Source organism: Microcaecilia unicolor, chromosome 3, assembly GCF_901765095.1.
Source record: "Microcaecilia unicolor chromosome 3, aMicUni1.1, whole genome shotgun sequence".
NCBI lineage: Eukaryota > Metazoa > Chordata > Amphibia > Gymnophiona > Siphonopidae > Microcaecilia > Microcaecilia unicolor.
In genome coordinates, this window is record NC_044033.1 from 209,759,245 (window position 1) to 210,047,602 (window position 288,358).

Genomic DNA, 288,358 nt, shown 5'->3' on the forward strand with positions numbered 1-288,358 from the left:
CACCCACTCCTCCACTGGGAGCTGGTACAGGAGAATCATAGCTCTCTCAGTCCTCGGAGTAGCATCCAGGTGCCGACACTACGCCTCCATGAGCTCCAGATCTTCATTGAATGGGAAAACTCAAACTTGCAGGCACCCTTTAGCAGGGGATCCCCTAACCGTAAGCTGCTGCTCCTCTAGCCCCCAAGTGCTGTAGGACCTGAGAGGTCAACTAGGACAGTTCTTGCCTGCAAAAATTCCTCACCATGGAGGCGTCCTCCCCCAATGGTAGCTCAGACCCCTCCTCAAGAGCATTCTGGGCCCACTCGTCATCCTCTAGTAACTCCTCCTCCAGAAGAAGATGGGAGAAATCTTCTTGCTCTTCTGAGGGGCACAGCACGTGAGTGCGTGACCTTAAGATGCAGACCCAGGGAGGCACAGTTTCAAACTATAAGCTTGGTGCAGCAGTAAAACAGTCCATGGAAAAAGCAGGGGGGAGGGGAGGGAATGTGATGGCAGCATCATGCCTGAGGGGAGGCAAAGGAAGGGGGGGGGGGGGGGGATCTTCTGACTGGGCCTGCACAGTGAGTCCATCAGCTCAGATTTTCCCCACCATTGACAGGCTTCAGCAGCACCCGGCACTGCCTCAGTCTCCTCCTCAGATCTCCCCACAGCTGGCAGTCTGATGCCTGAAGGTCTTGCTACCTCAGGAAGGGAAACTGCTTCTCCCACAGAGGCTCCCTCACACACCTGGCACAAATCATTGGCCAAAGACACGGGGTCTGCATTAGACCAACTATGCAGGAAGATGAAACGCCCCCCCCCCCCCCCCCCCGAAGAACACCAATGATTCCCAAACCAGAGCCCCAGGTAGGATCGGAAAATTAAAAAAAAAAGGAAAAGTGGGAAGGTGGTTGCTCCAGTCGCACTCGGGGAAAGCCTTAAAAAACCTCTCTGTCGGAAGGGGGGGGGGCTAAGGCAGACTGCAACACTGAAGGTCGGGGCCCAAATCGTGGAGTGTGCACCCCTGGAGCCCTCAACCTACAAGGCTGGGCTCCACCGTAGACAGGCTAACCCATGTTCACAGAAGCAGACCAGACATTAAAGGAGACTCCATAGGAAGAGTGTACACTACTCCATCTGATGTAGTAATTTCTTCTATTTCTTTCCTAGAGTCCCTAAATGGCCAGAGCTTCTCCATCTGTTGTTCCAAAGAGCACAAAAGGGAGCAAAAACGACCTAGGCAAAGGCCCACCAGGACAGGACTGCTCAGGCACCTATCATCTGCTGAGGAAACTGAGAAACACTGAGGGACTCAGGTCTGCACAGGACTAGAGCGATATCATTGGTAGTTCTCAGTCTCTCCATCTGCTTTTAGGAGGAAATGATCTAGAGCAGACACTAAGGATTCTCATTAAGGGTGTTTAAACCTTCTATTCATTACCTCCACTGCAACAAAACATTCACCAAGCCACAAAAACAAATTTTACTCTAACAACATTATATTTATTTATATATATATATTTTTGTGTGTTTTATTGGATTTTATTAACAAACCAGCCTAGAGTCAGAGCTTCTTTTATTAAAAACGCAACATATCTGCATGAAACGCAATCCAGAAGTAAAAGAAGCTCTCAAAACAGTAATCAGATTTTCTTTTGGTGTTTACATTGTTTTGGGGACCTTGCCTGTTAGTATGGGCTGAAAGATGAAGGGGGGTACAAAGGGGGAGCAAACAGATGAGACAATCATACGCTAATATATATATTTCTATTTATATGTACACACACTCACACCAGATCTACGAACACACATGCCAAGGGGATACTTACATGGAAAAGGTCTACTGGTCCCCCTCCTACCCCCCTGCTTTCTTCAGGTATACACAGACACACACTTCTGAAGTTCTGTCAGCTCTGTACATGGAGCTAGGGCCAACGTTGTCTCAATTCCCCCGCCCCCCCCCTTGCTAACAGTGCAGCAGGCAAAATAAACTGGACTAAAATCTTCCTTCACAAGCAGATTTAGAAGGGAGAATGAGAGCCTATGCTTTCCCCCTACCCATCATCAGTGCTGCTTTTACTAAAGGAGGAAAAAAAGAAAAAAAAAACTTGAGTTATGCAAGTGGTAGAGGGTATGTGTGTGTCACTCTCCCAAAGTTCTCTTCCTCTCTAAAGAACATCTCCTCCCCTTGATCCTTGCGTCCCCCTTTTCCCCAAAGGCACAACCCTTGGATCAGGGAAAAACGGCAGTAATTAAGGTGTCGTGTACAGCCCCAACCACCACTTATCCATAGGAAGGGGTGCATGCAAATACTTTTAAAGATGCCAGAAGACATCTGGAACAAACAGGTGCCATTAAAAAAAAAAAAAAAAAAAAAAAAACTTTGTCAAGATTAAGGCAAATTTTGAGTCTCAATGCTTTTCTCTGACACAAAATTTAAAATGGGCATATGAGAAAAAGGTGTCTTTTTTTTTTTAAAAGGTGTGTGTGAAAATGACCTTAGAAATGCCTTCGCCCCCCCCACCCCATTATCACAAAAGGGGAAGTGAGGTGGGGTGTTCCCATCATGCCCCCTTTATTAACGATGGCTGTTCCCATGGGGCTCCTGTTTTTCGCCAGAACTGTGTGGGTGGCTCTCCAGCTGCCGGGAAGGGTAGCCACCACCACTGCCACTGCCGGGCTCTTCTCTGGCTACAGCGTACTGCCGATCCCAAGTTTTAGGAGCCCACTGAAACACATCCATCTGAGTTGCCTATAATGTAAAAAAATAAAAATGAAGTTGTTCAAATTCCTCAGCGACACCATTACTGACTGGACTACACAAGTAATCTCACGTCTTGGGGAAACATAACAAAAAAGGCAGGAACAGCAGGGACTGTCATGAGAGAGCCATAACTGTTTAGCCTTTCCAGAAGCCATGAAGTAGTTTCTTTTGAACAGTGCTACTAGCGCTTATGCTCACCTGCTGATATACGTCAAAGCGCTGAGTTCGGATAATGCTCCCATAGCTGGAGCTCGGAGTCTTCAGTCTGGAGCTGAAGCCAGAGAAAGGCCTGAGGAAAAGAAACCGAGTGAGAATCTCTGTAGCTGCAGTCCATGCCTGGACCTTCCCAACCAGCTGTTATTCCATGACAGTGCACTATGTCATTTCTATGCAATGCCACAGGGGCCACACTATCTGGAAGACCAAGTCTATTCAAACCCTAATAAAACTCAAGACAGACCAGAAGTTTTAACCACGCCTGTTACCCTAACACTGAACAGAGATGAGGCACCTGCATACTCTGTTCTTAACTCTGCTGTTTCCAACCCTTGCTATACCACACAGCCTAGTGAGGAGCACAAAAGATCTGTAACACCCGAAGAACAAGGGCTCCAATCCCACTGCTTGCACCAGCTCTCCCCTCCATACCTGCCTGCTGATGCAACTCTGCTGCCTGGTCCTCCCAAGCTATTCAGCTTCCTGTAGTCCTGAAAAGGTTTCATCTCCATGGGATGTAACTAGGAGAAAACAGATGCACAGCTATAAATATTATGACAGCAAAAAGAATGCAATTACAATGGAAACTACAAGCAGCGTTGCTGTTACTGTGAGGATCCCCATGCAACCCAAAATAGGTAAGAGGAGCTACCTCAGTCCTGCCTACGGTGGAAGCAGGGAACGGCCGGACAGGGGATGACAGCACACGGCCTGGCACCTGGGTGTGCAGCTGGCTGGGTGTCTGCAGCGGTTGCAAAGCCTGGGTGATGGGCATCATGGAGGGCTGCGGCTGCATGGAGCCAAAATTCACCACAGGCAGCTGGGAATCCACCATTGAGAGCAGCACCTGTGAGGAGGGAAACACTGGTCAGAAGATGGGAGGAGCACACCACAGGCCCTTCCTGACATCTAAGTTCTGCTTGTGACCAAGCTAAATGGCCTCTTACCTGCTGGGTAGGGCCGGCTGTGCCAAGGTAGTTGCTCTGACTGTTCTGCTGGAGTGGAGGAGAGTAATAGTCTGAGGGGGATGTTATATCTTGTCTGACCTGAAGTGAAAAAGGAATATTCAAAACACTGCAACTGTAAAAATTGGAGGCTAGGATTCAATTCAAGCTAGCTTGCACATTATTCAAAATTCTCAAAGGAGAACGTCCAAGCTACCTGCTTACACACGTGAAATTCACTACCATTAAGAGATTAAGAAGACCGGATAACTCCCCCATTTTGCATTTCCGTCTCCAAGAAGAATAAAAAGAACCAGTATCTTATAAGCAAGCCCCCAGAATCTGGAAGGACTTGAACTTAAACAACTATGGACAATTCAAAAAACATGCAAAAAAGACTAAATAAAAAAAAAAAATTCCTAGGTTTGCCACTCCACAATGTCGATCCACTGTAATTCATATCCATGACAATTAATATCTACTAAGTCCTGAGATATTGTCTTGGTCCCGCCCTTTTACCCAGTTCCCACTCTGTAAACCGCTTAAACTTACCATGGCACAAGTGGGCTAGAAATACCAAATAAAGTAAAAGTAAAATGAGCCCACTCAAATGTGTAATGCACTCCTATCTCTTACCTGTAACAACTGCTGGTCACCAGTAAGCTGAGAGCCACAGAAAGGTGAATTGTAGATGAAAGAGGGGGCCTGGTAGAGCAGGCCTGCTGGCACTTTGTTTACATCTGCTGCTTGCACCGCTGAGAACTCCAGGTACTGTCCCTTTAAAGCCACGCCAGAGAGCAGTGCAGGGCCGGGGCTTGGCTGCAGGAACACCTGCTGAGACCTACAGAAAAATGGGACAAGGAGATGAAAGGGGCTAAGGAACTGGGAGAGGGGCTTTTCTTGCCATCACAGCAGAGGTTATAACCTCTAGGTCCAATTACTGGACTGAAAGGCAAAACTCCCAGTGAAACTTCAGCCACTGATGCTGTCTAGGCATCAAAAGGTCTCCCTGACTCCAAGGTAACATTCGAAATACTCTGAGACCCCAAACAAGAAGGTGAAATTAGGTCTTACCTGCTAATTTTCTTTCCTCTAGACCGGTCAAGATGCTTGGGTTATGCACGCCTACCAGCAGAGGGAGACTGAGAACACTTCAAACAGCTACAAGTAACCTGTGCAGAACACCAGCCAGTAAATAGCAGAGGAGAAAATACTCCAAAGACAACTAATCTCACAGAACCCCGTACTCAGAACTCTTTCCCAAACAAGGGGCGCGCTTCTGCAGACGGAGCACAACCGGCACCCCAATCCGCCTTTAGCAAGCACCAGGACAAAAAAATCCCAGAACCTACTAAAACAGATACAGAGAAAAACCCTGCAGCAGTTACAGCAACTGTGGTTCAAACAAAAAAAAAACAACAAAAAACAACATGCTCCCAAGACTGAAATACTGAGATATCAAAATCATACAGGGTGGGCTCTTGACCGGTCTGGAGGGTCTAGAGGAAAGAAAATTAGCAGGTAAGACCTAATTTCACCTTCCTCAGCAACCCTCCAGACCGGTCAAGATGCTTGGGCAGGGGTCAAGTGATGCAGTGCTGCTGAACGGATGTCTCAAGTCCCGGCTCCGAGCCTGACTCCCCTTGAATTGTGAAATTAACCTGCAAAAAATTCTCCAAAGCAAACTAAGCTGATCGGAGGCGTTACACAATATCCGCGCTTCAACCTGGTCGGGAAACGAAGCTGTTTGAAGCAGGGTGTGACTGGTATGTCCGCAAAAAGCCGGTACAGCAAGAAGAACCGCGTGCAGGACGCGAGACCTAAAATGGCAGCGGTAAAAGAGACCGTGGGGGTGGTGAGTCAGCCTGCTGCAGTAATGCAAGAGCTCATATCCCAGGTCACGGTGATATTGGAGGAAAAGCTCTCAAAATTTCAGGCATCAGTCGAGCAGATTCGGGAGGCTGTAGAACGGCAGAGTGCCAGGATTCAGCAAGCGGAGGAAAGGATATCAAGGCAAGAAGACAGATCGGAAGCCACAGATGCAAGAATAGAGGCGTTAGAACAAAAATGCTCGTGCCTGATGCAACAGGTAGATGAACAAGAAAATAGAAGCAGGAGAAACAATTTGAGAATCATTGGCTTAGCTGAATCTGTTAAAGACTTATGGAAGCTGGTGGAAAGCTGGTTGCCTGAGCAATTGGGTATACAACCATCTGAAAAATCTCTGAGGCTTGAGAGAGTTCACAGAATCAGGTCAGTGAGAGAGGGAGACCAGCGTCCACGGCCAGTAATCGCTAAGATTCTTAATTATGCGGACAAAGAAAATTTGCTGCAAGCTTACAGAAGGAAAAAAGTGGTGGAGTATGAGGGGAATAAGTTACTCCTCTTCCAGGATTATTCAGCTGTGGTTTCAGAGCAACGCCAGAGGATGGGATAGCAGTGCAAGAGACTATTTGATAAAGGAGTTAAATTTGCACTGCTGTTCCTGGCTAAAGTGAGGGTCCTGCAGGATAATAAAGTACTATTTTTTACTGATCCTAAGGAACTTGGCTCTTTTGTGGACAAGCTACAAGCGTAAGGTTGGAGAAGCTGTACTGAAAGTAAGATCCGGGTTCTTTGACTATAACTGATTACTAAGAAGAAAACACCAGGAGCTGAGAGGCCTAGGATGCCGCAGAGAAGTTAGCCTGGCAACACTTTGGAAGAGACCTAGACCTGGTATGATTTGTTAACTGATGGAAGAGGGGAGCTGAGGCTCATGATTAAAACAGCAGCATCCCAGTTATAGCAACCTGAGTCCAGTTGTGACTTTGAGTAACATGTGAGACGCCAGTGGCAAACTAGGAGCGCCTCTGTTGGAGGGCGGTTCTCTTCAACTGGTATAAATTGGTTTGCTTTTCTTAGTTTTATCTTTCTCGCTGTTATTTTTCCTATCCTGTTCATTAAGTGATGTAATGGGTACATGATCTATTGTTAATGACAGTTTCTAAATTGTTTTATGAATGAAGGGCCGGAGGCGATGGGGTGTGAGGTGTGGAGGCTATAGAAAAGGAGAGATGTATGAGATAAGGGGGGAAGGGAGGAGGGTGGGGTGCAGGGGACAGGGTACTTAAGGGAGAATGAATGGTGTGAACTGGATATGGGTGTAGATGGTGTGGTTTCAGAGGGGACTGTATGAAGGGAGGGAGGGAGGGGGAAGGAGGCCAGAAGGGGCGTGGCCTCTGTAGGGGGGGGGGGGGAGGATACGTCCACTGTAGTGTTGTTCAGGGTTAACTCAGATTCTGAAGTGGGAGATAGGTCACCTTGTGGGGGTCCAGCTGGGAGGCCCTCTGAGGGATGTTAGAAGATCACCAATTATGCTTGTTAAAACACGACTCTTATCCCCAGATGGCTAAGCTGAAAATTGTCACCTTGAACGTGGATGGAGTCCATTCGCCAGTTAAGAGCTTCAAGATACTACAAAGATTAAGGAAGCAACATACAGATATTGCACTTCTTCAGGAAACACACTTAGAGAACACAGAGCATGTCAAATTGAAACGTGATTGGGTGGGGGATGTTTATTATGCTTCGTATAATAACAGACAAAGAACAGTGCCTATATCAATCAGGAAAAATCTGGTATTTGAAATGCATAAGTTATATCGAGACCCAGATGGACACTTTGTGATAGTACCGGGAGTCCTACAAGGGGCAAAAGCGAAAGCTACATACCTGTAGAAGGCATTCTCCAAGGACAGCAGGCTGATTGTTCTCACTGATGGGTGATGTCCACGGCAGCCCCTTCAATCGGAGATCTTCTCTAGCAAAGACGTCTGCTAGCCCTTGCGCGGCACGCACACTGCGCATGCGCGACTGTCTTCCCGCCCGAACTCGCTCGTGTTCGTCAGTCCAGTAAATAGCAAAAAGACAAAGACAAGGGAAGACACAACTCCAAAGGAAAGGCGGGCGGGTTGGTGAGATCAGCCTGCTGTCCTCAGAGAATACCTTCTACACGTATGTAGCTTTCGCTTTCTCCGAGAACAAGCAGGCTGCTTGCTCTCACTGATGGGGTATCCCTAGCCCCCAGGCTCACTCAAAACAACAAACATTGGTCAACTGGGCCTCGCAACGGCGAGGACATAACTGAGATTGACCTAAACGTATTCAACTAACAGAGTGCAGCCTGGAACAGAATAAAAATGGGTCTAGGGGGGTGGAGTTGGATTCTAAACCACCAACAGATTCTGCAGCACCGACTGCCCGAACCGACTGTCGCGTCGGGTATCCTGCTGTAGGCAGCAATGTGATGTGAATGTGTGGACAGATGACCACGTCGCAGCCTTGCAAATCTCTTCGATAGTGGCTGACTTCAAGTGGGCCACTGACGCTGCCATGGCTCTAACACTATGAGCCGTGACATGACCCTCAAGAGTCAGCCCAGACTGGGCGTAAGCGAAGGAGATGCAATCTGCTAGCCAATTAGAAATGGTGCGTTTCCCGACAGCCACTCCCCTCCTGTTGGGATCAAAAGAAACAAACATTTGGGCGGACTGTCTGTGGGGCTGTGTCCGCTCCAGATAGAAGGCCAATGCTCTCTTGCAGTCTGTAATGTATCTCCACGGAGAGGTGAGCCCTTGAACACGATGAAGGAAACCCTCACCGGGCTGTCGGCCAAAACCCTGAGTCCTCTCTGTGCCTCCCGCCGTTCCCCAGGAGTTGAGCCCCTGAGTTCGGGCGGCCAGCAACAGAAAGAACAAAGTCCAGCACAAAGTCCACAGGGTTAGACCAAGCAGCAGGTCACAGCAAACCAGGGCTAGGCAACAGGTCAACACCAGGCAGCGGTCACTAGAAGGTCCAGGAACAGGCAAGGGTCAGTACCAGGCAGCGGTCAAAAGCAGGTCCAGGAACAGGCAGTGGTCAGTACCAGGCAGCGGTCAGAACCAGGTATCCGTCAGAAGTAGATCCAAAGCACTGCTACTAGTCAGCGAACCGAGTAGAAGCCGAAGCACTGATAGACTGAAGCCAGAGCCTTAAATAGGAAGGAATCAGGCTCAACCAGGCACAGCTGAAAACAAGATGGCAGCCCCCATCAGGAACACCCTGCGACCAAGTAAGGGCTTCCTTCCTGCAGCTGCCACCTCCAAGATGGCTGCCCTGGCCTAACAGCCCTCTCCAAGATGGCCGCCAAACCCTGGAATAAACCTGAATCCAAGATGGCCACCAGAGCCCAGCTCAGAACAGCCAGGAAACGTGACACAGTCCAATGTGTGCAGTTGATGTTCAGCAGGGCGGGTATGCGGACGGGGGAAGAATGCTGGCAAGACAATTGACTGGTTCAGATGGAACTCCGACACCACCTTTGGCAAGAACTTAGGGTGAGTGCGGAAGACTACTCTGTTATGATGAAATTTGATTTAAGAAGCATGAGCTACTAGGGCTTGAAGCTCACTGACTCTACGAGCTGAAGTGACTGCCACCAAGAAAATGACCTTCCAGGTCAAGTACTTCAGATGGCAGGAATCCAGTGGCTCGAAAGGGGGTTTCATCAGCTGGGTGAGAACGACATTGAGATCCCATGACACTGTAGGAGGTTTGATGGGGGGCTTTCACAAAAGCAAACCTCTCATGAATCGAACTAAAGGCTGTCCCAAGATGGGCTTACCTTCCACATGGTAATGGTATGCACTAAGATGAACTCTTACAGAGTTGGTCTTAAGACCAGACTCGGACCAGTGCAGAAGGTATTCAAGCAGGGTCTGTGTAGGACAAGAGCGAGGATCTAAGGCCTTGCTGTCACACCAGATGGCAAACCTCCGCCATAGAAAGAAGTAACTCTTCTTGGTGGAATCTTTCCTGGAAGCAAGCAAGACTCTGGAGACACCCTCTGAGAGACCCAAGGAGGCAAAATCTACACTCTCAACATCCAGGCTGTGAGAGCCAGGGACCAGAGGTTGGGATCCAGAAGCGCCCCCTCGTTCTGAGTAATGAGGGTCGGAAAACACTTCAATCTCCACGGTTCTTCAGAAGACAATTCCAGAAGAAGAGGGAACCAGATCTGACGCGGCCAAAAGGGAGCGATCAGGATCATGGTGCCTTGATCTTGCTTGAGTTTCAGCAAAGTCTTCCCCACCAAAGGTATGGGAGGAAACGCATACAGGAGGCCGTCCCCCCAATCCAGGAGAAAGGCATCTAACGCTAGTCTGCCGTGGGCCTGAAGTCTGGAACAGAGCTGAGGGACCTTGTGATTGACTTGAGTGGCAAAGAGATCCACCAAGGGGGTGCCCCATACTTGGAAGATCTCGCGTACCACTCTGGAATTGAGCGACCACTCGTGAGGTTGCATTATCCTGCTCAATCTGTCGGCTAGACTGTTTACGCCTGCCAGATACGTGGCTTGAAGAAACATGCTGTACTGGCGAGCCCAAAGCCACATTCTGACGGCCTCCTGACACAGGGGGCGAGATCCGGTGCCCCCCTGCTTGTTGATGTAGTACATTTTTTTTATTTATTTATTTATTTTTGTTACATTTGTACCCCGCACTTTCCCACTCATGGCAGGTTCATTGCGGCTTACATGGGGCAATGGAGGGCAGGGCCGTGCCAACACGGTAAGTGAGGTAAGAATGGCAGGGGGGCGCCGCCGCACCATGCTCACCTCGCTCGCCCTCCCGCTCCCATTGTTCAACTGCCCGCCCTCTTCTCTCCCTCCCCCAACATCCCGTTTCTTTTTTTTTTCCTTTTTAAATTTACCTCTGTAGCGGTCCGGCAGCGCAGCGTCAGTGAAGGAGGCGGCGCTCCCGACGTCTCTAGCCTTCCCCTTCGCTGTGTTCAGCCTTCTTCTGACGTCAAGGAAATGACGTCAGAAGAAGGCGGAACACAGCGAAGGGAAGGCTAGAGACATTGGGAGCGCCGCCTCCTTCACTGACGCTGCGCTGCCGGACCGCCACGGAGGTAAATTTAAAAAGAAAAAAAAGAAAAGGGATGTTGGGGGGCGAGGAGAGAAGAGGGCGGGCAGTTGAACAATGGGAGCGGGAGGGCAGGGGAGAGACGAGAGCATAGATGCGAAGGGGGAGGGGAGAAGAGGGCGGGCCGGGCCAGGCCAACTGGGACATGATGGGAGTGGGACATGGGAGCGAGAGGAGAGAGAGGAGCATGGATGCGAGGGGGGCGGGGGTCATGGAAGGGAGAGAGGGGAATTGCTGGATAGGGATTAATGGAGGGTGACAGAAGAGCATGGATGGGAGGGGTAGGGCTCAGGGAGAGAGGGGAATTGCTGGATAGGGTATTAGGGATGAATGGAGGGGACAGAGGAGCATGGATGGGAGGGCAGGGCTCAGGGAGAGAGGGGAATTGCTGGAAAAGGATGAATGGAGGGGGCAGGGGACAGAGGAGCATGGATTGGGAGGGCAGGGCACAGGGAGAGAGGGGAATTGCTGGAAAAGGATGAATGGAGGGGGCAGGGGACAGAGGAGCATGGATGGGCATGGATTGGGAGGGCAGGGCTCAGGGAGAGAGGGGAATTGCTGGATAGGGATGAATGGAGCGGCAGGGGACAGAGGAGCATGGAAGGGCATGGATTGGGAGGGCAGGGCTCAGGGAGAGAGGGGAATTGCTGGGAAGGGATGAATGGAGGGGGCAGGGGACAGAGGAGCATGGATGGGCATGGATTGGGAGGGCAGGGCACAGAGGAGCATGGATTGGGAGGGCAGGGCTCAGGGAGAGAGGGGAATTGCTGGAAAAGGATGAATGGAGGGGGCAGGGGACAGAGGAGCATGGATTGGGAGGGCAGGGCACAGGGAGAGAGGGGAATTGCTGGAAAAGGTTGAATGGAGGGGGCAGGGGACAAAGGAGCATGGATGGGCATGGATTGGGAGGGCAGGGCTCAGGGAGAGAGGGGAATTGCTGGAAAGGGATGAATGGAGGGGGCAGGGGACAGAGGAGCATGGATGGGCATGGATTGGGAGGGCAGGGCTCAGGGAGAGAGGGGAATTGCTGGAAAAGGATGAATGGAGGGGGCAGGGGACAGAGGAGCATGGATGAGCATGGATGGGCATGGATTGGGAGGGCAGGGCTCAGGGAGAGAGGGGAATTGCTGGAAAAGGATGAATGGAGGGGGCAGGGGACAGAGGAGCATGGATGGGCATGGATTGGGAGGGCAGGGCTCAGGGAGAGAGGGGAATTGCTGGATAGGGATGAATGGAGGGGGCAGGGGACAGAGGAGCATGGATGGGAGGGCAGGGCTCAGGGACAGAGGAGAAATTGCTGGACATAGAGGGGAGGGAAGAGAGATGAAGGAGATGAAATGAGGGAAAAGGAAGAGAGGAGAAAAACTGCACATGGATGAAGAAAATAGGCAGAAGCTGAGGACCAGAAATGAAGAAGAAAGGAGGAAAGGAAAGAAATAAATGGAAAGGAAGCCCTGGAAACGGAGTTAAGAGGACAGATAGCAGCAGAATCAGATACTGGGCCAGCACGATCAGAAAAAGAAAGTCACCAGACAACAAAGGTAGAAAAAAATCATTTTATTTTCATTTTAGTGTTTGGAATATGTCCACTTTGAGAATTTACATCTGCTATCTTATTTTGCAATGTATAGCAATTTGTTTCTAAGAATATTGCTGACAATTCCTGTCAGTGTGGCAAGTGGTGAGCGATCATTTTCACGGGGGGGAAGGGCCGCCACCAACTGATAGTCTGCAGGGGGGGCGCCAGAGACCCTAGGCACGGCCCTGATGGAGGGTTAAGTGACTTGCCCAGAGTCACAAGGAGCTGCCGGTGCCTGAAGTGGGAATCGAACTCAGTTCCTCAGGACCAAAGTCCACCACCCTAACCACTCAGCCACCTGTCTGAATTTGAATAATTTGATGGGACTGCCGATCTGTGAAGGCCTTTAGAGCGTTCCAGACCGCTCGTAACTCCAGGAGGTTGATCTGTAAACCTCTCTCTTGAAGGGACCAACTCCCTTGGGTGTGAAGTTCATCGACATGAGCTCCCCACTCCAGGAGAGACGCATCCGTCGTCAGCACCTTTTGAGGCTGAGGAATTTGGAAAGGACGTCCCAGAGTCAAACTGGACCAAACTGTCCACCAATGGAGGGACTGAAGAAAACTCGTGGACAGCAGGTCTACGTCCTCTAGGTCACCAGCAGCTTGGTACCACTGAGACGCTAGGACCCATTGAGCTGATCTCATGTGGAGGCGGGCCATGGGAGTCACATGCACTGTGGAGGCCATGAGGCTGAGCAATCTCAACATCTGCCGAGCTGCGATCTGCTGAGACGCTTGTACCCAAGAAACAAGGGACAGAAGATTGTTGGCCCTCGCTTCCGGGAGGTAGGCACGAGCTGTCTGAGAATCCAGCAGAGCCCCTATGAATTAGAGTTTCTGAACAGGAAGAAGATGGGACTTTGGATAATTTATCACAAACCCCAGTAGCTCCAGGAGTTGAATAGTCATCTGCAAGGACTGTAGAGCTCCTGCCTCGGAGGTGTTCTTCACCAGCCAATCGCTGAAGTAAGGGAACATGTGCACTCCCAGTCTGCATAGAGACGCCGCTACTACAGCCAGGCACTTTGTGAACACCCTGGGCGCAGAGGTGAGACCAAAGGGTAGCACACAATACTGAAAGTCCCGTGTTCCCAGACGGAATCAAAGATACTGTCTGTGGGGGTTGGCAGTATCGGGATATGAGTGTAAGCATCCTTTAAGTCCAGAGAGCATAGCCAATCGTTTTCCTGAATCATGGGAAGAAGGGTGCCCAGGGAAAGCATCCTGAACTTTTCTTGGACCAGATATTTGTTCAGGGCCCTTAGGTCTAGGATGGGACGCATCCCCCCTGTTTTCTTTTCCACAAGGAAGTACCTGGAATAGAATCCCAGCCCTTCCTGCCCCGGTGGCACGGGCTCGACCGCATTGGCGCTGAGAAGGGCGGAGAGTTCCTTTGCAAGTACCTGCTTGTGGCAGAAGCTGAAGGATTGAGCTCCCAGTGGGCAATTTGGAGGCTTGGAAACCAAATTGAGGGAGTATCCTAGCCGGACTATTTGGAGAACCCACTGGTTGGAGATTATGAGAGACCACCTTTGGTGAAAAAATTTTAACCTCCCCTCGACCGGCAGATCGTCCGGCACAGACATTTTGATTTCGGCTATGCTCTGCTGGAGCCAGTCAAAAGCCCGTCCCTTTCTTTTGCTGGGGAGCCGCAGGGGCCTGCTGAGTTGCACGCTGTTGACGAGAACGAGCGCGCTGGGGCTTGGCCTGGGCAGTAGGCTGGCGAGAGGGAGGATTGTACCTAAGCCTATTAGAAGAATAGGTAACAGCCCTTCTTCCGCCATAAAAACATCTACCAGTTGAGGTAGATGCTGAAGGCGCTCGGCGGGAGAATTTGTCGAATGCGATGTCCCGCTGGTGAAGCTGCTCTACCACCTGTTCGACTTTTTCACCAAAAATATTATCCCCCCCGGCAAGGAGAATTCGCAATCCGCTGCTGAATCCTATTCTCTAGGTCGGAGGCACGCAGCCATGAGAGTCTGCGCATCACCACTCCTTAAGCAGTGGCCCTGGACGCGATATCAAAAGTATCGTAAACACCCCTGGCCAGGAATTTACGACACGCCTTCAGCTGCCTGACCACCTGCTGAAAAGGCTTGGCTTGCTCAGAAGGGAGCTTATCCACCAAGTCCACCAACTGCCGCACATTGTTCCACATATGAATGCTCGTGTAGAGCTGGTAAGATTGGATTTTGGCTACAGCATTGAGGAATGGTAGGCTTTCCTCCCAAAAGAATCCAAGGTTTTAGAGTCTCTGCCCGGGGGTGTCGAAGCATACTCTCTAGAACTCTTGACCTTCTTAAGGGCCAGATCCACAACCTCAGAGTCATGAAGCAACTGAGTCTGCATCAACTCAGGGTCTCCATGGATCCGATGCTGGGACTCAATCTTCTTGGGAATGTGAGGATTAGTTAGCGGCTTCGCCCAGTTCTCCAGCAGTGTCTTTTGAAGACATGATGCATGGGTACTGTGGACGATTCCTTAGGTGGCGAAGGATAGTCCAAAAGCTCAAACATTTCAGCCCTTGGCTCATCCTCCATAACCACAGGGAAGGGAATTGCTGTAGACATTTCCCGGACAAAGGCTGTGAAAGATAGACTCTCGGGAGGAGAAAGCTGTCTTTCAGGGGAGGTAGTGGGATCAGAAGGAAGGCCGTCAGACTCCTCATCTGAGAAATATCTGACGTCTTCCTCTGCCTCCCACGAGGCCTCACCATCGGTATCGGACACCAGTTCATGAACTTCTGTCCGAAGCCGTGCTCGCCTTGACTCCGTAGACACATGGCCACGGTGGGAATGTCAAGAAGTAGACTCCTGCATCGGCGGCGATGAAGCTCCCTCCCTCCGACGTCGTAAGGGAGTCTGCTTGGGAGGCAGCCGACGTGGGCACCACAAGCGGTACCGGCATCGGAGACCTCACGACGGGCAAGGGGCCAGCCGTCTCTTCACTCGATGGCACCGGCGGCGCAAGCACCCCCGGTACCGGAGAAGGCCGCAACAGCTCCTCCAGGATCCCTGGAAGGATGGCCCGGAGGCTCTCGCTTAGAGCGGCTGTCGAGGAAGGCTGGGAGTCTGGTACAGGCGATAAACTCAGAATCTGTTCGGGGCGCGGAGGCGGTACCGGGCTGTCCAGGGTAGAGCGCATTGACACCTCCTGAATAGAGGGTGAGCGGTCCTCCCGGCGTCGATGCCTAGTGGGTGCAGACTCCCTCGGCGACCCAGAGCTCTTGGTACCACGTCGGGAAGGTGACCGGTGCTTCTTTGCCTTCACATGAAGCATGTCACCGGAACATCCCGGTACCGACGAGGACGTCGAATCCAAGCGCCTCTTCCTCGGGGCCGGGTTCGAAGAAGGTCGATCCTGGGGGGGGGTTGTACCGCAGGAGCCCTCGAGGTAGGGGGAGACCTACTCGAGGGCTCACCGCCACCAGCAGGGGAATGGACAGCCCTCATCTGCACTCCTGACGAAGAGGCACCCTCCAACGACATCAGTACCAACGATGATCTCGGTACCGTAGATGCTGGAGCACCGGTCGATGACCTCGGTACCGCAGACGTCAATGCACCAGCCGATGACCTCAATACTGAGACTGTCAAAACACCAGGCGAGGCCCCGAACAAAACGTTCCACTGGGCCAATCTTGCCGCCTGAGTTCTCTTTTTCAACAAACAACAGAGTACAGGCCTGAGGACGGTGCCCAGCCCCCAGACACTAAAGGCACGAAGCGTGCCTATCAGTGAGTAAGATAGCCTGGTTGAACTGGGTGCACTTCTTGAAGCCGCTGGGAGGCTTCGATGACATGGGTGGAAAAATCACGCAGGCGAAGTCAAAATCCGCGATGATGGCAAAGGCACCAAAAATAAGGGAGAAAACCAGTACGGGCGGCCAACAGGGCCGCTTTCGAAAGCAAAAGGAAACTTGACGGGGAAAAACAAACTCGAAAATAAAGGAGTTTTTTTTTTTTTTTTAACAAACACGCAATGCGAAAACTCAGAAATAAAAAGAAGACTTCCGAAGCGGAAGATCGCGGCAAAAGTCTCCTCAGGGCATAGAACGACGATAAACACAGCCGTCCCGAGCGCGGAAAAAAGAAGACTGATGAACATGAGCCAGTTCGGGCGGGAAGACGGTTGCGCATGATCTGTGTGTGCGCGAGGGCTAGCAAACGTCTTTGCTAGAGAAGATCTCCGATTGAAGGGGCTGCCGTGGACATCACCCATCAGTGAGAATAAGCAGCCTGCTTGTCCTTGGAGAAAGTGGCTTTATGTAGCATATATGCACCCAACATATACTCACATAGATTTTTCACTCTCCTGGCCGCTAAACTAGTCACGTTTAATGAATACCCACTTGTATTGGGTGGTAATGTCAATATCACAAGCGACCCACTGATAGATTGTAGGCCCCCAAAGAAGGCGTGGAAAGACCATGAAGGGAAAGGGGTGAATTTTATATCAAGTGAGCTGGGGGTGATCGACATATGGAGACTCCACCACCTAGAAGAGAAGGACCTTTTACTCCCATCCCCATGGAGTCAATGCGCCTTGACTACATATTAGTGGCCCAATCTCTGGTGAGAGGGGTTGAGAGCACGGAGATTGGGGAGTCAGTTGTATCAGATCACGCGTTAGTGTGGGTCTAGATAAGGTGGGGAGAACAGGCAGGTACGGCAAGGTGGCGCATGAATCCAGCCTTGTATCAGGACAGGGATTTTTGCAACTATTTAAGGCAGGCCTGGATGGATTATTTAGAGGAGAACAAGACCCAGCCAGTCAATGACAGAATATTTTGGGAAGCTGCTAAAGTAGTGGTACGGGGCAAGATCATGGCACATACAGCGGCTATGCACAAAAAGAGGGAGTCAGAGCTTAAGAACTTGTTGATAAAACTGAAGGAGATGAGGAGACTTTATAATTTCCCCAAATGTGTCAGCAAGAGAGGAGTACATGGTGGTACAGAAACAAGTGCAGGCAATATTGGACGCACAGGCAATGTATGATATCAGGCTCTACAAGTATCGCCTACACCGCTGGGGTAGCAAAATGGGTAAACTGTTAGTGGCCTTGATTCGGCAGAGATCTGGGAAAAGCTTTATCAGTAAGATTAAGACTGGTGCTGGGGGAACCCAATCAGGGCGTGAGGAGATTCAACAGGAATTCATTCGCTTTTATTCTACTTTGTATGCCAAAGGCTCCTTTTCTGACAGAGACTGCCAGAAATGTTTTGATAAAGTTCAGTTGCTGTCTTTGACAGCGGAGCAAGTGGCGAGCCTTAATGCGCCGACGCAGGGCAAGGAGGTACAGAGTCATAAAGCGGTTGAAGTTGGCAAAAGCACCAGGCCCAGACGGTCTAGGCACAGAGTTTTACTATATACTACAGGATCAGATAGTCCAGCCTTTTGTTGCTATGTGCGATGAGGTGCGAGCATCAAGGAATATAGGGTCATATCTGAATCATATGTTTATTACAGTATTGCCGAAGCCCGGTAAAGATAACAAATTGGTGGGATCCTATAGGCCCATCTCGCTCCTGAATCAGGATGTCAAAATCATGGCAGCGGTACTGGCAGAGCGGTTAAGCAAGTTTGTACCCTGTCTGGTACACAGTGACCAGGTGGGCTTTGTGAAAGGGAGATATGCTTCAGCCAATATTTTGAAAGTGAGTAGTTTTGTTCGAGGGCAAAAGGAAAGGGGGAGATAAGCTCCTGGCCAGCTTAGACGCAGAAAAGGCCTTCGACAAAGTAATATGGGAATATCTGTTTTGGGTGTTAGGGCGGTATGGGATAGAGGGAGAGTTCAAGGATTGGATCAAGGGGTTGTATGCCAATCTAACGGCTCAAATTGTGATTAACGATTCGCTGACTCCGGTGATGCCCTTGTGGGGAGGCACGAGGCAAGGGTGTCCCTTGTCACCTCTGCTATTTGTTCTGAGCTTGGAGCTGCTGGCAGTGCGAATCAGGCAAGGCCCATCTTTGAAAGGGGTCTGCATAGGTGAAACGGAATACCGTATCAATTTATTCGCGGATGACATGCTGCTGCTTCTTGACAACGCATCCACAGGAATTTTCTTGGTAATGAAAATCATAAAAGAGTTTGGAGCTTTCTCAGGGCTTAGCATTAACTTTGGGAAGTCTGAGGAGTTACAGATCAGCAACCCGTGCAATAGTATGGGGCAGTGTCCAATTTTCCGTTAATTTGGGCAAGGACTGGGATAAAGTATTTGGGAGTAGACTTGAGCACAGAGTGGGTTTATAAGAAAAACATTGTAGAGAGACTGGAAGAACTTAAGAGGTTATGTGTGAAGTGGAAAGAACTTCCGGTTGGTTTTTCGGGGAGGGTAGTGTTGGTGAAAATGGTAGTGTTGCCCAAGATTCTATACTCACTACAAATGTTGCCATTGTGGGTGCAGAAAAAGGAGGAAGCTCAGTATAGAAGTTTAGTTACAACCTTTATTTGACGAGCACAGAGACCCAGAATCTCCTTTGCTAAATTGTCACTGGACAGAGGTGGATACATGAGATACAAACGGGGGCAGTTTTTTTCTCCCCGGCAACATTCTGGCATAGTTGGTGCGGGCCGTATGATCCATTTGCAGTTCTGGAGTGTAGGTCAATACGCAGCATGGGTGAGGTAGTGGTGAATCCCTTCTTTATGGCACTATGGAGGGCTTGGAGTTGGTGGAGAGAAGTGGGAGGTGTCCCGAAAAAGAGGGGCTCTTTTTTGCCTTTGATAGGTAACCCGGACTTCCTGGCGGGAATGGGAGTATCTGTTTTTCAAAAGTGGAGAGACAACGGGTGTCGGAATATAGGTGATCTCAGACAACTGGGAGAGGATAATTTCCCATCTTTTGAACAGGTTAAGCGTGCATGGAATGTCCCTAATTCTCAGTTTTTTGCCTATTTGCAAGTACGAGATTATGTCTTAACGCTGGAAAGGAAACAGGGAGGGCCAGTAGTGTTCCAGCAATTAGATTCCCTGTTGTTGAAGCTCCCAGCTCACTTGAATAAGCTTTCAGTGTGGCACCAGGTAATCAGGACAAATAAGAAACCTGTTTACCTTCAGAAGCTAGCGGAAGATTGGAGTCAGGATATAGGGGGCAATGTGACTGCAGAAGTTCCGGGGGAAGTTTTTGGGGAGTTTACCAAAATAACACCAAACGCGACATTGCAGGATATTCAGTTCCGTGTCATCCATAGGGTGCATATCTCAAGAGAAAAGGGACAGGTAATGGGGCTTTGGCCTGACGCTAAGTGCGTTAAATGTCACACACATGTAGGAACATTGCTACATTCATTTCTAGAATGCCCACAATTAGCAACGACATGGACAGGAGCGCTGAGATAGAATATATTGTACAATGTACGTTTGAGTGGACATATTCGGTAGTGTATTTGGGGAGATCCGAAGGCCTACGGGAGCAGGGTGTGGGGGAGGCGGAACGCAAATTTATCCTACTAGCCACGATACTTGTGAAAAAATGCATTCTGCTGGCCTGGGTGGATAGGGTCCCTCCTAAACTGGCAATGTGGTTGGGAACTATGATGGCCAGCTGGGTGATAACATCCCTCAAATTTTCCACTTCTGTAGGGCAACGTCAGTATACAGCATTGTGGGAAAGGGTTGATAATGTACCCACATTTGATCCTTAACTTAGAGATATGAGCCATGTAGTAAAACCCCTTACTATCAGAGGTATTAGCTGGGGAATGGGTGAGTTGCGGACAGCACAGTCAAAGAGTGGATACCTAGGCTTTAAGCTCAGTGGATGGGGAAGGGGGGAGGGGAAGTACTTAGAAGGGGGTAACACAAGAAGTGGTTATGATTTTGAAAATGATGATAGACCAGAAACTTTGAATAATAAAATGAATATTATTATAGATCATTAATATCGAGATTATTGTTTTTCCCAGAGTTCCTCAGAAATATTTCCTCAATTATTACTTTAAAAGGAATGAAGCCTGTGAAAACTGGGATTACTTTAATCAGTGGGATTTGAATTAGAGACTAAGTATATGTATTGTTAAATAACTTCTGGTTTTTAAAAGAGAAAGAATGTAATCAGATGTATTATTTCTGATACTGGACAGTAAGTATGTTTTCAATGAAATGATCTGACTACTGTATTGGCCTTGAAGAAGCCAACCAGATGATCAATGTGGAATAATGAATTAGATGAGTAACATCTGGGGATAATCAGGTTAATACCACTTTTTTTTTTCCTGTTTACTGTTTAATTGATCTCCTTGTGTTGTTTCACTCTCCCTATTTAGTGGTCTAAGGAAGAGAATAGAATTACCTGACAAATAATTCCTATATATTACTTTCTCTGTATTTCCGGCAAGTTGTTTTATCACTTGTAAAAATTTAAATGGTTATAAATAAATAAATAAATAAAAAAAGAAAAAAAAAGAAGGGGGTAACACATTGCTACAATTTGTAATCACGGTGGGGGGGTGGGGGGGGGGGGGGGGGGGGGGAGAAAAATAGGAAAAACATGATGGGTCAAGGATAGATATGCAATTTTAGGCGCTAATGATGTAGGATGTGCATGAAGCTTAGAGATGGATGCCAGCATGACTGCCCTAAACTATTGTAAAATCTGTGTTATCAGATACTGTTTGAATGTTGTTTTGATGATCTGTTTTTTGTTTACCATCTTTGACTCAAAGATATTTAAAAAAAAAAAAAAAGATGCTTGGCCAGTATCAAAGCAGTAAGCACCTAAGGGTGGAACCTCCGAATCCCAGAGGACAGAACTGCTGCACCAAATCCAGCATCCTCTCTCGCTTGCACATCTACTCTATAATGTTTCACACAGGAGTGCAAAGAGGACCAAACCACGGCCTTGCAAATGTCAACAGGTGGAATAAAACTGCTCTCTGCCCAGGAAGCCGCCATCCCTCTAGTGGAATGCGCCTTGAGCACCGGAGGGACTGCACGACCCTTAAGCAGATAAGCCGAGGACATCGCCTCCTTCAACCACCTTGCTATAGATGCCTTAGAGGCAGCTGCACCTTTCTTAGGCCCCCCCATACAAAACAAACAACCTGTCGGAGGCCCGAGAATCTAGCTTAAGATAGAATTTCAAGACTCGCCGCACATCCAGTTTGCGAGATGACATTGCGAAGAGTCGCCAGACCTGTCGCCTAACACCGGCAATTAAATTACTTGATTCACATGAAAAGACACCACCTTAGGCAAAAAGGAACTGGACGCAGCAAAACCTTTTTCTTGGAGAACAGTAAAAACAGAGTTCTACACAAGAGAGCCTGCAACTCCGAAATCCTACGGGCAGAGGAAATGGCTACCAAAAAGACCAATTCAGAGTAAGATCCTTGAAGGAACAGGAATCCAAAGGTTCAAAAGGAGCACCAACCAAAGCCTCAAGAATGAGATTCAAATCCCACTGAGGGACCAATGGATGCTGCGGGGGCCAAAGCAATTTAACTCCTTGCAAAAAACACACCACACCCAGAGAAGAAGCGATGGACCTACCCTGCCCCTTTCCCGCAAACAGGCCAAGGCCGCAATCTGCACCTTCAAAGAGGACAAGGCCAAACCCCTATCAAAACCATCCTGCAAAAATTGCAAAATCTGAGGAAGACACGCCCTAAGAGGAACACAAGACTGATCCTTACACCAAGCTTCATAAATGTGCCAAACACGTACATAAGCCAACGAAATGGAGCATCTTCGCAACCGAAGCATAGTATCTATAACTCTGGAGGAAAAACCCTTGTTCCTCAACCTGTTCCTCTCAAGGGCTCTGGCACAAGAGGACCGCCTCCCCCAGAGGAAGAGGCTCGTCCTCCAAGACGGACCAGATCTCCAAACCAAGGACGGTGCGGCCAATTTGGAGCCACTAGAATCACTGGACCCGAATGACTCTCGATTTGCTGAAGAACAATGCCTATCAGCGGCCACGGAGGGAACACGTACAGTAACACCTGAGGTGGCCACGGAAGCACCAATGCATCGATGCCTTCCGACCGAGGATCCCGCCGGCGACTGAAATAGCGAGGAACCTGAGCATTGTCAGTCGACGTCATAAGATCCATTAACGGTTGTCCCCATCTCAACACTATCTGATCGAACACAGAGTGATGAAGAGAGTACTCTCCGGGATCTAAAGTGTGTCTGCTCAAAAAAATCCACGTTCACGTTGTCTAATCTGGCCACGTGACCTGCTGAAAGCTCTAGGAGATGTAGCTCTGCCCAGTGCATTAGCAATGCCGCCTCTACTGCCACTGCCCGGCTTCTTGTTCCCCGCGTCAGCTGACATAAGCTACTGCTGTCACGTTGTCGGACAGAACCCTTACCGCCCTTCCGACTTACAGAGACTGGAACGAAGCCAAGGCCAACCGAATCGCCCTGGTTTCCAACCGATTGATGGAACAACGAGCTTCCTCCATCAACCAACGGCCCTGAGCCACTTGACTGAGACACTAAGCTCCCCATCCCAGCAGACTGGCATCCGTGGAGAGAATTATCCACTCTGGAGGCTCCAGAGGCATGCCCTTCTCTAGATTTGGAGTGTGCAGCCACCACTGCAGACTGCAGCGAGGAGCTCCCAACAGGGACAACCAAACCTCTAGATCCTGTGACTGCGGGGACCAACGAGACAACAAAGCCAACTGCAGCTGCCGCACGTGTGCTCTGGCCCACGGAACTACTTCTACTGTTGCTGCCATCAGACCCAGGACCCGAAGATAAGCATGGACAGTCGGATTCGGAACGGACAACAGTCGACGAATCTGAAGACTGGAAATCCGCACTGGCGGAAGAAAGTCACGGCCCACGGACGTGTTGAAGCACACTCCCAGGTATTCCAGAGTCTGAGACGGACACAAGTGACTTTTGGCTGGATTCACCACCCAGCCCAAGGACTCCAGAAAACTTACTACCTGAAAGGTTGCCGCTTCATTCTCCGCCCGAATCAACAAATCATCCAGATAAGGGTGGACCAAGATCCCCTGTTTCCGCAGAGCGGCCGCAACCACCACCATAATCTTGGAAAAGGTGAGTGGTGCCGTTGCAAGCCCGAATGTCAGAACACAGAACTGAAAGTGTTTCCCTAAAACAGCAAAACGAAGGAAACGCTGAAGAGCCGCACGTATGGGAAATGTGCAAATACGCTTCCGTCAGATCCAATGACATGAGAAACTCTCCTTGCCGAACCGCAACTATCACCGACCGTAAGGTCTCCATACAGAAAGCGGGAACCTTTAGGGCGCCATTGACCCTCTTGAGATCCAGGGTGGGCCAAAAAGAGCCCTCCTTTTTGGGCACTACAAAGTAAATGGAGTAACACCCCATTTCTCGTTCCTGATGAAGCACGGGCACTACCGCCCCTAGATGGAGGTGACGCCAGACGGTATCCCGAATCGCCCCCAACTTGAGATGAGAGCGACAAGGAGACGCGAGAAACAAATCTGCCAACAGGTGAGCGAACTCGAGAGCATAACTGTCCCAAACCACCTACAGAACTCACTGGTCCGACATTATTTGGGCCCACCTCTTGTAGGTAGAACTGTCACAGCTGCGCACCGATCTGCACCAGAAGCTGGACCCCCGTATCCTCATTGCGAAGTACGAGCAGCTCCGGAACCCCCTGAGTCACACCCCCCAGCGCCCTCCTCGAAAGGACTGGGTCCGCTGGAAAAAAACAGCCTCTGTGGGTTCCGCTTGACCTGCCCTGTCTATACCTGCGCGAATCCCTAAAACGACCTCGAGAAGAATTTCCCCGGCTCGCAGACTTAGTGCGCATCTCTGGAAGCCGTGAAACCTTGGCGTCCCCAAGCCCACGCAACAACTTACCCAGTTCCTCTCCAAACAGCATGGAACCCTTAAAGGGAAGAGAACATAATTTAGCCTTAGATGCCGCACCTGCGACCCAACCTCTAAGCCACAAAGCTCGGCGAGCCGCAACTCCCAGGGCCATATTCTTAGCAGAAGCACGGAGCAAATCATACAGAGCGTCAGCTAAAAAAGAAGAACCCATCACCAGCTTTGCTAATTTCTGCACCAAAACCGCTCTATCTACCGCAGGCTCATCCAGAAGCTTCTCTGCCCAGCGGAAACAAGCCCGCGCTACCAAACCCCCACACACCAATGCTTGCAAGGCAAGGGCCGATAAATCAAAACTGCGTTTGAGAAAGGACTCAAGCTTTCTATCTTGAGGGTCACGTAACGCGGCGCCCCATCCACAGGAATGGCCGCAGCCTTAGTCACTGCCGTAACCAACGTGCCTACAGTGGGGTTTAGGGAATCCCGATCTTCCTGAGGCAGAGGATAAAGTCGAGCCACAGCTCTAGATACCTTACACGGAGCCTCCAGAGCGGACTACTCCTGTAACACCATATCTCTGAGATCCGTATTCATAGGGAACGACCGCGAGGGACGTCTAATCCCCTTAACTAACGGAGCCACCTGCGTAACCTCTAGAGGAGGAGTCCCCAGCCAAAAAATGAAGAGTGGAGGTCATCTGATCAATCAATTCCAAAAGCTCATCCCTGTGAAAAATGTATACAACAGAGGGATCCTCCACAGGCAGAGAACCCTCCGGCTCCTTGGAAGCCTTCCAGTGGTTTCTCCTCTCCAAGCTCACTGAGATCCTCAGACTCTGGAAGAGAAAGGACTTCCATGTCCTCAGAGACATCTACGCGAGGCCGCTTAGCGTCCACCAGGCCAGCCCCTCCCTCAACAGAGCTAGACCGTGTTGGTCCCGATCTCCAAGCATTACACAGGGAACACACAAATTCAGGGGGAAAACCCAACTCCCCTGAGCTATCAGCAGTACAAAAAAACGCCTCCCCCAGCTCCCAGGAGCATAACCCCCTGAACTTGTTGAGCCGGTTCAACCACACGGGCTGAACCCAAGATGGTGGCGGTTCCCGCCAAAAACGGACCCACCACCGAGGTACTCGCCTGTGGCCCCCAACTCGCCCCCGATAGAGCTCACTGCGGGAGGCTCAGCCATCAATTCCGGGGGCAAGGGCAAAGGCAATTTTGGCTTCCCACAGTATCTACCCTGGTCGCCCTGTGCTTCAATACTGCAATGCATGCAGGAACGGCAACGGAGGAGCTTAGACATACCAGCTGACTGCAGAAAGGAGAAAAAACCCCGATCCAGCGCCCAAACTTAAACAGAGTGCTGCAAACAAGCAGCTAATGTGCTCTCTCCAAACGCTGCAAGAAAAAGATGCCAGCAACGAACTAGAGCTTTTTTTTCCCTCCTCTTTTCTTTGAACCTTGTTGCTGTGCAACTGAAAGCACTCAAGGCTCCCGACTAAAGCCTGAAGCCGAGGCACAACGCAGCCCACACAAGGGAGAGCACAAGAGGGGGAGGGACCCAGCCACCCGGGTGTAACACCCCATGGGGAAAAGGGGCCCCACCGGACCCACACCCCGGAAGCAAAGAATTCTAAGTACGGGTACTGTGCCCCTCCAGAACAAAAACCAGAACACTAGGGACCCCCCCAAGGGCCTACCAGACCGGTCAGGCTGCACGCCTACCCTCTGCTGAGATTGAGAAATTACTGGCTGTTGGGGGTTCTGCACAGGTTACTTGTAGCTGTTTGAAGTTAAGTGTTCTCGGTCTCCCTCTGCTGGTAGGCGTGCATAACCCAAGCGTCTTGACCAGTCTGGAGGGTTGCTGAGGAAATAGAGATTTAAAAAGGTTGCAGGTTATAAACAGATTTTGATACAGCTAAATTTTATATCCTCATGTATTAGCAGATGACTAGACTAGTTAGAGCCTGGGTCTCTGTATCTGTAGGATAGCACATGTGGGGCAGCACAAGCTAGGTGGAGCTGAAGTCCCATATTCTGTATTGAAAGCATATGTGGAGGTGAGATAGCCTGTTGAGAGCCTGGTGGTGTAAAGTCTTTCCTTCCTCACCTGTAAGGCTGCAGAGATGGGGTCCCTGAGCGAAAGCTGGGATTCCCATTTGCAACCTGCAGCTGTGACTCCACTGGTGCTGTGGGGACCTGTACAGAAGGGGAAACAGAGTAACGGTTACTACTATACTATCACAGTTTTATACACCACGAGTCTCTCAAAAGAATTCACAGAGGTTTACAGTATAAGGAAAAACAACCCTCCTGCAACAATAAGAAGGAATTAACAGTTATAAAACAATAATTATAAAAAAGTAACAAAATAAAACAGAAGGATAAAAAAAATCATTAAAAATAGGTCAGAGTTGTTGCTCAAATATGTTTAACATTTTCCTGTAAGAGAAACAGGAAGGCACAGACTTCAGATTCAGAAGGTAACTTATTTCATACTCTGGCCCCGAAAAAAACCTCTCAAAAAGAGATTTAAATTGGATTTTTTTTTTTAAAAGAAGGAAAGCCTAGTTTCAAAGTTCCTCAAAAAACTAATGGAAACATCCCAACAAATTCACCCAAACCCTCAGAATTTAGACCAAATATTGAAAATCTGCAAGCCAGTGAAAATCTCAAAATGTTCAAGCCCACTTATCAGTATGACAGAAGTGAAATCTGAGAATACAAGTGAGTTGCAGTAGTCCAATTGTGGCAACAAAACCGCTTGAGCTATAGTTCTAAAAGGTGAAATTAGGCCTTACCTGCTAATTTTCTTTCCTCTAGACTGGTCAAAACGCTTGGGTTATGCACTCCTACCAGCAGAGGGAGACTGAGAACACTAAAACTGTAACAATGTATAAGCCACCTGCCAACTCCCAAGCAGCCAGTAAATCAGTAACAAAGCAGAAAAAAAACACACACACACATAAAACGAATACATAGAACCCTGTACTCAGAACTCAAAACAGACACGAACGTGCTTCTGTCGACCGAACGCCAAAGCGCTGCGGTCCGCTCCTGACAACGCAGAGGCTAGTACCACTGAACTTCAGAAAACGAGAAGTCCAGAACTAAAGACCTATCAGCCATAACAACCCTGAGGCACAAAACCAAAACCAGTCTGCAGACCACACTAGACCAAAACATACCGGGTGGGTTCTTGACCAGTCTGGAGGGTCTAGAGGAAAGAAAATTAGCAGGTAAGGTTTAATTTCACCTTTCTCAGCGACCTTCCAGACCGGTCAAGACACTTGGGAAGTACCAAAGCAGTAAATAGTCTAAGGGCGGGAACCCCAAAAACCAGAAGTCAGAACTGCCGCAACAAAACTCGTATCCTCTCTAGCCTGCACATCAATCCTATAATGCTTCAAAAAAGAATGCAGAGAGGACCAGACAGCAGCTCTGCAAATATCTTGAGGAGGAATCAAACTATTTTCAGCCCAGGAGGAAGCCACCCCCCTCCCCCCGAGTAGAATGCACCTTAAGTACCAAAGGCACATCACGCCTCTTGAACAAGTATGCCGAAGAAACTACCTCTTTCAACCATACAACACAAACAACCTATCAGAGGCCCGAAACACTTGAGTCCTTGTGAGGTAAGAATGCAAAGCTCAACGAACATCCAATTTAGCTAAACGGAGTTGAGTCGAATCTCCCGACCTATTGCCCAAAACCGGCAAAGAAATGTCCTGATTCACATGAAAAGAGGAAACCACCTTAGGCAAAAAGGATGGAACGGGCTTCAGGGACACCTTTTCCTTAGAAAAAGTAAAAAAAAAAAAAAAAAAAAAAAAAGAGCACGACAAGACAAAGCCTGCAACTCCGAAATCTGCCGAGCCGAAGCTATAGCCACCAAAAACAGAGTGAGATCCTTAAAAGTACTCGACACCAACGGCTCAAAGGGGGAAACCACGAACACCAGATTCAAATCCCACGGCGGAACCACCTGACGCTGCGGCAGACGAATCAACTTCACGCCCCGCAAAAAACGAACCACGTCTGGAGAAGAAGCCAAGGATACACCCTGTACCTTCCCCCAGAAACAAGCCAAAGCCGCCACCTGTACCTTCAAAGAGGAAAGAGCAAGACCTCTATCCACACCATCTTGCAAAAATTCTAGCACTTCCGGCACCGAAATGCGCCAAACAGAATAAGAACGCTCCTGACACCAATTTTCAAAAATTCGCCACATGTGAACATAAGCGACGGAGGTGGACCATTTACGGGACTGCAACACAGTATCAATTACTCTGGACAAAAACCCTTTCTTCCGCAACCTGTTCCTCTCAAGAGCCAAGCTGTGAGAATGGAGACGGATCAGGCATCACTATGGGGCCTTGCACTAACAACACTGACTCCTCCAGAGACAGCAGATCCCGAACTGCCAGACGCACTAGATCTCCATACCATGGCTACCGAGGCCAATTCAGAGCTACCAGAATCACCGTGCCTAAGTGCCGCTCTATTCTCTGTACTACACGACCTACCAGGGCCCAAGGAGGAAACACGTACAACAGCTATTGAGGAGGCCATGGAAGCGCCAGGGCGTCGATCCCCTCGGACCGCGGATCCCGACGATGACTGAAAAACCGTGGCACCTGAGCATTGGCGGACGTCGCCATGAGGTCCATCACAGGCAGACCCCACTCCGTCACCAGACGATGAAACAGCGGACGATGAAGCGACCACTCTCCGAGGTCCAATGTGTGTCTGCTCAGAAAATCTACGCTCACGTTGTCCATGCCGGCCACGTGACCTGCTGAGAGACACTGCAGATGAACTTCCGCCCAACGTATTAGCTCCGCTGTCTCCTCGGCGACTGCCTGACTCTTTGTGCCCCCTTGACGATTGACATAAGCGACGGCCGTGGCATTGTTGGACAGAATCCGGACCGCCTTGCCGCCTAGAAGATACTGAAGAGCCTGGAGAGCCAAATGGATCGCCCGCGTTTCCAGACGATTGATGGACCATCCGGCCTCCTCCTCTGACCAATGGCCCTGGACCACCTGTCCGAGGCAATGGGCCCCCCAACCTCCCAGACTGGCATCCGTGAGAACAATCCAGACTAGAGGATCCAAGGGCATGCTCTTCTCCAGATTCAGCATGTGAAGCCACCACTGAAGGCTGAGGCGGGGAGTATCCGGCAAAAAGAGTTTCTCTTCCAAGTCCTGAGTCTGAGGAGACCAGCGATCCAGCAGGGACGACTGTAACTGCCGCATGTGAGCCTGGGCCCATGGAACTACTTCTATCAACGCTGCCATGAGACCCAATACCTGCAGATAAGAGCGAGCTGAAGGAAGTCTCTTGAAGCAAAGCTGACGAATCAGAGCCTGCATCTTGACAATCCGAGCTGACAGTAGGAACACTCGCCCCTTCAACGTGTCGAAACGAACTCCCAGATACTCCAGGGACTGCAACGGAACTAGGCGACCTTCATTGTGAGGCACGCACCGAGGCAGAACCCACCGAAGATGCATCCGGACCCCCCCCCCCCCCCCGGCGGCCTCCACGAAAGGGCTGTACGCTGAAAAAAAAATTGCCCTCTAGGCGCACCATTGGCCCTACCCGGTCTGTCCCGCCGAGCATCTCGCAGACGACCACGGCCCGACAGCCCTCGACCGCCTGTTCTGGGACGCATCTCTGGCAGGCGTGGAATCTTAGCACCCCCAAGACCACATACCAACTTATCCAGCTCTTCCCCAAACATAGAACCCTTGAAGGGGAGAGAACACAACTTGGACTTAGAGGCCGCATCTGCGACCCAACCTCGAAGCCAAAGAGCCCGATGAGCTCCCACAACCAATGCCATATTTTTTGCCGACGCTCGCAGCAAATCATAAAGAGCATCCGCTAAGAAAGAAGAGCCCATCTCCAGCTTGGCTAGTTCCTGCACCCAGGAAGATCTATCCACCGCTGGATCATCTAAAGAGTTTTTCGGCCCAGCGGAAGCAAGCACGAGCTACTAAACCTCCACACACCGAAACCTGCAGCGACAAGGCGGACAGATCAAAACTACGCCTAATAAAGGATTCCAACTTCTTATCTTGAGGATCCCTGAGAGCAGTCCCCCCCATCAACAGGAATAGCAGTGGCTTTAGTGACCGCCGTCACCACCGCGTCTACTGTAGGAGACTTTAAGGAGTCCCTATCCTCTTGCGGAAGAGGATAAAGCCTCGCCATAGCTCTAGCCCCCCTACAAGCAGAATCTGGGGAAGACCACTCCTGCATGACCATATCTCTGAGGTCTTTATTCATGGGAAAAGAACGGGAAGACTGGCGAATACCCTTAACTAATGGGTCTACCTGCTTTACCTCCACCACCGTGGTCTCAGGAGAATCAAATTTAAGTGTAGCAACCACCTGATCAATCAATTCAGCCAGCTCATCTCTATGAAAGATCCTCACTACCGAGGGATCTTCACCTGGCAAGGACCCCTCCTCCTCAGAACAGGTGTCCAAAAGAACGTCATCTTCAAGATCACTGCACTCCTCTTCTGAGTGCTGTAAGGACAAAAACTCAGGGTCTTCTGACCACTCCAGCTGAGGGTGTTTGGCAACTAAAGGACCTACCCCCCTTTGAAGGTCTGCCTGCTGGGATCCTGACTTCCACGCCTGGAACATCAACCAAATAAAATCAGGTGGGAATCCCATGCCCCCTGAGCACTCAGGCGACCAGCCTACGTTCTGCCCCTGAAAATCCTGCAATGTCTGAGGTGAAACTGCAGGGCCGGAGGAATCCAAGATGGCAGCGGTTCCCGCCAAAATCAGAATCGCCGCTACAGTACCCGGGAGCAAGGACGTATCAACAGAGCCTGAGCCGACCCTGAAAACCTCTGTGGACAATACCGGAAGCGAAGAAAGGAGAAATTAGACCTTACCTGCTAATTTGCTTTCCTTTAATCCCTCTGGACCGGCCCAGGATTGGACTGATGGGTTGTGCTCGCCTACCAGCAGGTGGAGACTGAGAAAAAGCTCCGACTCTAGCAAGCCAATAGGAGCCCTGGTCATGTGACCGTAGCCTCAGTATTTGAATAACAAAGCAGAAAGGAAAAAAAAGAGAGAACCATATTCTGTGCCATGAGAAATACAAGCAGCCAGAAAGCACCAAGACAAAAATGAGCTTATACTACGGCTTAGCCGCAACACTGGACTCACCTACAACTCGCTTCAGAGCTGAGGTATGGTCAACTATGTACAGACTTATGTATTTGCTTCAATTTGAACATATATAACTTCTGAACTTGCAGAACATTTGAAATATAACGGAACTCAAGTATTATCTTACTACTGTCTGAGCAACAGAACAGGACTGAAGACAACAGATAAAAGCCTGTACCTAGTAAAGGAGACTATCTCTTGAAATATAACATGACAGCTGAATAAAGACGATTTTGTGTACTGGAATATCCCGGGTGGGCCCTGGGCCGGGCCGGAGGGATTAAAGGAAAGCAAATTAGCAGGTAAGGTCTAATTTCTCCTTCCTTAGCATCCCTCCGGACAGGCCCAGGATTGGACTGATGGGACGTAACAAAGCAGTAGTCCTAAGGGAGGGATCCCAGTAAACCAGCTGTGAGAACCCGTGATGCGAAGATGGCTTCCCGACGACACTGAACATCCAGTCTGTAATGCTTAGAGAAAGAATGAAGAGAGGACCATGTCGCTGCCTTACAGATTTCCGCCGGTGGCACCAAGGAGCACTCTGCCCACGATGCTGCCTGTCCACGCGTCGAATGCGCTTTCACTGCCTCCGGAATTGGCCTGCCGGACAACAGGTAAGCCGACGCTATCATGTCCTTGATCCAGCGCAATAAAGTGGGCTTAGAAGCCAACAGACCTTTGCGGGGCCCTGCAAAAAGAATAAAGAGACGATCCGAGCGACGAAATTCTGCAGTAACCGCAAGATATCTTTTAAGTACTCTCTTAACATCCAGCGTACGCAACTTCTGTTCCTCCTGAGCCAAATGAAAACGCGATAGCACCTTAGGCAAAAAGGAAGGGACTGGCCAAAGTACCACTCATTCTTTAGAAAATTCCAGGAATGGGGATCTACAGGAAAAAGCTTGCAACTCCGAAACTCTCCTAGCTGACGCAATAGCCACCAAGAACACTGCCTTAAGTGTCAAATCCTTCAAGGAACAGGCTTGTAAAGGTTCAAACGGAGGTTTCGATAAAGCTGTAAGAACCAAATTGAGATCCCAAGCTGGAAAGGACGCTCTAACCGGAGGGTGCAGAAGACTCACCCCCTTCAAAAACCGGATGACATCGGGGAGACTAGCCACCGACTTACCCCGAATCCGACCTCTGAAGCAGGCCAGAGCTGCAGTCTGCACCTTGAGTGAAGAAAGAGAAAGTCTCTTATCAAAACCGCGTTGTAGAAACTGTAACACCTGAGGCACTGTCGCCCGCAAAGGAACAATGCCCACATCTGAACACCAAGCCTCAAAAATTCTCCAAGTACGAATATAGCTCAGCGAGGTGGAACGACGACATGACCGAAGCATGGTGGAAATCACAGGAGCCGAAAAACTCCTCTTAGCTAGACGAGCTCATTCAAGAGCCAAGCTGCAAGACAAAAAAGCCGGATCTGGGTGACGTACTGGACCCTGTACCAACAAGTCCTCGAGAACTGGAAGACGAAGAGGCATCCCCACCGCCAGACGTTGTAGATCTGCATACCAAGGCCGGCGAGGCCAGTCTGGAGCCACCAAGATGACAGGCCCCTCGTGCTCCTCGATCCTCTGTAGGAGATGACCTATTAGTGGCCAAGGAGGAAAAGCGTAAAGCAGTCCGGCGGGCCACTGCTGCAACAGGGCGTCTACCCCTGTCGCCCTGGCATCTCTTCGGCGACTGAAGAAACGAGGGAGTTTGGAGTTGAGACTGGAGGCAAACAGATCTAGAATTGGAAGACCCCAGCACTGCACTATTAACTGAAATGTCCGATCGCAGAGAGACCACTCCCCGGGATCGAGCGTGTGGCGACTGAGAAAATCTGCCTGCACATTGTCTATTCCTGCCACATGTGAGGCTGATATGGCTGTGAGGTGAACCTCCGCCCAGCTGAGGAGACTCTCTGCCTCTCGTTACAAGAGACGACATCTTGTCCCTCCCTGGCGATTGACATAGGCCACAGCCGAGACGTTGTCTGAGAGGACAAGCACCGCCTTGCCCTCCAGGAGCTGACCGAAGTGTTGGAGAGCTAGCCGAATCGCCCTGGTCTCCAAGAAGTTGATGGATTGCATTGCTTCCAGCGGAGACCAGAGCCCCTGGGTGTACTTGTCCAGACAGTGAGCTCCCCAGCCTCGGAGACTGGCATCTGTCGTTAACGGTATCCAGCGAGGAGGCTCCAACAGCATTCCTGCCGAGAGATTCTTTATCCGCAGCCACCAGCCCAGAGAGTTGCGTTCCGGATGACGGAGGAATAACTTCATTGTGAGAGGATCTCACTGAGAGGACCAGCGGGAAAGCAGAGACCACTGAAGAGATCTCATGTGAAGCCTGGCCCAGGGTACTACCTCTATCGTTGCTGCCATCGAATCTAGAACTTTCAGATAATCCCTCGCGGCTGGGGCTTTCTGCTGGAGGAACCCCAGAATCTGTGACCGGAACTTCACAATCCGTCCGTGCGGGAGAAAGACTCGACCCTTTTGTGTGTCGAAGGTGACTCCCAAATACTCTAGCGACTGAGAGGGAACCAACCTGCTCTTGGCTACATTCATGACCCACCCTAGGGACTGCAAGAAGTCTACCACTCGTTGAGTAACCTGGCAACTTTCCTGATAAGACTTCGCCCTGATCAACCAATCGTCTAGATAAGAATGAACTACAATTCTCTGTTTCCTGAGAGCCGCTGCCACCACTATAACCTTGGTAAATGTGCGCGGAGCCGTCGCCAGACCGAAGGGCAGAGCGCGAAACTGGAAATGCTGCCCTAGAATGGCAAAACGTAAGAACTTGTGGTGAGCCGGACATATCGGAATATGCAAGTAAGCTTCTGTGAGATCCAATGCTGTTAAAAACTCCTCTTTGCGAACTGCTACTATGACAGAGCGAAGGGTCTCCATACGAAAGCTTGTGACCTTGAGAGCTCGATTGACGGCCTTGAGATCTAAAATGGGACGAAAAGCGTCTTCTTTCTTTGGGACAAAATAAATGGAACAGTGCCCCCGCTTTTGCTCCGAAAGAGGGACTGGACATATTGCCTGGAGATCTAGGAGCCTCTATAGAGTATCCCGAACCTTTAGGCGAGAGCGACAGGGAGACTCCAGAAAGGCTTCTGAAATAGGCCTTGCGAACTCTAAAGCGTAACCATCTCGAATAACTTCTAAGACCCACTGATCTGAAGTAATGTGGACCCATCTCTGATAAAACTGCGAAAGACGAGCTCCCACAGGGACCAGAGGAGAGCCCTTCGCACCTTCATTGGGAAGCACGCGACGGGGAGCGAAAATTCGCAGAAGAAAATCTACCCCCTCTGCAGTAACCCCAAAAGGATCGAGTTCTGTTAAAAAACCGAGACCTCTGCGTTTGAGGGCCCTTATCAGATTGAAATCTACGGAAAGGGCGAAAGGTACGCCGAACAAACAGCGCCCTTCGACTAGCCAGCCGAGGCCTATCTTCCAGAAGATGAGGAACTTTAGCCTCACCTAGAGAATTTACCAACTTATCCAAATCTTCTCCAAATAAGGAACCCCGAAAAGGGAATTTACTTAGCTTAGATTTGGAGGCCACATCCGCCGACCACCCCTTCAACCAAGGGAGCGACCCCCAAGGCCAAGGACTTAGAAGACGTCCTCAACAGATCATATAAAGCATCAGCCAAAAAGGCGGAGCCCGTCTCAATCTTGGCCACTTCCACATCAATTGCACCCATATCATCCGAAGCTCTATCCAAAACTTTTTCCGCCCAACGAAAACAAGCCCTGGCCACCAGGGAACCACAGATGGCCGCCTGCACCGCGAGAGAAGAAACATGTAAACTATTCTTTAGAAGAGTGTCTAACCTCCTATCCTGAGTATCCCGCAGTGCAGTACCTCCATCCACAGGGACCGTGTTTCGCTTAGTAACAGCCGAAACCACAGCATCCACCACAGGAATGTTAAGTAGCGCTCTATCAGCTTCCGGGACAGGATAAAGTCGAGACATGGCTCTGGAGGGACGAAAACCTGCATCCGGGGCCTCCCATTGGGCTTTAATAACCTCCCAAATATCCTGGTGCATAGGGAAAGTCTTACCAGAAGCCCTAGACCCCTTAATCAATACATCAATCTTCCGCACCTCAGAGACAGGGAGCGGATCATCAAAATGCAAAGTAGAGGCTACCATAGAGATGAGGTCCTGTAAATCCTCTTTATAGAACACCCTAGCTACGGAGGGGTCTTCCCCCTGCGGCAAAGGCACAGAGTCTGGGTCTAAGGAAGACAAATCCTCCCAAGAGTGATCTGCCAAATCCTGCAGACCCTCTTCTTCCTCTAAAAAGGGTATCTCACGATCCTGGGGGAAAATAACTTCCAATTGGGAGTCACCCTCCCTAGGTCTTTTAGGAGGGAGAACAGAGCGAACAGGCTCCCCTGGCACTGTAGTCCCTGCAGTGTCATTTTGCATAAGAAAAGCGCGATACATCTGCAGGACAAACTCAGGAGGAAACCCCCCTCCCTGAGTGCCTGCAGCCTGTATCAAAGACCCCGAGTCAGTACCACCCAAAGACAGGGGACCGTAGACCCCAGCCGCCGCTGCTGAAGGAGAACTCGGAGAAGGCAACAAAATGGCCGGTGTTCGCGCCACATGCGAGGCTGATATGGCTGTGAGGTGAACCTCCGCCCAGCTGAGGAGACTCTCTGCCTCTCGTTACAAGAGACGACATCTTGTCCCTCCCTGGCGATTGACATAGGCCACAGCCGAGACGTTGTCTGAGAGGACAAGCACCGCCTTGCCCTCCAGGAGCTGACCGAAGTGTTGGAGAGCTAGCCGAATCGCCCTGGTCTCCAAGAAGTTGATGGATTGCGTTGCTTCCAGCGGAGACTAGAGCCCCTGGGTGTACTTGTCCAGACAGTGAGCTCCCCAGCCTCAGAGACTGGCATCTGTCGTTAACGGTATCCAGCGAGGAGGCTCCAACGGCATTCCCGCCAAGAGATTCTTTGTCCGCAGCCACCAGCCCAGAGAGTTGCGTTCCGGATGACGGAGGAATAACTTCATTGTGAGAGGATCATCAACAGATATATATATATTTTTATATATATATATATATATATATATATATATATATATATATATATATATATATATATATATATATATAGAGGCGCAGAGGGAAGGGCCACCCTTTCTGAGGAAAGGTGTTCGCCTTTGGGAGAGGCAGCCAGTATTGTTGAGCAAAAGAAAAAGTTCTGTTCCCCACAGACCTAACGAGTATTCAGCTCTGTTGGTAGTAGCTGTAAAAAAAAAAAACCAAAAACCTACAGCAAGCTGAAGGGGCACACAGATTTGACCAGAACGTGCAGTATTTTGAATTTAATTCAATTTCTGTTGATGATTAATTTATTTAGCAAGGACAGATAACAGAGAAAAAAAAAAAAAAAAAGACGCGCGAACCACATTTTTTTCCCCACTTTTTTTTTTTTTTAAAACAATTAGCCATAAATACTTCACCAGAGGGAGATGGGGAGGAACCCAGATCCTCCGAGTGTAACACCCCAGAGGCTGCAAACAATGCACAGAATTTCTGAAAAGCCTCTAACAAATAATTCTCAGGCACAGAAAAGAAGACAGATCACAGATAAGAATCATATAAAAAAGAGAGACTAATAGGCTCACTTCCTACCTGCTGGGAGACTGAGAAAATACTGAGGCTACGGTCACATGACCAGGGCTCCTATTGGCTCGCTAGAGTCAGTTTTTTCTCAGTCTCCACCTGCTGGTAGGCGAGCACAACCCATCAGTCCAATCCTGGGACGGTCCGGAGGGATGCTAAGGAAGAGGCGGTTTCGACTCCCCATAGAGCCTGCATTGTGCCCTTGACGCGCACAGAACCGGCAATGGGACAGTTTCCCTGCCGACATCCCTCAGGGAAGAAAGGAGGTAAGCAACCCAACAGGCAGCAGCGCCCAGACTCACTCTCTCTCACAAACGCACTGCAGCTCTCCCGGTCAGCCCCCAAACAAAGCAGAGCTTTTTTTTTTTTCAACTGGCTTCTTACCTCCCCGGTTGCTAAACGCTGACAAGGGCTATGGCTCTCAAGGTTCCTGCAATCACACAGGAGCCGAGGCACAGGGCTGACTGCTCAGGAGAGCACAGCAGGGAGAGGGACCCGATCACCGGGTGTGACTCCCCAGGGGAAAAACAGAGCCCCACCGGACCCACTTCCCCGAAGCACACAGATTATAAGTACAGGGTGCTAACCAACAAAAGGCCTAAAACAAATCCCAGGCCTACCAGACCAGACTGACTGCTCAGGCTGCACGTCTACCCTCTGCTGGAGACTGAGATTTACTGGCTGCTTGGGGGTTGGTAGCAAGGTTGCCAGGTGGAAAATTTTTTTCCCACCCAAACCAGCCTAAATCCAGCCCAAAACCCGCCCAAACTCAAACCCCGCCCCTGACACCCCCCACCCCCGCCATCATCACCCCCGCCTCCCCCGTCATCGGCCCCGCCCAGAACGTCACTAACCCCGCCCAAAACGTCACTAACCCCGCCCCCTGCGGCCGAAAAAACCGCCTGAAAACCGCCCAAAAGAAAAAAAAGAAGCACAAAAAACCGCAACCCGCCACGGGCAAAACTTTCCTGCGGCGGGTCGCGGAAAACCGCCCAATTGGGCGGTAAAACCGCCCACCTGGCAACACTGGTTGGTAGGTGGCTTATACATTGTTACAGTTTTAGTGTTTTCAGTCTCCCTCTGCTGGTAGGAGTGCATAACCCAAGCGTCTTGACCGGTCTGGAGGGTCGCTGAGGAATCTTCTTTCACTAATGAAGGTATTACTGCCCATAACTGCCAAAGCTCAAGGAAAAATCTTTTACTAAGGGCATTAATCTGTTTATCAAATGATAAAGTGGAGTCTAAAATTACACTCGGCACTCTGGAATGGTTATGTTATTTCTCCACACCACAGTTTAGATGGCAGAATGCTGTTGTATACACAGGACAAGGTGAAAACTGGAATGTTTGGTTACAAGGATACTTTGTGGGAGGATATTAGAGGCTGTGAAAATACACAAAGAGAAAGCATATTCAAGTACTCTGACCCATTTCCTTTAGGGACAATGAAGATCAAAATCCACTGTTTGATATAGTCACCTACATGCTCTCTAATATTTTTTGAAATCCTTTAGCAATCCTGATTTAGTTGTTCAACATTAAAGCTTTTTTCTATGCAGATGATATCCTGCTTCTTTTTTAGACTTCACCATTAAACCAGAGCATCAGAGGCCGAGGCACAGAAAGGACCTCCAGAAACAAAAATGACCCCTCATTGCCAAGGAAACAGGAGGTATAGGAAGGGACCAGGCCACCCGGGTTTGACATCCCCCCATGGGCCACAGCTCCAACCATCAGCCAAGAAAGAGCCCTGGGAGAGAAACAGAGACATTAGCAGCCAGAATGAATTACAAACACTGCTGACCCCAGTAACTTCACTCCCCCCTCCCCAGGGCTAGGAAACCCCAGGCCTACCAGACCAGTTGAGACTGCACAGACTTGCACCTCTACCACCCACTGGGAGGCTGAGAAATACTGGGAGGGACAGCAGAGAGTCTGTAGCGTTCAGTCTCACCTGCTGGTAGGAGTGCATAACCCATCCGTCTAGGCCGGCCTGGAGGGAAGCTAAAGAATCCAGAACTACATCATGTACAGAAGTGTATAGATTCCACCTCTTGGGTGGCTCTCTGAACTGACTTGGATTAGGGTGAAAACAGTTGCTTGTTGGTTGACCGATATGAACACTGTGCCATCTTTGGTTACTGTATTATTTGGACTACTGCTTCCTATGGTCCAATCCTTTTGATATCTTGGTGTCTTTCTTGATTCAGGCCTCTTTCCAACATCAAGTTTCCAATGTTATCAAATCTGATTATATCAATCTACATCATATTCGGTCTGTTCATGATCTTGATTTCAATGCACTGCACACCCTTCTTCATGCTTTTTGCCATCCCACCTAGACTATTGTAATTTAGTCTATGTAGGTATTTTCTTTGCCCAAATTAAGCGACTTTAAAAACTCTTCAAAATTCCGTAATGCGACTTATGTAAAGCACGCCAATATTACCATGTAAGTCCACTATTTCTTAGGTTAAAAATTGTGTGTCTCGCTCACAAAGCATATTTTTGTTACTTTTTTTTTTGTTACATTTATACCCCGCGCTTTCCCACTCATGGCAGGCTCAATGCGGCTTACATGTTCTCCTTAGTAATTCCATATACTCCCTCTTATTCTCTTAGGTCTATGAGCTCACATCATTCTAGTACTACCAAGCTCCAGGCAGGCCAGATTTGAATCTAGGTGGAAGTATGCCTTCTGCTTTCTAGCTTCACGCCTCTGGAACATCTTTCTCTGAGTATTCACTGTGAGGAATCTCTTACCAAATTTAGACATCTTTTGAAGGCTCACTTTTTTACAATAGCTTTTGGGGGGCTGAGCTGTCGGGTTTGGGTGTCCTGCTGACTATACCTGCTTTATGATTAAGTTTCGACTATTTTGTTTTTATTATTTAATTTTAGATTGTGCACAGTCTTGACTGTTTGTCAGAAAAGGCTGTATAGAAAGTATACAAACATACAACATTCCCCCCCATCAGGAAGAGATCAGTGTCTTCAAGTATTCGTCTATACTCATGCTGAAAATTCCTGAATAGCAAGTACCTGGGACAATCCTGGCTGGCTGCTGTAGAACTGCTCCGGATACAAGCGTGGCCCATGTTCCCTCTCTCCTGTGGGACACAAAACAGGAAGGAAAAGGTGAGAGAGAGCTTCCATTGTTCTTGTTAGCAGATTAGGTGTGTGACAAGAGTACCTGGAAATGGGAACGATGTAGTGCTGGAGTCGGCAGCCTCACTGGCAGTAGGGAGGGTCTCTGGGTCAGCAGGTCTGTAAGCAGGGGGCTCTGCAGCAGCTGGGTGAGAGGTCAGCTTCCAGGCTGCTTGTGCAGATTCCAGCTGTAAGAGAGGTGAAATCATGAGGAACGGTAGAAGTTCAGCAATGATTAATGAGAAGTTGGAAGATCCAAGACTGATGGCCTCATCAGTCTTGGCTTTCTGTTACATCAATTGTCTTGTTATTGCCCCTCCTTCCCTCCCACATCTGGTTATTGCTTTCTCCCTCTCGCCAAACTTTCCAGTCTACTTGATTACTAGAACTCACCCCTCCAGGACTGGATTGGTGCAGAGAAAGTGCCATGGCCTCTCGCTCTCGTCTGGAGTCTTCTGTAGCTGTATGACGCAAGCCCGAATCCTAAATATAAGTAACAAAACAACCGATCTGTTAGTGGTGCTTGTGCATTATGATGAACATTGTGCAAATGTCAAACGGAGCACTGTCAACAAACCTTATCTCCCAAGCCAAACTGTACAGGCTGGGGTGTTCTGTCAGGTTCCAGCGTGAAGTCTACATCTGACCTGATGCTCTCACTCTCCTTTCCGCAGTTCAGGGCCCTCTGGGACCGTTCTGTGCCAATAGCTCCTGGTGCATGCTCTCTCTGTGGACCAGTGGCAACTTCATAGGTCTTAACAGAAAACATTAAATTCATATGAACATGGTATCTTGCTGAGTTAGTGGCTGTAGTGGGATTGGAGCTCAGGCCTACAGATATCATGAAAGAGGCAGCTTGCTCTAAACTACTGTACTGTAATGTGATAAGATTGGCATGTTGACTTTCAGAAAATTGAGTAAAGCAATCACGAGTGTGGGCACACCCTTTACCTTTCTCTCCCTGAGATTTGGGTCTTTGGCAGGTGGCAAGCGCCCCCTCTGCTCCTTGGGTCCCTCAGGCTCAGGGTCCCGTGTTCTACCAGCACTCAGCACTGGCATGTGCTTGCCAGGCTCAGCCTTTAGGCCGCCATCAGGGGAGCTACGTTGGCTGCAGCTTGTAGAAGAGACTTGGGAGTCGCTACTCAGGTCTACACCACTGTCTGACTGACTCCGCTGCAGAGGAGGGCAACACGGCTAGGTGGGAAAGATACATTGAAGAGAAAAACAAGCAGCTGATCAAATTTTTATGTCGGTTCGGATTTACTATAAAGATGGTTACCAAAGTACCCGCTCACCCACCCCCTTTAGATGTTTAAGAAATGTTTTAATTAGTTTACATCTTTTCATTACTAGCTTAAAGTGAGTTACATTCAGGCACATTAGGTATTTCACTGTCCTGAGAGGGATTATAATACTACAAGTCTGTACCCAAGGCAATGCAGGGAGAAGCAACTTGATCAACATCACAAAAAGTGGCAGATGGATTTAAACCTCTGCTTCCCTGGTTCATAGCCCACTGCTCCCCACAATCAAGAGAAGCCTAGGTATGGAATACTGGTATGATCAAGGGCTCCCTCTCCCCTCTTACCTCAGTGCCGACTGTCTCCTCGTATGCACCTAATGGCTCTGGCCACAGATCAGAGGCAACAGGATAAGCCCCTCTCTCCATACCTGCTGTGAGAAAAAGCGTGAAAAGGGCATTTAGCGCATCTTACATCCAAGTGCTCTTCTCTTAACCAACAGAACATTCAACCTCTGGAGTCAGTTTCACAAATTTAGAGAAGGAAGCAAACCCTAGGTTGGGAACAGCCCACACTAAATGGAACCCCACTGGGATAGAATTCTGAGAGCATCTCCATGGACTGCAACAAGAATCTGTAATATTATATGGGTCTCAGACTTATTTAAACCTGGTTAACTGTTTCATTTTTGTTTTTTTAAATCTTGTAACAAAATCAAATTGCTTCTGTAGTGTATGCACCACCATTGTGTCCTAACTGGATTAGAAGAGTCACCTCATGCTAATAAGAAGAGTTCAGTATACATCACAGGCAATTATGCCTCAGCCTGTGGAACTCAGACCATGCTGCAAAACTTACCGGAATGTAATCGGCTCCAGATGTGAGGGGACAGTGTGCCAGCAAGGCCAGCTTTGTCTCGCTGATCATTCACAGTTCCTGACCCTTCCAGCTTCCGGGAGTAATTGTTTCGGGATGAGGACAAAGCTTCCTACAAGGAAGAGAGAGGTATCACATAATACCTCAGTGCTAGCTTTACTACCTACGGTGGACACATGGAGGATCCTGCCAAATGCTGATCAGGCTTCACATGCTCATTTGTCCCTAAACTGGTATCTTCCACCTGCCAATTAGGTTCTTGAACTCTGGACAAATACTCAGCCTGCAAACTATTCCCCTATTGCCTTTAGGAACACAGACCTCACAAAACCCATGGATCAGGTACTTAACTAGTGCCTGGGGACAGTCAGGATAGGCTATACTTACCAGGACATGTAGATTTGGGATAGGTCCTTAGCACAGATTTGCTGCCTCCATATTACCAAGCCAAGTCTGAAAAGCTCTAGCAAATTTGAGGAATAAATACTTCATGGATTGTCTCTAAGGACCAACTACGGCACAAAGTAGTAGCCCTTTTAATACCACCACCATACAGATGGAGAAATTAGATCTTGCCTGCTAATTTACTTTCCTTGAGTCTCTCCAGACCATTCCAGATGAGTGGATAATATGCACTCATACCAGCAGAGGGAGACTGAGAACTTCCGACTAGTGACACCTGTATAAGGGACTGTGCAACCCTGACTATTTCGCATAGCCAAACGGTAACCATAAAATAACCAGTGGATCCCCCAAAGAAACCCCTGGAAAAGGAGCACCAAGCAGAACATTAAAAAAAGTGACGCTTGCAGCTCCTGGACCCACAGCAACACATGCCACAACCACACATTCTTCAAAGGTGGGGTCCGAGAATGGTCTGGAGAGACTCAAGGAATGTAAATTAGCAGGTTTAAGATCTAATTTCTCTTTCCTTATCTACTTCAGACCATTCCTGACGAGTGGGAAGTACCAAAAAGTACTGAACAAGGGTGGGGAAGTCCCTGGACCAGTACGGAACACCAAAAGAAGTGTCCTGAACGTCCAACCTGTAATGTTGGACAAAGGAATGCAGAGAAGATCAAGTAGCGGCCTGGAAAATATTCTGCGGAGGAATAAAAGAATGCTCTGCCCAAGAGGAGGCCTACGCCCGAATACAGTGCGCACCTGCAAGACTGCTAGCGCTGTCTTACCACACAAGTAAGCGGATGAAACGGCCTCCTTAATCCAATGAGTGATCGAGGCCTTAGATGCCGCCTGTCCTCTCCGTGCCCCCCCCCCCCCCCCCCCCCCACCAAAAAAAAAAAAAAACCACAAAAAAGGATCTGTCGAACGAAAATCTGCAGTTCGGTACACATAGCCCCTACTGACATCCAGTCTATACAAAGATGACTCATCCTGCGAAAAGGATGGCAAAGAAATAGACTGATTGACATGAAAAGGGGACACCACCTTAGGCAAAAAGTATGGAACCGGTCTCAACAAAACCATCTCCTTAGAGAAAACCAGAAACTGCTCCCTACATGACAAAGCTTACAACTCAAATACGCCGCGCTGACACGATAGCCACTAAAAATACCACCTTGAGAGAAAGATCCTTAAGGGTGGTCTGCTGAAGAGGTTCAAAATGCGCCTTAACCAAGGTGGACAGCACCAAATTCAAGTCCCAAGGAGGAACTACAGGTCGGACAGAGAGCCGCAACCGCTTGACTCCCTGGAAAAATAGGGCGACATCTGGATGCAGCACCACGGAACGTCCCTGCACTGGACCCCGTAAACAAGTCGGTGCCGCCAACTGCACATGAAGGGAAGATGACAACCCCTTGACCAAAACACACTGAAAAAAATCTAAAAACTGAGTGACCGACACCCAAAGGGGAACCACCTCTCTATCCTCACACCAATCCTCAAAAACACACCAGACTCGAACATAGGCCAAAGAGGTGGACTGCTTACGAGAAGAGAGGATATGAATCGCCCTGTAGGAATAACCTTTCTTCAGCAACTGCACCCGCTCAACAGCCAAGCCGTAAACGAGAAAAAACCCACGTTGGCCATTATGCAGAGGAAGATGAGTTGGATCGTCTACTTGCATCCACACCAGGTCTGCATACCAGGGCCTGCGTGGCCACAAAGACCACCCAACCGCTGTGCCCAAGAATGCACTGAAGAATGCAACCTATGAGCAGCCACAGAGGAAATGCAGACCCCGAAGAGGCCAGGGTTGAGCCAAAGCATCCAGCCTCTCTGACAAAGGCTCCTTTCTGCAGCTGAAAAATCGTGGTGCCTTGGCATTTTCAGTTGTGGCCAAGAGGTCCATGATTAGAAGACCCCACCTATCAACTATGACCTGAAAAGCCGAGGGAACCAGACTCCACTCACCCGGATCCAGATGATGCCGACTGCTACACGAACCGTGGATAATAACCATAGGTTCTGTTCCACCCAGGCCATGAGAAGGGCTGTTTCTCATGCCAACAAGGGGCTCTTTGTACTCCCTGCCGATTGACATAGGTGACTGCAGTCACATTGTCTAAGGACTCAAAGGTACTGGAAGCGGAGTAATCGCTGAAAAGCCAATAAGGTGAGATGTATTACCCGAGTTTCCAGATCTATCGACCACTCCTCCTTCGACCAGTGCCCCTGAGACACCTGACCGAGAAATTGAGCTCCCCATCCTGACAGACTAGCATCCGTTGTTACCAGCACCCAGTCTGGCGGATCCAGGGGCATGCCCAGACTCAAATGGTGCCAGTCCAGCCACTACCGAATGCACTGCCTGGCAAAGCCACACCCGGCTACAGTGCCTCCGACTGAAACCATTGCGCCAGCAGTGCCGAAGGCTCCTCCTCAATGGTCGCTGCCATGGAACCTAGAACTTGCAGCAATGTCCCATGTGGACGGAACCTGGAAAGCGAGGAGACTGCGAATCAGACTGAATCTTCTGCATTCTGGCCTCTGAAGACACACCAACATCTCGAGTGTCGAAACATAATTCCAGGTATTGCTGGGAACCATAGAACTCATGCCTAAATTGACAATCCACCCCAGGTGCTGGAGTAGCTGAACCACCCAAGACGTTGCCGTTTGGCTTTCCTCAACCAACTTCGCTCAAATCAGCCAGTCGTCCAAGTAGGGATGCACAAGAATGCCCTCCTGCTGGAGGGCCACCACCACCATTACCTTGGAAAAGGTTCTCGGTGCAGTGGCTAGGCTGAAGGGTGACATCCGAATCTGGTAGTGCCCCTCCAAAACTGCAAAGCGGAGATATTTCTGATTTCCAGTAGCATTGGAATATGCAGGTACACCTCGGAGAGATCCAGGAATGTGAGAAATTCCCTTGGCTGAACTGCCACCATCACCGACCAGAGGGTCTCAATGTGAAAAGGAGCCAAGCAAAATGCTCGAGTCACACGCTCAAGATCCAAAATCAGACGCCAGGGATCTTCCTTCTTGGGCACCACAAAATAAATGGAATACCTCCCAAAACCTCTCTCACCTGGAGAAAAATGAACTAAAGGGCCAACAGCTGCTCTAAGGTCTGACGGACAGCCTGTGCCTTGACAAGATACTTGCAAGGAGACACAAGGAAGGCATCTGGAAGAGGGCGACGAAACTCCAGAGCAAAACCGCTTTTGATTATATCGAGGACTCATTGATCTGACTTGGACCCACCATTGGTAAAATAGCTGCAACCTGCTGTATGTGGGCATAACTGGAGGCTGGACCCCCAGAATATCACTGGGAGGCCCAGGTACTTCCGGCATCATCGGAAGCCCCTTCGTAGCTTCCTCTTCCAGAGCCTCGAAAGGAAGGAAAGGCCTGAAAGGACTGCCCTCTATTCCAGAAATGACTACTCTGGGAACCGACCCCGCTACCTGGCTGATACTGCCTAAACTCTAGAAGGTCTGTTTAAACGGGAAGCCGACTGCAACTAATCCTTTCGGAGCTGTGGCACCTTGGACTCCCCCAAGCTCTTAACCAGCTTTTCTAACTCATTCACGAAAAGCAACTTGCCCTTAAGGGGGAGCTGATGGACTTTAGAAGCCACATCTGCTGCCCAATTCCTGAGACATTGAAAACGCCATTCTACCATCATTAGAGCCAGGCTCTTTGCGGAAGCGCAGACTAGGTCATACAAGGCAGCTGAAAGAAAAGCAGTGCCCAACTCCAAATGCACAACATCTGAGGAGCTGCAAGAAAGAGGACACTGGCGAGTCTGGGAACCGCTCAGCTCACCAAAAACAGGCACAAACCACGTAACCACCACAAATGGCTGCCTGCAAGGCCAAGGCCGACACCTCAAAGGATCTCTTCAGGAGCACCTCCATTCGACGATCCTCAGAATCTTTACCTTCCACAGGGATAGCCGTCTTCTTGGTTAACAGCTGTCACCAGAGAATCCACCATAGGAACCAGAAGTCTCCGTCTGCGAGAGGGAGCTGGTAAAGCCAAGCCATGGCCTGACCAATGTGCAAAGCGGAATCCAGGGCCTGTCACTCACCCTCTACCAGTTCTTTGAAATCTTCATGATAGGGAAATGTCCGGGGCGGTCGGCGAACCCCTTTCCATAGAGGGCCACCTTCCTAGTCATTGGAGAGAGATCCACTGAAATCTTCAGAACCTGCAGAACTTCTAACAAACCAGGTAAGTCCTGGCACCAAAAAATCCTCACAATTCATGGATCCTCCCCCAAAGGAACAGTAGAAGGGTCTTCCAGGATCTCCGTGTCCCAGGGTTCCCCCTGGATTGCCTCATCATCCAGTGAAGGCTTCGATCTCAGGGACAGAATATCATCAAAATTCTCATCAGGGGACAAGCACGCCTTCTTAGCCCCCAGTGCCACCACTGAAATCCTCTAGGGTCCTAGTGACCAGTTGTCCCCCCTCCACAGGCAGACTCCTCTTCAGGCAAAATGCCTGATGCAGCAAGAGGACAAATTCTGGAGTAAAAGGAAGAAATAATCACGGAGGCATCCTGTGTAGTCAGCACAGGAGCTGCCTCCCCGAATTCAGCCCAAGAGCACATGGCGTCAAAATGGCGGACATTTCAGCCACTGCTGTGTCTGTCACACTATGCGCTGACAAAGCAGTCTCCCCCACTGCAGCCTCCTTAATCTGCTGGGGGCCCTTTCCCACACCCCCAGTCTCAGGGCACTGGAAGGTCAGTGCTGAGATCTGGCACCGTCTCCTCGCACACGCGGCAAAGACTGCTGTGTACAGAGACCATGTGGTGCACAGAACCTGAGCATCGGTGGCACCTTCTCCACCTGTGAAGACATGCAGTGAAGTGTCTCAGCAGTGTCTGGCCAGTAGCATCCTACTGCCTACACGCTCCCATGCTCCAGAGAATTCAGCAGCTGCACCTTGCACTGAAGCTGTGCTAACCAGCACCTGTAATTTTTTTTTTTTTTTTTAACTTTAACCTTGCCTTTTTTCTGTTTCCAATGCTGCTCATTGCAGTTCATGGGCCACCTCAAGGGACTCCTCCCAGGCAACATGGGGGAGAAGGCCAAGGCAACACCTCTCAAAATTAGGAGGGTGAGGGGGAGGCACCTGGAGACTGGAGTGTTCCTCCCCCAACACATCACAGGGGCCAAAGCGTGAGACCAGAGCCAAAAGTGAAGGCTGCTGTTGCGCCTTCTGCTCTGTTGTTCCTTCTGGGGGTGGGTGGGGGGGTTGTACTGAAAACAATGCGCTGTTCCAGAACACCCCCCCCCCCCCCCGAAAGAGCAAGGTGTTTTATTATTTTTTTTATTTTTAAAATGGGGCCAAAAACGGCACACCCAAATCAAGGAAAAATTAGTTATTAATTAGTTATTACCTGATAATTTTCTTTCCATTAGTCCCAACAGATCACGAGTGGGTTATGTCCCCCTACCAGCAGGTGGAGACAGAGAACTTCAGAGTCTTAGCATATGTAGCCCTGTGCAGCCAGCTTACTCTCAGTATTGTCGATACCAAAGCAGCTGAAGAAGAAAAAACAATCCAATATTAAATTCCACTCCTGCCTCCAGAGAACCCTTGCAGGCTCTTCATCTACCGCCACAGCGGGAGGAAAACCCCCTAAGTGGGAATTACAATCATGAAAGAATCCCACCCTCTGTAGTTTACAGTTAGCTCCCAGTGGATCCTGAGAAAAGTTCAGAACCTCGAAAGCCATACCCCCTGATAACAAGGGAAATTATATAAGCAAACAACAGTACAGGGCGGGTCTCTGGATTGATCTGTTGGGACTAATGGAAAGAAAATAATCAGGTAATAACTAATTTTTCCTTCCACAGCATCCCACAGATCAATCCAGAGACGAGTGGGATGTACAAAAGCAGTCCCAAGTGTAGGGAGGGATCCTCAAATAGTCAAAGGCTCGAGAACATACTCACCCCAAGCCACAACACAGAGGACGAATCAGACACAAACTCCATATGAATGTAAAGATATGCCCCAGAACTTGCAGAAAAAGACCAAAACATTAGTCATGTGCATGAACCCAGGCTCCAAAAAACAGAAAAATTTGCACATCAAAGCCTGAGGAAAGACGAAATCCGGCAAGAATATCTATCTCCAAGCCGCAACACACGATGGAGCTAAACCGAACGTGGAACTGTGAACTGCACCCAGAAAACAGCGGAACTGCATGCAAAAACAAAGCTGTACCCAAGAAGCAGCTACGGAGCAGTGTACAACATACAATGATGGAGCTGAGCTCAACATGCCGCGAAGGCACTGAGTGCAATCCACTGCGAAAGCCCTGCGCTCAACATACAGCGATAGAGCCGCGCTCAACAGGGAGCGAAGGCGCCATGCTCAACATACCTCGCAGACTCCGCGCTCCACATACCGCGATGGAGCCGCGCTCTCAATATATATATATATATATATATATATATATATAGCAAAGAAGCCATGCTGCCTATACAGCGAAGGCTCCGAGCTCCACCTCCAGGGATGGAGGTGTGCTCAATCTACAGCGAAGGACCTGTGTTCCAAAGTAGAGCTGGAACTGTGCCCCACATGCTGCCATGGAACTGTGCCCCCACATGCCGCGATGGAGCTGCGCTAAATATGCAGCACAGCCGCGCAACATGCAACAATGGAGCCGCGTTCAACATGCAGAGATGGAGCCGCGCTCAAAACGCAGCGACTGAGTCGTGCTCCACCAGCAAAATGCAGAGATCCTGAGGAAAAGCCACAAAAGAAGGTGCCGCCAGAAGGCCAATAGGAAAAGAACCCAACTAGTGGAAATGCAGCCCTGGTGCTGCACTCCCCTGGCTCAGCGGGACAAAACTACAAGAGAAAGCCCCCTGCCTCAAGAGACCCTCTCGGTCCTCTGAAGGCCACTGATCCACAAAGACCGTTCTCCTAGGCAACCTAGATGGAGCAATAGTCAACGTAGGAAAAGAACCCCCGCCAATAGGTAGGTAAGCATCGCGGAGCTGTAATCCTCAGACTATAAGGAGCCAAATGCAGCCGTACGGCAGAGAGGAAAACACAACTCCCGGCAGCCCCGGACAAAGCAGAAGCTGGTCACTAACATCAAACTGATCCGATCCACTTCACTGCAGAGAAGTAGAGGAAAGCCCACAGCCAAGAGGTAATAATCCAGATGCATAGCAAAAGATGTGCCAAGCAGGAAAGAACTGCGTCCCTTACAGAGGAAGGCATAATTGTCAAATGTGCCAGGACAGAGGCGCTTGAACTAGAAAAGCAAAATCCGCGAAACCTCCCACCCAAAAGCAAGGGAAAAAGGTAAGAGCTGAGGCAAACTAGTTCTCAAAAGGCACATTCCTGAAAAAAGACACTGAACTAAGTCGAAGCAACAGACTGGCAATAACAGTGCTCCTTACTCAGAAGAGGAAGGAGCTAACAGTCGCCTTACCAAGGGCAACTAAGCTCCCTACCAGAAGAAGCCTGTAGACAACTCAGAGCACACAGTAAGGATCCACGGGTTCGAGAGAACGAGAACCTCCCTAGGGATCCGAAATCTGTAGCCACCAGCTACAGTACCCCCTAGCATCATACAAGCTGCAGATACAAACTCCCGCGAGAGAGACTGCAATATCAGCAGAAATCACCCATAGAGACCAAGTTGGCTGGAAGTAAACCATAGAGATGGGAACCAAGCAGAGAAGGAACCTCTGAAGTAATCTGACACGGGCTGAGACCCCAGGAGGAATGTCCAAGAAAGAGAACCTTGCTCCCCATGCCCTGGATCTGGCAGGAAAAGGAACCTGACTTGAGCTGGCCTCTGATGCTTAGGAGCAAAAGAAAGAAGAGATTTCCCAAGACTAACTACATAGAACAGCAGTCCCAAAAATGCAATATTAGAGAGGGAAACCCCGAGGCCCAGGGAAGCAATAACCTCTCTCTACCAGACAGAACTAATATACACTGCCAGGTTCCTATTGTGAAAAGGTGACCGCCGCGCCTCTTAAGATATCCATCCCCAACTGGAAGGAAATTCCCTGGATGCAAGTACCAAGCAAAGGAAAGCACTTCACCGCCCCCAATTGGAACTGGAGACAGACGCCCCTGCGCTTAACGGAAGAAACGCTGGCAAGGTGCAAAATCTGCTTGACCGCGTAAGAGCTTGCGTGTAAACTCCAAGAAAAATCTGTAGAGCAGTTCAGTTGTACCTGCACGATAGAAAAACTAAGACACATCTGAGCTGAGAAAATCTTAGTTCACTGCTCCTGAGACCACCCAGGATCCAAGATGCAGCCGGCATAGGTTGACCTGAAGTAGCCACCGAGCAGCAGCCAGGTAGTTAATCGAAGTAAGTGGCAACTGGAAAGTGGAATTCCTGCCTAATACAAAACCAAACAGAGTAACAATCCTCTCCTGGCAATCTCAGAGATTCGGAAGCCCCTAGGCCTACCTTACTGTCCTAGATGTACTCCAGTGTCCAGATTACCCCAAAAAGCAGGATGCCAAATGTTATCTGGAAGCCACCTCCGTGGTCTGAAGCCTAAGCCAATGCCAACCACTACCAGATAGTGACAAGAATTGACTGGAAAGACAGAACACAAAGAGAAAAGCCTGAATTCCAAAGAGACCTAATAGGGCTCTGTGTCTGGAGAAGAAACAGGCTTCCATAAACATCCCTCAAAGGATATAGAGAGAGCTGAAAAACACATATGACAGCCATGAATACCCAGGCAGCAGGAGAAGACTGAGATAAGAGGCTAGCTGCAGCTAACACCCCTGTCACCCTCCCCAGGCCTGCTATAAACAGTAGCCTGGGCTAGAAGGGCCATGTGCCGTGCAGGCACTAATTATGCACTAAGAAGCTAACATGTTAGCCACACTAACACTGCTAGCCAGAGAGGAAAGCTGAGGAAAATAAGACCCCACCCCCTCCAAAAAAACGTGCAGCCGAAAGGCGAAAAATGCCCTATACCAACCACCCTGTAAAAAGGGATGGAAAACATTTCCTGCGGCTACACAACACTGCCCAAAAAAGAAAAAGCAACAGGAAAGCTACTCTCACCTCAAGCCATCCCGAGAGGGAACCGAGGATCAGCCCTCGAAAATCTCACACCGCAAGCGCACACAGCGGCACAAACAAAACAGGAACAGCCAACGAGCAAAGTCGGGCCAGTAAAAATCCTACCGTTCCGAATCCATGCATCTCCGCTAGCACCCGCCAACTGACTAAGAACCGCGAACTGAAAAGCACCTAAAAGCGTCGCACTAAAAATAAGACAGCAACAGCAGGACTTGAACCCACCGACTGGCATCCCGGTCTTAGAAGGCAGAAGCTTAAGCATTAGGCTACTGCTCCGTAGTAACAGTAAGACCCAGCACAAGACGGCGCCCGAGATGGCGAGATCCCGCCAAAATTACAGCTCAGTATGGAAAATCAACGGAGCCCTAAAATATGCTCCCCTGACAGCGCCAAGCCGAAAATAAAACACCCCCGTGCCGAGGACCACGCGAAGCCAAGGTCCCCTCATGAAACTGACGAACCGCTCCACGGCAAAGAAGAAAGTGTCACTCACCTCCATAGGAAAATAGAAAACAGAGCCCCAAAGGAAGGATATTACCAACCGCTGTGGTGTAGGAGCTGAAAAGCTATTATCACCTTCTGCTCTGCTCTATTTTTCCTTTTTCTTCTCTCAAGTTTTTTTTTTTTGAGGCAGGAGTTGCAGAGAGAAACAGAAGCTGAGTGCCAAGGAGTGCTACCAAGCCTGGCAACAGCAAAGGGCAGGGGAGGGACCTGGCACCACCAGGTGTACCCCTTACTGGCTCCAGATGGCCACGAACCCCTAGCTCAACTAATCCTGAGGGAACAGGCTAGGAGCAAATCTCAATCCACAGAGCTGCACAGGATATGTCCATCCACCTGCTGAGTTAGAGAGAATACTGAGAGTAAGCTGGCTGCACAGGGCTACATATGCTAAGACTCTGAAGTTCTCTCTATCTCCACCTGCTGGTAGGGGGACATAACCCACTCGTCTCTGGATTGATCTGTGGGACGCTATGGAAATAACAGGGTTGCACAGACTCACCTACCTCTTTGGGAGACTGAGAAATACTGAGCAGGTCAGGGTTGCACATTCCCTTATAAAGGTGTCACTAATCAGGAGTGCATATTACCCAATAGAAGGGAATGGTCTGAAGCAGTTTTCAAATATAAACTTGGCTGTATTCTAATTCTGCTTTTTTTTTTTTTTTATTCACTTCTGGGCCTGAGCAGCACAGGTTAAGAGGACAACCACAACATCTCTGCCAGAAGGGAGAGACACCCAAAGAAATATGGGTATCTTCCGATGCCACAAAGCAGCCTAAAAGGAGCAAAAGAAACCATTCCCAGCTCAGCACACTCTGTCTGGAGCCACCAGCTCTCCAGATGGGCTTCTAGAATCTCCATCAGGCTCTTTGCAAAGCTGCATGGATAGCCCTTCTACATCTGCTGGAAGCTTTCAGCTACACAGTCTCCTGTACTGGATAGCCTTCAAGCTTCTGTTCTGTCTCCATCTGCTGGTAGAGGGGCAAATAACTAGCTGTCCATATCTCATTCGAGTCAATGTTGCAAAGGCAAGACTGCCATTTAGTTTTTTTTTTAATTTTTTATTCAACAATTTTATTATTACAAGATTCACTTGCAAACAGTAACACAGAGAAATTATTTGAAACAGATACAAGAAGTAAAATAATCAATCTCTTCCTTAGACCACAAATCCTAAAATAGGGGTATTATAGATGAGGAGATCAAAATTAAGAAAGAAGAAAGAAAATAGTAAATGGCCTGGCCTTAATTCCCATTATATCCTTTACTTAATCTATTTCCACCATTCACTCCTTCGGTCTATTTGATAGCTTTTTCATGTCCAAAAAAGTTTTAAGTTGTTCTGGTTCGAAGAATACATATTTGTTACCCAGATATCGTATAAGACATTTGCAAGGATATGCCAGTAAAAATGTAGCTCCCAAAGCCCTAGTCTCTTCTCTAAGAGTTAGAAATTGCTTCCTTCTGTCCTGTGTAGTTTTAGTCACATCCGGAAAAATCCAAACTCTTTGTCCACAAAATATTTTTAAAGAGTTCTTGAAGTGTAACTTCATTACTGAATTTAGGTCTTGCTCAAACACAAACAAAACTATTAAAGTCCGTCTTTGATTCTTCTAAAAGGGCCGATATATCCTGAATTCCTTGTTCTAATACCTGGTTTGCCTGCAAATCCTGTGAATTTGCTGGCTCCACTCAGGGCCGTGCCTAGGGTCTCTGGTGCCCCCCTGTAGACTATCAGTTGGCGCCCTCCCCCCATCTAGCATAAAATACCATAAATAAGTAAATAAATATAAACATTTAACGTTGAGCACCTGATTATCAAAGTGGACATATTCCAAACACTATAATGAAAATAAAATGATTTTATCTACCTTTGTTGTCTGGTGACTGTTTTTCTGATCATGCTGGCCCAGTACCTGATTCTGCTGCTATCTGTCCTCTTAACTCCATTTCCAGGTCTTCCTTTCCATTTATTTCTTTACTTTCCTCCTTTTTTCTTCATTTCTTGCCTTACATCCGTAAGTAAAAGCTAGGTCCTCTGCAGACTTGACTGTCCAATGGACCCAGCTTCTGCCTATTTTCTCCATCCATGTGCAGGTTTTTTAACACCCCCTTCAAAATAGTGAATGATACATACCTGTAGCAGGTGTTCTCCGAGGACAGCAGGCTGATTGTTCTCACGACTGGGTTGACGTCCACGGCAGCCCCCACCAACCGGAACAAAACTTCGCGGGCGGTACCGCACGCAGGACACGCCCACCACGCATGCGCGGCCGTCTTCCCGCCCGGGCGTGATCGTTCCCGCTCAGTTGAATGACAAGCAAAGATGATAAGAACGCAACTCCAAAGGGGAGGAGGGAGGGTAGGTGAGAACAATCAGCCTGCTGTCCTCGGAGAACACCTGCTACAGGTATGTATCATTCACTTTCTCCGAGGACAAGCAGGCTGCTTGTTCTCACGACTGGGGTATCCCTAGCTCTCTGGCTCACTCAAAACAAGAACCCAGATCAATTTAACCTCGCAACGGCGAGGGCATAACAGAAATTGACCTACGAAGAACAACTAACAGAGTGCAGCCTGACCAGAATAAATTCGGGTCCTGGAGGGTGGAGTTGGATTCACACCCCAAACAGATTCTGTAGCACCGACTGCCCAAACCGACTGTAGCGTCGGGTATCCTGCTGGAGGCAGTAATGTGATGTGAATGTGTGGACAGATGACCACGTCGCAGCCTTGCAAATCTCTTCAATAGTGGCTGACTTCAAGTGAGCCACCGACGCTGCCATGGCTCTGACACTATGAGCCGTGACATGGCCCTCTAGAGTCAGTCCAGCCTGGGCATAAGTGAAGAAAATGCAATCTGCTAGCCAATTGGAGATGGTGCGTTTCCCGACAGCGACCCCTAGCCTGTTAGGGTCGAAGGAAACAAACAATTGGGCGGACTGTCTGTGGGGCTGTGTCCGCTCCAAGTAGAAGGCCAATGCTCTCTTGCAGTCCAATGTGTGCAACTGACGTTCAGCAGGGCGGGTATGCGGTCTGGGAAAGAATGTTGGCAAGACAATCGACTGGTTAAGATGGAACTCCGACACCACCTTCGGCAGGAACTTTGGGTGAGTGCAGAGCACTACTTTGTTGTGATGAAATTTGGTATACGGAGCATGAGCTACCAGGGCTTGAAGCTCACTGACCCTACGAGCTGAAGTAACTGCCACCAAGAAAATGACCTTCCAGGTCAAGTACTTCAGATGGCAGGTATTCAGTGGCTCAAAAGGAGGTTTCATCAGCTGGGTGAGGACGACGTTGAGATCCCATGACACTGCAGTAGGCTTGATAGGGGGCTTTGACAAAAGCAAGCCTCTCATGAATCGAACGACTAAAGGCTCTCCAGAGATGGCTTTACCCTCCACACGATAATGGTAAGCACTAATCGCACTAAGGTGATTCCTTACTGAGTTGGTCTTGAGACCAGACTCTGATAAGTGCAGAAGGTATTCAAGCAGGTTCTGTGCAGGGCAAGAATGAGGTTCTAAGGCCTTGCTCTCACACCAAACAACAAACCTCCTTCCACTTGAAAAAGTAACTCTTTTTAGTGGAATCCTTCCTAGAGGCAAGCAAGACACGGGAGATACCCTCAGACAGACCCAATGCAGTGAAGTCTACGCCCTCAACATCCAGGCCGTGAGAGCCAGGGACTGAAGGTTGGGGTGCAGCAACGCTCCGTCGTTCTGCGAAATGAGAGTCGGAAAACACTCCAATCTCCACGGTTCTTCGGAGAACAACTCCAGAAGAAGAGGGAACCAGATCTGACGGGGCCAAAAGGGCGCGATCAGAATCATGGTGCCGCGGTCTTGTTTGAGCTTCAGTAAGGTCTTCCCCACCAAAGGTATGGGAGGATAAGCATACAGGAGGCCGGTCCCCCAATGAAGGAGAAAGGCATCTGACGCTAGCCTGCCGTGTGTCTGAAGTCTGGAACAGAACAGAGGCAGCTTGTGGTTGGTCCGAGAGGCGAAAAGGTCCACCGAGGGGATGCCCCACTCTCGGAAGATCTTGCGTACCACTCTGGAATGGAGCGACCACTCGTGCGGTTGCATGACTCTGCTCAGTCTGTCGGCCAGACTGTCGTTTACGCCTGCCAGGTATGTGGCTCGGAGGAGCATGCCGAACTGGCAAGCCCAACGCCACATCCGGACGGCTTCCTGACACAGGGGCGAGATCTGGTGCACCCCTGCTTGTTGATGTAATACATTGCAACCTGATTGTCTGTCCGAATTTGGATAATTTGACAGGACAGCCGATCTCTGAAAGCCTTCAATGCGTTCCAGATCACTCGGAGCTCCAGGAGGTTGATCTGAAGATCCTTTTCCTGGAGGGACCACAGTACCTGGGTGTGAAGCCCATCGCATGAGCTCCCCACCCCAGGCGAGATGCATCCGTCGTCAGCACTTTCGTGGGCTGTGGAATTTGGAATGGACGTCCCAGGGTCAAATTGGTCCGAATGGTCCACCAGTGCAGTGAAGTGCGGCAACTGGTGGAGAGGCGGATAACATCTTCTAGATTCCCGGTGGCTTAAAACCACTGGGAAGCTAGGGTCCATTGAGCAGATCTCATGTGAAGACGAGCCATGGGAGTCACATGGACTGTGGAGGCCATATGACCCAGAAGTCTCAAACATCTGCCGAGACGCTCTGGTCTGTGAAGCCAGGGACTGGAGGTTGTTGTCCCTCGCTTCGGGAAGGAAGGCCTGAGCAGTGTGAGTATTCAGCAGAGCTCCTATGAATTCCAGAGACTGGGCTGGCTGGAGATGGGACTTTGGGTAATTTATCACAAACCCCAGCAGCTCCAGGAGGTGAATAGTGCACTGCATGGACCGGAGAGCTCGACTCATCTCCGGCGCCGGGAGCCAGATGCATCGAGGGCGACCGATGACGGTGCTTCTTCGCCTTCTTGCGGTGCCCGTCATCAGCGCTCGGTGGCATTGAGGAGGAGGTCGATCCCCCTCGGCCTCGAGGGACCGGGTCCGACAGGGTTCGGTCCCGAGGGCCCTGGGTAGAGGGAGTGACCGGGGCCGATTGCCCACGCGGCCTCTCACCCCTGCCTTCGCCGGGAGACCGGCGGGCCGACGGGACCTGTGCTCCTGGGATTGATGCCATCGGTGCCGATTTCGTGGACATCGATACCGGTACCGAAGAACCGGCCGTCGATACCGATGCCGTCAAAGTCGACGTCGAGGGGCCGGCGCAAGTTCCAAAAAGACGGTCCCGAAGAACTTGCCTCGTTACCTGAGTCCGTTTCCGGAGACCGAGACACAAAGAACACGTCTTGGTATCGTGCTCCGGCCCGAGGCACTGGAGGCACCAAGCGTGAGTGTCGGTCTGCGAGATATGCCGGCCGCACCGACCACACTTCTTAAATCCACTCGGGACCTTCGAGGACATCGACGGAAAAATCGCGTCGGCGAAGTCAAAGTCGTCGATGGTGGCGGTAAAAATCACACCTCGAAAATAAATCGACCACGCGGCCACAAGGCCGCAACGCGACGCCCCCGCTAAGAGACGAGGGAAAAACAAAGTTCAGCTTTTTTTTTTTTTTAAACTAATAGAAAAAACGGAGAACAGCGAAAGTGAAAAAAAAAGAGAAAATTCGCGGTTAAAGCGCGATCCGGTTTCCGGGGCTGACAGAGAGACAAACACGGCTCTCTCCAGCGCGGAAAAGAAAAGACTGAGCGGGAACAGTCATGCACGGGCGGGAAGACGGCCGCGCATGCGCGGTGGGCGTGCCCTGCGTGCGGGACCGCCCGCAAAGTTTTGTTCCGGTTGGTGGGGGCTGCCGTGGACGTCAACCCAGTCGTGAGAACAAGCAGCCTGCTTGTCCTCGGAGAACTAGTACTAGGCATGCCAAGAATACAAAACACTCAGGACCTATAGAGCAATTCTACCATACCATAAGCAGTAATTTCTACGAGTCACATAAGGAAAAGGAAAGCAACTTAAACACTACAGTGAGCACTAGAACATCAATTCACCTACTGTAAAACGAAACCAGGCAGAATAATACAGATTGTCGATCCTGCAGTCAATGCCAACTGAAAGCCATGTCTTTTTCACAAACACAGATACACCCTAATCCACTACAGAATAAGTAATAAACAAGGAGAAATTAGACCTTACCTGCTAATTTGCTTTCCTTTAATCCCTCCGGACCGGCCCAGGATTGGACTGATGGGTTGTGCACGCCTACCAGCAGGTGGAGACTGAGAAAAAAAAACTGACTCTAGCGAGCCAATAGGAGCCCTGGTCATGTGACCCTAGCCTCAGTATTTTCATAACAAAGCAGAAAGAACAAACAGTCTGTGCCTCAAGGAATTCAAGCAGCCAGAGAGCACTAGTAAGTACGTGCTCTTATTATAATGGCTCACCGAGTACCCTAACCAGAGCATCGGTATGGCCAGATTATCCTGGCTCACCACGTACTCTAACCAGAGCAGCGGTATGGCCTTATCACAATGGCTCACCGAAAACCCTAACAAGAGAATCGGTATGGCCTTATCACAGTGGCTCACCGAATACCCTAACCAGAGCATCGGTATGGCCCAATCATTGTGGCTCACCACGTACTCTAACCAGAGCAGCGGTATGGCCTGCATAGAAAATGCATCATCTTTTTTTTTTTTTTTTTTTTTTTTTTAAACTTGCAAACAAAACAGCTCTGCAACCAACAATTGAACATAGAAACTTAGACAGAAATATAGAACACGGGAGGGGCCTGGGCCGGTCCGGAGGGATTAAAGGAAAGCAAATTAGCAGGTAAGGTCTAATTTCTCCTTCCTTAGCATCCCTCCGGACCGGCCCAGGATTGGACTGATGGGACGTAACAAAGCAGTAGTCCTACGGGAGGGACCCCAGCAGACCCGCTGAAATCACTCGCGACGCAAAAATCGCCTCCTGCCGACACTGCACATCAAGCCTGTAATGCTTAGAAAACGAATGGAGAGAGGACCAAGTTGCTGCCTTACAAATCTCCGCTGGTGGAACCAATGAACACTCGGCCCAGGACGCCGCTTGCCCTCTAGTTGAATGAGCTTTAACAGAGTTCGGGACAGCTTTACCTGCCAAAAGGTAGGCTGACCCTATCATCTCCTTGATCCACCTAGATAATGTGGGCTTAGAAGCCGCCAGCCCCTTACGGTGACCGGCCAACAGTAGAAAAAGACGGTCCGTGCGTCGAAAATCTTCCGTAACTGCGAGATACCGCTTAAGCACTCTTTTAACATCCAGAGTATGTAACTGTCGCTGTTCCTGCGTCCCTGAGGCCGATCCCAAAACAGGAAGAAACACTGACTGGGACAGATGAAAACGGGATACCACTTTAGGCAAAAAGGAGGGAACCGGATGAATAACCACACGCTCCTTGGAAAACTGCAGAAAAGGAGATCTGCATGAAAAAGCTTGCAACTCTGAGACTCTCCGAGCCGATGCAATAGCCACCAAAAACACTGTCTTAAGCGTTAGATCCTTCAAAGAACATGCTTGCAAAGGTTCAAAAGGTGGTTTCGTGAGAGTCGAAAGAACCAGATTAAGATCCCAAGATGGAAAGACTGATCTTACCGGAGGACGAAGAAGGCTGACTCCCTTTAAAAAACGAGCCACTTCGGGAAGACAGGAGAAAGATTTACCTCGAATCCGACCTCTAAAGCAGGAAAGAGCTGCCGCTTGCACCTTAAGAGAAGAAAGAGACAGCCCTTTATCCAACCCTCGCTGTAGAAAATCCAACATCTGAGGCACAGATGCTCGAAACGGAAGGATGTCAGCCTCTGCACACCAGGCCTCAAAAATTCTCCAAGTACGAATATAGTTTAGCGAAGTGGAACGTCGACGAGACCTAAGCATGGTGGAAATCACCGGTCCTGAAAAACCCCGTTTAGCTAAACGGGCTCGTTCAAGAGCCAAGCCGTAAGACAAAATCGACCCGGATCTGGATGTGGAACTGGCCCTTGAACCAGCAAAGTCCTGTGAACTGGGAGCCGAAGAGGAGGCGCCACCAATAGCCGCTGTAGATCCGCGTACCAAGGACGCCGCGGCCAATCCGGTGCTACCAAAACTACCGGTCTTCCGTGATCTTCGATCATCTGTAGGAGACGGCCTATTAGCGGCCACGGAGGGAACGCGTAAAGAAGGTCGGAGGGCCACTGTTGCAAGAGAGCGTCTACCCCTGCCGCTCTTACATCCTTTCGACGACTGAAGAAACGAGGGACTTTCGTGTTGAGATTGGATGCAAACAGATCTAGAACTGGAGTGCCCCAGCGCTCCACTATCAACCGAAACGCCTGATCGCTGAGCGACCACTCCCCGGGATCGAGAGTGTGGCGACTGAGAAAGTCGGCTTGAACGTTTTCCACTCCGGCCACATGCGATGCTGAAATGGCCGAGAGGTGAATCTCCGCCCAGGCGAGGAGACTCTCCGCCTCCCGACACAATAGACGACATTTCGTTCCCCCCTGACGGTTGACATAGGCCACTGCCGAGGCATTGTCCGACAGAACTCTGACTGCTTTGCCTATTAGTAGAGGCCTGAAGTGCTGCAGGGCCAACCGGATCGCTCTGGTCTCCAACAAATTGATTGATTGAACTGCTTCCAGTTGAGACCAAAGACCCTGGGCCCACTGCCCCAGGCAATGCGCTCCCCAGCCTCGGAGACTGGCATCTGTTGTTAACGGTATCCAGCGAGGAGATTCCAAAGGCATGCCTACTGTGAGATTCTTCATCCGCAGCCACCAAAACAGCGAGCTGCGCTCTCTGTTGCGGAGAGGCAGACGCTTCCATAGTGACTCCCTCTGAGCGGACCAACGCGATAGAAGAGACCACTGAAGAGGCCTCATATGGAGTCTGGCCCAGGGTACTACTTCTATGGTGGCTGCCATGGATCCGAGAATCTGAAGATAATCTCGAGCACACGGACGCTGCTGTTGAAGAAAGGCCCGAATCTGAGACTGCAGTTTTTGAATCCTGGCCTGCGGTAGAAACACTCGGCCTTGTGTCGTGTCGAACGTGACGCCCAAATACTCCAGAGATTGAGAAGGAACCAACCGACTCTTTGACACATTTACTACCCAACCTAGAGACTGCAAGAACTGCATCACTCGTTCTGTGACACGACAACTCTCGTGATAAGACTTTGCTCTGATTAACCAGTCGTCTAGATATGGATGAACCAGAATCCCTTCCTTCCTGAGGGCCGCAGCCACCACGACCATAACTTTGGTGAAAGTGCGGGGAGCCGTCGCCAAACCGAAGGGCAGAGCACGAAACTGGTAATGCTGCCCTAGAATTGCAAAGCGCAAGAACTTGTGGTGAGCCGGACGAATGGGAATATGCAAATAAGCCTCTGTGAGATCCAAGGCTGTCAAATACTCTCCCTGGCGCACTGCGACTATGACTGATCGCAGGGTCTCCATCCGAAAACTTGTGACTCTGAGAGCGCGATTGACCGGCTTGAGGTCCAAGATAGGGCGAAAAGAGTCTTCCTTCTTGGGAACTACAAAATAAATGGAATACCGGCCTTGCCTGTACTCGGAAGGAGGGACTGGACAGATAGCGTGAAGATCTAACAGCCTCTGTAGAGTCTCCCGAACCGCCCTCACCTTGAGAGGAGAACGACAGGGAGACTCCAGAAAGGCGTCTGCAATAGGCCTTGCGAACTCTAAGGCATAACCGTCTCGTATAACTTCCAAGACCCACTGATCTGAAGTTATGTGGGCCCACCTCTGATAGAACTGAGAAAGACGAGCTCCGACAGGCACCAGAGGAGAGGCCCTCGCCCCTTCATTGGGAAGGACGGGTCTGTGATCTAAAACCTGGAGAGGAGAAACTCGCTCCTCTGCGAGAACCCCGAAAGGACTGTGTCCTATTGTAGAACCGAGATTTATGAGGTTGAAAACCCCGACCAGTCTGAAATCTACGGAAACCTCTACCTGGACCTCTACCAGAGAAGGAACCTCGACCGGACAGGCGGGGTCTATCTTGCGGCAATCGAGGAACTTTAGCATCTCCTAAGGAATTAACCAACTTATCCAATTCTTCCCCAAACAAAAAGGACCCCTTAAATGGAAACTTGCTCAATTTGGATTTGGAGGCCGCATCCGCCGACCAACCTTTCAACCACAGCGACCGGCGAGCAGCGACTCCCAACGCCAAAGACTTAGAAGATGCTCGCAACAAATCATATAAGGCATCCGCCAGAAACGCCGCTCCCGTTTCAATCCTAGCCACCTCTAGATCAATAGCTTGAAGATCATCCGAAGTCCTGTCCAGAACTCTCTCTGCCCACCTAAAACAGGCCCTAGCCACTAAGGACCCACAAATGGCAGCCTGTACTGCCAAGGAAGAAACATCAAAACTATTCTTGAGCAGAGAATCCAGGCGTCTGTCCTGAACATCCCTAAGAGCTGTTCCGCCATCTACGGGGACTGTATTCCGCTTATTCACCGCCGACACCACGGCATCCACGACCGGCACCTTAAGCAAAGACTTATCCACTTCAGGGACCGGATAGAGACGAGACATAGATCTGGACTGCCGGAAAACCGCATCTGGGGACTCCCATTGCGCTTTAATAACATCCCAAATATCCTGGTGCATAGGAAAAGTCTTGGTAGCAGACCTAGAGCCTTTAATCAAGAAATCGACCTTACGGACTGCCGAAGCTGGCTGTAAATCTTCAAAGTTCAAAGTAGAAGACACCATAGAAATTAGCTCCTGCAAATCATCCTTATGGAAAACTCTGGCTACAGCAGGATCTTCTCCCTGAGCAAAAGAAGTAGCCTCAGGATCTGGAGAAGAAGATTCCTCCCAGATATGTTCCGCCAGATCTTCCTCTTCTTCTAAGAAGGGCATTTCCTGCTCATGAACTGACTCCAAATGCTCCCGCCAATCTCCCTCCCTAGATCTCTTAGAGGGAGGGGGAGCAGCCATACTCAAAGGCCCTAGCTCAGCTGAAGAATCCCCTTTCTGCAGCAAAAAAGCTTGATACATCTGGAGCACAAACTCAGGAGGAAACCCCCCTGCCTGAGTAGGCCCAGCCTGCATCAGTGCTCCTGCAGAAAAAACATCCAACGGAGGTACCGAAAGCCCTGCAGGCTGCGAGGGAGAAGGAGAGGGCGAATTCAAAATGGCCGCCGTTCGCGCCAAAACCGGCGTTCCGGAGTCCGGGGGCGCGCCTGACCCTTCTGCAACCACGGGATCAGAGCGCGCCGGTGAAGAGACCGAACCAGCTGACTGAACCGCTGCCGGCAAAACCGGACCCGACGCTCCCGCTAGCGCTGTACAATACTTACAAGCGCCTGAAGATGAAACCCCCCGACGCTGACAAACGGAGCAGCGCTTAAGTTTTTCCGACATCGCTGACGCGCGCGTGCCCGCGCGTGCGCGTGCGTACCCAATTCGCGCCGAAACTATACTTTTTTTTTTTTTTTTTCCTAAACAGCGCTTCAATTAACAACACAATTCCCCCGAAAACAAATAGAAAAGGGAGCCAGGCCAGGCAAAGAAAAAACTGTGCTCTTTATGGTTCTCTGCTGTGGAAACGCTAATCAGCCACACCACACACACTTGACAGTAACAGAGCTGCCTGCTCGTTTAATCAAAGGGGACTGAAGAGATCTGTGGCAGAGAAACCAATTTAGCCTCTTTTTACTTCTGGCTGCCTCTCCCCAAAGGTAAAATGCCCTTGCTAATCAAAGGGCTACCCTTCCCTTTGAAATTGAATTAGATAATAAGGGAGGAGGGGAGGAACAAGGGGGGAGGGACCCGGGACACCCGAGTTTTCACCCCTGAGGCTGAAAGTCAACCAAACTGAAAAGAACACCTAACAAGCCTCAAAGAATTCCTGTGGCACAGAATAAAGGCAGACTAAAGCCAACAATAAAGAAAAAGCTGAAAGACAATATAGAGAGACTAATGGGCTCACTCCTACCTGCTGGGAGACTGAGAAATACTGAGGCTAGGGTCACATGACCAGGGCTCCTATTGGCTCGCTAGAGTCAGAGTTTTTTTCTCAGTCTCCACCTGCTGGTAGGCGTGCACAACCCATCAGTCCAATCCTGGGCCGGTCCGGAGGGATGCTAAGGAATTATTAATTTTTCCACAATTCCAGGAATAACATGTATAGAATGTTTGTACGTTTGGGAAGCTTGCCAGGTGCCCTTGGTCTGGATTGGCTGCTGTCATGGACAGGATGCTGGGCTCGATGGGCCCTTGGTCTTTTCCCAGTGTGGCATTACTTATGTACTTCTATTTAGACAAAAATTAAACTGAACCCCCAAGATGCCAGACTCTGTATACAATGCAACACCACAGAAACAGAAAATGTCCCCTAGTACTGTGCAAAATATAAAGACAGCAGATGTAAATTTGAAAAAACTAACAAGTACCAATCACCACTTTACAAATTAACAAATAGAAATAAAACAAATATAGAAAATAAAATAATACCATTTTATTGGACTAATACATTTAGCTTTCAGAGGCCAAAACATCCTTCCTCAGGTCAATACAGTATAGTGCTGTTACAGTATCCTATCCTACCCTGAGGAAGGGGGTTTTAAATGTATTAAATGTATTAAAATTAGTCCAATAAAAATATTACCTTGTTTACATGTTCTATTATAAACATTTATTAACACAGCTACAATACTACTTTATCCTAAAGCAAAAAAATAAAAATATATATTTTATTTACAGTTTGTTGTCTCTGGTTTCTGCTTTCTTAATCTTCTTTTCACTGTCTTCCTTCCATCCAGCATCTCTTTGTTCTCTCTGCGCCATCCAGTGTCTGCCCTCTCTGCCGTCTCCTCCATCCAATATCTGCCCTCTCTCCCTGCCCCTTCCCATCTACATCTGCTCTCTATCTCTGCCCCTTCCATCCACCATCTGCCCGTCTGCCCTCTTTCTCGCCCCCTTCCATTCACTGTCTGCCCTTTCTCTCTGCCCCTTCAAGCCACCATTTGCCCTCCTTCTCCCATCCATCCAGGATCTGTCCCCTTTCTCTGCCCCTTTTTTTCAGCCCCCAGTTCCAGCCCCACTATCCCACCAGTCCCCAGTTTCAGCCCCAGCCCTTTTTTCCCACCAGTCCCGAGCTTCAGCCCCCAGCCACTTCTCCCTGTCCCCAGTCTCCACAGTTTCAGCCCCTGCCCCTTTTCAGCCCCTAGTCCCAGTACTAGCCCCCTTATCCCACCTACCCTCCTTATCAGCCCCCAGTTCCAGCCCCCTTCATCCACATGCCTTGCATTAGGGCCCCCCTTTTCAGCCCAACCCATTCTCCCACCTGACCCAGGCATGCCACATTTTCCCTCATGACCCCTTCTCAGATCCCAGTTCCAGACCCCTTCTCCCATCTGAGAACCCCCTCCCCACCCTAGTCCCCTGCTCCCATCTGAAAACCTCCTCCCCATCTGAGAACCCCCACAACACCCCTCTCTCCCATCTGAGAACCCCCTCCCCGACTCTCCTGCCACCACCCTACCTTTAAAAAATATTTTGTGAAGCCGAGTTGCAGGCAGCGCCTCACGTCTGCCCGGCTGTTTGTAAAAGAAGTAAATCTGTTCTCCTCGTCGGGCCTCACTGTGTCCCGCCCTCACGGAAATAGGAAGTTACCTCAGAGGAGGGCGGGACACAGTGAGGCCCGACGATGACAAGGAGAAGAGATTTACTTGTTTTACAAACAGCCAGGCAGACGCGAGGCGCTGCCTGCAACTCGGCGTCACAAAATTTTTTTTAAAGGTAAGTGGGAGGCGGAGCAGCGGGAGAGGTATGGCAGGGCAGCAACGCAGTGGCGCCCTTGAAGGTAGGCGCCCCCCTGCAGTGCTTACCCCGCTTACCGTGTTGGCACAGTCCTGGCTCCACTGACTAATGTAGAGATTTAGGTAAATAATATATCTTATTAAAGGAGAAATTAGACCTTACCTGCTAATTTGCTTTCCTTTAATCCCTCCGGACCGGCCCAGGATTGGACTGATGGGTTGTGCACGTCTACCAGCAGGAGGAGACTGAGAAAAAAACTTTGACTAGATAGCCAATAAGAGCCCTGGTCATGTGACCCTAGCCTCAGTATTTAAATAACAAAGCAGAAAGAAGAAGAACAGTCTGTGCCCCAAGGAATTCAAGCAACCAGGGAGCACTGTTGGAGACGTGCTCAAAGGCTCACCGACAACTCTCACCAGAGCAGCGGTATGGCCTTGTCATAATGGCTCACCGAAAACTCTAACCAGAGAATCGGTATGGCCTTATCATAATGGCTCACCAAGTACCCTAACCAGGGCATCGGTATGGCCAAATTATAATGGCTCACCACATACCCTTACCAGAGCAGCGGTATGGCCTAACTATAATGGCTCACCACATACCCTTACCAGAGCAGCGGTATGGCCATAATAGAAACTGTTTTTTTTTTTTTTTTTTAAACCCATATATTTATGGTTTAACTTGCAAACAAAACAGCTCAACAAACAAAGAACTTAACACATCTCTGCAAACCATGGAACATAGAGAACTAGACAGAAATATATCACACGGGAGGGGCCTGGGCCGGTCCGGAGGGATTAAAGGAAAGCAAATTAGCAGGTAAGGTCTAATTTCTCCTTCCTTAGCATCCCTCCGGACCGGCCCAGGATTGGACTGATGGGACGTAACAAAGCAGTAGTCCTACGGGAGGGACCCCAGCAAACCTGCTGAGATTACCCGCGACGCAAAGACCGCCTCTTGCCGACATTGAACATCAAGCCTGTAATGCTTAGAAAAGGAATGGAGAGAAGACCACGTAGCTGCCTTACAAATCTCCGCTGGCGGAACCAAGGAACACTCGGCCCAGGACGCTGCCTGCCCTCTAGTTGAATGAGCTTTAACCGAGTCCGGGACTGCCCTACCTGCCAAAAGGTAGGCTGATGCTATCATCTCTTTGATCCACCTAGATAACGTGGGCTTAGAAGCCGACAAACCCTTACGGTGACCGGCCAACAGAAGGAAAAGACGGTCTGTGCGACGGAAATGCTCAGTAACTGCGAGATACCGTTTAAGCACCCTCTTAACATCCAGCGTATGCAACCGTCTCTGTTCCTGCGTCCCTGAGGCCGATCCTAGAACCGGCAGAAACACTGACTGGGACAGATGAAAGCGAGACAGTACCTTAGGCAAAAAGGAAGGCACCGGACGAAGAACTACTCGTTCCTTTGAAAATTGCAGAAATGGAGATCTACATGAGAAAGCTTGCAACTCCGAGACTCTCCTAGCCGAGGCAATAGCCACCAAAAACACTGTCTTAAGAGTCAAATCCTTCACCGAACATGCACGCAATGGCTCAAAGGGAGGTTTTGTCAAAGACGAAAGGACCAGATTAAGATCCCAAGATGGGAACACTGACCTAACCGGAGGACGAAGAAGACTGACTCCCTTCAAAAAACGTACTACATCGGGTAGCCTAGCGAAAGACCTACCCCTAATCCTACCTCTGAAACAGGAAAGAGCTGCCGCTTGCACCTTAAGAGAAGAAAGAGACAGCCCTTTATCAAACCCTCGCTGTAAAAAATCTAACATCTGAGCCACTGACGCGCCGAAAGGACGAATGTCAGCCTCTACACACCAAGCCTCAAAAATTCTCCAAGTGCGAATATAGTTCAGAGAGGTGGAACGCCGACGAGAACGAAGCATGGTGGAAATCACTGGTTGCGAAAAACCCCGCTTAGCTAAACGGGCTCGTTCAAGAGCCAAGCCGTAAGACAAAATCGAGCCGGATCTGGATGTGGGACTGGTCCTTGTACCAACAGAGCCTTGTGCACCGGGAGTCGAAAAGGAGGCGCCACCGACAGACGTTGCAGATCCGCGTACCAAGGACGCCGAGGCCAGTCCGGTGCCACCAGAATTACCGGTCCTCTGTGTTCCTCGATCCTCTGCAGGAGACGACCTATTAGCGGCCAAGGAGGAAACGCATAAAGAAGGTCGAGGGGCCACTGCTGCAAGAGAGCGTCTACCCCTGCCGCTCTTGCATCCCTTCTTCGACTGAAGAACTGAGGGACCTTTGAGTTGAGACTGGTGGCAAAAAGATCGAGGACTGGAGTGCCCCAGCGCTCCACTATAACCTGAAACGCTTGAGCGCTGAGAGCCCATTCTCCCGGATCGAGAGTGTGGCGACTGAGGAAGTCGGCTTGAACGTTCTCTACTCCTGCTACGTGGGATGCTGAAATGGCCGTTAGATGAACTTCCGCCCAGGAAAGGAGACTCTCCGCCTCCCGACACAATAGTCGGCATCTCGTTCCTCCCTGGCGGTTGACATAGGCCACTGCTGAGGCATTGTCCGAAAGGACCCGCACCGCTTTGCCTACCAGAAGAGAACTGAAGTGTTGCAGAGCCAACCGAATCGCCCTGGTCTCCAAAAAGTTGATTGATTGAATGGCTTCCAGTTGAGACCAGAGACCCTGAGTCCACTTGCCCAGACAATGCGCTCCCCAGCCTCGGAGACTGGCATCTGTTGTTAACGGTATCCACCGAGGAGACTCCAAAGGCATTCCTACCGTCAGATTCTTCATCCGCAGCCACCAGAACAGGGAGCTGCGTTCTCGGTTGCGGAGAGGTAATCGCATCAGTAGAGAATCCCTCTGAGAGGACCACCGGGAGAGAAGGGACCACTGAAGAGGCCTCATATGAAGCCTGGCCCAGGGTACTGCCTCTATAGTGGCTGCCATGGAACCGAGCACCTGAAGATAATCCCGAGCACATGGACGGTGGTGCTGAAGTAACTCCCTTATCTGGACCTGAAGCTTTACAATCCTGGCCTGCGGCAGAAAGACTCGGCCCCGCGCTGTGTCGAACACAACTCCCAAATACTCCAGCGACTGAGAAGGAACTAACCGACTCTTGGCTACATTTACCACCCAACCTAGAGACTGCAAAAACTGCATCACTCGACCTGTGACTTGACAACTTTCCTGATAAGACTTCGCTCTGATTAACCAGTCGTCTAGGTATGGATGAACCAGAATCCCTTCTTTTCTGAGGGCCGCTGCAACCACGACCATGACTTTGGTAAATGTGCGTGGAGCCGTCGCAAGACCGAAGGGCAATGCTCGAAACTGGTAATGCCGTCCTAGAATTGCAAAGCGCAAGAACTTGTGGTGAGCTGGACGAATAGGAATATGTAAATAGGCCTCTGTGAGATCCAACGCTGTCAAATACTCGTCCTGGCGCACTGCCACTATGACTGACCGCAGTGTCTCCATACGAAAGCTTGTGACTCTGAGAGCGCGATTGACAGCTTTGAGATCTAAGATAGGTCGGAAGGCATCTTCCTTCTTTGGAACTACAAAATAAATGGAATATCGGCCTTGCCTGTACTCGGAAGGAGGGACTGGAGAGATAGCCTGAAGATCTAAGAGCCTCTGTAGAGTGTCCCGAACCACCCTCGCCTTGAGAGGAGAGCGGCAGGGAGACTCCAGAAAGGCATCTGAAATAGGTCTTGCGAACTCTAAGGCATAACCGTCTCGAACAACCTCCAAGACCCACTGATCTGAAGTAATGTGGGCCCACCTCTGATAGAACTGAGAAAGACGAGCTCCGACAGGGACCAGAGGAGAGGCCCCCGCACCTTCATTGGGACGGACGACTCTGGGATCGAAAGCCTGGATTGGAGAAACCTGCTCCTCTGCGAGAACCCCGAAAGGACTGAATCCGATAGCCAAACCTAGACCTCTGAGGCTGAAAACCTCGACCAGCCTGAAACTTCCGGAAACCTCTCACAGAACTCCTACCAAACAAAGAACCCCGAGTGGACAGACGAGGTCTATCTTGCGGAAGGCGAGGAACCTTAGCATCACCCAAGGAATTAACCAACTTATCCAATTCTTCTCCAAACAAGAAAGAACCTTTAAAAGGAAACTTGCTCAACTTTGACTTGGAGGCCGCATCCGCCGACCAACCTTTCAACCACAGAGATCTGCGAGCAGCAACCCCCAAAGCCAAAGACTTAGAAGATGCTCTCAGCAAATCATAGAGGGCATCAGCCAGAAAAGCCGCCCCTGTCTCAATTCTAGCTACGTCCACATCGATAGAATGAAGATCATCCGAAGTCCTGTCCAGGACTCTCTCTGCCCACCTAAAGCAAGCTCTAGCCACCAAGGAACCACAAATGGCAGCCTGAACTGCCAAGGAAGAAACATCAAAACTACTCCTGAGCAGAGAATCTAGTCTTCTGTCCTGAACATCCCGAAGAGCCGTGCCTCCATCCACGGGAACCGTATTCCGCTTATTAACCGCCGACACCACTGCATCCACGACCGGCACCTTAAGCATAGCTTTATCTGTTTCTGGAATCTGATAGAGCCGAGACATAGATCTATTCGGACGGAAAGCTGCATCTGGAACCTCCCATTGCGCTTTAATAACATCCCAAATATCCTGATGCATGGGAAAAGTTTTGGGCGCGGATCTAGACCCCTTAATCAAGAAGTCCACCTTACGGGTTTGTGAAACCGGCGTAACATCTTCAAAATTCAAAATAGAGGAGACCATAGAGATGAGCTCCTGCAAGTCATCTTTGTGAAAAATCCTAGCCATGGCGGGATCATCCCCCTGGGCAAAAGCTGCCGCCTCCGGATCTGAGAGGGAAAAATCAGGATCAGTACCGGCATTGTCTTCAAAATCTTCCTCCTCTTCCAGATAGGGCATCTCCTGATCGCGATCGGACCAAAAATCCCCATGGAACACATGTTCCCTAACTTTTTTAGGAGGTGGAGGTGTAGGTGTGACAGCATCTGCTGTCCCAGCTCCTGCATCGCCTCTGTGCATCAAAAACGCCTGGTACATCTGGAGCACAAACTCAGGAGGAAAACCTCCCGCCTGAGTGGCCCCAGAGTGCACCAGAGCTCCTGAATTAAATGTATCAGCATCTGGAAGACCTAGGGCCGCAGGCTGCTGAATACGCGAAGGAGAAGACGGAGTAGGAATTAAAATGGCCGCCGTTCGCGCCAAATTCGCCGGGACGGCCTCCGGAGGCGCGCCTGACTCCTCAGGAGCTGCAGACGAGGACCGCGACGGCGAGGGACCCGATACCGCCAACAGAGAGCCCGACGTCGTAGGCAAAACAGACGAAGACGCTGCTCCTGGCGAGGTACAATATTTACATGCGCCCGTAGAAGAAACCCCCCGACGCTGGCAAACAGCGCATCGTTTAAGTTTCTCCGACATGGCGGGAACGCGCGTGCACGCGCGTACGCGGTTCGCGCCTAAATGCAATTATTATTTAAACCTTAGAAAAAACACTCCGCTCTGCAGTGCTAGTAAGAATAACCTAGCGAAATGAAAACTAAGCACAATACCAAACTAAACTTGTGCTCTATGGTTGGTTCGTTTTTTTTTTTTTTTTTTTTTTTAAAGAGACACACAAGACTGACACCCCAAAACGTAAACAGAGCTGGCTGCTCGTTAAAACAATGGGGAAAAAACAGAGCTTATATACTTTAATCTGGCTGCCTCTCCCAAAGGTAAGACCTCTTTGCTAACCAAAAGAGGAACCCTTCCCTTAGAGATTTGTAGAATAGAAGGGAGATGGGGAGGAATAGGGGGAGTGACCCGGGGCACCCGAGTATACCCCCCTGAGGCTTAGCTAATCAGCTGACCAAACCTAACCAGCCTCAAAGAATTCCTGTGGCACAGAGAAAGATATAATAATAAAACAACTAGATATTTAGAAAGAGACTAATAGGCTCACTTCCTACCTGCTGGGAGACTGAGAAAATACTGGGGCTAGGGTCACATGACCAGGGCTCTTATTGGCTATCTAGTCAAAGTTTTTTTCTCAGTCTCCTCCTGCTGGTAGACGTGCACAACCCATCAGTCCAATCCTGGGCCGGTCCGGAGGGATGCTAAGGAATGGAGGAATAGCCATTGCAGGATTTCAATCAAATATTTTTTAAAGAAATCTGTCGAGGTTATACCCAAGTCATTTACAGGTAAACTAGAGCAAAATGAGTTAAGGCTGCCTCCTCCTGTCACATCAAGGATCAAAACAGAGGTGGGGAAAGTATCCCTGTGCTGCCACAAGAGGCATTATAAGTAGAGAAAAGAAGTACAGTGATGATAAAACCATTTATCTATGCCTCAGATCTAATTCCTGGGTCTAAGACACCTCTTGGGCAGAGCTTTTGCAGGACACATTTGTAGCTATAAAGCAGCTCATAAGTCAAGACGGATTGAAAAGCAGATAACCCTAACCCCATTCCCCCAGAGTTTCCTCTCACCCGCTGCTGTTGTGGAGAGAGTGGCTCTTGTTTCTGAGGTTTGTCACGCCTCTTCACCCCAAGGCCTTCAAAGCTGTCAGCAAGAGCTGTCCTTTGGGTACTCCTCAGCACCTTTTCTGGGAACTGTGAATCTAGGAAGGAGAGACACCGATTCAAAGAATGCCTACAGAAAGCGAATGCTACATAGAAGGTATTCTCCGAGGACAGCAGGCTGATTGTTCTCACTGATGATGGGTGACATCCACGGCAGCCCCTCCAATCGGAACACTTTCTAGCAAAGTCCTTTGCTAGTCGCCGCGTCTTCCCGTCCGAACCGGCTCGTGCCGGCCAGTCTCATATGTAGCAAGACAAAGAAGGGAAGACACAACTCCAAAGGGGAGGCGGGCGGGTTTGTGAGAACAATCAGCCTGCTGTCCTCGGAGAATACCTTCTACAGGTATGTAGCATTCGCTTTCTCCGAGGACAAGCAGGCTGCTTGTTCTCACTGATGGGGTATCCCTAGCCCCCAGGCTCACTCAAAACAACAACCATGGTCAATTGGGCCTCGCAACGGCGAGGACATAACTGAGATTGACCTAAAAAATTTGCCAACTAACTGAGAGTGCAGCCAGGAACAGAACAAACATGGGCCTAGGGGGGTGGAGTTGGATTCTAAACCCCGAACAGATTCTGAAGCACTGACTGCCCGAACCGACTGTCGCGTCGGGTATCCTGCTGCAGGCAGTAATGAGATGTGAATGTGTGGACAGATGACCACGTCGCAGCTTTGCAAATCTCTTCAATAGTGGCTGACTTCAAGTGGGCTACCGACGCTGCCATGGCTCTAACATTATGAGCCGTGACAGGACCCTCAAGAGCCAGCCCAGCCTGGGCGTAAGTGAAGGAAATGCAATCTGCTAGCCTATTGGATATGGTGCGTTTTCCCACAGCCACTCCCCTCCTGTTGGGATCAAAAGAAACAAACAATTGGGCGGACTGTCTGTTGGGCTGTGTCCGCTCCAGATAGAAGGCCAATGCTCTCTTGCAGTCCAATGTGTGCAGCTGACGTTCAGCAGGGCAGGAATGAGGACGGGGAAAGAATGTTGGCAAGACAATTGACTGGTTCAGATGGAACTCCGACATAACCTTTGGCAAGAACTTAGGGTGAGTGCAGAGGACTACTCTGTTATGATGAAATTTGGTGTAAGGGGCCTGGGCTACCAGGGCTTGAAGCTCACTGACTCTACGAGCTGAAGTAACTGCCACCAAGAAAATGACCTTCCAGGTCAAGTACTTCGGATGGCAGGAATTCAGTGGCTCAAAAGGAGGTTTCATCAGCTGGGTGAGAACGACATTGAGATCCCATGACACTGTAGGAGGCTTGACAAGGGGCTTTGACAAAAGCAAACCTCTCATGAAGCGAACAACTAAAGGCTGTCCTGAGATCGGCTTACCTTCCACACGGTAATGGTATGCACTGATTGCACTAAGGTGAACCCTTACAGAGTTGGTCTTGAGACCGGACTCAGACAAGTGCAGAAGGTATTCAAGCAGGGTCTGTGTAGGACAAGAGCGAAGATCTAGGGCCTTGCAGTCACACCAGACGGCAAACCTCCTCCATAGAAAGAAGTAACTCCTCTTAGTGGAATCTTTCCTGGAAGCAAGCAAGATGCGGGAGACACCCTCCGACAGACCCAAAGAGGCAAAGTCTACGCTCTCAACATCCAGGCCGTGAGAGCCAGGGACCGGAGGTTGGGATGCAGAAGCGCCCCTTCGTCCTGCGTGATGAGGGTCGGAAAACACTCCAATCTCCACGGTTCTTCGGAGGACAACTCCAGAAGAAGAGGGAACCAGATCTGACGCGGCCAAAAAGGAGCAATCAAAATCATGGTGCCTCGGTCTTGCTTGAGTTTCAACAAAGTCTTCCCCACCAGAGGTATGGGAGGATAAGCATACAGCAGACCCTCCCCCCAGTCCAGGAGGAAGGCATCCGATGCCAGTCTGCCGTTGGCCTGAAGCCTGGAACAGAACTGAGGGACTTTGTGGTTGGCTCGAGATGCGAAGAGATCTACCAAGGGGGTGCCCCACACCTGGAAGATCTGTCGCACTACACGGGAATTGAGCGACCACTCGTGAGGTTGCATAATCCTGCTCAACCTGTCGGCCAGACTGTTGTTTACGCCTGCCAGATATGTGGCTTGGAGCACCATGCCGTGACGGCGAGCCCAGAGCCACATGCTGACGGCTTCCTGACACAGGGGGCGAGATCCGGTGCCCCCTGCTTGTTGATGTAGTACATGGCAACCTGGTTGTCTGTCTGAATTTGGATAATTTGGTGGGACAGCCAATCTCTGAAAGCCTTCAGAGCGTTCCAGATCGCTCGTAACTCCAGAAGATTGATCTGCAGATCGCGTTCCTGGAGGGACCAGCTTCCTTGGGTATGAAGCCCATCGACACGAGCTCCCCATCCCAGGAGAGACGCATCCGTGGTCAGCACTTTTTGTGGCTGAGGAATTTGGAAAGGACGTCCCAGAGACAAATTGGACCAAATTGTCCACCAATACAGGGAGTCGAGAAAACTCGTGGACAGGTGGATCACGTCTTCTAGATCCCCAGCAGCCTGAAACCACTGGGAAGCTAGGGTCCATTGAGCAGATCTCATGTGAAGGCGGGCCATGGGAGTCACATGAACTGTGGAGGCCATGTGGCCCAGCAATCTCAACATCTGCCGAGCTGTGATCTGCTGGGACGCTCGCACCCGCGAGACGAGGGACAACAAGTTGTTGGCTCTCGTCTCTGGGAGATAGGCGCGAGCCGTCCGAGAATCCAGCAGAGCTCCTATGAATTCGAGTTTCTGCACTGGGAGAAGATGGGACTTTGGGTAATTTATCACAAACCCCAGTAGCTCCAGGAGGCGAATAGTCATCTGCATGGACTGCAGGGCTCCTGCCTCGGATGTGTTCTTCACCAGCCAATCGTCGAGATATGGGAACACGTGTACCCCCAGTCTGCGAAGTGCCGCTGCTACTACAGCCAAGCACTTGGTGAACACTCTGGGCGCAGAGGCGAGCCCAAAGGGTAGCACACAGTACTGGAAGTGACGTGTGCCCAGCTGAAATCGCAGATACTGTCTGTGAGCTGGCAGTATCGGGATGTGCGTGTAGGCGTCCTTCAAGTCCAGAGAGCATAGCCAGTCGTTTTCCTGAATCATGGGGAGAAGGGTGCCCAGGGAAAGCATCCTGAACTTTTCTTTGACCAGATATTTGTTCAGGGCCCTTAGGTCTAGGATGGGACGCATCCCCCTGTTTTCTTTTCCACAAGGAAGTACCTGGAATAGAATCCCAGCCCTTCTTGCCCGGATGGCACGGGCTCGACCGCATTGGCGCTGAGAAGGGCGGAGAGTTCCTCTGCAAGTACCTGCTTGTGCTGGAAGCTGTAAGACTGAGCTCCCGGTGGACAATTTGGAGGTTTTGAGGCCAAATTGAGGGTGTATCCTTGCCGGACTATTTGCAGAACCCACTGATCGGAGGTTATGAGAGGCCACCTTTGGTGAAAAGCTTTCAACCTCCCTCCGACTGGCAGGTCGCCCGGCACTGACACTTGGATGGCAGCTATGCTCTGCTGGAGCCAGTCAAAAGCTCGTCCCTTGCTTTTGCTGGGGAGCCGAGGGGCCTTGCTGAGGCGCACGCTGCTGACGAGAGCGAGCGCGCTGGGGCTTAGCCTGGGCCGCAGGCTGTCGAGAAGGAGGATTGTACCTACGCTTGCCAGAAGAGTAGGGAACAGTCTTCCTTCCCCCGAAAAATCTTCTACCTGTAGAGGTAGAGGCTGAAGGCTGCCGGCGGGAGAACTTGTCGAATGCGGTGTCCCGCTGGTGGAGCTGCTCCACCACCTGTTCGACTTTTTCTCCAAAAATATTATCCGCACGGCAAGGCGAGTCCGCAATCCGCTGCTGGATTCTATTCTCCAGGTCGGAGGCACGCAGCCATGATAGTCTGCGCATCACCACACCTTGAGCAGCGGCCCTGGACGCAACATCAAAGGTGTCATACACCCCTCTGGCCAGGAATTTTCTGCACGCCTTCAGCTGCCTGACCACCTCCTGAAATGGCTTGGCTTGCTCAGGGGGGAGCTTGTCCACCAAGCCCGCCAACTGCCGCACATTGTTCCGCATGTGTATGCTCGTGTAGAGCTGGTAGGACTGAATCTTGGCCACGAGCATAGAAGAATGGTAGGCCTTCCTCCCAAAGGAGTCAAAGGTTCCAGAGTCCTTGCCCGGGGGCGCCGAAGCATGTTCTCTAGAACTCTTGGCCTTCTTTAGGGCCAAATCCACAACTCCAGAGTCATGAGGCAACTGAGTGCTCTGGGTCCCCATGGATCCGGTACTGGGACTCGATCTTCTTGGGAATGTGGGGATTACTTAGAGGCTTGGTATAGTTCGCCAGCAATGTCTTTTTGAGGACATGATGCATGGGTACTGTGGACGCTTCCTTAGGTGGAGAAGGATAGTCCAGGAGCTCAAACATTTCAGCCCTGGGCTCGTCCTCCACAACCACCGAGAAGGGGATGGCCGTAGACATCTCCCGGACAAAGGAAGCGAAAGACAGGCTCTCAGGAGGAGAAAGCTGTCTTTCAGGAGAGGGAGTGGGATCGGAAGGAAGACCCTCAGACTCCTCGTCAGAGAAATATCTGATGTCTTCTTCCTCTTCCCACGAGGCCTCACCATCGGTGTCAGACACAAGTTCACGGACCTGTCTGCAACCGTGCCCGGCTCGACTCCGTGGAACCACGGCCACGGTGGGAGCGTCGAGAGGTAGACTCCCTCGCCCGCACCGGCGAAGCTCCCTCCGCCGACGTAGTCGTGGAGCCTTCCTGGGAGGCTACCGCAGTCGGTACCGCAAGCGGCACCGATGTCGGAGACCTCACCCCGGACAATGGGCCAGCCGGCGCCTCGCTTGACGGTACCGGTGGCGCAAGCACCCCCGGTATCGGAGGGGAAGGGCGCAACAGCTCTCCCAGGATCTCTGGGAGAACGGCCTGGAGGCTCTCGTGCAGAGCGGCTGTGGAAAAAGACATGGAAGCCGATGCAGGAGTCGATGCCAGAACCTGTTCCGGGCGTGGAGGCTGTTCCGGGCTGTCCAAAGGGGAGCGCATCGACACCTCTTGAACAGAGGGCAAGCGGTCCTCTCGGTGCCGATGCTTACTGGGTGCCGACTCCCTCGGCGACCCAGAGCTCTCGGTGCCGATGCTTCTTCGATTTTTTGGAACGAAGCACGTCACCGGAGCTTCCCGGCACCGACGAGGAGGACGTAGAATCCAGCCGTCTCTTCCTCGGGGCCGAGGCCGAAGAGGGTCGGTCTCGGGGGGGCTGTACCGCAGGAGCCCTCAGGGTAGGGGGAGACCCACCCGAAGGCTCACCGCCACCAGCAGGGGAATGGACAGCCCTCACCTGCACTCCAGACGAAGCACCACCGTCCGACGACATCAGCAGACGAGGAGGTCTCGATACCACCGACACCGACGCAGACCTCCGATGCCCCGATGCAGAGGGCCGGATGCCTCGATGCACTCGATGCAATCGGGGGCGAGGATGAAGGTCCGGGCGCCGACGACGTCGAGGCAGTCGATACTCCCGGTGCCGATGCCGACGAAGAGCCCGAGAACAAAATGTTCCACTGGGCTAACCTCGTTACCCGAGTCCGCTTTTGTAAGAGGGAACACAGACTACAGGCCTGAGGGCGGTGCCCAGCCCCCAGACACTGAAGACACGACGCATGCCTGTCAGTGAGCGAGATTACCCGGGCGCACTGGGTGCACTTCTTGAAGCCGCTGGAAGACTTCGATGTCATGGGCGGAAAAATCGCGCCGGCGAGATCAAAACTCGAAATGGCAAAAATGGCACCACAAAAATAGGGGGAAGAAAAACTTCGACCGAGGCCTAAATAGGGCCTACCCCGACGACGAAAGAAAACTTACCGGGGCAAAAAACTCGAAGTACGGGAAGGGAGCAAACCAAAAGGCCTCCTCCCGACACCTTTTTTTTTTTTTTTTTTTTTTAAAGAACAAAGTCGATGAACGACGCGCGAGGTCAACTTTGGGGCGCGAACGGCGAAACACGACCGTACCGAGCGCGGACAAAAGAAGACTGGCCGGCACGAGCTGGTTCGGGCGGGAAGACGGCCGCGCATGCGCGGTGCACATCGGCGCGCGAGGACTAGCAAAGGACTTTGCTAGAAAGTGTTCCGATTGGAGGGGCTGCCGTGGACGTCACCCATCATCAGTGAGAACAAGCAGCCTGCTTGTCCTCGGAGAATTCTTATATCATGGCCGAGATGCCATTCTTCCAGGAAACGAAGGTTTATATATCCTTACGTCCTTGGCAACAAGAAAAAGAGAGAGATAAAAAAAAAAATAATAATATTAAAAAAAAAAAAGCCTTTCCTAGTGTTTTACTGCCTAGTTAATGCTCATGGCGCTCGTACCAGTCCTGGTCTCAAAATGCCCTGGCTGGGCAGTGCTGCTACGGCTTGGTGCTCCTGGAGGTTGCGGTGGTGGTAGCTGCTTGTTGTGTCCTCCCGGTCGGCTACTGATTTCCGCCAGTGCTTGCTGGATTCCTGCTGGGTCACTATGGATAATCTGATCCAGACGATACACGGCACTGGTGCTCTGGGGTGGGGGGAGGGTCACACCTGGGGAACGTTCCTCCATATTCCTGCTGTGAGGTGTGGGAAAAATAGATAAAGATTACTGTAGTCTGCTCACCATTTCCCTTTTCCTCAATTGTTCCCCACCACTATTTTTGTGTTAAACTCATCTCAGATTGCTATTGTCACCAGAAAATCCTCTCCCCTCCCACCCTCCTGAATTTGAATCTCTTTAGGAGTAAGGGCCCAGACCCATGATCACAGCATACGTATATTTAAGCATATTTTCAAGTCTAAATAGCACTTACCCACGATTCTTTGGAGATGGCCAGTTGTTCCGCTTCTCATTCCTGCCTGCTCCAGGTCCTCCCCGGCCTGACTTATTCCCAGGTCCTGGGTTGGTGCGCCGGTTCTGCCTCTCCATGCCTGGTCTCTGGCTAGAAAAGCTGCGTTTTGACATCTCTTTCCGCTGTGCCAAGCTTAAGCCACTTCCTCCCCCACTCGGTGGTCCTCCTTTTGGAGTTGGGGCTCCATCCCGGTCTCGCCGTTCGGTGAAGTCGCTGCTCTCCGACGCTGTCTCCCACTCCTCATTAGCTTGGTCTGAGTTCTGATTAGACAGGTCAGGAGACTTGCTGCCAGCCACTCGTCGGGCTATGGACTCCTTGCTCTCTTCTAGAGAAGGTGTCTGATGAGGCTGCTCCCCTGGTGGCTGCGAGGGGAAAGCACCACGCTCCCCATTCAAACGAGCTGCATTCTCCTGCTCCTGCTTCAGCCGACGGAAGCGGGGTGGTTTGTCCTGTTGCTGGGAACGGCCATGGCGCCTCCGTCTGGGGGGACGCTCAAAGGTGCGTTCAGGCTTAGATAAACGGCCCTCAGGCTGTGGTAGTGTAGAGGGTGGCAGGCCATCTGTTTGTGCTGCTGCAGTGGATATTGAGGGTGGCTGTCGTTTCTCGGACCTCTTTTCCTTGTCTTTAGCTGGCATAGATTCTACAGCTCTCTCTGTCTTTGTTGGCTCTCTGGGCAACTGTCTCTTATGGGGTGGTGGCTTGGAAGGTGGGCTGACCCAGGTTACAGGAGCATGACCACTAGCACCCCTTGTAATACCGCCCCGACCTCTGCGGGATGGAATGCCCCGGGGGGTGAAGATTCTGCCTCGAGAAGAGTCAGCCAATCTTGGTGGCATTCTGTCTGGATATCGGGGAGGCTCAGGATGCCCCAGCCTCTCTGCTTTGTTTGGTTCTGGATGCTTGGTCTCCTTAGGGCCCCCAGCCACTTCCTTGTCCGAGTGGGCCACATCGCTGGCACTTTCGTGAGTCTCACTACCTGTCTCTGAGCCCCGCTGCCGGCGTCGCTTGGGGATCTCTTCATACTCCGAACCTTCACTTCGTGTCTCACTGGGATTCCTTGCCCTAAACCCCCCCTTGGGTGGTCCATCTTCAGCCCGGTAGAAGGGCTCCCGGTAACTGCGAAACTCTCTGCTCCGACCACGTCCTCCCCGCCCTCGCCCACTGTAAGCACCACGGAAACCACGACCACGAGCAAAGTATTCCCCGCGGCCCCTCCCACGCCCACCGCGGCTAGCATAGCTACCCCTTTCGTAGGGGCATTCCCTGCGTCTTTGGGTTGGAGAGACAGAATCTGGAGGGTCTTTCAATGTTCCACTAAAAGACTTGTTCCTTTCTGTTGCTTTCGGTTCCTTCACAGTCTTTCCCCGTTCTCTCTCAGTGCCTGCTTGTGGTTCTGGAGCTGGTTTTGGAGGTGGAAGCAGAGGGGTAGTCACCGTGGAAGGAACAGGGAGCAGTTTCCCAAGGTCCCCATCAGACTTTGGGTCTGGGCACATCTCCCTGCTGCTCTTGCTTGCAGTCCGTTCTTCTCCACTCGACCGGGGCTTCTCCCCAATGTCCTGCTCTCCCCCATCTTCCCTCTTTGGAGTTGGCGGTTTCTTGATGGGTCCTGCCCGACGTGTGAACTTCTCCCCAGTTTCTTCCCGACGACTACTTCCAGGACGAGGTCCCCAGCGAGTTTCCGTTCGAGTTTCACGGCGTGGTTGCTTGTGCAAGTCCTGGCGTAAGGGCTTCTCGCCTATCTTTCTTGCCTCTTCTGTTGTGCGATTTTCTTTGGAATGGGACTCTTCCTTGGGGGCAGTGACACTGGCCTCATGATGGTTGGGAAACGCTTTCTTAGAAACGTTTGGAGCTGGGGGTTCCTTGAAAGCAGTATGTCTATTCTCAGTCTGGGGGTCCTGCTGCTGCGAAGGTTCCCTACGCAAAAGCACTGGCTCCTCCTCTGGCTTCCGCTGCTGAATCTGAAGTTGGGCTGGGGGTTGCTCAGATCTCCCACTCACTGGAGTGGCCCAGGCTGGCCCCCTGGTCTCCTCCATAGAGTATCTGTGCATATTGCCAGGGTGATGGGGGCCGCCATTCTCACTGTAGCTCTGATAGCTGGCTATGTAGGACTGCTGGGTGACTGTTCGCACTGGGGGAGTGTTGCTCCTGCCAATGAACACACAAAATTAACTGCTGATACAATTACCACTAGCCTGACTGTGCACAGAAGGGCAATAAACAACTCATGAGATCGTGCTGGCCATATTCACAACATGGTTCTCAAACTAGAAACAGAACGATACTGCGACACAAAGGAACACATTCATCCTCTCACCTTCCATTTTTCTCCTCCTCGTCCTGCTGCTGCCTCATGGGTGATGCTGGAGCGCGGGTCTCCACTGCAGCAAACACATCATTTCCCCAAGCAATCTTAGGATCCATTGGAGGGGTACTCCGCTCCCTCAGTGTGGGTGGGTGGCGCTGCTCAAACTGCTCTGAGCCAGAACCACCACTGTCTGACCGTTCACGGGCCATCAGACCTGTGGACGAGACGGTAAAGAGCTAGGAGTCACACACTATTCTGTCCCTCGCTGGGAGTTTAATTGCCTGCTGAATGTTTCCTTCCTTTTATATCCACCTGCAGGTATCACCTACCGGATGGATGCACCCCTGGTGGAAAGTAATCCATAGGCGGGCGACCCTGCATCATTCTAGGGTCCATGTAGGGAGAGATCATCATCCAGCGGGGATCAAAGTTCATGTGCGATATGGGAGGGGGTGGTGGCCGGCTGATTGAGCTGGGGTACAGGGCCTTCTGCTGTTGGGTGACCTGCTGCTGAGGAGCCGGGGGTGGAGGAGGTTGCTGCAAGGCTCCAGACTGAGCCAGGGTCAGTGTCTGCTGCTGTGGAGGTGGCAGAACTGTGTTTGGAGGGGGCTGGTTGTGCTGCTGCCACTGCTGCTGCTGTTGCTTCAGCAATTGCTCCTACATTCAGAAACAAAACAAGATTAGTGCTCATTCCCAAACTGATAAACACTCAAGGAATCGCACAGGGACAAGTAGAAATTAGACCTTACCTGCTAATTTGCTTTCCTTTAATCCCTCCGGACCGGCCCAGGATTGGACTGATGGGTTGTGCTTGCCTTCCAGCAGGTTGGAGACCGAGAAAAAACTCTGACTCTAGCGAGCCAATAGGAGCCCTGGTCACGTGACCCTAGCCTCAGTATTTGAATAACAAAGCAGAAAGAACCACCATACATTCTGTGCCTCAAGGAATTCCAGCAACCAGGGAGCACTATTGAAAGCATGCTCTAATAAAGGCTCACCGACAACTCTCACCAGAGCAGCAGTATGGCCTTATCTTAATGGCTCACCGAAAACCCTTACCAGAATATCGGTATGACCTAATTGTAATGGCTCATCGACTACCCTCACCAGAGCATCGGTATGGCCTCACTGTAATGGCTCACCACATACCCTTACCAGAGAAGCGGTATGGCCTTAACAGAAGATCAATGATTTTTTTCTTTTTCTTTTAACCAACTAACAAAGAACAGCTCTGCAAACAAAGAAATAGAACATGCAAACAGAGACAGAAAGCTAGAACAGGGAGGGGCCTGGGCCGGTCCGGAGGGATTAAAGGAAAGCAAATTAGCAGGTAAGGTCTAATTTCTACTTCCTTAGCATCCCTCCGGACCGACCCAGGATTGGACTGATGGGACGTAACAAAACAGTAGTCCTACGGGAGGGACCTTAGCAAACCCGCCGTGAGCACTCGGAATGCAAAGACCTCTTCTTGTTTTGACTGAACATCAAGTCTGTAATGTTTAGAAAATGAATGAAGAGAGGACCAAGTCGCTGCCTTACAAATCTCCGCAGGCGGTACCAAGGAACACTCGGCCCAAGACGCTGCTTGACCTCTAGTCGAATGAGCTTTAACAGCTTCTGGGACTGCTTTACCTGCCAAAAGGTAGGCCGACGCTATCATCTCTTTAATCCACCTTGATAAAGTAGGTTTAGAAGCCGATAACCCCTAACGGTGACCGGCTACGAGCAGAAAGACGGTCCGTGCGACGAAAGCCCTCAGTAACAGAGATATCGTTTAAGCACTCTCTTAACATCCAGAGTATGCAACTGTCTCTGCTCCTGCGTCCCTGAGGCCGAGCCCAGAACTGGAAGAAAAACGGACTGGGACAGATGAAACTGAGACAACACCTTAGGCAAAAAGGAAGGAACAGGCTGAAGCACTACTCGCTCCTTAGAAAATTCCAGAAAAGGAGCCCTACATGAAAAAGCCTGCAACTCAGAGACCCTCCTAGCTGAAGCAATAGCCACCAAAAACACTGTCTTAAGCGTCAAATCTTTCAAAGAGCATGATTGCAAAGGCTCAAAAGGTGGCTTCGTCAGAGACGAAAGAACGAGATTAAGATCCCAAGATGGAAATACCGATCTTATCGGAGGACGAAGAAGACTAACTCCCTTTAAAAAACGAACCACATCCGAGAGACTGGCGAAAGATTTTCCTCGAATCCGACCTCTAAAACAGGAAAGAGCTGCCGTTTGCACCTTAAGAGAAGAAAGAAATAGCCCTTTATCAAAACCTCGTTGAAGAAAATCTAGCATCTGAGGCACGGACGCCCGAAACGGAAGAATGCTACTCTGCACACCAAGCCTCAAAAATCCTCCAAGTGCGAATGTAGTTTAGAGAAGTGGAACGCCGACGAGACCGAAGCATGGTGGAAATCACTGGTGCTGAAAAACCTTGTTTAGTTAAACGGGCTCGTTCAAGAGCCAAGCCGTAAGACAAAATTGAGCCGGATCTGGATGTAGAATGGGCCCTTGCACCAGCAGAGCCCTGTGAACTGGAAGCCGAAGAGGAGACGCCACCGACAGACGTTGTAGATCCGCTTACCATGGACGCTGAGGCCAGTCTGGTGCCACCAAAATTACCAGCCCTCCGTGTTCCTCGATCTTCTGCAGGAGGCGACCTATGAGCGGCCAAGGAGGAAACGCGTATAGAAGATCGGAGGGCCACTGCTGCAAGAGAGCATCTACCCCTGCTGCCCTTGCATCCCTTCGGCGACTGAAGAATCGAGGGACGTTCGAGTTGAGACTGGAGGCAAACAGATCTAGAACTGGAGTGCCCCAGCGGTCCACGATAGACAAACGCCTGAGCGCTGAGAGCCCATTCTCCCGGATCAAGAGTGTGGTGGCTGAGAAAGTCGGCTTGAACGTTCACCACTCCTGCTACATGGGATGATGAAATGGCCGTCAGGTGAACCTCCGCCCAGGCCAGGAGACCCTCCGCCTCCCGACACAAGAGACAGCATCTCGTTCCTCCCTGGCGGTTGATATAGGCTACCGCCGAGGCATTGTCTGAAAGAATTCGCACTGCTTTGCCTATCAGGAGAGGAGTGAAGTGCTGCAGAGCTAACCGGATCGCTCTGGTCTCCAAAAAGTTGATTGATTGAACTGCTTCCAGACGAGACCAGAGACCCTGGGTCCACTTGCCTAGACAATGCGCTCCTCAGCCTCGGAGACTGGCATCTGTCGTTAACGGTATCCACCGAGGAGATTCCAAAGGCATTCCTACCATTAGATTCTTCATCCGCAGCCACCAAAACAGAGAGCTGCGTTCTCGATTGCGAAGAGGTAGACGCTTCAGTAGCGAGTCCCTCTGAGATGACCATCGGGATAGAAGGGACCACTGGAGAGGACGCATATGAAGCCTGACCCAGGGCACTACCTCTATAGTGGCTGCCATGGATCCCAGAACCTGAAGATAATCCCGAGCACAGGGACGCTGCTGCTGAAGAAAGTCCCATATCTGATTCCGGAGCTTTACAATCCTGGCCTGCGGTAGAAAGACTCGACCGATGTCTGTGTCGAAATTGACCCCCAATACTCCAGAGACTGAGATGGAACCATCCGACTCTTGGCGACATTTACCACCCAACCTAGAGACTGCAAGAACTGCATCACTTGATCCGTGACACGACAACTCTCCTGATAAGACTTCGGTCTGATTAACCAATCGTCTAGGTATGGATGAACAAGAATCCCTTCTTTTCTGAGGGCCGCGGCCACCACGACCATGACTTTAGTAAAGGTGCGTGGAGCCGTCGCAAGACCAAAGGGCAGAGCGCGAAACTGGAAATGTTGCCCTAGAATTGCAAAGCGCAAGAACTTGTGGTGTGCCGCACGAATAGGAATATGCAAATAGGCCTCTGTGAGATCCAAGGCCGTCAAGTACTCTCCCTGGCGGAAAGCCACTATGACCGAACGCAGGGTCTCCATACAAAAGCTTGTGACTCAGAGCTCGATTGACCGCTTTAAGATCCAAAATAGGGCGAAAGGAGTCTTCCTTCTTGGGTACCACAAAATAAATGGAATACCGGCCCTGCCTGTACTCAGAAGGAGGGACTGGACAGATAGCCTGAAGATCTAAAAGCCTCTGTAGAGTGTCCCGAACCGCCCTCACCTTGAGAGGAGAGCGACAGGGAGACTCCAGAAAGGCGTCTAAAATAGGCCTTGCGACCTCTAAGGCATAACCGTCTCGAACAACCTCAAAGACCCACTGATCTGAAGTGATATGGGCCCACCTCTGATAAAACTGAGAAAGCCGAGCTCCGACAGGGACCAGAGAAGAGGCCCTCGCACCTTCATTGGGGAGGACGGGTCTGGGATCTAAAACCAGGATTGGAGAGACCCGCTCCTCTGCGAGAACCCCGAAAGGACTTAGTCCTATTGTAAAAACGAGACCTGCGAGGTTGAAAACCCCGGCCAGCCTGAAAACTACGGAAAACTCTCCCGGAACCTCTAGCCAACAAAGAACCTCGGTCCGACAGACGAGGCCTATCTTGAGGTAGGCGAGGAACTTTAGCATCTCCTAAAGAATTAACCAACTTATCCAATTCTTCTCCAAACAAGAAAGAACCTTTAAAAGGAAATTTCTCAACTTTGACTTGGAGGCCGCATCCGCCGACCAACCCTTCAACCACAAAGATCGACGAGCAGCCACCCCCAAAGCCAAAGACTTAGAAGATGCTCGGAGCAAATCATACAGGGCATCGGCCAAAAAAGCTGCCCCGTCTCAATCCTAGCCACCTCTACATCGATAGCTTGAAGATCATCCGAAGACCTATCGAGAACTCTCTCTGCCCACCTAAAACAGGCTCTAGCCACTAAGGAACCACAAATGGCAGCCTGCACTGCCAAGGAAGAAACATCAAAACTAATCCTGAGCAGAGAATCTAGTCTTCTGTCCTGAACATCTCGAAGAGCCGTTCCTCCATCCACGGGGACGGTATTCCGCTTAGTAACCGCTGACACCACTGCATCCACAACTGGCACCATAAGCATAGCCTTATCCACTTCTGGAACCGGATAGAGACGAGACATAGATCTAGTCGGACGAAAAGCAGCATCTGGGACCTCCCATTGAGCTTTAATAACATCCCAAATGTCCTGATGCATAGAAAAGGTTTTGGAAGCGGATCTAGACCCTTTAATCAAGAAGTCTACCTTATGACCTTGCGAAACTGACGGAGGATCCTCAAAGTTCAAAGTAGAGGAGACCATAGAAATGAGCTCTTGCAAGTCATCCTTATGAAAAACTCTAGCCACTGAAGGATCATCCCCCTGGGCAAAAGATGCAGACTCGGGATCTGTAGAGGAGAGATCAGGATCATTCCAAACATTTTCCTCTAGATCCTCCTCTTCTTCCAAAAAAGGCATTTCCTGATCACCCCAAAATTCTCTGTGTAAATCACCTTCCCTAAATCTTTTAGGGAGTGGAGGAGCAAGTCTGCCAGCATCTGCTGCACCAATTGCTGCATCGCCCTTCTGCATCAAAAAGGCCTGGTACATCTGGAGCACAAACTCAGGAGGAAAACCCCCTACCTGAGTGGGCCCAGCTTGTACCAGAGCTCCTAACGGAAAAACTTCAACATTTTTCCCCGCTAGAGCCGTAGAAGGAGTAGGCAATGGCGACAACGGAGCAGGAGTCAAAATGGCTGCCTTGCGAGATAAATTCGCGGAGGCGGTCTCCGGGGGCGCGCCTGACTCTTCTGAAACTGCCTGAGAGGATCGCGATGGCGAGGAGCCCTGAACCGCCAATGAAATCCCCGAGGCTGAAGATAAGAGCCGGACCAGATGCTGACACTAGCGCCGTACAATACTTACAAGCGCCCGATGAACAAACTCCCCGACGCTGGCAGACAGCGCATCTCTTTAGCTTTTCCGACATGGCGGTGAACACGCGCGCGCACAACTCTCGCCTAAATTTTATCCCTGAAGGCACCGTTCCGACGTCCAAAAAGCGCTAACAAACAAATAAACCGCCGAAAACGGAAGGTAAGGGAAACCAAAGAAATTTTTCCTCTGTTTGCTTTCAATCGTTCTTTTATCTTACTGTTTTTTTGTTTGTTTTTTAAACGCTAGCCTACAGAAGACAGGCACACAAAACAGTAACAACAGAGCTGGCTGCTTGTCAGAATGAAGGAGAAAAACACAGAGATCTTCCTTTTTTTTTTTTAAATTCTGGCTGCCTCTCCCAAAGGTAATCCCCCTTGCTATTCAAAAAGGGAACCCTTCCCTTAGAAATTGAAGTAATAGAAAGGAGGTGGGGAGGATGAGGGGGAGTGACTCGGGACACCCGAGTGTAACACCCCTGAGGCTGCAAGCTAAAGAAGCTGAAAATTTCTAACAAGCCTCAAAGAATTCCTGTGGCACAGAAACAAAGAACCAAGACAAAAACTGACAAGAGAGACTAATGGGCTCACTTCCTACCTGCTGGGAGACTGAGAAAATACTGAGGCTAGGGTCACGTGACCAGGGCTCCTATTGGCTCGCTAGAGTCAGAGTTTTTTTCTCAGTCTCCAACCTGCTGGAAGGCGAGCACAACCCATCAGTCCAATCCTGGTCTGGTCTGGAGGGATGCTAAGGAAAAGCGAATGATACATACCTGTAGCAGGTGTTCTCCGAGGACAGCAGGCTGATTGTTCTCACGACTGGGTTGACGTCCACGGCAGCCCCCACCAACCTGAGCAAAACTTTGCGGGCGGTCCAGCACGCAGGGCACGCCCACTGCGCGCATGCATGGCCGTCTTCCTGCCCGGGCGCGACCGTTCCCGCTCAGTTGAATGACAAGCAAAAATTATGAAGCGCAACTCCAAAGGGGAGGAGGGAGGGTAGGTGAGAACAATCAGCCTGCTATCCTCGGAGAACACCTGCTACAGGTATGTATCATTCGCTTTCTCCGAGGACAAGCAGGCTGCTTGTTCTCGCGACTGGGGTATCCCTAGCTCTCAGGCTCACTCAAAACAAGAACCCAGGTCAATGGAACCTCGCAACGGCGAGGGCACAACAGAAATTGACCTACGAAGAACAACTAACAGAGTGCAGCCTGACCAGAATAAATTCGGGACCTGGAGGGTGGAGTTGGATTTAAAACCCCAAACAGATTCTGCAGCACCGACTGCCCGAACCGACTGTCGCGTCAGGTATCCTGCTGGAGGCAGTAATGTGATGTGAATGTGTGGACAGATGACCACGTCGCAGCCTTGCAAATCTCTTCAATAGTGGCTGACACTATGAGCCATGACATGACCCTCAAGAGTCAGCCCAGCTTGGGCGTAAGTGAAGGAAATGCAATCTGCTAGCCAATTGGAGATGGTGCGTTTCCCGACAGCGACCCCTTTCCTATTGGGGTCGAAAGAAACAAACAATTGGGCGGACTGTCTGTGGGGCTGTGTCCGCTCCAAATAGAAGGCCAATGCTCTCTTGCAGTCCAATGTGTGCAACTGACGTTCAGCAGGGCGGGTATGCGGTCTGGGAAAGAATGTTGGCAAGACAATCGACTGGTTAAGATGGAACTCCGACACCACCTTCGGCAGGAACTTAGGGTGAGTGCGGAGCACTACTCTGTTATGATGAAATTTAGTACACGGAGCATGAGCTACCAGGGCTTGAAGCTCGCTGACCCTACGAGCTGAAGTAACTGCCACCAAGAAAATGACCTTTCAGGTCAAGTACTTCAGATGGCAGGTATTCAGTGGCTCAAAAGGAGGTTTCATCAGCTGGGTGAGGACGACGTTGAGATCCCATGACACTGCAGGAGGCTTGATAGGGGGCTTTGACAAAAGCAAGCCTCTCATGAATCGAACGACTAAAGGCTCTCCAGAGATGGCTTTACCCTCTACACGATAATGGTAAGCACTAATCGCACTAAGGTGATTCCTTACTGATTTGGTCTTGAGGCCAGACTCTGATAAGTGCAGAAGGTATTCAAGCAGGTTCTGTGCAGGACAAGAACGAGGTTCTAGGGCCTTGCTCTCACACCAAACGACAAACCTCCTCCACTTGAAAAAGTAACTCTTTTTAGTGGAATCCTTCCTAGAGGCAAACAAGACACGGGAGACACCCTCAGACAGACCTAACGAAGCGAAGTCTACGCCCTCAACATCCAGGCCGTGAGAGCCAGAGACTGAAGGTTGGGGTGCAACAACGCTCCGTCGTTCTGCGAAATGAGAGTCGGAAAACACTCCAATCTCCACGGTTCTTCGGAGGACAACTTCAGAAGAAGAGGAAACCAGATCTGACGGGGCCAAAAAGGCGCTATCAGAATCATGGTGCCGTGGTCTTGCTTGAGCTTCAGTAAGGTCTTCCCCACCAAAGGTATGGGAGGATAAGCACACAGGAGGCCGGTCCCCCAATGGAGGAGAAAGGCATCCGACGCTAGTCTGCCGTGTGCCTGTAGTCTGGAACAGAACAGAGGCAGCTTGTGGTTGGTCTGAGAGGCGAAAAGGTCCACCGAGGGGGTGCCCCACTCTCAGAAGATCTTGCGTACCACTCTGGAATGGAGCGACCACTCGTGCGGTTGCATGACTCTGCTCAGTCTGTCGGCCAGACTGTTGTTTACGCCTGCCAGGTATGTGGCTTGGAGGAGCATGCCGAACTGGCAGGCCCAATGCCACATCCGGACGGCTTCCTGACACAGGGGGCGAGATCCGGTGCCCCCCTGCTTGTTGATGTAATACATTGCAACCCGATTGTCTGTCCGAATTTGGATAATTTGACAGGACAGCCGATCTCTGAAAGCCTTCAGTGCGTTCCAGATCGCTCGGAGCTCCAGGAGGTTGATCTGAAGATCCTTTTCCTGGAGGGACCACAGTCCTTGGGTGTGAAGCCCATCGACATGAGCCCCCCAGCCCAGGAGAGACGCATCCGTCGTTAGCACTTTCGTGGGCTGTGGAATTTGGAATGGGCGTCCCAAGGTCAAATTGGTCCGAATGGTTCACCAGTGCAGTGAATTGCGGCAGCTGGTGGAGAGGCGGATGACATGTTCTAGATTCCCGGTGGCTTGATACCACTGGGAAGCTAGGGTCCATTGAGCAGATCTCATGTGAAGACGAGCCATGGGAGTCACATGAACTGTAGAGGCCATATGACCCAGAAGTCTCAACATCTGCCGAGCTGTGATCTGCTGAGACGCTCTGGTCTGAGAAGCCAGGGACAGGAGGTTGTTGGCCCTCGCTTCTGGAAGGAAGGCCTGAGCCATCTGAGTATTCAGCAGAGCTCCTATGAATTCCAGAGACTGGGCAGGCTGGAGATGGGACTTTGGGTAATTTATCACAACCCCCAGCAGCTCCAGAAGGCAAATAGTGCACTGCATGGACCAGAGAGCTCCCGCCTCCGAGGTGTTCTTAACCAGCCAATCGTCGAGATATGGGAACACGTGCACTCCCAGCTTGCGTAGATACGCCGCTACCACCACGAGGCACTTCGTAAACACCCGTGGGGCAGAGGCGAGCCCAAAGGGAAGCACACAATACTGAAAGTGCCGAGTGCCCAGGCGGAATCTGAGATACTGTCTGTGAGCTGGCAGTATCGGGATGTGAGTGTATGCATCCTTTAAATCCAGGGAACATAGCCAATCGTTTTTCTGAATCATTGACAGAAGGGTGCCCAAGGAAAGCATCCTGAACTTTTCTTTGACCAGGAATTTGTTCAGGCCTCTCAGTCTAGGATGGGACGCATCCCCCCTGCCCTTTCTGCCCGGGTGGTACAGGCTCGACCGCATTGGCGCTGAGAAGGGCGGAGAGTTCCTCTGCAAGTACCTGCTTGTGATGGGAGCTGAAGGACTGAGCTCCCGGAGGACAATTTGGAGGAAGGGAGGCCAAATTCAGGGCGTATCCGCACCGCACTATTTGGAGAACCCACTGGTCGGAGGTGATCAGAGGCCACCTTTGGTGAAAAAATTTTAACCTCCCTCCGACCGGCAGATCGTCCGGTACGGACACTTTGAGGGTGGCTATGTTCCCATGGATCCAGTCAAAAACCCATCCCCGGTTTTTGCTGTGGAGGCGCAGGGGGCTGCTTAGGCGCACGCTGTTGACGGGAACGAGCGCGCTGGGACTGTCCCTGTGCCTGACGAGGCCTTCGGGCCGGCTGGGTGTACCTACGCTTATTATAGGCATAGGGCGCAGCCTGCCGGGCCCGGGAAAAACGTCCACCTGCTGAGGTGGATGCTGAAGGCTCCCGGTGGGAGAGCATGTTGAGGGCGGTTTCCCGCTGATGCAGTTGGTCCACCAGCTGCTCGACCTTCTCGCCAAAAATATTATCCCCCCGGCAAGGGACGTCGGCCAGTCTCTGCTGGGTGCGGTTGTCCAGGTCAGAGGCACGCAGCCATGAGAGCCTGCGCATCACTATCCCTTGGGCCGCAGCACGAGATGCCACGTCACAGGTGTCATATATACCCCTGGACAGGAACTTTCTGCACGCCTTCAGCTGCCTGACCACCTCCTGAAAAGGCCTGGACTGCTCCGGAGGGAGCTTGTCGACCAGGTCCACCAGTTGCTTCACATTATTCCGCATGTGGATGCTCGTGTAGAGCTGGTAAGACTGGATGCGGGTCACGAGCATGGAAGATTGGTAGGCCTTCCTCCCAAATGAGTCCAGAGTGCGAGACTCCCGCCCCGGGGGCGCCGAGGCGGTATCCCTCGAACTCCGTGCCCTCTTGAGAGCAGAGTCCACGACCGCCGAGTCATGAGGCAATTGGGGCCGCATTAACTCTGGGTCCGAGTGGATTCTGTATTGGGACTCTGCTTTCTTGGGGATGGTGGGATTAGATAACGGTCTCAACCAGTTCCGAAGCAGCGTCTCTTTGAGGACATTGTGCAACGGCACCGTGGAGGACTCTCTAGGTGGTGATGGATAGTCGAGGACCTCGAGCATCTCAGCCCTCGGCTCGTCCACAGAGACCACAGGAAAGGGAATGCAAATAGACATATCCCTGACGAAGGAGGCAAAGGAGAGGCTCTGAGGTGGCGAGAGCTTTCTCTCTGGTGAAGGAGTGGGGTCGGAGGGAAGGCCCACAGACTCCTCTGAGGAGAAATATCTGGGGTCCTCCTCCTCCCCCCCCACGAGGCCTCTTCCTCGGTGTCGGACATGAGCTCGTGCAGCTCAGTCCTCAACCGGGCCCGGCTCGACGTCGAGGCACCGAGGCCTCGGTGGCGTCGTCGAGCGGTGGACTCCCGCGCCGGCGGGGATGAAGCTCCCTCCATCGACGGGGACTCCACCTGCGTGGCGGTCGAGCACGCCGGCACCGCAGTCAACGGTGCCGAGGGCGCAAGCACCCCCGGCGCCGGCACAGTCTGGCGCATCAGCCCTTTCAGAATCCCCGGAAGGATGGCTCGGAGGCACTCGTCCAGGCCCGCTGTCGGGAAAGGCGAGGGGGCCGGTAGAGGCGTCGGTGCCGGAAGCTGGTCGGGTCCAGGAGACTGCACCGAAGTGCTGGCACCCTGACGTGGCGGTACCTCTACTACAGAGGGGGACCTCTCCTTTCGACGCTGCCGCTTCCTCGGCGTCGACTCATCTCTGGCGCCGGGAGCCGGATGCGTCGTGGGCGACCGATGACGGTGCTTCTTCGCCTTTTTCCGGTGCCCGTCATCGGCGCTCGGTGGAACTGACGAGGAAGTCGATCCCCCTCGGCCTCGAGGGATCGGGTCCGACAGGGTTCGGTCCCGAGGGCCCTGGGTAGAGGGAGTGACCGGGGCCGTTTGCCCACGCGGCCTCTCACCCCTGCCTTCACCGGGGGACCGGCGGGCCGACGGGACCTGTGCTCCTGGGGTCGATGCCATCGGTGCCGATTTCGTGGACATCGATACCGGTACCGAAGAACCGGCCGTCGATACCGATGCCGTCGAAGTCGGCGTCGAGGGGCCGGCGCAAGTTCCAAAAAGATGGTCCCGAAGAACTTGCCTCGCTACCTGTGTCCGTTTCCGGAGACCGAGATACAAAGTACACGTCTTGGTATCGTGCTCCGGCCCGAGGCACTGGAGGCACCAAGCGTGAGTGTCGGTCTGCGAGATATGCCGGCCGCACCGACCACACTTCTTGAATCCACTTGGGACCTTCGAGGACATCGACGGAAAAATCGCGTCGGCGAAGTCAAAGTCGTCGATGGTGGCGGTAAAAATCACACCTCGAAAATAAATCGACCGCGCGGCCACAAGGCCGCAACGCGACGCCCCCACTAAGAGACAAGGGGAAAACCAAAGTTCGTGGTTGTTTTTTTTTTTTTTTTTTTGAAAACTAAAAAGAAAACAGATTCAACGAAAGAAGAAAAATTTGCGGCGAAAGCGCAATCCGGTTTCCGGGGCTGACAGAGAGAGAGACAAACGCGGCTCTCTCCAGCGCGGAAAGGAAAAAACTGAGCGGGAACGGTCGCGCACAGGCGGGAAGACGGCCGCGCATGCGCGGTGGGCGTGCCCTGCATGCGGGACCGCCTGCAAAGTTTTGCTCCGGTTGGTGGGGGCTGCCGTGGACGTCAACCCAGTCGTGAGAACAAGCAGCCTGCTTGTCCTCGGAGAACTATTATTACCTCCTGCTCCAAACACAACTACATCCCAAACTGATAAACACTCAAGGAATCGCACAGGGACAAACTATCATTACCTCCTGCTCCACACACAACTACATCAAAGCTCCACACACTTAACATATGAATAAAAAATGGACAACCATGGACAGGTCAACACACACTCATTCAAGGGATAATCTCACCATATAACGGAATACATCAAAATGACAGTTCTTATTCCAAAGTCCTACCCCTCCCTTTTTCCAATGGGTGACAAGTAACCACTAGAATACTTTGTACAGGGTGAGAAGTCTGTGCTGTCACATCACCACTACAGAAGGGGGGCACTGCAACCCTGGATCCTAGCTTTGTTAACAGAGTGGCCAAATCAGGCCTTGTGACTATAACATTATTTAACCCCTTCTCATTAAGTCTGCTCTCTTTGGAAATATCTGTGGTGACCCTCATCTCCCGCCCCCAAAAGCAGAGCCCCCATATCCCTACCTGGTGCTGCCGCTGGAAACGAGGCGGCAACGACTTCTGGTATTTGGAGTAGGCCTGAGCTTGTGATGACTGACGGCACTGTAGCACCACCTCACCCTTCATTTCTGCCTTAGGGGCTGGAGCCTCTTCCTTTATTTCCAACACATCTTTCGGAGTGGGGGGAGGAGGAGATGGTGGTGGTGGTGGTGGCGGTGGCGGGGGTGGTGGTGGTAGCAGCACTGGTTCTGCTATGAAACAGATAAGAGAACCATCTTAGCAAAGCCTCCAATTTGTTGTGCATTCAAACGTAATAATAGCACAGTTCTAGCTGATGGCTAAGCCTATGGCCTGACCTTCCTCTGCATGCTCTGGAAAGACTAGTATGTTGCCAAAGCTGGGCATGCAAGCCAGACTCTGCCTCCAGCAAAAATGTCTCGATAGGTGTGTAGCAGTTAAACTGCCATGGTCCAGAAACATCATGGAATACACGTTATCACCCATGCCACTCTGTGGTTTCCCATACATCCTCACACAGTACCTGGGCTAGCGTCATGGCTACTGCTGCTGCTGCTACTACTGCTGCTATTTCCATTGCTGACTGGCTGCTGCTGCTTAGCACAGATAGGTGGCTCAATGTTTTCTTTCTCCTCCATAACACAGATGGGTGGTGTGGTGGGGGGTGCAGCAGGACCCTCCTTAGGCCGTTTGTCTGAAGCTCGGAACTTCTCATCCAGGCGCTTCAGCTTCTCAGCACAGGCAGCTCGGCGTTCCTCCTGCATGCGTCGCTCCTCCTCTTCACGGCGGCGCCGTGCTCGTTCCACAGCTGCTGAGATCTCAGAAGAGGATTGTTTACGTCGCTGGCGCCAGGCCTCATCCTCATCCTCAACAGGAGGTGGTTTTGCAGGGGGTACTTTCTCCTGCAGAAAACAAGAAAAGGTGAAATTAAGTCTTACCTGCCAATTCTTTCCTCGAGTCCCTCCAGACTAGTCCAGACGAGTATATGCTCTCCTGCCAGCAAGTGGGGACTGAACTATTGGTTTGTAACATCACCCTATAAGTATCTGGGGGCAGTCCTCTGTCAGGCAGTATTTATTTATATTTATTTGGTACATTTATACCCCGCATTATCCCACAAGAGAGGGCTCAATGTGGCTTACAAAATTACAAAAGGATACAATTCTGGGAGGGTACAGATTCAAGGAATCAAAGGGAGGGGTAAGAACATGAGGATAAGACTAGGGTGCATCACGAGGCTGGTACAAGGGTACATGATGAGGTAGGTACAGTCGGTGGTCAGGCGGGTACAGTCGATGTAAGGTAGGTTAGGACTTGGTATTGGCAGTGGGGTAAGCTTTCTGGAATAAAAACAAGACTGACAAGAGAAACCCAAGAATAAACATTACACAAGTAGTTGTCTAATTTTAAGCAATTGTATAAGGCCTGGCACAGATGGAGAGGATAGAACCAAACTTTGCTTTGTCCTCTCCCACCCCCAAACTCTTCAGACCACAACTCATCTACAGGACAGTGGGCAGGTCTTGGACTGGTCTGGAGTGACTCAAGAAAAAGAAAATTAGCAGCCAAGACTTAAATTTAGTCTCTCCTCATCCCTCCAGACCAATCCATAAAAGCAGAACATAGCAAAAGCAGTATCCACTTCAGGTGAGACGCAGCCAAACCAGCTGTGAGCACGCTCGCCCCAAAAGATGCATCTTGATTTACTTGCACATCCAATCTACAGTGCTGTACAAAGGAATGCAACAATGCCCAAGTAGCTGTTACACAAATTTCTGTCACAGAAGATTTTGTTGAGCACATAGGATCTCTAAGAGAGACAAAGAGCTAGTAGATAGAATGGGTGGGCAGACTTGATAGACCATATATCTTCTCTGTTTATACATTTCTGCTCACAACAAAGCCTGACCCTTAGACCGGTACGCTTTCGAGATTGAAGGAACCAGTATCACACAGCTGAAAAACATGGAGTGAGAAGGGGAAGGGACCTCGCCACCCGGGTTTAACACACCCAAGACAAAGAGACTCCTCTTGGGATTCAGGCCCTGTCAGACAGAAAGTACTCCACATGAGACAGACCCAGAAGAAATTCACCAGGAAAAAAAACTCCTTCCCTGGGTCTTCACCCTTAGATATCTAGAATGCACAGGCTTACCCCCATCTTGCTGCTGGAAACTGCCCTCTGAGGGCTGCACAGGCTACTTGCAGACTTTTAAGAGTCAGAACTTCACAGACTCCACCAGCTGGTAGGAGCGCATAACCCAGCTGGACCTGTTTTGGATGGACACTAAGGAATAAGAAACTCTTGTCATAGGACACCCCCCATCCTTAAACCCTGCATCCAGCAGCAGTCATCTCCTTGACCATCCTGTGCATGAGGAAGGCCTTGCTGGTTTTCTGATCCCCTCCAGCAGGGGATCCTCTGCCTTTGAACTGTCTGCTGGCTGTTCTTCTGAAATCTTGAGGGTGAAAAGCACCTGGGAAATCAACAAGGTAAAATTATGTATCATACCTGATAATTTTCTTTCCCTTAATCATAGCCGATCAATCCATAGACTGGTGGGTTGTGTTCATCTACCAGTAGGTGGAGATAGAGAGCAATCTTTTGCCTCCCTATATGTGGTCATGTGCTGCCGGAAATTCCCCAGTATGTCGATATCAAAGCTCCATCCGCAGGACTCAGCACTTAGAGAATTACACCCACAAACGGACACTCTGCCCAGCTCACCACCGCCAAAGCGGGGGGAGCGGAAATATTCCAGCGCACCACCGCCGGGGCGGTGGGCAGGAAACCACACCCGCCGACGCGGGGGGAACTGGCTTATCCTGCTATCGCAACCGCGGGAAGAGCTGGCTTACCCTAAACCGCCGAAGCGGGAGGGAGCGCCGGCATAATTTAGTTATCAATCCAGCCACCGCCGAAATGGGGGGAGAGGAAGCAGCAGCTCACTGTAACACAAAATCGTCTCAACTCGAAGAGCCTTCAATTGGAAGAACTTGAACACGAAGTCCTCGTGAACAGGAAATGAAGACTGAACTTGAACCTGAAATATAACCAGAACACAAACAATACAGATATCTGGGAGGGGCTATGGATTGATCGGCTATGATTAAGGGAAAGAAAATTATCAGGTATGATACATAATTTTACCCTCCCTATCATCAAGTCGATCAATCCATAGACTGGTGGGATGTACCGAAGCAGTACTCACCCAGGGCGGGACATGGCAATCCCTGAACGCAACACTGAAGCCCCAAACTGGGCCTCGGCTCGAGCAGGCACATCCAAGTGGTAATGTCGTGAGAAGGTATAAGCCGACGACCAAGTAGCCGCTCTGCAAATCTCTTCCAAGGAGACAGATCTGGACTCCGCCATCAAGGCTGCTTGTGCTCTAGTAGAGTGTGCCTTCAGCTGAATAGGCAGAATCTTCCCTGCCGCCACACAGGCTGCCGCGATCGTCTCCTTGACCCAACGTGCCACTGTAGGGTTAGTTGCCTGCAGACCCTTACGAGGGCCTGCGAACAGCACGAACAGGTGATCCGACCTGGAAATCATTGGTCATTTCCAAGTATCTGATGATGACCCGTCTAAAATCCAGGTATTTGAGCGCAGGGTACTCCTCTGGGTAATCCTCCCTACGAAAGGAGAGTAGGTAAAGCTGCTGATTCACATGGAATCGAGAAACAATCTTGGGCAGGAAGGAGGGCACTGGGCGAATCGATACTCCTGCCTCAGTGAATCGCAGGAACGGCTCTCTACACGAGAGAGCCTGGAGCTCAGAAACTCTTCTGGCTGATGTGATAGCCACCAGGAAGACCGCTTTCAGCGTCAGGTCCTTCAACGATGCCCTTGGTAAGGGCTCGAAGGGCGGCTTCTGCAAGGTCCGTAGTACCAGATTGAGATTCCACGTAGGCACTATCGAGTGCAGAGGGGGGCGCAGGTGATTAACTCCTTTGAGAAAGCGTACCACATCTGGCTGTGAAGCCAGGGAAGCCCCCTTCAGGCGACTCCTGAAGCAAGCTAGAGCCGCCACCTGGACTTTCAGTGAACTGAGCGACAGGCTTTTCTCCAGCCCCTCTTGCAGGAACGCCAACACTGAAGAAATTGGAGCAGTGAAGGGCGATACAGAGCCTGCCTCGCACCACGACGCAAAGGTACGCCAAAGTGGTAGAAGTAGAGTGCTTCCTCGCTCTCAGCATAGTGGCAATGACCTTGTCTGAAAAGCCCTTCTTCCTCAGCCGCTTCCGCTCAAGAGCCAGGCCTTAAGACCAAAGGGGGAGGGATCCTCCATCACCACGGGACCCTGATGTAAGAGGCCCCGCTCCGCTGGCAGCCGCAGAGGGCCGCCCACCGAGAGTCTAAGTCCGCATACCAGGGACGTCTGGGTCAATCCGGACCCACCAGGATGGCCCGGATGCTTTGCCACTCGGCCTAGCACCCTGCCCATCATGGGCCAGGGCGGGAACACGTAGAGAAGCTCCTGTGCTGGCCACTGCTGGAGAAGAGCATCGACTCCCAGGGATCGAGGGTCCCGTCCTCTGCTGAAAAAACGCGGCACTTGGCAATTGGCTGAGGACGCCATCAGATCCAGGCTCGGACGGCCCCAGCGTTTCGTGATGTCCAAGAACGCCCGGGCAGACAGTTGCCACTCTCCGGGATCCAAGGTATGGCGACTGAAAAAGTCCGCCTTGACATTCAAGACTCCCGCAATGTGGGCCGCCGACAGCTATTCCAGATTCGCGTCCGCCCACAGGCATAGCTTCATGGCCTCCTTGGCTAGAGGGGCGCTCCTGGTACCTCCCTGGCGATTGACATAGGCCACAGCCATGGCATTGTCCGACAGGACCCGTACAGGCCTCAGCACCAGTGTCGGGAGAAACTCTAGAAGCGCCAACCGAATGGCTCGGAGTTCCAGGAGGTTGATGGACCATATTGTCTCTGCAGGAGACCAGAGCCCCTGCGCTATCCGTCCCAGACAGTGGGCTCCCCAGCCCGTCAAGTAGGCGTCCATCGTGACAACAACCCACTCCGGGGTCGTAAGAGGCATTCCTGTGGACAGCTTGCCTGGCCTCAGCCACCAGCTCAGCGCCTTTCGCACCGCTGGATCCAAAGGAAGGCGTATGGCGTAATCCTCCGAGACTGGAGTCCACCGCCGCAGAAAACAGTGCTATAGTGGTCTCATATGAGCCCTGGCCCAGGGCACTACCTCCATCGTGGCCGTCATGGAGCCCAACAGCTGCAAATAGTCCCAAGCCCGAAGAGAAGAGGAGGCTAGGAAGTGGTCCACCTGGGTCCGAAGCTTGATGCTCCGGTTGTCCGGCAGGAACACTCTGCCCACTTGGGTGTCGAATCGAACTCCCAGATACGCCAGGGACAGAGTCGGGCGCAGCTGGCTTTTCTCCCAGTTGATGATCCATCCCAGGGAGCTCAGAAGAGCAATGACCCTGTCTGTAGCTCTCCCGCACTCCGCATAGGAAGGGGCTCGGATCAGCCAGTCGTCCAGATAGGGATGGACTTGCACTCCCTCCATGCGGAGGTAGGCCGCGATGACCACCATTACTTTGGAGAAGGTCCTCGGAGCCGTAGCCAACCCGAACGGGAAGTGTAGGCCCAGCACTGCAAAGCGCAGAAAGCGCTGATGAGGCGGCCAGATGGGAATATGTAGGTAAGCTTCCTTGATGTCCAGGGAGGCCAGGAATTCTCTCTTTTTCACCGCAGCTATTACGGAGCGGAGGGTCTCCATCCGGAAGTGCCGAACTTTCAAGGCCCGATTGACTCCCTTGAGGTCGAGAATAGGCCGAGCAGAACCTTCTTTCTTTGGCACCACAAAGTAAATGGAGTAGCGTTCCTTGCCAAGCTGATCTACTAGCACTGGGACCACCGCGCCCAGGCGGATCAGGTTGTTCAAAGTCTGCTGCACGGCAGCTGCTTTGACCTTAGACTTGCAAGGAGAGTTTACGAAACCGTCTCTTAGGGGTCAGCAGAACTCTAGCTTGTAGCCGTCTCTGATGAATTCCAGAACCCAAGCGTCTGAAGTTACCCTGGTCCACTCGCCCAGAAACGAGGACAACCTTCCTCCTATCTGCACTGGGCCATGGACCAGGTCCCCGTCATTGGGTACGCGACCCTGGGGGCGGGCCGGAGGATGAACATCCTGGACGGCGGTCCCTACGAAAGGAATGCTGCTTGGGGGAGAAGTTCCGTTCGAAGGAAAGCGAAAGCAGAGGCGGCCGACTTGCCCGGGCGATACCGACGGGCTTCCTGGAATTGGCCCTTAGAGGAACCAGGACGGGCACTGCCGACCCGAGTAATGACCTCCGGCAACCTCTTGCCCTTGGACGTGCCGAGCTCCGTCACGATCTTGTCCAGCTCGTCCCCAAAGAGCAGCTTGCCTTTAAAAGGCAGCTTGGCTAGGTGAGATTTAGAGGCATGGTCAGCAGACCAGTGCTTAAGCCAGAGCCACTGCCGCGCAGAGACTGTCTGAGCCATACCCTTGGCCGAGGCTCACAAAACATCATACAGCAAGTCTGCCAAGTAGGCCAAACCAGACTCCAGGGTCGGCCATTCTGCCCTCCAGGAAGGGTCTGAGGGGGAAGCCCGCTGCAACACAGTCACACGCCCTAGCCACGTAGGAGCCGCAAACCGAGGCTTGCAAACTCAGAGCGGCCGCCTCAAAGGACGACTTTAAGGCCGCCTCCATTCTCCTGTCCTGGGCGTCCTTCAGGGCAGTGCCACCTTCCACCGGCAGCGCCATTTTCTTAGTCACGGCAGTGATTAAGGAATCTACCGTGGGCCAGACAAAGGCTTCCCGATCCCCCTCAGGTAAGGGGTACAGACGGGACATAGCCCTGGCTACTTTCAGGCTCGCCTCAGGGGCATCCCATTGCACTGAAATTAAGGTCTGCATGGCTTCATGAACGTGGAAGGTTCTAGGCGGGCGCTTCGTTCCTAGCATAATGGCGGAGCCAGTAGTGGCTGAGAGAGCGCCTTTCTCCGAAGAGGCAATCTTCAAAATGCTCATGGCCTGCACAAGCAGGTTGGGCAAATCCTCTGAGCGAAAAAGCCGCGCTGCAGAGAGGTCATCCGCTCCAACCGAGCGAGGATCAGTCTCTTCCATAGATTCCGCTAAGGATCTCTGGGAGAACTCAGACACGCTGCCGTCATCCACATCAGAGGAGACTGAGTCCCCCGAGGGTGGAAGATCCACCCGAGGGCGCTTAAGCATAAAGGCCTCATCACCCCGATCAGAGAGGTGAGCAGGGGCAGTGTTCTGCATAAGAAAAGCCTGATGCAGCAGCAAAATGAACTCAGGGGAGAAACCCCCCAGTCTGTGCATTTCTGCAGCCTGTGCCAAGGACCTAGAGGCGCCCTCCATCTGCGCTCCCAGTAGCGGGGGAGAGGCGTGTTGCGCTTCCAAAATGGCGTCCGGCACAAAACTGCAAGAAGGAACTGCGCGGGAAGAAGGGCGTTTTAATTTCGCTGACTTCTTACTGTCGCCCGATTCAAGGGCGACCAAGCTGTTAACGTCTCCCAACTCGAGGATGCCAAAGAAGAAGCCGACCGAGCTGCGTAGCCGGTCACGACCGGGAGGGCGGCCAGCGGGGGATGGGCGCCTAAGGCGGGAAAGGCCGCTGCGCCGGAGGAAAAACCGGTGAACTCTCCCGGCTCCGAAATGGCGACTCTACCTTCGAGCCACCCGCTTCCCCACTAGGCGCGCGAACGCGTTCCGGGGAGCGCCTTTTCGCGCCCTTGCCATCCGAGGCCATAGCCACGTGGAGACCGTTCGGGGAACCCCCTGCCCGCTAGTAAAAGGTAAAAATTACCTGCTTCTTGCTCCGAGCAGCGACGACTTGTTCCAGTGAGCAGCTGCAAATGGACGTCCTTTTTGAACGTTTAAAAAAAATTTTTTTTTTTTTTTAAACGGAGCCAGCGGGAGGGGGGAGAAAAGGAGGGACCTGGCACCACCAGGTTTGCACTTGCTCACGAAGAGCCCTCAACCCCAGGTACTCAACAAAACCTAAACAATTAGGCTTGGAGACCTAGCTAGAGCTGCTGCTGTGTGACCACACACCTGCTGAGATAGAGAACATACTGGGGAATTTCCGGCAGCACATAAGAGCAACCACATTTAGGGAGGCAAAAGATTGCTCTCTATCTCCACCTGCTGGTAGATGGACACAACCCACCAGTCTATGGATTGATCGGCTTGATGATAGGGAATAGTAACTTATCCTGGTAAAAGATGTGCCCCCTGGGGGAAGATGCCTCATCCCCCAAGAAGAAACTGTCCTGTAACTACTCTTAAGGTCCCACTGAATCTCTAACCTGTACCAGGACCCTTTGAAAGCCACATCATTCACAAATGGAGAAATTAGATCTTACCTGCTAATTTGCTTTCCTTTAGTCCCTCCGGACCGGACCAGGATTGGACTGATGGGTCGTGCTCGCCTACCAGCAGGTGGAGACTGAGAAAAAACTCTGACTCTAGAGAGCCGATAGGAGCCCTGGCCATGTGACCTTAGCCTCAGTATTTGAATAACAAAGCAGGAAAGAAAGAAAGACCTTCTGTGCCGTATGGAATCCTAGCAGCCACAAATTCCTCGGCAAAGCCGAGTACTAGAGCTCACCAGCAACTCTCACCAGAGAAGTGGTATGGCCCCTTATGTATTAGAGCTCACCAGCAACTCTCACCAGAGAAGTGGTATGGCCCCTTATGTATTAGAGCTCACCCGCAACTCTCACCAGAGAAGTGGTATGGCCCCTTATGTATTAGAGCTCACCCGCAACTCTCACCAGAGAAGTGGTATGGCTCATTTGTATTATAGCTCACCAGCAGCTCTCACCAGAGAAGTGGTATGGCTCACTCGTATTATAGCTGACCAGCAATTCTCACCAGAGAAGAGGTATGGCTCACTTGTATCATAGCTCACCAGCAACTCCCACCAGAAGAGAGGTATGGCTCACTCGTATTATAGCTGACCAGCAATTCTCACCAGAGAAGAGGTATGGCTCACTTGTATCATAGCTCACCAGCAACTCCCACCAGAAGAGAGGTATGGCTCATTTGTATTATAGATCACCAGCAATTCCCACCAGAGAAGTGGTATGGCCCTTTAAAGCTGTACAGATATCTACCAAGATACATATAAACATATACATATATACGTACATATATATACCAGGAACGGAGCCCACCAGCAACTTCGACCAGAGACGTGACATGGCTCACTTAAAATTCTATCTATACAAGCTTCTGGCTTAATTGCTTGTTTGTGGTTGTTGTTATTATTTATTTATTTATTTATTTTTTTTTTTTTAATATTCCGTTGAAAAGATGACGAAAAACGGGAGGGGCCTGGTCCGGTCCGGAGGGACTAAAGGAAAGCAAATTAGCAGGTAAGATCTAATTTCTCCTTCCTTAGCGTCCCTCCGGACCGGACCAGGATTGGACTGATGGGAAGTACCAAAGCAGTAATCTTACGGGAGGGACAGACATTGAGAACGCGGTAGAGTCCCTTAAAACACCCAAACTAGGATGAATTACGAGCCGAAAGCTTGACGATCCAAGAGCCACCAACAAACTAAATAGGATGACTACAAAGCAAGAAAACTGAAAAGTCCAAGCGTCGCTGAACATGCCCCCTACCAAGGGCCGCTATATATTGTTCCCTACCGCACTATTAGTACAGCGCAAAGGACAGAGAGAGACTCGAGAAAAAACGACTTAACGAAAGATGGCAAAGGTAGAGGCGGAGCCGCCTCGAAACAAACAAACAAAAAATCTGCAATGAATCTACCATTCCTTCAGATATCCTAGACCCTTGCCAACCTAGCAACAGATTGGAAGTATGTAAAGGCTGTCAGTGAGAAAGTACCTGATCACTTGAAGTTAAAGAGGTAAAAATAAGAGTGCAGTTAAATAAATCATCCTAGAATAAAATACTATGCAGGAGAAGAAGGTACCTAAATTCCTGCTGCAAACTAGACTGAAGGTCCCAATAAACTGCCAGCCGCTGCAGTTAGACAATATGAAGAAAACATATCTCAGAGCGCAATTCAAATGAGAGAGAAAGAATCGTCTGTAGCTGTTGCCTCTGCAAGCAGATCACCTGAGACTCTTGTCGTAGACCCCAATTAGTGGAAACAGGAATAAAACAACAGTAGACACTTGTCAGTACCTTTTATCTGTTAGATACATATAGGAGTCCATAAACCACTACACAGTTCCAGGAATAACATGCATAGAATGTTTGTACGTTTAGGAATCTAGCCAGGTGCTCATGGCCTGGGTTGGCCGTGGACAGAAAGCTGGGCTCGATGGAACCTTTGACCTTTTCCCAGTGTGGTATTACATATGTACTTATGTAGTAGACTATATATATATACATATATATTTTCCCAGATGTAGCTACCAAAAACCGTCCACTGTGTATATTCTCCAGGCATACCTGCAGGAAGGATGCTCAATCTCAACCACCAGACCCAAGTGCTGCACTATTGAGAATACAGAGGCCAACTGAGCTGAGGGAATACCATCCAAGATAAATATCCGGGTGCGAGAGGGCATGTATCCGTGCCGCTGACGAATCTTTTCAGCAAGAGACTAAGCGAGGAATATGGGAGGTCAGAGCGAAACCAAAAGGTTCTAGAACTGGGACGTCCCATTAAGGTACCATCCGCTGACAACGCCCAGAAGGAGAGAGTCTAGCACGGTGAAATCAAGGAGGAAAAACACACAAAAAAATACACATAAGGTTCTCTTATTTATTTATTTAAATTATTCCAATGCCCATGAAATTGACGGAGTGAGAAGTTGCCAAAGGAGACTACCAAGACTCCAAAGAGAATGCAGAAGAAATTCCTTCTTGGGAGCTAGAAAGTAAAATTGTACTCTGCAAAATAGAGGCAGGAAATGGCCGAAGGCCCAAGATCATCAAGAAAAAACATAAAGTGGGATGCTTGTAGAGAAGACAAAATACTGTGTGCCAACTTGACTAAACAGAGAGAGAAAAACAGAGATATGAAATGAAATCTAATGAGATCACATGAAAGCTCAAAAGAGAGGTCAAATGAGAGACCTGGCTACATTCACCACGTAACCTAGAGTCTGCCCGAAATGCACCACCCGTTGCTTGACGTGACAACTCTGCCAATAAGACTGTCTCTAATGAACCGGTCGTCTAGGAAAGGATGAAACGAGAAGCCTTGCTTCATGAGCGCCACTGCTACTACGACCATAACTTAAGTGAAAGTGCGCGGAGCCGCCGCTAGACCGAAGAGCAGGGCAAGAAAACTGGTAATGAGGACCTTCTCAACATCCTCGTATCATGGTCATTTCTCCTCCCATACTGAGATGTACTGAGATGAATGTGGTATTTGCAACCTGTATGGACCCCAACTGAGAACAGGATGGTGGGCTTGATGGACTCTTAGTCTTTCCCCGTATGACAAAACTCATGTACTGATAGCAAAAATGCACAGGAAGTGAAAGAATCCCTTCCAATTGAAAGGAAGCTGTGGAGTGAAGGCGCATAGAAAGAAAATGAAAAGGAAAAATATGTGAAATGGACAAAAATGGTGAAATTTTGTGCCACAGCCTTTCTGGTGAAGGCAATGGAGACAAGACTGTATGTGACTTCACGAAAGTTTGAGACAAGAACATAAGATCTCTAAGAAAGAGATAGTAGATGCTATGAACGAGCATACCTGACAAAAACCAGAATGTTTACAAACTGTTAATGCGGTATTGATAGAAAAAAACTATAAATGACCTCATATGTTCCGTAATTACCAGAAAAAAGCCAAGATGAAAAAATGAGAGGTTCACGACAGTTGGAAAAGTAGGGAAAATATGAATAAAGCATGCCCTCAAAGGCAGCTACAAAATTGGGCGCTTAGTAGCCCAGACTGTCCCTCAGGGAATACGAAAGAGCTAGAGATCCCCATGGCCTCTGAACAATGCACCCTATGTCATAGAAAAAATTTATTAAGTTTTTAAAACACTGTAAAATACTATGGCCATTGAGGGAAATACTTGAAAGGAAATAAGATATTATAGCAAGAATTGTAGAGCACCAATCATTGACTATTAGATCCTTATCCGCCATCATCTACTATGTTACCATTCTGAGGTAAATCCTGCTAACAGAAAAGGTGGTGAATTAGTACAACAGCCTGTTGGCGAAGGTGGAGGAGACAATACTGTGTCTAAACTCAAGAAAGCTGGAGACAAGAACATAAGATCTCTAAGGAAGAGGAAGGGATAGTAGATGGTATGTATAGGCATACTGGACCAAACCAGAAAGTTTACCATCTGCCAATGCTGAACTGATAGCGAAGATAAAAAACCCAATTAGATGGTTTGAGAATCTTCCACTATCTTTAAGGGGGAAATATGCAAAATGAAAAAGTGACCTCATTGTCTAAGTGGTCATCTGTCCTGTAACTACCAGAAGAAAGCCAAAATGAAATATGAGAGGGTTCAAGACAGTTGGAAAAGAGGGAGGACATGAACCAAGCATTCCTGCAGCTGAGTGATTGGGAGCTTGATAGACAGGGCAGTCCCCCAGAGAATATGAGAGAGCTTATATATATTTTTGGCATCGAAAAACAATCTACTCTATGCCTATAGAGAAAAATTCTTAAATTCTGAAAAAAAACACTGTATAACACTACAGCCAATGAGAGAAATGCTTAAAAGGAACAAACTCTGTGCATACAAAAATTAAAATCATAACCTTGTCAAAACTGAAATTACAACCTTGCAGATTTTACATAGACTCAAGGCAGAAAAAGAATAAGAAATATGGTAACCGCAACACTGGGAAACCAGAGAGAAAAATAATCCTGGAATATAGAGCAAGCAGCCTCAAACCATTTGTGCAAATGGAGTGCATAAATGCGTTCTTCTGTTCTCATTCGTATAATTTGTTGTAGATTTAAATTACGGAGTGCCACACATAACACCGAGCCCTGCGTGGAGCACTACATAACGTAGAGCACTGCGTTCTGAAGAAGCAGGCTGCAATACAGAAAACAACTCTGGCGCTGACAAAAAACATGCTGCAGCCTCTCCTGCATAATGGAGCTCTCTACATCCAAATAAAAACACTTCGCGCCATGGCGACGATAGCGACGGAGCAAGAAACAAACAAAATGAGCACCGCACTCGCAGAATTCGTGGGAGCGGCCTCCGGAGGTGCACCTGACCCGTCCAGAACTGCTACAGCAGACCGCGACGGCGAGGAACTCTAGGCTGACAAATGAAGCCCCGAAGATGGCGAAAGAGAAGGTCCCGACGCACCCCCCAGCGGTGTACAATATTTACAGGAGCTGGAAGAGGAGATCCCCCGACGCTGGCATACAGCGTAGCGTCTCAGCTTCTCGGACATGACGGTAATGCGCGTGCACACGCGTACCCGATTCGCGCCAAAATCTTTTTTTTTCGAAGCCCTATTCCGCCGAACAAACCGCTAAAATTAAAACTGACCAACAAAAACAGAAGGAAGAGCAATAACCAGCCAAGAAAACTCCTCCAAATTACTGCTGTCTCTTTTTTTTTTTTTTTTTTAACAGCTAGATAATATAGACACCCAAAACAGCAACCAGAGCTGCCTGCTCGTTAAAGTAATGGGGAAAAACACAGAGCTGCCTGCTCGTGATTTAGCTTGCTCTTTAAAATGCTTATAAGTTTTAACTTTCTATAGTGGCTGCCTCCCCAAAGACATACACCTTTCTAAACAAAGGGTAGTCCTTCCCAGCCACGTATGGGAGATGGGGAGAAAGGGGGGAGGGACTCGGGGACACCCGAGTTTAACACCCCCAGAGGCTGTAAAGAAAGGAAACAAGAAAGGAAAAGAAATCCCTGCCTGACCAGCGTCTAACAGAGAATTCCTAGGCACAGAAGAAGAGGTAGCATTATTAACCACTAAAAGATAAAGAGAGAGACTAATGGGCTCGCTTCCTACCTGCTGGGAGACTGAGAAAATACTGAGGCTAAGGTCACATGGCCAGGGCTCCTATCGGCTCTCTAGAGTCAGAGTTTTTTCTCAGTCTCCACCTGCTGGTAGGCGAGCACGACCCATCAGTCCAATCCTGGTCCGGTCCGGAGGGACGCTAAGGAAGTGGACCTTAACCTTTTTGACTGCATACATCCTGTGATGGAGGGCCAGACCTGTTCCACTAACAGCACCCAGAGGGACTCAAATCCATCTTCAGGCAAAAGGCACAGTGCATTAGCAAAATAAAATTCCACAGAAAATTTTTCAGGCACTCCCAAACACAATTCTTCCCTGAGGCTTCTACCACCGACTCCTGTTCTGGGAGCAGCTTTGGGTGGGTGGGTGGGGGGGGGAGAGAAGGAAGAAAGAAAACCAGGGCTTCAATCTTAATGGTTCCATGGAATCTGGATCAGGCGACCCTCAGGGGGAGGAATGCTGGCTTTGGCCTAACCCCTGGTAAGTCTTTCCTCAGCTGAGAGGTGCCCAGCTCTACCACCGGCTGCCTTTCAGGTGCTGTGGAGGACTTGCAGCTCATCTGCATATCCTTACAGCCTTCTCCGGGGTGACACCCAGGTCCACTCCGGGCCTCCGCTCTAGGTGCCGTGCACGCGGAGCATTTTTCTCTTTACATCTAATCTTCTTCCCAGTTGCTAAAGTACCTCAGTCGTTTATGGCCCCTATTCACATTCTCTTCCTAGCCCTGTCCCTTCCTAATCTTTTCCCTCACCCCCTACCTCTCTCCGCTACAGGAACTCACTGCCCATCCATCGACTTCATCACCTCACCTTCTCTCCTACCCTCTTCCTCCTTCTTGGCTTTTAATCCCGTCTCTTTCTTCCCTCCATTTTGCCTTCCCCATTCCACCTAAATACCTCTCGCCTTCATGGCCACACCTCTCCTACTCTCCTCCGCTCTCTTTTACTCCTTCTCTTACTCTCAGCCGGTGACATCAATCCCAATCCTAGCCCTCCTCACCAACTATTATCCCAACTCTACAGATCTCACCGCGACCTCTCTAACCTCATCTCTATTCCTCTACTCCCCTCCTCTTCTCTGCCCTTCTCTTGCGCCCTATGGAATGCCCGCTCTATCTGTAACAAACTCCCCTATATCCAGGACCTCTGTATCTCGCTTCGCCTCCATCTGCTCGCCATAACAGAAACCTGGCTCTGCCCTGATGACTCTGCTTCAGTCGCAGCCCTCTGCCATGGCAGTTATCTTTTTTCACATACTCCTCGCCCTGCTGGTTGCGGGGGTGGTGCTGGACTACTTCTCTCTCCCTCCTCCAGATTTCAACCCCTTCTTCCACCTCAATCTCACTGTTTTTCCTCCTTTGAAGTCCACTCTATCCGCCTTTTCTCTCCTCTGCCTCTTCGAATAGCGGTCATTTATCGTCCCCCTGATAAGTCCCTTTCATCCTTTCTCAGTGACTTTGATGCCTGGCTTGCCTTCTTCCATGATCCTTCCTCCCCCTCTCTCATCCTTGGTGACTTTAATATTCCTGCTAATGATCCCTCCAACTCTTATATTTCCAAGTTACTCGCTTTAACATCCTCCTTTAATCTCCAACTATGCTCCACCTCCCCCACTCATCAAAATGGTCATTGTCTTGATCTCATCTTCTCCTCCAACTGTTCATCCTCTAGTTTCCTTGCCTCTGATCTTCCCCTCTCTGATCACCATCTTATAACTTTCACACTTAAATCTCCTCCCTCCCAGTCCAGTCCTATCTTATCTAATTTATCTTCACGATATTGACCCTTCATCTCTATCCTCCCATGTTTCAAACCTCCTCTCTACTGTGGCACCATCCACGTCTATCAAAGAGGCTGTTTCTTCTTACAACAACAATACTCTATCCTCTGCCTTAGACACTCTTGCACCTTTGATGACCCGCCCTGTAAGGCGTACAAAACCCCAACCTTGGCTGACTACTAATATCCGCTACCTACGTTCCTGTACCCGCTCCGCCGAACGCCTCTGGCGGAAATCTCGGGCTCTTGCTGATTTCTTACATTTTAAGTTCATGCTGTCCAATCTGCTCTTTTACGCGCCAAACAGGATTATTATATCCAACTGACCAACTCTCTTGGCTCTAACACTCGACTTCTCTTCACCACATTGAACTCTCTCCTCAAGGTGCCCCCTCCCCCAACTCCCCCTTATCTCCTCAGACCCTTGCTGAATTCTTTCACGACAAGGTTCAAAAGATAAACCTTGAATTCTCTACCTCACCACCTCTCTCTCCACTAGTCCGTTCCCCTCTCTCTCCTTCCCCTCATTCCTTTTCCTCCTTTCCTGAAGTTACTATAGAGGAAACTACACTTCTCCTTTCTTCCTCAAAATGTACCACCTGTTCCTCTGATCCCATTCCCACCCACCTTCTTAATGCCATCTCACCTGTTCTTATTCCTTTTATCTGTCACATTCTCAACCTCTCACTTTCCATTGCAATTGTCCCTACTGCCTTTAAACAGTGGTCACACCTCTCCCTAAGAAGCCTTCACTCAACCCTACTTGTCCCTCTAATTACCGACCCATCTCCCTCCTCCCTTTTCTCTCCAAATTACTTGAGCGTGCTGTTCACCACCGCTGCCTTGATTTTCTCTCCTCACATGCTATTCTTGACCCACTACAATCTGGTTTTCGCCCTCTCCACTCAACCGAAACTGTGCTTACTAAAGTCTCCAATGACCTATTACTGGCTAAATCCAGAGGTCTCTATTCCATCCCCATTCTTCTTGATCTTTCCGCTGCTTTTGACACTGTCGATCACAGCATACTCCTCGATACCCTGTCCTCACTTGGATTCCAGGGCTCTGTCCTTTCCTGGTTCTCTTCCTACCTCTCCCTCCGCACCTTCAGTGTTCACTCTGGTGGATCCTCTTCTACTTCTATCCCTCTGTCTGTCGGCGTACCTCAGGGTTCTGTTCTTGGTCCCCTCCTTTTTTCTATCTACACCTTCCCTTGGTTCATTAATCTCATCCCATGGCTTTTCCTACCATCTCTATGCTGATGACTCCCAAATCTACCTTTCTACCCCTGATCTCACCTTGCATCCAAACCAAAGTTTCAGCTTGCTTCTCTGACATTGCTGTCTGGATGTCCCAACCCCACCTGAAATTAAACATGACCAAAACCGAGCTTCTCATTTTCCCCCCCAAACCCACCTCCCCACTCCCCCATTTTCTATTTCTGTTGATGGCTCTCTCATTCTCCCTGTCTCCTCAGCTCGAAACCTTGAGGTCATCTTTGACTCCTCTCTCTCCTTCTCTGCTCATATCCAGCAGATCACCAAGACCTGTCATTTCTTTCTTTACAACATCCTTAAAATCCGCCCCTTTCCTTTCGAGCACTCTACCAAAACCCTCATCCACACCCTTGTCACCTCTCATTTAGACTACTACAATCTGCTTCTTGCTGGCCTCCCACTTAGTCACCTCTCCCATCGGTTCAAAACTCTGCTGCTCGTCTCGTCTTCCGTCAGGGTCGCTTTACTCATACTACCCCCTCTCCTCAAGTCGCTTCACTGGCTACCTATCCGTTTTCGCATCCTGTTCAAACTTCTTCTACTAACCTATAAATGTACTCATTCTGCTGCTCCCCAGTATCTCTCCACACTCGTCCTTCCCTACACCCCTTCCCATGCACTCCGCTCCATGGATAAATCCTTCTTATCTGTTCCCTTCTCCACTACTGCCAACTCCAGACTTCGCACCTTCTGTCTCGCTGCACCCTACGCCTGGAATAAACTTCCTGAGCCCCTACGTCTTGCCCCATCCTTGGCCACTTTAAATCTAGACTGAAAGCCCACCTCTTTAACATTGCTTTTGACTCGTAACCACTTGTAACCACTCACCTCCACCTACCCTCCCTCTCCTCCTTCCTGTACACGTTAATTGATTTGATTACTTTATTTTTTGTCTATTAGATTGTAAGCTCTTTGAGCAGGAACTGTCTTTCTTCTATGTTTGTGCAGCGCTGCGTAAGCCTTGTAGCGCTATAGAAATGCTAAATAGTAGTAGTAGTAGTAGAATCTTAGCGGACATTGGGTGGCGACAACGGTAACTGGAAACAAACGGAAGCTGGACAGACTTCTATGGTCTATGCCCTGATCGTGACTGGATAGGGATGGGCTGGAGTGTAAATTTTAAGGGGCTTCGATGTTAGCTTCAGAACTTAGTACAAGAATGGTACTGGGCAGACTTCTATGGTCTGTGCCCTGAGAAAGGCAAGAACAAATCAAACTCAGGTATACATATAAAGTATCACATACCATGTAAAATGAGTTAATCTTGTTGGGCAGACTAGATGGACCGTATAGGTCTTTATCTGCCGTCACAAACATAGCTGAATCCATAAGGTGAAATTAGATCTTACCTGCTAATTTTCTTTCCTCTAGACCCTCCAGACCGGTCAAGACGCTTGGGTTATGCACGCCTACCAGCAGAGGGAGACTGAGAACACAAAAACTGAACCAAGCATAAGCCAGCAGCCAACCCCCAAGCAGCCAGTAAATCCTTAACAAAGCAAAACGCAACCAATGAAAAAACCTAAACTATAACCCCGAAAGGTCAAAGAACCCTGTACTCAGAAACAATTCTTGGTAACGTGCTTCCAATAACCGAACGCCACAGCGTTGCGGTCCTTCTCTGAAACCCAGAGAAAAACAATGGAACTTCAGAAACCCAAAGCTCCCAATTTAGAGTCCTATCAGCAATAGCAACATAGAAATGTCCATATCAATCATCTCTCAAGCACACTAGGACAAAGCACCAGAAATATACACAGCGGGAGGGTTCTTGACCGGTCTGGAGGGTCTAGAGGAAAGAAAATTAGCAGGTAAGATCTAATTTCACCTTCCTCAGCGACCCTCCAGACCGGTCAAGACGCTTGGGCAGTACCAAAGCAGTAAACATCTAAGGGCGGGAACTTTGTACCCCAGAAGTCAACACTGCCTCCCCAAAACTGGCATCCTGCCTGGCCTGCACATCAATTCTATAATGCTTCACAAATGAATGCAGCGAGGACCAGACCGCCGCCCTGCAAATATCCTGCGGCGGCACTAAACCACTCTCTGCCCAGGAAGAAGCTACTCCCCTGGTCGAGTGTGCCTTTAGTAACTCTGGCACCCTACGTCCCTTGAGCAAATACGCAGAAGAAACTGCTTCTTTCAACCATCTGGAAATTGTTACCTTAGAAGCCGCAGCTCCCTTCTTAGGTCCTCCATACAACACAAACAATCTATCCGAAGACCGAAACTCTCGCGTCCTGACTAAATAAGACCGCAAAACTCGACGAACATCCAGCTTAGCCAAACGGCGCTGAGAAGAATCTCCGAGCCTATCTCCCAGAACCGGTAAAGAAATGTCCTGATTCACATGAAAGGAAGAGACCACCTTAGGCAAAAACGACGGGACCGGCCTCAACGACACCTTCTCCTTAGAAAAGGTCAGAAAGGGCGCCCGACAAGACAAAGCCTGCAACTCCGAAACTCGCCGAGCCGACGTAATAGCCACTAAGAACACTGTCTTCAAAGTCAAATCCTTCCAAGTACTTGTAACCAAAGGCTCAAAGGGCGGTCCCACCAAAACCTCCAAGACCAAGTTCAAATCCCACGGCGGAACCACCGGACGAAGAGGAGGACGGATCAACTTCACCGCTCGCAAAAACCGAACCACATCGGGAGCAGATGCCAAGGAAACCCCCCGGATCCTACCCCGGAAACAAGCCAAGGCCGCAATCTGCACCTTCAAAGAAGAAAGAGCTAGACCTCTGTCCACCCCATCCTGCAAAAACTCTAACACCTACGGAAGAGACGAGTTCCAAGGCGAATAAGAACGATCCCTACACCAGTTCTCAAAAATCTGCCACACCCGCACATAAGCAAAGGATGTGGACTGTTTACGAGACTGCAACATAGTCTCAATTACTCTAGCTGAAAACCCTTTCTTCTTCAACCTGTCCCTTTCAAGAGCCAGGCCGTAAGCGAGAATGGAACCGGGTTGGGCATTACGATAGGGCACTGCAACAACACCACCGACCCGTCCAACCTCAGGGGACCCTTGATCGCCAACCGCACTAGATCGCCGAACCACGGACGACGTGGCCAATACGGAGCCACGAGTATCACCGTGCCGACGTATCGCTCTATCCTTTGAACTACGCGCCCCACTAGAGGCCAAGGAGGGAACACGTACAACAGTTGACGCGGTGGCCACGGAAGCACCAGAGCATCGATCCCCTCGGACCGAGGGTCCCGCCTCCGACTGAAGAACCTGGGCACTTGAGCATTGCTGGCTGTTGCCATAAGATCTACCACCGGCAGTCCCCACTCCATCACCAGCCGATGAAACAGCGGACGATGCAGCGACCACTCTCCTGGATCCAGAGTGTGCCTGCTCAGAAAGTCCGCCTGGAGATTGTCCACTCCGGCCACATGACCTGCGGAGAGACTCTGCAGATGAAGCTCCGCCCACTGCATCAACTCTGCCGTCTCCTCGGCTACATCGCGACTCTTTGTGCCCCCCTGATGGTTTACGTAAGCTACCGCCGTGGCATTGTCGGACAGAACTCGAACTGCCTTCCCGGCGAGAAGATGCTGCAGGGCCTGCAACGCCAACCGGACCACCCGAGTCTCGAGCCGATTGATTGACCAAAGGGCCTCATCCGGTGACCAGAGACCCTGTGCCACCTGACCCAATGTGCTCCCCAGCCTGCCAGACTGGCATCTGTGGTCACCACAATCCAATCCGGAGAATCCAAGGGCATCCCTCTCTCCAGATTCGGAGTATGAAGCCACCACCGCAGACTGGATCGCACCGCCTCCGGCAAGAATAGTCTGACCTCCAAACTCTGAGACTGCGGCGACCAACGATCCAACAGCGCTGACTGCAACTGCCTCATGTGAGCTCTGGCCCACGGCACCACCTCTATCGATGCCGCCATCAGCCCCAAAATCTGAAGATACCCGTGAGCTGACGGGGACCGCTTGGCAGAAAACTGACGGATCCGCCCCTGAATCTTGGCAATCCGAACGGGCGGCAGAAACACCAGGCCCCGCACAGTATCGAAACGAACCCCCAGATATTCTAGGGATTGGGACGGAACCAGATGACTTGACACTGTTCACCACCCAGCCGAGCGACTCCAAAACAGATACTACCTTCGCTGTTGCTTCCACACTCTCCTGATAGGATTTGGCTCGAATCAGTCAATCGTCGAGATATGGGTGCACCAACACTCCTTGCTGCCTCAAAGCCGCCGCCACTACCACCATAACCTTGGAAAAAGTACGCGGCGCCGTAGCCAGACCGAACGGCAGAGCACAAAACTGAAAGTGATGTCCTAGAACCGCAAAGCGAAGAAACCGGTGATGCGCCTTCCGAATGGGAATATGCAGATAAGCTTCCGTCAGATCCAGAGAAGTGAGAAATTCTCCCGACTGAACCGCTACTATGACCGACCGCAACGTTTCCATGCGAAACGAGGGAACCTTCAACGCCCCGTTGACTCGTTTTAGATCTAAAATAGGCCGGAAGGAATCCTCCTTTTTGGGAACCACAAAATAAATCGAATAACAACCGGTCCCTCTCTCTGAAACCGGCACCGGAACTACCGCGCCTAAATCTATCAACCGCTGGAGAGTCTGCCAAATTGCCCTGGCCTTGAGCCGAGAGCGGCATGGGGAGGCCACAAAGAAATCTGGCAGAAACTCTTCGAACTCCAAGGCGTACCCGTCTCGCACCACTTCGAGGACCCACTGGTCTGTCGTGATATGGGCCCACCTCTGATAAAACTGACTCAACCGAGCACCTACTCGCACCAGAGGCTGGACCCGCAAACCTTCATTGAGAAGCACGACCGGAGGACAGAGCTCCCCCCGAGACCTCACGCCCTCCTCGACGACCCCCACGAAAGGGCTGAGTACGCTGAAAATATCTGCCTCTAAACGGCGTACTAAACCTACCTGGCCTATAGCACCGGGCATCCTTCAAACGAGCACGCCCTGACATACCGCGACCCCCTCCTCTAGGTCGCAATTCCGGCAACCGCGGAATCTTAGCCTCCCCAAGACCACGCACCAATTTATCCAACTCTTCTCCAAAAAGCATGGACCCCTTAAAGGGAAGTGAACACAACTTGGATTTAGAAGCCGCATCCGCAGTCCATCCACGAAGCCACAGGGCCCGACGAGCTCCAACCACCAAAGCCATATTCTTCGCCGAAGCCCTCAACAAATCATAACTAGCATCTGCCAGAAAGGAAGATCCCATCTCCAACTTGGCTAACTCCTGCACCACGGCAGCCCTGTCCAGCGCGGGACCATCCAGAAGCTTTTCAGCCCAACGGAAACACGCCCGAGCCACCAGACCTCCACATAGAGCGGCTTGCAGAGACAAGGCCGAGAGATCAAAACTTCGCCAAACAAAGGACTCCAACTTCCTATCCTGAGGGTCTCTGAGGGCAGTCCCCCCATCAACCGGGATGGCAGTAGCTTTGGTGACTGCCGTCACCACCGCATCCACTGTAGGAGATTTAAAAGAATCCCTATCCTCTTGGGGAATAGGATAAAGTCTCGCCATTGCTTTAACCACCCGACAGGCTGAATCTGGAGAGGACCACTCCTGTAAGATCATATCCCTCAGATCTTGATTCATAGGGAAAGAACGAGAAGCCTTACGAATACCCTTAACCAAAGGGTCTATCTGCTTAACCTCCGCTACAACCGGCTCAGGAGCCTCAAACCTAAGCGTAGACATCACTTGATCAATGAGCTCCGGAAGCTCATCCCTAGGAAAAATCCTTACTACCGAGGAATCCTCCCCTGGGAAGGACCCCTCCTCTTCAGGATCAATGTCTAAAGGGAACTCATCACCCAATCCACTACCCTCATCTTCCGAGGGAGGGAAAGACAAAAAATCAGGGTCCTCCACATAGTCTAACCGTGGGCGCTTGACCCCCAAAGGAGCTGCCCCCTTCTGTACCTCCGGCTGAGAAGCACCTGCCTGCCAGGCCTGAAACATCGACCAGACAAACTCCGGGGGAAAACCCATAGCCCCCGAAGGCCCTGGAGAGCACCCAACATTCTGTCCCGGGCCCTCCACCACCTGCTGGGCCGGGATCGCCAGCGGAGCCGAATCCAAGATGGCGGCGGTTCCCGCCAAAATCGGGACCGCCGTCACCGCACCAGAACCTGATTCAGACCCCGGGAGGCCCTTACTGCTGCCCGAAACCTCAGCAGACAAAACCGGAGGAGAAGAGAGAGAGTGCTTAGGCTCACCGCAAAACTTGCACGGAGCTCCGGGCGTTTCAATCCCCCGACGCGCGCAGGAACGGCAACGAGCCGCTTTTCCCGCCGACATCGCTAAAATTTAAAGCGGTACACACACAAACCGCCAAAATCGCCCCACCTCTACTCCCTTCCTCAAAACCACACTAAAACCCTTGCCAGCCCCCAAAAAGAGAAACAACAAAATGTTCTGATGCAGGACAGCACTGTCTGCTGCTTACTTTCCTCCTTTTACTCCTATCCTCTTTTTTTTTTTTTTTTTTCTTTTTCACACACACAGCAAACAGCCCAGTTGCTATATACTGACAAGGGCTAAGGCTCTCAAGGTTCCTGTAGCACAGGAGCCGAGGCACCAGGCTGCCTTTACACAAGGTACAGCAGGGGCAAAACCCGGACACGGGTGCAAACCCCTAGGGGAACAGGGAGCCCCACCGGACCCGCTTCCCCGAAGCACAAATTCTAAGTACAGGGTATCAAAATCAGAATCTCTAATCCTACCAGATCAGACTGACTGCTCAGGCTGCACGTCTACCCTCTGCTGGAGACTGAGATTTACTGGCTGCTTGGGGATTGGCTGCTGGCTTATGCTTGGTTCAGTTTTTGTGTTCTCAGTCTCCCTCTGCTGGTAGGCGTGCATAACCCAAGCGTCTTGACCGGTCTGGAGGGTCGCTGAGGAATGCCCAACTGGAAATCGCTTCGATAAGAATCAATCACCCAAAACTGCAGGAACACCTTAACACTGTTTTATTTTACAGACCACCAGGCAACTGGCGAGACTGCCAAACGCACTTCATGGACTTTATCTCGAACACCTGCATCTCTTCCTCCAACCTCATCATAATAGGAGATATTAACCTACACCTGGAAGATCTCACCAAAACAAATGCCCAAGACTGTAGAGAGTTCCTACAACTATGGGATCTACAAGGACAAAATACACAACCAACACACGAAAAAGGACACACATTAGACCTCATAAGATACAAATTTGACCTCGACGCAAACGTTATACTAACACACACAAAATGGTCACCTACACTGTGGTCAGACCATTACAAAGCACATATAACCCTCCAATGGAGAACCAAAGACTTACCTAACAAACAAATACGAAAAACCTACACCACAAGAGGAAAAATAGACCCGGTTAAATTCTGGCAACAGATCTACGACGACGGTTAGACAACAAAAACAGACAACTCAATTCCTCTCAAATTGGGACAACAGATGTAAACTAACACTAGACATCATTGCCCCAATCCAAACCAGAACATCGCACAGAAAGAACTCAATACCATGGTTCAACGAAGAACTGAAAAAACTCAAAACACAAGTTAGGAAACTAGAACGAGCTTGGAACAAAAAGAAAGACGATCCCACACTTAACGACTGGAAGCAGCTCCGAAGGAAATACAAATATACCATAAGACAAACCAAAAGACAATACTACAAAACTGAAATTGGACCAAACTACAAAGACACACACAAACTCTTCCAACTTGTAATAAATTATTAGACACCACTCCAGTCACCAACAACAGCAAAGACATACCGGGAGCTAACGACTTGGCGAAGTACTTCAAGGAGAAAATCATACAACTGCGACTTAAAATACCTGTCAGCCACACCGAATACAGCACACTCCTGGACTGCCTAGACCCAGATCCTGGAATATATCCAGCAGACAGAATCTGGACGGAATTCACAATAATACCGGAAGATCTTATCTCACAAATGCTTAAAAGATTCGCCAAATCTCACTGCAAACTAGATATATGCCCAAACAACCTCATGAAATCGGCCCCTCAACAATTTATAAAAGACCTAACAAACCACATAAACTATATGCTACAAAATGGACTTTTCCCAAGGGAAAAAGGTAACATTTTACTCACCCATATACCCAAGGATGCAAAGAAAAATGCAAATGAACTAATAAACTATAGACCAGTAGCATCCATCCCCTTAATTACCAAAACAACAGAAGGCATAGTGACCAAACAACTCACAGACTATCTAAACAAGTTCTCGATATTACACGATTCTCAATCAGGATTTCGCTCTAACCACAGTACTGAAACCATACTAGTCACGCTCATGAACAAATTCAAACAATTGATAGCAAACAGCAACAACATTCTACTGCTACAATTCAACATGTCAAGTGCATTCGACATGGTCGACCATGGAATTTTATTACATATCCTCGAATACTTCGGAATTGGAGGCAACGTTCTCAATTGGTTGAAAGGGTTCCTCACTACACGCTCATACCAAGTGACTTCAAACTCGATTACATCAGTGACATGGAAACCTGAATGCGGAGTTCCACAGGGATCCCCCCTCTCACCGACCATATTCAACCTAATGACGACACCCTTGGCCAAATTACTATCGAATCAGAACCTAAACCCATATATATACGCTGACGATGTAACGATCTTCATCCCATTCCATCAAGATTTAAGGGAAATCTCCAATGAAATCAAGCAAAGCCTACATATTATGAATTCCTGGGCAGATGCATTTCAGCTGAAACTCAATGCTGAGAAAACCCAGTGCCTGGTACTCACCTTGCAATACAGTAAGAATAAATTTACCACCATCAACACACCTAAACTAAATCTACCAGTTTCGGACACCCTGAAAATCCTCGGAGTCACCATTGATCGACATCTTACACTTGAGAACCACGCAAATAACATAACCAAAAAGATGTTTCATTCAATGTGGAAGCTAAAAAGAGTTAGACCATTTTTTCCAAGGACTGTCTTCCGCAATCTGGTACAATCACTGGTACTCAGTCATCTGGACTATTGTAACTCACTCTACGCTGGTTGTAAAGAGCAAATACTCAAAAAAAAACTCCAGACAGATCAGAATACGGCAGCCAGGCTAATATTCGGCACACCAAAATACGAAAGCGCGAAACCCCTACGAGAAAAGCTACACTGGCTCCCACTAAAAGAACGCATCACATTCAAACTATGAACTTTAGTCCATAAAATCATCCATGGTAATGCCCCAGCCTACATGTCAGATCTAACAGAACTACCACCCAGGAATGCAAAAAAATCTTCCCGCACACCCCTCATTCTTCATCCCCCCAAGTGTAAGGGTTTGAAATACAAATCAATGCACGCATCTACCTTTTCCTATATGAGCACGCAGCTCTGGAATGCGCTGCCACGTAACTTGAAAACGGTCTATGAACTGACCAATTTCCGCAAATTACTAAAAACCTATCTCTTCGACGAGATATATCACAAAGATCAACATGTGTAACTGTATAATCTTTTGAACTTTAGTACTGTCTTATAATGTCTTCTGCTTTAACACCATCATGTAATTCACCAACATGTAACACAAACCCTCTGTAAACCTAATGTATATTCACTTCTATTCACATTGAGCCTGCAAAAAGGTGGGATAATGTGGGATACAAATGCAATAAATAAATAAATAAAAAATGTTACCTGCTGGAGTCTGGCTGGAAGAGGGCTGAACAGAATACTTATAGGTCTATGTCACAAGCCAAGAGTTCTTAGTCTCTACCTACTGGCAGGAGGGCATATACTGGTCTAGTCTAACACACAAAGTTTATACTGCTTTACAAAGGGGCTAAGGGAGTTCTATCATCCTGGAGTCCCTTCAACCCCTCATTTGAATGGTTGATGATAGTTTCTCCGTGATCTATATTATTCTCTTTCTTATGACAGACATGTCGCTAATGCAAAAAAAAATATTCTGCTTCCTTAATTGATGAAGAAACAAGTAACCAATATGAACTTCTCTCACCTGGTGATCCGCTAGCGGCTGACCCCTGTGCTGGAGAAGCCCCTGCTCCCCCTCCACATTCCAGGCCACTTTAACAGAGGGTTTTTCTTCCTGAGCACCCCCCTTCTTCTCTCCACTATCTGGGCCACGGGACTGCTGCTGTTGCTTTTCGGTATTAGGAACCGATTTCTCTCTGTAGGCCAGAAGTGCTTCATTAAAGGAGAAGTACTTGACATTTTCTCCCTCTCTTAACCTGAACATTTCTCCAACAATATGTCATTAAACCAACATGACTCACTTATATGCAAAGAGCAAGCCAATGAAACTGTTTAAACTCCGGAAAAGATGGTAGAATCACTGTCCAAGCCTTGAAACAATGGTAATCATGACTAGGACACTGGGTTCCTCATGAAAATGAGGGTGTGCAACTACCTAGGGTGGACAAATGTGCTGTTGGGCAAACTGGATAGCCCACACTGTCTTTATCAACCATCATTTAATAGAGTTACCAAACAGAAAGGCTAAGTGAGAAAGTCCCACTTCCTGCCAAAGAACAGCAGAGAAACTGAAGAGGCTTAACCCATTACTGCCCAATGTTCCCATAATAAGCCATTGATTTGAACGTTGGGCACTAATGGGTTAATCTCTCCAAATAGTTGGGACCGGATGGAAGCATCAAGCATCCCTGTCGCTTTGCCCAGACAGGGCAGGCTCTCAAGCTATTGGCATTTCTCCCCTGGCAATGAAACAAGCCACACCTACTGCCAGTCTTACCGACTCTCAGTCATCTCCGAGTCAGAGTCCCTCCCATCCTCCTCATCACTGAATTTCAGTTTTTCTGTGTAATCCACTTCTTCGTGGGCACCTGTAAGAGAAAAGCAAATATGGGAACACACACAGCCACAGTGAGAACATGATACATATACAAAGATCTCAGCCTTGCCATGACAAAAGGGTTTATCTTTTGCAGGAATAGGGAGGCGCTTTCTCTGTCCTACCTGCCCAGCCATCATCCATCTCCTGGTCCAGTTCATCAAACTCTTTCAAATCATCCTGCTTGAGGATAGAGGGCCGGTTGACTGCTTCTAGCGGACGGATGGGGCCCTGGGAAGGCCTGGGCCCTGCAAGCCGGGGGATCCTGCTATCGAAGAAAGAAAAAAAACTCAGTTCCAGATTTAAGGGAATTGCATAGAACATGCTATATCCTCTATTTAAGCTAATCAAATCACTTTATTCCTGTCCAGGTTTTCATGCAACCTTGGTAAGTCACTGAACAATACAGACTTCTAAATAAGAGCTGCAGTTTCTCTGATATACTATATATATAATGTTTCACTAAAACAGTACTAGTCTATATGATACTCACACCTCCATGGGCCAGTAGCTGCAGTTCTTAAAAATTCAACTTGCCCAGGATACTTACTTCTGGACCTCTGGGGCTGGGAAACGGTAAGGTCCCTGCGGTCCATATGGAGGAGGGAACGGAAGGTATGGGGGGTACATCTGAAAGCAGAACCACAACAGCTGTTACCAAGGGCATGACACAACACTCATCCCTCCTGAGATCAGTGATTAGCTAGAGATAGATGCTCCAATTTGATTTTCTGTCACCTCATGTCTTCTCCCTCTGCTCTAATCTTTACTTACGAAGGGCGGCATCATCCCCCGGTATGGCGGGAACTGTGCTGGCACGGGTTGCGGCATGCCCATCCCAGCTCTGGGCACAGCCTGGTTCCCGTGGGAGGGCCCCCCCGGTGCATCCTCTGGCAGAGGCTCCCGGCCCTCGCTTTCCGTCAGGTTCAGGCTCCGCCCGACCCCGCCATCCCTCCAGCTGGTAGCATCTGTGAAGGAGAGGGGAAAAAAGAAGAAGCAAGAACTCAGGCATGATAGGGAGGAGGTGGGGCAGTAGTAGCATTGGCATAGGCACAAGTGGGTCTGTGTTCATCCTACCCACAACCTAGAACTACTCACTCTGGGGGCGGAGGTTTGGTCCGGGCCCATACGACAGATCGGTAGTGTCCCTTTCTTTGCCAGCCTTGTCCTGGTCTCCAGCCGCTTGCAGGGTAGGAAAGTCCTCGCGCGAGAATGGCGACACTTGGCTTGACCCTTTTCCACCTGCACAAGAAAAATGGCCAGTCATATTTCTGTTTTAAATCCACCTGTCCAAAGAAGGTGGATACCAGAGAGAAGATACAGGACTCACCATCTCCTTGAGCTCCATGGGTTACGCTGGCCTGCGCCCAGGACTTTACCACACTTACTACTGAAAGGGGATTCTGGGAGATATAACAAGAACGAGTTTTGTGACAGCATAGAGAAATTAGGTTTTACCTGATAATTTTCTTTCCATTAGTCCTTCCCACTATTCCAGGATCTGTGGGATAGTTGTGTTCATCAACCAGCAGGTCGCAATAGAGAACTGAAAACTGAGCCAAGATCTCTCTCTCGGCATCCAGTACAGGTCCTCAGTATTTTTGTAGACAAGCAAAAAGGAGAAACTCAGAACAACCAACCTTAAACGCTAACCTAACACTAACCAGACAAGCAAACATGTGTGGACCTCTCATCTCTGGACAACTTCTAGAGAACAAGAGATATGCAGGAAGCACCACGCAAGCTGACGGTTGTTACTTGACCTATTACTTCACACTAACATCTCAGAAACCTTGGGCGGGTCTCTGGAATAGTGAAGGACTAATGGAAAGAAAATTATCAGGTAAGACCTAATTTCTCCTTCCATTACATAGCTTCCCACTATTCCAGAATACGTGGGATGTTCAAAAGCAATCCCTACAGTGGGTAGGATCCTGGTGCAACCACCCTGAGGACCAAAGCTCCAAAATTGGCTTCCAAGCAAACCACAATGTCTACTCTGTAGTGTTTGGAAAAGGTATGCAGTGTCGACAATGTCACTGCCTTGCAAATAGCCACCAGAGATATTAAGGTAGTCTCCGCCCAGGATGTTGCTGTATGCCTTGTAGTACGAGCCCGCAAGGCCTGAGAAGCCTGGTTCCTTGCAAGCAAATAAGCTGACAAGAGTCTCCTTCAGTCATCTAGCAATTGTGGGCTTAGAACCCATAAGATCAAACCTCTGTTTACCTAAAGCAAGGTAGCAACGATCAAAATCATAATAACCTCTCAACCTCGTCCTTTCAATGGCCACGCTGTAAGACCAAAGGAGCACGGATCTTCCATGGAGCACCAGACCTTGCTTCAGTAGGCCGTGTACCTGCAGAATACGGAGAGGACCCCTGTGTAGCAGCTGAATCAGGTTCATGTACCACAACCAATCTGAGGCTACAAGAGTTACTCAACCCTGGTGCAATGCAATCCTTTTCAACTTGTGGACTACCAAGGTTCAAGGAGGGAAGAAAAAGTGGATTTATCTTCGGCCAGGGCTGCAGTAGAACATTGATCCCGATCCCCATCGAGCCCAGTTCTTTCCGACAGCTGAAGAACTCGGGCACTTGGCATTCCTTTTTTGCTACCATCAAGTCCAGAAGCGGAGAACCCCATCAACTGAAACCACTGGCTAGATAGTTCTCATTCTCCTGGGTCCAAGGAGTGACTGCTGAGAAAGTTTGTCTCCACATTCAAGGATCCAGTGATGCAAGCTACCGACAAACAGAGAAGATTTTTCTCCACCCAACTCATGCAGGAGGCTGCCTCTGCTGTAAAATCGAATGATTGTGGGTCCCGCCCTTGCTTGTTGATATAAACCACTGTTGCACTGTCTGAAAAAACTTGGACCACAGCCCTAGCCAGAAAGGGAGCAAAATCACGTAAGGCATTCCGCACTGTCCTAAGCTTCAAGCAATTAATCAACACTGAGACTCCTGGTCCATCCAGGTGCCCAGTGCCAGATGAACTTGTAATGAGCTTCCCAACCCAACTTGATGACATCCATTGCCACCTCACATTGTGTTATCGGAAAGGGCACTCCGACAGTCAAATTCCTGGGTAACAACAACCACTGAATACTGCATTTGGCAACCAGCATCCAAGGAGTCCTTGCCCATGGCACCACTTCCATTGCCACAGTCAATGACCCCAGAACCTAGGCATAGTCCTAGGCCCTGTACTGACTGAGAAGACGAATCTGTTGAACCAGCTTTGACCTCCCTGCGCTGTATATGGAAGATCCTCTCCTGTGCTGTGTTGGATAAACACCCATATACTCCAGCACCCGCTCTTCTTGTGACCACTCAACCCAATGACTGCAGAATATGGACAACTTTGTCCGTTGCCACCACATTGTCTGAACAGGACAATGCACGAATGTGCCAGTCATCAAGATATGGCTGATCGGCTGATTCACTGGTGCCAAAGGAAGGACGCTGACCCTGCCACCACCACCACCACCACCACCACCACCACCACCACAACACCTTAGGTAAACGTTCTTGAAGCTGTGGCAAGACCAAAGGGCAAAGCCCTGAACTGGAAGTGACAGCCCAGCACTACAAAATGTAGAAACCCCTGATGCGGTGGATCTATATGCAAGTACACCTTCTTGAGACCTAGGGTGGTGAGAAATTCTCCTGCTTGAACCGAGGCTATGACTACTCTTAAGTGTCTCCATGTGAAAGTGGGACACTCAGGAGACAGCAGTTTAGACCTCTGAGATCTAAGGCTGGATAAAAAATGACTTCTTTTTTGACAATAAAACAAACATAGTATCTGCCTTGTCCCTGTTTGGCCTGGGGAACTGGAGCACCAGCAAGGAATCTATAGTGGCCTGAAACTCGGCCACCTTGGATCCCTTTCAACAAGATGACTTCAAGAAGAAAGGAGCAACCAAGCGGGAACTCCAACTTGTAACCTTCTATAAGAATATCCAGAACCCACTGGTCTGACATGATTTTAGCCCACTCCTCTTAAAGGCATCCTCTCACTGGAGGAAGAATGGACCATGCTCGCATCATTACGATGTTCTTGAGGCATAGGGTAATCAGAGGAGGGAGAATGAAGGGAAGACTGGCATGACAAAGCGGAAATTCTGACCAAATTGCTGATGATCAGGCCTGTACCGTCTGTCTCAAAATAGAGATCGAGCCCCCTAAAAATGGATGACCATAGCCCTTCAGCTTATCCTCTGGCAATTGCTGTGGCTTAGTTTCTCCAGTTCTTTCACCAAGTTACTGAGATCTTCTCCAAACAGCCACTTGCCCTGACAAAGCAGTTTAACTAGACATGACCGATGCTGCTTCTACTGCCCAATGCCGCAACCATAGTTGCTGTCGTGCCAGTACAGCCAAAAGACATACTGAGGGCTGTAACATGTCATAAATAGCATTCACCAAGTAGGTAGACCCATTTCCAGCTGGGCGTTAGAGCGCCTGTTTATGTTGCCGACTGCCGATATCACGTCAGGCATGTTTTTGCCATGAACAAGCTGCACACTTGCTTGAAGGCCCAAAGAGGCCACTTCGAAGGCTTGTTTCGGCAAGCCTTCTAGTTTCCTATTTTGTAGGTCTTTTAGGGCAATGTACACTTCCACGAGCAAGGTGGTCATTGTCACCGTCAAACAGGTAGCCCACCCTGGAAAGCAGCAAGGTGAAATTAGATCTTACCTGCTAATTTTCTTTCCTCTAGACCCTCCAGACCGGTCAAGACGCGTGGGTTATGTCCTCCTACCAGCAGAGGGAGACTGAGAAACACTGAGCTTTTGAATATTGTATATATAATCTGTGCAGTACATCCACTAGCCAGTATAAAACTAACAAAGCAGAGAAACGATAACACTAACTATAATGAGCAACCCTGTACGTGGTCACTGCCAATTGGACACTTTATTTCTCTTACTGTGTCCCTTTTTTGTGTGTGCTTCCACAGGTGGACTACCAAACACCGTCACACCTGTCCAGACTCAAACCAACCAAACTGGTAAAACAGACAAAGTAAACCTCCTGGCCTAAAATACATAAAGACAGACAGGGCGGGCCTTGACCGGTCTGGAGGGTCTAGAGGAAAGAAAATTAGCAGGTAAGATCTAATTTCACCTTCCTCCACGACCCTCCAGACCGGTCAAGACGCATGGGACGTACCAAAGCAGTAAATATCCTACGGGCGGGATCCACGAAGAAAAAGAGGTCAACACTGCAGCCCCAAAGCCTGCCTCTTCCTTGGCATGCACATCAATCCTATAATGCTTAACAAAGGAATGCAACGAAGACCAAACCGCCGCTCGACAAATATCCAATGGAGGAATCATACTACTCTCCGCCCAAGAGGCTGCCATTCCCCTGGTAGAATGGGCCGAAAACTCCTTAGGAACCAAGCGACCTTTTAGCAAATAAGCCGAAGCAATCGACTCCTTTAAACCACCTTGCTATCGTTGCCTTGGAAGCTGCCGCACCCTTTTTTGCACCACCATGAAGAACGAACGATCAGAAACTCTATACTCCCGAGTTCTGGCAATATAACAACGCAAGACTCTCCGCACATCCAACTTTGCCAGACGACGCTGCTCCGCATCCCCCGCAAAATTACCCAAAACTGGCAAGGAAATTACTTGATTAACATGAACCTCTGAGACCACCTTGGGCAAAAAGGACGGTACTGGCCGCAACGAAACCTTTTCCTTGGAAAAAGTAAAAAAGGGTTCTCTACAAGACAAAGCATGAAGTTCCAACACCCTCCGAGCTGAAGTAATAGCCACCAAGAAAACAGTCTTTAAGGAAAGATCCTTGTCCGAAACAGAAACCAAGGGCTCAAACTGTGGCCTAACCAACGCATCCAGAACGAGATTCAAATCCCATGGAGGCACCATCCGCCGCCGAGGCGGCCGCAGCAGCTTAACACCCTTCAAAAAACGAACATCATCAGGACTAGAAGCTAAAGACTTCCCCTGAACCTTCCCCCGAAAACAGGACAAAGCTGCCACTTGTACTTTTAAGGAGGACAAGGCCAGACCCCTGTCCATACCATCCTGCAAAAACTCCAATACATCCGTCACCGACGCACGAAAAGGAAGAATCTGTCTACCTGCGCACCAGTGCTCAAAGATTCTCCAGACCCGGACGTAAGCCAACGAAGTAGAATGCCTACGAGAGCTCAACATCATGGCGATGACTCTGGACGAAAAACCTCTTTTTAACCTGTGCCTCTCAAGAGCCAGGCCGTAAGCGAGAACCGATCCGGATCTGGCATAACTATCGGTCCCTGACACAACACCACTGAATCTGACAACGGAAGAGGGTCCACTACCGCCAGCCGTACCAGATCTCCGAACCACGGCCGACGCAGCCAATTCGGGGCTATCAAGATCACCCGTCCGGGGTGCCGAGCTATGCGTTGAACTACGCGTCCGACTAACGGCCATGGAGGAAAAGCATACAGCAGCAACTCCTGAGGCCAGGGCACCTGAAGAGCGTCGATCCCTTCCGCACGAGGGTCCCTCCGACGACTGAAAAAGCTCGGAACTTGAGCATTGCGGGCCGTTGCCATCAGGTCCACCACTGAGCTGAGTCCACCGACCTTGAGCCACTTGCCCCAGACAATGAGCTCCCCAGCCTTGTAGACTGGCGTCTGTGACGAGGACCACCCACTGCGGGGCCTCCAACGGCATTCCCTTTTCCAGATTGCTTGTGTCTAGCCACCACCGGAGACTGAGGCGTGGGATTACTGACAGCTGAAGACGAATGTCCAACTCCTGACACAGTGGTGACCAACGACTGAGAAGAGCTAACTGCAACTGCCGCATGTGCGCCCGGGCCCACGGAACTACTTCTATGGTGGCCGCCATCAACCCCAGGACTTGCAGATACTCCCGGGCCGTCGGTGCTGATTCCGCCAGAAACAGACGAATCTGACCCTGCAACTTGCGAATCCGGGGACCGGGCAAGAACACTCAACCCTTCTTGGTATCGAAAAGAACCCCCAGATATTCCAGAGACTGCGACGGCACCAGATGACTCTTGCCGAAGTTCACTACCCAGCCCAGAGACTGAAGAAACTGTACCACTCGAGCAGTAGCCATCTCACTCTCCGACCTGGACTTGGCCCGAATCAGCCAATCGTCCAGGTACGGGTGCACCAGAATACCCTGCCTCCGCAAGGACGCCGCCACTACCACCATAACCTTGGAAAAGGTTCGGGGAGCCGTTGCTAGTCCAAAAGGCAGAGCACAGAACTGAAAGTGCTTCCCTAATACCGAAAAGCGAAGAAATCGCTGATGAGCGGCACGAATAGGAATGTGGAGATAAGCTTCCGACAAATCCAAAGACGTTAGAAACTCTCCGTCCTGAACCGCGACAATGACTGACCGCAACGTTTCCATGCGAAACGAGGCAACCTTGGGGGCTGCATTGACTCTCTTTAGATCTAAGGTAGGCCGAAAGGCATCCTCCTTCTTCGGAACCACAAAATAGATCGAATAGCAGCCCAAGCCGCGCTGAGCGAGGGGAACAGGTACCACCGCCCCCAGCATGATAAGACGAGCCAAAGTGTCCCGCACTGCTGCCCACTTGAGCCTTGAATGACAAGGGGACTCCAAGAATCGTTCGGGCGGTGAACTGTCGAACTCCAGTGCGTATCCGTCTCGCACCACCTCGAGAACCCACTGATCTGAAGTGATTTGGACCCAGCTCTGGTAAAAAAAAGACTCAGACGAGCTCCTACCCGAACCACAGCCTGGGCCCGCACACCTTCATTGTGAACTACGCCCCGAAGCCTGACCTCCCGCGGAAAAGTCACGCCCTCCGCGACGACTCCCACGAAAGGACTGGTGCGCTGGAAGAACCGACCTCTAGAAGCCCCACTAGACCTCCCTGGCCTATACCGACGAGCCTCCTGAAACCGACCTCGGGAGGATGTACCCCTGGAAGCCGCCTTAGGACGAATATCCGGAAGACGAGGGGCCTTGGCATCACTGAGACCTTTCACCAATTTATCCAATTCCTCACCAAAAAGCATGGACCCCTTGAAGGGAAGAGAACACAGCTTAGCCTTAGAGGCCGCGTCCGCGACCCAACCGCGTAACCAGAGGGCCCTACGCTCCCCTACTACCATAGCTGTATTTTTTGCCGAAGCACGCAATAAATCATAAAGAGCATCCGACAAAAAGGACGATCCCATCTCCAGCTTGGCTAACTCCTGGACCCCCGAGGAACCAACCTCCACCGAATCATCCAGAAGTTTCTCGGCCCAGCGAAAACACGCCCGAGCTACTAGGCCCCCACACACCGAGGCCTGCAAGGCAAGAGCTGACAGATCAAAACTACGCTTGAAAAATGATTCAAGCCTCCTATCCTAGGGGTCACGGAGAGCGGTATCTCCGTCTACCGGGATTGCCGTGGCCTTAGTAACTGCCGTCACCATGGCATCCACTGTGGGAGCCTTAAAGGAATCCCTATCCTCCTGCGGAAGAGGATAAAGCCTCGCCATGGCTTTCGCGACTTTACATGGCGCATCTGGAGCATTCCACTCCTGAAAAACCATATCCCGGAGATCCTTGTTCATGGGGAAGGACCGGGCTTTCCTCTGGATACCTTTAACTAAGGGATCCACCTGTCTAGCCTCCCCCATGGCTACCTCTGGCTGATCAAACTTAAGGGTGGCCGACACCTGATCTATAAGCTCAGACAGCTCATCCCTGTGGAAAATACGAACCACCGAGGGACCCTGCCCAGGAATCAAGCACTCCGCATCCTGCGAGCCTTCAAACCCCTCTGGGTCCCCAAGCTCACTAAGCGCCACATCAGAACCACCCGGAGAAAAGAACTCCCCGTCATCTGACCAATCCACCCGTGGTCTTTCTGCTAGCGAGGTACTAGCCCCTTCCTCCAATTGGGGGGGTCCCGTCCTCCATGCTTGATAGAGGGTCCACACAAACTCAGGGGGAAAGCCAACCCCTCCAGGAGCCTCCGACGGGCCTTTTGCAACCAAAACGGGGGAAGCAAGCCCAAAAACCACCGAATCCGCAGTGCGCGCCGCCGACAAAATGGCGGACATTCCCGCCAAAACCGGAGCCGTCGCTGATGTCCCAAGCGGCATCCCCGCTGCCCCAGCAACTCCTGAAACTGCTGGGACCTCCGCAGTTAACTCGGGGGGAGCTGCCGCCACCTGCTTTGGTTCGCCACAAAGACGACACTGCGCTCCCGGGGATTCAACACCGCAGCGCGCGCAAGCGCAACACCGAATCAGTTTGCCCGCCATCTAAACACGAGGGCAAAAACCACTGCTGCGCGAAACGGCCCCAAAATCTCTCACACACTCAACACACTCGCGCTGCTCTCACGCTCTAACAAAGAACTGAAACTCCGTTCGTTCCGAGCAGGAGAAAATTCACTGTTGCTCTTAAAGAAACAGGAACATAAATTGGCAGCTGAGAATTGTGAGGCACTCAAGGCTACAGTACTAGGAAAGCAGCCGAGGCACAAAGCTGCCAGGATCTCAAAACAGAGAGCAACACAGAGGGAGGGACCCAAATTAGGTGTGACACCCCAGGGGGAAAACACTGGGCCCCACCAGACCCAGGGCCCCGAAGCACTTAATCATTAATATGATTTTTTTTTTTTTTATACACACGTACAGGGTAAGCCAAGAAAAGAAAATGGTCAGGAAACCAACAAGTCCCCGTGACCTAGTCCAAACTACCTCACCAGACTATTGAAGACTGCACAGGCTGTCCTTTTACCTCTGCTGAGACTGAGAAAATACTGGCTACTGCACAGGTTACCTTGGCATATTAGCATGCTGCACTGAATCTGAAGATGTGCTGTCGCCGCCCGTTTCCTCCATGTCCAGTGGGATTCCTGACTTGCACGTACTGCAATGCCCCGATGCTGGCTGGCAGGTCCCAAGGCAAGAACACTGATTGCCTACACAGGAGTCACCATTAATCCGGACTGTTACAAGAGCACCTTGTGTCCCTAGTGAGAAGTCAAGATCCTTCCCCCGCACCAAGCAGAACTTGCAGCCCTCTAAGTGGTTCCGAGTCAAAATTTTAGTCGTACTTACCATTGCCAACCGCCTCCCCCCCCCCCCCCCCCCAAAAAAAAAAAAAAAAGTTCAGGCTACATGAATTTTACCATCCATGAGAAAGGCTCAGGACTGATACTGTCCCACCCTCGTCAGCAAACTTTTTTTTTTTTTTAAAGTTGTGCTGGAAAAGGAGAGCTGCACAGGAGAAAGGGGAGACATGAAGGGAGGAAAGAAATTTTGTAAGGCACCAAAGACAGGGATCTGAAGACCTCCAGATATAACTCTGCAGACTCAAGCCACCCACAAAGCTCAACTGGGGACCAGATGACCATATGGACCATAAGAAAAAGAACTCAGAACCAGAGGCTGAAAAGTGTATCCTTCTACCTGCTGGAGACAGAAAATACTGAGGAGATGGACTGGATGCAAGACTCTATATCTACCTGCTGGATGATGGACACAACTATCTCACAGATTCTGGAATAGTGGGAAGCTACGTAATAGAATAACTTCCAATGAAGTCATCACACTCCCCACAGGGCACAAGAACCTTTCATACAGTGAACCAGCTGACACTTCCTCCCCACCTCCGAGCCTGAGCTGCATACTGCCCTCACCTCTTGTGTCATCGGGGGTCGTTTTGGTGGGTTTGAGACAGGCGTCTGTGTAGCCGGCAGCGGCTGCGACTCCGGCAGCTGAACTGTCAATGCATCGGTACTGTGGAAGGAGAGAAGGCCAGTATTTCTTTTTTTTTTAATGTTTGAAAATTTTTTTTATTAAAACACGTCAAACAAATCCACAAAGAACATAATTTTACATACTTTCCCCCAACAGCCACCCCTCCCTCTAAAACATACAAAGCAAGTCTCAGAGGGCCTGGACTCTGATGGCCCCCAAGACCATATCAACCCAAACATTCATAAAGTTGCCCCCACCCCACCTCCATATGCTAGAAGCCAACTGGATAACAGGAGCAAGAGTGGACATTATGTTCACCATTTATAAAATGTTGACAATCAGGCTACGGCCCTAAGAGCTTAGATTTGTAAATAAAGGTTCTAAATCAATGTAAAGAGCTACATAGCCTCCCAAGTTGCCAAAAGGTGCAACTGATTCCTCCAGTGTCAATAGGCCGGAGGCTTATCAAGTAGGAACCTTGCATCCCATGCCCCAACATTCAAATCAAAAATCTCCTAATCAGTGCCCAGAAATTACAAATTTGAGGGCAATTCAAAAAAAAAAAAAAAAAAAATCCCAAACATGGTTAATAAATAAATAATGGGGAGATTGACAACACTTGGAGCAGCAGAGAGGGTCTGAGAGTACCCCCACATGGGTCAGCTCAAAGGACCACCTGATACCCACATTCTCTCAGTCTTGCGTCCATTGTTAGAGCTGGGATGCTCCTCAGAGTGGCCACAGCATTCCAATCTGCCAAGGGTGCTCTTGAGTCGGCTGCCCATCTGCTCTTCAGTGTTGTAAAATCTTTATGGGGTTCCTTCTCAAGGGTTTTGTTAAGCACCGAAACTGTAACGTCAGCATCTGACATCTCCTGAAAAAAAATCCCATAGCTGGGCCCCCCATTGGCAGCCTAAAAGTGATTTATTCAAAGAGGCTATATAGTGCTTACCGTATTTTTCGGACTATAAGACGCACTTTTTTCCCCCCAAATTTGGGAGGAAAATGGGGGGTGCGTCTTATAGTCCGAAGGTAGCGAGGTCCGATTTCGGGATCGCCCTCCCCTACTCACGTCACGCGATGTTCCCTGGTGGTCTAGTGACGTCGGGGCAGGAAAGAGCCCCCTCTTTCCTGCCCAGCGCGCTGCTCTCCGTCCTCCTGTATGTTGCCTGACGGTCTCGGCGAGATTCAAAATGGCCGCCGAGACTTCAATTCTCTGCGGCCATTTTGAATCTCGCCGAGACCGCCAGGCAACATACAGGAGGACGGAGAGCAGCGCGCTGGGCAGGAAAGAGGGGGCTCTTTCCTGCCCCGACGTCACTAGACCACCAGAGAACATCGCGTGACGTGAGTAGGGGAGGGCGATCCCAAACTCTGACAAGACGCACCGGAGCACCTAGGTTTTAGAGGAGGGAAAAAGGAAAACATTTTTTTTTCCTATTTCCCTCCTCTAAAACCTAGGTGCGTCTTATGGTCCGGTGCGTCTTATAGTCCGAAAAATACGGTAAATTTGGGAAAAAGCAAAGTGGTTTCTCCAAGTGACTACCACTCAGGTCTGTAACTCTTCAAACGGAAGTCACTGTCTCCCACCAGCAGGTGCTCCAAGAGTGATATGCCTCGCTGCTCCCATAAAATAAAAGTGGGATTGTGAAACCCTGGTGGATTCCCTCCCAAGCTACCAATCAGCACACCCCACACCTCCCTTAGTGGACAAAGCAACATGCTCCCTTTTAAGTGACAAGGTATCTGGGTTGGTCTATGATGTAGCAGGGAATAAAAATTATAGGGGGCAAAATAAGTGTGTTCTAACTCTAAAGGGGTGCGAGTCTGAGAGTAACAGAACCAATCTCCCAAATGATACAGTCAGCACACCTGATTGTAGAGCCCCAGTCCACCTCCCCCCCCCCCCCCCCCCCCCAGATTCCAACTGCCCAAACAGATAGGCTAATGTAACCTTCGGTTTCCTGTGAGCTCAGCAGAAACGACTAAATAAGCGATAAAGAGAATGCTACATACCTGTAGAAGGTATTCTCCGAGGACAGCAGGCTGATTGTTCTCACTGATGGGTTGACGTCCTCGGCAGCCCCCTCCATCGGAAAGTTTACTAGCAAAGGCCTTTGCTAGTCCTCGCGCGCCCATGCGCACCGCGCTATGCGCGGCCGTCTTCCCGCCCGAAACCGGCTCGAGCCGGCCAGTCCAGTATGTAGCAAGACAATACACTTCAAGGGAAGACTCAACTCCAAAGGGAGGCGGGCGGGTTTGTGAGAACAATCAGCCTGCTGTCCTCGGAGAATACCTTCTATAGGTATGTAGCATTCGCTTTCTCCGAGGACAAGCAGGCTGCTTGTTCTCACTGATGGGGTATCCCTAGCCCCCAGGCTCACTCAAAACAACAACCATGGTCAATTGGACCTCGCAACGGCGAGGACATAACTGAGATTGACCTAAAAAATTTACCAACTAACTGAGAGTGCAGCCTGGAACAGAACAAACAGGGCCCTCGGGGGGTGGAGTTGGATCCTAAAGCCCAAACAGGTTCTGAAGAACTGACTGCCCAAACCGACTGTCGCGTCGGGTATCCTGCTGCAGGCAGTAATGAGATGTGAATGTGTGGACAGATGACCACGTCGCAGCTTTGCAAATTTCTTCAATAGAGGCTGACTTCAAGTGGGCTACCGACGCAGCCATGGCTCTAACATTATGAGCCGTGACATGACCCTCAAGGGCCAGCCCCGCCTGGGCGTAAGTGAAGGAAATGCAATCTGCTAGCCAATTGGATATGGTGCGTTTCCCTACAGCCACTCCCCTCCTATTGGGATCAAAAGAAACAAACAATTGGGCGGACTGTCTGTGGGGCTGTGTCCGCTCCAGGTAGAAGGCCAATGCTCTCTTGCAGTCCAATGTGTGCAGCTGACGTTCAGCAGGGCAGGAATGAGGACGGGGAAAGAATGTTGGCAAGACAATTGACTGGTTCAGATGGAACTCCGACACGACCTTTGGCAAGAACTTAGGGTGAGTGCGGAGGACTACTCTGTTATGATGAAATTTGGTGTAAGGGGCCTGGGCTACCAGGGCCTGAAGCTCACTGACTCTACGAGCTGAAGTAACTGCCACCAAGAAAATGACCTTCCAGGTCAAGTACTTCAGATGGCAGGAATTCAGTGGCTCAAAAGGAGGTTTCATCAGCTGGGTGAGAACGACATTGAGATCCCATGACACTGTAGGAGGCTTGACAGGGGGCTTTGACAAAAGCAAACCTCTCATGAAGCGAACAACTAAAGGCTGTCCTGAGATCGGCTTACCTTCCACACGGTAATGGTATGCACTGATTGCACTAAGGTGAACTCTTACAGAGTTGGTCTTGAGGCCAGACTCAGACAAGTGCAGAAGGTATTCAAGCAGGGTCTGTGTAGGACAAGAGCGAGGATCTAGGGCCTTGCTGTCACACCAGACGGCAAACCTCCTCCAATGGAAGAAGTAACTTCTCTTAGTGGAGTCTTTCCTGGAAGCAAGCAAGATGCGGGAGACACCCTCTGACAGACCCAAAGAGGCAAAGTCTACGCCCTCAACATCCAGGCCGTGAGAGCCAGAGACTGGAGGTTGGGATGCAGAAGCGCCCCCTCGTCCTGTGTGATGAGGGTCGGAAAACACTCCAATCTCCACGGTTCTTCGGAGGATAACTCCAGAAGAAGGGGGAACCAGATCTGACGCGGCCAAAAAGGAGCAATCAGAATCATGGTGCCTCAGTCTTGCTTGAGTTTCAACAAAGTCTTCCCCACCAGAGGTATGGGAGGATAAGCATACAGCAGGCCCTCCCCCCAATCCAGGAGGAAGGCATCCGATGCTAGTCTGCCGGAGGCCTGAAGCCTGGAACAGAACTGAGGGACTTTGTGGTTCGCTCGAGATGCGAAGAGATCCACCAAGGGGGTGCCCCACGCTTGGAAGATCTGTCGCACTACCCTGGAATTGAGCGACCACTCGTGAGGTTGCATAATTCTGCTCAACCTGTCGGCCAGACTGTTGTTTACGCCTGCCAGATATGTGGCTTGGAGCACCATGCCGAGACGGCGAGCCCAGAGCCACATGCTGACGGCTTCCTGACACAGGGGGCGAGATCCGGTGCCCCCCTGCTTGTTGACATAGTACATGGCAACCTGGTTGTCTCTGAATTTGGATAATTTGGTGGGACAGCCGATCTCTGAAAGCCTTCAGAGCGTTCCAGATCGCTCGCAACTCCAGAAGATTGATCTGTAGATCGCGTTTTTGGAGGGACCAACTTCCTTGGGTGTGAAGCCCATCGACATGAGCTCCCCATCCCAGGAGAGACGCATCCGTGGTCAGCACTTTTTGTGGCTGAGGAATTTGGAAGGGACGTCCCAGAGTCAAATTGGAGCAAATCGTCCACCAATACAGGGATTTGAGAAAAACTCGTGGACAGGTGGATCACGTCCTCTAGTCCCCCAGCGGCCTGATACCACTGGGAGGCTAGGGTCCATTGAGCAGATCGCATGTGAAGGCGGGCCATGGGAGTCACATGAACTGTGGAGGCCATGTGGCCCAGCAATCTCAACATCTGCCGAGCTGTGATCTGCTGGGACGCACGCACCCACGAGACGAGGGACAACAAGTTGTTGGCTCTCGCCTCTGGGAGATAGGCGCGAGCAGTCCGAGAATCCAGCAGGGCTCCTATGAATTCGAGTTTCTGCACTGGGAGAAGATGGGACTTTGGGTAATTTATCACAAACCCCAGTAGCTCCAGGAGGCGAATAGTCATCTGCATGGACTGCAGGGCTCCTGCCTCGGATGTTTTCTTCACCAGCCAATCGTCGAGATATGGGAACACGTGCACCCCCAGCCTGCGAAGTGCCGCTGCTACCACAGCTAGGCACTTTGTGAACACCCTGGGAGCAGAGGCGAGCCCAAAGGGTAGCACACAGTACTGGAAGTGGCGTGTGCCCAACTGAAATCGCAGATACTGTCTGTGAGCTGGCAGTATCGGGATGTGTGTGTAGGCATCCTTCAAGTCCAGAGAGCATAGCCAATCGTTTTGCTGAATCATGGGGAGAAGGGTGCCCAGGGAAAGCATCCTGAACTTTTCTTTTACGAGATATTTGTTCAGGGCCCTTAGGTCTAGGATGGGACGCATCCCCCCTGTTTTCTTTTCCACAAGGAAGTACCTGGAATAGAATCCCAGCCCTTCTTGCCCGGATGGCACGGACTCGACCGCATTGGCACTGAGAAGGGCGGAGAGTTCCTCTGCAAGTACCTGCTTGTGCTGGAAGCTGTAAGACTGAGCTCCCGGTGGACAATTTGGAGGTTTTGAGGCCAAATTGAGGGTGTATCCTTGCCGGACTATTTGCAGAACCCACTGGTCGGAGGTTATGAGAGGCCATCTTTGGTGAAAAGCTTTCAACCTCCCCCCGACCGGCAGGTCGCCCGGCACTGACACTTGGATGTCGGCTATGCTCTGCTGGAGCCAGTCAAAAGCTCGCCCCTTGCTTTTGCTGGGGAGCCGCGGGGCCTTGCTGAGGCACACGCTGCTGACGAGAGCGAGCGCGCTGGGGCTTAGCCTGGGCCGCAGGCTGTCGGGAAGGAGGATTGTACCTACGCTTACCAGAAGCATAGGGACCAGTCTTCCTTCCCCCGAAAAATCTTCTACCTGTAGAGGTAGAGGCTGAAGGCTGCCGGCGGGAGAACTTGTCGAATGCGGTGTCCCGCTGGTGGAGAGACTACCACCTGCTCGACTTTTTCTCCAAAAATGTTGTCCGCACGGCAAAGCGAGTCCGCAATCCGCTGCTGGAGTCTATTCTCCAGGTCGGCGGCACGCAGCCATGAGAGCCTGCGCATCACCACACCTTGAGCAGCGGCCCTGGACGCAACATCAAAAGTGTCATAAACTCCTCTGGCCAGGAATTTTCTGCACGCCTTCAGCTGCCTGACCACCTCCTGAAAAGGCTTGGCTTGCTCAGGGGGAAGAGCATCAACCAAGCCCGCCAACTGCCGCACATTGTTCCGCATGTGTATGCTCGTGTAGAGCTGGTAAGACTGGATCTTGGCCACGAGCATAGAAGAATGGTAGGCCTTCCTCCCAAAGGAGTCTAAGGTTCTAGGGTCTTTGCCCGGGGGCGCCGAAGCATGCTCCCTCGAACTCTTAGCCTTCTTTAGGGCCAGATCCACAACTCCAGAGTCATGAGGCAACTGAGTGCGCATCAGCTCTTGGTCCCCATGGATCCGGTACTGGGACTCAATCTTCTTGGGAATGTGGGGATTACTTAGTGGCTTGGTCCAGTTCGCAAGCAATGTCTTTTTCAGGACATGGTGCAAGTGAACAGTGGACGCTTCCTTAGGTGGAGAAGGATAGTCCAGGAGCTCAAACATTTCAGCCCTGGGCTCGTCCTCCACAACCACCGGGAAGGGGATGGCCGTAGACATCTCCCGGACAAAGGAAGCAAAAGACAGACTCTCGGGAGGAGAAAGCTGTCTCTCAGGAGAGGGAGTGGGATCAGAAGGAAGACCCTCAGACTCCTCGTCAGAGAAATATCTGGGGTCCTCCTCTTCCTCCCACGAGGCCTCACCCTCGGTGTCAGACACAAGTTCCCGAACCTGTGTCTGCAACCTCGCCCTGCTTGACTCGGTGGAACCCCGTCCACGGTGGGGGCGTCGAGAGGTAGACTCCCTCGCCCGCATCGGCGAAGCTCCCTCCGCCGACGTAGTCGGGGAGCCTTCCTGGGAGGTGGCCGCGGTCGGCACCGCACGCGGTACCGACGTCGGGGACCTCAACCTGGGTGATGGGCCAGCCGGCGCCACGCTCGACGGTACCGGAGGCGCAAGCACCGCCGGTACCGGAGGGGTAGGGCGCAATAGCTCTCCCAGAATCTCTGGGAGAACGGCCCGGAGGCTCTCGTTTAGAGCGGCTGCAGAGAAAGGCTGAGAGGCCGATGCAGGCGTCGACGTCAGAACCTGTTCCGGGCGAGGAGGCTGTTCCGGGCTGTCCAGAGTGGAGCGCATCGACACCTCCTGAACAGAGGGTGAGCGGTCCTCTCGGTGCCTATGCCTGCTGGGTGCCGAATCCCTCGGCGACCCAGAGCTCTCGGTGCCGACATGGGGAGGAGACCGGTGTCGATGCTTCTTCGACTTCTTCCAAAGCATGTCACCGGAGCTCCCCGGCACCGACGAGGAGGACGTAGAATCCATCCGTCGCTTCTTCGGGGCCGAGACCGAAGAGGGTCGATCCCGGGGGGGCTGTACCGCAGGAGCCCTCAGGGTAGGAGGAGACCCACCCGAAGGCTCACCGCCACCAGCAGGGGAATGGACAGCCCTCACCTGCACTCCTGACGATGCACCTCCGTCCGACGACATCAGCAGACGAAGTCTCGGTACCACCGACGTCGATACAGTCGCCCGATGCCTCGGCGCCGATGCAGAGGTCCGATGCCTCGATGCAGTCGATGGAGCGGCAGCCAAGGAAGATGGTCCGGACGCTGACGACGTCGATGCACTCGATGCCTCCGGTGCCGATGCCGACGAAGAGCCCGAGAACAAAACGTTCCACTGGGTAATCTCGCTACCTGAGTCCGCCTTTGTAACAGGGAACACAGACTGCAGTTCTGAGGGCGGTGCTGGGCCCCTAGACACTGAAGACACGCAGAGTGCCTATCAGTGAGCGAGATTACCTGGGCGCACTGGGTGCACTTCTTGAAGCCGCTGGAAGGCTTCGATGTCATGGGCGGAAAAATCACGCCGGCGAAATCAAAAGCCGAAATGGCGAAAATTGAAGCACCAAAATTTAGAGGGAGAAAAATCTCGACCGAGGCCAAAAGAGGCCTACCCCGACAACGAAAGAAAACTTACGGGGCAAAAACTAAGAAATACGGGAAGGGCAGAAAACCCGAAAGGGTCTTCCGTAACACTACCGGAGCGCTTCCCGAACTTTTTCCAAGGAAAAAAGGACAAAAACACGTCGAAAAGGACGCGCGAGGTCGACTCTCTGGGGCACGAACGGCGTAACACGACCGTACCGAGTGCAGACGAAAGAAGACTGGCCGGCTCGAGCCGGTTTCGGGCGGGAAGACGGCCGCGCATGCGCGGTGCGCATGGGCGCGCGAGGACTAGCAAAGGCCTTTGCTAGTAAACTTTCCGATGGAGGGGGCTGCCGAGGACGTCAACCCATCAGTGAGAACAAGCAGCCTGCTTGTCCTCGGAGAAATGCTTTTCAAGTCCTTCTGCAATAGATGCAGTTGCAAGGTCTATAGAGCATAGAGCTACTGGGGGGAAGGTGAAATTAGGCCTTACCTCCTAATTTTCCTCTAGATCCTCCAGACCGTTTAAGACACTTGGGTTATGCTCGCCTACCAGCTGGCGTCTGTGACGAGGACCACCCACTGCGGGGCCTCCAACGGCATTCCCTTTTCCAGATTGCCTGTGTCTAGCCACCACCGGAGATTGAGGCGAGGGATTACTGCCAGCTGAAGACGAATGTCCAACTCCTGACTCAGTGGTGACCAACGACTGAGAAGAGCTAACTGCAACTGCCGCATGTGCACCCGGGCCCACGGAACTACCTCTATGGTGGCCGCCATCAACCCCAGGACTTGCAGATACTCCCGGGCCGTCAGTGCTGAGTCCGCCAGAAACCGACGAATCTGACCCTGCAACTTGCGAATGCGGGGACCCGGCAAGAATACTCGACCCTTCTTGGTATCGAAAAGCACCCCCAGATATTCCAGAGACTGCGACGGCACCAGATGACTCTTGCCGAAGTTCACTACCCAGCCCAGAGACTGAAGAAACTGAACCACTCGAGCAGTAGCCATCTCGCTCTCCGACCTGGACTTGGCCTGAATCAGCCAATCGTCCAGGTATGGGTGCACCAGAACACCCTGCCTCCGCAAAGCCGCCGCCACTACCAACATAACTTTGAAAAACGTTCGGGGAGCCGTTGCTAGTCCGAAAGGTAGAGCACAGAACTGAAAGTGCTTCCCTAATACCGAAAAGCGAAGAAATCGCTGATGAGCGGCACGAATAGGAATGTGGAGATAAGCTTCCGTCAAATCCAAAGACGTTAAAAACTCTCCATCCTGAACTGCGACAATGACCGACTGCAACGTTTCCATGCGAAACGAGGGAACCTTGAGAGCTGCATTGACCCTCTTTAGATCTAAGATAGGCCGAAAGGCATCCTCCTTCTTTGGGACCACAAAATAGATCGAATAGCAGCCCGAGCCGCGCTGAGCGAGGGGAACCGCCCCCAGCCTGATCAGACGAGCCAAAGTGTCCCGCACTGCTGCCCGCTTGAGCCTCGAATGACAAGGGGACTCCAAGAACCTTTCGGGAGGCGAACTGTCGAACTCCAGGGCATAGCCGTCTCGAACCACCTCGAGAACCCACTGATCTGAAGTGATTTGGGCCCAGTTCTGGTAAAAAAAAAAAAAAAAGACTCAGACGATCCCCTACCCGAACCAGAGCCTGGGCCCACACACCTTCATTGTGCATTACGCCCCAAAACCTGACCTCCCGTGGAAAAGTCACGCCCTCCGCAACGATTCCCACAAAAGGACTGGGTGCACTGGAAGAACCGACCTCTAGGAGCCCCACTAGACCTCCCTGGCCTATACCGACGAGCCTCCTTAAACCGACCTCGGGAGGAAGTACCCCTGGAAGCCGCCTTGGGACGAAAATCCGGAAGCCGAGGGGCCTTGGCATCACTGAGACCTTTCACCAACTTATCCAATTCCTCACCAAAAAGCATGGACCCCTTGAAGGGAAGAGAACACAGCTTAGCCTTAGAGGCCGCGTCCGCGACCCAACCGCGCAACCAAAGGGCCCTACGCGCCCCCACTACCATAGCCATATTCTTTGCCGAAGCAAGCAATAAATCATAAAGAGCGTCCGACAAAAAGGACGATCCCATCTCCAGCTTGGCTAACTCCTGGACCCCCGAGGAACCAACATCCACCGAATCATCCAGAAGCTTCTCGGCCCAGCGAAAACACGCTTGAGCTACCAGGCCCCCACACACCGAGGCCTGCAAGGCGAGAGCTGACAGATCAAAACTACACTTGAGAAATGATTCCAGACTCCTATCCTGGGGGTCACGGAGAGAGGTACCTCCGTCTACCGGGATTGCCGTGGCTTTAGTAACTCCTGTCACCACGGCATCCACTGTGGGAGCCTTAAAGGAATCTCTATCCTCCTGCGGAAGAGGATAAAGCCTCGCCATGGCTTTCACGACTTTACATGGCGCATCCGGAACATTCCACTCCTGAAAAACCATATCCCGGAGATCCTTGTTCATGGGGAAGGACCGGGCTTTCCTCTGGATACCTTTAACTAAGGGATCCACCTGTCTAGCCTCCCCCATGGCTACCTCTGGCTGATCAAACTTAAGGGTGGCCGACACCTGATCTATAAGCTCAGACAGCTCATCCATGTGAAAAATACGAACCACCGAGAGATCCTCACCAGGAATTAAGCACTCCGCATCCTGCGAGCCTTCAAACCCCTCTGGATCCCCCAATTCACTAAGCGCTCCGACAGAACCACCCGGAGAAAAAAAACTCCCCGTCCTCTGACCAATCCACCCGTGGTCTTTTTGCCAACGAGGTACTAGCCCCCTCCTCCAATTGGGGGGGGTCCCGTCCTCCATGCCTGATAGGGGGTCCACACAAACTCAGGGGGGAAACCAACCCCTCCAGGAGCCTCAGACGGGCCTTTTGCGACCAAAACGGGGGAAGCGGGCCCAAAAACCGCTGATTCCGCAGTGCGCGCCGCTGACAAAATGGCGGACATTCCCGCCAAAACCGGAACCGCCGACGATGTCCCGAGCGGCGTCCCCACTGCCCCAGCAACTCCCGAAACTGCCGGGACCTCCGCAGTTAACTCGGGGGGAGCCGCTGCCACCTGCTTCGGTTCGCCACAAAGACGGCACTGAGCTCCCAGGGATTCCACACCGCGGCGCGTGCGACACCGGAACAGTTTGCCCGCCATCCAAACACAAGGGCAAAACAAAAAACAATGCCGTGCGAGCCGGACCCAAAATGCTTTCACTCACTCAACACACTCGCGCTGCTCTCACGCTCTAACAAAGAGCTGAAACTCCGTTCGTTCCAAGCAGGAGAAAATTCACTGTTGCCCTTAAAGAAACAGGAACATCAAATTGGCAGCTGATAATTGTGAGGCACTCAAGGCTACAGTACCAGGAAAGCAGCCGAGGCACAAAGCTGCCAGGTTCTCAAACAGAGCAGCATAGGGGGAGGGACCCAAAATAGGTGTGACACCCCAGGGGGAAAACACTGGGCCCCACCGGACCCAGGGCCCTGAAGCACTTATAATGATTTTTTTTTTTTTTTTTTTTTTAAACACACGTACAGGGTATGTCAAGAAACAGAAAATGGTCAGGAAACCAACCAGTCCCCGTGACCTAGTATCCAAACTACCTCACCAGACTATTGAAGACTGCACAGGCTGTCCTTCTACCTCTGCTGAGACTGAGAAAATACTGGCTAGTGGATGTACTGCACAGGTTATATATACAGTATTCAAAAGCTCAGTGTTTCTCAGTCTCCCTCTGCTGGTAGGAGGACATAACCCACGCGTCTTGACTGGTCTGGAGGGTCGTGGAGGAAGTGCGCCTTGTTTCGCCAATCAATAGGCTGCTTCAGGAAGGGCACTCCAGTGAATCTTGGCACGGACTTCTCAGCATCACAAAACAGTCCATAAAACTTTATTGCATGCACTAACAAGATGGCGCCGGTGGAAAGACGCTTGATTGGCGAAACAAGGCGCACTTGTTGAAGGGAGATACGGGATGGTGTCAATTTTTCAGACTAAAACAGATGAATCCAACTACACGATCTTCAACCCTGATCTACATTACTACTAACCTAGTCGGAAGGATTAAATGAGAAGATAAGTGACTGTCAGTTATTTGAAAGACACTGTATGGACTCTTTCTCACTTTAAAACGGGGTTTTCAATAGGATTGGTTTAGGCTTGAATGTGATGTTAGTTTGGGATTTTTTAAGATATACCGGGTTTATTACCGGTTTGAGGGTTTTGAGGGGAGGTGTTTCATTTTGTTAATTTCTAGTAATAAAGGGAGATAAGAGGAAGGAGAGTTTTTGTACCATTCGTTTTTCTCATGTATATATGAGTTTTTGCGATCAGAGTTTTTCTCTCTTTTTTCTTCTCTTTATTGGAACCGGTGATAGTATCCTACTCCTGAAGAAAATAGTGGAAGGTGCAAACTTCTTTGCTGTGTATTCCCTATTAGGAGGTTTGAGGTTCCTAATCGATTTATTTTAAACGATTATGGTTATGTAACCCTGGAAATTACAAGGTGAGACACCCGGAAAACCTATATTTCAAACTTTTTAGGTATTTAGACATTACTATTTTCACCATAGCAAGAGAACCAAGTAAATACTTCTAATATCCAAGTTCCAGGAGGGATGTCCCAGCCAGTGTTCCCCCTCCCCCCCAGAAGGGTGTAGCCTTGGCAATACCTAGTCCCAGAGAAAGGTGAAATTAGATCTTACCTGCTAATTTTCTTTCCTCTAGACTCTCCATACCGGTCCTACCAGCAGAGGGAAAAGACCGCGCTTTATGCTGAATTCCCTTAACCAAAGGATCCATCCGTCTACCCTCTCCTGCGGGAATCTCTGCCTGCTCAATTTTAAGAGTGGACGTCACCTGGTCTATAAGCTCTGCGAGTTCGTCCCTATGAAAAATGCGGACCACGGAGGGATCCTCACCAGGAATTAGACAATCCGACTCTGAGAGCCCTCAATTAGTATTTTCTCAGTCTCCCTCTGCTGGTCGGAGTACATAACCCACGCGTCTTGACCGGTCTGGAGGGTCGCTGAGGAATCCTAGTTGTCCACCCACTAACTCCCCTCAGCTTAAAACAGTTAACTAACAGATAAGAGTCCAGTTGACCTCATCCCCAGATAACCCATCTAACGAGCAACCCAAAACCCCAGACCTTCCCATCCCCTAAAACCCGAGTTCTCCACATAGGGGAACTGCCCATTACATTTCCCTATACAATGAAGAACAAACAATGTGAAGCTACTGGACTCCCTGCTTTATACCAAAGCATCTTAGGGAGAAAAAAACCCCAACCAGTTTGTGAACAGTTTCCGCAGCAGCTGGGCCAACCAGAAGTCAATGGCATTAGCCATCACAGGCCAGTGTTTCAGTTATACTTCAATACATATGCATGGTAATTTGAGTGTTAGACAATTTTTTTTTTTTGGGGGGGGGGGGGGGGGGGGGTGCTCACCTCTTGGGGTCTGGCGTTTCCTGCTTGCTTGCCCATCCTGTTCCGTCTTTAGGTACTAATGAAACGTTTGGGTCATTGCCTTTGTTCTCCGCTTTCAAGCTAGGCAGATTGGCAGGGGGTGGCATTCGCCGGGCAATGGCAACTTTCCCAAGACTCTGCAAGCCATGACGAGGGGTGACTGTATGGCCCCATATTGGGGGGAGGGGGGAGAGAACAGAAGAGATTAGAATGCAAAATACAATATCCCTATCTGAGAACACCTCAATAGCTTTTTCATTCTTTTTACATGTTTTACTGCAGTGACACTGGAACACAAAACTGAATATGTGGTTTATGGTTAATGTCAATGTCAATATATACTTATATACAGTCACCCTTCCCCAAACAGGTCCAGTGCGGTTTACATCCTCAAATAAAAAACAGCTAGATAAGAAATACATCATACAAAAATACATGAAGTGTAGGGTACTAAAGTCAAATTTAAAAAAAACCCAGATAAGGTAAAATTATGTATCATACCTGATAGTTTTCTTTCCATTAATCATAGCTGATCAATCCATAGACTGGTGGGTTGTGTCCATCTACCAGCAGGAGGAGATAGAGAGCAAACTTTTGCCTCCCTATATGTGGTCATGTGCTGCCGGAAACTCATAAGTACATAAGTACATAAGTAGTGCCATATTGGGAAAGACCAAAGGTCCATCTAGCCCAGCATCCTGTCACCGACAGTGGCCAATCCAGGTCAAGGGCACCTGGCACGCTCCCCAAACGTAAAAACATTCCAGACAAGTTATACCTAAAAATGCGGAATTTTTCCAAGTCCATTTAATAGCGGTCTATGGACTTGTCCTTTAGGAATCCATCTAACCCCTTTTTAAACTCCGTCAAGCTAACCGCCCGTACCACGTTCTCCGGCAACGAATTCCAGAGTCTAATTACACGTTGGGTGAAGAAAAATTTTCTCCGATTCGTTTTAAATTTACCACACTGTAGCTTCAGCTCATGCCCTCTAGTCCTAGTATTTTTGGATAGCGTGAACAGTCGCTTCACATCCACCCGATCCATTCCACTCATTATTTTATACACTTCTATCATATCTCCCCTCAGCCGTCTCTTCTCCAAGCTGAAAAGCCCTAGCCTTCTCAGCCTCTCTTCATAGGAAAGTCGTCCCATCCCCACTATCATTTTCGTCGCCCTTCGCTGTACCTTTTCCAATTCTACTATATCTTTTTTGAGATACGGAGACCAGTACTGAACACAATACTCCAGGTGCGGTCGCACCATGGAGCGATACAACGGCATTATAACATCCGCACACCTGGACTCCATACCCTTCCTAATAACACCCAACATTCTATTCGCTTTCCTAGCCGCAGCAGCACACTGAGCAGAAGGTTTCAGCGTATCATCGACGACGACACCCAGATCCCTTTCTTGATCCGTAACTCCTAACGCGGAACCTTGCAAGACGTAGCTATAATTCGGGTTCCTCTTACCCACATGCATCACTTTGCACTTGTCAACATTGAACTTCATCTGCCACTTGCACGCCCATTCTCCCAGTCTCGCAAGGTCCTCCTGTAATCGTTCACATTCCTCCTGCGACTTGACGACCCTGAATAATTTTGTGTCATCGGCGAATTTAATTACCTCACTAGTTATTCCCATCTCTAGGTCATTTATAAATACATTAAAAAGCAATGGACCCAGCACAGACCCCTGCGGGACCCCACTAACTACCCTCCTCCACTGAGAATACTGGCCACGCAATCCTACTCTCTGCTTCCTATCTTTCAACCAGTTCTTAATCCATAATAATACCCTACCTCCGATTCCATGACTCTGCAATTTCTTCAGGAGTCTTTCGTGCGGCACTTTGTCAAACGCCTTCTGAAAATCCAGATATACAATATCAACCGGCTCCCCATTGTCCACATGTTTGCTTACCCCCTCAAAAAAATGCATTAGATTGGTGAGGCAAGACTTCCCTTCACTAAATCCGTGCTGACTTTGTCTCATCAGTCCATGTTTTTGTATATGCTCTGCAATTTTATTCTTAATAATAGCCTCCACCATCTTGCCCGGCACCGACGTCAGACTCACCGGTCTATAATTTCCCGGATCTCCTCTGGAACCCTTCTTAAAAATCGGAGTAACATTGGCTACCCTCCAGTCTTCCGGTACTACACTCGATTTTAGGGACAGATTGCATATTTCTAACAGTAGCTCCGCAAGTTCATTTTTTAGTTCTATTAATACTCTGGGATGAATACCATCAGGTCCCGGTGATTTACTACTCTTCAGCTTGCTGAACTGACCCATTACATCCTCCAAGGTTACAGAGAATTTGTTTAGTTTCTCCGACTCCCCCGCTTCAAATATTCTTTCCGGCACCGGTGTCCCCCCCAAATCCTCCTCGGTGAAGACCGAAGCAAAGAATTCATTTAATTTCTCCGCTACGGCTTTGTCCTCCTTGATCGCCCCTTTAACACCATTTTCGTCCAGCGGCCCAACCGACTCTTTGGCCGGTTTCCTGCTTTTAATGTATCTAAAAAAATTTTTACTATGTATTTTTGCTTCCAACGCTAATTTCTTCTCAAAGTCCTTTTTTGCCCTCCTTATCTCCGCTTTGCATTTGGCTTGGCATTCCTTATGATCTATCCTGTTACTTTCAGTTGGTTCTCTTCTCCACTTTCTGAAGGATTGTTTTTTGGCTCTAATGATTTCCTTTATCTTACTGTTTAGCCACGCCGGCTGACGTTTAGTCTTTTTTCCCTTTTTTCTAATACGTGGAATATATTTGTCCTGAACCTCCAGGATGGTGTTTTTAAATAGCATCCACGCCTGATGCAAGTTTTTTACTCTGCGAGCTGCTCCTTTCAGTCTTTTTTTCACCATTTTTCTCATTTTGTCGTAATCACCTTTTCTATAGTTAAACGCTAGCGTACTTGATTTCCTAGTTTCACTTCCTTCAATGCCAATATCAAAACCGATCATATTATGATCACTGTTATCAAGCGGCCCTCGTATCGTTACCCCCTGCACTAGATCATGAGCACCACTAAGGACTAAGTCTAGTATTTTTCCTTCTCTTGTCGGCTCCTGAACTAGCTGTTCCATGAAGCTGTCCTTGATTTCATCAAGAAATCTTATGTCCCTTGCGTGTACAGATGTTACATTAACCCAGTCTATATGCGGGTAATTGAAATCCCCCATTATTATTGTGTTGCCCAGTTTGTTTGCGTCCCTGATTTCCTTTAACATTTCCGCATCCGTCTGTTCGTCCTGGCCAGGCGGACGGTAGTACACTCCTATCACTATCCTTTTCCCCTTTGCACATGGAATTTCAATCCACAGTGATTCCAAGGAGTGTTTTGTTTCCTGCAGAATTTTCAATCTATTGATTCAAGGCTCTCGTTAATATACAATGCTACCCCTCCACCAATCCAATTCACCCTATCACTACGATATAATTTGTACCCCGGTATGACAGTGTCCCACTGGTTATCCTCCTTCCACCAGGTCTCAGAGATGCCTATTATATCTAATTTTTCATTTAGTGCAATATATTCCAACTCCCCCATCTTATTTCTTAGGCTCCTGGCATTCGCATATAGACATTTCAAACTATGTTTGTTGTTCCTAAGTACATCATGCTTAGTACTTGACAGTATTAATTGGCAATCTTTTGTCTGATTTTTATTGTTATTTAAAGATACCCGATCTACTACAATCTCTTTTGCAACCTCACTATCAGGATACTCTATCTTCCCTGTTATGGTGATATCTTTGAAAGATACCTTATCCCGAACCATGCTCTTTTGAGCGACTGTCGGCCTTCCCCCCATTTCTAGTTTAAAAGCTGCTCTATCTCCTTCTTAAACGCCGATGCCAGCAGCCTGGTCCCACTCTGGTTAAGATGGAGCCCATCCTTTCGGAATAGGATCCCCCTTCCCCAGAATGTTGCCCAGTTCCTAACAAATCTAAAGCCCTCCTCCCTGCACCATCGTCTCATCCACGCATTGAGACTCTGGAGCTCTGCCTGTCTCTTGGGCCCTGCGCGTGGCACAGGTAGCATTTCAGAAAATGCTACCCTGGAGGATCTGGATTTCCTCAGTATGTCGATATCAAAGCTCCATCCGCAGGACTCAGCACTTAGAGAATTACACCCACAAAGGGACACTCTGCCCAGCTCACCACCGCCGAAACGGGGGAGGGGAATTAACCCAGCTCATCCCCACACAAGTGGGGGAGGGGAATCCGTCCAGCTCATCCCCGCGGAGCGGGGGAGGGACACCACACCCGCCAGATGCGGGGGGATCTGGCTTATCCTGCAACCGCAACCGCGGGAGGAGCTGACTGACCCTAACACCGCCGAAGCGGGAGGGGTACAAAGCTGCCCTACTGCCGCACGAAGCGGGAGGGAGCGCCGGCAGAATTTAAGTCTCAATCCAGCCCCGTAAAACGGAGGGGAGAGGAATGCAGCAGCTCACTGTAACACAAATTCGTCTCAACTCTTGAAGAATCCATTGAAAAACTTGAACACGAAGTCCTCCTGAACAGGAACTGAAGACTAAACTTGAACCTGAAATGCAACCAGAATATAAACAATACAGATATCTGGGAGGGGCTATGGATTGATCAGCTATGATTAATGGAAAGAAAATTATCAGGTATGATACATAATTTTACCTTCCATATCATCATGCTGATCAATCCATAGACTGGTGGGATGTACTGAAGCAGTACTCATCCAGGGCGGGACATAGAAATCCCTGACCGCAACACTGAAGCTCCAAACCGGGCCTCCGCCCGAGCAGCCACAGTCAAGCGGTAATGCCTGGAGAAGGTATGGGCCGATGCCCAAGTTGCCGCCTTGCAAATCTCTTCCAAGGAGACGGACCTGGCCTCTGCCATCGAGGCCGCCTGAGCTCTAGTGGAGTGAGCCTTCAGCTGAATAGGCGGCACCTTCCCCGCGGCCACATAAGCCGCTGCAATGGCTTCCTTGACCCATCTTGCCACTGTAGGCTTAGCAGCCTGCAGACCCTTACGAGGACCTGCAAACAGGACAAACAGATGATCCGATTTCCAGAAATCATTGGTCACTTCCAAGTATCTGATGATAACTCGTCTCACATCCAGATATTTGAGAGCAGAGTATTCCTCTGGGTAGTCCTCCCTACGAAAGGAAGGGAGACAGAGCTGCTGATTCACATGGAAGCGAGAAACAATCTTGGGCAGGAAGGAAGGCACTGTGCGAATAGTCACTCCTGCCTCAGTGAACTGCAGAAAAGGCTCTCGACATGAGAGTGCCTGGAGCTCGGAAACTCTTCTGGCTGAAGTGATAGCCACCAAAAAGACTGCTTTCAACATCAGGTCTTTCAGAGATGCCCTCGACAAGAGTTCAAAAGGCGGCTTCAGCAAGGCTCTTAGTACCAGGTTGAGATTCCACGCAGGCACCACTGAGTGCAGAGGAGGGCGCAGGTGATTAACTCCCTTGAGAAAGCGCACCACAACCGGCTGCGAAGCCAGGGAAGCACCCTTCAGGCGGCCCCTGAAGCAAGCCAGAGCCGCTACCTGGACTTTAAGGGAACTGAGCGACAGGCCTTTCTCCAGACCTTCTTGCAGGAACGCCAACACTGAAGAAATTGGAGCAGTGAAGGGAGAAAGTGAACCCGCTTCACACCACGCTGCAAAGGTACGCCAAACCCTGGCGTAAGCCGTAGAAGTAGAGCGCTTCCTCGCTCTCAGCATAGTGGCAATGACCTTGTCTGAGAAGCCCTTCTTTCTCAGACGCTGCCGCTCAATAGCCAGGCCGTAAGACCAAAGGGGGAGGGATCCTCCATCACCACGGGACCCTGATGTAACAGGCCCTGCTCCACTGGCAGCCGCAAAGGATCGTCGACTGAGAGCCTGATCAAGTCCGCATACCAGGGACGTCTGGGCCAATCCGGACCCACCAGGATTATCCGGCCTGGATGCTTTGCCACCCGGTCTAGCACCCTGCCCAACATGGGCCAGGGCGGAAACACATAGAGAAGCTCTTGTGTCGGCCACTGTTGGAGAAGAGCATCTACTCCCAGGGATCGAGGGTCCCGTCCTCTGCTGAAAAAGCGCGGCACTTGGCCGATGACGCCATCAGATCTAGGCTCGGCTGGCCCCAGCGCTTCGTGATGTCCAAGAACGCCTGAGCAGATAGCTGCCACTCTCCAGGCTCCAAGGTATGGCGACTGAGAAAGTCCGCCTTGACATTCATGACCGGCAATGTGGGCCGCTGACAGCTGTTCCAGGTTCGCTTCCGCCCACTGGCATAGATTCATGGCCTCCTTGGCTAGAGGGGCGCTCTTGGTACCTCCCTGGCGGTTGACATAGGCCACAGCCGTGGCATTGTCCGACAGGACCCGTACTGGCTTCAACGCCAGTACCGGGATGAACTCCAAAAGCGCCAACCGAATGGCTCTGAGTTCCAGGAGGTTGATAGACCACTTTGCCTCTGCAGGAGACCAGAGCCCCTGCGCTGTCCTTCCCAAGCAGTGGGCTCCCCAGCCCGACAAAGAGGCGTCCGTCGTGACGACAATCCACTCCGGGGTCACCAGAGGCATTCCTGCAGACAACTTGTCTGTCTGCAGCCACCAGCTCAGCGCCTTGCGCACTGCTGGGTCCAAGGGAAGGCGCACAGCATAATCCTCCGACATCGGAGTCCAGCGCTGCAGCAGAGAGTGTTGTAGTGGTCTCATATGAGCCCTGGCCCAGGGCACTACTTCCATCGTGGCCGTCATAGAGCCCAACAGCTGCACATAATCCCAAGCCCGAAGAGGAGAGGCTACTAGGAACTGGTCCACCTGAGCCTGAAGCTTGACAATCCGATTGTCTGGCAGGAACACTCTGCCCACTTGGGTATCGAATCGCACTCCCAGATACTCCAGGGACTGAGTTGGGCGCAGCTGGCTTTTCTCCCAGTTGATGATCCACCCCAGGGAGCTCAAAAGAGCAACCACCCGGTTCACAGCTTTGCCGCACTCTGCATAAGAGGGGGCTCGGATCAACCAGTCGTCCAGATAAGGATGGACTTGTACTCCTTCCTTCCTCAGGAAGGCCGCAATGACCATTACTTTGGAGAAGGTCCGCGGAGCAGTAGCCAACCCGAACGGGAGGGCTCTGAACTGGAAGTGTCGGCCCAGGACTGCAAAACGCAGAAAGCGTTGATGAAGAGGCCAGATGGGAATATGCAAGTACGCTTCCTTGATGTCCAAGGATGCCAGGTACTCCCCTGCCTTCACTGCCGCTATAACAGAGCGGAGAGTCTCCATGCGAAAGTGCCGAACTTTCAAGGCCCGATTGACCCCTTTGAGGTCGAGGATAGGCCGTACAGAACCTCCTTTCTTTGGTACCACAAAGTAAATGGAGTAACGCCCCTTGCCAAGCTGATTTTCTGGCACCGGAACGACCGCACCCAGGCGGATCAGGTTGTCCAAGGTCTGCTGCACTGCCACAGCTTTGACCGGAGACTTGCAGGGAGAGAGTACAAACCCGTCTCTTAAGGGTCGGCAGAACTCTAGCTTGTAGCCGTCTCTGATGACTTCCAGCACCCAAGCGTCTGAAGTTATTGTGGTCCACTCGCCCAGAAACGAGGACAGCCGTCCTCCAATCTGCACTGGGGCGTGGACCAAGGCCCCGTCATTGGGTACGAGACCCTGGGGGAGGACCGGAGGGAGCACCTCCAGGACGGCGGTCTCTGCGAAAGGAATGCTGCTTGGGGGGAGAAGTTCCTCTTGAAGGAAGAGGGGGCAGAGGAGCCCGACCTGCCCGGGCGGTACCGACGGGCTTCCTGAAACCGTCCTCTGGAGGTACAGGGGCGAGTACTAGCCCGAGCCCTGACCTCTGGTAACTTCTTGCCCTTAGACGTGCCGAGATCGGTCACGATTTTGTCCAGCTCGACCCCAAAGAGCAGCTTGCCTTTAAAAGGCAATCTAGCCAGGCGGGATTTAGAGGCGTGGTCAGCAGACCAATGCTTCAGCCAAAGCCACCGCCGCGCAGAGATTGTCTGAGCCATGCCCTTAGCTGAGGCCCTCAAGACATCATACAGCAAGTCTGCCAAATAGGCTAAGCCCGATTCCAGGGCCGGCCAATCAGCCCTCAAGGAATGATCTGAGGGGGAAGCCCGCTGCACCATAGTCAGGCACGCCCTGGCCACATAGGAGCCGCAAACTGAGGCCTGCAAACTTAAAGCAGCCACCTCAAAGGACGACCTTAAGGCCGCCTCCAATCTTCTGTCTTGGGCGTCCTTTAGGGCCGTGCCACCTTCCACCGGCAATGCCGTTTTCTTAGTCACCGCAGTGATTAAAGAATCCACGGTAGGCCACAGATAGGCCTCACGTTCACTTTCAAGCAAAGGATAGAGGCGGGACATAGCCCTAGCCACTTTAAGGCTCGCTTCCGGGACATCCCATTGAGCCGAAATTAAGGTGTGCATGGCATCATGCACGTGGAAGGTTCTAGGCGGGCGCTTCGTCCCCAGCATTATGGCAGAGCCAACAGGGGCTGAGGGAGAGACATCCTCCGGAGAGGAAATCTTCAAAATGCCCATGGCCTGCACTAACAGGTTGGGCAAATCCTCTGAGCTAAAGAGCCGCGCTGCAGAGGGGTCATCCGCTCCATCCGAGCGGGGAATCCGTCTCCTCCAAGGAATCCGCAAAGGACCGTTGGGAGAACTCAGATACGCTGCCCTCATCTACATCGGAGGAGACAAAGTCCTCCAAGGTCTGGGAATCAACCCGAGGGCGTTTACCTCCGGGGGCCTCAACCTCTTTACCAGACGAGGGAGCAGGGGCAGCGTTTTGCATAAGGAAGGCCTGATGCAGCAGCAAAACAAACTCGGGGGAGAAACCCCCCAGACTGTGCACTTCCGCAGCCTGGGCTACAGCCCTAGACGCACCCTCAACCGGCGCTCGCAAGAGCGGGGGAGAGACATGCTGCGCATCCAAGATGGCGTCCGGCGCGACACTCCGCGAAGGAGCCGCGCGGGAAGAACGGCGCTTAACTTTAGCCGCTTTTGTGCCGTCGCCCAAATTAAGGGCGTTCATGGCATTAATGTCTCCTACCTCAAGGGCGGCCCAAGAAGAAGCCGTCCGAGCCACGTGGCCGGCCAAGATGGCGGAGGCGAGCAGCGGGGGATGGGCGTTTATGGCGGGAAAAACCGCCACACAGGAGGAAGGACCGGGACACTCATCGGTCACGAAACTGTCACCCAACAAGGGCGAATCAGACTTCAAGACCCCCGCATCCCCTCTAGAAGCGCCCAAGCGATCCGGGGAGCGACTCTTTGCGCCCTCGCCCTCCGACGCCATAGGCCACGTGGAGATCAATCGGGGAACCCCCTGCCCGCTATAAAAAGGTAAAAATTACCTGCTTTCCGCTCCAAGCTGTAACGACCTGGTGTCCCAGTGAGTAGCTGCAATAAACGTTTAAATAAACGTCGAAATAAACGCCTTTAAGGACGTTCAAAAATTTTTTTTTTTTTTTTTTTAACGGAGCCAGCGGGAGGGGGGAGAAAAGGAGGTACCTGGCGCCACCAGGTTTGCACTTGCTCAAGAAGAGCCCTCAACCCCAGGCACTCAACAAAACCTAAAAATTAGGCTTGGAGGCCTAGCCAGAGCTGCTGCTGTGTGTGACCACCACCTGCTGAGATAGAGAACATACTGAGGAGTTTCCGGCAGCACATGACCACATATAGGGAGGCAAAAGTTTGCTCTCTATCTCCACCTGCTGGTAGATGGACACAACCCACCAGTCTATGGATTGATCAGCATGATGATATGGAAGTCTTAATTTTCTTACAAAAAAGAATAATTAGTGTCTATTCTAATCAGTAGAAAATACATTCCAATAAGGAACCATAAAATCAGAGAAAGCTGTCCTAGCTATACTAAGGAAATCGCACTCCCTTATTGGGAACAATATTAACACACTATAATCTGCGCCTTGTAGCGCTATAGAAATGCTAAATAGTAGTAGTAGTAGTCAACCCAAAGAGAGACAAATCAAACCAGTCATCAAAGAGGAAAAATACCCAACATAAATTGCTTGAAAAAGCAAACAGATTTGTACAATATTCTTTGTTTGGACTGGAGGCCAATGCAGCTAAGTTTGATAAGGAGAAATTAGGCCTTACCTGCTAATTTGCTTTCCTTTAGTCCCTCTGGACCAGCCCAGCAATTGACTGATGGGCTGTGCATGCCTTCCAGCAGGTGGAGACAAAGAATTCTGAGTCATCAGTGACAGCCAATAAGAGCCCTGGCCAGGAATAGAAAGATCCAGTATCTCGTAACAAAGCATGAAAAGAAACTTTCATTCTGTGAAATTGTGAGCCTGAGCAGCCAACCACACAGACTAAACTATGCCTGTGGCTTATGCAATGCGTCCTTCGACAAAAGACACAAAGATAAAGTATAACTTGCTCGAAGGTACATCAACCCTAACACGAGCTATAAATAGAAAGAGATGTTTCTTTTTTTGTTTGTTTTTGGTATGGTACTAAAAAGACATGAACCGTAAATGGACAACACAGCTCTGCTGAAAAATTACCACAGAACCAATCAGCTTAAAGAAAAATACTAGGGCGGGGTCTGGGCCGGTCCAGAGGGACTAAAGGAAAGCAAATTAGCAGGCAAGGCCTAATTTCTCCTTCCTTAGCGTCCCTCCAGATCGGCCCAGCAACTGACTGATGGGAAGGCAGTAACAAAGCAGTTCATTCAAGGGTGAGACCCCAGCAAACCCACTGTGAGCACATTTGCCCCAAACACTGCGTCTTGATGACTCTGCACATCCAATCTATAGTGCTTGGAAAAGGAATAAAAAGAAGACCAAATTGCCGCCCTGCAGATCTCCAAAGGCGGAACCAAACATTGCTCGGTCCACGAAGCCGCCTGCCCTCTAGTAGAGTGAGCTTTCACTCCCTTGGGAATCGGTTTGCCTGCTAGGAGGTAAGCGGATGGGAAAATTAGGCTCTTACCATGGTAATTTTCTTTTCTTTAGTCACAGCAGATGAATCCATTACGAATGGGTTGTGTCCACCTGCCAGCAGGGGGAGATAGAGAACACTGAAAACCATAGTGCCTCTAGGACGGCTAGCTCCATCTGCCTCTCAGTATTTTGAAGCTTCCAAAGCAGTGTTAAAACCGCAAAGTAGCATAACATGAACTTTCCTCACAGCGAACGAACGCCCCAGAACAGGAGCAATAACACAAAGGAAGGACAAACTCAACCTCCTGTAGTAGAACAGAAATCCTGAAGACTGTTTTCCAACTTCTCCCAATGAGGGAACATGTCTGCAGGAAAAACTGAACACAAACCAGAGTCAATCAGGGAGGGATCATGGATTCATCTGCTGTGACTAAAGGAAAGAAAATTACCAAGGTAAGAACCTAATTTTCCCTTCCTTGTCATCAGCAGCAGATGAATCCATTACAAATGGGATGTATCAAAGCAATCCCTAGATAGGGCGGGAACAAGCCACACCACACGCAAGCACTTGTGCTCCAAAAAGCGCGTCCCTCCTGGCAGCCACATCCAGCCTGTAATGACAGGCAAAAGAGAGCTTAGAAGCCCAAGTAGCTGCACTACATATCTCTTGAAGAGAGAGTGCTCCCATCTCAGCCCAAGAAGAGGAAATCGCTCTTGTGGAATGTGCCTTAAAGGCATCAGGTGGAGGCTGGCCAGATAGCAGATACGCAGAAAAAATGGCTTCCTTAAGCCAACGGGCTATAGTGGCTTTAGACGCTGGAGACCCTCTGCGAGGACCTGACAATACAAAAAGGTGATCAGAGGTCCTGAAAGCATTTGACATCTGCAGATACTGCAACAGAGCTCTGCGCACATCCAGAAGGTGCAACTGCCCAAAAGATTCCAGAAACTCCTCCCTAGTAAACGAGGGCAGAAAAATAGGCTGGTTTAGGTGAAACGCTGAAACCACCTTAGGCAGGAAGGAAGGCACAGTACGTACCGTTACTCCAGACTCTGAGAATTGCAGAAATGGGTCTCGACAGGACAGCGCCTGGAGCTCAGACACCCGTCTCGACGATGTAATGGCCACCAAAAAGACTGTCTTTAGAGTCACTTTTGTTCTGTTTTTACTGAAGAAAATCCGGGAGAAGGACCACGATGGACTGGCAAAAGTTCATTTGAGAATGGAGTGGATATAGCACCGTTCACGGAAGAGAGTGTATCTCAACAGCTAGAAAAACTAAAGGTGGACAAAGCCATGGGACCGGATGGGATCCACCCCAGGATATTGAGGGAGCTCAGAGAGGTTCTGGCGGGTCCTCTTACAGATTTGTTTAATAAATCCTTAGAAATGGGAGAGGTTCCGAGGGATTGGAGAACGGCGGAGGTGGTTCCTCTTTACAAAACTGGTGATAGGGAAGAAGCTGGAAACTACAGGCCGGTAAGCCTCACTTCGATTATTGGAAAAGTAATGGAAGCGATGCTGAAGGAAAGGATAGTGAATTTCCTGGAAGAAAATGAGTTGCAAGATCCGAGACATGTTTTTACCAAAGGGAAATCGTGCCAAACGAATCTCATTGAATTCTTTGATTGGGTGACCGGAGAATTGAACCGTGGACGTGCTATAGACGTAATCTACTTAGATTTCAGCAAGGCTTTTGACACGGTTCCACACAGGAGGCTCTTAAATAAACTGGATGGGCTGAAGATAGGACCCAAAGTGGTGAACTGGATTAGGAACTGGTTGACGGACAGGCGCCAGAGGGTGGTGGTGAATGGAGTTCGCTCGGAGGGAAAGGTGAGTAGTGGAGTGCCTCAGGGATCGGTGCTGGGGCCGATTCTGTTCAATATATTTGTGAGTGACATTGCCGAAGGGTTAGAAGGTAAAGTTTGCCTATTTGCGGTTGATACTAAGATTTGTAATACAGTGGAAACCCCGGAGGGAGTGGAAAACATGAAAAAGGATCTGAAAAAGCTAGAAGAATGGTCTAAGGTTTGGCAATTAAAATTCAATGCGAAGAAATGCAAAGTGAAGCACTTAGGGAGTAGAAATCCAAGAGAGGCGTATGTGTTAGGCGGTGAGAGTCTGCTAGGTACGGATGGGGAGAGGGATCTTGGGGTCATAGTATCTGAGGATCTGAAGGCGATGAAACAGTGTGACAAGGCGGTGGCCGTAGCTAGAAGGTTACTAGGCTGTATAGAGAGAGGTGTGACCAGCAGAAAAGAGGTGTTGATGCCCCTGTACAAGTCGTTGGTGAGGCCCCACCTGGAGTATGGTGTTCAGTTTTGGAGGCCGTATCTTGCTAAGGATGTAAAAAGAATTGAAGCGGTGCAAAGAAAAGCTACGAGGATGGTATGGGATTTGCGTTACAAGATGTATGAGGAGAGACTTGCGGACCTGAACATGTATACCCTGGAGGAAAGAAGAAACAGGGGTGATACGATACAGACGTTCAAATATTTGAAAGGTATTAATCCGCAAACGAACCTTTTCCGGAGATGGGAAGGCGGTAGAACGAGAGGGCATGAAATGAGATTGAAGGTGGGCAGACTCAAGAAGAATGTCAGGAAGTATTTTTTCACAGAGAGGGTGGTGGATGCTTGCAATGCCCTCCCGCGGGAGGTGGTGGAGATGAAAACGGTAACGGAATTCAAACATGCGTGGGATAAACAAAGGAATCCTGTGCAGAAGGAAGGGATCCTCAGGAGCCTAGCCTAGAATGGCTGGCAGAGCTGGTGGTTGGGAGGCGGGGCTAGTGCTGGGCAGACTTATACAGTCTGTTCAGGGGCTGGTGGTTGGGCAGCGGGGATAGTGCTGGGCAGACTTATAGGGTCTGTGCCAGAGCTGGTGGTTGGGAGGCGGGGATAGGGCTGGCCAGACTTATATGGTCTGTGCCAGAGCTGGTGGTGGGAGGCGGGGATAGTGCTGGGCAGATTTATACGGTCTGTGCCAGAGCTGGTGGTGGGAGGTGGGGATAGTGCTGGGCAGACTTATAGGGTCTGTGCCAGAGCTGGTGGTTGGGAGGCGGGGATAGGGCTGGCCAGACTTATATGGTCTGTGCACTGAAGAGGACAGTAGAAATAAAGAAGCACATATGAATTTATCTTCTTGGGCAGACTGGATGGACCGTGCAGGTCTTTTTCTGCTGTCATCTACTATGTTTACATCCTTCTCTGAAGCTCGCCTCAGCGGCTCGAAGGGCGAACACTGAAGAGCCTTTAATACTAGCCCCAGGTTCCAAGCCAGACAAGGGGCCCGCATGGGAGACCGGAGCCGAAGCACCCCTCTAAGAAACCGTGCAATGTCCTGATGCGCAGCCAGGGAGAGGCCCGAGACCTTCCCCCGAAAACATGCCAATGCTGCCACTTAAACACGCAGGGAATTATAGGCCAAGCCTTTTTGTACACCATCCTGCAAAATGTCAAGTATCGGCGAGACAGAAGCCCGCATGGGTGTGATTGCTTTAGAAGCACACCAAGCCTCAAACTGGCGCCAGATCCGAGCATAGGCCACGGAAGTGGAACGCTTGCGGGCCTGCAAGAGAGTGGTGATGACCTTGTTATAATAGCCCTTGTCTCTCAATTGCGCCCTCTCAATAGCCATGCCGTAAGACCAAAGCGGCATGGATCCTCCATGGTCACCGGGCCCTGAGTCAACAGGTTCGGTACCAGAGGCAAGGGAAGGGGAGCCTCCACCAGCATCCGCCGGAGGTCCGCATACCACGGCCGCCTGGGCCAATCCGGGGCAATGAGGATCACCACTCCTTGATGCAGCCAAATTCGCAGGAGAAGTCGCCCTATTAAGGGCCAAGGAGGGAACACATACAGGAGGCCCGGAGGCCAGGGCTGAGCCAAGGCATCCAACCCCGCCGAGCGAGGATCTCTACGTCTGCTGAAAAAGGACGGGACTTTGGCATTTGTGCTTGAGGCCATAAGATCCGCTACGGGCGTTCCCCCCCTTTGGCACAGATCTGAAGGAATACTTCGTCTGCCAGTTCCCACTCCAAAGGGTCAATTTGATACCTGCTTAGAAAATCGGCTTGCACGTTGCTCTGACCTGCTATGTGAGCTGCTGACAGAAGCTGCAGATGTAGCTCAGCCCAGTGGCATATCTGAGCGGCCTCTGTGGCCAGTGCTTGGCACTGAGTGCCACCTTGACGATTTATGTAGGCCACTGCTGTCGTGTTGTCCAACAGAACTCTGACAGCCAGTCCCTCCAGAGTCTTGTGAAAGGCCAGAAGAGCCTGGAATATCGCTCTCAGTTCCAAGCGATTGATGGACCACCCCGTTTCCTCGGGTGTCCACAGACCCTGGGCATAGCTTCCCTGGCAATGTGCTCCCCAGCCCTTCAGGCTGGCATCCGTTACCACCACGCACCAATCGGGAAGCGCTAGCGGCATTCCTCACATGCAGCATGCTGTCTGACAGCCACCACTCCATAGTGCGTCGGGCCGCAGGGAGCCACGTGAGTCTGCGTTGATAATCCTGGAACATAGGAGACCATCGTTGAAGCAGGGCAATCTGCAGAGGTCTCATGTGCGCTCTTGCCCATGGCACCACTTCCAAGGTGGCCGTCATCAACCCCAACAGCTGGACAAAGACCCAAGCTCGCGGGCGAGGCATCCGCAGGAGCAGATGGACCTGATTCTGAAGCTTGCACCGCCTTTGGTCGGGTAGAAAGACAAACCCCGAGGCCGTGTCGAACCAGACCCCCAAATATTCTAGAGATTGAGAGGGGGACAGGTGACTTTTGGGTATATTGACGACCCAGCCCAGAGATTGCAGTACTGAGACCACTCTGGCTGTTATGTGACGACTCTTCTGCAGAGTCCGCTCTAATGAGCCAGTCATCGAGGTACGGGTGAACCCGGATACTCTCTCGCCTGAGAAAGGCAGCTACTACCACCATTACCTTGGAAAAGGTTCGGGGAGCTGTGGCGAGGAAAAAAGGCAAGGCCCGAAACTGGAAATGTTTTCCCAACACTGCAAACCGGAGGAACCGTTGGTGCGGGGACCATATAGGAATGTGCAAGTAAGCTTCTTCCAGGTCCAGAGACGTGAGAAACTCTCCTGGCTAAACCGCCGCAATGACGGAGCGCAGGGTTTCCATGTGAAAATGCCGCACACTGAGTGACTCACTGACTTTCTTTCAGTTGAGAATGGGCCGATAAGACCCACCTTTTCGCGGCACCACCAAATAAATGGAGTAATGACCGCAGCCGCGTTCGGCGGGAGGTACAGGGACCACCGCCCTGAGGTGCAACAAGCCTTGCAAAGTCTCCTCTACCGCCGCCCGTTTGACGGCAGTGCCGCATCGGGACTCCACAAACACGTCTCTCACCGGGGCACCAAATTCCAATCAGTAACCTTCTCTGATCAGGTCCAGGATCCACTGATCTGAGGTAATCTTGGTCCACTCCTCGAGAAAGAGGGAAAGGCGTCCTCCTACAGCTGTAAAGGAGGAGTGGACCAGCGTCCCATCATTGTGGAGGACGGCCCTGAACTCCTGGCCTTGAGCCTGCCGCTGCGGAGCGTTTGTCCGAGCAAAAGGAGTTCCTCTGCTGAAAACAGGCACGTTGAGTAAACCCAGCAGAGCGCCCCGGGCGATACCTTCGAGCTTCACGGAAGCGAGGTCTGGAGGAGGAGGGAACCACCTGACCCTTGGAAGAAGGCCGCGGCCTATCCTCAGGTTACCTCTAGGGTTTAGCATCCCCCAGGTCTTCAACAATCTTCTTCAACTCCTCTCCAAATAACAGAAGGCCCCGAAAGGATAACTTCACCAGCCTTTGCTTAGAGGCCATGTCAGCCGCCCAATGCCGTAGCCATAGAAGGCGGCGGGCGGACACCACCACAGACATCTGTTTAGCCGAAGCTCTGACCAGATCATAGAGGGCATCAGCTAAAAATGACAAGGCCGACTCCATTCGTGGTGCAACCTCAGCGAGGAACTCCACACCATCCACGGGCTGTTCCACTGCCTGTTGTAAGCAAGAGAGGCAGGCTCGAGCAGCATAAGAACTGCAAACAGACGCCCTTAAGGCTAGGCCTGAAATCTCAAAGGACCGTTTTAGCGCTGATTCCACCCGCCGGTCCTGAATGTCCTTCAGGGCGACCCCTCCCTCTACTGGGAGGGTGGTCTTTTTTTGTCACCGCCGTGACTAAGGCTTCCACTTTAGGCATCCCAAAACGGGCCAAGTGCTCCTCACTCAGAGGGTAAAGATGCCCCATCGCCCTGGCCACTTTCAAGGGCCCCTCAGGGTCAGCCCATTGAGCAGAAATAAGCTCTTGGATGGAGTCATGCAAAGGAAAGGCTTAAGCAGGCTTCTTAGTACTCGCCATTCTCGGATTACCAGAGGAGGCCTCACCTTTAACAGGATCATCAATAGAGAGGGCCTGTAAGGCATCGGAGATAAGTGCTGGCAGCTCATCGCGGTGGAAAATCCAAACTGCAGTGGGATCATCCAGATCCAGTGGCAAACCGGCACCTTCCTCTGGCTCCTCAGACCACGAAGGTCTGCCAGATCCCTCAGAATCCCCACAGCCCGACCATGGGGGGTGGGGGGGTGCGCCACTCTCCGACGGGGAATTTACCTGTCTATGCTTAGCGTGCATCCAACGCTCAAGGGAATCCGCATCTGACATCAGCCCCGGGCCATCATCAGTCAGAGGGAGACCAGGTAGCAACGCAGTGTCAGACACCTGCGGCAGAACTCTTTTCAGCATGAAGGCTTTATGTAAAATAAGCACAAACTCGGGGGAGAAAAACTCACCCTGACCTCCCGTCTCTGAATTAGGAGCCACGGGGAATGGAGCTCCTCTGGTAGCCTCGGCCCGAGGCGTCACTCTGCTCTCAGACTCCTCTGCAACCGCGGGGGTCGAGCTATGCGGCGCTTCCAAGATGGCGCCCGCTGCCAGCTCCATCGAGCGGAAAAAATCATTGCTTGCCATGCTCGTACTGGCTCTACCGTAAACAACACGTTTTACAGAGCCCCGCTGCTGATCTGCGCTTGCCTCAACGGGAACAGCGCTTAACTCCCTCAGCAGCCGTTGCTGAAAAACGGCAGAATAAAATTCAAAATGGCGGCTTCGTGCCAAAATCACCCCGATTGGAATGCCGTCCACAGGCCCTCCCCGGAGGAGCTGAGTACCGCTCTTACCTCAAGGGACCGAGTCCATGAGCTCCGGTCACGCTGCAGTCAGGAAAAGCCTCAGAAATAGCAGCGCTGTCAAAGCGTGATTTTTTTTTTTTTTTTAATGTTGTGAGGAAAGTTGGAGGCAAACAGCTACAGAGGTACTCCGGAGGCAGAAGAGGTTGGAAAAGGCAGGGAAAGGGCGAACCTATATGCCTGCATCCACACAGGGGGAAGGGTAAGGCAGGGAAAGGGCGAACCTATGTGCCTTTAAAGTGGGCTCCACTTAGCCACAACACCCCTGCTACAACTGGCAAAAGCACAGGAGCCACCCCAGGCAGAATCTTCAAGGAGCTGAACAAGCTGCGTCCAACTCTGCTGGGAGATAGAGAAATATTGAGAGGTAGATGGAGCTAGCCTTCCTAGAGGCACTATGGTTTTCAGTGTTTTCTATCTCCCCCTGCTGGTAGGTGGACACAACCCATTCGTAATGGATTCATCTGCTGCTGATGACAAGGAAACAATCATCTCTTTAAGCCACCTAGACAAGGTAGGTTTAGACACCGCTAACCCTTTCAGAGGACCCCCGACAAGTACAAACAAATGTTCCGTCTGCCTAAATTCTGCTGAAGCTTTCAGATAATATTCAAGCCCCTGCTTAACATCCAGACACTTAAGATGACGTTGTTCCTCCGAGCCAGAAAAAGTACCGAGGACTGGCAAAATGACAGATTGAGACACGTGAAAACGCAACACCACTTTGGAGAGAAAGGAAGGCACTGCCACAACATTACGTTGTCGTTTGCAAACTAAAAATGGCGGCTTACACAAAAGCGCCTGCAACTCAGAAACCCTCCTAGCTAAAGCAACAGCGACCAGAAAAACACCTTGAGAGTGAGATCTTTCAAAGTACAGGAAGACAACGGCTCAGAAGGGGAACCAGACAGGGCAGTTAGAACCATATTAAGATCCCACAAGGGAAAAATTAGACGAGTGGGTTGCCTCAGGAGCCTTGCATCCCGCAGGAATCAAAGCACATCCAGATGAGAAGCCAGATGAGACTTTGCCCTGCACCTGACCTCAAAAACAGGACAGGGCCCAGCACTGGATAAAGCCAAACCCTTCTCTAAACCTCAAAAAAAAATCCAGAATTTGAGAAAGTTGGAGACTGAGGGTCCAACTGACCGCTTTGAGGTTCAGAATGGGGCAAAAGGAACCTTCTTTCTTGGGAACAACAAAGTAAATGGAATACCGACCCTGCTTGAGTTCCTCCGAGGGTACGGGACAAATGGCATGAAGAGAGATGAGCCTTTCTAGAGTATTACCGACAATAGCCACCTTTAAGCGAGACCGGCAAGGGGACTCCAGGAATGTGTCGGGAAGCGGACGCACAAATTCTAAGGCATACCCTTCTCAAATAACCTCTAGTACCCATTGGTCAGAGTTAATCTGGGCCCACCTCTGGAAAAACTACGCCAAATGCACTCCTACCAGAACCAGAGGCTGGGCCCCGACACCCTCATTGAGAGGAACAGGAGGGGGACTGGAACAAGGCTTTTAAGTCCTTGTTTCCCTTACGGCCCCCCACGAAAGGACTGATTCGTTTGGAAAAAACGAGAACGCTGTACCGGAGATGCTTTACTCGACGGAAAGCACCAAAATTCACAACCATGACCCCGGATTGACGACACTCCTTGGCTCGGACTAGAGAGCTGCATAGGAATGGGGTTTGCGGGAACAAAAAAAAAGTCAAACCATCGACTTGGCGGGTTTGAAAACAAAATCTGGAGCATCCCACTGCGCTTGGATGACGTCCCTGATATCCTGATGCATGGGAAAAGTCTTAACCAGTTTACGGACTCCCTTCAATAACAGATCCATTTTGCAAGGAGCCTCAGCGACCGTAGGTTCTTCCTCCTCAAAACGCAATGTAGAGGATACCAAGGAGATTAACTCCATTAGGTCCCCCATGTGAAAAATGCACAGTACAGAAGTGTCTTCTCCCAGGAAGAAAGGATCCGTCTCTGAATCCAGCAGAGAAGGATCCCCATCTGCTAAATCTTCCTAGGCGACATCTGAATGCTCCAGGTCAGGCATTTCCAGATGGGGGTTGGACTCAAAATCTTCCTCCTGTTCCCAAGACCCCCTAGGTGTCTTAGAAAGACAAAACTGACTGCTTTCCAATTCTCTCCTTGAAGGAGCCCCAAGCCTGACCCAACTTCTGGAGAAGAAAGGCTTTATATATCTGCATCACGAATTCTGGGGGAAACCCACCCTCAGAACTGGCAACCAACAGAGAAACATCTTTGGACTGAACCTGTGCTTGAACCAAGGGTAGGGAAACAAGTGTCCCCAGAATCAGTGGATGGAGACAAAGTGGAGGACGCTCCCGCCCAAACCAGAGGTTCCTTGTCAACGGAGGAATCCATGCCCCTTGAAAACACACCCAGCACCGACACAGGAGAGGGTCCCAATTTGGAAGCGCCATCAATCGCAGCGCAGAATTTACATCTGTCGTTTACCCCCAACACCGTGGCTCTGACACACAGAACAGCGTCGCAGCTTCTCAGCCATGCCTGCCAGACTGCGACGCGGGGAAGTCTCCATGCACTCCTTCAGAGCAGGAGTTAAATATTTTACCCAGCGCCGGCGAACCAAGGCTACTGAAAGGAGCTCACAGTGCCACGAACAGCCAGCTAAGCCCAGAGAGCCACTTTGTCTGAGCACGGCCTTTGTGTTTTTGTTGTAAAACAAACGCGGCTGCCTCTCCCTTAACGCAAAGATCTCTTCCATTGAAGAGTATGACTATCTAATAGCCCTAGCTTACAAGAAGGTCCCAAGCAGAGCAGGGGAGGGAGGAAGGTGGAGGGAGGAACCTGGCCTCCCAGGTGCAACACTCCCAAGCCAACAAGAGACCCCTTTGGACCTCTGCCTGAAAAAACTAAGCTCCAATAAAGACAAGTGCACAAAAGAAAATCTAACAATTTTTTTTAAAGCAGACAAACTACTACTACTTATTTCTATAGCGCTACAAACTAAGAAGAAGGAAATAAAGAAAAAAAGTGAGACTGAAAGGGCTCACCACCTGCCACCTAATGGAGACTGAGGATACTGGATATTTCTATTCCTGGCAAGGGCTCTTATTGGCTGTCGCTGATGACTCAGAATTCTCAGTCTCCACCTGCTGGAAGGTGTGCACAACCCATCAGTCAATTGCTGGGCCGGTCCGGAGGAACACTAAGGAAGATGAAATAGTATCAAACTTCCTAAGAGTGAAAATCAACTGCATTTTTCCCCCCACTAATTTGGTAGAAATGTTCAAATAAAGCATTTGGTTTGTTTGGGTTTGCTATATCACCTTTCTTGATGGACATGTCAAACATGGTTTACAAGCTAACAAAACAGAAAAGGTAAAATTATGTATCATACCTGATAAGTTTCTTTCCATTAATTATAGCTGATCAATCCATAGACTGGTGGGTTGTGTCCATCTACCAGAAGGAGATAGAGAGCAATCCTTTTGCCTCCCTATATGTGGTCATGTGCTGCCGGAAACTCCTCAGTATGTCAATATCAAAGCGCCATCCGCAGGACTCAGCACTTAGAGAATTACACCCACAAAGGGACACTCTGCCCAGCTCACCACCGCCGGAACGGGGGAGGGGAATCAACCCAGCTCATCCCCACACAAGTGAGGGAGGGGAATCCGTCCAGCTCATCCCCGCGGAGTGGGGGAGGGAAACCACACCCGCCGATGCGGGGGGATCTGGCTTATCCTGCGACCGCAACCGCAGGAGGAGCTGGCTGACCCGAACACCGCCGAAGCGGGAGGGATATAATGCTACCCTACTGCCGCCCGAAGCGGGAGGGAGCGCCAACAGAATTTAGGTCTCAATCCAGTCCCGTAAAACGGAGGGGAGAGGAATGCAGCAGCTCACTGTAACACAAAATCATTTCAACTCCAGAAGAATTCAATCAAAAAAAAAAACTTTAACACGAAGATCCTCCTGAACAGGAACTGAAGACTAAACTTGAACCTGAAATGCAACCAGAATATAAACAGTACAGATATCTGGGAGGGGCTATGGATTGATCAGCTATGATTAATGGAAAGAAAATTATCAGGTATGATACATAATTTTACCTTCCATATCATCATGCTGATCAATGCATAGACTGGTGGGATGTACCAAAGCAGTACTCACCCAGGGCGGGACATAAAAATCCCTGACCGCAACACTGAAGCTCCAAACCGGGCCTTCGCCCGAGCAGCCACAGTCAAGCGGTAATGCCTGGAGAAGGTATGAGCCGATGCCCAAGTTGCCGCCTTACAAATCTCTTTCAAGGAGACGGACCTGGCCTCTGCCATCGAGGCCGCCTGTGCTCTAGTGGAGTGAGCCTTCAGCTGGATAGGCGGCATCTTCCCCGCGGCCACATAAGCCGCTGCAATGGCTTCCTTGACCCATGGTGCCACTGTAGGCTTGGATGCCTGCAGACCCTTACGAGCACCTGCGAACAGCACAAACAGATGATCCGACTTCCGGAAATCATTGGTCATGGTATCTGATGATGACTCGTCTCACATCCAGAAATTTGAGAGCAGAGTACTCCTCTGGGTAGTCCTCCCTACGAAAGGAGGGTAGACAGAGCTGCTGATTCACATGGAAACGAGAAACAATCTTGGGCAGGAAGGAAGGCACCGTGCGAATAGACACTCCTGCCTCAGTGAACTGCAGGAAGGGCTCCCGACATGATAGCGCCTGGAGCTCAGAAACTCGTCTGGCTGAAGTGATAGCCACCAAAAAGACTGCTTTCAACGTCAGGTCTTTCAGAGATGCCCTCGACAAGGGCTCAAAAGGCGGCTTCTGCAAGGCTCTTAGCACTAGATTGAGGTTCCATGCAGGCACCACCGAGCACAGAGGAGGGCGTAGATGATTAACTCCCTAGAGAAAGTGCACCACATCAGGCTGCGAGGCCAGGGAAGCACCCTTCAAGCGACCCCTGAAGCAAGCCAGAGCCACCACCTGGACTTTAAGGGAACTGAGCGACAGGCCTTTCTCCAGACCTTCTTGCAGGAACACCAACACTGAAGAAATTGGAGCAGTGAAGGAAGAAAGAGAGCCTGCCTCACACCACGATGCAAAGGCACACCAAACCCTGGCGTAAGCAGTAGAAGTAGAGCGCTTCCTCGCTCTCAGCATAGTGGCGATGACCTTGTCTGAGAAGCCCTTCTTCCTCAGACGCTGCTGCTCAATAGCCAGGCCGTAAGACCAAAGGGGGAGGGATCTTCCATCACCACGGGACCCTGATGCAACAGGCCCCGCTCCGCTGGCAGCCACAGAGGGCCGTCCACTGAGAGCCTGATCAAGTCCGCATACCAGGAACGTCTGGGCCAATCTGGACCCACCAGAATTACCTGGCCCAGCACCCTGCCCAACATGGGCCAGGGCGGGAACACGTAGAGGAGCTCCTGTGTCAGCCACTGTTGGAGAAGAGCATCTACTCCCAGAGATTGAGGGTCCCGTCCTCTGCTGAAAAAGCGCGGCACTTGGCAATTGGCCGATGACGCCATCAGATCTAGGCTCGGCTGGCCCCAGCGCTTCGTGATGTCCAAGAACGCCTGAGCAGATAGCTGCCACTCTCCGGGATTCAAGGTATGGCGACTGAGAAAGTCCGCCTTGACATTCATGACTCCCGCAATGTGGGCCGCCAACAGCTGTTCCAGGTTCGCTTCCGCCCACTGGCATAGATTCATGGCCTCCTTGGCTAGAGGGGCGCTCTTGGTACCTCCCTGGTGATTGACATAGGCCACAGCCGTTGCATTGTCCGACAGGACCCTTACCGGCTTCGCCGCCAGTACCGGGAGAAACTCCAAAAGCGCCAACCGAATGGCTCTGAGTTCCAGGAGGTTGATAGGCCACTTTGCCTCTGCTGGAGACCTGAGCCCCTGCGCTGTCCTTCCCATGCAGTGGGCTCCCCAGCCCGTCAAAGAGGCGTCCGTCGTGACGACAACCCACTCCGGGGTCAAGAGGCATTCCTGCGGACAGCTTGTCTGGCCTCAGCCACCAGCTCAGCGCCTTGCGCACCGCTGGATGCAAGGGAAGGCACACAGCGTAATCCTCCGACACTGGAGTCCATCGCTGCAGCAGAGAGTGCTGTAGAGGTCTCATATGGGCCCTGGCCCAGGGCACTACTTCCATCGTGGCCGTCATAGAGTCCAACAGCTGCACATAGTCCCAAGCCCGAAGAGGAGAGGCTACTAGGAACTGGTCCACCTGAGCCTGAAGCTTGACAATCCGATTGTCTGGCAGGAACACTCTGCCCACTTGGGTGTCGAAACGAACTCCCAGATACTCCAGGGACTGAGTTGGGCGCAGCTGGCTTTTCTCCCAGTTGATGATCCACCCCAGGGAGTTCAAAAGAGCAATCACCCTGTCTGAAGCTCTGCCACACTCTGCATAAGAGGGGGCTCGGATCAACCAGTCGTCCAGATAAGAATGGACTTGTACTCCTTCCTTGCGTAGGAAGGCCGCGATGACTACATTACTTTGGAGAAGGTCCGCGGAGCAGTAGCCAACCCGAACGGGAGGGCTCTGAACTGGAAGTGTCGGCCCAGGACTGCAAAACGCAGAAAGCATTGATGAGGAGGCCAGATGGGAATATGCAAGTAAGCTTCCTTGATGTCCAAGGATTGCCAGGAACTCCCCTGCCTTCACTGCCACTATAACAGAGCGGAGAGTCTCCATTCAGAAGTGCCGAACTTTCAAGGCCCAACTGACCCCTTTGAGGTCGAGGATAGGCCGTACAGAACCTCCTTTCTTTGGTACCACAAAGTAAATGAAGTTAACGTCCCTTGCCAAGCTGATCTTCTGGCACCGGAACGACCGCACCCAGGCAGATCAGATTGTCCAAAGACTGCTGCACTGCCACAGCTTTGACCGGAGACTTGCAGGGAGAGTGCACAAACCCGTCTCTTAAGGGTCGGCAGAACTCTAGCTTGTAGCCGTCTCTGATGACTTCCAGCACCCAAGGAAGGTTCTAGGCGTCTGAAGTTACCCTGGTCCACTCGCCCAGAAACGAGGATAGACGTCCCCCAATCTGCTCTGGGCCATGGACCAGGGCCCCGTCATTGGGTACGAGACCCTGGGGGAGGACCGGAGGATGCACCCCCGGGACGGTGGTCTCTGCGAAAGGAATGCTGTTTGGGGGAGAAGTTCCTTTTGAAGGAAGAGGGGGCAGAGGAGCCTGACTTGCCCGGGCGATATCGACGGGCTTCCTGAAACCGTCCTTTGGAGGAACCGGGGCGGGCACCACTGGCCCGAGCCCTGACCTCCGGTAACCTCTTGCCCTTAGACGTGCCGAGATCGGTCACAATCTTGTCCAGCTCGACCCCAAAGAGAAGCTTGCCTTTAAAAGGCAACTTAGCCAGGCGAGACTTAGAGGCGTGGTCAGCAGCCAAAGCCAGCGCCGTGCAGAGACTGTCTGAGCCATGCCTTTAGCCGAGGCTCTCAAGACATCATACAGCAAGTCTGCCAAGTAGGCCAAGCCCGATTCCAGGGCCGGCCAATCAGCCCTCAAGGAAGGATCCGAGGGGGAAGCCCGCTGCACAATCGTCAGGCACGCCCTGGCCACATAGGAGCCGCAAACTGAGGCCTGCAAACTTAAAGCAGCTGCCTCGAAGGACGACTTTAAAGCCACCTCCAATCTTCTGTCTTGGGCATCCTTTAGGGCTGTGCCACCTTCCACCGGCAACGCCGTTTTCTTAGTCACCGCAGTGATTAAAGAATCCACGGTAGGCCAAAGAAAGGCCTCCCGTTCACCTTCAGGCAGAGGATAGAGGCGGGACATAGCCCTAGCCACTTTAAGGCTCGCTTCTGGGACATCCCATTGAGCCAAAATCAAGATGTGCATGGCTTCATACACGTAGAAGGTTCTAGGCGGGCGCTTCGTCCCCAGCATAATGGCAGAGCCAGCAGAGGCTGAGGGAGAGACATCCTCCTGAGAGGAAATCTTCAAGATGCTCATGGCCTGTACTAACAGGTTGGGCAAATCCTCTGAGCGAAAGATCCGCGCTGCAGAGGGGTCATCCGCTCCATCCGAGCGGGAATCCATCTCCTCCAAGGAATCCCCAAAGGACCGTTGGGAGAATCATCTACATCAGAGGAGACAGAGTCCTCTAGGGCCTGGAAATCCATCCGAGGGCGTTTGTTTCCGGAGGCCTCAACCCCTTTATCGGACAGGGGAGCAGGGGCAGCGTTTTGCATAAGAAAAGCCTGATGCAGCAGCAAAATGAACTCAGGGAAGAAACCCCCCAGACTGTGCACTTCTGCAGCTTGGGCCACGGCCCTAGACACACCCTCAACCGGCGCTCGCGGGGGAGAAACATGCTGCGCATCTAAAATGGCTTCCGGCGCGAAACTCCGAGAAGGAGCCGCGCGGGAAAAACGGTGTTTAACTTTTGCCGCTTTCTTGCCGTCGCCCGAATCGAGGGCGACCATAGCATTAACATCTCCCACCCCGAGGGCGGCCCAAGAAGAAGCCGTCCGAGCAGAGTGGCCGGCCAAAATGGGGGGGGGGGGGGGGGGGGGGAGCAGCGGAGGATGGGCGTTTATGGCGGGAAAAACCGCCGCACCGGAGGAAGAACCGGGACACTGACCGGACTCCAAACTGACGCCCAAAAAAGGCGATTCAAGCTGAAACCACTGCATCCCCGCTAGACGCACACAAGTGGTCCGGGGAGCGATTCTTCGCGCCTTTGCCCTCCGACGCCATAAGCCACGTGGAGACCGAACGGGGAACCCCCTGCCCGCTACAAAAGGTAAAAATTACCTGCTTCTCGCTCCAAGCTGTAACGAACTGGTGTCCCAGTGAGCAGCTGCAATAAACGCTGATATAAACGTTGAAATAAACGCCCTTAAAGCACGTTCAAATTTTTTTTTTATGGAGCCAGCGGGAGGAGGGAGAAAAGGAGGGACCTGGCTCCAAGCTGTAACGACCTGGTGTCCCAGTGAGTAGCTGCAATAAACGTTTAAATAAACGTCGAAATAAACGCCTTTAAGGACGTTCAAAAATTTTTTTTTTTTTTTTTTAACGGAGCCAGCGGGAGGGGGGAGAAAAGGAGGTACCTGGCGCCACCAGGTTTGCACTTGCTCAAGAAGAGCCCTCAACCCCAGATACTCAACAAAACCTAAGAATTAGGCTTGGAGACCTAGCCAGTGCTGCCGCTGTGTGTGACCACCACCTGCTGAGATAGAGAACATACTGAGGAGTTTCCGGCAGCACATGACCACATATAGGGAGGCAAAAGGATTGCTCTCTATCTCCACCTGTAGGTAGATGGACACAACCCACCAGTCTATGGATTGATCAGCATGATGATATGGAAGAAAATATTACTCCATTACGACAGGATAGCATAGCTAAAACATAGTGATGTGAAAACTTTTGCCCCCTGCCTTATTTTTCCTATTATTGCACATATGTCACGCTGAATGATTTCTGACCTTTAAACAAAATGTAATATTAGACAAAGTGAACATGATAAGAACAGTTTTTAAATTATTACTTCATTTATTTACGGAACAGTTATCCAATACCCATATCATCCATGTGAAAAGGTAACTGCCCCCTAAACCTAACTGGTTGCACCACCTTTAGCACCAATAATTGCAACCAAGAAGGTAAAATGAGTCCTTACCTGATCATTTTCTTTCCATTAGTCCCAACATATCAATCCAGAAACTTGTGGGTTATGTCCCTCACCCAGCAGGTGGAGAAAGAACGAGGAGAGGTCTGCTATACCTGGTCCTGTGCAGCAGCAGAAACCTCAGTATTGTCGATACCAAAGCAGTGGTGAAATATCCAAGACCCAAGCAATTTTCTGTCTCCAGAAAGACGCCGCAGAAACTGAAACACAGCAATTTAACAAAAAGAATAAACTCCGTGCACAGACGGGCGGGACTCTGGATTGATCTGTTGGGACTAAAGGAAATCATCAAGTAAAGACTAATTTTAGCTTCCATAGTGTCCCACAGAGACTTGTGGGATGTATTAAAACAGTCACGTGGGCCAGGAAACTTCAACCCCAGCAGCCAAGACAGAAGCCCCAAATGCCACATTTTCGTGCGTCGAGATACCCAGCCTGTAAGTTTCGAAAATGTGTGGACCGAAACCCAACTAGCCAACCGGCAAATCTCATCAAGTGGGGCTCTGAAGGAAGGCGCCTGCGCTCGAGTGGAATGTGCCCACACCTGAAGAAGGCGACTGCCTTGCGACCACGTAGGCCAAAACAATCGCTTCCATCAGCCAGCGGGGGCCAGTGTCCTTAGCCTGGTCCCCTTTCTTGCGTCCAGCATAGTAAAAAAAAAAAAGGTGGCCAGAACGAGTCATTAGTGACAAGTACCGGAGAAGTATACGCTGCACATCCAGGCACCACAGAGCCCGGAACTCTGTCGGATAATCCTCCCGGCAAAACGCCGGAAGGAAAAGCGGTTGAATCAAATGAAAACGAGAAATAAACAATCTTCGGAAGGAAGGACAGAACCGTTCTGAAACATACTCCAGCCTCCGTAAAGCGGAGAAAGGGATCCTGGCAAGATACAGTTCTAACACCCGCCTAGTGGATGTGATGGCTACTAGAACGACTGCCTTCAATGTAAGATCTTTCAAAGAGACACGATCCAAAGGGTCAAAGCGGGGGTCTCTGCAAAGCCCACAGAACCAAATTAAGATTCCGAGAAGGCAGAAGAGGGCACAAAGCGAATGCTACATACCTGTAGAAGGTATTCTCCGAGGACAGCAGGCTGATTGTTCTCACTGATGGGTGACGTCCACGGCAGCCCCTCCAATCGGAATCTTCACTAGCAAAAGGCTTTGCTAGCCCTCGCGCGCCGATGCGAAGGGAAGACACAACTCCAAAGGGGAGGCGGGCGGGTTTGTGAGAACAATCAGCCTGCTGTCCTCGGAGAATACCTTCTACAGGTATGTAGCATTCGCTTTCTTCGAGGACAAGCAGGCTGCTTGTTCTCACTGATGGGGTATCCCTAGCCCCCAGGCTCACTCAAAACAACAACCATGGTCAATTGGGCCTCGCAACGGCGAGGACATAACTGAGATTGACCTAAAAAATTTACCAACTAACTGAGAGTGCAGCCTGGAACAGAACAAACAGGGCCCTCGGGGGGTGGAGTTGGATCCTAAAGCCCAAACAGGTTCTGAAGAACTGACTGCCCGAACTGACTGTCGCGTCGGGTATCCTGCTGCAGGCAGTAATGAGATGTGAATGTGTGGACAGATGACCACGTCGCAGCTTTGCAAATCTCTTCAATGGTAGCTGACTTCAAGTGGGCTACCGACGCTGCCATGGCTCTAACATTATGAGCCGTGACATGACCCTCAAGAGCCAGCCCAGCCTGGGCGTAAGTGAAGGAAATGCAATCTGCTAGCCAATTGGATATGGTGCGTTACCCCACAGCCACTCCCCTCCTATTGGGATCAAAAGAAACAAACAATTGGGCAGACTGTCTGTTGGGCTGTGTCCGCTCCAGGTAGAAGGCCAATGCTCTCTTGCAGTCCAATGTGTGCAGCTGACGTTCAGCAGGGCAGGAATGAGGACGGGGAAAGAATGTTGGCAAGACAATTGACTGGTTAAGATGGAACTCCGACACAACCTTTGGCAAGAACTTAGGGTGAGTGCGGAGAACTACTCTGTTATGATGAAATTTGGTGTAAGGGGCCTGGGCTACCAGGGCCTGAAGCTCACTGACTCTACGAGCTGAAGTAACTGCCACCAAGAAAATGACCTTCCAAGTCAAGTACTTCAGATGGCAGGAGTTCAGTGGCTCAAAAGGAGGTTTCATCAGCTGGGTGAGAACGACATTGAGATCCCATGACACAGTAGGAGGCTTGACAGGGGGCTTTGACAAAAGCAAACCTCTCATGAAGCGAACAACTAAAGACTGTCCTGAGATCGGCTTACCTTCCACACGGTAATGGTATGCACTGATTGCACTAAGGTGAACCCTTACAGAGTTGGTCTTGAGACCAGACTCAGACAAGTGCAGAAGGTATTCAAGCAGGGTCTGTGTAGGACAAGAGCGAGGATCTAGGGCCTTGCTGTCACACCAGACGGCAAACCTCCTCCACAGAAAAAAGTAACTCCTTTTAGTGGAATCTTTCCTGGAAGCAAGCAAGATGCGGGAGACACCCTCTGACAGACCCAAAGAGGCAAAGTCTACGCTCTCAACATCCAGGCCGTGAGAGCCAGGGACCGGAGGTTGGGATGCAGAAGCGCCCCTTCGTCCTGTGTGATGAGGGTTGGAAAACACTCCAATCTCCACGGTTCTTCGGAGGACAACTCCAGAAGAAGAGGGAACCAGATCTGACGCGGCCAAAAAGGAGCAATCAAAATCATGGTGCCTCGGTCTTGCTTGAGTTTCAACAAAGTCTTCCCCACCAGAGGTATGGGAGGATAAGCACACAGCAGACCCTCCCCCCAGTCCAGGAGGAAGGCATCCGATGCCAGTCTGCCGTGGGCCTGAAGCCTGGAACAGAACTGAGGGACTTTTTGGTTGGCTCGAGATGCGAAGAGATCTACCAAGTGGGTGCCCCACACCTGGAAGATCTGTCGCACTACACGGGAATTGAGCGACCACTCGTGAGGTTGCATAATCCTGCTCAACCTGTCGGCCAGACTGTTGTTTACGCCTGCCAGATATGTGGCTTGGAGCACCATGCCGTGACGGCGAGCCCAGAGCCACATGCTGACGGCTTCCTGACACAGGGGGCGAGATCCGGTGCCCCCCTGCTTGTTGACGTAATACATGGCAACCTGGTTGTCTGTCTGAATTTGGATAATTTGGTGGGACAGCCGATCTCTGAAAGCCTTCAGAGCGTTCCAGATCGCTCGCAACTCCAGAAGATTGATCTGCAGATCGCGTTCCTGGAGGGACCAGCTTCCTTGGGTGTGAAGCCCATCGACATGAGCTCCCCCATCCCAGGAGAGACGCATCCGTTGTCAGCACTTTTTGTGTCTGAGGAATTTGGAAAGGACGTCCCAGAGTCAAATTGGACCAAATCGTCCACCAATACAGGGAGTTGAGAAAACTCGTGGACAGGTGGATCACGTCTTCTAGATCCCCAGCAGCCTGAAACCACTGGGAAGCTAGGGTCCATTGAGCAGATCTCATGTGAAGGCGAGCCATGGGAGTCACATGAACTGTGGAGGCCATGTGGCCCAGCAATCTCAACATCTGCCGAGCTGTGATCTGCTGTGACGCTCGCACCCGCGAGACGAGGGACTACAAGTTGTTGGCTCTCGCCTCTGGGAGATAGGCGCGAGCTGTCCGAGAATCCAGCAGAGCTCCTATGAATTCGAGTTTCTGTACTGGGAGAAGATGGGACTTTGGGTAATTTATCACAAACCCCAGTAGCTCCAGGAGGCGAATAGTCATCTGCATGGACTGCAGGGCTCCTGCCTCGGATGTGTTCTTCACCAGCCAACTGTCGAGATATGGGAACACGTGTACCCCCAGTCTGCGAAGTGCCGCTGCTACTACAGCCAAGCACTTTGTGAACACCCTGGGCGCAGAGGCGAGCCCAAAGGGTAGCACACAGTACTGGAAGTGACGTGTGCCCAGCTGAAATCGCAGATACTGTCTGTGAGCTGGCAGTATCGGGATGTGCATGTAGGCATCCTTCAAGTCCAGAGAGCATAGCCAATCGTTTTCCTGAATCATGGGAAGGAGGGTGCCCAGGGAAAGCATCGTGAACTTTTCTTTTACGAGATATTTGTTCAGGGCCCTTAGGTCTAGGATGGGACGCATCCCCCCTGTTTTCTTTTCCACAAGGAAGTACCTGGAATAGAATCCCAGCCCTTCTTGCCCGGGTGGCACGGGCTCGACCGCATTGGCGTTGAGAAGGGTGGAGAGTTCCTCTGCAAGTACCTGCTTGTGCTGGAAGCTGTAAGACTGAGCTCCCGGTGGACAATTTGGAGGTTTTGAGGCCAAATTGAGGGTGTATCCTTGCCGGACTATTTGGAGAACCCACTGATCGGAGGTTATGAGAGGCCACCTTTGGTGAAAAGCTTTCAACCTCCCTCCGACTGGCAGGTCGCCCGGCACTGACACTTGGATGTCGGCTATGCTCTGCTGGAGCCAGTCAAAAGCTCGTCCCTTGCTTTTGCTGGGGAGCCGAGGGGCCTTGCTGAGGCGCACACTGCTGACGAGAGCGAGCGCGCTGGGGCTTAGCCTGGGCCGCAGGCTGTCGAGAAGGAGGATTGTACCTACGCTTGCCAGAAGAGTAGGGAACAGTCTTCCTTCCCCCAAAAAATCTTCTACCTGTAGAGGTAGAGGCTGAAGGCTGCCGGTGGGAGAACTTGTCGAATGCGGTGTCCCGCTGGTGGAGCTGCTCTACCACCTGTTCGACTTTCTCTCCAAAAATATTATCCGCACGGCAAGGCGAGTCCGCAATCCGCTGCTGGATTCTATTCTCCAGGTCGGAGGCACGCAGCCATGAGAGCCTGCGCATCACCACACCTTGAGCAGCGGCCCTGGACGCAACATCAAAGGTGTCATACACCCCTCTGGCCAGGAATTTTCTGCACGCCTTCAGCTGCCTGACCACCTCCTGAAATGGCTTGGCTTGCTCAGTGGGGAGCGCATCCACCAAGCCCGCCAACTGCCGCACATTGTTCCGCATGTGTATGCTCGTGTAGAGCTGGTAAGACTGAATTTTGGCCACGAGCATAGAAGAATGGTAGGCCTTCCTCCCAAAGGAGTCCAAGGTTCTAGAGTCCTTGCCCGGGGGCGCTGAAGCATGCTCCCTAGAACTCTTGGCCTTCTTTAGGGCCAAATCCACAACTCCAGAGTCATGAGGCAACTGAGTGCGCATCAGCTCTGGGTCCCCATGGATCCGGTACTGGGACTCGATCTTCTTGGGAATGTGGGGGTTAGTTAAAGGCTTGGTCCAGTTCGCCAGCAATGTCTTTTTTAGGACATGGTGCATGGGTACAGTGGACGCTTCCTTAGGTGGAGAAGGATAGTCCAGGAGCACAAACATTTCAGCCCTGGGCTCGTCCTCCACAACCACCGGGAAGGGGATGGCCGTAGACATCTCCCGGACAAAGGAAGCAAAAGACAGACTCTCGGGAGGAGAAAGCTGTCTCTCAGGAGAGGGAGTGGGATCGGAAGGAAGACCTTCAGACTCCTCGTCAGAGAAATATCTGGGGTCTTCTTCCTCTTCCCACGAGGCCTCACCCTCGGTGTCAGACACAAGTTCACGGACCTGTGTCTGCAACCTCGCCCGACTTGACTCTGTGGAGCCACGTCCACGATGGGGGCGTCGAGAGGTAGACTCCCTCGCCCGCATCGGCGAAGCTCCCTCCGCCGACGTAGTCGGGGAGCCTTCCTGGGAGGCGGCGGCACCGACGCCGGAGACCTCACCTCGGGCGATGGGCCAGCCGGCGCCACGCTCGACGGTACTGGTAGCGCAAGCACCGCCGGTACCGGAGGGTTAGGGCGCAACAGCTCTCCCAGAATCTCTGGGAGAACGGCCCGGAGGCTCTCGTTCAGAGCGGCTGCAGAGAAAGGCATGGAGGTCGATGCAGGCGTCGACGTCAGAACCTGTTCCGGGCGTGGAGGCTGTTCCGGGCTGTCCAGAGTGGAGCACATCGACACCTCCTGAACAGAGGGTGAGCGGTCCTCTCGGTGCCTGCTGGGTGCCGACTCCCTTGGCGACCCAGAGCTCTCGGTGCCGACACGGGAAGGGGACCGATGACGATGCTTCTTCGACTTCTTGGAACGAAGCATGTCACCGGAACTTCCCGGCACCGACGAGGATGACGTAGAATCCAGCCGTCGCTTCCTCGGGGCCGAGACCGAAGAAGGTCGGTCGCGGGGGGGCTGTACCGCAGGAGCCCTCAGGGTAGGGGGAGACCCACCCGAAGGCTCACCGCCACCAGCAGGGGAATGGACAGCCCTCACCTGCACTCCAGACGAAGCACCACCGTCCGACGACATCAGCAGACGAGGTCCCGGTACCACCGACGTCGATACAGTCGTCTGATGTCTCAGCGCCGATGCAGAGGGCAGATGCCTCGATGCACTGGCAGCCGAGGATGAAAGTCTGGACGCTGAAGACGTCGATGCACTCGATACCCCCGGTGCCGACGAAGAGCCCGAGAACAAAATGTTCCACTGGGCTAACCTCGCTACCTGAGTCCGCTTTTGTAAAAGGGAACACAGACTACAGGCCTGAGGGCGGTGCCCAGCCCCCAGACACTGAAGACACGACGCGTGCCTGTCAGTGAGCGAGATTACCCGGGCGCACTGGGTGCACTTCTTGAAGCCGCTGGAAGGCTTCGATGTCATGGGCGGAAAAATCACGCCGGCGAGATCAAAAGTCGAAATGGCGAAATTTGGCACCAGAAAAATAGCGAGAAGGAAATTTCGACCGGGGCCTAATTAAGGCCTACCCCGACGACGAAAGAAAACTTACTAGGGCGAAAAAAACTCGAAGTACAGGAAGGGAAAGACCAAAAGAGGTCTTTCCGAAACAATTTTTAAAGTTTCTCACAGAAACGAGTCGAAAACGACGCGCGAGGTCGACTTTTCTGGGCACGAACGGCAAAACACAACCGTACCGAGCGCGGAGAAAAGAAGACTGACCGGCACGAGCCGGTTTCGGGCGGGAAGACGGCCGCGCATGCGCGGTGCGCATCGGCGCACGAGGGCTAGCAAAGGCTTTTGCTAGTGAAGATTCCGATTGGAGGGGCTGCCGTGGACGTCACCCATCAGTGAGAACAAGCAGCCTGCTTGTCCTCGGAGAATAATTAACTCCCCTAAGGAGCAAACAATGTCCGGATGAGCTGACAACAGGATCCCTGCAAGCAACCACAAAGCAAGCCAGAACTCCGGTACAGACGCTTCTCTAGACCGCCCTTGCAAGAAGGCCAGGATGTTTGCCACAGAGGCCGAAGCCACAAACAGGCCTGCTGCCAAGCACCAGGACGCGAAAATCTGCCAATCCGGGCATAGGCCACTAAAGTGGACTGCTTGCGGGCCTGTGGCTGGTGGTAATTGCCTTATCCGAGTAACCTTTCTTCCTCAACTGCACCCTCTCAAGAGCAAAGCTGTAAGACCAAAGGGGGGGGGGGGGGGGGGGGTATCCTCCATGAGGATGGGACCCTGTGACAGCCCCGTCGAGGCGAGAACCACAGGGTGCTGTTGATCTGCAGACGGACCAGGTCCGCATACCACAGGTGTTGGGGCCAGGCCGGAACCACAAGAATCACTGGACCCAGGTACCTGGCAATGCGCCCCAGTACTCTCCCCACCACAGGCCATGGCAGAAATACGTAGAGAAGCTGAGGATGTGACCATTCCGGAAGGAGCGCATCGATTCCTTCTGAACCGCATTCCCTGCCCCGGCTGTAGAACTGGGGCACCTTCGCGTTGGACTTCCGCACCACGAGATTGAGTGCAGTAACCCCCCAGCACTCCATTATTTGAGCAAATGCCTCCTTAAAGAGTTCCCACTCCATGGGGTCCAGGGAGGTTCGACTGAGAAAATCCGCCTAGATATTCAGAGTACCTGCAATGTGCACTGCTGAGAGCGATAATAGATGCTCCTCCACCCACAGGAAGAGGAGGGCAGCATCCCTCGCTAGAGGAATGCTCTCCGTGCCCCCCTGGCTGTTGATGTACACTACTACCAAAGTGTTGTCTTAGAGCACTTGGACCACCTGACCTGAATGACGGGCCAGAACTCCTGAAGGGCTAGTCAAATTGCCGAGTTCCAACCGGTTGATCGACCAGGACGCTTCCTCCGGAGACCAGAGTCCCTTTTTTTTTTTTTTAAGTATTTTTATTACTTTTTTAACATACATAGAACATATGCTAATAACAACAATGGTGAAATTAGATCTTACCTGCTAATTTTCTTTCCTCTAGACCCTCCAGACCCGTCAAGACGCTTGGGTTATGTACTCCTACCAGCAGAGGGAGACTGAGAAAACACTGAACTTTGAACACTGCCTATATAACCTGTGCAGTCCTTCCACTAGCCAGTATAACTCTAACAAAGCAGCGAACAAATAAAACCAGAACCCTGTACGTGGGCATAGCATAATTCCAATATCTTCCATGTGCTTCCACAGGCAGGCCACAGACCAAGCCACACCTGGAACAGAGCCACACCAGAACAGAAGCTGGATCAAGGCATCTGAAATTACTTGAACAACAGTCATCAGCTGCCAAACGCAACACTATACTGAAAGAACCCCTTCTGGCCGAAAGAACATACTGGGCGGGCCCTTGACCGGTCTGGAGGGTCTAGAGGAAAGAAAATTAGCAGGTAAGATCTAATTTCACCTTCCTCAGCAACCCTCCAGACCGGTCAAGACGCTTGGGACGTACCAAAGCAGTAACAATCTACGGGCGGGACCCTCTAAGGCCAGAGGACAAAACAGCTGCCCCGAAACTCGCTTCTTCCTTCGCATGAACATCAATCCTATAATGCTTGACAAACGAATGCAGAGAGGACCAAACCGCCGCCCGACAAATATCTAGAGGGGGGATCATACTACTTTCCGCCCAAGAGGCCGCTACTCCCCTCGTGGAATGAGCTGAAAAGACTTTAGGTACTGCCTGGCCCCTCAAGACGTAAGCAGACGCAATCGCCTCCTTCAACCACCGGGCTATAGTGGCCTTGGAAGCCGCAGCCCCCTTCTTTGGACCGCCATGAAGCACGAACAGCCGATCCGAGGCTCTGAACTCCCAAGTTCTAGACATTTAACGCAAAGCTCGCTTCACATCTAACTTCGCAAGCCGCTGCTGCTCCGAATCCCCTGTCAAACTCCCTAAAACTGGCAAAGAAATGGTCTGATTCACATGAAATTCCGAAACTACCTTGGGCAAAAAGGAGGGCACTGGCCTCAAGGAGACCCTTTCCTTGGAAAAGGATAAGAAAGGAGCCCTACAAGACAAAGCATGAAGTTCTGAAACCCTACGCGCTGACGTAATAGCTACCAAGAACACAGTTTTCAAGGACAAATCTTTGACTGTAGCCGAGACCAGAGGCTCAAACGAAGGCCTGACCAAAGCCTCTAAAACAAGATTCAAATCCCACGGAGGAACCAACCGACGACTGTGAGGCCGAAGCAACTTAACACCCTTCAGAAAACGTACTACATCCAGTGCAGAAGCTAAAGACCTCCCCTGGACCTTTCCACGAAAAGAAGACAAAGCCGCTACCTGCACCTTCAGAGTAGACAAAGCCAAACCCTTGTCCAAACCATCTTGCAAAAACTCCAACACCTCCGGAACAGAAGAACGCAGAGGCCTCACACCCCGATCTCGACACCAGTGCTCAAAAAGTCTCCAGACTCGAACGTACGCCAGGGATGTGAACTGCTTGTGGGAACTTAACATCGTAGCAATAACCCTAGAAGAAAAGCCCTTCTTCAACCTGTACCTTTCAAGAGCCAGGCCATAAGAGAGAATGGAGACGGGTCCGGCAGAACAATCGGACCTTGACACAACAATACAGTCTCTGTTAGCGGAACAGGATCTGCTACTGCCAGACGCACCAGATCTCCGAACCATGGACGACGGGGCCAATTTGGAGCTATCAGAATTACCCGTCCCGAGTGACGTTCGATGCGCTGAACTATCCTGCCGACTAACGGCCACGGAGGAAAGACATACAGTAGCCCCTGCGGCCACGGTACCAGAAGGGCGTCTATTCCTTCCGACCGAGGATCTCGTCTGCAACTGTAGAACTGCTGTACTTGTGCATTTCCCGCTGTTGCCATGAGATCCATCACTGGCAGACCCCATACCACCACAATGCGATTGAAAACCGATCGATGTAGAGACCATTCGCTGGGATCTAGAGTATTTCTGCTCAGAAAGTCCGCGTCCACGTTGTCCACCCCTGCTACGTGGCCCGCCGACAGAGAGCCTGAAGACCGCGCGACTTTGTGCCTCCCTGCCGGTTGACGTACGCTATGGCTGTGGCATTGTCGCATAGCACCCTGACCGCCTTGGCTAGGAGCAGAGACTGGAAGGACTGAAGAGCCAAGCGAATGGCCCGAGTCTCCAACCGGTTGATGGACCACTGAGCTTCCTCCGAGGACCAGCACCCTTGCGCTACTTGTCCGAGACAATGAGCCTCCCATCCTGAGAGGCTGGCGTCTGTGGTGAGAACCACCCACTCTGGAGTTCCAAAGGCATTCCCTTCTCCAGGTTGTGCGTGTTCAGCCATCAGCGAAGCATGAGACTGGGGGTTGCACTCAGGGGCAAGCGCACCTCTAAATCCTGCGACTGTGGAGACCACCGACTGAGCAGAGCTGTCTGCAACGGCCGCATGTGAGCCCTGGTCCAGGGCACCACCTCTATAGTCGCCGCCATCATTCCCAGCACCTGCAGATAATCCCGCGTCGTCGGGAGAGATTCCGCAAGAAAATGACGAATCAGATCCTGCAGCTTGCGAATCCGAAGAGATGGTAAAAACACTCAACCGTCGCCTGTCTCGAAACGCACCCCCAGATATTCCAGAGACTGAGCCGGAACTAGATGACTCTTGCTGAGGTTCACTACCCAACCAAGAGATTCCAGCAACTCCACCACTCGAGCGGTAGCCGCTTCGCTCTCCGCTCTCGACTTGGCCAGAATCAGCCAGTCGTCTAAATACGGATGCACCAGAACTCCCTGCCGACGCAGCACCGACGCTACCACCACCATGACTTTGGAAAAGGTGCGAGGGGCTGTCGCGAGACCGAAGGGCAGGGCACAAAACTGAAAATGCTTCTCTAACACAGCAAATCGAAGAAAATGCTGATGCAACGGACGAATGGGAATGTGAAGGTAAGCCTCTGTCAAATCCAGGGAAGTCAGGAACTCTCCCTGCCGAACCGCAACAATGAATGACCGCAGTGTCTCCATGCGAAAAGACGGGACCTTTAGTGCCGCATTGACCCTCTTGAGATCTAAAATAGGCCGAAAGGAACCTTCCTTTTTCTTTACTACAAAATAGATCGAATAACAGCCCGAGCGTTGCTGACTTGGAGGACCCGAAACAACTGCTCCCAGACTGAGGAGACGCCGCAAAGTCTCCCGCACGGCCGCCTTCTTGGCCCGCGAACGACAAGGGGACTCTAGAAAAACTTCGGGTACTGCACTTTCGAACTCTAGCGCATAACCGTCTCTCACCACTTCAAGCACCCACTGGTCTGACGTGATCTTGGTCCAGCTCTGGTAAAACTGGCTCAGCCGAGCCCCTATACGTACCAGAGGCTGAACCCGCACACCCTCATTGGGAATTACGGGCCGCACCCGATCCCCCCGAGGAGATGCCACGGCCCGAAAAGTCACGGCGACCTCCTCGAAAGGACTGGGTGCGCTGGAAAAAATGACCTCTAGAAGTTCCACTAATCCTACCTGGCCTATACCGTTGAGCTTCTTTAAGCCGACCGCGTGCGGACATACCTCTGGAACTGGCTTTGGGACGAAACTCCGGAAGACGAGGAACCTTAGCATCAGTAAGGCCCCGAACCAACTTATCCAAGTCTTCGCCAAAGAGCATAGACCCCTTAAAAGGAAGAGAACACAATTTGGCCTTAGAGGCCGCATCTGCGACCCATCCTCGCAACCAGAGGGCCCTACGTGCTCCAACCACCAGGGCCACATTCTTGGCTGATGCCCTCAACAAATCGTACAGGGCATCAGACAAGAAGGATGAGCCCATTTCTAACTTGGTCAATTCCTGAACCCCTGAAGAACCGACTTCTACTGAATCGTCAAGGAGCATCTCGGCCCAGTGAAAGCAGGCTCGAGCCACTAAACTCCCACAGACCGAGGCCTGGAGAGCTAGGGCTGACAAATCAAAGCTACGCTTAAGGCAAGATTCCAACCTCCTGTCCTGGGGGTCCCGAAGCGCGGTCCCACCATCCACCGGGATAGCCGTAGCCTTGGTGACCGCCGTGACCACTGCATCTACTGTGGGAGCCTTAAAGGAGTCTATCCTCCTGCGGCAGAGGATAGAGCCTCGCCATTGCCTTAGGCACCCTACAAGGAGCGTCTGGGGCACTCCACTCCTGAGAAATCATCTCCCTGAGATTCTTATTCATAGGGAAGGACCGCGCTTTGCATTGAATGCCTTTCACTAAAGGGTCCACCTGACTTGCCTCTCCCAAGGGGGCTTCTGACTGCTCAAACCTCAGGGTGGAAATCACCTGATCAATGAGCTCCGTAAGCTCATCTCTATGAAAATTTCTGACCACAGAGGGATCCTCACCAGGAAGGGAACATTCCGGCTCCTGAGAGCCCTCGAAACCCTCAGATTCTCCAAAATCACTGAGGTGCCCTTCAGACTCCCTAAGAGAAAAACAATCTCCCTCATCAACCCACTCTACACGGGGTTTTTTAGCGGGCATGGAGCTACCCCAGTCCTCCAACTGGGGGGACCCCCCGATTTCCAAGCTTGATACAGCGTCCAAACAAAATCAGGGGGAAAACCAACTCCTCCTGTGCCCTCAGAAGTCTCCTTTTGAACCAACATAGGGGAAACAGGACCAAACACAGCCGCCTCCGCTGATCGCGCCGGAGTCAAAATGGCGGCCATTCCCGCCGAAACCTCCGCTTCTGCTGACCGCGCCGGAGCCAACATGGCGCTCGTTCCCGCCGACACTCCCTCGTGCGAAATCGCAGGCAAAGGAGAAGCGGCGCTCACTGGTCCCTCCGCGGACAGAACCGGAGGAGCCACGGACAGCTGTTTCGGCTCGCCGCAGAGACGGCACGGACCACCCGGTGTCTCTATCCCGCATCGGGAACACGCACGGCAAGAGGAGCTTGCCCGCCATAGCACACTCGAAAGAGATACGAAGACTGCAGCGCCGCACCAACGACGACCTGCTTCAGCCAAACAATTAAACACAATGGTCGCGCTGCTCTCCCTCTCAGCACAGGCACATGGACCCGAAATATCACTACCCTGATAGAAACAGAGTACAATATGGCAGCTGCTGATTGTAGGGCACTCAATGCTGCAGTACTAAGAAAGCAGCCGAGGCACAAAGCTGCCAGCCTCAGAGAGGAAGAGAGCAGCACCCGGGGAGGGACCCGACTAGCAGGTGTGACACCCCAAGGGGAATAGTGAGCCCCACTGGACCCAGAGCCCCGAAGCACAAAATTCTTTTTTTTTTTTTTTTAAACACACGTACAGGGAACTGAAAAATAGATCAGCCCCCAAACGGAGCAAATCCCTTCTCTATCAATAACACTACCTCACCAGACCATTGCAGACAGCACAGGATGCACTGCTACCTCTGCTGAGACTGAGAAAATATTGGCTAGTGGAAGGACTGCACAGGTTATATAGGCAGTGTTCAAAGTTCAGTGTTTTCTCAGTCTCCCTCTGCTGGTAGGAGTACATAACCCAAGCATCTTGACCGGTCTGGAGGGTTGCTGAGGAATGAACCATTTTCCTGAATGTTCAATCCTCTACCCCCCCCCCCCCCCAACACATATTGATAAAGCGAATGCTACATACCTGTAGAAGGTATTCTCCGAGGACAGCAGGCTGATTGTTCTCACTGATGGGTTGACGTCCTCGGCAGCCCCCTCCATCGGAAAGTTTACTAGCAAAGGCCTTTGCTAGTCCTCGCGCGCCCATGCGCACTGCGCATGCGCAGCCGTCTTCCCGCCCGAAACCGGCTCGAGCCGGCCAGTCCAGTATGTAGCAAGACAATACACTCCAAGGGAAGACTCAACTCCAAAGGGGAGGCGGGCGGGTTGGTGAGAACAATCAGCCTGCTGTCCTCGGAGAATACCTTCTACAGGTATGTAGCATTCGCTTTCTCCGAGGACAAGCAGGCTGCTTGTTCTCACTGATGGGGTATCCCTAGCCCCCAGGCTCACTCAAAACAACAACCATGGTCAATTGGGCCTCGCAACGGCGAGGACATAACTGAGATTGACCTAAAAAATTTACCAACTAACTGAGAGTGTAGCCTGGAACAGAACAAACAGGGCCCTCGGGGGGTGGAGTTGGATCCTAAAGCCCAAACAGGTTCTGAAGAACTGACTGCCCGAACCGACTGTCGCGTCGGGTATCCTGCTGCAGGCAGTAATGAGATGTGAATGTGTGGACAGATGACCACGTCGCAGCTTTGCAAATTTCTTCAATGGAGGCTGACTTCAAGTGGGCTACCGACGCAGCCATGGCTCTAACATTATGAGCCGTGACATGACCCTCAAGAGCCAGCCCCGCCTGGGCGTAAGTGAAGGAAATGCAATCTGCTAGCCAATTGGATATGGTGCGTTTCCCTACAGCCACTCCCCTCCTATTGGGATCAAAAGAAACAAACAATTGGGCGGACTGTCTGTGGGGCTGTGTCCGCTCCAGATAGAAGGCCAATGCTCTCTTGCAGTCCAATGTGTGCAGCTGACGTTCAGCAGGGCAGGAATGAGGACGGGGAAAAAATGTTGGCAAGACAATTGACTGGTTCAGATGGAACTCCGACACGACCTTTGGCAGAAACTTAGGGTGAGTGCGGAGGACTACTCTGTTGTGATGAAATTTGGTGTAAGGAGCCTGGGCTACCAGGGCCTGAAGCTCACTGACTCTACGAGCCGAAGTAACTGCCACCAAGAAAATGACCTTCCAGGTCAAGTACTTCGGATGGCAGGAATTCAGTGGCTCAAAAGGAGGTTTCATCAGCTGGGTGAGAACGACATTGAGATCCCATGACACTGTAGGAGGCTTGACAGGGGGCTTTGACAAAAGCAAACCTCTCATGAAGCGAACAACTAAAGGCTGTCCCGAGATCGGCTTACCTTCCACTTGGTAATGGTATGCACTGATTGCACTAAGGTGAACCCTTACGGAGTTGGTCTTAAGACCAGACTCAGACAAGTGCAGAAGGTATTCAAGCAGGGTCTGTGTAGGACAAGAGCGAGGATCTAGGGCCTTGCTGTCACACCAGACGGCAAACCTCCTCCAATGAAAGAAGTAACTTCTCTTAGTGGAGTCTTTCCTGGAAGCAAGCAAGATGCGGGAGACACCCTCTGACAGACCCAAAGAGGCAAAGTCTACGCCCTCAACATCCAGGCCGTGAGAGCCAGAGACTGGAGGTTGGGATGCAGAAGAGCCCCTTCGTCCTGCGAGATGAGGGTCGGAAAACACTCCAATCTCCACGGTTCTTCGGAGGATAACTCCAGAAGAAGAGGGAACCAGATCTGACGCGGCCAAAAAGGAGCAATCAGAATCATGGTGCCTCGGTCTTGCTTGAGTTTCAACAAAGTCTTCCCCACCAGAGGGATGGGAGGATAAGCATACAGCAGGCCCTCCCCCCAAACCAGGAGGAAGGCATCCGATGCCAGTTTGCCGTGGGCCTGAAGCCTGGAACAGAACTGAGGGACTTTGTGGTTCACTCGAGATGCGAAGAGATCTACCAAGGGGGTGCCCCACACCTGGAAGATCTGTCGTACCACACGGGAATTGAGCGACCACTCGTGAGGTTGCATAATCCTGCTCAACCTGTCGGCCAGACTGTTGTTTACGCCTGCCAGATATGTGGCTTGGAGCACCATGCCGTGTCGGCGAGCCCAGAGCCACATGCTGACGGCTTCCTGACACAGGGGGCGAGATCCGGTGCCCCCCTGCTTGTTGACATAGTACATGGCAACCTGGTTGTCTGTCTGAATTTGGATAATTTGGTGGGACAGCCGATCTCTGAAAGCCTTCAGAGCGTTCCAGATCGCTCGTAACTCCAGAAGATTGATCTGCAGATCGCGTTCCTGGAGGGACCAGCTTCCTTGGGTGTGAAGCCCATCGACATGAGCTCCCCATCCCAGGAGGGACGCATCCGTGGTCTGCACTTTTTGTGGCTGAGGAATTTGGAAGGGACGTCCCAGAGTCAAATTGGAGCAAATCGTCCACCAATACAGGGATTTGAGAAAACTCGTGGACAGGTGGATCACGTCCTCTAGACCCCCAGCGGCCTGAAACCACTGGGAGGCTAGGGTCCATTGAGCAGATCTCATGTGAAGGCGGGCCATGGCAGTCACATGGACTGTGGAGGCCATGTGGCCCAGCAATCTCAACATCTGCCGAGCCGTGATCTGCTGGGACGCTCGCACCCGCGAGACGAGGGACAACAAGTTGTTGGCTCTCGTCTCTGGGAGATAGGCGCGAGCCGTCCGAGAATCCAGCAGAGCTCCTATGAATTCGAGTCTCTGCATTGGAAGAAGATGGGACTTTGGATAATTTATCACAAACCCCAGTAGCTCCAGTAGGCGAATAGTCATCTGCATGGACTGCAGGGCTCCTGCCTCGGATGTGTTCTTCACCAGCCAATCGTCGAGATATGGGAACACGTGCACCCCCAGCCTGCGAAGTGCCGCTGCTACCACAGCTAGGCACTTTGTGAACACCCTGGGCGCAGAGGCGAGCCCAAAGGGTAGCACACAGTACTGGAAGTGGCGTGTGCCCAGCTGAAATCGCAGATACTGTCTGTGAGCTGGCAGTATCGGGATGTGAGTGTAGGCATCCTTCAAGTCCAGAGAGCATAGCCAATCGTTTTGCTGAATCATGGGGAGAAGGGTGCCCAGGGAAAGCATCCTGAACTTTTCTTTTACGAGATATTTGTTCAGGGCCCTTAGGTCTAGGATGGGACGCATCCCCCCTGTTTTCTTTTCCACAAGGAAGTACCTGGAATAGAATCCCAGCCCTTCTTGCCCAGATGGCACGGGCTCGACCGCATTGGCGCTGAGAAGGGCGGAGAGTTCCTCTGCAAGTACCTGCTTGTGCTGGAAGCTGTAAGACTGAGCTCCCGGTGGACAATTTGGAGGTTTTGAGGTCAAATTGAGGGTGTACCCCTGCCGGACTATTTGCAGAACCCACTGATCGGAGGTTATGAGAGGCCACCTTTGGTGAAAAGCTTTCAACCTCCCTCCGACTGGCAGGTCGCCCGGCACGGACACTTGGATGTCGGCTATGCTCTGCTGGAGCCAGTCAAAAGCTCGTCCCCTTGCTTTTGCTGGGGAGCCGAGGGGCCTTGCTGAGTCGCACGCTGCTGACGAGAGCGAGCGCGCTGGGGCTTAGCCTGGGCCGCAGGCTGTCGGGAAGGAGGATTGTACCTACGCTTGCCAGAAGAGTAGGGAACAGTCTTCCTTCCCCCGAAAAATCGTCTACCTGTAGAGGTAGAAGCTGAAGGCTGCCGGCGGGCGAATTTGTCGAATGCGGTGTCCCGCTGGTGGAGAGACTCTACCACCTGTTCGACTTTTTCACCAAAAATATTGTCCGCACGGCAAGGCGAGTCCGCAATCCGCTGCTGGATTCTATTCTCCAGGTCGGCGGCACGCAGCCATGAGAGCCTGCGCATCACCACACCTTGAGCAGCGGCCCTGGACGCAACATCAAAAGTGTCATAACTCCTCTGGCCAGGAATTTTCTGCACACCTTCAGCTGCCTGACCACCTCCTGAAAAGGCTTGGCTTGCTCAGGGGGAAGAGCATCAACCAAGCCCGCCAACTGCCGCACATTGTTCCGCATGTGTATGCTCGTGTAGAGCTGGTAAGACTGGATCTTGGACACGAGCATAGAGGAATGGTAGGCCTTCCTCCCAAAGGAGTCTAAGGTTCTAGCGTCCTTGCCCGGGGGCGCCGAAGCATGTTCCCTAGAACTCTTAGCCTTCTTTAGGGCCAAATCCACAACTCCAGAGTCATGAGGCAACTGAGTGCGCATCAGCTCTGGGTCCCCATGGATCCGGTACTGGGACTCGATCTTCTTGGGAATGTGGGGATTAGTTAATGGCTTGGTCCAGTTCGCAAGCAATGTCTTTTTCAGGACATGGTGCAAGGGAACAGTGGACGCTTCCTTAGGTGGAGAAGGATAGTCCAGGAGCTCAAACATTTCAGCCCTGGGCTCGTCCTCCACAACCACCGGGAAGGGGATGGCCGTAGACATCTCCCGGACAAAGGAGGCAAAAGACAGACTCTCGGGAGGAGAAAGCTGTCTCTCAGGAGAGGGAGTGGGATCAGACGGAAGACCCTCAGACTCCTCGTCAGAGAAATATCTGGGATCTTCCTCTTCCTCCCACGAGGCCTCACCCTCGGTGTCAGACACAAGTTCACGGACCTGTGTCTGCAACCTCGCCCTGCTCGACTCGGTGGAACCCCGTCCACGGTGGGGGCGTCGAGAGGTAGACTCCCTCGCCCGCATTGGCGAAGCTCCCTCCGCCGACGTAGTCGGGGAGCCTTCCTGGGAGGTGGCCGCGGTCGGTACCGCACGCGGTACCGACGTCGGGGACCTCAACCTGGGCGATGGGCCAGCCGGCGCCACGCTCGACGGTACCGGAGGCGCAAGCACCGCCGGTACCGGAGGGGTAGGGCGCAACAGCTCTCCCAGAATCTCTGGGAGAACGGCCCGGAGGCTCTCGTTCAGAGTGGCTGCAGAAAAAGGCTGAGAGGTCGATGCAGGCGTCGACGTCAGAACCTGTTCCGGGCGAGGAGGCTGTTCCGGGCTGTCCAGAGTGGAGCGCATCGACACCTCTTGAACAGAGGGTGAGTGGTCCTCTCGGTGCCGATGCCTGCTGGGTGCCGAATCCCTCGGCGACCCAGAGCTCTCGGTGCCGACACGGGGAGGGGACCGGTGTCGATGCTTCTTCGACTTCTTCTGAAGCATGTCACCGGAGCTCCCCGGCACCGACGAGGAGGACGTAGAATCCATCCGTCGCTTCCTCGGGGCCGAGACCGAAGAGGGTCGATCTCGGGGGGGCTGTACCGCAGGAGCCCTCAGGGTAGGAGGAGACCCACCCGAAGGCTCACCGCCACCAGCAGGGGAATGGACAGCCCTCACCTGCACTCCTGACGATGCACCTCCGTCCGACGACATCAGCAGACGAAGTCTCGGTACCACCGACGTCGATGCAGTCGCCCGATGCCTCGGCGCCGATGCAGAGGTCCGATGCCTCGATGCAGTCGATGGAGCGGCAGCCAAGGAAGATGGTCCGGACGCTGACGACGTCGATGCACTCGATGCCTCCGGTGCCGATGTCGACGAAGAGCCCGAGAACAAAACGTTCCACTGGGCTAATCTCGCTACCTGAGTCCGCCTTTGTAACAGGGAACACAGACTGCAGTTCTGAGGGCGGTGCTGGGTGAGATTACCCGGGCGCACTGGGTGCACTTCTTGAAGCCGCTGGAAGGCTTCGATGTCATGGGCGGAAAAATCACGCCGGCGAAATCAAAAGCTGAAATGGCGAAAATTGAAGCACCAAAATTTAAGGGGAGAAAAAATCTCGACCGAGGCCAAACTCGGCCTACCCCGACAACGAAAGAAAACTTACGGGGCAAAAGCTGAGAAATTACGGGAAGGGCAGAAAACCCGAAAGGGTCTTCCGGAACACTTCCGGAGCGCTTCCCGAACTTTTTGTAACGAAAAAGAAGAAAAAACACGTCGAAAAGGACGCGCGAGGTCGACTCTCTGGGGCACGAACGGCGTAACACGACCGTACCGAGCGCGGACGAAAGAAGACTGGCCGGCTCGAGTCGGTTTCGGGCGGGAAGACGGCTGTGCATGCGCAGTGCGCATGGGCGCGCGAGGACTAGCAAAGGCCTTTGCTAGTAAACTTTCCGATGGAGGGGGCTGCCGAGGACGTCAACCCATCAGTGAGAACAAGCAGCCTGCTTGTCCTCGGAGAATGATCGTTATGTCTACATGGTGCTGCTTTGTCCTAGTACCTTATTAAGGAGTTACTATAAGTTTGGGTGCATCCAAATCCACACCAGCTGTCAGTCTCCATGCTGTATACTTGTCCCATTGTTTATAGAATTGTGTAATCCGTCCTGCCTTTATTGCAGTTATTTTAGACATTTGATAGAGATAATCCATCTTATGTACCACCTTTATCACTGGCGGCATCGTGGGTTGTTTCCACGCTGAGGCCAATGCAATCTTCCCTGCGACCAGCCACACCGAGGCCAGTCAATGTGTTGTCGATGGAATGGCTGCCGGTTGAAAATGCAATAGGCACGTCTCAGCCTTAAAGTCATATGGTTTCCCTATGATTTTTTTTCTAGCGTCTGAATTAGCTCCAACCAATACCCCTTGCGCCTTGGGGCATGTCCACCATATATGAATCATATCACCTATTTCCCTGCACCCCCTCCAGCACCAACCGTTGCCTTTCCTATACATTTTTGCTATTTTATGAGGAGTCAGATACCATTGATACAACATTTTATATCCGAGTCATTCCGTGTCAAGTGGACAAATTTTAAAGGTCGTCCCCACATCACCATCTCGGATTTTGATGAAATTTGGTACATAGTTTCTTTATGATAAAAAACTAAGCTGTGCAAAATTTTAGTTCAAAAGACTAAAAATTGGAGGTTCTAGGGGACCTTAAGTAAAGGGTTGCAAAATGTCGCCTGAGCAAAAATGACATTTTGGCCAACTTCCAGAAGCTGTAAAACTGGAAGTTTTAGTAGTACAAGGGGGATATTTGGAGCACCTGCACTACGTTTAGGGCTTAATGAACTGGCAAAACCCCATGTTCCTAGTCCTCTTACATTTTGAATGGGATGCTTTGGTTAGGCTGCCGTTTGAGCCCTTGGTTGCTGTTTCGGACAAGGATCTTTCCTTAAAGATGGTTTTCTTGGTGGCCATTACTTCAGCTCGGAGGGTGTCGGAGCTTCATGCTTTGTCTTGTAGAGAACCCTTTTTTACTTTTTCCAAGGAAAAGGTTTCGTTGCGGCCAGTGCCGTCCTTTTTGCCCAAGGTGGTCTCAGAGTTTCATGTTAATCAAGTCATTTCCTTGCCAGTTTTGGGTAATTTGGCGGGGGATACGGAGCAGCGTCGTCTGGCAACGCTAGATGTGCGGAGAGTCTCGCGCTGTTATATTTCCAGAACTCCGGAGTATAGAGTTTGTTCGTTCTGCATGGTGGTGCAAAAAAGGGTGCGGCAGCTTCCAAGGCAACGATAGCAAGGTGGTTAAAGGAGGCGATTGTTTCAGCTTATTTGCTAAAAGGTCGCTTGGCTCCTAAGGAGTTTTCGGCCCATTCTACCAGGTGAATGGCGACCTCCTGGGCGGAGTGTAGTATGATTCCTCCGTTAGATATTTGTCAAGCGGCGGTTTGGTCTTCCTTGCATTCCTTTGTTAAGCATTATAGGATTGATGTGCATGCCAAGGAAGAGGCAGGCTTTGGGGCTGCAGTGTTGACCTCTGGCCTTCGTGGATCCCGCCCGTAGGATATTTACTGCTTTGGTACGTCCCACGCGTCTTGACCGGTCTGGAGGGTCGTGGAGGAAGGTGAAATTAGATCTTACCTGCTAATTTTCTTTCCTCTAGACCCTCCAGACCGGTCAAGGCCTGCCCTGTCTGTATTTTAGGCCAGGTGGTATGTTTGGTCTGTTATTTCTCGGCAGCTGTTGATTGTTGTGTCTATGGATTCAGACTCTGGTTTACCAGTTTTTGTTGGTTTGAGTCTGGGCAGGTGTGACAGTGTTTGGTAGTCCACCTGTGGAAGCACACACAAAAAAGGGACACAGTAAGAGAAATAAGTCGCAGCAGCTTAACACCCTTCAAAAAACGAACAACATCAGGACTAGAAGCTAAAGACTTCCCCTGAACCTTCCCCCGAAAACAGGACAAAGCTGCCACTTGTACTTTTAAAGAGGACAAGGCCAGACCCCTGTCCATACCATCCTGTAAGAACTCCAATACATCAGTCACAGATGCACGAAAAGGAAGAACCTGTCTACCTGCGCACCAATGCTCAAAAACTCTCCAGACCCGGACGTAAGCCAACGAAGTAGATTGCCTATGAGAGCTCAACATTGTGGTGATAACTCTGGACGAAAAACCTCTCTTCTTTAACCTGTGTCTCTCAAGGGCCAGGCCGTAAGCGAGAACCGATCCGGATCTGGCATAACTATCGGTCCCTGACACAACACCACTGAATCTGACAACGGAAGAGGGTCTGCTACCGCCAGCCGTACCAGATCTCCGAACCATGGCCGACGCGGCCAATTCGGGGCTATCAAAATCACCCGTCCGGAGTGCCGAGCTATGCGTTGAACTACGCATCTAACAGCCATGGAGGAAAAACATACAGCAACTCCTGAGGCCAAGGCACCAGAAGAGCGTTGATCCCTTCCGCTCGAGGGTCCCTCCAACAACTGAAAAACCTCGGCACTTGAGCATTGTGGGCCGTTGCCATCAGGTCCACCTCGGGAAGTCCCCAGACCGACACAATGCGCTCGAACACCGACCGATGCAGAGACCACTCTCCGGGGTCTAGAGTATGCCTGCTCAGGTAATCTGCGTCCACATTGTCCACTCTGGCCACATGTGCCGCGGAGAGTGCTAGAAGGTGACTCTCCGCCCATTGGCACAACAGCGCCACCTCCTCCGCGACCGCCTGACTCTTCGTGCCCCCCTGACGGTTGACATAAGCCACGGCGGTGGTGTTGTCGCAGAACACCCTGTTTTCCGGAACAGGAGACTCTGAAAAGCCTGAAGCGCGAACCGAATGGCCAGAGTTTCCAAACGATTGATGGACCACTGAGCTTCTGAGTCCACCGACCTTGAGCCACTTGCCCGAGACAATGAGCTCCCCAGCCTTGTAGACTGGCGTCTGTGACGAGGACCACCCACTGCGGGGCCTCCAACGGCATTCCCTTTTCCAGATTGCTTGTGTCTAGCCACCACCGGAGACTGAGGCGAGGGATTACTGCCAGCTGAAGACGAATGTCCAACTCCTGACTCAGTGGTGACCAACGACTGAGAAGAGCTAACTGCAACTGCCGCATGTGCGCCCGGGCCCACGAACTACCTCTATGGTGGCCGCCATCAACCCCAGGACTTGCAGATACTCCCGGGCCGTCGGTGCTGAGTCCGCCAGAAACCGACGAATCTGACCCTGCAACTTGCGAATCCGGGGACCGGGCAAGAACACTCAACCCTTCTTGGTATCGAAAAGCACCCCCAGATATTCCAGAGACTGCGACGACACCAGATGACTCTTGCCGAAGTTCACTACCCAGCCCAGAGACTGAAGAAACTGAACCACTCGAGCAGTAGCCATCTCGCTCTCCGACCTGGACTTGGCCCGAATCAGCCAATCGTCCAGGTACGGGTGCACCAGAACACCCTGCCTCCGCAAAGCCGCTGCCACTACCACCATAACTTTGGAAAAAGTTCGGGGAGCCGCTGCTAGTCCGAAAGGTAGAGCACAGAACTGAAAGTGCTTCCCTAATACCGAAAAGCGAAGAAATCGCTGATGAGCGGCACGAATAGGAATGTGGAGATAAGCTTCTGTCAAATCCAAAGACGTTAGAAACTCTCCATCCTGAACCGCGACAATGACCAACCGCAACGTTTCCATGCGAAACGAGCGAACCTTGAGAGCTGCATTGACCCTCTTTAGATCTAAGATAGGCCGAAAGGCATCCTCCTTCTTTGGGACCACAAAATACAGTGGGGGAAATAAGTATTTGATCCCTTGCTGATTTTGTAAGTTTGCCCATTGACAAAGACATGAGCAGCCCATAATTGAAGGGTAGGTTATTGGTAACAGTGAGAGATAGCACATCACAAATTAAATCCGGAAAATCACATTGTGGAAAGTATATGAATTTATTTGCATTCTGCAGAGGGAAATAAGTATTTGATCCCCCACCAACCAGTAAGAGATCTGGCCCCTACAGACCAGGTAGATGCTCCAAATCAACTCGTTACCTGCATGACAGACAGCTGTCGGCAATGGTCACCTGTATGAAAGACACCTGTCCACAGACTCAGTGAATCAGTCAGACTCTAACCTCTACAAAATGGCCAAGAGCAAGGAGCTGTCTAAGGATGTCAGGGACAAGATCATACACCTGCACAAGGCTGGAATGGGCTACAAAACCATCAGTAAGACGCTGGGCGAGAAGGAGACAACTGTTGGTGCCATAGTAAGAAAATGGAAGAAGTACAAAATGACTGTCAATCGACAAAGATCTGGGGCTCCACGCAAAATCTCACCTCGTGGGGTATCCTTGATCATGAGGAAGGTTAGAAATCAGCCTACAACTACAAGGGGGGAACTTGTCAATGATCTCAAGGCAGCTGGGACCACTGTCACCACGAAAACCATTGGTAACACATTACGACATAACGGATTGCAATCCTGCAGTGCCCGCAAGGTCCCCCTGCTCCGGAAGGCACATGTGACGGCCCGTCTGAAGTTTGCCAGTGAACACCTGGATGATGCCGAGAGTGATTGGGAGAAGGTGCTGTGGTCAGATGAGACAAAAATTGAGCTCTTTGGCATGAACTCAACTCGCCGTGTTTGGAGGAAGAGAAATGCTGCCTATGACCCAAAGAACACCGTCCCCACTGTCAAGCATGGAGGTGGAAATGTTATGTTTTGGGGGTGTTTCTCTGCTAAGGGCACAGGACTACTTCACCGCATCAATGGGAGAATGGATGGGGCCATGTACCGTACAATTCTGAGTGACAACCTCCTTCCCTCCGCCAGGGCCTTAAAAATGGGTCGTGGCTGGGTCTTCCAGCACGACAATGACCCAAAACATACAGCCAAGGCAACAAAGGAGTGGCTCAGGAAGAAGCACATTAGGGTCATGGAGTGGCCTAGCCAGTCACCAGACCTTAATCCCATTGAAAACTTATGGAGGGAGCTGAAGCTGCGAGTTGCCAAGCGACAGCCCAGAACTCTTAATGATTTAGAGATGATCTGCAAAGAGGAGTGGACCAAAATTCCTCCTGACATGTGTGCAAACCTCATCATCAACTACAGAAGACGTCTGACCGCTGTGCTTGCCAACAAGGGTTTTGCCACCAAGTATTAGGTCTTGTTTGCCAGAGGGATTAAATACTTATTTCCCTCTGCAGAATGCAAATAAATTCATATACTTTCCACAATGTGATTTTCCGGATTTAATTTGTGATGTGCTATCTCTCACTGTTACCAATAACCTACCCTTCAATTATGGGCTGCTCATGTCTTTGTCAGTGGGCAAACTTACAAAATCAGCAAGGGATCAAATACTTATTTCCCCCACTGTAGATCGAATAGCAGCCCGAGCCGCGCTGAGCGAGGGGAACCGGAACCACCGCCCCCAGCCTGATCAGACGAGCCAAAGTGTCCCGCACTGCTGCCCGCTTGAGCCTCGAATGACAAGGGGACTCCAAGAACCTTTCGGGAGGTGAACTGTCGAACTCCAGGGCATAGCCATCTCGCACCACCTCGAGAACCCACTGATCTGAAGTGATTTGGGCCCAGTTCTGGTAAAAAAGACTCAAACGAGCCCCTACCCGAACCAGAGCCTGGGCCCGCACACATTCATTGTGCATTACGCCCCAAGACCTGACCTCCCGTGGAAAAGTCACACCCTCCGCGACGACTCCCATGAAAGGACTGGGTGCACTGAAAGAACCGACCTCTAGGAGCCCCACTAGACCTCCCTGGCCTATACCGACGAGCCTCCTTAAACCGACCTCGGGAGGAAGTACCCCTGGAAGCCGCCTTGGGACGAAAATCCGGAAGCCGAGGGGCCTTGGCATCACTGAGACCTTTCACCAACTTATCCAATTCCTCACCAAAAAGCATGGACCCCTTGAAGGGAAGAGAACACAGCTTAGCCTTAGAGGCCGTGTCCTCGACCCAACCGCATAACCAAAGGGCCCTACGCGCCCCCACTACCATAGCCATATTCTTTGCCGAAGCACGCAATAAATCATAAAGAGCGTCCGACAAAAAGAACGATCCATCTCCAGCTTGGCTAACTCCTGGACCCCCGAGGAACCAACATCCACCGAATCATCCAGAAGCTTCTCGGCCCAGCGAAAACACGCCCGAGCTACCAGGCCCCCACACACCGAGGCCTGCAAGGCAAGAGCTGACAGATCAAAACTACGCTTGAGAAATGATTCCAGCCTCCTATCCTGGGGGTCACGGAGAGTGGTACCTCCGTCTACCGGGATTGCCACGGCTTTAGTAACTGCTGTCACCACGGCATCCATTGTGGGAGCCTTAAAGGAATCCCTATCCTCCTGCGGAAGAGGATAAAGCCTCGCCATGGCTTTCACGACTTTACATGGCGCATCCGGAACATTCCACTCCTGAAAAACCATATCCCGGAGATCCTTGTTCATGGGGAAGGACCGGGCTTTCCTCTGGATACCTTTAACTAAGGGATCCACCTGTCTAGCCTCCCCCATGGCTACCTCTGGCTGATCAAACTTAAGGGTGGCCGACACCTGATCTATAAGCTCAGACAGCTCATCCATGTGAAAAATACGAACCACCGAGGGATCCTCACCAGGAATTAAGCACTCCGCATCCTGCGAGCCTTCAAACCCCTCTGGGTCCCCCAATTCACTAAGCGCTCCGTCAGAACCACCCGGAGAAAAAAACTCCCCGTCCTCTGACCAATCCACCCGTGGTCTTTTTGCCAACGAGGTACTAGCCCCCTCCTCCAATTGGGGGGGTCCCGTCCTTCATGTCTGATAGAGGGTCCACACAAACTCAGGGGGGGAAACCAACCCCTCCAGGAGCCTCAGACGGGCCTTTTGCGACCAAAACGGGGGAAGCGGGCCCAAAAACCGCTGATTCCGCAGTGCGCGCCGCTGACAAAATGGCGGACGTTCCCGCCAAAACCGGAACCGCCGACGATGTCCCGAGCGGCGTCCCCACTGCCCCAGCAACTCCCGAAACTGCCGGGACCTCCGCAGTTAACTCTGGGGGAGCCGCTGCCACCAGCACCTGCTTCGGTTCGCCACAAAGACGGCACTGAGCTCCCAGGGATTCCACACCGCAGCGCACACGCGACACCGGAACAGTTTGCCCGCCATCCAAACACAAGGGCAAAACAAAAACCAATTACGCGCGAGCTGGACCCAAAATGCTTTCACTCACTCAACACACTCGCGCTGCTCTCACGCTCTAACAAAGAACTGAAACTCCGTTCGTTCCGAGCAGGAGAAAATTCACTGTTGCCCTTAAAGAAACAGGAACATCAAATTGGCAGCTGAGAATTGTGAGGCACTCAAGGCTACAGTACCAGGAAAGCAGCCGAGGCACAAAGCTGACAGGTTCTCAAACAGACAGCAGCACAGGGGGAGGGACCCAAAATAGGTGCGACACCCCAGGGGGAACACACTGGGCCCCACCGGACCCAGGGCCCCGAAGCACTTATGATTTTTTTTTTTTTTAACACATGTACAGGGTATGTCAAGAAACAGAAAATGGTCAGGAAACCAACCAGTCCCCGTGACCTAGTATCCAAACTACCTCACCAGACTATTGAAGACTGCACAGGCTGTCCTTCTACCTCTGCTGAGACTGAGAAAATACTGGCTAGTGGATGTACTGCACAGGTTATATATACAGTATTCAAAAGCTCAGTGTTTCTCAGTCTCCCTCTGCTGGTAGGAGGACATAACCCACGCGTCTTGACTGGTCTGGAGGGTTGTGGAGGAATGCCTTGTGCATCAGAAAAACAAATTCCAGCAAAAACGGGGTGTCAGCACCCCCCAGAGGCCCCGCTGCTGCCCTCCACCAGTCCGCTGTCCTGCAAAGCTGGCAGCGAGGTAACAGACACAACTCAGCTATCACCCGCTACATGAACAGCAGGATCACCACATGGGAGAAGGGCAGAGGAGAGGCCCAAAGAGCCCACCAAAACTACATCTGCTGTCTCTGCATGCTCCCCCGGGTCAGCGCGCACCTCAATCTCTGCCTCATGTGGTCCCTGAACCGGAGTGCGCAAACATGCGGGACAGATGCTGGACGTTACTCTCTGGTTCCCACTGGGAGAAGAATAGATTCTGGAATGTTGTGCACTAGCACTATGGTTCCACCTCCCCCCCCCCCCCCCCCCCTTACCTTGCTCTTTTTTTATTATTTTTTTTTAAGACAGAATGCTTCTGGAGCCAAAACCAACCTCAAAGGCACAACAACTCGTTCAGAAAGAGGTGGTCTATTTTTTTTTTGGGGGGGGGGGGGGGGGGAGAGAAGAGCACCCTGCAATCCCAAACGAGGGAAACCTCAACCCCAGGAGCTCAACTGAGGGACAGGCCAGGAGCCACCTCAATCCAGAGATGCAATAGTCATTACCCTCCACCTGCTAAAACAGAGAAAATAATGAGGTTTCTGCTGCTGAACAGGACCAGGTATAGTAGACCTCTGAAGTTCGCTCTTACCTCCACCTGCTGGGTGAGGGACACAACCCACAAGTCTCTGGATTGATCTGTGGGACGCTATGGAAATTAGACCTAATTTTCTTTTCTTTAGACCCTCCAAACTTGATTATGCATGCCTACCAACAGATGGAGACTGAGAATCGTATAAGAACACTGTGCAGTTCCCAGTCAGTCAGGGGACTCTGGTAATTGCTGTAACCAAAGTAACATCCGCCACGCCACAGATGGTGGCCTGCCACTCACCGCCCTGATGGATGTCCCCAGCCTAAGCTGATGCTCCACTCAATTCTCGTGGCACTCCCCCAGGGCCAAGCCCCTTTGCAACAAGACAGCAGTTTTTTTTTTTTTTAGTTATGAGCGTCCACTTTAAAAGGTACTTCCAGTACTTGTCCACCTTCTCGGGACTGAAGGGATACAGGTGATGCAACTTGAGTGTTCTTCGATCTATCTTGTCTGATTACGAAATCCACTCCTGTCATGTTTGCTTGTGTGTCATCCACTGTCACTTCTAAGATCTTCACTGTGGATACTGCACATTTAATGAGCAGAGACAACCCCTGCTTCCTAAAGCCTAAAGAGTGGATGATCGGCAAGTCATCTTCCCACACTGAATCATCTTCCAAGTTCAGGTCCTGCTCTGCCTCTGACATGTCAGAGTTCTGGGTCCAAGTCAAGGTCCCAGAGTCATTTATTTCTTTGGCCCAGCAGGTCACAACCCCCTCCCTCCCCAACTGAAGTGTCTAGGTAGGGCATTCCTCCTATCCCCACTTCTGGCTGACTCAGCTGCACCAGCTCTTATTTATTTGGATTTAGCTCCCACTTTTTTTCAGTAGTAGTTTGAGGCGAGCTACATTCAGGTACTTCTTTGACCCTGGAGGGCTCTACCTGTACCTATGGAAATGGAGGGTTAACCGACTTGCTCAAGATTACAAGGAGCTTCCCTGGTTGTCAGCCCAGTGCTCTAACCACTAGGCTACTGCTCCACTATTGTACAGGGGCTTGAGCCAAGAGTTCCTCCAGTAGGGGATAAAACATACACATCTGGACTGGTCTGGCAGGATTAAAAACAACAAACAAAAACAAATTCTCCTGTGCAAACTCTATACAGATGAACACCAATACCAGTGTCTAAAAATTCAGAAAATCTGAAGCCATTAAGCCAGGATTTACAAGAATCATACAACTTGGCTAAATGGGAGCAAGGGCATGAATCCAGAACACTGTAGCTTACCTGTGGGTTTCTGAACTTCTAAGGACTTCCCTTTGTATGTATCAAACAGATTGAGTGAGGAATACTTTTTGCCATCCTTCCCTTTTGCAGTTTGCCCCAAACGATCGGACATCGCGCTGGAAGCTCATTGAGTATGCCGGTTCCTCAGCTGGCACCCCACGAAACGTGCCTCCTTCTGCTAGAAAAGAATGTTGGAAGGTAAGCATGCAACAATGACCAGAGCAGGCAAGACTGAAAGCACGAGAAACCGCAAACATCAAAGCACAAATTTAAAAAAGAAAAAAAAAAAACCAAAACCAACCAACCCAAATACACAGCTAAGGCTCCATCAGGCTGACTCTTACCTATAACCAGAAAGGGAAAATTAGGTTCTTACCTTGGTAATTCTCTTTCCTTTAGTCATAGCAGATGAAGCCATTACGTATGGGTTGTGTCCATCAACCAGCAGGGGGAGATAGAGAGCACTCAACTTTTCACAGTGCCTCATGGCCAGCCAGCTCCACTGCCTCTTCAGTATTTGAAGCTTCCAAAGCAGTATGGCAAACCACAATGGGAATAACATGAACTTTCCTCACAGTGAACGATGGCCCCTTAACAAGGGCATGAACTCAAAAGGAGGGAATGAACACATCCTCCTGGAGGGAATAAACTCGTCCTCCTTATTGAATAACTGGAGGGGATACACGCAACCTCCTGGAGGGAATAAACATCCTCCAAAACAAACTGGAGGGAATGGACTCATCCTCCTATAAGTGAACATGAATCCTGAAGACTGTTTTCCAACTTTCTCCCAAGGAAGGAACTTCAGGAAACAAGAACAGAACCTGAAACAGATTCACAGCATACAGACAATCATACAGGGAGGGCTCATGGCTTCATCTGCTATGACTAAAGGAAAGAAAATTACCAAGGTAAGAACCTAATTTCCCCTTCCTTGTCATCAAGCAGATGAAGCCATTACGTATGGGATGTAACAAAGCAATCCCTATATAGGGTGGGAACAGGTCACACCACGCGCTAGCACTTGTGCTCCAAAACGCGCATCCCTCCTAGCAGCCACATCCAGCCTGTAATGTCGGGCAAAAGAGAGCTTAGAAGCCCATGTTGCTGCACTGCATCTCTCTTGACGAGAGAGTGCTCCAGTTTCAGCCCAAGAGGAAGAAATCGCTCTGGTAGAATGCGCCTTAAAGGCTACAGGCGGAGACCGGCCGGCAAGCAAATAAGCTGAAAAGATAGATTCTTTGAGCCAGCGGGCAATAGTGGCTTTAGACGCTGGAGACCCTCTGCGAGAACCTAATAGCAAAACAAACAGATGATCAGAGGTCCTGAAAGAGTCAGTAACTCGCAGATACTGCAGCAGAGTCCTGCGCACATCCAACAGGTGCAATTGCCCAAAAGATTCTGGAAACTCCTCCTTGACAAAGGAGGGCAATAAAATAGGTTGGTTTAGGTGAAACACTGAAACCACCTTAGGCAGAAAAGGGTCTCTACAGGACAGCGCCTGGAGCTCTGACACCCATCTCGCCGAAGATGGCTTTCAGTGTCAAATCTGTCTCTGAAGCACGCCGAAGCGGTTCAAAGGGAGCACCCTGAAGGGCTTTCAGCACTAGCCCCAGGATCCAAGCTGGACAAGGTGCACGCACGGGAGGACGGAGCCGAAGCACCCCTCTAAGAAACCGTGCCACATCTGGATGAGCAGCTAAAGACAAGCCTTCAACCTTGCCACGCAGGAAGGCCAACGCTGCCACTTGCACCCGCAGGGAATTATAGGCCAAGCCTTTTTGTACACCATCCTGCAAAAAGTCCAGAATCGGCGAGACAGGAGCCCGCAGGGGTGTGATCTCTTTAGAAGCACCCCAGACTTCAAACTGGCGCCAAATCCTGGCATAAGCCACGGAAGTGGAACACTTGCGAGCTTGCAGGAGAGAGTGGTAGTTACTTTATTGGAATAGCCTTTGTCTCTCAATTGCGCCCTCTCAATCGCCAGGCCATAAGACCAAATCGGCCGGCGTCCTCCATGGTCACCTGACCCTGTGACAACAGGTTGGGAACCAGAGGTAACTGAAGGGGATCCTCTACGAGCATCTGTCGGAGGTCCGCATACCAAGGCCTCCTGGGCCAATCCGGGGCGACGAGAACCACTTCTCCTGGATGCAGCCGAATCCGCAGGAGCACTCGCCCTATCAAGGAACACATACAGTAGGCCCGGAGGTCAGGGTTGAGCCAAGGCATCCAACCCCGCCGAGCGAGGATCTCTCCGTCTGCTGAAGCAGCACGGGACTTTGGCATTGGTGCTTGTCATCATTAGATCCATCACGGGCTTGCCCCACTTGACACATATCTGCAGGAATACTTTGTCTGCAAGTTCCCACTCCGCTGGATCGATCTGATGCCTGCTTAGATAATCGGCTTGCACGTTGCTCTGACCTGCAACGTGAGCTGCCGACAGAAACTGTAGATGCAGCTCGGCCCAGTGGCAAATTTGTTCGGCCTGCGCGGCTAGAGCTCTGCAATGAGTGCCGCCTTGTCGATTTATGTAGGCCACTGCTGTCGTGTTGTCCTGTCTGACAGCCAATCCTTCCAGGGTCACTTGAAAGGCCAGAAGCGCCTGAAACACCGCTTTCAACTCTAGGCGGTTGATTGACCACTCCGACTCCTCGAGTGTCCATAGACCCTGGGCATGCTTCCCCTTGCAATGTGCGCCCCAGCCTTTCAGGCTGGCATCTGTCACCACTAGGCACCAATCGGGGAGCACCAGCGGCATTCCTCGCCGCAGCATGCTGTCTGAGAGCCACCACTCCATGCTAAGTCGGGCCGCAGGGAGCCAAAAGAGTCTGCATTGATAATCCTGAGATACTGGAGACCATCCTTGGAGTAGAGCATACTGTAGAGGTCTCAGGTGCGCTCTCGCCCAGGGCACCAGTTCCATGGTGGCCGTCATCGATCCAAGCAGCTGAACAATGTCCCAAGCTCGCGGGCGGGGCATCCTCAGGAGCAGACGGACCTGATTCTGAAGCTTGCACCGCCTTTGCTCGGGTAGGTACACATACCCCGAGGCTGTGTCGAACCTGGCCCCCAAATATTCTAGAGACTGCGAGGGGGTCAGGTGACTTTTGGCCAAATTGACAACCCAGCCCAGAGATTGAAGTACTGAGACCACTCTGGCTGTGACATGCTGACTCTCTGCAGCAGAGTTTGCTCGAATGAGCCAGTCGTCCAGGTACGGGTGAACCTGAATACCCTCTCGCCTTAGAAAGGCAGCTACCACCACCATAACCTTCGAAAAGGTGCGGGGAGCTGTGGCGAGGCCAAAAGGCAAGGCCCGGTACTGGAAATGCTTTCCCATCACCGCAAACCTCAGAAACTTCTGGTGCGGGGGCCAAATTGGAATGTGCAAGTAAGCTTCTTTCAGGTCCAGAGACATGAGAAACTCTCCTGGCTGTACCGCCTCAATGACGGAGCGCAGGGTTTCCAAGTGAAAATGCCGCACTCTCAGGGACTTGTTTAATTCTTTCAAGTCCAGAATAGGGCAAAAAGACCCTCCTTTTCGCGGCACCACAAAGTAGATGGAGTAGCAGCCGCAGCCGTGTTCGGCGGGAGGTACCGGGAACACGGCCCCTATCTGAATCAGACCTTGCAAAGTCTCCTCTACCGCCGCCCGTTTGGCGGCAGAACCGCATCGGGACTCCACAAACACGTCTCTTACAGGGGCGTGGAATTCTATTCTGTAACCGTCTCTGATCAGGTCCAAGACCCATTGATCTGAGGAAATGTTGGCCCACTCCTCGGCAAAGAGGGAAAGACGTCCTCCGATGACAGGACTCGAGGAAAGGGCCGGCGCACCATCATTGAGAGGGTCGCCCCTGAACTCCAGGCCTTGAGCCAGCAGCTGCGGAACGTTTGTCCGAGTGAAAAGAGTTCCTCTGCTGAAAACGGGCACGAGAAGTGAACCCAGCAGAACGCCCCGGGCGGTACCTTCGAGTTTCACAGAAGCGAGGTCTGTAAGAGGAGTGGACCGCCGCACCCTTAGAGGAAGGCCGAGGCCTATCTTCGGGCAAGCGCTGGGGTTTAGCCTCACCCAGGCCCTTCACAATTTTCGGGAAAGCCAGCAGATCAATGTCACAACAAAAAGATTTTATTGAAGATACCGTGTATGAACAAATCGCCCGATACAGGCCGTGTTTCGCCCACCTAGGGCTGCGTCAGGGGCTAAAATGAACAAATATATAATAATTATCATAGATCATAATAAATAAAATATAACCCACATACAAGCATAATATATCAAATATATAAATTGACAAAAAACAATAAAATATGGAATATTACTAGGTATACATAGAGAGTATACTAGAATAATTACATGAATAAACATATCGCTAGGCACTGTCCAATATAAATAATATATATATACATGTACATAAAAGAGCATACATAAGAAAATATATATATAAAAGAAGTATATATAATGCAACAATTGTATGACAGTGCATATAAACATATATAAAAGCATAATAAAATCTGTCATCACGTAACAGCAAAGCAAGGGCACTGGTATAGGTTACGAACTTCAATACAAATATGTATCTCATTTATAAAAAAATTTTTTATACATATTTGTATTGAAGTTCGTAACCTATACCAGTGCCCTTGCTTTGCTGTTAAATGATGTCAGATTTTATTATGCTTTTATATATATGTTTTCTTATATATGCTCTTTTATGTACATGTATATATATATTATTTATATTGGACAGTGCAGCACTCTCTGAAGGGGAATGAGCCCTTCTGCGCTTCATATTCTGCCAATTATCAGGGAATAATGCCTCAGAGGGCATACCCCGGCTAGAATCCACCAGGGGGGGGGGGGGGCATTAGAAGAGGCCCCTGCAGGGTTTTGTGGGAGAGCTCTTTTAAGCATGTATGCTTTATGCATTAATAAGCCAAAATCAGGGGAGAAAAACTCACCCTGGGCACCCGGATCTCTGCCGAAGCTAGTAGCTCTCATATCAGCTGCACTCCGAGGCCGCCCCCCGGGCTCAGGACTCTCCGTCTCAGCAGAGGTCGCGCCATGTGGTAAATTCAAAATGGCGTCCGCTGCCAGCTCAGAGCGCGAAGAATCGTCGCTCGCCATGCTCGGGCCGGCTCTAACGTCTGTACAGCCCGATTTACAGAGCCCTGCTGCTGATCTGCACTTGCCACACTTGGAACAGCGCTTTACATTCTCTGCAGCCATCGCCGAAAACGGCGGTAAAATTCAAAATGGTGGTTCGTGCCAAAATCGCCCCGATCGCGGGCCCACCCCGGAGGAGTCAGAAAACACCTCACTGGACCGAGTATCACAGCTCCGGTCCCACAGAAAAAGGCAAGGAAAAAACCTCTGTTCCTTTTTTTTTTTTTAACGTTGTGAGGAAAGCAGAGGTAAATAGAACTCCGGAGGCTCAGGTGAGTGGGAAAGGCAGGGAAAGGGCGAACCTATGTGCTTGCATCCACTGTTGGTGGGGAAAGACAGGGAAAGATAAGCAATATGTCCACATCCACGGAGGTATGGGTAAGGCAGGGAAAGGACGAACCTATGTGCCTTTAAAGTGAAGCTGCTATAGCCTCCAACACCCCGGCTAACAACTGGCAAGCCAGGAGCCACCTCCAGGCAGATTTTTGATGGAGCTCGAAGATGCTACAACCACTCTGCTAGGGGAGATAGAGATTACTGAAGGAGAGGCAGTGGAGCAAGCTATGAGGCACTGAAAAAAGTGTGCTCTATCTCCCTCTGCTGGTTGATGGACACAACCCATCTGTAATGGCTGCATCTGCTTGATGACAAGGAAAGATGTATTTTACTCATATCAAAAGATAAGAAGCAACTTGGTCTTGAAATAATTTTTCTTTATACACTTGCAGGTACTTTATTTACAGTGAAGTTCAAACCTCTCTCCCCTTCCCAAATATGAACAGTTTAAGACCGTTCAGCATACTAGAGATGTTATGGAAGTAGAGAGGGGTGTGAAGAGGGGGGGGGGGGGGGTTGAACTATTAAATAGCTCTCTTTAATCACTCTCTGCCAGATTTCAAAACTTCCTGAAACCAACTTACTCTTCTCTCCATCCTTACCTCAATCCACTGAGTGGAGGAGTGGCCTAATGGTTAGTGCAGCGAGTTGTGGACCTGGAGAACTAGGTTTGATTCCCGCTGCTGCCTGATGGTCGGCAGTGGGTTGAGAGCCTGGGAACCAGGTTCAATTCTCTCTGCAGCTCCGTGTGACCCTGGGCAAGTCACTTAACCCTCCACTGCCTCAGGTACAACAGTAGTACAATGTACTACTTAGATTGTAAGCCCACTAGGGACAGACCCAGTACCTGTAAAATGAAACTGTAAACCGCTTAGGTCTAAGTGGTATATACATACTGAAAATGAAAGGGAATCATTAGGATTGAAGTCTACTTGCTGGTTGGGGAGAACTATTTCTTCCACCCCACCATGCACAAGCTGTGCCACACTGATGCCAGCCATCGCATACCCTGCATCTGATCAAAACCCATCTGAAGTGATCTGCTGTGTTCCTTTTCTGAAGACAGTACCATAGCACTGGTGACTGAAATCTTTTTATAGACAAAGTTTTATTATCCACTTGACCAGTAGAACTAGAAAGAGCCAGTGTGAGAGCAGTCTGATCAACTTTTGTGCCATCTGTCTCTGCTTGGGCTCTCATCCTTAAGACTATCAGCCTGGGAGATCTTTCTGCAATCCTGCTGCACCAATTAGTATGTGTCTACCATCTGTGGAAGCCAGAGAATACTGTGAAATTGCCCCCCCCCCCCCCCCCGCATCACATTTTATCATGTGATAACATCCTTGAACAAAGAAGTGGTTATTTATTTATTTAAACGTTTATAGCTTGCCTATTAACTAGGCGGGTTACAAAGAAAACATACACATCTTTAAAACAAATCACATCTATTAGCAGAGTGGCATAAACCTACACGTATAGACTAGTCTAGCAGGGTAAGTAAAAGGGCCCTTAATTTTCAAGATATTTAGTTCTTTTTTGGGGGCAGAATTCAACCTATAAGTCTCTTGACATCCAGAAGTGTTGATATCTACAGAACACACTTGGGTAGAGGTGGTGAGCAAGAGAGAATAAAATATCCAGTTAAAAGACATCAAGTTACTGTGGACCAATCACTGACCAAACAAAAATGTTGTGGTCTTTTAATAGCACTGCCCATCACCACAGCAAGCTAAAAGATAGTCAAAAGCAAGCCTGGGGTTTCTTCTACTTGCCAGCAAAGGAAAGGTTCGAAAGCAACCCAACTTTTTGTACAGCTCCTGCTACTCTTGGCACAGCAAGCAACTCAAAATAACTATTTCCTATCCAGTCTGAAAGAAGCAAACCATGCAAAAATCTATGGCATTTTGATTTACTCCCTGGGATCTTGCTGGGTGCTTGTGACCTGGTTTGGTCACTTTGGAAACAGGATGCTGGGCTCGATGTTCTATGTTGGCTCATACTAAAGGTCCATCTTACATCTTCCTGAAAACCCCTCTTGCAGAAATAATGAGACTAGAATAGGAAAAGTTTTTTGGTATTCACAAGGCGAGCAGGTTCATTTAGACATATCTAGGTACATAGGTACCTGTGTATTCTGGCTCTTTTTTGCAGCAAGAGCAAAAAGTGAAAATCCGATTCTATGTGCATAGTCCACCCCACTCCCCAAGGAATGCCTCATTTTAATCTAATGAAATATACAGTAATATAGTAAATGCCATGATATGAACACTAGTATGACCCATCTGGACTAGATGCACATATAAATTCCCAGGTGGAACCTGAAACCTCCTCCTCCATGACCCTCACTCAAGGTATACAGGCAGAAGCATAGTTAATGAGAGTTCTACACTGCAGAAACGGGGTTCACCGCAGCTGTTCTTGCACAGTATAACGAATGGCAATGAGGCAGCAACACCCAAAAGTAAACAGGATTTTAACATACACACACAGCACAAGAAATTTACCACCAGGTGAAAGGGTTAAGTCAAGAGGATTTGATGCCAGTTTGTCTCCCCTCAAACCATAAATACCTGAAACCTTAAAAGACAAAATAGATGTTAACAGCTGCTTCACTGTGCACGTGTCCAAAGGAAATGAAAATACCGCAGACATCTGTGCATAAAATATTAACCTCGCAAATCTATATGTGAGAAAAAGTTTTGGGAAGCAGCAACGCTGTTGCTCATGCACAGATGTGTGCTGGCATCTCATTGGTTTACTGCATCACTGTGAAATACTTTCACTAATCTCACAATAGAAGCCAAACACTCATCCACTGGCGTTACGTGTGGGTGTACTACACGGACTTCTCAGTCTTTCAAAATACTAACCATACCTTCAATCCTATTTACAATTACAGCCCAACTTAAGTCCTAGGTAGAGAAAAGACATTTGAAATAATAAAAAGCACCCAAGACAAAAAAAAACCCAAAACAAAACACCACAACAAAACTACTCAAATCATATAATTATAACAAAGCCAACACTTACAATCTTCAAAACTATGCGGTTAGTCTACCATTCTCCAGGAGAGTACTCCCAGTCATTCCTCATCCATGAAAGCAGTTTTTTTCTTCTGACACAGCACTCAAATCTACTGTTTGCAGATTCATGCTGTAATTGCTAGCTCTTCTTTTTTTTGAAAAAGGTTTGTTTATGGTGTACTATGAATACTGTTATACCTTCCTTCTCTAGTTTATACATATTATTCAGATCCTTGGTCCTATCTTATGACTCAAACGCAAATGGACCGCCATGTTCTTTGGGAGATACGATCTTCAGAAGAGTACTCTAGATAATGACTTTGTAGTGTAGAAGTCACTGAGGTCACATCTCCTCCCCATGTAGCCCAGCATCCCTCTCTGGCTCTGACCACATTCACTGCCATCATGATGTTTCACCACCTTCAGATGAAACAATGTCAGCCCAGACTCTCTCCAGACAGATGATGTGCACCCACATAAATGTAAGTGTAGGTGCAATTTTTGGATGCTCTGTGGGATGCGATATTCACCTTAATGAATCTAGCTGGCTGAAAGGTAACTACTAGATTCTTTTGAGTGAAGATATTAATACACACAAAGCAAGAGGCTTGTGCTGTAGAATTCACAAAGGAACTGCCAAACTGCGATAAAGAGTCAGCATCAAGATGGTTATTGAAGAGTTACAAAAACTGGCCATGCAGTCAATTTTCAGCGAAACATCAACTGTCAAACAAGAAGCATAATAAAAATATAAGTATCACCTCTTGCATTTCAATGAAAGACTAAGGGCCCCGTTTACTAAGGTGCGTTAGCGTTTTTAATGCGGCTACAATTAGCGAGCGCATTGTGTAGGCGCCTATAGGGATATTGTAGGCACAAACATGGTTAACGCGTGTTAAAGATGCTTATGCGCCTATAGCACAGCTTAGTAAACAGGATCCTGTTTACTAAGATGAACTACTGTTTTTAGTGCGTGCTAGAAATTAGCACACACTGTGTAGATACCTGTAGGAATATTATAGGCATCTAAACCATTAACGTACGCTAAAAATGCTAACACACCTCTAGCGCAGCTTCGTAAACAGGCCCTAAAGGTATTATTGCAACCAAACTCTTCTGTACAATTGCCATGACGATACATGGCCGTGTCAGATTTGATTTTGTAACTCTTCAATAAACATCTTGATTTAACTACTCCTGACGCCGACCCATTGTGTGACCTTTAGTGCAGTGAAGAGATTAATATTCAAGTGAGAGTCAATAAAATATGTAGATGTCCAAAAAAATGGTACTGCCTCCAAAAGGTCATTACTAGTACCAAAAACAAAAGTTAGAAGTGTTGAAGTGAGTACTTGGGCATAGATCACAATATACTATGCCAAGCACAAACCAAGCAATAATGGGTCATCCTAAACATTTACAGAGGCCTGGTATTTAGCATAATTAATAAACTGCTTCTAATATAGGTAAAAATGTTTGAAGTCATCCACTGCTTCAACTGGATGGTCCCCGTCTTAGGTGATTGAAATAATTGTCTGCAAAAGCAGTTCACCCATACACAAAACTTAGAAAATCTTGGTTAATAACTGATGGATTCAGCCAGTCAAAATCTTAAAAATCCCAGGCCTCAGAAGATTAATTTATTTCATGTCTAGATGCCCCAAAGAGAGAAACCATAGGCACAATGCCTCTGTATTTTATTTTTTTTTATATACCTATGACAGTAATGAACACTCCTAGGCCAGGGCATGTAGAGTATGAAGTGTAGATCACTTCCAGATGATTAAGCCACATCATCCTTCAACATGTGGAACAGAATAAGCACAAACCAAGGAAGATATCATTTTAGTTTTTAGGAAGGGAAATGAACATTAACATTCCAGTACAGACTTCCTCCAAATACAGTAAACTAAAACACTAGGAATTACAAGAGAAAATGTTTAATGCAAAACCTATTTGGCAGAAATCTACCTTAAAAAGTTGACTTTTAAGACCATCTACCAACCAAGACAAGGTGATTTCCCTTTCTATAGGGATTATTTTTTTCTTAAGGAAAAGTAAGGAAAGCTCTCAGCATCCATGGATTAAGGCTATTGGTACTTAAGATAAGGCTGACCACATCAACACACAAGACGTGCAACTAAAAAATAAAAAAATGCCATACGTAGGAGAATCCCCCAGAAGACATTTCAGTCACAAATGGATCAAAATAAGCCTAAGACATTTCAGCTCTCCCTAACTAGAGGTGCCACCAGTAAAATGATCAGCAATTTAAAAATTTTAAGACATTTCTTATACTTAAAACAAAATTTTAGATACCTTAGAAAAACTATAGCTTGAAAAAACAGAAAAACATAACAATGGGGCAAAGGCATTGTTCATGCATGTATAAAAATAGCAAAGTTAACTCCTTCCCCCCCCCCCACACACACACACAAAAAGGACTGCTATGCAAAGGGAGAAAGTGTGAAACAGTTCCAATTTTATTGATTTTCATTAAGGATCTTTGACAGTAAGCAAATGACGACTTGGGGGGGGGGGGGAGGGAGGGGGGTTAAATAATAATCTTCAGAAAAGCAGGTGTCGAGGAGGAAAAGGAGGCCCTAATGGGAATGCATACCATAACACACACGCATACAATTTGGGGGGTGTAAGATCGCAACCCATCACCCAGAAGCCAATTAAAAACAAAGACATGGATAGTATTTCTAACAAAAAAAAAAAGAAAAAAAGTAGAAAGAAATCTGCCTGCAGAGCTTAAACACCCCCCTCCAGATCTCTCCCTACCTCTTACAAACTACTGGCATATATATATACTATAGTTGATGAAACAATCAGACTAACAAGCAAAGAATAGCGCTTTTAATAAAGGATTGGGGGGGGGGGGAGATCACGCATAAAACCCCCAAACACAATAAACACCACGTAATATATATCAATTTACAACATGTACTTAATACAAGATTTCTCCCCCCCCCCCCCCCCCCGTATATCTTCCCCATCACGTACCCTCTTTGACACAGCGTAAGATATTTAAGCAAAACATTAAAGGAATCAAAAATATACAGACTAGAGAATACTGGTACCCTGAAAGGAGACGATCGGGGGAGGGGGAACTGGATCATTTCAAACGTCTATTAAAAACAATGTTAAAGAATTGTCTCCATTCCTCCAATATAAAAAAAGGAGAAAAAATAGGAAAAGGAGGTTTCACACGAGATAAGGGGGGGGGGGCAGTTTTCTTTGTATTGTTTTAATTTACTTCCCCCCCCCCCCCGTCCAGGTCGGGGGAGGGAGGGATAAGGAATCGCATCCGAGGTTTCCAACGGAAACAAAATGGCGGCGGCGCCATGGCGGACGGAGAGAGCCGGCGGCCCACAAAACGCCGGGCCCACTTGCTCTCTCCCCGCGCCTTCGGCAGCCCCCCCACCAACATACCCACCTGGGCCCGTCGTGCCGGCTGTGGCGCTTCGGCTGGGCCGCTCTCCGGCGGCTAGCGAGGCGCCGGAACGGAGGATGGAGACGGATAGCGGATGTAGATTTTTTTTTTTTTAGTCCTCTTTTATTTTTTTCCCCCCTGTGCTCGGGAACTCTCTCGCTCCCCCTTCCCCCCGCCTCCTCCTGTTTTGTCTCCTTCCTCCTCCTCTTCCTCTAACGGCCATCCGGGGCCCTTGCGCGCCCTCTGTTAGTCCCGCCCACTCCGAGGTCGCGCGCTTTTCCCCGGCCGCCCCTCTTATCAGTATAATTCACACTATGGGCTCTGGAGCTGGTGGGCGGAGGTATGACAGCGCGAGTCCCGCCCCTCCTTTTTTTTTTTTTTTGCGCGAGGCCCATTCTATGCGTAATTGGTAGCTTGGAGGGGAAGAGGTGGGGTTTAAAGGTTCGCTGGCGTCGGGACGTTCAACGTGGCTGCGGCGGTGATACTATTGAAAGAGGAGCTGGATCTGGGCCTTGTTGCGCATATCTTAGGGGAGACAGCTTTAATTTGCTGAAGTACAAAAATGTCATTAAAAGGAAAAAATGTTAGAGGCAATTCTAGTAGAAACTATCTTTGTACAATTTGTGTTTATTAATAAAGTTTATTTTGTTTGACAAAGGTCTCATCTGAACTTTTTGTTCGTGTGCTTTGTGAATGTTACAGGCAGCTGCTACAGCATTTTCTTTCAGCTCCGTAGCTCTTAGGCCTGATGCCTGCTATGCCCATTCTTTGGAGGTTTTAGTTATCAAGAGGTCCACACACATGTTACTGGCCGCACAATGCAGAAGGGGGTTTAGCTCAGAAGTTAACTTGCGTGGTAAGACATCGGTGCATATAATTTTATAATGAACGGTAACAAGGCTATTAGCTATTCTGCACAATTATAATGAACGGTAACAAGGCTATTAGCTATTCTGCACAAATGCAGAGAACTGCTGTAGAACACCAGGTCTGAGGAAGATTTGAAGGGTTAGTTCATCCTTCTGCAGCAGTTGCATCGTGGAAGAAACAGAGATTCTTTGGGTACTTAATACAAGCAGACAAATACCTGACTTCAAAATACCTTTTGGGAAGTATGAACTCCCCAAAAGGTATATTACAGTGCTCATAATTTAGGAGCATAACCTTTATAGAATAAGGCCCTTAGGGGGAGATTCTATAGATGATGCCAAAAAATTGGCAAAGAAATCAGTTAAGTACCTCTCAAACACTAAAATCTTCTGGCAGCCCTTTGATCTCATCCTCCTTAAATATTCTGTCTTGCTGCACCCTATGCCTGGAATAGACTTCCTGAGCCCCTACGTCTTGCCCCATTCTTGACCATCTTTAATCTAGATTGAAAGCCCACCTCTTTAACATTGCTTTTGACTTGTAACCACTCGCCCCCACCTACCCTCCTCTCCTCTTTCCTCTACACATTAATTGATTTGCTTGCTTTATTTTTGTCTATTAGATTGTAAGCTCTTTGAGCAGGGACTGTCTTTCTTCTATGTTTGTGCAGCACTGCGTACGCTTTGTAGCGCTATAGAAATGCTAAATAGTAGTAGTAGTAGTAGAATACAACTGGCAAATAACAGTTGATGAACAGCAGCTTCCCATGAAAGATATTCTTTCTATTGCAAAGGCCAGATCTGTAGAAACAAAAACTACAAACAAGGGACAGATATGAGATTAAAAAAAAATAAAACCCAAAGAGGAAAAATAATTTATTATTTATTGTCTACATTTGTACCCAGCAAAAAAGGCTTTGGACCCTCTCTTCGATTGCTCTTCTGCATTTGTACCCCACATTTTTCAAGTAGGTAATCGATTCAATGTGGCTTACAAGTTATTATAGTTAGACATGTTACATAGACATTAGTTAAGCAACAAGAAACAAAGGACCTCTTTTATTAAGCCACGCTAGCGTTTCTCGGTGTGGCAATGCAGTCAAAGCCCGTTCACGTTGAATGAGCTCCATCAGCATTGCTGCGCTAAAACCACTAGCAGGGCTTGATGAAAAAGGCCCAAAATGAGAAGGGATTATTTGATGTTCTCACACTAGGATCTGTGGATTCTTTGACATATTTTGACGCTGACATAGTTCCAGATTTGGCTATTTTTATTATTCAGCTCGCTTCTTAAAAAAGGAATGTTTTATCTGCAATGTGGACAGATTAACTTCTGACAAGTGGGGGGGGGGGGGGGGGGGGGGGGGGGGGGGGGGGGGGCTCTAGTCGTGGTCTTGGGTGGATATGAAGAGTAGACAAGTGTTCCTAGGGAAGATCTGCAAAGCCTTTCTTGGAAGGAGGTCCAGCGGGTCTCTCCTCTTTTTCTTTGGCTTTCTCTTCATACATCAGAATACTATAGAGAAGCAGATAGAGGATTCAGTCCATGTGTCTTGTGTCTTCTCTTCTTCCTCCTGTACCCCACCCCCAAATAACCTGTTTCCCTTCCCCCACCTCAAAAGCTTCCACTCACATTTTCAAGATGGCGGATCGTTTCCCTAGCATCATCTGCACAAAGTCACGGTAGGATATAATGTCTGCAGCTCCTCCCGTCACCTCGCCTATCATCTTTTTCAGCTCCAGGTGTGTCTTGGGCACCCCTAGCTTCTCCAGCATTCTCTTCAGTGACATCATGTCTATCAAAAGAGAGGCAGAGGACTTAAGGGGAGAGTAAGTCATTTGAGCAACATTACATTATTTGAGAAATTTGATGGGTGTTAAGTGATTTGAGGGGCAATGGCGCAGCCTGGACTGATTTTTTTGTTGTTGGGGCCTGAGGATAATATGGGTGGGTGGGTCCTATATTATGTTGATGTTCACACAACCTCCAGTTCACTTCTCACTGCACATGTCACTACTGCTGACTGTGTGGATCTGACTCCATAGTGGTAGAGGCCTACCCAAACCTACCCGTGGCTATACTCCTGTTGAGATCAACCTATAAGTTGAAGGTACTGTTCCTATTGCAACCAGTTCCACCTTGAAGGACATGAGAACCATAAATCCTAGCAAGTACTGGGTGAATAAACATGATTTAATTCACCTATGCGTAATGACCCCCACAGGGATCTCAGTTGTCTCTCCTCAACTCACCAATGTCTCCATAGTCATTCAGGTCAAACTCCATGAATTTCTCTGAAAGAGAGATGACCACAAAGAAATAGAATAAATATATATTTTTTCAAATGCCACCATTTCTCCTTTCCTGTTTTTTTTCTAACCTAGGAAGATGCAGGCTCCCTTTCCTCCCCACTATTGTCTACATTAAACACACAAACCATTTGCTATACAAGGTCACAGTTTTATTTGAATATATCTATCCTGAGCCAGTTGTTATTAATAACATATTCAGTTCCTTCCCTTGGTCCACAGTCCAGAGCCAGCCCATTCCGCGATCCTTATGTCTCCCCCCAACTGCTTCAGGTGGTGCTGACCTCCAGTCTTGGGTGGTACTGTGCCTTTCAAAGTACCACCCCTTGAGATGGATGTTACTGACTCAGGACCCGCCTCTTGAATTGCAATAGCCTAGTCTTCCCCAGAGGATGAATGGGCAGGAACAACAATGGAAATGAAGGCCAAGCCCCCTCCCCCACTCATCCCCTTCTATACTGTACCTATATCTCACCTCCAGGCTGGTCTGGGCCGACCCCATGGCCTTCCCTCCTGCTCAGTGGCCAGTGGCCACCACTCCATCCCCTGGGGAGAAGACAATGGAGAATGTTCCCACCCCTTCATCCACAGAGAGGTGCAATCTAACCTGGTTATTGTCACTTTCTTGGGCACTTGAACCCAGGGGGGGCTTCCTCTTGTCTCTGTATCAATTTAGGAGAGAAAAAGCCACCTCACAGAAAGTGCCCGTGTGCATGGCCGGAACACATCCCTTCCTCCGTGTGCCTTCATATTTATTGCTGCCGTGAAACCAAGGGTGACTACTCACTTTTAAAGATTTCCAGCTTCCCCTCCAAATCCTCATCCAGGTTATATTTGGGGTCATTAAGAAACTCCTATTGAGGGTGGGACAACAGACTGGAATTAGCATGCATTTGATAAACAGGGCTCTCTCCTAGCCTTTTCCCTCCATTGCCCCTGGTACAAAATAAGTACCCGAATATATGTAAACTGCTTTGAATGTAGTTGCAAAAATCTCAGAAAGGCGGTATATCAAGTCCCATTTCCCTTTCTCTATTATCCCTCTGGCTAACACTTTTGCTTGTAAAGAAGTACAGGATAACATTTGTTGCATTTACTTTTATTGAAGTAGTAATTTTGTCAATTTTTACTACTTTTACTCAGCTACATGTGATGTTTGCAGTTAAAAAGTAAAAGTGGAAGCGAGATGTGAATAATGATTACTTAGTAAACCCAATGAAACAGCAAATCTGGGAACAGGATTTTGCTATTGCAAACCTCGTCATGCAAACAGTGGATCATCTCAACTTAAATTTTCCTGTTCCTTGAATATAACCTATAAGAATAGCAGAGTTGCCTGTGTTTGTTGAATTGGTTTCTGGTCTACAGTCCAAACAGAACAGTAATGACTTGGGGTCATTTTGACAGTGACAAACAGAAGGTAAAATGATCCACTGGAGGGAAGGCAACAAGCAAGAAACAGTAGAGCAAAGAAACCTCTCGCAGATGGTGTTCAGAGATATCTTTATTGAAAAATTCTTCTGAAACACTGATGGAGACCTGACACAACTCATGTTTCGGCCTGCATCAGGGGTCTAGGAATTTGTTATTCAATATGTGTTCCTAGATCAGTCGTCAACAACCAAAATCTCCCACAGAGATGTCCTCTTCTCTCAAATTCCTAGACCCCTGATGTAGGCCGGGTAGACCGAAACACGAGTCGTGTCAGGTCTCCATCAGTGTTTTAGAAGAATTTTTCAATAAAGGTATCTCTGAACACCATCTGCGAGAGGTTTCTTTGTTCTACTGTTTCTTGTTTGGGTCATTTTGAAGCAGAGAAGAAGCTAAAGTTGAAGCTGTTTGCAATTCTTGATGAAAATACACATGTGTCGCTATCACAACAGACTGCTGGTCAACCCGTAGAAAATGTTACACTGGGGTGACTGTCCACTTGATTGATAGAGTCTGTAGAGAGGACATTTTCTTGTCTGGCCTTAAGACATGTTCCCATACTTTTGAGGTTCTTGCATCGGTTCTCAAAGATTCAAACAGTTTGCCATCAGGTAAAAAATTGTGGGATAGCCCACATATCAAGAGTGAGACAAAAAGAGGACCTCTCCTGACAAAGCGGTAGTGAAATGGGCTCCCGTTGGAATTGTCCTGTTAAAAGATAAGTGTCCCTCCCTCCAAATCAGAAATTGAAACATATGGGTTTTGAATTGGACCTCTTCAGGAAATTAGAGATTTATATTAAAATTTTCAGTGAAAAAAAATAAAACTTAATTGCAAACCAACACAGAGTTGTTTTTTTTAGAGCCAACGATAGAATGCAGCTGGATGGAGAGCATTGTAAATAAAGTTTTCACAAATGCTATTGAAGCTCCAGCAATAACTGCAGCTCTTTAACTCCGTTAACAAACACTAAAGTGAAAAATCAGTAATTAATTAATTAAGTGTTAAAAAAACATTCCCGAAGAGATATTTTTGGAAGTATCATTATCTGTAGGCATTGAGTGGAAACTATTACAGTGATGACATTCTCCAATTGGAATATTGATATAGAAACAGAAAAATATGATGGCAGATAAAGGCCTAATGGCCCATTCAGTCTGCCCATCCTCTGAAACCCCTAACTCTTTCTTTTCCTAAGCGATCCCATGTGCTTATCCCATGCCTTTTTTAATTCTGGCACAGTCCACGACCTCCACTGGGAGGCCATTCCACGCTTCCACCACCCTTTCCATGAACTAATACTTTCTTAGATTCCTCCTAAGCCTATTTCTTCTTAACTTCAACCAGAGTTTTCCTTCATTTGAAAAGGCTTATTTCCTGTACATTAATGCCCCTGAGATATTTAAACGTCTCTATGGTATCTCCTCTCTCCCTCCTCTCTTCTAGCTTATACATGTTGAGGTTCATAAGCCTGTCCCTATATTTTTTTGTGTTCAAGACCACTTAGAACAACAACAGACAATGATTCCAACTTTGTGAAAGCCTTCTTTGTAGTTGGACAGCATGGCAATGATAACAAAGAGAATGATGAAGATGCAAGTGATGAATTAGCACTACTTCTAATGCTGCTTCTGTGGGAATTCTGCGCTTCTGCGCAATGCAGAATTCCCCACCTCCACAGACTTTGCAGAATTCTGCCTTTCCCACGCAGAATTCTGTGCAGTCTGATTTTGCAGGAAGAGCGGCACAGATACTGGCAGCCAGAAAGTGACTCCCACCCTCTCTACACACTGGTCCAGTGTGTAGAAGGCATAGCTGCAGATCGGGCTGCTTCATCCTCTGTTGCAGCAGTTCCTTTAAGCTGTGTGGCTGTACAGAGGTCTACGCAGCTCAAAGGAACAGTTGGGTATGGTATGGCAGAGGAGAAGAAAGCAGCCCGATGTGCAGTTCTGCAGGGTTTGGGGGGGGGGGGGTCTTGAAAAATGTGGATGGAGTGATTATGGGTACAGGAAGGGGGGCTTGAGATGTGTGCGGGGGGGGGGGGGGGCTGGAAAAAAGTGGATTGAGTGTGGGTGCAGGGAGGAGGCAAAAACAATGCTGAAGCTCAGGGTTACTTTGGCACCCCTCTCTCTTTCTGGCTCACATGACTGCAGACTCAGATCGACTCCCCCCAGGCTCTGCACCCAGGGCAATCTCCCTGTTTGCTCACCCTTTACGATATCCTTTCTGGGTGGGCAGAGGGAAGCAATTTTCAGAGAGGTGGTTAAGTCACTCCTGATCCAGTTAAGTGGCTTTGAAAATGACCCTCCCATTGAGGGAAGGTGTCACTTACCTTGTTCAGTTCTTCCAGCTGTTCCTCTTGCTTGGCCTTCAGAATTCCAAAGGCTTTGCCACCTTAAAGAAAGATCAGACAATCAGACCTTCTTTCATGCTCAGCAAAGGCCTAGAATTTTCTGATTCAGGCAGATGAGGACAACTTCACCAAAGAGTGTGAAGCACTGGGACCAGAGCTGGCTTAAGGGGTTGAGGTGCCCTGAGCAATTAGCTGCTCTGGTACTCTCCATCTGTGCCTCCAAGCTCCACCCCAAATCTGCATCCCCATCCCCCACTCCTGCCAGCAACGTCTCTACCTGTTCTTTTACAGTGGTGAGAGCATGCCATTTTGCTCTCGTCGCTGTGTTTTCCTCCATGTTCATCTGTCGGCATCTCCCCAGGTTTAAACACGAAAATGGGGAAAGAACCTGTTCTTGTATTTAAATCCGTGGAGGTGCAGGGAAGAGAGAGCAGCAGTGAACACAGAGCACGGCGTTGCCGCTGTGAAGGGTGAGCCGGTGAGGCAGGCGTTTGGCTCACTTGAGCTTTGGCATCCTGAACCGCTGCCTCACCTGGTTCATGCCTTGAGCCGGCCCTTACTGGGACCCACTTGGGCTCATTTTCGAAAGAGAAGGGCGCCCATCTTTCGACACAAATCGGGAGATGAGCGTCCTTCTCACAGGGTCGCTCAAATTGGCATAATCGAAAGGCGATTTTGGGCACACTCAACTGTTTTCCGTCGCGGGGATGACCAAAGTTCATGGGGGCGTGTCGGAAGCATAGCGAAGGCGGGACTGGGGTGTGCTAAACACATGGACGTCCTCGGCCGATAATGGAAGAAAGAAGGGCGTCCCTGAAGAACACTTGGCTGACTTTACTTGGTCCATTTTTTCTTGCGACCATCCTCAAAAAGGTGCCCAAACTGACCAGATGACCACCAGAGGGAATCGGGGTTGACCTCCCCTTACTCCCCCAGTGGTCACTAACCCCCTCCCGCCCTAAAAAAAAAAAACTTTAAAAATATTTTTTGCCAGCCTCAAATGTCCTACCCAGCTCCCTGACAGCAGTATTCAGGTCCCTGGAGCAGTTTTAGTGGGTGTAGTGCACTTCAGGCAGGTGGACCCCTGGCCCATCCCTCCCTACCTGTTACACGTGTGGTGATAAATGTGAGCCCTTCAAAACCCACCAGAAACCCACTGTACCCACATGTAGGTGCCCCCCTTCACCAATAAGGGCTATGGTAGTGGTGTACAGTTGTGGGGAGTGGGTTTTGGGGGGCTCAGCACCCAAGGTAAGGGAGCTATGCACCTGGGAGCAATTTGTGAAGTCCACTGCAGTGCCCCCTAGGGTGCCCGGTTGGTGTCCTGGCATGTGAGGGGGACCAGTGCACTACGAATGCTGGCTCCTCCCACGACCAAAGGGCTTGGATTTGGTCGTTTCTGAGATGGGCGTCCTCGGTTTCCATTTTCGCCGTAAACCAGGGACAACCATCTCTAAGATTGACCTAAATGTGGAGATTTGGGCGTCCCCGACCGTATTATCGAAACAAAAGATGACCACTCATCTTGTTTCGATAATATGGGTTTCCCTGCCCCTTCGCTGGGACGTCCTCAGGAAAACTTGGGCGCCCCGTTCGATTATGCCCCTCACTCTCTCCCCCCTCCCTCTTTCATCCAAATCCCACTCTGTATATGGTGTTCTGCATTGATAAGACAGCAACATTATCAAAATAAATAAGGAAAAAACTCCAAGAGGAAGTGAGAAGGCCTGGAACGGCCTGTCAGCAGAGCTGGTGAAGGCCAGCACTCTCCCAAAATTTGGACATACAGGGGTCCTTTTACTAAGCTGCGGTAAAAGGGGGCCTGCGCTAGCGTCAGCGCGTGTTTTTGATGCGCGCCGAGGCCCCCTTTCACCGCAGCGGGTAAAAGGTTGGGGTTTTTTTCTCAAAAAGAAATGGCCGTGCGGGAAGTGAACCACTTGCTGTGCAGCCGTTTCAGGGGGTAGCACTTACCACCACCAGCCATCGAGGTGGCGGTACGGGCTCCCACGCTAACCCGGCGGTAACTGCATGGACTGGAAACGGTCCCTCACTGTGTTCTCGCTATTCACACAGATATGGTTCCCCCCAAAATTGCGTGAACTGTGAAAGGCGATTCATTGTTTCTATGGAATATACAGGGTTAGGTTCCTGCCGATCTCTGGTTTTCTAAAAACACAAAAAGTGAAGCGTTGCTCCAATGAGAAATACAGGGTTAGGTCCCAGCTTGCATTTTTGTCAGGTAATTAAAAACTAAAAAAAAAAAACTGCATACTGAACCAAAGCATGGTTATAGTTGACTTATTGTAAGTCAATAAGAGGAGTTTGAACTGTATGCGGAAACGGATAGGGAGCCGATGAAGTGACTTGAGGAGAGGGGTCCTGGTGGAGGTGGTAGGGGGGCACCCCGAACCTTCCCCTTCTGTTTGCCCATCCAGAGCAAAGTTTACCACTCCGCAAGCTAAGAAACTGCCGGGAAAGTCAGAGTATCTCAGAAATATGTCCTATGCAGGACATACTAGATCCCATCCTGTCCCACTTCTTTGGGCTGTAAGTTCAAAACCAGGACTGTCCCAACATCTCCAGTCTGGAACTGGGAAACTTGGCATCTCTGGCCCCAAAGCAAGAATTACAGCATGGACAGATAAGGAGCAGATCTTCATTACAGCCCCATCTATGCAAATAAAGCATGAAGACAGCATAAACAGCTGAAGAGCAGGTCTTGATCAGATATCACATTGATACAGAGTAAAACACAGCACAGACAGCTGAAGAATGGATTTGTACTACAGCCCCACGTAGGTGTAATACTGATACATGTAAAGCATGAATACAGCATAGATGGCTAACGAATAGATCTTTTTCAGAGTTCCATGCAGCCTTCACACTGATATGAACAGTCTGCGTACAGCACAGACAGCTGAAGAGCGACTGTTCAACAGAACCCCCTTCAGCTGTCACACTGATACATAGAAAACATGAATATTGCATGGACACCTGAGGAGCATGTGTAAGTGAGAGTGGGATGTTTGACCACGGAAATTCAAATCCTGGAGACAAGAATCTTAAAAAGCTTGTTTATTGATGAAAAGACTCGACACAACTGTTGTGTTTCGGCCGTCAGGCCTGCATCAGGAGTCTATAAAAACATACATATGCAAATAAAGAAAAATTAAGTAAAAACATAAACCATAGATGATAAAAAACCACAGTAAAGCAATAACATATGATAAAAATCAAAAGATAAAATATGGGAATAACATCATTTGCTAAACATCAAAAAATGTGTTCGCATATACAATGTTCTCATAAAGTGCTAAATATTGCAAGAACATTGCGTGCAATAAAATACATATAAATAATGAATAGAATAGGGACTAGACGTACACAGGGCCGGTCTTAGGCAGAGGCGACCAAGGCGGCCGCATAGGGCCCTGCACTTAAGGGGGACCCGCGTAGCACACCTCAACTCTGCCTCTCCCTCCGACCCCCGCTCGTTTGGACCGCATCATCATCATGATCCCGCTCGCTTCGGACTGCATCATGATCGCTCCGCTGAGCCCGCCGGCAGCTCCCGGCGCCTCCAAATCCCAGGACAACGACAGTTGCAGTGACGGCCCGGCCCCGACAGACAGATGCAGGCACGACGACTCACCCCAGCTTTTCCCTTCCGCCTTCCAGCTCAATGTCCCGCCTCCTTCTGATGAGGTATTTCCTGTTTCCGCGAGGGCGGGCGGGAGTCATTGAGCGGGAAGGGAAAAGGAGCTGGAGCGTGGTGAGACATCGATTCGCTGGTGCCAGTGCGAGTGCGACTTAAAAAATAAAGAAAGTCAAGTGGAGCGCCTGGAGCAAGTTTGTGCCAGTGCCATTCAAAGGCAAGGTATGAATGATGATAGCTTTTCTTATAAAGGAACCAAAGTGCTCTTGTTGATTTGCGAATGGAACTCAACCATTAAAGTGATGATCTGGTGGTTCATTTGTGCAGGTGAGCCATCGCTGGTGCAAGTGCTGTGCGATTTAAAATAAAGTCAAGTGGAGGAGCTGGAGCAAGTTTGTGCCCATGGCCGGTCTTAGATGCTCCAGGCTATCATTCTTCCTAAAACCGGTCTGGTAGGGGTGTAAAGCAAAGGTCTTGTCCAAAAAGTCACAAAGTTGGTAGTGAACAATTTTGGCAATGAATGGAAGGTTTGAGAGGGTCAGAAGTTTGCAGGGTCAGAGGAGTCAAGGGTGGGTTTCAAAACTAGAGCATGCTTCCAGGCACTTGGAACACTGCTGTTGGTTAAGAAGATTTGAAGGATGGGTAAAAATAAGGGGAACACATGAGGTGCTAGATGCTTGAATAAGTGAGTGTGCCAGGGATCAAGAGGAGAGTCAAAGGGGTTCATGTCCTGGAGTAGAATTTTGAGGGAGAAGAGGACGATAGCACTGAAAGAGCACCAGGAAGACTGAAGTTGGCCAGCGCTCTCTGGAGGGGGAGAGAGGGGGATGAATGAAAGAGTTGAATGGGGGGATGAGAAAGGGGAGAAGAGCTAATTAAGGAGGACTGAAGTGTATTCACCTTGTTCTGCTAAAAAGTGGCAAGAGTACCAACAGGTAGCATAGAGAGGTCAAAAGTAGGGGGCTCTGAGGTCAGGGGGGCTAGGGACCTAATGATATTAATATACAGTTATATAGCCCGCTGCTTTCAGTCTAAAAATCCAAAATATGGGCAAACCAACTTAGAAGTGAGAGAAAAAGTGCATAAAAGAGGTTTGCAGAGGAAACACCAGTATTCCCAGTCCAGGATCAATAGCACTAGACTATTGCAACCTGCTGTTCACAGCTCTCCTACTGAACTATCTCTCTCTACTTCCATCTATTCAAAATTCAGTTGTGCAACTCATCTTCCACTAGTCTCCCTATATTAACATAATTCTCCTTCTCAAGTCACTTCAGTGGCTTGTTCACATTTCTGGATACACTTCAAACTTTTCTTGCTCACCTACAACATCTTTAAGTCTGTGACTCATTACCTCTCCTCTCTCCCTATATACCTCTTTGGGACAAGGCTGGTGTTAGACATTCTGGGACCCAGGGCACCTACCTTGCTAATTCAGGCAAATTTGGCGTCCCCTGTGGCATGAGGAGTCCATCAGTTTTTTTGTACAAGTTTAGCTTCATTTGCCTTTATTTGAAGTTTCATAAATAAAAAAATTTCTAAAAATGGAATAATCGTTTCAATGGGGTGGAGCTAGAGTGGGGCGGAGCTATGGTGGGTGGGGCTAGGATGGGGCCCCACCAAATTGGTCTGCATAGGGCCCCGCACTTGCTAAGACCGGCCCTGGACGTACAAAGCATATGAATGAAATATTATATTGGAAGGATATGCTATGATGTGTATAGTTATGGGCGGTAAGTTTATAATGAAAAGTAAGCTTATAATGAAAACTGAGAATTTTTTCATAATTACATATTCGCATGTACAATATTCCCATGGAATGCTAATGTTGCATAAAACATCTGTGCAGTAAAATCTATATAAACACATGAATAAATGAAAAAGGGACTAGGCATACAGGACATGTGAATACAATTGTGTATTAAGAGGATATCCTATAATATATACGTATAATGTGCTAACATTTTTTGAAGACATAAATATATTTACATAAATATATCTTCTCATATGCGATGTTCTCAAAGAATGCTAATGCTGCATGAAACATATGTACAATAAAATCCATATAAACGCATGAATAAATAAATAAATAAATAAAATGGGAAATAGGCATACAGGACATATGAATGAAATTGTGTATTAAAAGAATATCCTATGATGTGTAGTGTACTGACATTTTTTATTAGAAACATAATTGTGTCTGTACCTATGCATCCCTTATAAAACTGATTGGAAAAAAAACTGATTGGAAAAAAGATGATCCAACCATGACGACATGGGGACGTGAAAAAAGTTTTAAAAAGTTTAGATGCATTGAAAATAATATTGAAAAAAGGAACCTGAAAGATAATAAAAAGAAAAATGAAAATAATAAAAATTAAAGTAAAAAAAGAAGAATGTGCTGGCAAAAAATGGGGGAGGGGGAAGGAACGAGGAAGATAGAGTGGTGGGGGGGAAGGAAAAGGGGGAGAAAAAAGTGGAAAGGGAAAAAAAGGAAGGGGGGAAGGAAAAAAGGTGCCCTTACGTGAGACTGTGGTAGATTGGTCTCTGTTTCCTGGTTCCATCTCTTGGACTTGTGTTTTGGATTTTATGGGTAATGAATGTATGAGTGCGTATGAATGATTATTATGTAGTTTTATATGATATTTGTGATGTATATTTGTAGAAGTATAAAATATTGTGCTTATATATTGTTTATATTTTTGAAAATAAAGATTTGTCAATTATATATAATAGTATATTCTTCTGAATTTTAAATAAATATAGATTACTATGGGTCAGATAATGGACGCTTGCACCCCCCCCCCCATTCCTTCCCCCCTCCCTCAACATCTCCTGTCTTCCACTCAGCAGTCCCAGGCTGCTTCCCCTCAGCAGTTTCTGTTGCAGCTCCGACTGTCCGGAGCTTCCCTTTTTCTCAATGGGGCTCAGCGCTGGCGTTAGGGGGTGGTAAGCAGGGCAATTGCCTTGAGCCCCCATACTACAGGGAGCCACCAAGCCTGCCTCAAACTGAAGGCATAGGCTGAGACCAGCTTTGGGGTACCCTGTCCAGTTTCTGCCGTGAGCCCCTGAATGTCTTAACACCGACCCTGATGGGGCTTAATGTTATGTTACAGTCTCACTGACCTCAGAGGAGCTGAGAGAGGGGAGAGCTTCTCAGATGACACCTCAAGGGCTGAGAGGCAGTGCGGGAGGCTCCAGAGAGAGCTGCAGGGGCTGCTGAGAGCAAAGGGCAGGACTGAGAGATCACAGCAGCATCTCAGGGATAGAATCACAATGTGACCCATATCTGGACAGCTATCACAGTCACAGTAGCATCTTAAGAATTAATATTGCTGCTCTTTCATGGCAGGTCTTATTATTCAGCCCTGCCTCTGCTACACTCACTGCCTCAAACTGAGTTCTTCCCAGTATTATAGCATCACAGGCCCCACACTCACTGCCCTGAACTGAGTTCTTCCCAGTATTGCAGCCTCACGGGCCCTGCACTCACTGCCCCAAGCTGAGTCCTTCCCAGTATTATGGATCTCACACTCACTGACCCCAAGCTGAGTCCTTCCCACTAATACAACCTCGTGGGTCTCACACTCACTGCCCTGAGCTGGGTCCTCCCTAGTATTACAGCCTCATGGATCCCACATTCACTGCCCCTGAGCTGAGCAACATCCGAAAGATGAAGCCTACCGTAGGAAATGTTTTCTTCTTACCCTGTGCACCCTCTTTGCTGCTCATGGCTCTGGAGCTGTGTCATGAGCTATCGGTTTCACTGCAAGATAAAAGCTTCACACTTCCTCTTTCTAAGCAGAAAAGAGTTGCCTTTGAAGGGCTGTCCGCTGTGTCCCTCAGTTCCCTCCCTCTTACTCAGGCGGAAGACTGACCCCTGCTGTGTTTCACTTTGATAGACTTCAGGGACACTGGTCGTTGGGCAAGATGTGATACAGGGACACTCAGTTCTTCTGCACAGTCCCTGCTGTTTCTGGCAAGATGTGATACAGGAACACTCAATCCTTCTGCACAGTCCCTGCTGTTTCTGGCAGGATGTGATACAGGAACACTCAGCTTGTCCCTGGCTGCTGCTTCTGGCAGGATGTGATACAGAACACTCAATCCTTCTGCATAGTCCCTGCTGTTGTATGACTAGATACGATAGAGGAACACTCAGCTCTTCTGCATTGTCCCTGCTGTTTCTGGCAAGATGTGATACAGGGGTAAATTCATGCACACTCAAGGAATCTGGTCTGCACTACAAAAGTCCTTGAATAAGTTAAAGGGAGGAAAAAAGCCTCAGAACCTCACCTCTGCCCCACAGGGGCAATAAGGATTTACAGGTGAACTCCTCACTGACATAAAAAAATTTCCCCTTGCTTACAACGTAAACAATTGTGCTCTGTGCAATGCAAAACCATATAATGCCAAACATGCACCAAACTTAAATGTAGGCTTAAATCAAAACTCATCTGCTCAAATGCCTCTAATGTCCCTCCTATTAGGAAGCATTTGTGCAGATAAGTTTTGAGTTAAGCCTACATTTTTTTTAATGCTGGTGAGGAGTTCACCTTTAAATCCTTACTGACGCTGTGTGGCAGAGGTGAGGTTCTGAGGCCTTTTCCTCCCCTTATCATCGTCAAGTGCCTCTGTAGTGCAGACCAGATTCCTTGAGTGTGCATGAATTTACCTCTATGTTTTCTAGGAGTGTTTGGTTTGTTGTTTAATATATTTTTCTCTTCTCTGTCTCTATTTGTGTACTTATTACTTTCCAGGATGTGATACAGGGACATTCGGTATTTCTGCACGGTCCCTGCTGTTGTATGACCAGATGTGTTAGAGGAAGGGTGAAGACTCATCTCTTTGACAAGGCATAGCACAAAGATCAACAAACGTGAACTCCTACACAGAAACCTAGAACAGTATTACAATATTTGCTTGTTAAACTACTACCATGTTTTATCATCATCATGTTACCCAAGATCTTTCTGCAATTCTAAATGTCTATTTTCTTATGTATTTCCACTAATCATGATGTATTGTAAGCCACATTGAGCCTGCAAAAAGGTGGGAAAATGTGGGATACAAATGCAATAAATAAATAAATAAATAAAAATGATAAAGAGGATGGGACCATTTCCCTATGAGAAAAGGCTAAAGTGGCTAGGGCTCTTCAGCTTGGAGAAAACATGGCTGAGGGGAGATATGAATGAGGTCTATAAAATAATGAGTGGAGTGGAACGGGTAGATGTGAATCGTTTGTTTACTCTTTCCAAAAACACTAGCCAGTGGCGTTCCAATGGGGGGTGCGGTGGGGGCGGTCTGCCCCGGGTGCACGCCACTGGGGGGGGGGTGCCGCGCGCACTTGTCCTTCATTCGTTCCATGCTCCCTCTGCCCCGGAACAGGTTGTTCCGGGGCAGAGGGAGCATGGAACGAATGAAGGACAGGCGCTCGCGGCACCCCCCCCCCAGCGGCGTGCACCCGGGGGGGTTCTTTCACAGGGGGTGTCCTTTCACCGGGGGAGGGGGGGTGCTGCACCCGGGGGGTGGGGCGCATCAGCGATCCGCCCCGGGTGTCAGCCCCCCTAGGAATGCCACTGACTAGGACTAGGGGGCACGCAATGAAGATACAAAGTAGTAAATTTAAAACAAATCAGAGAAAATATTACTGTACTAAACATGTAATTTAACTCTGGAATTCGTTGCCAGAGAATGTGGTAGAAGCAGTTAGCTTAGTGGGATTTAAAAAAGATTTGGATAGCTTCCTAAAAGAAAAGTCCATAAGTCATTATTAAAACGGACTTGGGAAAAATCAGCTGCTTATTTCTAGGATAAGCAGCATAAAATGTATTGTACGGTTTTGGGATCTTGCCAGGTACTTGTAACCTGGATTAGTCACTGTTGGAAATAGAATGCTGGGCTTCATGGACCTTTGGTCTGTCCCAGTATGGCAATACTTTTGTGTTTCACCTGGTCCATAGGTTGAGCCAGCTCTGATTAGACTCATAAAACCTTGGCAAATGAATGGCAGTTTTAAATGTTTAAACCTACGGCATTTTGCAGGTTTGGAAATGCTGACTGGCAGGTGTTATACTATACCCTGATATTCTGTGCCAGAGTTTACCGGACAGTGACCCTAAATATTCAGGTAACCAGTAGCTGCCAGAAATGATCTCGTTACTGTGGATATTCAGTACTTGTACATGGATAACTCTCTAGACACATTAGGATAGCTATTGAGATGCCCCAACTTGCCCAGATAATGATCTGGTACCTGTGCTGAATACAGGCATACCTGTATCATTAGCAGATCAGGAGTCGAATAGGAGATATAAGATTACAAGTAGATGGGAATCGTTTGTTTACTCTTTCCAAAAATACTAGGACTAGGGGACATGCAAAGAAGTGACTAATTAGTAAATTTAAAACAAGCTGGAAAAAATATTTCTTCACTCAATGAGTAATTAAACTCTGGAATTCATTGCCAGAGAATGTGGTATAAGCAGTTAGGTTAGCAGAGTTTAAAAAAAGGTTTGGCTAATTTCCTAAAAGAAAAGTCCATAAGCCATTATTATGATGGATTTGGGAAAATCCACTGCATATTCTAGGTTAGGCAGCATAAAATCTGTTGTACTATTCTGTGATTTTGCCAGGTACTTGTGATCTGGATTGGCCATTGTTGGAAACAAGATACTGGGCTTGATGGACCTTTGGTTTGTCCCAGTATGGCAATGCTTATGTTCTTATGTTAACAACAGGAGTACTGAATAGATGAATAAGGGGTTAAGATTTAAAAATGGAGGAGTAGCCTAATGGTTAGTTCAGTGGACTGGGAACTGTGGTTCCTGGTGCAAATCACTTAACCTTCCACTGCCCCAGGTACAAATCTTAGATGCTGAGCTCACTAGGGATATAGAAAGTATGTAAATGTAATGCTTTGGTTTTAGAAAAGCAGTACAACAAGACTCAAATAAACATAAACACAAGTAACCTCAAAAGCCTGGGCTTGTAGCTGGCTTTGAATAAGGCTGGGGCCAGAGATGCACATTGTTCCAAGATTTCCTGCAAAACAACGAGCTTTACCATTGGGCCAGATTCAGGTAAATGGTGCCCAAATTTGGCTGGTTAAGGGCTGACTCAGGAACAGCTCCCAAATATCTAGTTTTCAGTTCAGCACTAACTGAATCACAGTTACCTGATGCTAGGGTCAACCTTGGGGGGGTCAGCACTCAAGAAAAAGATCTGGGTGTCATTGTAGATAATACGCTGAAATCTTCTGCTCAGTGTGCAGCGGTGGCCAAAAAAGCAAACAGGATGCTAGGAAGGGATGGTGAATAAGACTGAAAATAGTACAATGCCTTTGTATCAGCTTCAGTGTTGCACTCAGGTATGGTTGCTGTATCTCAAAAAAGAAGAGCAACCAAAATGATAAAGGGGATGGAACTCCTTTTATATGAGGAAAGGTTAACGAGGTTAGGGCTCTTCAGCTTGGAAACGAGAGGGATGAGGGGAGATATGATTGAGGTTTGCAAAATCCTGAGTGGTGTAGAACGAGTAGAAGTAAATCAACTTTTTACTCGTTCCACAAGTACAAAGACTAGGGGACACTTCAGGAAGTTACATGGAAATACTTTTAAAACAAATAGGAGGAAATATTTTTTCATTCAATGAATAGGTAAGCTCTGGAAAAGTCCATAGTCTCCTATTGAGACAGAAATGGGAAGCAACTGCTTGCCCTGGGATTTGTAGCATGGAATGTTGCTACTCTTTAGGGTTCCAGAATCTTGCTACTCTTTGAGATTCTTCAAAGAATCTTGCTATTCGTTACAATTCCGGAATCTTGTTACTCTTTCGGGTTCTGGAATGTTGCCACAATTTGGGCTTCTGCCAGGTACTTTTGACCTGGCTTGGCCACTGTTTGGAAACCAGGATACTGGGCTAGATGGACCATTGGTCTGACCCTGTATGGCTACGCTTACGTTCTTATGTTCACAAACCAGTTTAATGCCACTGAAGAGCGGTTAGACCCCGAACAAGTGATTTAACCAGCCAGGAGCTGTTTCTGGCTGGTTAAATCACTTTGAATATTGAACTCCATGCAAGGCCGATGCTAGACATGATGGGACCCAGCTAAGAGTTGTTCACTATCAATAATCTGTAATCCCTATTACTATGTAAGCCGCATTGAATCTGCTTTGAGTGGGAAAGAACGGGGTACAAATGTAATAAATAAATTGATAAAGTAGAAGAGAGCAGCGCTCTATGTAGAAGGAATCCCATGTGCAACCAGCAGAGGGCACCATATCACCATGAAAGCCACAAACATCTCCAAAGCTTGTGCAGATTTGTTTTCTACTTTAATAATAATAATAATAATAATAATGTTGGTCTGTTTGAATTCAAAAATTCCATAAAATCTTTAAAAAGTTGTTTATCTTAAAGATCTTAAAAAGGCATAAATCTGTGCTCTTTAGATTTTGATTCCATGTATGTTCCATCTAGAAAATTTAGAGGCTCTGACTAAAATGGGCTAAAATGTGCAGTTAACATGTTTTAATGTGGGATTTTACCGTGTGACAAGTGCAAATTTTATGTGGCTCTGTTTGATGGCTTTCCCACTTTATGTGCAGGTTACATTCTGATGTTCTCATTAGAGCGCATTGCCTACTGCATGTTAAGGTAGAAGGCACTAACCACTTCCTATTTTGGAGGCGGTAAATTCTCCCACATTAACCCTATGTTAGCCGGTTACTGCACATTAATTATAATGCACTAGCCAGCTAATGTTTCTGTGCCCATGCTTCACCTATGCCACGTCCTCAGACAGAAAAGTTCTTTAAAAAGCAGCAATGCACGGTTGAAGGGGGGCAGACTCAGGACTAATGTCAGGAAGTATTTTTTCACAGAGAGGGTGGTGGATACGTGGAATGCCCTCCCGCGGGAGGTGGTGGAGAGAAAACGGTAATGGAATTCAAACATGCGTGGGATAAACACAAAGGAATCCTGTTTAGAAGGAATGGTTCCGTGGAATCTTAGCGGAGATTGGGTGGCGACGCTGGTAATTGGGAAGCAAAACGGGAGCTGGGCAGACTTCTACGGTCTGTGTCCTGATCGTGACTGAATAGATAGGGATGGGCTGAAGTGTAAATTTTAAGGGGCTTTGACGTTAGCTTCAGAACTTAGTACAAGAACTGCACTGGGCAGACTTCTACAGTCTGTGCCCTGAGAATGGCCAGGACAAATCAAACTCGGGTATACATATAAAGTATCACATTTATTTTATTTTTATTTTAGTTACATTTGTACCCTGCGCTTTCCCACTCATGGCAGGCTCAATGCGGCTTACATATACAGGTACTTATTTGTACCTGGGGCAATGGAGGATTAAGTGACTTGCCCAGAGTCACAAGGAGCTGCCTGAAGTGGGAATTGAACTCAGTTCCTCAGGACCAGAGTCCACCACCCTAACCACTAGGCCGCTCATACCATGTAAAATGAGTTTATCTTGTTGGGCAGGCTGGATGGACAATACAGGTCTTTATTTGCCATCATTTACGTCATTTACTATGTTACTTGGAAACAGGGAAAATACCGCAAAAAGCTTTAATGCATTTGTGTGCCAACCTGGGTATTAACTGGGAGGAATCCTATACATTTATTTATTGCATTTGTATCCCACATTTTTCCACCTCTTTGCAGGGTCAATGTGGCTTACAATACATCATGAATAGTGGAAACATATAAGAATATATATATTTGGCATTACAGGAGGATCTTGGGTTACTTGATAATGATAAAACATATTAGTAGATTTAACAATCGAATATTGTAGTCAATTCTGGATATTTGTACAGGAATTCACATTTGATGATCTTTGTGGTATGCCCTTTCAAAGAGATGGGTCTTCGGTAGTTTGCGGAAGTTAGTTAGTTCATAGAGCATTTTTAAGTTGTGCGGTAGCGCGTTCCAGAATTGTGTGCTCAGGTAGGAAAAGGTTGACGCATGCGTTAATTTGTATTTTAGACCTTTACAGTTGGGGAAGTGAAGATCAAGGAATGTGCGGGATGATTTTTTTGCATTCCTGGGTCCAAGGATAGGCACCGTTAAAATCAGCGCTCAGTGCCAATTCTGTAAAGGTTGCTTACGCTGTGACCTTTATAGAATAGCGGTTAGTGCGGATTTCCACGCCTTTCTTTGGTGTAAATCCCTGCACCCAACTGATGGCAGCTGGCCGTGTAAATGACCCTATACTATAATGCTGTGCCTACATTTTTGGAACGCCCCTGACCTTCCCTTGGCCACACCTCTTTTATGTTACCCATGAAACAATTCGGTGCGGTTTATAGAATTAACGTTTAAGCAGAGAGGTCACGCGTAAATTTAGGTGTGGCCATTTGCACCAATGAAAATGTGGTGCAAATGCCCATGCCTAAATTTACACGTGGAGTGTCGTTATTCTGTAATTCCACGTGTAACTCGAAACCACGCCCCATTCTGCCTGTCCCTTCCATTTCTGCATCCTCTTTTTTGTACTGTGTGTAAATTTTAGAGGTGAATCCCACGCCTAACTTTACTCGCATTAGTCCCAATAAAATCTAATTAGTGCCGATAACTCCTTGTTAAAAAGCCAATTATTGGCACTAATTGGCTGATTATTCTATTAAATTGCAAGCACAAATCGGGAACATGCTCCTCTCAGTGTCCTCCATACACAGGTTACACTGTATAACTTTATATTAAGGATAAAACCCCTCCCCTCACTGTCCTCCATACATGAGTTACATTGCATCACTTTATATTAAGAATAATACACCTGCTCCTCTGTCCCCCATACACAAGTTACACTGTATCATTTTATATTAAGGATAAAACACCCCTCCCCTCACTGTCCCCAATACATGAGTGACACTGTGTCACTTTATATTAAGGATAAAACACCTGCTCCTCTGTCTCCCATACACAAGTTACAATGTATCACTTTATATTAAGGACAAAACATCTCTCCTCTCACTGCCTCCCATACACAAGTTACAATGTATCACTTTATATTAAGGATAAAACACCCACTTCCCCTCACTGTCCCACATACACAAGTTAGACCATATCGCTTCAGATTAAAGATAGAATCTCCGCACTCCTTGCTGTCCTCCATATGAAAGTTCTAGTGTTTCAGTTTATATAAATGAGAAAATGTATACTGCCCTGTCTTGTTTCTTCACAGGTACCCATGTCACCAGTGTGTCGTCTCTCCTTTCTCGAGAGTGAACCCCTTTGGGGGAGGGACATCCCTTGATTGTGACACCTCCATCAGATCAGCACTGATATCCCGACCACATTATGAGTTAGTTTGCATCAGATCTACAGAGCTTTTGGACCAGGGACCTTTTGAAAGAGAGACTGTGGAAACTTCTTAGCCCCCACTGTGAGAGGTACCAGGAGGGACTGCTGACCCTTGCAGGGAGGGAGCTGAAGACATGACCATCCTTCTGCCCTTGCTCTTCCTGCTGTTTGCAGGTAATTCTAGTCCTTCTCTACCCTCAGAACATCGATGGATCCTGGGGTGAGGGGTGGCTTGTCTGAAGCTTTTGGAGAGTAACCAGAGGCCTCTCGTTTCAGTCTATCCCTCCTTCTCCTGCTGTAGCTTGTCCACCATCTCCTCTACTGTGTTCCTCTCTCCCCTTCTCTCCTTGAATCTATTCTAGACCATCTCTTCTCTTCCACACCCTCTTCCTTGTGTGATCTGTCCATCTACTCACATAAGTTGAGACGACTTCCCTATGAGGGAAGGCTGACGCGGCTAGGGCTCTTCAGCTTGGAGAAAAGATGGCTGAGGGGAGATATGATAGAGGTCTATAAAATAATGAGTGGAGTGGAATGGGTAGATGTAAATCGTTTGTTTACTCTTTCCAAAAATACTAGGACTAGGGGGCATGCGATGAAGCTACAAAGTAGTAAATTTAATACGAATCAGAGAACATTTTTCTTCTATGAGGAAAGGCTGAAGAAGCTAGGGCTCTTCAGCTTGGAGAAGAGATGGCTGAAGGGTGATATGACAGAGGTCTATAAAATAATGAGTCGAGTGGAACAGGTAGATGTGAATCACTTGTTTACTCTTTCCAAAAATACTAGGACTAGGGGGGCACGCAATGAAGCTCAAAGTAGTACATTTAAAATGAATCAGAGAAAATATTTCTTCGCTCAACATGTAATTAAACTCTGGAATTCGTTGCCAGAGAATGTGGTAAAGGCGGTTAGCTTAGCGGGGTTTGAAAAGGGTCTGGACGGCTTCCTAAAAGAAAAGTCATAGACCATTATTAAATTGACTTGGGATAATCCACTGCTTATTTCTGGGGTAAGCACATAAAATGTATCGAGCTTTTCTGGGATCTTGCCAGGTATTTGTGACCTGGATTGGCCACTGTTGGAAACAGGATGCTGGGCTTGATGGACCTTTGGTCTGTCCCAGCGTGGCAATACTTATGTACTTATAAGTTTCCTTCTTCTCTCCTTTTTCATCTCTCCTGTTGTCTCATCCTTCCACTTCCCCATTCATTCTTTCCTCTCTTGCTTAACTGTCTCTTCCTGTCTCTCATCATTTCTTCTTTACATCTTCTTCACTCTCTCTTTCAGCTCTCCCCCTGCCAGTCTCCTTCTCCGATTCTCTCTCCTTCTGTCACGGTCTCTCCTCCATGTCCCTCGCTCTAACTCGCTCCCTTCTCTCTTCCAGTGGCCAACACCCTCGAACCCCAGAGGACAGTACAGCAGCTCCCCCCAGTGCTGAAGGCCGTGGAGGGGGACACAGTGGAACTCCAGTGCATTTTCTATGCCAGCAACGGCCAACTGGTAGCACACGTCACCTTCTGCAAGGGCCCAGAGAGGATCCTAATCCATGAGTCCTCTTCCATCGACCAGGGTCGCATCTCCCGGAAGGAGCTCCCACGAGATGGGCTGTCAGAAAACTGCACTGGGTTCTCCCTCCAGATCCAAAATGTGAGCGTCTGTGATAGCGGCTCCTACCTCTGTCAAGTGGATTTCTTTGGGGGACCCATGCTCAGCGGGAACGGAACCACATTGCAAGTACAAAGTAAGTTGCCAGTCACCTCGTAATCTTGGGACTGTAAAGGGGGGAGGTAGCGGCCATGGAAATCACATAACTGAAAGGCAGCTGTCAGACTTGTGAGTTCTTGTACCAAGTAGAGCGCTGCTGAGTTCGGTATTCTGACCGGGTTCTACTTGGTGGCTGGACAACCCCAGGTTTCACCTGCGCTGACCGCCGTTCCCCAGAGGTTGAGCCCCTAGGTGCGGGCAGCCTGCAGGAGTTACGGGACAGAGCTGGAAGCGTGTTGATGAATGTATTGGCCAGGCAGGCAGCAGGTCAAGAGAGTAATCTAGATACAAGCGGTAGTCAGTAGGCAGGCAGCAGGCAAGAGAGTAATCCAGGTACAGGCAAAAGTCAGTAGGCAGGTGGCAGGCAAGAGAGCAATCCAGTTACAGGCAAATGTCAGTAGGCAGGTGGCAGGCAAGAGAGTAATCCAGATGCAAGTGAAAGTCAGTAGGCAGGCGGCAGGCAAGAGAGTAATTCAGGTACAGACGAAAGTCAGTAGGCAGGCGGCAGGCAAGAGAGTAATCCAGGTAAAGGCAAAAGTCAGTAGGCAGGCGGCAGGCAAGAGAGTAATCCAGGTACAGGCGAACATCAGTAGGCAGGCGGCAGGCAAGAGACTAATCCAGGTACAGGCGAACGTCAGTAGGCAGGCGGCAGGCAAGAGAGTAATCCATGTACAGGCAAAAGTCAGTAGGCAGGCAAGACAGCAATCCAGGTACAGGTGAAAGTCAGTAGGCAGGCGGCAGGCAAGAGAGTAATCCAGGTACAGGCGAAAGTCAGTAGGCAGGTGGCAGGCAAGAGAGTAATCCAGATACAGGCAAAAGTCAATAGGCAGGCAAGAGAGTAATCCAGGTACAGGCAAAAGTCAGTAGGCAGGCAGAAGGGTAATCCAGGTACAGACAAAGTCAGCAACGAAGGACCAGTAGATAAGAAGCAGACTACAGAGTTAGAAACACCTAACAAAGTAGAAGCCGAAGCATGGAGTCCAGGGAGAGCTCAGCTGACAAAGTGCTGGCGTCTGACATCAGCAGGGAGAAGGGGCACAGCCATAGGACAAGAGCAGGGGAAGGAGGAACTGGAAGACCAACAGGAGAGAAGCAAGGGAAGCCAGGCAGACCCAGGTGAGTGGAAGCAAAGCAATCAAGGAGCCTGGAAGCCAAGCAGAGAGAGAGAGAGAGAGAGAGAGAGAGAGAGAGAGAGAGAGAGAGCAGAAATAAGTGCATGGAAGCAAAGCAATTAAGGAGCCTGCAACCACCGCTCTCTGAACAAACCCAGAGAGGACTACACACAGATGGCTCAGGCAGTGCCAGTCAAGTGTGCGTGTTGACGGGACCCCGCGCAGCCCGAGGACACCGCTTGCATTGAGGTAGGGGACATGACAGCAGCGAATGGAGCAGTTTGCTCTGCAAAGCTACCATCCACATTGTGATGTCACAAATGCACTTCTGATACCACTACATCTCCATGCATTCCACTTGTGAAGTCACTAATATTCTACATCTTGTCCAATCTACTGATAAGGTCACTAATACTCTACATCCTTGTGAAATCCACTTGTGAACTCACTAATACTCTACACCTTGTGTAATTTACTGATAAGGTCACTAATACTCTACATCCTTGTGAAATCCACTTGTGAACTCACTAATACTCTACATCTTGTCCAATCTACTGATAAGATCACTAATACTCTACCATCCTTGTGAAATCCACTCATGAGGTCACTAATACTCTACACCTTGTGTAATTTACTGATAAGGTCACTAATACTCTACATCCTTGTGAAATCCACTCGTGAACTCACTAATACTCTACATCCTGTTCAGTCTACTCTTGAAGTCACTAATGTCCTACATCCCTTTGCAATCCATTGGTGATATCACCAACTTCTGACACCATTAGGATTCTGTCCCATGCCCAAAGACTTTACCATAGTACTCCCCTTTTATTTCATTATCATTGGCTCTCTTCTCTTTAGGATTCAATTTAAAATCCTGACCTAAACTCACAAAGTACAGCACACTAGTAACCCACTGTACCTGACCTCTCTAATTACATCATACACTCATCTAGAGCCCTTCAATCCACCCAAGAGTGTTGCTTGGTAATCCACAAGTACATAAGTGTTGCCATACTGGGACAGACCAATGGTCCATGAAGCCCAGCATCCTGTTTCCAACAGTGGCCAATCCAGGTCGCAAATACCTGGCAAGATCCCAAAAAAGCTCAATGCATTTTATGCTGCTTATCTCAGAAATAAACAGTGGATTTTCCCCAAGTCATTTTAATAATGGTCTATGGACGTTTCCTTTAGGAAGGTGTCCAGACCTTTTTTAAACCCCGCTAAGCTAACCACCGTTACCATATTCTCTGGCAACGAATTCCAGAGTTTAATTACACGTTGAGTGAAGAAACATTTTCTCTGATTCATCTACCTGTTCCACTCCACTCATTATTTTATAGACCTCTATTATATTTCCCCTCAGCTGTCTTTTCTCCAAGCTGTGGCCCTAGCTTCTTCAGCCTTTCTTCTTAGGGAAGTCATCCCATCCCTTCTGTCTTTCGAGCCTGTCTGGTGTCTACTAGATAAAGTGCCTTCTTTCAACTCTTTGGGACACACTGCCCCTCGCTCTCTGCACTGATTCCTCTAACAGAAAGATTAGACCTTGCCCCAAGACCTGTCTATTCATGCAGGCTTTTGGGTGTGCTCCAGGAACTGTAGGCTCCTCACTATTGCCCTTCTTTCCCTTGACTGTCTTGTCCTCTTACCCTGCCCTCCCCCCTTTTCGTTGGCCATGTTCTTTCCTCTCAGCTAGATGGCTCTGTTTTGTTTTAACGTAAACCACTTTGATCTGCAAGCCATGAAAAGAGGTATAAGAAGTTCCAATAAACATGAACATAAATGCTACTTCTCTGAGTAATGTACTCATGAACTCACTAATATTCTACACCTTATGCAATGTACTCGTGAGGTCACCAAAACTATACATCCTGTGCATACACTTGTGCACTCACTAATACTCTATATCCTTGTGCAGTCCACTCATGAACTCACTAATATTCTACACCCTGTGCAATCTACTCAAAAGTCACTAATATCCACTCGTGATATCACAATAGGTTCCTATAAGGGCTACAGTCAGTGAAAAAAAAGTATTAGCTTCCACCCCCAATATAGGACGCCCTGCTCCCAGGAATCTAAACCTGTTGGCCTATAGGTTTGGGGTCATAGGGTTCTCCGCTGTTTAAAGCCATCCTTCTCAGTATCCTAGACTTAATTATATAAACCTCACTGCCTCTCCCTCATCTTCCCCTCTCTCCATCTTTGTTCTCTATCTTTCCATCTTCATCTCTGTCAATTTCCCTCTCTGTTTCTCCCTCCCTCTGGCTTTTTCTCTCTACCTCCGTGTCTTTGTCTTTCTCTCTCTCTCCCTCCCTCCACCTCTGTCTCTCCATCTCTGCACCTCTTTTTCTTCCTTCCCTCTGCCTCTATCTCTCTCTTTCTCCCTCTCCAGCTGCCTCTGTCTCTTCTTCGCTCCACCTCTGTCTGTTTCTCTCTCCCTCCCTCCATCTCTGTGTTTCTGTCTTTCTCTCTCCCTCCTTCTCCTTCTCCCTCTCTCTTTCTTGATGTTTCTCTTCCTCTCTCTATTTTGTTTTCTTTTTTTCATCTACCCCTCTCTCTTACCAAGAGTAACAAACATTCTCCCTTAAATAAAACCTCTCTAAAAGACAACCTGTTACATAGTAACATAATAGATGACGGCAGATAAGGACCTGTACGGACCATCCAGTCTGCCCAACAAGATAAACTCATATGTGCTACTTTATATGTATACCTGACCTTGATTTATCCTTGCCATTTTCGGGGCATAGACCGTAGAAGTCTGCCCAGCACTAGCCCCGCCTCCCAACCACCGGTGCTGCTACCCAATCTCCGCTAAGCTTCTGAGGATCCATTCCTTCTGAAGAGGATTCCTTTATGTTTATCCCACACATTTTTGAATTCTATTACCACCACCTCCCTCAGTAGGGCATTCCAAGTATCCACTACTCTCTCCGTGAAAAAAATACTTCCTGACATTAGTCCTGAGTCTGCCCCCCTTCAACCTCATTTCATGTCCTCTAGTTCTACCACCTTCCCATCTCCGGAAAAGATTCATTTGTGGATTAGTACCTTTCAAATATTTGAGCGTCTGTATCATATTACCCCTGTTTCTCCTTTCCTTCAGGGTATACATGTTCAGTTCAGCAAGTCTCTCCTCATACGTCTTGTAACGCAAATCCCATACAATTTTTGTAGCTTTTCTTTGCACCTTAGCAAGATATGGCCTCCAAAACTGAACACAAAACTCCAGGTGGGGCCTCACCAACGACTTGTACAGGGGCATCAACACCTCCTTTCTTCTGCTGGTCACACCTCTCTCTATACAGCCTAGCAACCTTCTGGCTACGGCCACTGCCTTGTCACACTGTTTCTTCACCTTCAGATCCTCAGATACTATCACCCCAAGATCCCTTTCCCTGTCTGTACATATCAGACTCTCACCGCCTAACAAATACGTTTCATGTGGATTTCTACTCCCTGAGGAGCAGATGATCAAAAGCCCTGCGCTGTTCCAAACAGCGCCCTAAAATAGCGCCGGGACAGCGCAGGGCTTTTCTGCATCGATGATCAAAGATAATGCATGCAAATCTAAGCAGCGCTATTATCTTTGATTATCATGTTTAAAGTCAAACGCCCAAACCTGTCAAACAGCATGCCGAACAACGAGGCAGCTGCCACCGCCATGCAAACCGTCTCCCACCCTCCCTTACATGGTCTGTAGCCCTGCCCAGTGCATCCCAGTATGCACTGGGCGGGGCTAGGCGCCGCCATTTTGGGCGTCGACTGACTGGAAGAAGAGGGAGGCAGGCAGGCTGCGTCCCTCCTCCAACAAAAGGTAGGGGGGCCGGGAGGGGGGTGTCACGACACGACACGACACCACACCACGGACCACCAAGGACAACGCTGGGGGGGAGGAGTTGGGGTGGGCTGGAGGTCCACCGGACCTCCAGCCCCCCCCTCCCTGTCGATGGATCACAGTGTGGGAGAGGCGACCAATCAACGATTTCTGGGGGTTTGGGGGGCTGGAGACCTACCGATCCTCCAGCCCCCCCCATCGCTGGGTGGGAGAGTAGGACAGCGTTTTTCGGGAGGCGGCCACTTAAGGATTTCTGTGGGTTCGGGGGTGCTGGAGACCCACCGGATCTCCAGCCCTCCGTGAACATGGGGGGGGGATCATCGGGGGGGACCGGAGGTCCACCGGACCTCCAGCCCCCCGTTCGCGTTTGCCTTGGGGGGGAAGGGGGGCCTGCCAGCATGCAACTGCATGCTGGACGGACAGGGCTCACCATTCCTCCCCAATGATTCTGAAAATCTAACGCCAGCTCAGAGCTGGCGTTGATTTTGCCGCGACCAGCGACCCAATCTTTGGCGCGCTGGCCGCTGATCATTGGGGATGAATGCGTTAAGCACTGATTAGCATGCATTTGCAAGCTAATTGCGCTACAAGCCCTGTTTAGCATGCATTTGCATGCTACTTGCGCTAAGAGCCCTCGAGTGCGCTGTTTCAGGCACTCGAGGGCTCTGATCATTGGTCGGGTGCAAACTCTGGCACTAGTATGGCGTTAACAGCCTCTAGCGCCGGAGTTTGCTTTTGATCATGAGGGCCTAAGTGCATCACTTTGCATTTCTTTGCATTGAATTTTAATTGCCAAACATTAGACCATTCTTCTAGCTTCTGCAGATCCTTTTTCATGTTTACCGCTCCCTCTGGGGTGTCCACTCTGTTACATATTTCTGTTGATAGAATAAAATCCATAGGCAGGGATAATGCCCTTGGAACACACCGTATATAAAGAACCAAAGGTATAGTGGTTATACTAAGCCATGTAGACTACTGCAATGAAATTTATGCAGGATGCAAAGAACAAATCATAAAGAAACTTCAGACCGCTCAAAACACGTCAGCCAGGCTTATATTTGAAAAAACGTGATTTGAAAGCGCCAAACCCCTCCGAGAAAAACTGCACTGGCTCCCAATCAAAGAACGTACTATGGAGTACCTCAAGGATCGCCACTATCACCACTCCTTTTTAACCTAATGATGACCCCACTAGCCAAGTCCCTATCCAATCAAGGCCTCAACTCTTTTATATACGCGGACGATGTTACATTATACATCCCTTACAAAAATGATCTAACAGAAATCACCAAAGAGATCAAACTCAGCTTGAACATCATGAACTCATGGACGAATGCATTTCAACTAAACCTTAACACAGAAAAAACACACTGTCTCATCCTCTCATCCCAATATAACACAACCAAACCCACCAACATAACCACCCTAGATTACACCCTCCCTATCTCAGACAGCCTGAAAATTCTTGGAGTTACAATCGACCAAAATCTCACACTAAAGAACCAAATGAAAGCCACTACAAAGAAAATGTTCCACTCAATGTGGAAGCTCAAACAAGTGAAACCTTTTTTCCCGAGGGAAATATTTCCCAACTTGGTACAATCCATTATACTAAGCCATCTAGATTACTGTAATGGAATCTATGTGGGATGTAAAGAACAAATTTTAAAGAAACTCCAGACTGCTCAAAACACAGCAGCCAGGCTTATATTCGGAAAAACAAGATTCAAAAGCGCCAAACTCTACGAGAAAAACTGCACTGTCTCCCAATCAAAGAACGTATTGCGTTCAAAATCTGCACCCTGGTTCACAAAATCATCTACAGCAATGTCCCGGGATACATGACAGACCTCATAGACCTACCAACCAGAAACACAACAAGATCAACACGAACATACCTAAATCTCCACCACCCAAACTGCAAAGGACTCAAATACAAATCAACTTATGCATCCAGCTTTTCCTACATAAGCACACAACTATGAAACGCATTACCAAAAGCCGTGAAAACAACGTATGACCACCTAAAATTCTGGAAATCACTAAAAACTAACCTGTTCAAAAAGGCATACCCTACCAACCCAACTTAAATGCCTGAACCCTGCAACACAACGAAACCAAAGCTTGTAATGGACATAAAATAACTCTTCCTCTCTACGATTCCCTAATGTGTCTGTTACACATGAACCTTATTCTACCACAACATCATGTTGTATTTGTTCATACCGGAATTGGCGAACGCCTTTACAGTATTATGTAAGCCACATTTTCCCTGCAAATAGGTGGGAAAATGTGGGATACAAATGTAACAAATAAATAAATTCTGGAGAACATCTGTCTGATCATGGTGCTCTCTCTCCTTCTCTCTATTTCCCATCCCAAACCCCGCACCCTCTGCAGGGAGAGAAGAGAGGAAGACCCCAGACCCTGATCTCTTCCACACTGTCCTGCAGATCACCCGGATCTGTCTCCTGCTGGTTCTCATCTGTCTTGCCTCATATCTCATCGTCGTTTCCAGCATTGACTCATTGCGCTCGAGACGCCACAGACACCTGACACCCATGGCAAGGTCCACGCTACCCTTGGACATAAGATTATGCCAGGACAAGGCACCGAGAAAGACCGAACACCGAGGACAGGCAGGGAAGTGCGCAGCGGGCACTTTCAGGAGATAATTGGACTTAAGTTAAGCATCAAAATGAAGAACTGAGCCTTGAAGGGACCTCATGCTTTACAGATTGTTTTCTCCCTGGTGGAAACCAGAGGCTGTGTCCCAGCTAGTGCTGGAAAATAAAAATCAAATGTGCAAGATGGGAAAATGGAAAGAAACTTTCGCATATAGATTCTGGAGGTGTCCCGATGCCACGTGGCAAGAGCCACTGGAAATGCGTGAGCTAAATTCTAAAACAAGCAAACAAATAATTAAATATTCTATAAAGTCGTTCGAGCGTCCAGATTCTATTATGGAATAGCGTCGTAGCCCGGAATCTGCGCATCTAATGTTCACTTGACCTAGTGCAACTGCGGCCTGCATTAATGTGGCAGGTGCTGCGAATTCTATAAGTTACGCACATAAGTGTGAGCCCCCTCCACTCACGTACGTGCCCCTCCTTGCATTTAGGTGTTAGTCAATGCGATTGAACCAGTTGGAAATGGCTCCTGGCTGATTAAATTTGGGGGCTAAGTGGTCGTTTTCAGCAGACAGTTAATCAGTTAGCGCTGCTAAAAATAACCGGTTAGTACCGAACTCAAAACCAGCTATTTTGGGGGTTTTCTGGGGGTGGAGACGGCACTTGGTTGATTAGATACTGATGGTGGTGGTCAGCTGCCACCCGGAGGTACCCCCCCCCCCCAACCGGGTGCAGCTTCCCCCATGGTTCAGCGTTGGCCCCGCCCCCTAGTGCATCACCTCCAAACCCCTCCCTGCATTGCTCGGTACTGCCCTGGGTGTACACTGTGGGGGGGGGGGGGGTGCAGGGAGCAGCTCCTGTCAGCTCCATTGGTTCCCTGCTCCCTCTGCCCCGGAACAGGAAGTAACACCAGAGAGAGCAGGGAACCAGTGGAGCCGACAGCCGCGTGGCTGCTCCCTGCACCCCCACCCCCGCAGTGTACACTCGGGGCGGACTACCCTCACTGCCCCGCCCTCGGTATGCTGCTGGATATTGATACTTAGCACTTAAAGTCAGTCCAATCTTTACATGATAACCTATAGCCGGCAGAAGCGTACTGATAGTGATCTGGGCCTCTGGGTACAGGAGGCGATTGGACCCCCGCTGCCACCCCTCCCCCCACCTTTGTTTCCAGCACCCCCCCTGCTCATTACAGTCTGCTAGGGTATCTCAGTACCCATTTTCCTGGGAACCTCACAAAATTAAGTATTTAGGGGTATGGTATTCCAAATCTGTCGATCAAAGTCTGTCCCTCATTAAGGACCAAATCTTATCGTTAACCACTTCCATCCTAAATGTATGGTCTCCGTTATATCTAACGTGGTGGGGGAGGGTAGAGGCTATCAAGATGGTTCTAGCTCCAAAGCTAAATTACATTTTCAGTATGACCCCCATCTCCTTTCCCAACTCACTCTACAACAAGCTTGATTCCCTCCTACTTAAGTTTTTATGGAGGCAAAAGCCTCCCCGCATTGCGCTCAAGAAACTTAGGTTACCGAAACACTTGGGAGGTCTTAATGTTCCTGATTTTAAACACTATCACAAGGCCTTTCGGCTTGCCCAGTCTTTAATGTGGTTCCAAAGGGAATTATCTCATCTCACGCCTTGGTGGCAGGTTTTTGAGGCAGCGTTGGTGCACCCTTTATCTCTTCTCCCGTATGCAGATTTGTACCCCATATACCAGATGCATTCAGCTGTTAAAAGCCTCTGCCTCTGATATCCGTACGTTTAGAGCTGGTCTTGGAATCCGTGCTATCTCTTTGGAGGATATATCTCTCTGGTATAACTCCGGTTTTCCAGCTGGTCTCCTGCAGTCTCAAACAGCGGAATGGCAAGAGAAGGGTGTATGGCAGCTGTCACAACTGTATATTGCTGGTACTCTGTTATCGCCTGCTGCTCTGTCTGCACTCTGTAATGTTTCTTTGCTAGATTCTGGCACATGGAAGTACATCTCCACATATATTTCAACCTTTCAGGTCTCCAATTCACTTAAATTGAATCCTTCAGAGTTTATCTCCTTTTGTCACACCATTACATCAGGTGGAAAGAAGGCATCTCTGCTATATAAAAAAAACTACAGGACCAATATGCCGATGCAGTTGCTCCATTGAGGATGTCTTGGGAAGCGGAATTTGGTTTGGATGCGTCTGAATTTGATTGGTCCACTTTCTGGGTTAACTGCATGTGTCCCACGAAGTCAGCAGCAATAGCCCAATCCTCATACTTCATCTTCCACAAAGCCTATTGGACTCCTGCTCGAGTGGCCAGAATCACTAAGAGTGTCAACTTCAACTGCTGGTCTTGTCAGGAAAGAGATGGTTCGCTGGCGCATATGGTTTTCTTCTGTAAAAACGTCAGAGCTTACTGGCAACTTATTTGGACAAAAATGTGTCTTATCTTTCACTTGCCTGAGTCCACTGCGCTCACTTATGAGGTTGTGATCTTACGAGCTTCTTGTCCTACTATCTCTCTTTTGGAGTCTGATAAGAAATTGTACAACATACTGCTCGCTGTTGCCTTGCATTTAATTGTCTCCAATTGGAAAAATAGTGTGTACCTGAATTATAATGAATGGTGGAGTTATGTATGTGTGATCAGAAAATATGAAACAATTTTGGCCCATAGGCGTCGAAACATTAAGTCTGTTCTGAGGACCTAGGCTCGTTTAGATCTGTTTTGTCAGGAGCCACATAGCACTCATTACAGCCTGCTAGGCCTACCTTGAACAGCCCTGGTGGTCTAGTGGCCTCTTCAGGGGCAGGAAAGAACCCCACTTTTTCCTGCCTGCCACCGCTGCTCTATCCGGTGCTGCCACTTCCTCTTAATGGCTTCTGAGACTTCCTGCGGCAGTCTTGCGGGTCTCGGCACCCATTTTGAAGATGCAGCGGTGCCGGACAGAGCAGTGGCAGCGGGCAGGAAATAGTGGGGTTCTTTCCTGCCCCCCAAAGAGGCCACTAGACCGACAGGACTCTTCAAAGAAGGACCGGAGGGCTTTGGTGTGTGTGTGGGGGAAGCACTGGTCTCCCCAGAGTCTCTGGGCTTTGGGCACTGCCCGGTTGCCCATATGGTCAGTCCACCCCTCATAGCCAGTTAAGTGCTGAATATTACTTAACCGGCTATTTGTCAGCTGGCTCTGGAAACCCCAAAATTTGATGCCGGTGCCCGGACATGGCTCAGCATTGAATTTCCGAGTTTAGCTCCGGTGGCAGAAAGCAAAACACTGAAGATCGGATGCAAAACTTTCAGAATAATGCTTAGCTGCTTTGCTTGTGGGAATGGACTGACCATTTGGGCAACTGGGCTTTGCCTGAGGGCCCAGAGGCTCTAGGGGGCCCAGAGGCTCTGCCCAGATGCCCGTCACACTGTTGGTGATCTAGTGGCCTCTGTGGGGAGGGGGGAACATGTTCTTTCCTGCTCAGCCTGCTGGGCTGCCACTATTCCCCCCCACCCGGCACCACCGTGTTTTAAAAATGGCTGTTGAGATTCTCTGCGGAAGTCTTGCGAGACTGTAGAAGCCTATTCTTTTAAGGAATGTAGGCCAGACTAACAGCTTAACTGCAAAAATATACACCTATGTCCTGGCGTGTGTTTAAATTCCAAAGATATGCGCATAACCTATTCTATAAATTTGAGTGATTCCCGCCCTTGCTCCAGCCAGGCTCTGCCTATCTGTAAAACATACACAGTATAAGACATGTGCATTTACAAATTGGCACTTAGGCGGACGTTTTGCATCTATGTGCAATTATTCTAATGCATGTAATCAACGCATTAACTCTTAGTGTGCATTATATAGAATTACTAGTAGAACCAAGCCCGTTTCATCAAAAATGAAACGGGCCCTAGGAAGGCTCTCATCTAAGCGATTTTTCATCTCTCCTTTGCCTTCCCCTCTATGTCCAGCAATTCTTCCCTCCCCTCCCATCTCCTCCGTATCCCACGATTCTGACCTCCCCTCCATGTGCAGCGATTCTCCTGTGCCCTGCCGTCCCCTCTGTGTCCCGCGATTCTGGCCTCCCCTCCATGTCCAGCGATTCTCCTCTGCCCTGCCATCCTCTCCGTATCCCAGGATTCTGGCCTCTCCTCCATGTCCAGTGATTCTCCTTTGCCTTGCCCACTCCTCTGTGTCCCGCGATTCTGGCCTCCCCTCCATGTCCAGCGATTCTCCTCTGCCCTGCCCTCCCATCCGTGTCCCACGATTCTGGCCTCCCCTTCATGTCCAGCGATTGTCCTCTACCCTGCCCTCTCCTCCGTGTCCCACGATTTTCTCCTCTCCTCCCATCCCATCCATGTCCATCGATTCTCCTCTGCCCTGGCCTCCCCTCCATATCAGCAATTCTCCTCTGCCCTCCCTTCCGTGTCCCGCGATTCTCCCCTCGCCTCCCATCCCATCCATGTTGATTCTCCTCTGCCCTGCCCCCCTCCTCTCATTGCCCCTCGATTCTGTCCTCCCCTCCATGTCCAGTGTTCCGTTGCCTTCACTTGTCTTGCTTGCGTTCGTAACATCCTGACGTCAGCTCACCTCCAGCGTTCCCTTCCCTCTCACTGTTCCACCCTTTGATGTCATTTCGTCTTTACACGAGGGCGGGACAGTGAGAGGGATTGGAACGCTGGAGGCTTGCTGACGTCAGGATGTTACGAACCCAGACAGCCATGGAACGTTGAAGGTACAAATTATTATATTAGATCCACTTAGGGCTTGATTTTATTATAGGACACGGAGGTGAAAAGTCACAAAAGACTCCTATTTTAAACCTATATATACATACTAGTAAAAATGGCCCGTTTCTGGCGCCGATGAAACGGGCGCTAGCAGGCACGGGACTCCCTTCCCCTCCCTTTACGGTACATGTTCCGTCGGCCCAGGAAAGAAAGAGCCCCCTCTTTCCTCCCGTAGCGGTGGCTTCCTTGCTGCATCGTGTGGGAGTCCGGCTCTCGGCGTTTCAAAATGGCCGCCGAGAGTTGAAGTCCCGCGAGGCAGCTTGAACTCTCGGCCGCCATTTTGAAACGCTGAGAGCCGGACTCCCACACGATGCAGCAAGGAAGCCACCGCTACAGGAGGAAAGAGGGGGCTCTTTCTTTCCTGGGCCGACAGAACAGGTACTTCTAGACCACCAGGGAGACACGCATAAGAGGAGGGGAGGTGACAGGGGGGAGGGAGGTTGGTGAGGTTAAGCGTGTGGTACCGTGGGCGGAGCAGTAAGTTGTAAGGGGCGGGGCTATGTGGTGAAAGGGGCCGGGTTCATGTGTACGTCGTCGTCGGCTGCATTAATTTGTTTTCGTGTTCCGCCCTCGACGTCATCACGTGTGACGCGAGGGTGGGGCATGAAGATGTTGTGGTGGCTTTACCACCATGAAACCACGAACCGGTGTGTGAGTGACTTCAGTGACATCAGTGTCCTCAGAACGTTGAGGCTGCGTTTTATTATAGTAGATAAATATATATAAGTTCTATTATTAGGTTTTATGGTTATTTTACTATTGTTATGCTGTTAACACAATTATGTTTGATGTTAAAATGTACCTGTTGTACACCGCCTTGGGTGAATCTCTTCAGAAAGGCGGTTAAGAAATCCCAATATATTTATTAACATTTGCTTATTTCTGATCTGAAGAAGAAGGGTTACCTTTGAAAGCAAAAAATGTATTGTTAGTCCAATAAAAAAGGCATCATCGTATTTTCTTTTATCTGTTTTTGTTTTATTTCTATTTATCCTGAAGAAAAAGCAGGAAACCTTTAAAAATCACATATATGTTGATTCTAGCCTGAGGAAAGGACCAGGTCTACTTTGAAATCAAATATATGGTTTATGGTAAAGGTTTATTTGATAATACTACCCTTCCTTAAAAATAATAACAAAGCGGTGTACAGTATAAGAACAAATTCAAAACTTTAAATAAATCAGAAGAATGTCAATATCAATAGTAAAGTTTGAGCGAAGGAGAAATAAAGAAAAATACAGTCTCAATGAGATCAGAAGACTCATTAAAAACATGTGATAGAAAGAGAGAGAGGTTTGCAAGTTCAGTGAATCCCGGGAGGAGCCGATCCATCACTCTGTACGTTAAAAGCCTTCTCAAACTGAGAAGGGCTCTACATTTTTGATAGCAGGAGGCATATTTTCAAAGCACTTAGCCTTCCAAAGTTCCATAGGTTTCTATGGAACTTTGGAAGGCTAATAAGTGCTTTGAAAATATGCCTCCAGGTCTCCAACCTTAAATAGGAAGACAGGGAATTCCATAAAAGATAGCCCTATTTCTTGTAACTTGATAGTGTGCCTGTTGTAATGATGGGAGTTTTCAATGCACGCTATTATCTCTGATCATAGAGCTTCTCCCTTATATGGTATGAAGCCCCACCCAGCACATCCCAGGATGCACTAGGCAGGGCTGAGCACCGCTATTTTTGAGGCGGCACCGATGGAAGAGGAGGAAGGCCACCTCCCTCCTCCAACAAAGTTAGGGGGGTGGGGAAGGGCTGCTAGATCACCAGGTCGGGGGGGGGGGGGGGGGGAGGGGGATTAATTTGAGGCCCACTGGGCCACCAGGGCTCCATTTGAGGGGATGCTGGGGGGGGGGGGTTCAGGGGGCATTGGGTCGGGGTTCCTGCTCCAGCAGGAGGGGGCTGCACCATTGGGGGGAATGGGGGGGCTTACTAGCATGCAAATGCATGCTGGACAGGGCTCACCTTTCCTCCCCAATGGTCTGCAAACCCTAACACCAGCACTGAGCTGGCGTAGGGTTTTGCCGCAGACAGCATACAAATGTTTGGCTTGCTGCTCGCTGATCATTGGGGAGGAATACATTTAGCATGCATTTACATGCTACTTGCGCCCTGTTTGCATGCATTTGCATGCTAGTTGTGTTCAGAGCCCACGAGCGTGTTGTTTCACTCACTCGGGGGCTCTGATCATGGGGGCAGTAGCAAACGCAAGTGTTAGTATGGTGCTAACAGCCTCTAGCGCCTGCATTTGCTTCTGTTCGTCGGCCCATGAGAGAAAGAAGAGCTGTAGAAGATGTGTAGCACTGAGGGGGTCCTTTTACTAAGGTGCGACGAAAAATGACCTGCGCTGGTGTAGATGCATGTATTGGACGCGCGCAGGTTCATTTTTCAGCGCGCCCGCGAAAAAGGCCCCCTTTTTTGGGGCTGAAAATGGATGTGCGGCAAAATGAAAATCGGCACGCGTCCATTTTGTGCCTGAGACCTTACCGCCAGCCATTGACTTAGCGGTAAGGTCTCAAGCGTTAACCGGGCGGTAATCATCAGTGTGCGTACAAAGCTGATGACTGCCTGGTTAGCGCCACACGCTGGAAAACTTTCCGGCGCGTGTAGCGGATGCGCATAAAAATGAAATTACCGTCTGGGCCTTGCAGTAGCCGGGTGGTAGTTCAAAAGTGACGTATGTAGGAAGCGCATACGCAGCTTACTAAAAGGGGCCCCTAATCAGTAGAGACAGGTAAGAGGGAGGGACTGAGCAGGTATATGTTGATTCCAGCCTGAAGGAAGGGCAGGTCTTCTTTAAAACCACACACATATTCAACAGACTGCTAAAACCTGTCATTTATTTTTCTATAATATAACCAAAATTGGTCCTTTCATAAGTACATAAGTATTGCCATACTGGGAAAGACCAAAGGTCCATTCAGCCCAGCATCCTGTTTCCAACAGTGGCCAATCCAGGTCACAAATACCTGGCAGAAACCCAGATAGTAGCAACATTCCATGTAGAACCCCAAAGAGTAGCAAGATTCCATTCAGAATCCCAAGTACATGCCATACTGGGAAAGACCAAAGGTCCATCAAGCCCAGCATCCTGTTTCCAACAGTGGCCAATCCAGGTCACAAATACCTGGCAAGATCCCAAAAAAGTACAAAACATTCTGTACTCAAATACAAATCAACCTATGCATCCAGTTTCTCCTACATAAGCCCACAACTATGGAACGCATTACCAAAAGCCGTGAAAACAACTTATGATCACCTAAACTTCCGGAAATCATTAAAACCTAACCTGTTCAAAAAGGCATACCCTTTTTTTTTGAACTTCTGCGAACTGCTGAAGACCCATCTCTTTAACAAGGCATACCACAAAGATCAACCAATGTGAACACACACAAATCCTCCACATATATTCAGAACTGTCTTACAATATCTGCTTGTTATACTTATCTTGTTTTATCATTATCATGTTGCCCAAGATCCTTCTGTAATACTAAATGTCTATTTTCTAATATATTTCTACTATTCTTGATGTATTGTAAGCCACATTGAGTCTGCAAAGAGGTGGGAAAATGTGGGATACAAATGCAATAAATAAATACCCTTCCGACCCAACTTAAATGCCTGTACCCTGCAACACAACGAAACCAATTTCGTAATGGACATATAAGAAATCTTCCTCTCTATGATTCTCTTCCTCTCTACGGTTCCCTAATGTGTCTGTACACATGAACCTTATTGTACCACAACATTACTGTATTTGTTCATACCGGAATTGGCGAATGCCTTTACGGTAGTATGTAAGCCACATTGAGCCTGCAAATAGGTGGGAAAATGTGGGATACAAATGTAACAAATAAATAAAATAAATAAATAAAAACACTGCTTATCCCAGAAATAGTGGATTTTCCCAAGTCCATTTAATAATGGTCTATAGACTTTTTCTTTAGGAAGCCGCCCAAACCTTTTTTAAGCTCCACTAAGCTAACCGCCTTTACCACATTCTCTGACAACGAATTCGAGTTTAATTACACATTGAGTGAAAAAATATTTTCTCAGATTCGTTTTAAATCTACTACATTGTAGCTTCATCGCATGCCTCCTAGTCCTATTATTTTTGGAAAGCATAATCCAACGCTTCACATCTACCCGTTCCACTCCACTCATTATTTTATAGACCTCTATCATATCTCCCCTCAGCTGCCTTTTCTCCAAGCTGAAGAGCCCTAACCGCTTTAGCCTTTCCTCATAGGGAAGTAGTCCTATCCCCTTTATCATTTTCATCACCCTTGTCTGCACCATTTCTAATTCCACTATATCTTGTTTGAGATGCGGCGACCAGAATAGAGCACAATATTCGAGATGCGGTTGCACCATAGGCTTAGGAGTAACCTAAGGAAGTACTATTTCATAGAAAGGGTGGTGGAGTCGAGGACTGTTCCAGAATTTTAAAAGGCATGGGATAAGCATGTGGAATCGCTTAGGAACAGGAAGAATTAGGGGTTACAGAGGATGGGTCATATGGCCTTTATCTGCCATCATGTTTCTAATGACAGAGGCAGAGTAGCCTAGTGGTTAGTGCAGCAGACTTTGATCCTGGGGAACTGGGTTCAATTTCCACTGTAGCTTCTTGTGACTGTGGGCAAGTCACTTAACCTTCCATTGCCCCAGGTACAAAATAAGTACCTGTAGGTATGTAAACCACTTTGAATGTAGTGGCAAAATACCACAGAAAGGCAGTATATCATTTCCCCATATGTAGATTCTAGACTAAGGTAACCAGGTCTCTTTTGAAATCACAAAGCCTTGCAGCCTCTTTACCACATGGACTCCTCTGCCTTTTCTTTATCAAATAGTTAACTATTATCACTTTAGAAAGCCCTTGAAGATGTTTCTTTTAAGAAAGTATTTTACGAGTTTAAATCAATGATCTGTTTTTCTTTGTTTGAAGTGGGTTTGATTTGGGGTTATTTGATGCACTGTAGATCTCTGGAGAATGCTTCAGATGTTTTATTGTTTCCCCGCATTGAACTCAATGGCTATTGTGGGATATAAGACTGTAATGTGATGTAATGGAATGGAATGGAATAGATATTGATTCTAGTCTGAAGAAAGGGCAGGTCTTTAAAATCACACATATATTGATTTTAGCTTGAGATAAGGGCTGGTGTCCTTTAAAACCACAAAAACGTTGACTCTGGATTAGAGGAAACAAAATGGTTCATTCCGGGGTCCTTTTACTAAGGTGCGCTGAAAAATGACCTGCGTCGTGTAGACATGTGTTTTGGGCGCGCGCAAAATCATTTTTCAGTGTGCCTGCAAAAAAAAAAAAAAACCACCTTTTTAAAATTTTTGCCGAAAATGGACGTGCGGCAAAATGAAAAATGCCACGTGTCCATTTTGGGTCTGAGACCTTACCGCCAGTCATTGACCTAGCTAGCGGTAGAATCTCACGTGGTAACCAGGCGGTAATGACCTACGTGCGCCAAATGCCACTTGGCGCTCGTAGCTGACGCCCGCCAGAAAATAAAAAATATTTTTCAGGCGCTTGTAGCGGACGCGTGCCAAAAATGAAATTACTGCAAGGACCACGCGGTAACTCCATTTTGGCACGCGTTGGGTACATGTAGACGATTACGCGGCTTAGTAAAAGGGCCCCGATAAGTTCAGACATATATTATTTCTAATCTAAGGGCAGTTGTCCTTTATAAACACTCATACCATAAAAGTCTACCCAGCACTGTTCTTGTACTAAGTTCTGAAGCTAACGTCGAAGCCCCTTAAAATTTACACTCCAGCCTATTCCTATCTATTCTGTCACGATCGGGGCATAGACTGTAGAAGTCTGCCCAGCTCCCATTTTGTTTCTCAGTTACCGGCGTCGCCACCCAATCTCTGCTAAGATTCTGCGGAACCATTCCTTCTGAACAGGATTCCTTTGTGTTTATCCCATGCATGTTTGAATTCCATTACCGTTTTCATCTCCACCACCTCCCGCGGGAGGGCATTCCATGTATCCACCACCCTCTCCGTGAAAAAATACTTCCTGACATTAGTTCTGAGGCTGCCCCCCTTCAACTTCAATTCATGTCCTCTAGTTCTATCAGAGACAGGAAGGCAGTACAACTAGAGGACATGAATTGAGGTTTAGAAGGAATGGTTCCGCGGAATCTTAACGGAGATTGGGTGGTGACGCCGGTAATTGGGAAACAAAACGGGAGGTGGGCAGACTTTTACGGTCTATGCCCTGATCGTGACTGAATAGATAGAGATGGGCTTGAGTGTAAATTTTAAGGGGCTTTGACGTTAGCTTTAGAACTTAGTACGACAGTGCTGGGCAGACTTCTACGGTCTGTGCCCTGAGAAAGGCAAGGAAAATCAAACTCGGGTATACATATAAAGTATCACATACCATGTAAACTGAGTTTATCTTGTTGGGCAGACTGGATGGACCGTACAGGTCTTTATCTGCCGTCATTTACTATGTTACTATATGTTGATTGTAGCTTGAGGTAAGGGCAGGTCTCCTTTTAAATCACACTTACATTGATTCTACTACTACTTATCATTTCTATAGCGCTACTAGATGTACGCAGAGCTGTACACTTGAACATGAAGAGACAGTCCCTGCTCGACAGAGCTTACAAGATTCTAGCCTGATTAAAGCGGAAGCGCCCTTTTAAATACACATCAAAATGTATCTAGGTTAACATCTGTGTCAGAAAATAGCTCTTTTTGACCTCTTATCTCACCAGCATTTAGAAGTTTCCACAATTCTCAGCAGCTATTGACTTATCTGGGTCAGCATGACCTATGAAGGGTGTTATAGGAAACGTAAATAAAGAAGATAGATGATGTTCTGAATTTGCTGTGGAATGAGGGAGGCAGTACAGTCCATCAAAGAGGAAACTGCCTCTTTTGTGGAGGGGAGGGGATGTGGGTAGTGCTCCCATGCAACAGGAGATGTGTCACTGGAAGGGAATATTTATCCCTGCAGATTGAAGCTAACCCCGTGCAAAACCTAACACACAAATATTAAATAAGTGGTTATGAGGCTATTAACTATTCTGTCCTGAAGCAGAAAAGAGAAACTTTAACACTGAGCACAATGCAGGAGTTTTAATGCCATGTCCAAGCAGGTGTGGAAGGGTTAGCTCACCTCTTCTGCAGTAGTGTCAGTGAGGATTTAGGGAGCAATTGTGTAACTGGATGCCACAATCTGGGTGAGTCAGTGCCATGCACTGAATACTAATTCTATAACTGCATCTGTGTATCCAGGTTCCATTATAGAATACTAGGAAAAAAGGCCCGTTTCTGACGCAAATGAAACGGGCGCTAGCAAGGTTTTCCTCGGAGTGTGTGTATTTTACAGAGTGTGTGTGAGAGTGAGTGTGTGATAGAGAGAGAGTGAATGTGTGAGTGTGTGTGACAGAGAGAGAGTGAATGTGTGCGAGAGTGTGTGTGTGTGTGTGTGTGAGAATGAGAGTATGTGCCAGGGGCCCCCTCCCTCCCTCCCTCCCCCCTCCAAGTTCCAGGGTCCGCCCTCCCTCCCACCCACCCAGTTCCAGGGTTGTTGCCCCCCTCGTCCCCTCCCTTCCAGTTTCAGGGTCACCCCCCCCTCCCTCCCTCCCTCCCAGTTTCAGGGTCCGCTTGGCCCCCTCCAAGTTCCTGGGTCCGCCCTCCCTCCCACCCACCCAATTCCAGTGTCGTTGCCCCCTCTCTCCCTCCCTCCCAGTTCCAGGGTAGTTGGCCCCCCTCTTCTCCCCCCCTCCAGCCACCCTGCGATGTTTAAGTGAAAAATTAGGGAGCTGTGTAGTGTAACAAAATGCACCTGCAACGTTGTGAAGCTGACTCCGTGGCTTCATTGAAGTGAAGGGTTCATAAGGTTCGTCAGATTCGTCAGTCTGTCACCATCTCTCTCGGCCCCACCCTCACGCCTCTGATAGGTCCGCCACCCTCGACGTCAAAACGTGATGACATCGAGGGCGGCGGACCTATCAGAGGTGCGAGGGCGGGGCCGAGAGAGATGGTGACAGACTGACGAATCTGACGAACCTTACGAACCCTTCACTTCAGTGAAGCCACGGAGTCAGCTTCAGAATGTTGGAGGTGCTTTTTATTATAGTAGAGACTAGCATAAGTTGCACTGGTGTGCCTTACTGTAGACACGAACAGTTACACCACTGTTGAACAATAGTGCCCTTCTATCGATAAATGGTGTTCAGGGTTGAAAAATAGTGCATTCTATTTATAAATAATGCTCAGGTTTGAAGAATAGTGCATTCTCTTGAGAAATAGTGTTCAAGGTTAAAGAATAGTGCATTTTATTGATACATAGTGCTCAGGGTTGAAGATTAGTGTATTCTATTAATAAATAATGCCCAGAGGTGAAGAATAGTGCATTCTATTAATGCTCAGGTTTGAAGAATAGTGCATTCTATTGAGAAACAGTATGCAAGGTTAAAGAATAGTGCATTTTATTGATAAGTAGTGTTCAGGATTAAAGAATAGTGCATTCTATTAATAAATTATATTCATGTTTGAAGAATAGTGCATTTTGTTGATAAATAGTGTTCAAGTTTGAAGAACAGTACATTTCATTGATAAAAAGTGCTCAGGGTTGAAGAACAGTGCATTCTATTGATAAATAGTGCTCAGAATTTAAGAATAGTGTATTTTATTGGGAAATAATGCTCAGGGTTGAAGAATAGTGCATTCTATTGAGAAATAGTGTTCAGGGTTGAAGAACAGTGCATCATTTTGATAAATACTGCTCAAGGTTGAAGAACAGTGCATTCTACTGATAAGTAGTGCTCAGGGTTGAAGAATAGTGCATTCTATTGAGAAATAGTGTTCAGGGTTGAAGAACAGTGCATCATTTTGATAAATACTGCTCAAGGTTGAAGAACAGTGCATTCTACTGATAAGTAGTGCTCAGGGTTGAAGAATAGTGCATTCAATTGATAAATAGTGCTCAGAGGTGATGAATAGTGCATTCTACTGATCCTCAGAAGCTTAGCCAAAATTGGGTGGCGGAGCAGGTGGGGGAAGAGAGGTTGGTGGTTGGGAGGCGAGGATAGTGGAGGGCAGACTTGTACGGTCTGTGCACTGAAAAAGGCAAGTACAAATCAAGGTAAGGTATACACATATGAGTTTATCTTGTTGGGCAGACTGGATGGACCATGCAGGTCTTTTTCTGCCATCATCTACTATGTTACTATGTTAGTGCTCAGGGTTGAAGAATAGTGCATTTTATTTATAAATAATGAGTCACAAACAGAAGAAAAACTCCACAGATAGGATGCACTAGGCAAAAAACAGTAGAGGAACAAAAAAGAAACCTTTCACAGATGGTGTCCAAAAAACTTTCTTTATTTCAATAAATTTCAAGAACAAAAAAGGAGACCCGACACGTCTCGTGTTTTGGCTCTACTGGCCTGCATCAGGGGTCTATGAATTTGTCATATCTTACATATTCCCATTTTACCAGTGTATTGTTGTTCTATTTTTCCAGTGATTACCAAGTGGAGACTTTTTTGATGAACTTTTCTGGGAACAGTGTATTGTATTGATAAACAGTGCCCAGGGTTTAATAATAGTGCATTATAGTGATAAATAGTGTTGAATAATAGTTCCTTTTTTAAAATACATAATGCTCAGGGTTGAAGAATAGAACAAGGGAATGCATTGCGTTCGGGTTTTTAACATTGGGCCTGTGTGGTGAGGTGTATGCGTCTGAGAAAAGGAACGTCTTAAGATCAATTTTAAATTGTTGTTTGTAATCTGAGATGCACCGGAAGTACACTCCATAGTTCAGGCCCCAGTACTGAGAAAACCGAACTGCAGGTAATGTTCGACAGGGCCACCGAGGGGGGGGGGGGGCAGGGGGGACAAAGTTCCCCGGACCCAGGTCTCCAAGGGGGGCCCGGTGCCGCAGTCCCCGGTCTCACCCGCCCACCCTTGGCTCCGTCGACAGCCCCTATCCGCCACCGGGCTCCCTGCATTCAAATCAGCAGCGCCTCACCTCCGTGTGAAAGCGCAGTGGCAGATCGCCTCCCTTCGGGCCTTCCCTCTCTGTTTCTCGCTGTCATCTGATGTAACTTCCTGTTTCCGCGAGGGCGGGACACAGGGAGGGAAGGCCCGAAGGGAGGCGATCTGCAACTGTGCTTTCACACGGAGGTGAGGCACTGCCGATTTGAATGCAGGGGGCCTGGTGGCGGACGGAGGGGGGTTGTCGACGGGGCTGGGGATGGGCAGGTGGAGACCGGGGACTGCGGCGCCGGCGGCCTGAGTAGTGATTGGGGGGGTCAGTGGCCTCAGGCGGCGGTGGTGGCGGCGGGGCCCCGGGGGCGGCCTTGCCCTGGGCCCGGCTCAGTCTCTCGGCGGCCCTGGTGTCCGACACTATCTGTTTGTGTGAAGAAATAACGTCTGTTTTGATGTGTGGATCTTAGTACTCTGGTGGGGCAATATGGGGTCAGAAATCAAGACAGGTAAGGGGGTTCTCCAGAATGACAAATTTTGAATACCAAGAGGAGTATTTTATAGGTAATACAGTGAAAAATAGTTAGCCAGTGAGCTGATTTAAGTAGTGGGGGTGACATCATCATATTTACGGTGGTGGCTTGTGATCAGCATGATGGCGGTATTTTGGATAATTTGTATTTGTTTGAATATCGACCAGATAGTGTTTAAGCACCATTATGCTAATGCCTGTTTCACTTCCAAAGTGCGTATTTGGAAAGGGGCCGGGCTCCCACGTACACACGTATCTTACAGAATGCTGTCACTTTATGCCCGTGGATCGGTGTGGCCTTCACTTTGTGTCCCTGCCTTCCCCCAGGCTCTGAGCACTTTCGGCAGTCCGAAATAGGCACCATCTTCATGTCCCAATGCTCTGTACCTCGTCTTTTTTCTGGGTCACCCATATATCTTGACAGCAAGCAGGAAATGCAGAAGTGGTTCTGGAAATAATATCTCCTTCCCTCCCCTCCTCCACAACCAGTAGAAACATCTCACTTAAAGGAACAGGACCTAAAAACCCTGGTCTCGAGACAAAGGCTCATCAAGCGACCTAGTTTCTGAAGGGAGACTTTTTTTTTCCTTTTATTTGCAGCACAGGCCAGTTCAGATAACTTTTACACAAGAACTTGTTCACAGATTTCTCATCAAATACACTGACGATGATAACATCCCCGCAGAGCACATACATGTACAGGTTCTAATCCCATCACTACCACAAACTCTCCTTGTGTGACAGTCTATTGCGCAGAGAGCACAAAGCTGTGACACCTGCAGATCCAGATTCTAATCTCACCGCTGCCACAAGATGCCACTGAAAGACAATCTGACACTGAGGGGGTCCTTTTACAAAGGTGCACTGAAAAATGGCTTGTGGTACTGTAGGTGCGGGATTTTGGCGCACGCAGATCCATTTTTCAGCGCGCCTGCAAAAATATGCCTCTTTTTTTGCCAAAAATGGATGTGCGGCAAAATCAAAATTGCCGCATGTCCCTTTTGGATTGGAGACCTTACCGCCAGCCATAGACCTAGCGGTAAAGAATTTGAGCGGTAATGACCTACGCATGTTGACGCGCGCCAGAAAATAAAAAATATTTTTCAGATGCGCGTAGCGGACGTGCGCTAAAATTGAAATTACCACAAGGGCCACGTGGTAACCGGGTGGTAACTCCAATTTGGCACGCGTTGGTCATGCCTAGGTGCATACGCAGGTTACTAAAAGGGGCCCTGAGAGTAAAGAACTTGTAACATCTGCAGACCCAGGTTCCAGGCCCACATCTGCCATTATCTATCACTGTGTGAAAGCTATACCACAGTGAGGAATACTCATTTTTTTAGAGCATTTATTTTCCCTTGATATACCGTGTATCTTAATATATCTATGTGGTTGACCATCTTTAGCTGTTAGAGAATTATGTTAGAAAGGGGAAGTGCTGCAGACGTGGAGGGGCATAATCAAATGGGGCGCCCAAGTTTTCCTGGGGCCGTCCTTGCAGGATGTCCCCGCGAAGGGGCGGGGAAACCCGTATTATCGAAACAAGATGGGTGGCCATCTTTCGTTTCAATAATACGGTTGGGGACGCCCACATTTCCACATTTAGTTTGACCTTAGAGATGGTCGTCCCCGATTTTTGGCGATAATGGAAACCGAGTATGCCCATCTCAGAAACGACCATGAGAGGAACCAGCATTTGTAGGGCACTGGTCCCCCTCATATGCCAGGACACCAACCAGGCACCCTAGGGGGCACTGCAGTGGACTTCACAAACTGCTCCCAGGTGCATAGCTCCTTTATCATGGGTGCCTAGCCCCCCAACCCCCCCCCAAAAAAAAAAAACCCACTCCCCACAACTGTACACCACTACCATAGCCCTAAGGGGTGAAGGGGGCACCTAGATGTGGGTAAAGTGGGTTTCTGGTGGGTTTTGAAGGGCTCACATTTACCACCACAAGTGTAATAGGTAGGGGGAGATGGGCCTGGGTCCACCTGCCTGAAGCGCACTGCACCCCCTAAAACTGCTCCAGGGACCTGCATACTGCTGTCATGTAGCTGGGTATAACATTTGAGGCTGGCAAAAAATGTTTTAAAAGTTTTTTTTAGGGTGGGAGGGGGTTGGTGACCACTGGGGCAGGTCACAAGAAAAACTGGACCAAGTAAAGTCAGCCAAGTGCTCATCAGGGACACCCTTCTTTTTTCCATTATTAGCCGAGGACGCCTATCTCTTAATCACGCCCCAGTCCCACCTTCAGTACAGTGCTGACACGCCCCCGTGAACTTTGGTCATTCCCATGACGGAAAGCAGTTGAGGGCGCCCAAAATTGACTTTCGATTATGCCGATTTGGGCGACCCTGAGAGAAGGACGCCCATCTCCCGATTTGTGTTGGAAGATGGGCACCCTTCTTTTTTGAAAATAAGCCTGATAGGGGTCCTTTTACAAAGACTCACTGAAAAATGGCTTGCGGTAGTGTAGACGTGGGTTTTGGACGCGCGCAGAATCATTTTTCAGCACATCCGTAAAAAAGGCTTTTTTTCCCCTGAAAATGGACATGCAGCAAAATCAAAATTGCCGCACGTCCATTTTAGGCTTGAGACCTTACCACTAGCCATAGACCTGGCGGTAAAGAATTTGGGTGGTAATGACCTACGCGCATCAGATGCCACTTGGCGCACGTCCGCTACACGCGCCAGAAAATTAAAAATATTTTTCAGAGGCGAGTAGTGGACGCGCGCCAAAATTGAAACTACCGCAAGGGCCACGCGGTAACTGGGTGGTAACTCCAATTTGACATGTGTTGGGCATGCATAGGTGCCTACGCGGCTTAGTAAAAGGGGCCCTTAGTATTCTCAGCCAGTAGGGGTGGAGGTGAAGGGGAGGAGAAAGCTATAGTTATAGTTAAGGTGCCCCCTTGTGGCTGGACTTAGATTCCATGGTCCAGGGTTCTGGAAAGAGTTCTGATGTGTGATTCCTGACCTGCAATGACCAGCGTAAGAAAGAGTGGAAGGGTGGCTCTACTAAATAAAATCCCCAGGCAGATGAAAATAGAAGCTGACGGCACCAGAATCCTTGCCATAATTTGAATAGATTAGAAGAGCTAGGAGAAAAGAGGAACTAACTAGGCCAAGGAGGAAGGGGCAATAAATCTTCGAGTTTTTATTTGCTTCAGTGGTCTCTGAATCACACTTGGAGTTCTGGGCAAAGTCATTCCCTCTTCTGTCTGAACTTCATTCCCTCTGATGTGGGATTGTACCAGGAGCTTGTAAACCTCAATTTCAAAAACCTCCTTTTCCAAACCTCACTCTTCAGCTCTCTATGCTGTATTCATGCTTTAAATAATTCAGTGTGACACCTGCATGGGGTGGGGGTGGGGGAGGGGGCAGAGATCCTGGTGACGATCGTCACAGCTGCACTGCCCAGGTTCCCATTTCGAGCATCTTCACACCAATGGTTCCATCTGCACTTAAAATAGCCCTTATCAGACCAATCCTGAAGACGACAAATCTTGACCCTTTGCAAGCAGAGAACTATCGACCAATCCTGAAGACGACAAATCTTGACCCTTTGCAAGCAAAGAACTATCGGCCGTTTCAAACCTTCCTTTTCTTTCCAAAGTTTTGGAAACGGTTGTTTTTTATTCTTAATTATAATCACACGTAGAATCAATTAATGCTCTACAGCCACATCAGTCAGGGTTTAGGTCAGGCTTCAGTATAGAAACTGTCATAGCTACACTTTTAAGCGACCTTCATAGTCATCTGGAAAATGGCCAGATGTGTCGCTAGACCTATCGGCCACGTTTGATTTAATTAATCATAGTCTTCTACCACAATGTTTAGCCTCTTAGGGTATTTCAGGAACAGTTTTGAATTGGTTCTCTCTCTCTTTTTTTTTTTTTTTTAGAACAAACACATATTTCAGAAGATATAGTTTTTTCCCCAATGTTACTTGCAGGCCAATGGCCTGGACAAACAATTAAGAACTGAACAGAGGGATTGTGCAGACCTGTCACATAGTTTAAACATTAAAGACATGATTGGACAAGAGAGTGTGAACTGTGTAGCAGTGCTGATGGGAATGTACGGGAGTCCAGTGCACTTTGAGCACAGCAGAAATGGTGACATTATAAGCTCTTCTGGAAAGGGACTTACATATATGAATTGCATTAGAGGAAGTCTGCACAGAGATATGTGTTTTAACATCTGCTCATTATTGCTACAGCATCTTCAGCTTGCATTTTAAGTAGTTAAGGAAGGTACCAGGAGCTAACTAACTCCATAATGCTAGGAATTTAGAGAAGAAAAAAAACTGGTTGGGACACAGAAACAAGACAGAAGGTGGGAAAGATTGTTCTGGAACATGGGAGAGATGGAAACTGGGCGAGAGCTGATAGGTAAAAAGAATAGATAGGCAGATGAGAAGGTGGGATAGACAGATGGGTAAAAGACCTATAAATGAGGGAACACCTTAGTCCCAGTGGGGAGAGTCTGCTGGTGGATATTTGGGGAGCCAGGTGACTGCTAGTTTTTCCCAATTCTAATTTTTTCTCTTTTTTTATCATGTTTTAGTAAGCTTTCAGTGCACTGCTTCTGCAATGATTTTTCGTTTGAAGTAAAGAACAATAAAGACACATTTGCTGAATTGACAACTGGTTGTGTGAGAATCATTGGGTAAGCTTCACCCATCGCAGCCGTGGTGCGAAGAGGTTAAAACCTCACAAGTGAGTGCACACTAGAGCTGTGATTCGGTGGTACACACCTGTCTTCTTTCGTTACCCTCTCATGTGGAGTACCACAGGGCTCTGACCTCTTCCTATTACTCTTTAATCTTTGGCTCTACCAGTGGCATAGGTACGTGGGGCCACAGGGGCCTGGGCCCCCCAAATTTGCTCTGGGCCCCTGGTTTGGCTGGTGGGGTTCCCCAACCCCTGCCAGCTGAAGACTTTGTCCAGCGCTGGTCTCCAGCGTTGCTGCATTACCTGCCCTGTTCTCTCTTCCCCTCACATCCAGGAAGCTCCTTTTAGTGAAATTGAGCATGCTCAGTTTCACTAAAAGGAGCATGCCAGATGTGAGGGGAAGAGAGAGCAGGGCAGGCAATGCAGCAGCAGCTGGAGAACAGCGCTGGACAAAGTCTTCAGCTGGCAGGGGTTGGGGATCCCTGCCAGCCGACATATTTGCAGCGGCCGTGCTTCAGCTGGAAACAAGATGTATGTACAGCGATAGCAGTGGGTAGGGATTGACAGGGCGGTGGAGGCGGAGGAGGGGGTCGGTGAGGTGGCAGACCAAACTGTGCCCCCCCCCCATCTTGGGCTCTGGCCCCTCCCACCTTGAGGTCTGGCTATGCCCCTGGGCTCTACTAATACAGACTCGTGGTATTAATGCTTACTCTTATGCAGACAATTTATTACTTGTCCATTATACAGGTTCAAAATCCATTAATTTACAACCACTTTAGCACTACTTATGTCAGGGAGCATTATGGCTACAAGATCACCGTCTCGTACTCAATCCAGAAAAAATGGTGGGCTGTTGGCTCATTGTCTCATTCATCTCTTATACTTCTTCTATTCAATGACTTGCCTACTTCAAGAACTTGGAAATTGTTAGCATTCTCCTTTTCTCCACAGATTTCCCAAGTACTTAAAACCGGTTTCTATATCTTATGAAAATTGAGGGCAATTTGTAATGTGGTTGATATTGACTCTCTTGGTTCCCTTTTTTATGCCTATATCAATTCATGCTACGATTACTGTAATATCATTTATGCAGGCATTACTAAACTCAATCTCAAACGTCTACAAACTCTCCAAAATAGTGCAACATGAATTCTATTATGATCATGCTATGCTCCTTCTCAAGCTGCTACATTGGCTTCCGATTGAGTTCAGAGTAAAATTTAAGATTCTAACACTGACACGTAAGGTTTATTATAGTAATAAACCAGCATATCTGGTTATTCCCTATTCTCCATCTTGTACCCTCTGTTCCCTCAATAAAAGGTTTGTTTTACCCCACCCATCCAAAGCAAAGTGGCGATCAACGAGATCCAGTATGTTTTATTTTCTGGTTCTCGCACTTTGGAACTCTCTCTTTCTCGTCTAGAAAGATCATATTCTGCATTTTGGGTTTCTCTGAAGACTTTTCTTTTTAATTTAGCATTTGACAGCTAGTTATTCTGGTTGCTTATATTTGCAACGGAAGAGCGGGCTTAAGGGTTTGGTGGGGTCATAATGGGTTATTTCTGATTTTTAAAAATTCTGCTTGATTGAATGATTGTTCTTTCCTATCATTATATAGAGTTTTTTTTTCTTTTTTTATGTATTTTTTAAATTTTGTAAACCGCTTTGACTCATTCACAAGTGAAGCGGTATAGTAAATGAATAAACGATAAACATTTAGAAGGAACATATCAATATGTGCTACCATGGAGATGAGTTATTTTACTGCTAACTCTTGCTATCTTAGCACAGGTCCCATTTTATGCAGTGAGACCTAGTTAGTAATAACTGGGGTTAACAGTAAAATAACACGTCTTCAAGGCAGCCCATGTTGATAACTTCCTCCTTAATTAACAAAAAAAGAAATGAAAACCATTACTTTATGTCATAAAAAGTGAGCTACATATGGGGCAATCAAGCCATTGTGACATCACTGATGAGGTTGGCTCTTTGGAATTCGTAGAATGAGGCATTATGACATCATAATATCGGCTCTGGTTATCAGAGACAAACTTTTCACACTAAGAGGTGAAGTTATCAACATGGGCTACCGTTAAGATGTCTTATTTTAGCACTAACTCATAGTATTTTAGCACAAGTCTCATTTTATGCAATGAGACCTAGTTACTAATAACTGGGGTTTACAGTAAAATAACTAATTTTAACGGTAACCCATGCTGATAACGTTCCCCCTAAAATTTATTTATAAAACAAGTGAAAGAAAACAGAACAGAAAAAGGTAGAAGAGTTGAGGGAACCTTAATGATTGTTTGAACAAATGACTTAGGCCTTTTTTACTAAACCGCACTAGCAATTCCCGCGTGGCAATACTGATGAAGCCAATTCACAGAGAATGGGCTTTGTTGTCATTGCCGTGCCAGGATTGCTAGCGCGGCTTGGAAAAAGAAGCCCCTAAATTTAAAAATTGTTCTTTTTTTTTTTTTTTTAGCACTGATCATTTTTGAAGCATCAAGAAACATAAAAGGATAGGGACAAAGCAAAAGAAAAGGTAGAAAACGGAAGGAGCTAAAGTAGTAGATAAGGGAAGTGAAAATGAGAAGTAGGTCCCAGGAGAGCATAAAATATAAGAGAAACAAGTACCTGAACCCTTGTTTCTCTTATATTTTATGCTCTCCTGGGACTTGCTTCTCATGGCCCCTGTCATTGTTCATCAGGACTAAAGTAGTGATTATATACCATTCGGCCTGAGAGGGACCGCAGCCACTTATTAGCAAGAGCACATCAAGACCTGTGATTTGAACAGCTAAAACTGCTTTGGTCTCTTTTCTTTCTTTCTTCAACTTTTAACAGCACCTCTAGGAGTCATGCACTTGGGTTGCAAGAATCCGAGGGAACGGCACAGTATAGGGGGTAAAGTGCTTCAGTGTGCGAAGGAAGAGCGGGACTTGGGAGTGATTGTGTCTGGTGACCTTAAAGCTTCCAAACAGGTAGAAAAAGTGACTGCCAAAGCCAGAAGGATTCTTGGGTGCATAAAGAGAGGCATGACCAGCAGGAAAAAGGAGGTGATAGTGCCATTGTATAAGTCTCTGGTGAGGCCCCATTTGGAGTACTGCGTGCAGTTCTGGAGACCGCACCTACGGAAAGATATAAACAGGATGGAGTCGGTCCAGAGGGTGGCTACGAAATTAGTAAGCGGTCTTGAATGCAAAAATTGTAGGGACAGGCTTATGAACCTCAACGTGTATACACTGGAAGAGAGGAGACATGACAAACGTTTAAATATCTCAAGGGCATTTATGTACAGGAAGAGAGCCTTTTTCGAATGAAGGAGAGCTCTGGAATTAGGGGGCATATGACAAAGTTAAGAGGGAATAAGCTTAGGAGTAATCTAAGGAAGTATTATTTCACAGAAAGGGTGGTGGAGGCGTGGAATGGCCTCCCGGTGGAGGTGGTGGAGTCTAGGACTGTTCCAGAATTTAAAAAGGCATGGGGTAAGCATGTGGGATCGCTTAGGAACAGGAAGAATTAGGGGTTACAGAGAATGGGCAGACTGGATGGGTCATATGGCCTTTATCTGCCGTCATCTTTCTATGTTTCTATGTTTTTTGGCCTCATTAGGGGACCTATGGTCTCAGGATGCCACATGAGTGTTTCACAAACATTAAACAAATTTTATTGGTCGGCATCCCATAACTAAGCAGAGGCTGATCTCAGCCCTATCCTCCAGCGATATCAAAATGCCTGTAAGAAAGAAATAACGAGTAACAAAAGTCATGATAGTAATTCACATTGTAATAAAGTAAAATAGTCGACGATGGCAGATCAAGATTGAAATGATCCTTCTGCTCTGTCAAAATGAGGTGGTTAGAACTGAACTGCTGCTCTATAGAAAAGTCGTTTCACTGCTGTTCTGTGCTAAAACATACCGATTACACCAATGTTTGGCTTCCATAATTCAGAGCTAGTGTTAGGGGTGAATAACCAGGACAATTGCCCTGGGTTCCCAAGTCACAGGATCTCCCAAGCCTGCCTGAAGTTGAAGGAGGTACAGCCTGGAGGGAGATTTTGGGGTCCCCTTCCCAGTCTCTGACCAGGTCTCCATCATGTCTAACACTGGCCCTCCATTGTCTTTAGGGTTGTTACTGATGCTCAGTGCAGTTTACCACCCCCACCCCCTATGTCTCTTTTTAAAAATTCTTTAAAGTATGAAAATTATATAGAAATGCTCTATATTTTTATTCTATCTTCATGCCACAGAGAGATGTGTTTATCCCACTTCTTTTTGAATTCCTACTACTTCCCATGGAAGAGCCACCCTCCCCCTGAAAAAGTATTTCCTGGTGTGGCTTTTAAGTTTCCCTTAAAACTTCATTTCATGCCCTGTTTTATTCCTTACTCTCCTTGAAGGACTTATATGTCAGTATCATATCTCCTCTTTACATATTTAAGTCCTGAAGTCTCATTTCACGTGTCTTTTTGGTTACTTTCTCTGCCTCTAGACTCTTGATATCTGTACCGAGATAAGGCTTCCCAAAGTGAATATAGTATTCCCCATCTCCTCACGTATCACATTTAAAATCCTATTGTTTTCAAAAGTTGTCTTCTCTCTACCCTAGACTACATTAGTCAATTACTTACCCCCTGCACCCCGGCCAGGACCCTGTGCTCCTGTAATGCTGCTCAACTCTCCATTCCACCTCTCGTGACTATCCATCTTGATATCACCTGTACACTGCAATCAGTTACACTGGCCCAAAATTATGGAGCTCCCTCCCAGTACAAATACTCATGTAGCCCTCTCATCTCAGGTTCAAAAGTGCCTTAAAAATGTATCTATTTACTCTGGCCTTTCCTAGACTGGCTTGAATATGGCCTAAAATACTATAATGCCTTTGTATCGCTCCACGGTGCATCCGCACCTTGAGTATTGTGTTCAGTTCTGGTTGCCCGTATCTCAAAAAAGATATAGCGGAATTAGAAAAGGTTCAAAGAAGAGCGACCAAAATGATAAAGGGGCTGGAACTCCTCTCGTATGAGGAAAGGCTAAAGAGGTTAGGGCTCTTCAGCTTGGAAAGGAGACGGATGAGGAGAGATATGATTGAGGTCTACAAAATCCTGAGTGGTGTAGAATGACTAGAAGTAAATCGATTTTTTTTACTCATTCCAAAAGTTCAAAGACTAGGGGACACTCAAGGAAGTTAGATGGAAATACTTTTAAAATAAATAGGAGGAAATATTTTTTCAGTCAATGAATAGTTAAGCTCTGGAATTCTTTGCCGGAGGAGGTGGTAACAGTGTTTAGTGTATCTGGGTTTAAAAAAAGGTTTGGACAAATTCCTGGAGGAAAAGTCCATAGTCTACCATTGAGATAGGCATGGGGAAGGCACTGCTTGCCCTGGGATTGGTAGCATGGAATCTTGCTATTCTTGGGGATTCCGGAATCTTGTTACTCTTTGGGGTTGTGGAATGTTGCTGCTAATTGGGTTTCTGCCAGGTACTTGTGACCTGGCTTGGCCATTGTTTGGAAAACAGGATACTGGGCTAGATGGACCATTAGTCTGACCCAGTATGGCTACTCTTATGTTGTTATGATCCCTTTCCTACATGTAGCAAACTTGTCTAGAACCCTTATCCTTTCTTCCAAGGTCCCCAGTCCCCCCCCCCCCTTACCCCTCTAATATGCCCTCTGCACTTTCTACTTCTGCTCCTGTGCTCAACATCCAGTTATTGGAAGTTCTCTGTTAATCGCATTGCTGGCTTATGCGGTATATCAAATCTTGAGTATAAATGTTCCAGATGAAACCTCTCTAATGACCTGTACTGGGGCATTATCACGTCCTACCTTTTGCTAGTTATGCTTCTCTTGGTACAGTGTAACATGTTTTTGGCTTTAGCTACTGGCTTCACATGAGACGATTTGACCTTAATTACCCAAGGCCTCTTTCCTGGTCCACATCAGGCTCTGCAATCTCCTATCACATACAGCTGTTTGGGATTTCTGTACCCAAAATGCATCACATAGAAACATGTAAAGAGCAAATAATCAAGAAACTTCAAACATCCCAGAACACCGCAGCCAGACTCATGTTCGGAAAAACAAAATATGAAAGTGCTAAACCCCTAAGAGAAAAGTTACACTGGCTACCACTTAAAGAGAGTATCACGTTCAAGATATGTTCCCTAGTTCATAAAATCATTCATGGAGATGCCCCAGCCTACATGTCAGACCTGGTAGACTTGCCACCCAGGAATGTTAAAAGATCATCCCGCACATTCCTTAATCTTCACTTCCCCAGTTGTAAAGGCCTAAAATACAAACTAATGCATGCGTCAAACTTTTCCTACTTGAGTGCACAGATATGGAACGCATTGCCGCGCAACTTAAAAACGATTTACGAACTTACTAACTTTTGTAAATTTTTGAAGACCCATCTCTTTAATAAAGCATATCACAAAGATCAACAAATGTAAATGTAACACATCTCCACCTTACCTATAATCAGAACTGTTTTCATATTTCATATATCTGCTTGTTTAAATTTCTATTATGCTATTCACGGTCTTTATGTAACATTAAGTGTCTATTTTCTAATCTATTATCCACCAAGAACGATACATTGTAAGCCACATTGAGCCTGCAAAAAGGTGGGAAAATGTGGGATACAAATGCAATAAATAAATAAATAAATGACGGCATATGACCCATCCAGTCTGCCCATCCTCTGTAACCCCTAATCACTCTGTATTTCTTTATCTTAAAGCTTATCTAGCAAGTATTTGACCAGCTGTCTAATTTTTCTAGGTCACGTATCATTTTGTCTACACCCTCAAGGATGTCCGCTCTGTAACATATCTTCATTTTATGCCCCAAAAGACGCCCTGAAGTCTTCTGTGTGACATTTTACTTGTAATTTTTATCTTACGCGTTGATAGCAACTTTTTGGCACATGGGAACGAAAAAGCAGAAGCAGAAACTTCCTGTTGCTACGAATGATTCGGCGGTGATGATCTCAGGCAAGAAAAGTTTGGGGAAGTAGTAACGACACCCTTCCTCTCTACAAATGCTTATTGCTGTTCTGGGACCAGCAGCAGCTGTTCAAGCAGAAGCTGTGAATCCAGCAGGTGACGTGGCATGAATTATATAATATTAATCTACTGACAAACGGTATCGATACAGTAATGGCAGCGTATGTAGGGGGGTATGTGTTTGAGAGAGAGAACCTTGTATTGCTGTACTTGTTCTTTGGCAGGACAGTGTGTGTGTGTGAGTGAGTGAGAGTGATGCTGCCTGTACTGTGCCAGTTTTGTGATGGGATAGTGTAGGCGTGTGTGAAGCTTGCACTGTTGCTGCCAGTGCTGTACCTGTTTTGTGGTGGGGCAGTGTGTGTGTGTACAAGTTTGTATATGTGTGTGTGTGTGTGTGTGTACATGTTTGTATATGTGTGTGTGTACATGTTTGTATATGTGTGTGTGTTTGTATGTGTGTGTGTGTGTATAAGTTTGTATATGTGTGTGTGTGTGTACATGTTTGTATATGTGTGTGTGCGTGTATAAGTTTGTATATAAATGTGTGTGTGTTTGTATGTGTGTGTGTGTATAAGTTTATATATGTGTGTGTGCGTGTATAAGTTCGTATATACATGTGTGTGTGTGTATAAGTTTGTATATGTGTGTGTGTGTACATGTTTGTATATGTGTGTGTGCGTGTATAAGTTCGTATATACATGTGTGTGTGTATAAGTTTGTATATATATGTGTGTGTGTTTGTATGTGTGTGTGTGTGTATAAGTTTATATATATGTGTGTGTGTGTACAAGTTCGTATATGTGTGTGTGTGTGTTTGTATGTGTGTGTGTACATGTTTGTATATGTGTGTGTACAAGTTTGTATATATGTGTGTGTGTTTGTATGTATGTGTGTGTGTGTACAAGTTTGTATATATGTGTGTGTACATGTTTGTATATGTGTGTGTGTACAAGTTTGTATATATGTGTGTGTGTTTGTATGTGTGTGTGTACATGTTTGTATATGTGTGTGTGTACATGTTTGTATATATATATGTGTGTGTGTGTGTGTGTGTACATGTTTGTATATATATGTGTGTGTGTGTGTGTGTACAAGTTCGTATATATATATATATATATATATATATATATATATATGTGTGTGTGTGTGTTTGTATATATGTGTGTGTGTGTGTGTGTACAAGTTCGTATATATATATATATGTGTGTGTGTGTGTTTGTATATATGTGTGTGTGTGTGTGTGTGTGTGTGTGTGTTTGTATATGTGTGTGTGGTTTGCTCTGTTGCTGCCTGGGTAGTGTGTGTGAGCAAGAAGCTTACACTGCTGCTGCCTGTGCTGAACCTGTGCAATGATGGGGAAATGTGTGTTAGTGTATGTGAGTGATGCTGCCTGTGCTGCACCTGTGTTGTGGTAGAGCTGTGCCTGTTCTATGGTGGACCAGTGTGTGTGTGTGTGTGCGCGCGCGTGTGAGTAATACTACTTGTACTATGCCTGTTTGGTGGTGGAGCAGTGCATATGTATTTGTGTGAGTAATACTGCCTGTGCTGTACCTGTTCTGCAGTGGACCTGTGTGTGTGTGTGTGTGAGGGAAGTTTGCACGGCTACTTTCTTTTTCCATGACTATCACTCTGACGCCTTTCACCATCAGACGGCTACCACACTCCTCTACCATCAGTAAATTAACTTTATACAAAGTTAATAATACTTAACTTACAGCATGTTCCTAATTATGCATTGCTATAAATATTGATTTGATGAATCTTGGAAGCGAAAGCCGGGAAGCACATGGCTGACTCAGCTTTTCCTGCCAAGCTGGAGTCAGATGCAGTTTTAATTGAAGACAAGCTCCTTAATTCACAAAGAATAACTAAGAATAATTACTCTCTCTTTCTCCAGTCGGATCAAACAATACCCGAGGCCTAGAGCCAGCCAGCCAACGGGTAGCTGACCACACATCTTCAAACCAGACTGACTGGGCAAGTCCCAGAATGCCAGGTAAGAGCCCACATGGGACCCAGCAAATACATTCCAAGCTGACAACGGGTCTTTAAAAGGGTACAACATAGGCCCGTTCCTGGTGGCTTCTTGCCTGGTGCTGCCTAGTGCCATGTGAAACACCTTTCAAGCCCCAGATCAAGTCTTCTGCATCTCAGGTAAGACCAGAGACACAGAGATCCCAGTGATCATGCAACAGTGACACCTAGTGGCTGGATTTAGGACCCACATTTAGTCCAGCATTTCTTCCTCTTCATCTCCCTTCCCCCCATTGGTCCATCTCTTTCTCTCTTCCTTCCATCCTCTAGAATCTGGCATCTCTCTCCCTCTCTCTGTCCCTTCCTTTGCCTCCATCCTCCCAAGTCCAGAATTTCTCCCTCTTTCTACCTCACCATGGGAAAAGCTGGACACTGGGAGGGATAGTGACATGGATGGACAATAGTGATAGGGACATAGAGGGAAGATGCTGGGCATGGAGGATAGGGATAGGGGACACAGATGGGAGATGTTGGGCATGGATGGAGGATAGAGGTAGGAACACAGAGGGGAGATGCTGAGCATGGATGGAGGATAGAGGTAGGAACACAGAGGGGAGATGCTGAGCATGGATGAAGGATAGGGATAGGGACACAGAGGGAAGGTGCTGGGCTTCATGGAGGATAGAGACAGGGACACAGATGGGAGATGCTGGGAATGGATGGAGGATAGAGATAGGAACACAGAGGGGAGATGCTGGGCATGGATGGAGGATAGAGATAGGGGACACAGATGGGAGATGCTGGGAATGGATGGAGGATAGAGATATGAACACAGAGGGGAGATGCTGGGCATGGATGGAGGTTAGGGACAGGGAAACAGATGGGAGATACTGGGAAGGAGGAAGGGATTCAGGACCTGCTCAACCGTTAGGCAGAACTAAGCAGTCACCTAGGCAACAGCTTCTGGATCAAAGCAAAACATTAGATCTAGATAGCCACAGAAATTCAAAGAACCATGAGTGTGTATGTTATCTGCAGGAAACGTGGGTAGTTAGCCAAGTTACTGAGGTTATTCTGGGAGGGGTGGTTTGGGGTAATCATGACTGTTCAGGGGGAGGGAGAGGGAAGGGCCTAAACGTTAATGGTGGGGAGCACAAGTTGAAGGTTTGCCTTAGGCACCTTATACCATTGCCTCAGCCTTGGGGAAGATTGAGCCACAGAAGGAAGATGGATGGTGGACATGGAGAGAGGAGAAATATCGAATGGACAGGAAAGGAGACCCTGGCAAGAAAGTTAAGAGAAGACAGAGGAAAGCAGAAACCAGAGACCAGTACCAATACACTTAAAAAAATAAAATGGCCAGACAATAAAGGTAGAAATAAGAATTATAGCTTCTATGTAGTGATTAGAATGTCAGTTTTTGGAATGTACACCTTGCCAGAGCTGGGGTTAGACATGGCTAGAGCCCAGGGAAGAAATATGAGAAGGGACCCCAAAACCCACTACCTGGCTGCACCTTCTTCACATTCTGGCAAGCTTGGGGCCCTTTCTGGCCAGGGAACCAAGGGCAGTTGCCTTGGTTGAAGCCCCCCTCCCAGGGCCGCCGAGAGGGGGGGGGGGACAGGGGGGACAAAAGTCCTGGGGCCCGGCGCTGCCGCCACCTGGCCCGCCCTCCGTCACTCCTGAAACTAACCTTAAGCCTCCTTTCACTTCACAGCAAGCAGCAGTAGGTCAGGCCACTCCTTCCTTCCATGTCCTGCCCTCGCCTGACGTAACATCTGCGAGGGCGGGGCATGGAAGGAAGGAGGAGAGGTCTGCCCTGTCGCTGCTTGCTGCAAAGTGAAAGGAGGCTTAAGGTTAGTTCTGAGGGCCTGGCCCGATAGCGGGTGGAGGGGGGCCCGGCGACCTCGGGTGGGTGGGCGGTGGGGGGGGCCCGGCGATCTCAGGTGGGCAGCGACCTCAGGTGGGGGGGGGGGGCCGGGGGCAGCCTTGTCCCGGGCCCGGCTCCGGCTCTTGGCGGCCCTGCCCCCTCCCATTCTTAACATCTGCTGTTTTTATAGTTTTATTTATTTATTACATTTGTACCCCAAGCTTTCCCACACATAGCAGGTTCAATGCGGCTTACATAGTAAATAGAATTACAAAGTATTGTAAGGAGAATATTATAAATTGTAATAAACATAGTAATAGTAAGGTTTTAAGAATATGTGAATTGAACATGGAAAGGTAAACAAGGTATGATAGGCAAAAGGAAAGAGATTAGGAGGGGTATGGTGTAGGGAGATGGAGAAGAGAAGACTGGGGTATAAGTATAAGGAGTTTGGGAGACATGGATTAAGGTATAATCATCTTCAGAGCAGGAGATGTGTGGGTGGGCTTAAAAGGTTAGGTTGGGTCATTAGGGTAAGCTTGCTTGAAGAGATGTGTCTTCAACATTTTTCTGAAGGTTAGATAATCGTTAATTGTTCGGATGGATCTTGGTAGAGCATTCCAAAGCTGGCTGCCCAAAAATGAGAAACTGGATGCATAGGAGGTTTTGTATTTAATTCCTTTGCAGTTAGGGAGGTGTAAATTGAGGTAAGTACGTGAGGACATTGATCTGTTTCTGATTGGGAGGTCGATTAGGTCATTCATGTAGCTAGGGGACTCTCCGTATATGATCCTATGAATAGTTTACACATTACAGGAATACATGCGTCTCTATTTCTCTGGTGTTGCGTTACATGCCAGGTTTGGCTTCTTGGACTTCCTGTTTAATTTCTATCTACATATCTTTATTTCTAGTTTGCGGTCATCTGTATTTGGTATCTGTGATCTGTGTAGGTGACCAAAGCCAGCTCTTCTGTTAGTATGAATTTTCCATGAAGCAATCTGTAGTAATTTAGCTTATACAGTTTTCCCAATATAGCTCTCTGTAATGTTTAGGGTGCTGCCTTTTTCTAGGTAGGATCCTTCCTCCTCCCCCATATTCAAAAGCATTTAACAAGCCAGGATTGGCACCTGTATATCACATTTGAAACAAAATATGCCTAGGTGTACTTTATAGAATAAGCCTAAATTTCCCCGTGGTTTATAGAATACACCGAGCGCCTGTCCGTGTGACTAAACTTAGTCACGGGAAGTTACGCCAAGTAAGTAAAGGCGGACACCTAAATTCCATGCGGACTGGGTGTATTCTATAACAACATGCGTAGATTTTAGAAACGCCCATGAACCGCCCATGACAACACCCCCTTTTCCACTCTGCGACTTAGAATATATGTGCATCATGTTATAGAATATGCTTAGACAGTTCTGCGCGTAAATTCTAATTAATGCCAATTATGTCAATAATTGCTCGCTAAGTGGCAATTATTGGCACTGATTGGCTTGTTAAGTAATTAAGCTGCACACAAAAATCCAGAATACGACTGGATTTGCATGCATAAATAAAGTCGTACTATAATGCACTTTAATAAAAGGGATCCTTAGAAAAGAGAAACCTTAAAACATGGGTGTAAAAAACCTGAATTTCAGAAAATTATTGAAGTCCGTCCTGTTCAAGAAGGCTTATTCTCCAGGTTCAACATAATCTGTTTAACTCCTGATTTAACAAGACTCATAGACACTAATTATTCTTTATCATCATCTACATATTGCTGTTTAAAAGTTATCTATATGTTCATTATCTTACTTTAATACTGTTTGATTATACCTTTCTTTACTGTATCCTTCATACAGTTTTTTGTAAGCCACATTGAGCCTGCAACTAGCGGGAAAATGTGGGGTATAAATGTATTAAATAAATAAATAATATCGAGGAGAGAGAGGGTCATTAGAATAGTGATTATTACAGGAACTTGTTAATTATGGTGGTGTTAATACTAGAAGTCTATCAAAGAGTATATTTTACTATTCAGTCGAATATGAATAATGAAAATATTATTTAGCCAAACACGAATAATGGGTGTTGAGCATTAAAAAGCTTTGAAATCAGAGATCAAAGGGTCCTTTTACTAAGGTGAGCTGAAAAATGGGCTGTGGTAGTGTAGGCGCGTATTATGGACGTGCACAGATCCATTTTTCAGCGCACCTGTAAAAAAAGGCCTTTAAAAAATATTTTTTGCCAAAAATGGACGTGTGTCCGTCCGTTTTGGGTCTGAGACCTTACCGCCAGCCATTGACTTTACAGTAGGATCTCGTATGTTAACCGTGCGGTAATCACCTACTCACGTTAAGTCAGAGATACCACCCAATTTTCTGGCGCGCGTAGCGGACACGTGTAAAAAATGAAATTACCGCACGGGCCACGCAGTAGCTGGGCAGTAACTCTGAATTGACGCACGTTGCGTGCATGTGGAGGGGCATAATCGAACGGCGACGGCGAAATAGATCGCTGGCGATCTATTTTGGCTGCAGCGCAACAGCTAGCCATAACCGTATTATCAAAAATGATGGCCGGCCATCTTTTGTTTCAATAATACGGTTCGAACCGGCCAAATGCCTTGGATTTAGCCGGGGTTGAGATGGCCGCTTTTGTTTTTCAGCGATAATGGAAGCTAAAAGCGGCCATCTCAACCCCGGCTACATCCAAGGCATTTGGTCATGGGAACAGCCAGCATTTGTAGTGCACTGGTCCCCATGACATGCCAGGACACCAACCGGGCACCCTAGGGGGCACTTCTAAAAATTTAAAAAACCCCACAAATAGCTCCCAGATGCATAGCTCCCTTACCTTGGGTGCTGAGCCACCCAAATCCCCCCCAAACCCACTCTCCACAACTCTAAACCATTACCATAGCCCTTATGGGTGAAGGGGGCACCTACATGTGGGTACAGTGGGGTTTTGGGGGGGTTGGAGGGCTCAACACTTAGCACCACAAGTGTAACAGGTAGGGGGGGATGGGCCTGGGTCTGCCTGCCTGAAGTGCACTGCACCCATTAAAAACTGCTCCAGGGACTTGCATACTGCTGTCAGGGAGCTGGGTATGACATCTGAGGCTAGCATACAGGCTGGCAAAAAAGGTTTTTATTTTTATTTTTTTAGTGTGGGAGGGGGTTGGTGACCACTGGGGGAGTATGGGGTGGTCATCCCCCATTCCCTCCGGTGGTCATCTGGTGAGTTGGGGCACCTTTTTGAGGCTTGGTCATGAAAATAAAAGGACTAAGTAAACCCGGCGAAATACTGATTAACGCCGCCTTTTTTTCCATTATCCATGAAAGCCGACCATCTGGTAGCCACGCCCATGCCCGCCCATGTCCCGCCTTCGCTACGCCGCCGACATGCCCCCTTGAACTTTCGCCGGCGAGGTGACGGGAAAGCAGCGATGCTGTCAAAAAAGCCACTTTCGATTATACTGATTTCGCCACTTTTGAGAGATCGCCGGCCATCTCCCGATTTATGTCGGAAGATGCCCGGCGATCACTTTCGAAAATAAGCCTGATAGGCACCTACATGGTTTAGTTAAAGAACCCCAAAGCGTTTATTTCAGTAGGATTTAGCACAGAAGAGCCTCAGATTATTCATATTCAAATTTACATCACTATTTGGCCGAATACGAATGGAATACAAATATTCGGTACAGCCCTAGTTAAAACCTGAAATTTCATGTTAACGGTACCTAATTTATTTTCTGATTGGAAATCACTTTGAACCCTTCTTTGGGGTAAGCGGAATAAAAATGCCACATTAAATTAGATGGAATTGTTTTCTTTGCGGGTAGCTTGCCCCTCTTGGGAGGTACTGCGTGGGATGTAGACTTTGAGGGGTCCATTTACTAAGGTGAGCTGAAAAATGGCCTGTGCTGGTGTAGGCACGTGTATTTGGCGTGCGCAGGTCCATTTTCCAGCGCGCCTTTCAAAAAAAGGCCTTTTTGGGGGGGCTGAAAATGGACGTGTGGCAAAATAAAAATTGGCGCGTGTCCATTTTGGACCTGAGACCTTACTGCCACCCACTGACTTAGTGGTAAGGTCTCACGCATTAACTGGGCGGTAATCGTCAGCGTGCGTACACTGCCGATTATGCCCGGTTAGCGCCACATGGTAGAAAATGAAAAATATTTTCGGATGTGCGTGTTGTGTCTGTGGCAAAAACTATAATATTCCCCTCAAATTAATTTTCCCAAGCGTGTACAGACTAGTAAAGAGTCCCCTGAAATTCCTAGTTTTTGTATTGTCAAGTTACTAATACTACTAACTAGCATTTCTAAAGCGCTACTAGGGTTACGCAGCGCTGTACAATTTAAACATAGAAGGACAGTCCCTGCTCAAAAGAGCTTACAATCTAAAAGACAAGAGAACAATCTAAAGACAAGTGAACAATCTAGAGGACGAGTGAACAGTTAATCTGATAGGGTGGATAGATTGGAGTATTTTATATATCTCGAGCGGTTAGGCGCCGAAGGCAGCATTGAAGAGGTGAGTTTTAAGCAGAGATTTGAAGATGGGTAGGGAGGGGGCATGGCGTATGGGTAAAGGAAGATTGTTCCAGGCATGGGGTGAGGCAAGGCAAGGCAGAATGAGCGGAGCCTGGAGTTGGCAGTGGTGGAGAAGGGTACAGAGAGAAGGGCTTTGTCCTGTGAGCGGAGGTTACGGGCAGGAACATAGGGGGAGATGAGGGTGGAGAGGTAGTGAGGAGCCGCAGACTGAGTGCATTTGTAGGTAAGGAGGAGGAGCTTGAATTGTATGCGATAACTGATCGGAAGCCAATGAAGTGATTTGAGGAGAGGGGTGATATGAGTATATCGGTTTTGGCGGAATATAAGACGTGCAGCAGCGTTCTGAACTGATTGAAGGGGGAATAGATGGCTGAGTGGGAGGCCAGTGAGGAGTAAGTTGCAGTAATCAAGGCGAGAGGTAATGAGAGCGTGGACGAGAGTTCTGGTGGTGTGCTCAGAGAGGAAAGGGCGAATTTTGCTGATGTTGAAGAGGAAGAAGCGACAGGTCTTGGCAGTCTGTTGGATATGCGCAGAGAAGGAGAGGGAGGAGTCGAAGATGACTCCGAGGTTGCGGGCAGATGGGACGGGGAGGATGAGGGTGTTATCAACAGAGATAGAGAGTGGAGGAAGAGGAGAAGTGGGTTTAGGAGGAAAGACGAGGAGCTCGGTCTTGGACATGTTCAGCTTCAGGTGGCGGTTGGACATCCATGCCGCAATGTCGGATAAACAGGCCGATACCTTGGCCTGGGTCTCCGCGGTGATGTCAGGTGTGGAGAGGTATAGCTGGGTGTCATCAGCATAAAGATGATACTGAAAACCATGAGACGAGATCAGCGAGCCCAGGGAAGAGGTGTAGATTGAGAAGAGGAGGGGTCCAAGGACAGATCCCTGGGGAACTCCAACAGATAGTGGGATGGGAGTGGAGGAAGATCCATGGGAGTGTACCCTGAAGGTGCGGTGGGAGAGATAAGAGGAGAACCAGGAGAGGACAGGGCCTTGGAACCCAAAAGAGGACAGCGTGGCAAGAAGTAAATCATGGTTGACAGTGTCAAACGCGGCGGAAAGATCGAGGAGGATGAGGATGGAGTAGTGACCTCTGGATTTGGCCAGGAGCAGGTCGTTGCATACTTTAGAGAGTGCTGTTTCTGTCGAGTGCAGAGGGCGAAAGCTGGATTGAAGTGGATCGAGGATGGCATGAGAGGAGAGAAAATCAAGGCAGCGGCTGTGAACGGCGCGCTCAAGTATTTTGGAAAGGAAGGGTAAAAGAGAGATGGGGCGGTAGTTGGAGGGGCAGGTAGGGTCAAGTGAAGGTTTTTTGAGGAGAGGTGTGACAACGGCGTGCTTGAAGGTGTCAGGGACAGTTGCAGTGGAGAAAGAGAGGTTGAGGATGCGACAGATGGCGGGGGTGACAGTATGGGAGATGGTGTTGAGTAGGTTGGTGGGGATGGGATCAGAGGAACAGGTGGTGCATTTCGAGGAGGAAAGAAGGCGGGAAGTTTCATCCTCGGTGATCTCAGGAAAAGAGGAGAAAGAGACCTGGGTAGGTTGGTTGAGGGAGAGGGTTAAAGGGTGAAGAGGAGGTGGTGGCTTGGTCGTGAACTCAAGGTTGATCTTTTGCACTTTGTCGCGGAAATAGTTGGCCAGTGATTGAGGAGATAGAGAAGGGGGAGTAGGAGCGGGGGGCACTTTTAGGAGGGAGTTAAGGGTGGTGACGAGACGACGAGGGTTGGAGCTGAGAGAATTGGTCAATTGGGTGTAATAGTCCTGTTTTGCACGGAATAGGGAGGAGTGGAGGGAGGATAGCATGAATTTGTAGTGGAGGAAGTCTGAAAGGGTACGAGATTTCCTCCAGAGGCGCTCAGCGGATCGGGTGCAGGAGCGAAGGTAACGGATGCAAGGAGTCAGCCAGGGCTGGGGATTGGTGCGCTTTGTGGGACGGGAGATGGATGGCGCGAGGGTGTCCAAAGCAGACGAGAGAGCGGTATTGTAGGCGGAGACCGCTTTGTCGACAGTTTCGGAGGACGTGATGGAGGCGAGGAGATTAGAGATAGTAGATGATAAGGTGGAGGGGTCAATAGCCTGGAGGTTCCTGGAGGTGGTGGTTAAAGTTGGACGGGGTGGAGGGGGGGGGGGTGAAGAAGTGTGAATGTGATCAGGTGATGGTCAGAGAGAGGAAGAGCTGAGACGTGGAAATTGGAGGGTGAGCTGGAGGAGGAGAGGACGAGGTCAAGACAATGGCCGTCACGGTGAGTAGGGGTGGTGGAGCACAGCTGGAGGTTGAAGGAGGATGTTAGGGTGAGGAACTTAGAAGCATGGGGGTCGGACAGGTCATCAGCATGTACGTTAAAGTCTCCGAGAATGAGGGACGGAGATGAGGGGTCAAGAAAGACAGAGAGCCAAGCATCAAAGTCGGTAAGGAAGGAAGGGAAGGATTTATCAGGGGGGCGGTAAATGACTGCCACTCTGAGTGGTAGCAGGTAGAATAGCCGGATGGAATGGGCTTCAAAGGATGAGAAGCAGTGAGACTGCGGTAGGTGGAGGGGTTGGAAACTACAGGAGGGTGAGAGTAGTAGCCCAACGCCTCCGCCGCAGCCAATTGGGCTACAAGTAATGGGTCCCACTTTATGGAACTCATTTATTTATTTAGATTTTGCTCACACCTTTTTTAGTAGTAGCTCAAGGTGAGTTACATTCAGGTACACTGGATATTTCTCTGTCCCAGGAGGGCTCACAATCTAAGTTTGTACCTGAGGCAATGGAGGGTTAAGTGACTTGCCCAAGCTCACAAGTGGCAGCAGAGGGATTTGAACTGGCCACCTCTGGATTGCAAGACTGTTGCTCTAACCACTAGGCCATTGCCTACTGACTTATAGAAAATTGTTCTCTTTAAGAAGCAGCTTAAAGCTTACTTATTTCAGAAGGGAATAGCTCTTGATTGTTATTTATGACATGACATGGAGTTTGTGTTGAATAATTTGTCAATTGTTTTTATTTTGATTATTTATTAAAAAAATTATTAGGATATATTTACCACCTTTTTGAAGGAATTCACTCAAGGTGGTGTACAGTAAGAATAAATCAAACATGAGCAATAGACAATTGCAGCAGTAAAAACATTCAAATAACAATACAAAGTATGGCATAGTATACTACTTACGACGTCAACACAATTTGTAATAGAACATTTTAATTGACAGTGAAGGGTAAAGGAAAGACGGAACATATAGACAGGTAAGAGAGTAAGAGGAGTTAGAGAATGTGACTAATTTAAAGAAAGGTGCACATGAGGTAATAGAGATGGTTAAATATTATCTCAGCTAGGGTAGGAGTGGATAAACATGTCCTGCTGCAGTATGTGCAGCCCGTGTCACTCCATGTGTGTGTGAGTGAGACTAACAAGTTAGTTACTTCTTCCATTAAAGGCCTGGTTGAAGAGCCAAGCTTTCATCTGCTTCCAGAAGTAGAGACAGTCTTGTGTTAAGCGGATATTATGTATGTTATTAGAGTCATCTGCTAGAAACTGTGGACTAAGCGGAATATAAATATTTTAAAATAAAGATAGGAAAGCAAAAAAAAAAAAAAAAAAAAAGCTGAAGCAAAGCTAGGGGCATAGGCATTCGGTAGGCCTGAAGAGGCTTAGGCTGTCCACTCTTGGTTCAAACCTCTCCGATCTCAGTGCACTGGGAATAGTTATCTTACCTGGTGGAGATCCTCAACTTCCTCAACTCTACCAGTTAAATCACTGTGTTATTTGCAGTGGTGTGCTGGAGCTGGCTCGCACCAGCTCGCAAGAGCCGGTTGTTAAATTTGTTGGCATCTTGCGAGCCGGTTGTTGCGAGCCGGCTTGCCTCTCCTTCCCCCACCTCGCGAGCTGCAGGCTCCCCCGCTCCGCAGGTCATCCATCATCTCCTGTCTGCCCTCAGCTCCCCGATAGCTCGCGTTTCCTTCCTGCCGCCGCCCTGCCTTTAAATACTGTATTTTTCCTCGAGTCGCGGTACCGGCATTGAAAGCAGCAGGCTCGGCTTGGCTCCAGCCTTCCCTCGCATGGTTCCGCCCTCACGGAAACAGGAAATATATCAGAAGAGGGCAGAACCATGCGAGGGAAGGCTGGAGCCGAGCTGAGCCTGCTGCTTTCAATGCCGGCGCTGCGACTCGAGGAAAAATACAATATTTAAAGGCAGGGCGGCGGCAGGAAGGAAATAAGGGCAGACAGGAGATGATGGATGACCTGGGGAGTGGAGGATCGGGAATCGGGGGGGGGGGCTGGAAGAAGGCAGGAAATGTCTGGCGTTGAGTAGGGGAGGGGCTAGAAGGGAGATGGTTGACATGGGCTGCTGGGGGGGAGAGGGTGGAAGGAGATGGTTAACATGGGTGGATGGAGGGGAGGGCAGGGGGGAGAGGAGAGTTGCTGGACATGGGTGGATGGAGGGGAGGGCAGGGGGGAGAAGAGGGTTGCTGGACATGGGTGGATGGAGGGGATGGCAGGGGGGAGAGGAGGGTTGCTGGACATGGGTGGGTGGGTGGATGGAGGGGAGGGCAGGGGGAGAGGAGGGTTGCTGGACATGGGTGGATGGAGGGGAGGGCAGGGGAGAGGAGGGTTGCTGGACATGGGTGGATGGAGGGGAGGGCAGGGGGAGGGTTGCTGGACATGGGTGGATGGAGGGGAGGGCAGGGGGAAGAGGAGGGTTGCTGGACATGGATGGAGGAGAGGGAAGGGAGAGAGAAGAAATGCTGGACATGGATGGAGGGGAGGGAAGAGTGAGGAAGGAGATGAGATGAAGGAAAAGGAAGAGAGGAGAAAAACTGCACACGATGAAGAAAATAGGCAGAAGCTGGATCCACTGGACAGTCAAGTCTGCGGAGGACCCAGCTTTTACTTACGGATGTAGGGCAAGAAATGAAGAAGAAAGGTGGAAAGTAAAGAAATAAATGGAAAGGAAGCCCTGGAAATGGAGTTAAGAGGACAGATAGCAGCAGAATCGGATACTGGGCCAGCATGATCAGAAAAACAGTCACCAGACAACAAAGGTAGAAAAAAATCATTTTATTTTCATTATAGTGTTTGGAATATGTCCACTTTGAGAATCAGGTGCTCAACATTAAAAGTTTATATTTATTTACTTATTTATGGCATTTTATCCCACTTTAAACATGAATTAGATTGGAACCTGGGATCATTTAATTTTTTTTCCTGGAGTAATGCATTGCCCCCCCCCCCAGGGTCTCATCCCAGCTATAGCCAGCTCTGCAATTTGGGGTGGGGGGGGGGG

General features: G+C 49.4%; 2 protein-coding genes across 2 annotated transcripts; both read right to left on the bottom strand.

The window, feature by feature from the left end:
• Positions 1-1,479: 1,479 nt before the first annotated feature.
• On the bottom strand, positions 1,480-216,532 carry PRRC2A (proline rich coiled-coil 2A). The gene is made up of 32 exons (XM_030197354.1): positions 216,428-216,532; positions 204,454-204,631; positions 146,880-147,057; positions 133,537-133,636; positions 124,197-124,269; positions 123,965-124,108; positions 123,641-123,834; positions 123,417-123,496; positions 122,992-123,134; positions 122,768-122,858; positions 122,015-122,186; positions 95,462-95,825; positions 94,930-95,135; positions 82,220-82,547; positions 81,900-82,104; positions 79,547-81,730; positions 79,077-79,309; positions 72,619-72,749; positions 42,318-42,447; positions 41,807-41,892; positions 41,170-41,412; positions 40,796-40,972; positions 40,612-40,701; positions 40,265-40,406; positions 40,114-40,181; positions 26,334-26,422; positions 4,543-4,747; positions 3,910-4,008; positions 3,615-3,809; positions 3,395-3,483; positions 2,945-3,035; positions 1,480-2,734 (listed from the first exon to the last, which is right to left on the bottom strand). Exons 2-32 carry the CDS (start codon positions 204,563-204,565, stop codon positions 2,561-2,563), a joined length of 6,816 nt encoding a protein of 2,271 aa, XP_030053214.1. The 5' UTR covers positions 204,566-204,631; positions 216,428-216,532; the 3' UTR covers positions 1,480-2,560.
• A 1,685-nt stretch (positions 216,533-218,217) lies between these two features.
• On the bottom strand, positions 218,218-230,823 carry AIF1 (allograft inflammatory factor 1). The gene is made up of 7 exons (XM_030195335.1): positions 230,747-230,823; positions 223,364-223,425; positions 220,388-220,454; positions 219,544-219,585; positions 218,924-219,086; positions 218,674-218,806; positions 218,218-218,642 (listed from the first exon to the last, which is right to left on the bottom strand). The coding sequence occupies exons 1-6, from the start codon at positions 230,769-230,771 to the stop codon at positions 218,719-218,721; spliced, it is 447 nt and encodes a 148-aa protein (XP_030051195.1). The 5' UTR covers positions 230,772-230,823; the 3' UTR covers positions 218,218-218,642; positions 218,674-218,718.
• Between the last annotated feature and the right edge of the window lie 57,535 nt (positions 230,824-288,358).

Excerpts from the sequence above, each read along its gene's own strand:
- PRRC2A (XM_030197354.1), bottom strand. The coding sequence starts at position 204,565 with ATGTCCGATCGTTTGGGGCAAACTGCAAAAGGGAAGGATGGCAAAAAG. Across the intron at positions 26,423-40,113 it reads GCCAGCCAGGATTGTCCCAG|GTCCCCACAGCACCAGTGGA; the intron begins GTACTTGCTATT and ends CCTTCTGTACAG. Across the intron at positions 3,036-3,394 it reads AGAGTTGCATCAGCAGGCAG|GCCTTTCTCTGGCTTCAGCT; the intron begins GTATGGAGGGGA and ends TCTTTTCCTCAG.
- AIF1 (XM_030195335.1), bottom strand. The coding sequence starts at position 230,771 with ATGAGCAGCAAAGAGGGTGCACAGG. Across the intron at positions 223,426-230,746 it reads CAGCAAAGAGGGTGCACAGG|GTGGCAAAGCCTTTGGAATT; the intron begins GTAAGAAGAAAA and ends TCTTTCTTTAAG. Across the intron at positions 219,087-219,543 it reads GAATGACTATGGAGACATTG|ACATGATGTCACTGAAGAGA; the intron begins GTGAGTTGAGGA and ends CTCTTTTGATAG.